This window comes from Hypomesus transpacificus, chromosome 11, assembly GCF_021917145.1.
Source record: "Hypomesus transpacificus isolate Combined female chromosome 11, fHypTra1, whole genome shotgun sequence".
In the NCBI taxonomy this organism is placed as follows: Eukaryota; Metazoa; Chordata; class Actinopteri; order Osmeriformes; family Osmeridae; genus Hypomesus; species Hypomesus transpacificus.
In genome coordinates, this window is record NC_061070.1 from 5,251,120 (window position 1) to 5,539,477 (window position 288,358).

Below are 288,358 nucleotides of genomic sequence, written 5' to 3' on the forward strand. Positions count from 1 at the left end.
TGCGTTACCTGCTAGAAAAGACTGGATGTGAATATATTGATGTATAGAATAAATAGACATATAAACACATAGCTAAAATTGGCAAACATGCCAAAAATCAAGATCTATGCAGAATGTTTTCATTTACTTTGTGGTTACCTTTCCAGGGATTATCATAGAAACACATATGATGGCCTGTTGGGGAGGTGGGGTTGTGGTGAATCCAGCAATACCAAATATGTAAATATAGCATCACAAATCAGGGTGTTCTATCACTCAATGTATGAGGTGTCCAAAATGAAAGAAAACGGAAAACTAACATAATTTAGTATTAAGTCCAAAGCCCATTAGTGGTGAGAAGAATGTTTAGAAATTCAAATATAAGATGCATTTAATAATGAAACATTTCATATGGCACCTTGTACTACACAGTCCATATGGAAACAAAGATTGAAATTGAAAGATAACACCTTACCATAGCACAAACAGGAGACCAGGAGTCAGGATTGCAGTTTGACCTTAATGAGGGGCAATGAGACCTCTCCTCACTGAATCTCCAGCTCTTCTAAGGGTGTTTTTTCTTGCAGCAACCATTTTGAACATTAACTGCTTTTGGTAGCCATTCTGAGGGTTAGGCCATCTCCAGTGGCCACTTTGGGGAGGTCAGCCCCCAATGATGTTACAACTGCAATAGACCACTGTCACTCATCCGCATTGTCATCAGTGACAAAGTGGGTAATATTTGGACAGTCTGGGAAAGGGTAAGAGCAAAACTCTGTGCAGGTCAAGCCCACTGAAAGACACTGGCATTTGGTGGGATCGTTGCAGTTCCCGTCTTTACAGTAGAGCTGGGTGATGTCTCTAACTTCTTTAGGTGCTGGTGCCTTCTGAAACATCACAGGTTCAATGCACCCATCTTCTCTGAGCCTCCATCCTCTACCAACTGGGTTCCAGAGAAGAGGTTTGACCAGGTGGCTGTGACGCCACACTGCAGTTTGGTACAAGGCTCTCAGCACATGTTGCTGGAAGGCATCTTCTGTTGGGGGTAGATTTGCTGCTGACGAATCTGTGGTAGATGCTAGTGTGTACCTCAGCTCATCCAGGTTGGTGCAAGGAAGCCCATCCACCTTTTTCTTTTGGCCATACAGGAGGAGGGCATACCGTCTTGCCACAGGCAAAGCCTCTTCCATGCTACCAGAGAGTCCAAATTTGGTCATTTCCTGTAACTCACAAAGATGGGTCTTCAGTCTTGTGAGGGCAGTGGCCTTCCCAATTCGGTACAAACTGCTTGTGGTGTCACAACCTGTGAGGGCGTGGCATGCAGGTAAACACTCACAAAGCACTGCTCCAAGCTTCTGAGTGATCAAACCGATAGGGCAAATCTTTCCTTAAGGGCAAATCTTTCCTTAAGGCCAGTGTCCAGAGTGCATAAACACTGCTGAGGATCCAAACATCCCTTTGCTTGAATAGTACAGAAGCAAAACTAGTACATCTGTATCATCACATTTGACAATTAGACGAGAATGTGACTGTGCAAGGTGTATTGCATTTACTGTACATTACATGTACTTACATTTTTATATAAAAATTCACTATTTATAGGCTATATTAAAATGCAGTGAAAATTGAAAAAACTGCGTGTTTCCTCATATAGATCTTTATTACAAGATGAAGTCTTTCTGTACTCCTAAACAGTGGAGCCGACAGCTAGGTGCAAAAACACAACTGACCCTCGTTTTCGAACAATTCTCGAAATAATTAAAATATATGTAGCCTATAGGCAAACCCAAACCATAACATATTGTTTTTCAAGTCTATATTGTCATGAGATCATACTGCTGATTATGTAAACAGCACTAACATGCAATTCATACAAATTAACTTGACAAAAGAGTCATCCAAAGGTAATGTAGCTAGCTACATGCTATGGTAGCCTTCGGCAGTTCTGTTAGCTCAACAGCCTGCTAAACATTCAATCCATCGCCGTCCAAAATATATGCTCCCTCTATGGACGGCACTCTGAACAGCATCGCCGTCCATATGGACGGCTATGACGCCGTCCAAAATATCTGCTCCCTCTATGGACGGCACGAGGGACGTCCCTGCTAATCCATCGCCGTCCAAAATATATGCTCCCTCTATGGACGGCACTCTGAACAGCATCGCCGTCCGTCCATCCATGCAAAGATCAGCAGCCATCGCCGTCAGTCTATGGACGTCCATATGGACGTCCAAAACGCAAAAAAATATTTAGCTGCCTCTCGTTTGCGCTCCCCTCGTCCGTGTCAGACAACGCAGGCTCCTCGTCACCCACAGCCATAGCAGCCCTACCGATCTCCACTGCTTCTCCCAGTTCAGCCAGTTTCATTTTACTAGCCATTTTCTGTGCTGGTGTAAGAAAGCCAAGGTGCTTGTGACGAGGGTCCAGCATTGATGAGATAATGGCGGCAGATGACACAAACTCATCAGACTGGACCTGTAAATTATGGGGGAAATCAATAAGATTAGCATCTGACCTGTTTTTCCATCTCAAGGTACCTGCAAATGCAGACCGAATTTGCTATATAAATATGAAAATAATTTAAAATAAAATAAAGTTTAGCTTACATGCATTCGCTTGATGAGGGAGGACCGAACTTTAGCTTTGTATTCGATGAGTCTGGGCCCGTCTTCCTCACTGTGTATGAGGTGGATATTGATGAGGCCGAAGGTAACGGGATATGTGTTCGAGATGGAGACGTCTTTCTCTGCAGACATAACCGTGGTGGCACATTTAAGTGTTGACAGAACAGGCTGTGTGTCCTCCATCATCTGCCAGTACTCATCCTTCAACTCTAGGATCCTGGCAACTTGAAGTGTGGTCACGGTTCGGTCCGACAGCACAGCAGCAACAGCCCACCGCTGCTCCAGCAGCCGATCAAACATCTCGCCCACGGAGTTCGACCGTGTTTTACACGACTGGATAAGCCGGTGAGTTGCGAGGCCCATTTGTTCCTGTTTCTTTTGCAATGCATTAGTTGCTGCAGTGCTGTGATTGAAGTGGCTAACAAGTTTACTAGCCGCTGATATTGCCCGATATAGATACAGTGCAAATCCGTCATTTATGGCCAACTGGAGTGTGTGTGCAAAACAGGCAACGGAAATCCAGTTCACTCTAGTGGTAATGTTGGCAGCAACAATATTGGCCGCGTTGTCATGAACGCATGCAATAACTCGGTCTTCAAGTCCCCATTGCTCTACAGCTCCATTTATTTTTCTCAGCGAGGTGGTCAGCTGTAGAGAGGCAGCTAAATCTTTTTTTGCGTTTTGGACGTCCATATGGACGTCTATAAACTGACGGCGATGGCTGCTGATCTTTGCATGGATGGACGGACGGCGATGCTGTTCAGAGTGCCGTCCATAGACGGAGCATATATTTTGGACGGCGTCATAGCCGTCCATATGGACGGCGATGCTGTTCAGAGTGCCGTCCATAGAGGGAGCATATATTTTGGACGGCGATGGATTAGCAGGGACGTCCGTCGTTAGGGGGAGCATAGATCATGGACGGCGTCATAGCCGTCCATATGGACGTCCATAGAATGACGGCGATGGCTGCTGATCTTACGGACAGCGATGCTGTTCAAAGTGCCGTCCATAGAGGGAGCTTATATTTTGGACGGCGATGGATTGCATGTTTAGCAGGCTGTTGAGCTAACAGAACTGCCGAAGGCTACCATAGCATGTAGCTAGCTACATTAACTTTGGATGACTCAATCTTTTGTCAAGTTAATTTGTATGAATTGCATGTTAGTGTAGGCCATATATTTACGCCTTTATTTTTTTTTTTACATAATCAGCAGTATAATCTCATGACAATATAGACTTGAAAAACAATATGTTATGGTTTGGGTTTGCCTAGATATAGGCTACATATATTTTAATTATTTCGAGAATTGTTAATAAAGACTCATTTAAAATTTTAACATTGTGTTATGACCCTGTGAAATACATTGCCATTTAGGTCTTTTAAACCGTCAGTTTAAAGTGTTTTATGGGTGGATTTGGAGCCACCAGTCAGTAGCTCCAATGTTGCGCACAAACTTTGCGCACGAACTTTGCGCACGGAGACAAACGCAAAACAACAAACACTCGCTTGGAGCGGAGACCAATGCAAAACACAATACGATGTGTTGAGCCAAACCAAAGCCGTCAAACGCTACCATGAATGTAGCTACAGCAACCGTGGATGACTCAATAAGTTTTGTCACGTTATTTTGTATGAATTGCATTTAAGTGAAGGCTATATATTTACGCCTTTATTTTATTTTTAACATACAAAAGTAGGCCAATCAACAATAGAATCTCATGACAATATAGACTTGAAAAACAATATGTTATGGTTAGGGTTTGCCTAGATATAGGCTACATATATTTTAATTATTTCGAGAATTGTTAATAAAGACTCAATTAAGATTTTAACATTGTGTTTTGACCCTATGAAATACATTGCCCTTTAGGTCTTTTAAGCCGTCAGTTTAAAGTGTTTTATGGGTGGATTTGGAGCCACCAGTCAGTAGCTCCAATGTTGCGCACGAACCACTTTGAGCGGAGACAAATGCAAAACGTAATAGCCTATAGGCCTAACACTCCAAATTTTAAAATTTTAAATGAGTCTTTATTAACAATTCTCGAAATAATTAAAATATATGTAGCCTATATCTAGGCAAACCCAAACCATAACATATTGTTTTTCAAGTCTATATTGTCATGAGATTATACTGCTGATTATGTAAAAAAAAAAAAATAAAGGCGTAAATATATGGCCTACACTAACATGCAATTCATACAAATTAACTTGACAAAAGATTGAGTCATCCAAAGTTAACGTAGCTAGCTACATGCTATGGTAGCCTTCGGCAGTTCTGTTAGCTCAACAACCTGCTAAACATGCAATCCATCGCCGTCCAAAATATAAGCTCCCTCTATGGACGGCACTTTGAACAGCATCGCCGTCCGTAAGATCAGCAGCCATCGCCGTCATTCTATGGACGTCCATATGGATGGCTATGACGCCGTCCATGATCTATGCTCCCCCTAACGACGGACGTCCCTGCTAATCCATCGCCGTCCAAAATATATGCTCCCTCTATGGACGGCACTCTGAACAGCATCGCCGTCCGTCCATCCATGCAAAGATCAGCAGCCATCGCCGTCAGTCTATGGACGTCCATATGGACGTCCAAAACGCAAAAAAAGATTTAGCTCCTACTGCAGCTGTATGCCGGCCTGGCAGGATTTCTGTGAGCAGGACCACTGAGTTCATTTGCCAGTCATCATTGATGTAGTGGCAGGTGATGGTGATGTAGCTCTCAGCTGTTAAAGCGGTCCAGCAGTCGGTGGTTAGAGCAACTTTTTCAGCTGTGCTCAATTCTTTTAACAGCTCCTTCCGTTCTTCGTAGCGAGTTTTTACCAATCTGGTGATGGTACGTCGTGACGGAATGGGATATGCCGGTTCCATTAAGTCTATCAGTTGTCGAAAACCTTCGCCCTCAACGATAGCCTACCTACTTAAGGGTAGCATATGAATCTCGATGAACTTGCAGATCTGTTTGGTAATTTTCTCTGCTCGTTGTGTATCGCAGGCGCAGCTCCTCCGTGCTAACACCGAGTTTATAGTCGGTTGAGAGCAGGATACACCACCACTAACCACGGTCGGATGTACGTTTTTCAGGTGGTACATCATTTGAGTCGTGGAGCCACTATTTGGCAGTGTCGGCAGTGAACAACGTCCTTTTTTAAGTCAATGGTCCCACGCTGCACTTCGCCGTGACCTCTTCATGTTTACTCCTATGGAAACTCGCGGGTAACTGAGTAGGCCTTTGGCGTGTTTTTCAAACATTGCCCTCTTGTGGTAAAATGTTTAATTGTTGCCACATAGCGAAATCCATTGCATTCCTTCAATTCCCACAATTCGCAATTGCCTATATGCCATGGTGAGCTGACGTACTTCCGCCTAAAACTCTCAGTCACCACGTTTACTTCCGCTGCAATGTAATCTAATGTTACCTAGATTGTAGAGGACAGTGTATTGGGTACGTGGCTACGTGTAGCCTAAAAATAAGTGTTGGGTAAGCTACTTGGAAAATGTAGTGAGCTAAGCTACCAGTAAATGTAGCAAGCTAAGTGTCCATGTGATGTCGATTTAACCTGTAGCGTGTATCGAGCTACTTTTGTTGTGCTTGTTGGCTTTGAAGTGGCTCGCTACATGAGAAGCTACAGGTTGAATCGACATCACATGGACAGTCGACATGCCAACATTGTGTTACTGTTCAAACGTCAGGTCAGGTGAATTCTTCTGTGGTTATTATCAGGATAATGTCTACCGGTACCTGCAATGTTAGTGAAATTCATGACACAAGATAGTTGGGAATGCATCACATTTGTTTACAACTTAATAAAGATTGACTTATCCTCATTGATCGGTAGCACTGACACCTAGCCCTGCCAGACCCTGGTTTGAAACTGTGATTAACATTGAATTACGGTTAAATACATTATACCAATAAGACACTGGACAAAATACAACAGTAATAAGGATGATTAGTGCAACTGAGCGTTACAGTAACGTCGTTAGCTACTCTCGCTAACATGTACGCTAGGCAAACACTTAATTTTAACCGTACCTTCATAATTATGGACATAATTCGAAACGTGTTTAAATCCTTTGTCCTTTCTTGCGGTGGCTGTGGCTGAATTAGCCTGGATAATTCTGCTCACATCTGTCAGGGATATTGTTGGGAGATCCAGGAGTGAGCGGGTGAAAAATGCAGCCATTGTTTTTGCGTTGACAGAGAGACAGGAACTGAACGTGGTGGCTGAGACAGTGGAGCGGAGGTACGTGGCATATAGGCAATTGAACATGCATTAGTTTTATTGATGAAAATGTTTTGTCATCGACGAAATTCTTGATGATCGATTATCGATCGTCGATTAATTATGCCCATCCCTAGTTTGGAACACTTGTTTGTCCTGTGATGATATGTGTTCGTCTGCTGGTTTGAATAGTGCCTCTTTTTTGTCTTTCAAGATCTTTCAGTGTCTGTGGTCATATCTATCAAACACAATAACGACACAGCTGTTGCCTTCCTTTCCCATTAAAGTTGCAATCTTTTTCCAGATACACTCTCCCAGGTCGTTGAACGTTTGAAAGGTTGAATCATTGAGACTCTGTAGAAGAGCCATGCCATCGATGATATACGCTGATGGTTCTTCAACATTTGGTAGCTGCTGTGTCTCTTCAACGACAGCCTCGAGTTTCTTGGCCAGGTCAGCTTTTGTCGTCTTCCTCATGCTTCCATCATCATAAAACAAAGAGGGCAGGACAGCTGCAAGTTCATGAGACATCACAGTCTCCATGGACACCTCTCTTTGCTTGGAGACAGCCAGTAATCTTCGAAAGAGCACGTCTGAGTCCATGTGAACCTTTCTAGATATGCTGACTCCAACTGATGTTTTCATATCCTTGCAAGGTTGCATACTGTTTTCTTTTCTGTAGCTCCCAGAAGCTCTTTGTTCTTTTTTATTTTGCCAGACGTTGTTCAATAAAGATGGCATTCTGCTTTGCACCATCTTGGAGGAAGCTTGAGAGCTCTTTTGCAACCTTCTCAGATGTGACCTGACCACTTGCAATGTTGATCAGTTCCTCAGGAATGCTATCAAGATCAAAGGGATTCTGTCCCTGCTCCACAGCTTCCATTATCTTCTGTATGTCTCTTTCGTCTCGGTCCATTCTGGAGGCTCCATGCTCCTTGTCTGCTTTCAGGCTCTGATCATCAGTGTCACAAAGCTCTTTCATGGCATCCACATATGCTGTGGTCACATTTCTTGTCATCAACCATCTTGTGAGAGCTCCTTTTCGTAATGTGAAGCCAACAACTCCACCCTGCCTTCTCGATTGATGGTTTGCTCCAGTGCCTGATCAGTAGCCACACAGTTGAAGCTTTGATGCTCAGACCGGCGAACAACAAACCCACCTTGCTGCATGAATGCGTATGCTTCTGGTTGTTCTTGTTCAAGTGCTTTCATTTCTGCAACATAGACTGGCATGTACTTGCCATAATTGGTCCTGCCAGCAGCTCTGAACCACGGCATGACTTCACACATGCAATTCAGGTGAAGTTGAAAGTCAGCTTCACGCTCCGAACGAAGAATCCTTAGCAATAGATCAGCACCATTGAGGAACATTAACCAGTATCCAAAGGTTGCTGATTGCTAAATTCCCTCATTTGTGAACATCTGGATTCTCTTCTGGATCTCAGGAAGTTCAGTCTCCACCTCACCGATGAGCTGCTGAGCAGTGGCCTTGTCATTACCATGAAATGCATGCTGTGTATCTCATAGGATTTGCTCTTGTGCTTCAGTCATTGCACATAGGCCTTGTTTTTCAAGCCATGATTGCATGGCTTGCCAGAAGAGCCTGAACAGAGCCTCAGAGGCTAGCTTTATGCTTCTTACTCCTCTTGCCAGCTGTTTCCCTTGAAGCAACTGTCGAGCTGTTCCCTCTGCATACACATCTGACTCAGTTAGTATGTCAAAGAGTCCACCATCGCCATAGAGCTTTCCGATGCTTGCTAGGTAAGCCATTGTGATATGCATACCTCCCAGTCTCATTGTGATCTCTCCTTGTAAGGGTGATGGTTTGCTCCACAAGATCTGTTGTGCTTGACTATAAATAGCAAGGTCTGCTGTCACAAGAATATGGTGCTGTCCCAGTTCTGCAGCAAGCTGTACAAGTCGTATCATAGATGTATAGATAGTGGACAAATCTGAGGGTGATTCTCTTATGAAGGGCAGGTAGAGTACACTGGCTACTGAACAAGCAGTGTCTGACGTGAAGGCATTAAATGCAGACCAAGCAGGGACATGCTGCTGATTCTCAATTTCATTTCGGGACAGCTTCCATACCAGATCTCTGTCTTCAGCTGCTTTAGAGGTTGTTGTGTTTGTGTGCAGTAACTCAGGTTGGGCAAGTTCAGGTGATTCGGGTCGCTTTGTAGATCTGCTGTATCTGTAATCACAATTGAAATGAGAGGATAAGCTTATGATCATATGCATTGAATAACAAATGACTTTAAAACCTCACAACAAACATTCATATTGAACATTAATTTGTATTAATCTTTAGCAGTTCATGTGACTGAGTGAATATCATAACATGAAACAAAAACAACATAAAAATAGATTTCAGAGAAAAAAGAATGAACAAAATTCTTAAAAGTTCTTAAAAATTCTTAAATAAACAAAAAAGTTTATCTCCATCCATATCAAACGTATTTAAGGTGGTGAGGGACCTCTGTGGAACCCGTGCTAGGCATTTATCTGCTGTGGAGACTTGACCTCTTCGGAACACAACAGACGCCATAGCATGAGTTGTACACTTCCCATCCAGGGTGTCTTCATTTTGGTCAAAGTTGGTCAAAAACAATTCCATGTTCAGCGACTCCAGTGAGGCCAGTTGGGATGTAGACACCACCTAACTCTCTGTCCTTGATATCTGGTCTGCTGCCACAGATGTGAGGAAGTGCCTAACCTCTGTATAGGAAACACAGTGCCCCATTGCACTGAGCTCATTGATGAGTGTCTTACTACCAAACTCATGATGTATCAAAATGGCAAGTCCCAGTGTGATTGGCGTATGGACGTGACAGCTCTGTCCAATGAGATCATGACAGATTGCGATAACACACAGATTGTCCTTTGAAACTGGGTCATCATCACATGTTTGGTAATCTCTGTGGGCATGTGAATCAACACACCAGTTCACAAAGTCATACAGTATGTTGGGTACATACTTGCTGCATTGGAGATATGATAGACGGTCACTGCTGACATATGATTGACTGTCATGCTCTACCTGCTCCATGTTTTTCCTCAATATGACTGCAGCCCTGTGTAGTATTTGGATTTCGGAAAGACTCCGACTTGTCTGTGGAAGTGTTGTCTCACAGTCTACTGTTATTTCTGTGAGTTTAGCAGCTTCCCTCAGTGCACAGCTTATGGTCATACTATCTGAGCAGATCAGATCTGACTGTCCTTGACATGGAACAAATACAAGCCTGTCTTTATAATGCTGTATTAGCTTTTCCTTTAGTTTCCAGGATCTGTATTTCTTGTGTTGAACAATGGACACACCTTCTTCCTCAGAAATGGTCTTTATGTTGTCATAGCTATCAGTCAAAGAGTTGAGAGTCCTCACTTTCATATCTTTGGACAATACTGTTTTATCAATGTCTTCAGTGAGCCTAATAAAGGCTTTGTCATAGACATTGGTCTGCTTTTCTGATAATTTTCTTCGTCTGGCAGCTGCTATATTTCGGTCAGAGATGTAGTATCCCTGCCTGTGTTTGCGCTGTTGCTCAGCTAGTACCCTATCGTGTCGTGGTGTAGGAGGACTAATCGACCACCGCATCATACATTTAGCTAAGACTTGCATGTACAGTAGTTGGTCTGGAGCCCTGCTTCTGCATTTTTGTTTAGCTTTTCCCCCCATTGTACCGAACTCGTACCGAACCGTGATGTCTGAACCGCGGTACGAACCGAACCGTGACTTCAGTGTACCGTTCCACCCCTAGTGCATATGTGCTCTCATTCTCAACATTTGCAACTTGCTGCTGCTCACTGATGTTTGTCTTACTGCAGTAGTTTGCTCTACATGATACATGATATGAAACTTGATTTTGGATGAAAGTATGTCATCTGTATATGGAGCCAGAGTTTTATGGACGTCATCATCTTTCTGCTGAGCAAGGGTAAGTATGCGTTGGAGGCCTTGTACTGTAGGGTTTTGGATATAGGGATCTTTTTTCTTGCCTTTTTCAAAATGTTTCCCACAAATTATACAAAGCTTTGGATCCAATGTATGTAAGGCATTCTCCATAGTTCAATAGACTAGTGAAAAGGAAAAATTATATACATTTCAGAATTTTAATTGAAATGCAAATCAAGTTGAATTACACATGCAACATTAGAAGGCCGTAGCCATGGAGTCAACATTGGGGGGACTAATACATTTTTGATGATAATTTCGGACAGTGTGCGTGGCACATAGCGTAGCCCATTTATATTTTTATATAAATATATTCGGAGGTACATTTTGACCAGATTTGAATATTGGGTGGGATGTGTCCCCCCCAATATGTATTATGATTACGGCCTTGCAACATTAGTCAGAGGGCTAAGTACTTTCTTAGCTAGGCTAAGTAGTTTCTAAAGTTTGCTATTTAGCTACTTGTATTAGGCTAGGTTAGCCTCAATAATATTTGACATAATATTTGTAATGATTTACCTGTCTGGTTAGGATTATACCAAGAAAGACAAGATGATGAAAAACATTTTTCGGTTTAGTTCTACCTTTGGTAGGGGTATCTAAAAAATGTGGGGTCACTAGCCTACCGGGCGGCATGAAGAAAGGGCGGCAATTTCAGGCATTTTTGTGTTTGGCGGCCTCTGTTGACATAAAAAGGTAGTGCGGGGTGGCAAATGTGCGAGGATCGCCATGGACAGAACACCCTGATTTGTGATGCTATATTTACATATTTGGTATTGCTGTATTCACCACAACCCCACCTTCCCAACAGGCCATCATATGTGTTTTTCTATGATAATCCCTGGAAAGGTAACCACAAAGTAAATGAAAACATTCTGCATAGATCTTGATTTTTGGCATGTTCGCCTATTTTAGGTATGTATTTATATGTCTTTATTTATTCTATACATCAATATATTCACATCCAGTCTTTTCTAGCAGGTAAAGCAACTTCCTAACTACAAGCATGCCAAGTTTCAAAGTTCTCAGAGCTTGTGTGATTGATCTGCATTAGTTTATATGCCTAAACTCCCATACGGACAGGGGCGGTCTTTCCTACAGGCGGTATAAGCGGTCGCCTAGGGCGCCACTCAGAGGGGGGCGCAAAAAAATGCGCCCAGCAAAAAAAAAAAAAATGCGCCCCCTTCTTTATCTCCAACCAATATTTTGACATTCAAAAATAAATCTAACATTAGGGTAAAATGAGCCAGGTATACGTCCCCTTAAAAAAGGAAGCTTGGTGTTATCAGAACATGCTAGCACAGTGAGGCGTTTGGTTAGAGTGTGTGTGTTCAAGAACTTTGAAGAACGAAATAATGAAGAGGCAAAAGCTATCCAGGGCGAAATTTAAGAAGAAAAGAAAGGAAGAAAAAAGAAATGTGCAAACGCGAAATGTAAATCCTTAAATTTTAGTCTTAGCCTATGATGAATTCCAGATAAGAAAACGGTTCATGAATGCGTGAATTGCCCCGGGCACTTTAATGGAGTTAAGAAGAAAAGATGTACCTTATCATTGAACGTTTATCTACTCCCTGTCACATAACCTAGTTCTTTAAGGATTTTACAGTAGCCTATATAAAAAATGATATGTCCATTTATTCTACGTTATACAAAAAAAACACGATTAAAATAGGGGCGCACATATATAGCCAATTAGTGCAACAACACTACAAATATCTTACTCGTTGCATAGCACACCCAATAATTGCCGTGTTTGTCTTCCTTAATGTCCTTAATGGCTAATGGGTGTGCTATGCAACGAGTACGATATTTGTAGTGTTGTTGCATTAGGCGAAGACAAACACGGCAATTTGTCAACAAGTGAGGAATACTGGTAAAAATCCAATACGTATTGTCAACTTTAGCGAATGGATTGTATGTAATCTTGCTAGATAGTTAGCTAACGCTAGCTAGCCAGTGACTTCTGACGTTCCTTGTTATTGTCATTCAGTCGAAACATCAGTTCAACTTCAGCTGTAGCGCAATTTGCGTCATTTTCGATGTGTCATGACATTTTGGTGAATTCCGTTTTGTCTAATTTTGTTCAGGGAGATTGATTGCTTAAAATGAATGAATATGTACGGTGGCCCTGAAGTGCAAATCACACCCCCTAATATGAGTACTCTTCTAAGATTGTTGTTTGCCAGGCATCAACAGAACAGAAGACTAAAAAAACATTATTTGCAGGCGATGAGGGAGTGAATGTGACCGTGCACCGTGTGTGCACCGTTGAACAGGGGGGCGTGGCCGGAGTGTAGTTCAGCATAGACTTGACATTTTCTCATGGATTTTGTTCTTTATTTAATGTTTATTCATCGTTGTGATCGTTGTTGTGTTTATTTGAAAGAAATGCAGTCTTGCAGGGCAAAATAAAGTTTGAAAGTTGCAAAAGCGTTTTAAACTTTTAGAAAAAAAGATTTTTTAGGGGGGGGGGGGGGGGGGGGGGCGCCACGAGTGAAGCTCGCCTAGAGCGCCAAATGTGCTAGGACCGCCCCTGCATACGGACAGGCTATATTTTAGTCCTTTCTTGGTTTTGGGGTGTATAACAATATCTGTTAATTTAACAGTCTTAGCAGTAAAATATTTTTTGCCAAGAATCCATTTAATATATGGGAGACCTTGAAGATGATGAAAAACATTGTCGGGTTTAGTTCTACCTCCGGTAGGGGTATCAAATTTTTTGGGGGGCATTGTCACTAGCCTAATGTACACGCCGGCAACAACTCATTCTAGCAGGGGAGAGGCAAAGTAAGCTTGAGCGAAGTTAGACGGTGTTTGCACAAGTTACAACCGCTATGATGTAAAGGGAATTGTGCAGGCCTACTGATTGTAGAGAACAGAAATTGAAACTTAAGTATCGATCATCTTGTCACGCCAGTATCAATCAATAGGCTACTGATACCAATACTGGTATCGATACTTGTGAGATTGGTTCGCCCAACCCTATACTGTAGGAGATCGTGAACACATTTTCATTGATGTCTGTGTCAGTCAGGGCCGATATCATTGTTATAATTTCAGCGAAGCTCTCAATATAATGTAAAGAGAAAAAAACTGAATTGGCAGTTGCCTCCATCACTTCAGCTACCGACAAAATTTTGACCACTGTAGCATGCAATATTTCATTCATTGAATCCGCACCATGATCTGCACTAGGTGCTGCCATCTTGAATGAGTCAAAAGCAGTCGATTCAAGTTGAACCATCAATCAGAGGCTTTAACCCGCCCCCTGACTTGGTGACGGCGGACGACGGATTTATTTTGCTGCAGCAAGTTACACTGTGGATAAATGTAAGGATAAATAAATAAATGTAAGGATAAAGAAATAAATTTAAGTATAAAGAAATAAATGTGAACACATTAAAACTTAAATATATATATATATAGGGTGATTTCAGGTAATGTGGGACACTTTTTGGTAGAGGCTCCAGTAGACTTATAAAATAACTGTTAACTTGCCCCAGTGGTGTTTCTGTAAATCGTTTCATGTTGGAATGAAATGGGAATACACAATATTTTAGAAGCTACACACTTTCAAACATAACATGACCCCCTCCCTCACTCAGGCAGCATTTTCAGGTAATGTGGGACAGCTTGTCTGGTAAAGTGGGACAGTTATCGTCTGTCAGCCTAGTCTGCTAATATAATAATAATTAGTTAATATACAACAATGCTAGGTGCAAGGGTGTGGCAAGATTCATTTAGTTGTGGGGTTTGATTTATACAATAGGCATAAAGTGTAACTGATGTAAACCTTAGTGAGCTGCAGTCTATGTGCTGGCTAGCTAGTCCCACTGCGTTAGCATTTTGTTGGACTAGCGTTATGCTGGGGACACACAACAGGATAATCGGGCCGATTTCGGTCGGTCCGACACCGAGGTAAAGTTAGTTTCATATTCGACTCACATTCGGAAGACGCTACTTTGCAGCGTCGAGTTAGGGACCGGGTGAAAATTACCCATACAATTTTGAAAAATGATGACTTTTATAATATTTTTGTGACTATAAAACCTCAAACAAACAGCAGAGTATTCCAACAATGTCTGGTATACTTCCACAGCCTTTACTTTTTCAATAATGTTTTTAAAAGAATGATAGAAAATCACTAATCTCTGAAAATAGCATGAAATCCTTGCTAATCTCAAAAACTTTTTCAAATTTCTGTCAATAAATCTCAAATATACACCATATTATTCTAGCAATGTCTGGCCTACTTGCACAACCTTTACTTTTTCAATAAATCTTTTTTTTTAATGATAGAACATCGCTAATCTCTGAAAATAGCATGAAATCCTCGCTAATCTCAATATCTTTTTCAAACTTGTTTCAAAAAATCTCAAATACACACTAGATTATTCTAATGATATCTGGCCTACTTCCACACCCTTTAATTTTTCAATAAAGTTTTTAAAAGAATGATAGAAAATCGCTAATCTCTGAAAACAGCATGAAATCCACGCTAATCTCAATATCGTTTTCAAACTTGTTTCAAAAAATCTCAAATACACACTAGATTATTCTAATAATATCTGGCCTATTTCCACACCCTTTACTTTTTCAATAAAACGTTTTAAAAAATGATAGAAAATGGCTAATCTCTAAAAATAGCATGAAATCCACGCTAATCTCAATACTTTTTTTAAACTTTTGTCAAAAAATCTCAAATATACACCAGATTATTCTAATAATGTATGGGCTACTTCCACAACCTTTACCTTTTCCAAACAACTTTAAAAAAACTGATAGAAAATCGCTAATCTCTGAAAATAGCATGAAATCCACGTTAATCTCAATATCTTTTTCAAGCTTGTTTCAAAAAATCTCAAATACACACCAAATTATTCCAATAATGTCTGGCCTACTTGCACACCCTTACTTTTTCAATAAAGTTTTGAATAAAATTCCAATTAATCGCTAATCTCTGAAAATAGCATGAAATCCTCGGAAATTTTATAGAAGACTATAATACTATTAACAATAATAGAAGACACCACAATGGTTCAATCGACAGTCTCAGCTGTCAAGACTTAGGTAAAACACTTTATATGTAAGGAATATTTTGAATCCAGTCGATACTGACCTGACTGACTGATACTGAGAGAGAGAGAGGTATGTGTAAGATAACTCTGATGTAACCCCTTGACACACTCCATCACTTGGCCTGTCAGAAAAATTGAAGATGTAACTTTTTTACTCTGTATAAAATGATACGGTGTTCAGCATTCCTTGTGTGCAAAGAGAGGCCTACTCCCAAACCTGGGCTAGATGGAGACGCAAACTCTGGTGACCATTTGCTTGACACCTATATGGTTGACACCAGAACCAGAGATTCAACTAGGGTTAATGACGCAAACACTCACACACACGTGCGCCAGGTCTATGCAAGGGAGCCAATGAAAGAAGAGTGTGGAAGAAATTGGGATTTCCTATGTGCTTACATTATTCCCTTATCAATAGAACTAGTCATTGGATACTAGTTAGTACACTCTTATATAAGCTTGCTATTAATAAGAGTAGATTGTGTCTGTGTCAGGGTTAATAGATGTTTGGGGTCAGGAGAAAGTACTGGCTAAATGTTCCTTGTCATGACTACAAGTAGAGCTCCAACTATGAAGTCTCTAGTCTGAGAGTTGTCATGTGTTGGGAGCAGTGAATCTCTTTCTCTGAGATTGTTGTAATGTCATTACTGCCTGACTGTCACTATCTATGTTTACATTATTGTGCCCTATAAAAGATTGTCCTCCGGCTTTCAGAGCTGAGAGAGACATGATTGAGACCTAAGCCTGGTGTTGTGTTGTCATTTATTGTCAGAGATCTGGTTTTCTTTGTTTGGCAAAACTCATTGCCACAACTTGTGCCACTGTGTTTAAATGCACACTTAAGATAAAAAATATTTAAAAAACAGGAAATTAGAATAAGCCAAGGCCGTAATCATAATATATATGAGGGGGGACACATCCCCCAAATATTAAAGTCTGGTCAAAATGTCCCCCCAATATATTGCTATAAAAACAGAAATACATGCAAAAATGTGGTACGCTACGACAGGTAACCACGCATGTTGTCCGAAATGATCATGATACATTTAATTTGTTCCCCCCATTTTTGACTCCATGGCTACGGCCTTGGAATAAGCTACAGTGACCATGGTCCTGCCACCTTATATTATACTATCAATGTATTGGATGCACGCACTTCTCATCTATAATTAATGGGCGATTTAATGTTGTAAATCACTTATGGCAATGAACACTTGAAATGAGAAAGAGAAATGACAAACGAGAATGCGAACTCTCAACCTTTTGTATGTTGCTCTACGATTAAATCGCTTTCATCACAAAACGTCTAAGAATATAACGTCTTAATAAAGACATAAAAATATAGAGAGAGGCGGATGTTTATGTCTTGGTTCTGAATTGAGTGCACGACACAAGGACGCAAGAAGGGTTTATGGTGTGTATTTGAGATTTTTTTGAAAAATATAGTGAGATTAGCGTGGATTTCATGCTATTTTCAGAGATTAGCGATTTGTTATCATTCTTTTAAAACTTAATTGAAAAAGTAAAGGGTGTGGAAGTAGGACAGACATTGTTAGAATAATCTAGTGTGTATTTTAGGTTTTTTGAAACAAGTTTGAAAAAGATATTGAGATTAGTAAGGATTTCATGCTATTTTCAGAGATTAGCGATATTCTATCATTTATAAAAAAGATTTATTGAAAAAGTAAAGGGTGTGGAACAGACATTGTTAGAATAATCTAGTGTGTATTTGAGATTTTTTGAAACAAGTTTGAAAAAGTTATTGAGATTAGCGAGGATTTCATGCTATTTTCAGAGATTAGCGATTTTCTATAATTTTTTTAAAAGTTTTATTGAAAAAGTAAAGGGTGTGGAACAGACATTGTTAGAATAATCTAGTGTGTATTCGAGATTTTTTTAAACAAGTTTGAAAAAGTTATTGAGATTAGCGAGGATTTCATGCTATTTTCAGAGATTAGCGATTTTCTATAATTTTTTAAAAAGTTTTATTGAAAAAGTAAAGGGTGTGGAAGTAGGCCAGACATTGCTAGAATAATCTGGTGTATATTTGAGATTTTTTGACACAAATCTGGAAAAATTATTGAGATTAGCAAGGATTTCATGCTATTTTCAGAGATTAGTGATTTTCAATTTGTTTTTAAAGGTTTTATTGAAAAAGTAAAGGGTGTGGAAGTAGGACAGACAATGTTAGAATAATCTAGTGTGTATTTGAGATTTTTTTAAACAAGTTTGAAAAAGTTATTGAGATTAGCAAGGATTTCATGCTATTTTCAGAGATTAGTGATTTTCTATCATTATTTTAAAAACATTATTGAAAAAGTAAAGGCTGTAGAAGTATCCCAGACATTGTTGGAATACTCTGCTGTTTGTTTAAGGTTTTATCGTCATAAAAATATTATAAAAGTCATAATTTTTCAAAATTGTATGGGTAATTTTCACCCGGTCCCCAACTCGACGCTGCAAAGTAGCGTCTTCCGAATGTGAGACGAATATCGAATATGAAACTAACTTCACCTCGGTCCTTCCGACAATCCTAGGTAACATATGTCCCGGTTATCTTGATGGTTCCGCAGATTTTATCAGATGTTCCCTTGGTGTGAGGTGTGTTAAGAGTGACCACACACTGTAGGTGCACAACGGCTAAATATAGGATTTTTTTGTTCTCATGTTTGTGGTCTCTCACAGTTATAAAATCTTATACGATTTTCAAAATCTTTTAGTGTGTCCCCAGCATTAGCGGTCACGCTTACGAGTCTGAAAGCGCTGGTTCGATGACAGTGTAAGTTGTTATTTAGTTGGGAACTTAATGGCAGTATGATGCATTGGTATTAAACATTTGAGAACTGTCGAATTAAATTACTAGATGTCCCACTTTACCTGAAAAATGCTGTCCCACATTACCTGACATGATCAGGTAATGTGGGACAGTCACATAAAACGTTTTTTTCTTTCTAACAAAGCATTATTTTACACATTTTTGTGTGTGTTTCAATCAGTGGTTAAACCCCTTCAATATGCTGCAATAGTAATTTAAATTCCTTTGCCAGCCTTATCATTGAGAAATAGATCATATGCCGCTGAACTTTCGATGCGTTTTTTCTGTATAGACCTCTTGTCAAGCCAGATCACGCCTACTCTGATGATGTCAGACAAATAAAAAACACTGCATAGTGACTAGAAGTGTTGTATTTACAAATCAAGATCAGCTCTGTTGATTGGATGTCGGTTTTGCACATATTAAATTATCAAAATGCATAACTGTCCCACTTTACCTGATGTCCCACATTACCTGAACTCACCCTACACACAAATACATGTAACATTTATATATTTATTGTCTAATTTAATTTGTAATTTATATATTTTGTATGTCAATTAGGCATTTCATTATATAGTTAGTCATTTATTTAGCTTTAGCTTTGTGTTGTATAATTATTTATTTATCCAAGTCATTATTTATTTAGTTTTGGCCCCTATAATCCTCCATACCTGGAAACGTCAACGTCAGAGGTTTGAATCCAAAATCCAACTTGTATACAAAATACAAAACTGTTTAATTGACATACACGTTCACATGTGTAAAAACGTTTTATTATATTACTCTAAACCTTGCTAATCTGTCAGTACAACTTCTGTAGGGAGTTCCAGCCAGGCTACCGTAGCTAGTTACCACCATAGACATATATTAAAAGACACAGCTACTTCTGTCTTCCAAGATGGCGTCCCCATTAATTTCTATGAAAAGTGCTCAGTGGCGCAGTGAGGAAAGCGAGAGCGCGAAACCGGACTCCGCCATATTTCCACTTCCGACTCTTGCGGTTTAGCGTTAAACAGTGGCTCGCTTTTTTCCTACTCGTGCACGCTTGCAACTAGCTGTACACGTCATTCTTTGCGACAACCGGTCACGACTCGCGAGCATATCTATGAATGCAAGGTATTGGTTCCAATGGCGTTGCTGTGGAGATTGACTAGACATCTCTTTTATGGGACAACATGAGATGTTTTGTACACAAAATAACCTTGAGAAGACCCGTTTAGAGCAATACTCGGCCAGACACGATATCCCTTAATATGATGTAGGTTCTAGATTATATTATTTATGTTTGCTTCACACAAGTATTTCATAAAAGTCTGAGACAACTAATGGGTGTACATATCTCTGTGTAGTAAACAGTTGGAGAAAAACAAGAACTCTGCATCTCTGAAAGACATAATTTACCTTTCAGAGACCTTGCATTTACAAAAGAGCATAGGTCACTGATCATAACAACGAGGTAGTCCTCCCTTACCCCTTCCCCTTAGTTTTGCGCGTTCCCGTGAGAGCTAGTGGTCTCCCAATATTCTTTTTGAGCTAGGGGTAGGGGTTTTGAGCTTTATTCTAAATCCCCTTAGTAGCTTAGCTAGACTTTGCTCCTTTTGTATAGTTAGTCCACATATTTAAGTTTCAAGATTCCTGTATGTTAAATGTATGCACCTTCCTGCCAAAGTAAATTCCTTGTCTGTGCAAACATTCATGGCAAACAAAATCCCTTCTGATTCTGATACTGTTTCTGCATCTGTGGCAAACGCATCAGCGGACTGCTCTGTGTCAGACTCCATAAAATTAACATCCGATTATCCGATATGATTTTTTTGGGGGGGTGCTATCGGGGTGCTTTGGTCTTTCTTGGGGATGCTGAAGCACCTGCTAGCCCATCCCTACCGCCACCCTTGCGTATATAATGTACTGAGAAGCAAATCATAGAATTTGCTTTACAGCATCTTTAATTTAGTTTGGCGATAATGCCATTGATACTTAAATGTCTCTCTTTAAATGTTTCTCTCTACTTGTATTCTGTATTGTGTTCAAACAAATCGTCCACGCAAAAAGTTGTTGTTGTGTTATGTTTCTTGCCTTTTTGTAAAAGTGTAAAAAAAGAAGACAAAAAGGCTAATCTAAACTGTTTTGAACAAGACAGGATATGTAGGCAACGCTTAAAGATATCTGGCGACCACTTGTGGCAAACAGGGAATGGTACAATACATTTATTATTGTCCGGTGCTGTCACTGTCAGTATATTAAATTGAGAGAAGTACCCTACTTATTTTTATAACGTTTTCAAAAATAATGAAGGGATTTTTACTTTTGTGTTTGCTCAGGTTCAATTCAATTCAGTCAACTAATCTAGAGGAACACCCACGTCCTCTCCACTGCATCCTGTGATGCTACTTAAAAATAAAACATTGTTATCAGAGAAAGTTTGATTGTCTGATTGTCAATCAGTGTGCTTGTGTGTGTGGGTGTATGTACTTGGCTTGTCATCCCTGGTTGATACAAAATGGCCCTAAGTTGAAACACCACTGATGATTGATTGATTGAGAGGGTGGCAGGAGCTCTTGGAAGAGTCTACCTGTGGTTATCAGGACTGCAGAATGAAGATGGCAAAATCTGATCAAATAAAATTTTATTTGTATAGCCCTTCTTCTTCACCACAGATGATTTCACATATGCCCATCGAACTGCACCTATAGAAACACACCTGTGTCTGCTTGCACTAGCCACATCCAGTACAATTTAATCACGCGTGCCCGTGATCCAGTCGGTGATTTAGGGTGCTTTCACACCTGACAGTTCGGTTTCTTTGAAACTCTGGTTTGAACTCTGGTGCAGACCAAACAACCGAACCATGGTCCCCCTAAAAAGACGGGACTCTGTCCGGTTCCAAGTGAACCATGGTTCGGTTTGCTTTAGGTAATTGGACTTATTACCTAAAGCAAAATAGGACTTATATTGACCTATTCCAGGAAGCAAACCGAAATGTAATGCATTGTGGGTTGAAAAGGATGTTGACACTTGGCAGAGACAGCCGTGCCACTCATTAGCAGCAAAATGAGTTGAGGGAAAATGTGGGGGAATTATAAAAGGAAGGTTCTTCTGCAAATATGGGCTGATGATCATATTGCAAAGATGCTTGTGGAAACACATAAGAATAGTGAGGTATTCAAATTCTATAGTGATAAAAGAAAGGTTTGGCCTACTTCAGCACAGTGGACTAATGTCGGTTGAAAGTTAAAAGGGTTATGCAAAATCTCACAATTAAAACAATTAGCTGTAAAACGGTCGGTTTCAAAAAAGCCACCGAACTGACATCAATTCGGTGGCTCCACCTTTTTTTAGTTATTTCATTTTCCTGACTGTGTTTCATTCGAATAAATAACCTGTGTTGTCATGTACATCTTCAATTCACGATGCATGTTCGGCTATGTTGCGTCTTTGCTCCGCAGCTTTGCGCGTTGTAAACCAACCAATCAGCACGCAGCTCACATATATATTCATGAGCATACCATAAAAGGGAGAAAACCTCTCGTTTTATACTAGGGCTATTTCACAGGGTGCATCAGGGCGCATAGAACAGCACATGGGCCATTTTCATCCAAACCAATGTTACATACCCTTTTCAGAAACCTTAAGGAACAGTTTAAAATACCCTATCAAATCAGTCAATGACCCCTTTAATAAAGCTTAGACAGCAATACATAAAAGTGCGTGGTGTTCTACGGAAAAGTGGTAGCTCGGGGGACGAAAACAATTAATTCCCATGGTTGACCTGGATATATTCCTGAGGGGTATTCCATCAACGTCACTAATGAAAGCCGCGTTTACACAAAAAAGCCTCGCTTAGCCCTGTAAGACCACTAATTTATCCAATAGCATTGCAAGGCAAGACAATAGGTTATTTCATTGGTTATGTAAATATAGTCGTAATTATTTTTTAAATAATTGCAAATGTGTATTTTGGAGAGCTTCGGTGATGTTGACATTTTAAATTGGGTCTTACAGGGTGAGGTAAACGTCATCGCGGGCACTGTGCCTTATCTATAATTCCAGGAATCTGTGTGTGTGTGCCACTAATTGTATCATGGGCACTATGCACTTTCTATAGTTCAAATAATCTTTATTTGAGTGTTTCAATTGCATCTTAATCACTGACTATCATGGGCACTGTGCACTAGTGATGATAATTAAACACTGTAGTATTGACTTCTAACACTGGAGGGCAGCCAAACCATGTTGCTAAAACCTAGGAACAATCTACGAGTGTTATAAGGGTCATTTTCTTTCAAGTTCACAAACTTCATGATAAATTGAGAAGCATAATTAAACTTGAAAAGAATAATAGGTAAAATACAGGAATGCATATTGTGATCTCATTTCATAATCAAGAACCAGTCAAGACGGGGAAGAATAGAGAAGTCATTTGTTTACCATCATTGTACAGGGAACAATAAGGGGCATACCCTTTCATCAAGAGTTTCACATTATGGCAAATATACATACCTCGTTCGTGCTGACCTTGGAGTAGTTGGGCCTTCTATCAAAGGGGATAGCGTCATCTCCTCAAGATGCTGTTAGTTCACGACCACTCATTGTGTGGCCTGGATGTCCCTGTGCCCCCATTCACTTCAAAGCACATCCTCTGGATGACATCAGCCAGGGTGTTGGCCCTCAAGGTGTCCTTCAAATGTTGGTTGTGTGGCAAGCTAAGCCTTGGGAATGTAGACTCCCTCCTCTTTCTTCTTCTTCTTCCAATAAACAGAGCTCATGTCCTGGAACACAAGTTACACATATGTCGGATCCTCGGATGGATACTACTCTGAGGGAATGCTATAATCAGCAGCAGGGCTTTCTTTCACTAGGAGCTGTTCTTTCAGCAACAATCCTCACTGTCTTGGCTACTTATCAGCACATTTTCCATTGTATGCCCCTTCCCTTCTCCATTCCCCTTGAGAATCACAAAATAACCAAAAAGTAGCTAAACAATGATAACCAAACAAGAAGTTCAAAAACAATGGTAGCTCTGTGGGACTGTTGATACTTCATAATGACAGTAGAAATTGGAACAACACAGTGGAGTGATAAACTTTACCTGAGAGATGAACAATGCAGGGTGCTGCCACAAACAGGATGTGTGGGATTGATGTCTGGGAGGTAAACATGAACTGCTATCATGGGGGGACTGAAGCCCTGTGTGTGTGTGTGTGTGGCACTGAGTCTCTTGTCAGTGTTGGATGTAGAGGCAAAAACAACCTTTTTTAGGTATGACAGACGCACAACTTCAAAGGATGAGAATCTGATACTATTCATGAGGCATTCTGCTGTCTTAAAAAGGAAGGATAATTCCTATGATGGGTGTGTGTGATTGTGAATCATGCGTGGGTGTTTGTGTATTTTTACACATTTCTGTGTGTGTGTGTTTGTGCCTATGTGTGTTTGTGCCTGTGTGTGTTTGCCTCATTGTGTGTGTGTTCGTGCCTTTATGTGTGTTTTTGTACATGTGTATACATGTGTGTTTGCATCGGAGTTTGTGTGTGTGTTGTGGTTGTTTTTCAGGGGAATCCCATGCAGGCCCTCGGATTGAAAATCCTTGCTATAGGACTTCTGTCTTCACCAAAGGCTGAGATACAGAATTTCTGAGATCAAAGTGACTCCTTTCATCCCCAACAACAAACCTTAACTACTCTGCCACCTCTGACCAATACATTGAGGTCAATTGTAACAAGCCTAAGAGTGGCATGTTTTTATAAGGGAACATCAAACACAATATAATGCTTTATTCTATAATTGTAGAACTTTGTGGATTTTCAGTACATTACAAAGAGACTTGAAGACGTCATCCATTGAGCAAGTTCAAAAATTTACCCTAAACCACATACTAACTCATGCACCCTGTCTCTGTCTCTCTGTGTGTCTCTCTCTTCTTATCAAAGGAGATTGTGGGATTGGTTTCATGTTCAGCTTAATTGTGTTGACAGGGTAATACATCCGCCTCTGATCACTTTCCTTAAAAGAATCCCTTTTAAAAAGAAAGCCATGTAGTAAATGTTTTCCTAGGGCTTGGACCTCAAGTCCTCTAATCCCTCCATTTGACCTTTACTACCTTAGTGCTATATGACCTGAGAATCACAGAACTCTGAGCCTAACTCATCCATAAAGTACATTCATAATGTGTGGGGGTGGGGCTGGGTGGGTGGGTTGTTGAACCTATGACTTGATCTATCATCAGTTAAATGCTCTACAATTGAGCAATACCAATCTGTGGATGAGAGAAGCCTTTTATTTCCCTGAGCCTTTTATGCTCAGGGAAATATCATCAGATATTTATTTAACTCTGTTAACTCGGTTTCTGATCATTTTTGTGAAAGAGAAGATAAGCCAAAGCCTGAAGGATGTTCAGAAATGCCTGATCTATGAATGCAAGGTATTGGTTCCAATGGCGTTGCTGTGGAGATTGACTAGACATCTCTTTTATGGGACAACATGAGATGTTTTGTACAAAAAATAACCTTGAGAAGACCCGTTTAGAGCAATACTCGGCCAGACACGATATCCCTTAATATGATGTAGGTTCTAGATTATATTATTTATGTTTGCTTCACACAAGTATTTCATAAAAGTCTGAGACAACTAATGGGTGTACATATCTCTGTGTAGTAAACAGTTGGAGAAAAACAAGAACTCTGCATCTCTGAAAGACATAATTTACCTTTCAGAGACCTTGCATTTCAAGGGTGGATATAAAAATGTCAAAGCCCTACATAGCAAAATTATCATGGGCAGCCTCTTGTGGCCTGTATCTTTTCATGGGTTAAGATACAAACATTTGAGCTGTGGAGGGCTCCGGCCTGAGCACTACACTCCGTCTCCCTGTCCAGAAAGATCTGGCAGACTTACACTTCTTTAGGGCAATGTAAACCAGTCGTCCGGGATGAAACCCACTTTTGGTGATCTTAAAAAGGGAAAGTTTATAATTACACCAATACTAATCCATTTTTATGATAGATAATTTCTACACTGGCTACAGTATCATGGTCTCTTTCAAGGCCGTAGCCATGGAGTCAACATTGGGGGGGACGATTTAAAAAAAAAAATCATCACAAATGTAGATCATGCGACATTTGTGCAGGTTATTAGTAGTATAACTAACATTGTTGTAAATACATTTTTATTTAGAACAGACTTGATTCAGCTTCTAGGTGATGTTGAGAAATGTTTTGCCTCAAAACAGTGAAAAACATATTTTTCTGTCTCTACAAAACAGTACTGCTAAAGAAAATTCTAGACACCTCCCGTGTGTAACTGTTTTACGACACGAGTGGAAAAGGCAAAGCAAGAACAAAGATTGTTCTTTTATCCTTCATTATAGTCCAGTTCACACACAAAGAGCTATTCTTATTCTGGAGTAAGTTTTTTCTTGTACACTGAAGGATGGGCAGATGTAGCTATAGATATCCACTACCCAAGCACAAAAGTGTCCTTTAAACACCAGCATACAGTCAGGTGGAGACACAAAGTAATAAACATCCCCTCATGTCTAACCAGCATCTCTTTAAGATGATAAAGAGAGGTTTATATAAACAGAATATATTTAATCCCTGCTTGGAACTGAACAGTAGTGATGCAGGGCTCTAGGTTTGGTTTAAAATGTGAAAATGCTTTGAGTCTTGCATCTGTGCAGGTGTGGGATTTTCAGGAGGCCGTTTTTATTTGCAGAGTTACCTGAAAAATAGTTCAACAATTTACCACCTCTAGGCACTTACACCGGTGCCTACTGTCACTGAAATGCCTCAGGGCTGCATTGGAATCCCGTTGTCTGTGCAGAAATGTCATCTGTCAAAAAGTACACTCACACCAGCTGCCAAAGCCTTTTACTCTACACCCCCACCCCCCAAACATCCCTTTCATAGCTGGAACAAGATTAGGTCTCGTTTCAGCACCCCACTTCACATAGAGGAGGATTTTGGGCGTTGAACCCTGACAACATCTCTGTGGGCTATGAGGTCTCAGAAGAAATCTATACAACCTCTCTTTCTGCTGATTTCTTCAGATGAGTTGCACAATGAGGGTAGTCTTCTGCACCGCCAATGCATGATCAAACACCAAACTGTGCATCAACTCCGCCGTTAAGAGATTGCCCTTGACCATTTATGACTGTGACAAGGGTAGGGAAGAACATTTAATTTCCCGTGATAAAGATGATGAGGCCGATTTGACATTGTAGCGCGATACATCAAAACATGTATGGCAGATTATCGATCAAAATCAATTCAGACACTGAGATCAAATAGTAAATCCAGCCCTGACCCCTGAGCACTTGTACATGAACCCACCACACACAGATGCCTCCTGGGGTGCTAATCCGTCCTGCTCTGGCCACTCTGGGAGCTCCACTTGGACCAGCCTGGGGGTGATGGAGCACAGGCACATTGGTATGACAGCAGCAACACAGCTGGCCCATAGACCCACTTACGGTCCTGGAGGCCTCCCAGCACCCACTGTGAACCATCCTGACTACTCTGCCTTGGCCAGACCCGACCCTCACACTCTCCCGCAGGACTTGGACACCTACTGCCAAATATCAGGAAGCAGGCATGTCTCTCTCTCGCTTTCTGTTTCTATCTTTCTCTCTGTAGCTCTCTCTCTCTCACTCTGTCTTTCTCTGACTATGTTGCTCTCTCTCTCACTCTGTCTTTCTCTGTCTGTTGCTCTCTTCCTTTCTCTTAATCTCTCTCTCTGTATATAATATGTTCCTCCTCTGGAATAAACTCCATGGATAGACTTTGTCAGCTGGCGAGGGATCTGACAGTCTGAGTGATGTATGTGTGATTGTGTTTCATTAAACATAGAGACCACACAAGACTATTGCTGGGTATTTCCATAAACATTTGTAATAAATGCAGCATCTATCAAAAGAAGCACACTACATATGTATAATCTTCCACAAACAAGGCTAAACCCAAAGAAACAAATAGAATGTAATCATCCCCAGGGACGAGCAATTATCTGACCATCTTATCAGAAAAAGTGAGGCATGTGTATATATTATCCTATCTTATTCCATAAACGTTTAATTAACAACTGATTGAGAACCCGAAATGCCAACACAGGTTTGTCAAGTCCAGTTGTTTAATGATGACTTCCTGACCAGGGCTTTACGTTTAGATCAAATGTTGCTTGGGAGAGAACTCTTTCTTTCTTTCCTTCTATTTGCTCTTAACATTTTTATTAATTCAATGATTTTTCTTTGTTTATTTTTGTCTTTCTTTCTCTCTTTTGCTCTCCCCTCTCTTTTCTTTTTCTTCTTTCTCTCTTGATAAGTTATGTTCCATCACAGTGTGGCTCTGGTCAGACATCTCTGCTGGTCCAATCTCCTCTGTGGGTTCAGTTTGCATTACAGTTTTGAGAGTGAATAGAAGATTCCTAAGGGCAGATATTTATAGCAGCTTTGGCTTCTTCCCCAGTTGGAGATTTAATTCATCATCACATTACACAACTATTCAAATGTTCTAGAAGACATAAGAAGCTTCAAATCTGCACCTTCGGAAAATCTTTCCAAACTTTTCCAAATCTATCCACACTTTTTTTTTGCTTGAAAAAGCATTGTTTTCTCTCCGTTTCTGTCGGCGAAAACGGAGCTTTTTGAAAAAACATATCTAAAAAACAAGTGGATATAATTGAAATTGCAGTTTTTGCATTGTAGTGTGGATTGTGAAAACGGAGGCTTTTTTTGACTGACTGACGGGGCCCAACAAAAATTGAAAAACGAATATAAATGATAAACCTTTTTTGTTTTTTTATGGGGCCAAAAATTCCTGCCGGCACCCCTGGTCATGTGACCCATCCAGTCCTAAAGAACACAGTGGACAATCTTGTGTCCAGTGGCGGATTTTGGCATAGACGACATGGGTCGCTGCCCAGGGCGGCATCTTGTTGGCGGCGGCACAGGGCACCCACACCTAAAAAAAGAATTGTAAGGGGAAATTTGCGCAATCAGTTTTCCATCGCTCATTTGCAAGTCTAGTCAATAATGTCACCGTGTGGGACTGTAGGTCAATTCACGTGGTCGGAGTGGGCGCCCCGATTCTAGTTTGGGAGCTAGGCAGGCTGCCTGCAGGTCTCACACTCAGAAGTACGAAATGGGGAGGGAGGTGGGGATAGGTTAGCCTCAGGTCTCCCCACCGGAAGCCCAAGGTGAGGGGAACAGGGGAATCTATCAAATAGCATACCTCTAACTTTGTTTGTACAGTAATGCAATTACGTAGTAAAATCTGACACACTACGAAATGTTACCAAATAAAAATTTATGCATTCATAATACTGTGAATATAGCCTCCTGTTTTACAGACATAGGGCCCTATTTTAACAATCTGAAACGCAAGTATCAAAACGCAAAGCGCAAGTAACTTTGTGGGCGGGACTCCGGCGCGGTTGCTATTTTGCCGGCGGGATAAATGACTTTGCGCCTGGCGCAAATCTAAAATGGGTTGGTCCGAAGTAGCTACATTACTAACTAGAGGGGGTACAATTTCTGGGGAAATTGTTGGGTGTGCTTGCTTACTTGCAGGGGTCCGTATTTAAATGACATTTTACAACTGATATTTCTGTATATTTTATATTAAAATGCATAGCCTACTTATTATTTATTAAGATTACATAGATTTAAAAGCATATTTTTTTCTGCTCATTTACAACTCAAAATACTAAGAGTGAAGAGTAGAATTAAATAGTCTTGTAATTTCCCCTGCAAGAGGGAATGGTGATCAGCAACCTCATAGTTGAATCAAAACGAATATATTTGGCAGACCGGTGTAAAAATGTACCTAGCCTAATCTCTATGATTTAAACATCATTGTAAGTTTTTCCCTTCTCGTGATATTTTCAGGCATTTAGCCTACTCATATTGCATTCATTCATTAATAAAGAACCCCCTTTGAAATTTATTTTAACAAGTAGGCCTAGCTAAGCTATCTCAGATGGAATCGCAATTCAAATAGTATCATCTGCTAACTGAAAATATGCCCCCAAAAACGTAAATAAGCTTGACATTTATTTAGGGGAAAATCACTCATTCATAAAAATGTCAGTGGTGGCGATCATTGTCAGTAACAAGGCAAAATGCGATATAGCCCTGCTGTGTGGAGAAGCTGCCCCGGTAAATTGTAGGCTTCAACTACTACTAGACTGTCTTGGTAGCGATTGCGTTGGTTGAATTCGATTTAACGTTACTTCCGTTGTACGGTCTAGGCTGAAATGAATTATTTTCATGAACAGATTGAAGTTTAGGCTGTGGCAATGGAGTTCAGGTTAGTAGTCACTAGTCAGATAGTTTCACCTATTGAAAGACTTTTGATTTAAGTAAGGGTACAGTAGAGCCGAACATGTGCCGCCGTTTGACTTCCTAGTACTGTAAACAGCTGTGGAGATGTTTTTGTTAGCTACAGTACTAGACTAGGCTACAATGCAGTGAGCTACACTGGTTTGAAACCACAGGTATAATTTCACCCACAAATCGTTTACTTGTAATCTAATGTCATAATAAATCCTACAACGAAAATTTATTTGTGAGGAATGTTTATTATTTAACGATTGAAAACAGATGCATCATAGACCGCTGTAGTATGTGTTGCCCTGGCAGGGGGTGGGGGCGGGGTTGCCGTGACCAACAAGAGAACAGAATCAGAGCCTGTTTAAGGAGAGCCTGCCCACTCCCTATTAATCCCCATTGTACCGAATTTTGTTGCAGTTCCACCAGAGTTCCACTGGGAGTGATCGCGGTCGAGTGCATGTTGAATGGGAGTCTATGGAGCTAAACGGCTAAATTTGCCTCTTTCGCCTGATTGTTGTTGATACATCTCAGATTTGATTATAGTTTTTGCATTTTCAACATGGACTACAGGTCAAAAGTTGAATGAACGAGTACTTATGTCCTTTCGATTTCTTACAGGGTAAGTCGTTGTTGCCCATAACACGCTAGCATTCTGCTAACGAATGTTGATTGGTTAGTGAAGGACTGACTACGACCAGAGATCCCGCTTGATGGCATCAGAAGCAGAACCAGAATGTCAGAGCATTTGCAACATTAGCAACAACATTAGCAAGCCAAAACTCTTTCTAGCATGTGTATTGACAGGGAGAGCCTAACCTGTCAGCTGTGTTGTCGATGCCTCGAGAGTAAAGTGGAAGTAACCAGAGCTTGTCGTCAAGCAGTAGCTCTAGTCGTACGATGTGTATGACGTCAATGCCATTTTCAAAGGCTTTTTAGAACAGAAAGGCGACAGAAAGGCGAAAAAAAATCTAACACCCAGTGGTGTGTATTTGTTTTGCCTCCCCTTTCGATTTCAGAATTCAAATTACTAGACAAAAAATTATATCCTGAGAAAAGTGGATTTTGAGTGGTATAGGTCCATAGACCTCCATTCATTCTGCACTCGACCGTTAGCGCCCTCATATGGAACTTGAGTGGAACTGCAACCAGTTCAGAACCCGGAAGTTTCCCGAGAGTGGGAGTTCTCTCTTTATTAGATATTCTCTGACAGAATCCTTTGATCGCCATTTTTGTACGTTTTTACAATTCATATTTCAGCTAAAAGTACATGTAAATCAGCATCTGAATTAAAATGTTACGAGAAATGGGCAGTGTAGTTGCTGAAAATGTGCTTATTTTATTGATGAAACGGTTCATTTGTAAATTTGCTCCGACTTTTTGATAACCTAGCTAGCATCGCAGTGCAGTGCCATCTACTGTTCTGGCGGTGAATTGCTTTCAGCACGCAGAGCCGTCGGAGTAGTGTAAATTTAACCACTCCGTCCGACTCCGTGCGTCCGTCTGTCCGTTAACGGAGACGCAGAAGTATAAATCGGCCTTAACTCCCTGAATGTGTACGACTTTGACACTGATGAGAAGGACATAGCAGCTGTTGCTGCAAAAGACAACCCTGATGCGGGTACTCAGAAAAATGAAAAAACAAATAGCACAGCTTCAAACCCAGTTGGCAACTCTGAAAGCATCAATGGATGAGTCCTCAGAAAAGGCTACCACTTAGACATTCAAGTCAAAGAAATACAAGCCGAAAGAGCCTGCAGAGAAACCACCACAGCAGAATGTGGGAAAATCCAGCAAGACGCCTCATCCATGGTGCTGCTTTAATTTTGGTGAAGATGGACATATAGCCCCATCCTGCAACAATGAGCCCAACCATGTCGTTGTTGAGGCTAAACGAAAATAACTCAGAGAGAAGCAGCGGTTGTGGGAAGCCCAAACTCAGCCAGAGTTAAACTAGGTTCTGTTCTTGTTGAGGGGCAAACAGGAACAGAGACTAATCACACTTGTCTCAAACCAAATGCTCTTGGAAATTACTCACACAGCACAACACAACGGTCTAAAATACCAAGAGGGCTATAGGGGAGAAATGCACCAGCAACGTTACTGTGTCAGGAGTAAACTGTAACTGTCTCCTTGACACCGGATCTCAGGTGACCACAGTATCAACTGCATTCTATAAAAAACACTTATCACAGCAGCCAATCCAGCCTTTTAATCTGCTTGATGTAGAGGGTGCTAATGGTCAGTTTGGTCCATACTTAGGGTATGTAGAAATCAACATTGGTTTCCCAAAAGACTTCATTGACACTGCACCTGAAGTATCCACATTAGTATTAGTTGTCCCTGATCTACGCTCCAACAGTGACTTACCTGTTCTGATAAGGACTAACTTACTTGATGTGCTATATGACGAACATTACCAGAAAAAAAACACTTCAACTGTTTATGGTTATAAACAAATCCTCAGGGCACTTGAGCTTCAAAAAAAGCTTAATACCACTGGAAAAATTGGCCTCATGGCATTTAACCTTTAGATGTGTGAATTCTAAATATTACCGACGCTTCCAACAGAGTTATTTTTCCAAAACGGAAGCCAGCTAGCTTTAGTTAGCTTCCGTTACCTAGCAACCTAGCATAATACTGGTAGCAATGCTACTACCTGCTAATGATACTTGTTAGCCTCCTAATTGTACATTTTGAAGCCATACTACAGCGTTTGTCATATAGTTTTTGTCTATCGGAAAATAGTCAGTTGGAATGTTCAGAATCACACGTGTGACGGTACTCTGTGGGCCTGCTTTCGAACGATCACATATGTGTGACGCTACACCGTAACTGCTGGACGCTAGTGTGATACGGGAGTCAGAGTCTCCTTACTCCTCACCCATCGTTGTTGTAAGGAAAAAGAATGGTGATGTCCACCTTTGTGTCGATAACTGTAAGCTTAACCCGAAAACAATAAAGGATGCTTATGCCTTACCAAACCTGGAAGAAGCATTCTCGGCCCCTACCGGGTCTAAGTGGTTTTCGGTGATGGAACTCAAGTCAGGTTATTACCAAATCGAAATGGAGGAGTGTGACAAAGCCAAGACTGCATTTGTGTGCCCCTTGGGTTTTTGGGAGTTTAACCGGATGCCACAGGGAATAATCAACGCGCCTAGCACCTTCCAACGCTAATGGAGAAATGTATGGGTGACATTAACTTGAAGGAGGTGCTAGTGTTCATTGATGACCTAATCGTGTCTCTGGAGGAACACAAAGTCTGACTTTTGCATGTACTTCAATGGCTAAGAGAAAATTGTCTCAAACTCTCCCCAGAGAAATGCAACTTCTTTCAAACCTCTGTGCATTCTCGGACATGTCGTCTCAAGAAATGGTGTGGAGACTGACCCTGGGAAAGTCAGGGCACTGAAAACATGGCCAAAGTTGTCAATTACTGCTCAGAGCCTAGGTAATAGATATATAGCTATCATTCTAATACAGGTTAGAGGTGCTACAGAGACAAAGCAGCTGGTGTGGGAGAATTTCGGAGAATACATGGAGAAAGTATTTCGGTCCGGACCGAGGTGCTTCTGGAAAACCGTCCACCACCTCAGGAGGGGGAAATGGGGAACCATCCAAGCTGTGTACAGCAAAGATGGGACGCTGTTGACCTAAACTGAGGTGGTGGACGGTTTTTCAGAAGGAATACTTTGAAGAGCTCTTAAATCCCACCATGTCCTCTGCGATAAAGGCAGAGCCGGCGGCTGATGGGGGGGATCAGATTCGATTTCCCTGGGGGAGGTCACTGAGTCAAACAACTCCACAGTGGCAAAGCCCCAGGGATTAGTGAGATCTGACTGGAAATGCTGAAAGCTTTGGATGTGGAGGGGGTGTCATGGATGAGACGCCTCTTCAACAATGCATGGAAGTCTGCGACAGCGCCTAAGGAGGACAGAACTAATTTCCTACCCGGAGTAAGCACTCCATCAGTGGTACCCCTTTTTTAAAAGGGTGCCAACTACAGGGGTATCACACTTCTCAGCCTCCCCAGTAAAGTTTACTCTACGGTGCTGGAGAGGAGGGTTCGGCCGATTGTCAAACTTTGGATTGAAGAGAAACAATGCAGGCTCAGTTCTGGTCGTGGAACAACGGATCAGATCTTCACTCTCACAAGAATCCTGGAGGGGGCCTGGGAGTATGCCCATCCGGTTTACATGTGTTTTGTGATTCTGGAGAAGGCATATGACCGGGTCCCTCGAGAGATGCTGTGGGAGGTGCTTCGGGTCCCTGTACACCCAAAGCGAGAGCTGTGTCAGGGTCCTCGGCACAAAGTAGAGTTTGTTCCAGGTGGGGGTTGGTCTCTCTGCCAGGGCTGCGCTTTGTCACCAATCCTGTTTGTGATATTCATGGACAGGATATTGAGGCGTAGTCGGGTGGGGAAGGGTTGTGGTTCGGTTGGCTGGGGATTTCATTGCTGCTTTTTTCGGATTATGTGGTCTTCCTGTCATCATCGGTCCGTGACCTTCAGCACTCACTGAATTGTTTCGCAGTCGAGAGTGAAGCAGCTGGAATGAGGATCAGCACCTCTAAATCTGAGGCCACACTGGCCTTGGAACACCTTGGGGTCCCCCAGTCAGAGCTGGTCAATGTAGTTCGGGATAGGGACGTTTGGGGCCCCCTGCTGGAGCTGCTGCCTCCGTGACCCGAAACCGGATAAGCGGTTGACGATGCATGAATTAAAGTACAATGCTGTGAAGAAAAATATTTCTTTTTTTTTTTTTTTTTTGCTGACAAGCTTCGAAAACAGGTGGACGATAATGCTTACGCTATGTATATTATCAAAATGACTTAACTGATCCTATACCAAGGGACAAGGTATTCCTCTAGTTTTTGGAAACCCTTGGAACAAATGTCTGCATATGTTTTAATCACTGCAGAATTGAAATGCAAAGATTGTGTGCATATTTCTGTTTCTGTACTGTTTGTCATTCTTCTTCACAGTGTTGTAGTCAAGACCACCTAAACCAAGACCTAGTCATGACCAAGACCAGAGTGTATCGAGACCGAGATAAGACTAAGACTTTGAGGGGTCGAGACTGAGTCAAGACCAAGACCAAGCAGGGTGAGACCGGGTCCAGACCAAGATCAAGGCAGGGCGAGACCAGGTCAAGACCAGACCACTCAAAATAGACAAGCAGTATGGTTTGACTAGGTAATAGGTTAGATTTGATCTGTAACTGTATTTGAACAAAACATGTGCACTCTTAAAGTAGTGCCGAGGCGCAGTAGTACTCGGTCTCTGCTTTCACATCTCTCTCTCACCCAAGTGAAGGGGCGCGGTATTGCAGCGTTTATCTTAACATTATGAAGTCGGGAGAGGTATGCAGCTGACATGAGTAAACGTTGATTTAACATGACTTTTTATTCATCATTAGCTACATTGCTTTATGTGGCCTGGCTCGTTATCACAAACAAAATCTGGCAAGCAACTGAAACTAATGCCCTGAAACATTCAGTATGTTACATAGCTAATACTAGCTAAATCTCTTTGTATAATGGAGGAAGAGATTTTTGAAGAGTTTTGGTACAGAGGCACATTGCAAATGTTAGGTAGCTAAGCTAGCTTTGCTAGCGTCCCTTACAGCTAGCTTATCTTTTTTAATGTTTTCTTACTAAATGCCAGTAAAAATTTGATGTAGTGCCAGCCGTCTCAGTGAGCGTCTCTTTGCGGAATTTACACTAACTGTGTTTTCTTTTGGACGTTATTGTAAACTTTGTGGTTCAGGTAACCAAATCTAATTATAGCTGATTTGGCCAACATCTTCAGATGGAAACTCTTTCGCCTATCTTCCTCATTCACTTTGGGGGTGCAAGGAGAAACCCTAACCCTAACAAATCGGATGGGTAATTTCAAATAAGAAATGAGTTACATTACATTTTACATTTAGTCATTTAGCAGACGCTCTTATCCAGAGCGACTTACAGTAAGTACAGGGACATTCCCCCGAGGCAAGTAGGGTGAAGTGCCTTGCCCAAGGACAAAACGTCATTTGGCACGGCCGGGAATCAAACTGGCGACCTTCAGATTACTAGCCCGATTCCCTAACCGTTCAGCCACTGACTCCCGTTAAGTAATTGGTTGCATTTGAAGCGTGAAGTTTTACATCCAATAACAGTAATCATATTAACAAATAAATTAAACAATGCACAGGCAATTTAGTGATATTCCCACAGTTGTGGTCTTGACCGGTCTTGAAATAAAATCCAGTCCTCTTTGTCCGAGACCAAGACAAAGACCGAGTAAAAATGCGGTCGAGACTGAGACCTTCAAAAGACCGGTCTCGACTATTCTACTGCTTCTTCATATTCTATTTGAACCTATGTGTCTGAAATAAAGTTACTTTATTGGTCAGATATGTCCCTCAGAGTAGATATAAAAAAGTTATCATGAATCCTGTCTGTATCCTGTATCAGAGCTTGTTTTGAATAGGCTCATTCAAGTTCCTACTCAAATCAGTAGCCAGACTGTGAACTCATTTATGGACATTTTAGGATGGTCAATAGGGTTTGATTTAGTGGCTAGTAGTGGGGACGTGCTGCTAGACATGATTGGGTGTTCAGTTCTTCAGCTTTGAGACTCAAGAACCCAGGCGCATGACTGGAAAAAAGGAACTTGGAGAGAGAGACAGCCAGAGAGAGCGAGAGAGAGGGAAAGAGTGAAATAGAAGGGGTGAGTAAGAGAGAGTGAGAGAGAGACAGAGAGAAGGAGAGAGAGAGGAAAAGAGAAAACTGTCTGTTCCACAACACTTTGGACGGGTTGAAGAACCTCTGAACTACAGGGGAATGGTGGGGCCAAGGCACCATAATGTAGCCCTTCTCTCCAAGGCCAGGTGTGACGCAGGGAGCACAGAGCCCCGCAGGTTCAGACAGAGCAGGCCTCTGTGTGGTGAGCCAACCACAGAAACTTGTCACCCCACTGGGCTGCCTGGAAACCCCAGCGTGCTGCGTGCTAACTGCCCCCCTGGAGCAGAGAAGGGGTCACACACCAGCTCGAGCACCAGCTGTCAGAGGGCCCACATGTTTACTCAGTTAATTTGTGAAGCATCGCCCCTCGTTTGGTTAATTACACACGTAAACGTGTGTGTGGAAGGGCTGGAGCACACATGTACACATGCCTGCACACATACAGGACACACAGTAAAAGTGTAGGGCATTACAGTTATAAACAAAACTGAAGAGCACCAAACATGTGGCTGAATCCTTGAGTTACAGAGTCCCATCTCACATAAAGGACTGATTGAGGCACCCAGGAGCACTGCATCCTGGGACAAGTTCTGATAGGATCTCCACCCCATGCCAGGCAGCATACCGGAGGCCCTGTGAGGTCCACCCCACAATCACTGATCCCTGGGACAGTTGAAACCACCACAGCTGATTAGCTACTATCATCCCTCTGGGTGACAGTTGCTCCTGTGGAGAGGCTTTGGTATCTGCCTGGGGATCTGAACTATGTAAACTCCTGGCTCGGAGTCGTTGCACAACTTCAGCTCCATTCCCACCTTCAGTCTGCCCCCTTCCCCCCATACTGATACCACCACACCTTGTGGAACACGTCATTTGACTTTTCCAAGAAGCGGATCGTGCCTGGGTGTGTGGGTGCTGTCCTGCCAAGACAAAAGAGGAAAGGGAGTATTTTTTTACTGCTGCTGATTGCCTGTGATCAACTAATGCTGATATGATCAACTACTTAGAGATACAGGAATTAGTTAGCAATATCTGACTGAACACAGAAGAGCATTTAAAACCACCTGCACAAGAAACATCTGTTTGTGATGTCATAAAAAACAGTGTAATGGGTGTCATACAAGACAGCTTATTACTTTGTCACACATCGACAGGCCCCTTGTCTGTAAGTGAGAAAAAACAGGCAGCCAGGAGAAATATGTCCTTAACCTTGAAAAATTTAGTCTCAGTTAGTTGCAAGAAACTCAACCCCCATGACTCCTCATAATCTCAGACAGACACAAATTAATTTGCAGGCCGCATGAGGTCAGTCTGAAGCATAATGATGTGTTTGTATTCAAGCGTTGTTAAGTTGCTAAGAGAGAGGCCTTGTTTGTTGTGACTGATCCTGTTCCAAATCCTTAACCTGACTTGCCCCATGCCCTGTGGCTGTGCAGGGTGACGTCAGACAGATAGACACCATGGGCATACACACCTACAACCTAACCAACAATCAATCAATCAAACTTTATCTAGCACAAGTCATACAATGAATGCAAGTGATGAACAAAAGTAATGGTGATAAAAATAAATGTAAAAGGTACATGAGTTTAAATCAAAACAATGAACATAAAAATGATAATATAAAATTAAAGGACTAGTAAATGAATAAATAAGAAATAACTGTAATAGTGCAACTTGAAAGAAACACACATTTGACAAAGCCAGGCTGAAAAGGTTGTTTAATGTTTTGAGTTTTCTTTTAAAGATGTTCACACCATCCTCAGGTCCAGTGCCTGTCCTTCCTACAGGCGACATAGGCAGCCGCCTAGGGCGGCATGAAAAGGGGGGAGGCAATTTCCCGAGTGTATACAATAAAAAATTAATTCAAACGCACTACCAGCAGAGGGCGCCAACCGCGGCACGTCATATGTGGGGGGGGGGGGGGGGGGGGGGGGTAGAGACAAACCTTGCCTAGGGTGCCAAATGTGCTAGGACCGGCACTGCTCAGGTCCTCTGGTAAACTGTTCCACCAACTGGGTCCATAGTGGCTAAAAGTGTCCTCACATTTCCACCAACGCATTTTGGGTGCTGGTTCGGAGCCAGTGCTTAATCTCGAACCAGTTCTTTCTCTTTCGACAGCCTAACTGGCTCCAAACCAGGGAAAGTGGTTTGCAAGTAGCACCACATCGGAGCTGGACTAAAGTGGGAACCAAGTAAGAACCGCTTGCGTCAGGGGCGGGCCAACAAAACTAACAGAATGCTTTATCCGCCATTGCTCTACGTTTTTACAATTTATATTTCAGCTAAACGGTACGTGTAAATCAGCATCTAAAATTAAAATGTGACGAGAAGTGGACAGTGTAGTTGCTGAAAATGTGCTTATTTTATTGATGAAACGGCTAATAAGTAAATTTGCTCCGACTTTTCGAAAACCTAGCTAGCATCGCAGTGCAGACACAGTTGCTGCATTTTATCATAATCCTATCAAATGAGTGAAATGACAAACATAAATGTTATGAGCTATTGAGCCTATGTTTAACACAAATGTAATACAAAAGCACTATACAGCAAAAGCTTATAAAATGTTGCGCTGATAATGCCAGTGTTGTCATACTGCTGCGAGTCCAGGGTTATTGCGCAATAGCCAAGAAAACACACATCTCAACCTCGCGTTCTTAGCGTTCTTTGGATTGATTAACAGCCTTTAGACTGGCTCTGCTTTGTGTTTAGCGCTGCCACACTAGTGTTGCTGGGAAAGATGAGACATATACAATGACGTAATGACGTCGCTCTGTGGTGGCTCTCTAGCCCATGGAAAAGCAAACCTGTTCTTAGAAGGCTTGCAAATACCCCCCTTTTGTATGAAATTGAGTTGATCTAGCTTTTTTTGGAAGAGTGAAAAAAACAGCATTACAATATTCCAGCATACTAGTGATACATGTGCACAAGTGTATCTGTATTGGCCTGGGAAAGTCATAAACAAAGGTTTTTAGCCTGGTGCCTAGGACTGATTGCTATTGACTTCAATTTAGAGGTCAGTCTCTCTCTCTGTGGGCCTCTGCTCCATTACGAGTCCCTCTGTTTTGTCCTGGTTGAGCTGAAGGTAGTTCTGTGAAATCCTAGCAGTAATGTCTAAAATAGACTTATAGAGGGCATTATAATCAGGCTTGTGTCCAAGGTGATAAAATTCTGAATGCAAGGATGTTCTCACCTTTCTTATAGAAACTCAAGTATAATAATTACTCTGAGGTGAGTTTAATCCCAAAACAACATTTGAAAGCTTTGAGCAAATAAAGACATCCTGCAAACTAGGCATATTAACTAGACGCAAAGACAATTATCAAGATTTGAGTTTCTAGACATAGATGTGATGTTTGGAGAAGGGGGGGAGAGTGTCACATAAAAATCTAATAAAAAAAACTATAAAAACTTATCTGTAAAAACCCATGAATGCTTTTTTGTGCCATGAAATATTAGATTATGCTAATGATCCTCTTAGAGCGACGGGTTGGAATTTGTAGTGGCACCAATAGCCAAGGTTTGTCAAACTGTCAGCTCCTTTCGCCAACTCGTTGGTGCGCAGTCCCGGCTGTTCATGATTGATGACTGCGGAACGTGGTTGACCCGTGTCTTGTGAGTAGGCTACCTGAAAATATTGACCAACACTGCCTTATCCTGGAAAGACTTGGGGGTGTATTTGTAAAATGATTTGTGCCTGCATGATGCAGGTCTCAAGCTTACAATATAAAGTTTATGTCTTTTTTTTTTGTTCTTTTGCCAGTCATGTTTACAGCATGTACTCGTCCATTAGCAAACATGCTGACAGCAGGTGAACTCAGCGTCTATAGTACATCACACCATTATATTGGAAGTTCCTGAGAAGTGATGATGTTTGCTGTTCTTGTTTGTCTTTTGCCTTAAACACCTTTCTCATCTTGACAGCCAAATGTCATTGATTACAAACTGCAATAAAAATATTGTGTTTGTAATGCAAGTACAAGTGTTCAGGGTAGCGGTTCAACGAAACAGTCGACACAAGTAAGGGTCTGTGGACAGAAATCTACAATGTTTGCAGTGTAAATGTTATTTTTAGTAATTGGACTAAGGATATCAGCATCCCATGAATGTCATAGAGGGAGAAATACAGAAATAGAGAGAAAGCACTAGAAAGTTAGATATTTTATTGATATCCTGTGTGTGTGTGTGTGTGTGTGTGTGTGTGTGTGTGTGTGTGAGAGAGAGAGAGAGAGAGAGAGAGAGAGAGAGAGAGAGAGAGAGAGAGAGAGAGAGAGAGAGAGAGAGAGAGAGAGAGAGAGAGAGAGAGAGAGAGAGAGAGAGAGAGAGAGAGAGAGAGGCTCATTGACAGTCACACGTGTAATGCTCTCTCTCCACTGTAAAGCAGACCATTCTTCGATGATGAGCTGGGCAATACATTTCCATGGCCTGCCTTGTTGAAAGCTCAATCAACTCTGGTCCCCTGGCCCTCCAGCCCTCCCAGCCTCAATTCATGGCCTTCCAGCCCCCTGGCCTCACTTACCCAGCCCCCAGACCTCAACCTCACTTCCTCAACCCTTCAAGCTTCTAGCCCCCAGACTCACCTCCCCATATTTACAGTCCCCAGTCTCACTTTTTTAGCCCTTCCAAATTATCAAAAATAAACTGGCATGAATCATACCATTGGCTGTGAAAAAGTCTCACTGTGCCATGTCAATTTAAACCTAAGCACTGTTAAATTTCAGAACTCGTGCCACTTTTTCTTTTCTCTCTCCAACACTGAGACAAGCACCTCAAGCAAAGGTCTGAACGCAGATAATCCAGAAATTGCTTCACTGTTGACCGAACATGATTTCATGCCAGATTATAAAAGACCAATTTTGAAGGATATACCTATGTACCTTTTGTGTTGAATATGCTTACAGGTGACTCCCCCTTAATTGCAAATGTTTGTGAAGTCTTCAACACTGGGTGGAGTGGGATGGGGGTGGGGCCCCTGCTCCTATATCTCAAGTGGCTCCTATATTTCAAGTGGGAGCTAATGGGAAAGCAAATAAGGTGATTGCCCTACTCTACCAACAGACTCCAGAGAGGGGGGAGCAGCAGGTTATACACCTGAACATCTGTGCATGTGTCTGTGTGTGTGGTGTGTGTGGAGTTTGTGGTGTGTGTGTGTGTACTGGAACAATAGTGTATGTACTACTGTGTATGTTAAATGGGGTGTAGGCGGGGTACTCTGGGTTTATAAAGGATTGCATCCTTTATAAGCATTTGTATATAAATAGGCTTGAGTATGAAGCCTTGAGAGAAGGATGCAAGTCAGAAAGAGATGATTCTTTACATGTCTGAAGGGCTTAGGGAAATGGTCTTACATTTTTTGCTTACAGCTTTGACATTCGAATGCATTGATGATGATTCTCAGTACAGGATTCTCATACAGTACACTGCTCACATTCTAGTAGCGTTTGTCATATTTCCCATATTTGTTTTTCCCTTTCTCCCTCCCTTTCTCCCTCCCTCCCTCCCTTTCTCCCTCCCTCCCTCCCTTTCTCCCTCCCTCCTTCCCTCCCTCCACTCTCCCTCCCTACACTCTCCCTCTACCTCTTTCTCTTTCTACCTATTTTTCCTTTGTCTGACTCTGGCTTCCATGCATGGCAGTGATGTGCTAGGTTTTCTCAGGAATGAAGGTCTTTCTATGCTTCACACTCTTCTCTCTGTGTTGACTCAATAAATTACCTGTGATGTTATGGTCAGACCACAGCTTATCCACAGAGGGACGAGACGAAGGTGGGTGCCAGACAAAAAGTTGTGAAAGGCAAAGATAGTGAGAGAGAATCACTGCATGAGAAAACGACAAAGATAGGGAATGAAATCCTCAGCAATTCCTGTTTTATGAAATAATAAGTTTTGGAACTGATTGGAAAATTCAGGTAAAAAAAATAAATACTACTCTTCAGACTTGTTCTCAGTTGCTCGTGATCATTCTCAACCCCTCATAGAAAACAATGGATCGATTTAGGGTTGGGCCTATTCCTAAAGTGGTGGAGGAGAGTCAGATGGATGGTCTGGGTGGGGCAGTGAGGGTCCTGCAGGCTGGGGGGATGTTTCTGCCGAAGACTGTGGTTATGCATGCTGGGTGCTCAGGGCTATGTTTGCCGGGGCCGGTCTATGTAGTCAGGTGAGGCTGCACACCTGTGCTCCTCAGTCCTGTTTGCTTTGACACCCTGGATGATGTCTCTTCCTTCCATCAACATATCTGTCTTCCTCACCTTTACCTCTCTTTTTTCGCTCTTTATTTGTATGTCTTGGTTTTACACCATCTGATGTTTCCCTCATATGTATCTTCAATTCTTTGCTTTTTCAGTCCTTCTTTATCTGGGCATGAGTTTTAAGTGAAAATGTCTTCTTTCACCATCATCTGTGTGATTTTTTTTCTCACAGTGTTGTGCTGTAGTCCATAAGTATTATAGCATGATGTGTGAAATATGCCTATGTAGTGCAGAACTGGCTTGACTCTATTGACACTATTTTGGCTCATTGAGTTCATTGCAGTTCTTTATTCCATTACACTGGCTTCTTGCATTTCTATGGTAGCTTTTTCTTTATTCATCTCATTTTTCTTTTTTGTCTGCAGATCACGCTAAGCCTTTGAAAGTGTTGTGGTTGCAGGGCATGAGTGGGTTGGGGTGAGAGGGGAGGGGGTTTGGTAGAGGGGGAGATCGAGTAGGTTGGTGGTGAAGGGTACTTGGGGGTCGGGGTGTCACTGGCTGCCCAGGAAGGGTCGGAATCTCCCAGCAAAAAAGAAGGAAAAAACTATTTCAAAGGGCAGCTTTGTGCGTAATCATCAAGCCGTGACAAACCACAATCGTCTTGTCCAATGTGTCATAACATGCTGTGCCAGTTGTTGACATAGCCAGCCATTCTTAAAGGGGAGGTTTCATCACCTCATGGCACCTCTGCAGGTCTATATGTTGGTGGTGGTAGCAAAGGTTTAGTTTTAGCGGCCCAAGTGTTGTTTGTTTCTGCCCTCTGGGACTAAGGCAAACTCTCTAGAACGGAATGTAATTGCCATATCAGCAGCCTCTGATATAGACATTCAAAATGAATGCAGTCTAAGCAGTACCCTGACACTGGACTCACACATAACCTGACTTCTAACTTTTTCTTGGGAGTAGAGAAGAAGGGTGGGGAGGGAGAGTAGGGGGTGGGGAGTGAGGAGGGCAGGGGGTGGTGCGCAGGAGCAACAAGAGCCTCTTTCAGGGGCTTTTCAGTGCGGATTACAGCGGCTGACTGCTCACAGAGTATGAACAAAGTGACCACAAGGCCTTGATGATTTGTAGCTTTACTGGATTCGGCAGATCTAATAATTAATGAAATCACCTTCTTCACCACAGAGAGAGTGAGGGAAAAGATTAGAGCAGCATGAGAACAGTATGCAGCAGACAGAGGGAAGAGGGGAGGGAGGGGCGGGGTGGGGGGTTCAGACAGAGGCAAGGATCTTGTCAAAGGAACTGTTCCACATGCACCTTGGATGGGATGTGTGTGTGTCTGTGTGTGTTTGTTTGTTGAACCTTTAGAGGTAGTTCTTGTATACTGACTTTGTACTCCAGTGGCTCCACTGTATTTGTAGAAAGGAAATACATATTTTGCTTGGGTAAGGAGCCAGAGTGTTTTGAATGTCTTCGGAGCCTTTGCTCAGTAATTAACCAGACTGGGGTGTCAGGGGGAGAGGACAGTAGGTAGTGGGGAGTGCAGATTTCTGACTGTTGTTCTTCCAGGGAAAGTACAAAGTCCTGTCTGGTTGTCTGTTGACACGCCTGCATGATATTCCCACAACAGCCTGGATGGTGGGGTATGTTGGGACACACCTGCTTTGTCAACAGCAGCCTCTTCCCTGCAGCAGCCAAGTGTAAATCCACCCTACATCACAGGGACGACTGGAAGGCACCACTGACAACACTTCAGGTATTGCTTTTCTCACAGAGTCAGAGCCAGGGGTCATAGGGATTTTTTCATACTTGGGAGTAAAACCTGGGCTTCCTGAAACTACAAAAACTCCACAAAGTCTACATTTGTTTGTTGGATGTGACACCTGCAATGCTTCCCATTCATAAGCTGAGATTCTGTCAGTAAACCCAACATCCTCCCTCAGGGGTGTGACTGAGGTGGCAGTATGTCCACCTGGACTCCAGCGGCACCTCCCTTTACAACCTTTGACCCTCATATGACTACAGGTCCCAGAACCTGAGCAGCATGTTGTCCCCAGCCGTCATAGCATGTTTACACAGACGGGTTGGCCCTGAGAATGGGAGAGACATGATGGGGCAGGTCACCCCCCAACCCCCGGGCACCAAGAAACAAAGGAAACTGTTTCAGAGACCCTCTATCAATCAAACATCTTAGAGGCACCATCAGACTAACACTGGCGGGTCGGTTCCCCATAGCTTCAAAGTACAGGAAGGTATGTGAGGGATGTCTTAAGAAGACAACATCTTAGTTCTACCAGAATCAGGGCAAGTTCAACAGAAATTGTACGTTATTTGATGTTTCCATGACTATTACTGTGTGTTGACACAGTTGAGGACAGTTTTCATCCGAGTAATAAAGAGAGAAAGAAAAAACATATTTTGTCCTCGATTTCTGCAGAGTAATGCTTAACATTGCGCCACAAGCACAGGCAAGCTCTAGTACATTCCCAAGCATAAATTATGGCAAGACAAATGCATTCACCTGCTGGTGTTCCACTAATGGTGCTTATCTGTTTTGCATACACACCTCAAATGGAATGATCAGGGAAGCACATGCTGCTTATCAGCCACAAAGCTCATAGGATAGTTCAGTGAAAAGGGGTTGAATAGTTGGTCTTTGGTCATGGCAGCAATCCAGCCAAATCTATGCAGATGGATTTGGCAGTTTTACTCCTCTGACATAAAATACACACAAGGTGATGTGAGACATATCCATCTACATTTAAATGATGTGTTTCAGAATTTCATAGATTTAAGGAGTATCCATGAACATGTCTGTTCAGTTGTCCATGTCACCGTCACTGAGGTGTAGAGAAAACCCTACAATTCCCCAAAATTGTCAGCAGTGTTGACAATAAGCCTGCTCTTTTCCTCCCCAGTGAATGCACAGAATGGCCCCTGGCCCAGGGACAGGTGATAACCCCCTTTTGGCATATTGAGTGACTGTTAGCTTTGAAGCGCTCAAGAATATCTGGGCTGAATTGTTTATTTATATCCTTGTCAGTCCGTGTCTCTGTGTGATGGAATGTTTTCTTTCTTACTTTCTCCCCTCCCCCTCACCCCTTCTTACACCTTACCCCATCCTCCTCCCTCCCTCTCCCCCCTTTGCCTTCTCCCACCCTCCACTCCTCCCTCCCCTCCTGCCTTCTTGTCGTCTCAGCCATGCACCTGTCTGCGGCAGGCAGCTGTGGGTGGGAGGGTCTTGGCTGTCAGTGGAACATTCCTGGGGAGAAGTCACCCTGTTAATCCCCCCAGTTTAGCCCAACCCTCCCATTTCTTCCCCTTCCCCCTATATCTATCCCACCATTGCCCCTTTTCTCTGCACTGCTATTAATTCCATTTGGTCAGGCTCAAACGGGATACCGCTATGCCAAAGGTAGACTTTGTGTGAATGAGATTAAAGGACCCCCCCCCCCCCTCAGCACCACCCCTGAGCTGGGAGGTTTAATCCCCACAATCATTAAAAAATGAAGGCAAATATTGTTATGGCCAAATATGAAGGGTATATTTCTGAGGGATGAGGTGAAGGAGACGGTGAAGTGGGAGAAAGGAAGAGAGGAAAAGAGACAAAGTTGGGAGAAAGAAAGAGATAGAGAAGAGAGAACAATGGGATAAACTGTTTCAAGAGACAAAACCCAGAAAACATGCACTTGTCTTGGCTACTTATACCATATATTTGACTTTTTTTCTTTAAAAGTCCAAAGCAAATTTTTCATGGAATGCTGTGAACAAACTTGCCTAAATCAAGTACTCTTACTTTAAATATTTGTTGAACTGCAGATTTCACATTTGGCAGACAAAAAGGAATTTAATTAGCTAATGATTATTTACAGGTACCACAAATCAAGCCACAAATCAGATTTATTAAAGATAAGTCTTGTTTGTCCATATGTGTATGTGTGTGCATTTGTGTGGGTGACTGTGCTTGTGTGTGTATGCACTTGTGCATGTGTGTGTGTACTTGGGTGTCTGTGCGTGTGCATGTATTTCAAATCCAATGGAAATGTATTGTAATTGTCCATATCATTGTCTTTGTATGAGAAATTGTCTTCCTCCGTATTTGTATCTGATTTAAACAAAAGCCTCTTTATCACTATGTGAAATTCTGATGTCAGGCCAGACCCTGAACTTGGCAAAGTCTCCATTCAGCTGTGAGACATAAATAAAAAAAATGTTGCACAATTCATCCAACAAGCGGAGAATGTCTCCTTTACATTTCTCTGGCACCTCACATTCTACTAACTGTATTTGTAAAAAAAAAAGCACTATTGGGTGAAACACCTCAACCAATGTCATTATATACAGTGCCCTCCAAAAGTATTGGAACAGTGAGGCGAATTCCTTTATTTTTGCTGTAGACTGAAAACATTTGGGCTTGACATCAAATAATGAACGTGAGACCAGAGATCAACGTTTCAGCTTTTATTTCCAGGTATTTACATCAGGATCTGATGCACAACTAAGAAAATATCACATTTTGTTTGAATCCACCCATTTGTCATGTGATCAAAAGTATTGGAACAGATATACTTAAAACATATTTAAGTGAATAAGACTTAATATTTAGTTGCAAATCCTTTGCTTTCAATAACTGCAGCAAGTCTGTGACCCATTGACGTCACCAAACTTTTGCATTCTTCCTTTTTGATGCTTTCCCAGGCTTTCACTGCAGCCTCTTTCAGTTGTTGTTTGTTTTGTGGGGTTCCTCCCTTCAGTCTCCTCTTAAGCAGGTAAAATGCATGCTCTATAGGGTTTAAGTCTGGAGATTGACTTGGCCAGTCTAATACCTTCCATTTCTTGCCCCTGATGAACTCCTTTGTTGTTTTGGCAGTGTGTTTTGGGTCGTTATCTTGCTGCATGATGAAGGCTCTGCCAATCAGTTTGGTTGCATCTTTCCTTAAATTGGCAGACAAAATGTTTCTGTAGACTTCCGAGTTCATTTTGCTGCTGCCATCATGTGTTACATCCTCAATGAAGATTAATGAGCCCGTCCCAGAAGAAGCCATGCAAGCCCAAGCCATGACATTACCTCCACCGTGTTTCACAGATGAGCTTGTGTGTTTGGGATCATGAGCAGTTCCTTTCTTTCTCCAAACTTTAGCCTTTCCATCACTTTGGTAAAAGTTAATCTTTGTCTCATCAGTCCATAAAACTTTGTCCCAGAATTTTTGAGATTCATCTCTGTACTTTTTGGCAAATTCCAGCCTGGCCTTCCTATTCTTCTTGCTAATGAGTGGTTTGCATCTTCTGGTGTAGCCCTTGTACTTTTGTTCATGAAGTCTTCTGCGAACAGTAGATAGTGATACCTTCACTCCTGCCATCTGGAGGTTGTTGCTGATCTCACTAACAGTTGTTTTAGGGTCTTTCTTTACAGCTCTTACAATGTTTCTGTCATCAACTGCTGATGTTTTCCTTGGTCTACCTGTTCGACGTCTGTTACTTAGTACACCAGTAGTTTTCTTCTTCTTCAGGACATTCCAAATGGTTGTACTGGCTATGGCCAATGTTTCTGCAATGGCTCTGATTGATTTTCCATCTTCTCTAAGACTCACAATTGCTTGTTTTTCACCCAAAGACAGCGCTCTGGTTTTCATGTTGTTTTCACCTCTGAATACAGTCTGCATAGACAAAACCTATCTTACCCAATCTGAACCTGAGTGTAGACATTCAGTGGTATTTATTGATTGAATAATGTATGTAATAGGACACACCTGGGCAACAAAACACACCTGTCAGTCACATGTTCCAATACTTTTGCTCACGTGACAAATGGGTGGGTTCGAACAAAAAGGTGATATTTTCTAATTTGTGCATCAGATCCTGATGTAAATACCTGGAAATAAAAGCTGAAACGTTGATCTCTGGTTTCACATTCATCGTTTGATGTCAAGCCCAAATGTTTTCAGTCTACAGCAAAAATAAAGGAATTGGCCTCACTGTTCCAATACTTTTGGAGGGCACTGTAATTGGCCACACATGAAAGGAGCTGAAATTTACAGAGCAGTTCAATTGTGCCATAGTTTGTTGAAGAGGTAGTGCTTTTCAAGGGAGTACTGTCTGTTGAAAGAACTTGTATAATAACTCAAGGAGGTTAGTAGGTACAAATCTCCTGAATTTCCAAAGCCCCCTATTGTTATTTCACTGATCATGGCATGGCTCTATACAGACGATCCTATTTTGACGATCTGAAACGCAAGTATCAAAACGCAAAGCGCAAGTAACTTTGTGGGCGGGACTCCGCCACTATTGCTTTTATACCGGCGGGATAAATGACTTTGCGTCTGGCGCATATCTAAAATGGGTTGGTCTGAAGGAGCTACATTACTAATGGGTGTGGTTTGGGCGTAACATGCAATAAACCAATCAGAGCATCATCTCACATTCCTTTTAAGAGCAGCGCTTGTTCCATGGCGGATTGCTATTATAACGGCGAATTTGCCAGGCGCACACCAGGAGCGGTTCACAGCCGAGGAGACCGACGTTCTCGTCAGGGCCGTAAAAGATAGAGAAATTACATTGTATGGGAAAAGCAGAGCAGTTTTCATTGCACTAAATTGCCCGCTCATGCTGCTCATTCAAATTCTTTTTTTTATATATATTTTAATATATAAAATTATTATATTTTTAAATGGTTTAGAATTAGTTGAACTAATGTACTTTTTTACTTAATTTAAGAAACGGTAGGGCCTGTATGTTTATTGTTTGCGCCTTCCTACCACATTAAATTGTTTGTGTAACTCCTACATGGCTAGTAAACCAAATTCTGATTCTGATCCTGATGGAGATGGGAGAAGAAACCCACCCAAATTAGCTTCGGTTAAACAGGCGTGGTAGGAAATTGCCACAATTGTTACAAATCAAGTTCACCTACATAGAGATTTCTCATGAAAATCTTTTTGTAATCATTGAAGAAATGTAACACGCCATATATCAAAACAATGTAACGTAGCTTCGCAGAAAGAAGACCCTGGCCTCGCCAGCAGTGCGCACGGACCAAGCTTGCGCCTTTGGACTTTGGACCACGTTTTTCCTGGTCAGTGGCGGAATTTTTTTTTGGAAACTGCAAAATAACACCAGGGAACGTTTGCGCCAGAACACGCCTCCTTTTTTGCTGAACCGCCATGGGAGCGCAAAGTCATTTCGATTTGCGTCTGTGGAGGGAAAAGTTGGCTTTGCGTCGAGTGCAAACTAGGAATGACACTTGCGTCGTTGACTAAGTCAATTGCACTGGGTGCAAGATAGGGCCCCTAAACTGTTAGCACCTTGAAGTCAGAGTTCAGGGTGAGGGTAAGAAGGGTAAGTGTGAAGGTAAACAGGGAGATTAAGGTGAATGCGAGTGTGATGGGGGATGTGAGGGTGAGGACGGAGGTGAAGTCGAGGGGAGATGCGAGGGTGAGGATGAAGGTGAGGATGAAGGGGGATGTGAGGGTGAGGAAGCAGGTAAGGGTCAGAGGAGGGTGAAGGTGAGAGGGAAGGTGAGGAAAGAGATGAGGATGTGGGGGGGGGCGAGGGTGAGGAAGAAGGTGAGGGTCGGAAGGGGTTGAAGATTATGGTGAGGAGGAATGTGAGGAAAGAAGTGAGGGTATGGAGGGAGGCGAGGGTGAGAAAGGTGTGGGCGTGGAGGGAGGCTACGGGTGAGGAGGGAGGAGAGGGTGAGGCAGGAGGTGGGGTTGAAGGGGGAGGTGAGTAGAGAGGCGAGGGTGAGGGAGGAAGCTCAGCAGCGCCAGAGGCCATTAAAGCTCTGATGGCTTCTGACTAGGGGTGGAACGGTACATGTATTCGTACCGAACCATACGGTAGGGGCGTCACGGTTCGGTTCGTGAAATTACACGGAGAATACACGGTATAAAAATAAATAAAATAAAACTAATTAATTAATTAATGTAATGCGGAACTACTGTAAGATATTCGTGTTCTTTAGGGACAATCTGTAGCCCCGCCTTAGCTCTGAAACTGATTGGCGCCGCCACCTGCCGAGCTGTGCCTGAGTGAATCAGATATAGCTAGCAGCTGCAGCAGCACTAAAGACGTAGCCTATGCAATGCTAGTGCTTAATATGAATGTTTGTAGTGTAAGTATAGCGAAAAATAGCCTAAACTTTCCTAAACTTTTAGCTGCGGTACTAATGCAAAGGGATCGCTGATATTGCTGTCTTACTAGAACGTGCATTTAGTCATTTATTTAGCAGATGCTTTTATCCAGAGCGTAGTAACTATGAGTTGTTGCTAACGTGTGCTGACGTTGTACACACCCAATGAATTCAAAATTTCCAGGCCTCTCTAGTTTCTACTCTGCCACGACCTTCTGTAGCTTTTCAGCTAGGTGAGTGCTTGTGTGCTGCTCATACAGGGGCCGTGTCTGTAGAACTGACGCTTTCATTTCCCACTCAGTCAATTAAATGAGCAGTCACCGTGAGGTAGCTTTCGGTTGCACGAGAAGTCCAACCATCAGTCGTTAGTGAAACGGAGGGTGCAGCTGACAACTCGCGCTCCATCAACGTCCGTGTTTTGTTGTATATGCAAGGGACCAGGGCCGGCGTTGCTGCTACTGTATCCCTGCCTGTGTTTGCACTGTTGCTCAGCTAGTAGCCTATCGTGTCGTGGTGTAGGAGGACTGATCGACAAGCGCATCATACATTTAGCTAAGACTTGCAAGTACAGTAGTTAGTCTAGAGCCCTGCTTCTGCATTTTTGTTTTGCTTTTCCCCCCATTGTACCGAACTCGTACCGAACCGTGATGTCTGAACCGCGGTACGAACCGAACCGTGACTTCAGTGTACCGTTCCACCCCCACTTCTGACAGTAATTTCTTCATGAGTCCACAGCCTGCTGGCCAAAGCCTGCCAGCGGTGAGATCGGGTGCCTCTTCTTTGCCCATTAAAGCACACAAACTGTGCCCACACAGCCCAGCTCAATAGAATCTCTGTACTCAGAGACACTGTTTATGCATGTGAGAGGACAGGGAAGAGGGGGGTGATGGTGAGGGGGCAAGAGGGGAGGTCGAGGGGCCTAGACACTGCCAGTCTGAGACTCTTAGAGACAGCAGCAAAACATTTGAATGTGTTTCTTGAGCTCCTCCATCACTCTCCACGCCCCACCACTCAAACCCATTGGGAAGACATGAGGAAAAATTACATTGAGTCCACGGCAAGTAGTTAACAGTGTTTGCATGTTCCCTGAACCCATGGGGAATCCAAATTACACATGGCGTGGCTTTCATATTGTGTTGGTGAGGAATGTGAGGTGTCAAAGGAGTTGAGTAGAGAGGATGGTTATTGTTTCAAGTTTGGGGTGGGGTTTGCAGGTGTTTTGTGACAAACAAGCATAGACAGGATTACCTTGACAAATACCCCTGTGGTAACAGTTTCTCCAATATGTTGCCGAATTAGACAATTGCATGACTGGAAAGCCCATGTTTTTCTGGGCACGGAACTAACATGGTCCCCACAATGACCAAGGCCAGTGGAGCTGGGAATAGGAGTGGCACAACTGGTGGTCTGACAAAACATTTATCAGTCACTCCAACTGTATTGTCACATCTGTGCATGTCCGCCGCTCCTCCAGAGGGCGACGCATATCTTAGGACACCCCTTTCACCTGTCACCTGTCACTGACTTCCTATTTAAGGACAGGAAGGCCCTCCTCATTCATTTCGTCATGGATTCTCGTGAACACATGTGAACTGAAGTAGGTGAGAACGCCGCTGCCGTGGATTACTGTTTCTTTTGTCTGAGTTTGGGATATACCTTTTTTTCGTTGTGGATTATTTCATGGACTATACTGACTGCTCCGCTCTGTGAAGCTCACAGTAGCCAGACACGGACTTTCCTTTGTTTTTTGTTTTTCCTGTGTGGATTACCCTTGTTGATTATCCCTTTTGGGACCCACGGTTTACAGGCCTGACAAAGTCATGGTATAACATTGACTAAGTTGGGGTGTAACATTAGCTAAGTTATGGTCTAGTAGTCATTTGATTTAAGATGACAATATATTCATTTACCAAACACTTTTATCCAGAGCAGAGGGGATTTGGGGCTTCTTGATCTGCAGACAAATGCTCAACCACTGAGCTTTACCTATCCCATATATAACATTTAACATATTTAACATTGACTACTGCATTTTTCGGAAATAAAACCGTGGTTTATAGATTTTAAATTTTTCTTGTGGTGGTGCGGTTTATATTTAGAAACCGCTTATAGAACGTTTACATAACAAAACAACAGCATGACACTTTTTTTCTATAACCCTATTTAACCCGTTAAGGCAGTGGTTCCCAACCCTAGTCCTCGGGACCCCCTGTCCTGCATGTTTTAGATGTTTCCCTGCCCCAGCACACCTGATTCAAATGAATGGGTCGTTATCCAGCTCTGCAGAAACCTGTTAACGACCATTCATTTGAATCAGGTGTGTTAGAGCAGGGAAACATCTAAACCAACATAATGCCTGCAATATGTTGTGCAATTGGCTGCAACAACAGCCGAAAGAGGAACCCCGGACTGGTATTTAATTCCATACTAAAAGACTAAAGGCTAATTCTCCTACTATTGTTATAATGGATAAGCATAATAATAGTTGGAGTCGTAAATCTTCTGTAAACCTTCTGTAAACCTTCTGTAGGGCTCGTTCCCTTCATGTTCTTTGAATATAAACACATCTCAGGGCTCGACACATCTCATCCGCTTTTCCAGGACAAGTGGATTTTTTTTGTAGGGCAAGTGGAAGCTAAATGTATTTGCCCCACTGGACAAGTTATACCTCAAACATAATAAAATGCCATGTTACTTAACGTTATGTGCAGTGCCACTCATTACGTCTATCTAACCGATTTTAAAGTTGCTAGCTTTTTTCCTCTGTGTTTCGGTGAAGTTCATCTCAGTGAATTCTGCTCTTACAAGGTTGAGGAGGACAGCCTTTAAGAGAACGCGATTCCCCACTGATCTGTCGCATCAGAATTTTGATTTGGATCACGAAAGTCTTGAAATTTGAGTGAGAATGCGTTGCCCGCATAGTAGTAGGCGGCAGCCATGCCTTGGTCGCCCGGTTACACTGTTTTGACATTAGCCTCAGAGTCAGACTCGGGCGATCACTGGCAGTATTCACAATGTTGTATTTCACTCCATTCTACACCAAAAACGTCAGGGAGGACTGCTTTTGGTAGATACAAGCCTACCGAAGATAGCCAGAATCTTGGATTTATTTAACCGAGCCTGTTTCATTCGTCATTTGCCTGAGAAACTGACCTCCGTTAGCCAGGTTAGTTTTGCCCGTTTCACTAGGTCAGGCTATTTAAAGGTTTCGGACAAGTGACTTTTGTGCATAGAATGTAAGTGCCTCAAAAAGTTAATGTCAAGCCCTGCATCTGACATTAACATTGTCAAGATTAATGACAACTAGCCGTGAGCTAAGTGGGACTAAGATGAGTGCTAGCAAGCTGTTAGCCACTTAGCTAACAACTCGCTACCTAGTCAGAGTAAACTACCTACAAAATCATAAATTTGATTTTTTTTTTATAACAAATAACTTTCCCATGATTAAATATAAGTCCTTGGTGGCCAGGTGCCGCACTTTCACGTCATTCACCCATCCAGCCACAGCATATTGATAAGCATCCATACTCTTGAAAGCCTTCAAGCTATCCCCACTGGATGGGAAGGGGTTATGCACAAGATAAATGTTTATAGCTCTGTCATGGAAAGCCAATTGGGACAAGCCTGGGGCAGATAAGGAACCAAAGAAAACTGGGGGTAACAAATAGGCTAAGGATCTGAGCCTAAAATTGAATTTTTTGGACATATCTCTCTTTTTCATTGAAATCGGCAGTGTGGGCGGCCATACTGGGCAAGATCGGTAGTGCATATAGCGGCGGTCTGTTTGGAAGTGACGCAGGTGGCATCTATGAATACTTGAATTTTGCCCTAATAATTCCACAGGTATCTGTTTTATGTTGTGGATAAGTAAAGCCTATTTTGCTACATTTTTGTAGTCCTGGTTATCTTTTGTTTGGCATGTTGGTAAGGTTATTTAGGGGACCATTTCTCAATGGTTTTATTATTTAATGAATGTTTGTTAATTAATTACTTATTTTTCAACCAATAACTCGATTATAATTACAAAGAGGGAAATTCGCAACTTTTTATTGCAACTTTCACTGTTTTCACGTCTTTGCTGCAAGGACAGTATGCACTGCTTGATTATAATTACTATACCACACACAATACAGCAATGTATAAAATAGTTATTTATTTCTAATAAACATGAATCAATGTTTTTACAATTTGATTTGATGACAATCCATGTTTAAGACAAGCAGCTGTACAAAGCGTTGGTGGGGGTGCTATAGCTCAGTGAGTAAGAGATGTGGACAGGCGTAAGTTAAGGTTTCAGCCACATCACAAAATATCCATATATCAGCATTAATATCTATAACAGAACAAAGAAAAACAACAGGAGTGACACAGAACTAACATCTTATACAACTCTTGAAAAGTGTTTTTAGACACACAAGACACATACATTGTATGTGTTAAATTATTTGTGTAAAGACATAAAAAAGCTAACTACATAATTCACATATTCAGCAGTCTGTTTAAATACCTTAATTCTACAAAGTGAATTTACATTTCTTTAAAGTACAAAGTGCAAATACTATGCTTTCCATTTCCGATTGATAAGGGCAGAATGGGATGGGGAGGCAAAATCTGTGTTGTTGCCTCAGCCTTGCTTCTTTGACGGATTCTGAAGAAAAAGAGAAGAAACACAGTATTGCAAAAATGGCACTAATATAGCAAACTAATAACACTCACTATTATTCAGTATCACCTCATCTTGCTTTTTAGTGTCAGAGCCAGTGTTTTTTTATTTAGTTATTGTAACAGACAGAGGGAGTTGATAACCTCAACATTCCACATGATTTGTCAGATAATTGTAGTGACTACTCACCAGTTTACTTGAGGATACACCTTCACCTGTTTTTGTCCCTGAAAACAAAAGTACAACCTCATTAACCTTTGGTAAGATTACATAATATTAACTTAGATGCTCCTCAGATGTGCTATCTTAACGCTTTAGAGGAGTTTGTGTGCTGTATGTAAAATATGTGGCTGCTTCCTTTATATGTGTTCACTATAAATATGTACATTTTGTACTGTACATCATGTGTGTGTGTTTTCATTTGTGCATGTTTGTGTGCGTTTGCATGTCTAGTTGTGTGTTTGGGTATTACTGTGTGTTTTTATATGTGCAATATGTGTCTGTGTTTGTGTGTGTTATATTTGTGTATTTTTGTGTGGCTGTTTGTGTGTGTAATATGTGTCTCACCTTCTTCCTTGGTGACGCCCAGACATCCCATTAGCTCTTGCAGTGACAGGGCCTTGTCGTTGCTGATGTCACAGTACTCCACAAACTTTTTCACACATTTCTTGGGCTTAGACTTCTTGCGCAGGAAGCGTTTGAAAGGCTTGATCTCTTTCTTGCCTATGTCTCCGCTGGAGTTTTTGTCCAGCTGGCTAAAGTACCAGTGAACCACTCTCTCCTCCAGGGTATGACTGGGGTCTGGCTCCAGCATGCTGGTGGTCAAGTTCAAAGTCAACAGTAAGTCGCACAGTAGTACATTCAGCCATTCAATAAACACATAAACAGATACAGCATCTAACCTGCCAGCGGCTGCTGGGTCTGTGACAGCATGCACCATGTCGGTTGACAGTGCGTCAAGAACACTTGTCAGAAACTCTGTTTTCTTTGCCCCAGGACAGCCTTGAAAGGAAACAACGACAATATATTTAGGTATTTATTGTTATATTTGGAAACAAAACTACACATCAACGGGCCTAGACACACATCGATCAAACCCGCTAGTCAACATTGTGGCAACAACATGAAAGAAAGCCGCCATAGGTGGCCAAATAAAGGCCTAGGTGGGAAGGGAAAATAACACAGTGTTAGTTTAGCACAAAGAAGGCAGGGGGGAAATAAACAAAATGGAACTTTCTCACTTTCTTTTTTACATTTTTGTTTGTAAAAGTGTCTGACTTGCTTTCTACTGGAGATGGAAGAAAATAACTGCCAATCGCAATGTTGGAGCAGCACGGCTCAGGGTTAGTAAAACGGTGCTCCCTGTGAAAGACACAACTTTAACGGTATAATCTCTATGGTCGCTCTATCCCACCATGTGATCATCTTAATCATGTCTGGTAAGAGACTGATCTTATCATTAAGAGAGCTCCTTTAACATATTAACTGAACCAATGAAGATATGTTGCATGCTTGTTGTATGCATAAAACGAACACGCAAAATGAAATATTAGGGCAAATAAAAACCTCTTCAATATGTAAGCCACCCTGGGATCTGCGACATTGACTCCTTTATCCTCTGCCAGGAACCTCGGGGTTACCATGGATGACATGCTCACCCTCACGGCCCACATTGCTGCAGTCTCCTGGTCGTGTAGATTCACCCTCTACAACATCCGGAAGATCAGGAGATACCTGTCTGAGCATTCCACCCAGCTGCTAGTCCAAGCACTTGTCCTCTCCAAGTTGGATTACTGCAACTCGCTTCTCGCCGGTCTCCCAGCATGCGCAACCTACCCAGACACTCCCATGTCACCCCACTCTTCATCTCCCTCCACTGGCTACCCATCACGGCCAGCATCAGATTCAAGACCCTGGTACTGACCTTCCGAGCGGTTAATGGGACTGCACCAAGTCTCTCCTGCAGCCTTACACCCCCACCCGTCACCTACGGTCGTCTTCTGACAACGGTCTGGTGGCCCCACCTCTCAAGAGCTCCCGCTCCAAACCCAATGGTGGAATCATCTCCCCACCTCCATCAGAGATATTGAGGGCCTCATGTACTAACATTTTGGCGCCAATTTCAATCGTATTTGTTTTGTAATGTGCGCATAAAAGCATGGCGAGGTATGTACAAGCATGCCGCACTGAGGTAAAAGCGCAGACTGCCTGCCGCGGGGACATAAAATTGCAAATTGCGCTTTTCCGTGTCATGCATATGCATTCACGGGAGGGTCAGGGGGAAAGTGTGAGTTTCCCATAAAGAGATGGGAGGGGATGCGTAAAGTGCGCCTAATTATGTATTCCGCGTTATGTACAAAAAACGCCCGTGAAAGCGCACCTCTATTTTGCGGTGAAAATTCTGCGCCTCTTAAAAGCGGTGTAAACCAGGATGCGGGGCTCTTCGCATATGCCTCCAGGTGAAATGGCAGCAGTGATCCAAGCAAGACGAAGACATAGGCCAAGGACACAAGCTCAAAGGATTTTTGCCATAAGGATCACACTTTTTCAGTTGAGTGAACACAAAATCATTACGTGTTACAGATTAAGCAGCCATGCAACATTACAGTTACTGGAAATTGTAATTTCGTGTGTCGGTGTGAAATTCCAGCCATGTATAATATTAAAATTTGCTGTTACCTCATGAACAAGCACATCAATTTCATTATCACTAAGGCCGAATCCCAATACTCTGTCTTACCCCTTAACCCTAGCCCTTACATTTACATTACATTTACATTTAGTCATTTAGCAGACGCTCTTATCCAGAGCGACTTACAGTAAGTACAGGGACATTCCCCCCGAGGCAAGTAGGGTGAAGTGCCTTGCCCAAGGACACAACGTCATTTGGCACGGCGGGGAATCGATCCAGCAACCTTCTGATTACTAGCCCGACTCCCTCACCGCTCAGCCATCCGACTCCCGACGTTTAACCCTAGCCCTTATGTCTTAAAACTGCGGGGTAAGGGCTACATAGCCCTATGAAATGAGACGAAAATATTACATTTATGGGACTCTCTGGATGATCTGTTCGCCATTGTTGCAGGTAGCGCCGTGTTCACATACCGCTAGGTTTCAAGTAAGCTTCCGACCTTACTTGGTTTTAAGGGGAATATACCCCTTCGTCTTAACCCTACCCCTAGCTCAAAAAGAGTATTGGGACCACACTTACTCTCATGGGAACGAGCAAAACGAAGGGCTAGGGGTAAGGGGTAGGGGTAAGACAGAGTATTGGGATTCGGCCTAAATCTTTGTTTTCGCTGTTTTGACCTTTGTGGCTGATCCATGATAGAAAGAGAGAAGGAGGCCCATTCAATTGCGCGTTTAAATGTTCGCAATTTACGGTATAGTGGGCGGAAAAAAGCGCTGATTACCCGATGAACTGCAGGTTTGGTAAGTACGACGTAAACTGAAGTATCACAGTGTGCGCTATCTGCGGGATGGCCATGGGACTGATAACGCTACATTTGCAAATGTACGTACATGAGGGCCTGACCAGGGCCACCTTTAAGAAAAGGTTAAAGACCCACTTGTTCCGGGAATACACCAGCACTTAAAGGTCACATGATATTCTGTTTTTGGATGCTTTTATATAGGCCTTAGTGGTCCCTAAGTCTCCTCCCCAAAATTCAGCCTTTGTGCATAATTACAGCCACTACAAGCAGTCCCACAATGAGCTTTCCTCAAGACGCGCTGTTTCTGTGTCTGTAGCTTTAAATGCTAATGAGGAGGAAAGAGGCAGCACCATGCACTAATGTTTACAATGGATGTATCGCAATGGCTCGTAGCCCCGTTGCAGTAAGATGCCTTGAATTTTCCCAATTCTCATCTGAGCAAGTTCGGTAAACATATACCGTAAAGCAACAAAATAATATAGCGTTAGTTAACTTACTTGTCCGAGGTTTGTAGCTGGACCAAGGAGAGTTAGTACTGATCCAGAATTTAATTTCAGCAAGGCCAGCTTTGTATTAGCTCAAGTTGAGGAAACAGTTATGGCTGAAATGTTTGGCGGAGACATACAAAACTTTGGGAAGTTGTGTCGACGCATTTCCAGAGAAAATAAAATTAAGACACTGGGTCTTCACTGTAAAAATACTTTTGTTTTCTTTTGTTCATCCAAACTGATACAAATGTAATGCTTTGTTCGTTTGCAAGCCATGATGTCTCTCGAGGATAAAAACACTTGCAAGGTCATAGCTCAGTTTCTCATGGGCGGGCCAGATTATCTGGGCGGGCTAAGCAGAGAGATGGGAGGTAACCTTCCTCCTTGTGATGTCACAAGGAGCAGATATTCTAACCGAGCGTTTGAGCTTTTATTTTCTCCAAGGCAGAGAAGAATACCCAGGGCTAGGTTTACGTCGTCGTCGTCGTCGTCGTCGTCATCTGCCGCTTGTCCGGGGATCGGGTCGCGGGGGCAGCGACCTAAGCAGGGAGGCCCAGACTTCCCTCCCCCCGGCCACTTCCGCCAGCTCTTCCTGGGGGACCCCAAGGCGTTCCCAGGCCAGCTGAGAGACATAGTCCCTCCAGCGTGTCCTGGGTCTTCCCCGGGGCCTCTTCCCAGTGGGACGTGCCCGGAACACCTCACCAGGGAGGCGTCCAGGAGGCATCCTAATCAGATGCCCGAGCCACCTCAGCTGGCTCCTCTCGACGCGGAGGAGCAGCGGTTCTACTCTGAGCCCCTCCCGGATGACCGAGCTTCTCACCCTATCTCTAAGGGAGAGCCCGGACACCCTACGGAGAAAGCTCATTTCGGCCGCTTGTATTCGCGATCTCGTTCTTTCGGTCACTACCCATAGTTCGTGACCATAGGTGAGGGTAGGAACGTAGATCGACTGGTAAATAGAGAGCTTCGCCTTTCGACTCAGCTCCTTCTTCACCACGACGGACCGATGCAGAGCCCGCATCACTGCGGACGCCGCACCGATCCGCCTGTCGACCTCGCGCTCCATTCTTCCCTCACTCGTGAACAAGACCCCGAGATACTTGAACTCCTCCGCTTGGTTCAGGATCTCCTCCCCGACCCGGAGATGGCACTCCACCCTTTTCCGGTCGATTACCATGGCCTCAGATTTGTAGGTGCTGATTCGCATCCCAGCCGCTTCACATTCGGTTGCGAACCGCTCCAGTGAGAGCTGAAGGTCACGGCCCGATGAAGCCAACAGGACCACATCATCCGCAAAAAGCAGCGACCCGATCCTGAGGTCACCAAACCGGACCCCCTCAACACCCTGGCTGCGCCTAGAAATTCTGTCCATATAGGTAATGAACAGAATCGGTGACATAGGGCAGCCCTGGCGGAGTCCAACCCTCACCGGAAACAAGTTCGACTTACTACCGGCAATGCGGACCAAACTCTGGCACCGGTCGTACAGGGACCGGACAGCCCCGATCAGGAAATCCGGTACCCCGTACTCTCGGAGCACCCCCCACATGAGCCCCCGAGGGACACGGTCGAACGCCTTTTCCAAATCCACAAAACATGTGTAGACTGGTTGGGCGAACTCCCATGTACCCTCCAGGACTCCGCGGAGGGTATAAAGCTGGTCCACTGTTCCACGGCCAGGACGAAAACCACATTGCTCCTCCTGAATCCGAGGTTCGACAATCCGACGGACCCTCCTCTCCAGGACCCCTGAATAGACTTTCCCAGGGAGGCTGAGGAGTGTGATCCCCCTAAAGTTGGAGCACACCCTCCGGTCCCCCTTTTTAAAGAGGGGAACCACCACCCCGGTCTGCCAGTCCAGAGGCACTGTCCCCGATGTCCACGCGATGTTGCAGAGTCGTGTCAACCAAGACAGCCCTACAACATCCAGAGCCTTAAGGAACTCCGGGCGGACCTCATCCACCCCAGGGGCCCTGCCACCGCGGAGCTTTTCAACCACCTCGGCGACCTCAGCCCCAGAGATAGAAGGGCCCCCCCCGATGTCCCCAGACTCTGCCTCCACGTCGGAAAGCGTGTTGGTGGAATTAAGGAGGTCTTCGAAGTATTCCTTCCACCGATCCAGGACGTCCCCCGTCGAGGTCAGCAGCGCACCATCCCCACCGTATACAGTGTTGACAGAGCACTGCTTCCCCCTCCTGAGCCGCCGGATGGCGGTCCAGAACCTTTTTGAAGCCGTTCGGAAGTCATTCTCCATGGCCTCGCCGAACTCCTCCCATGCCCGGGTTTTTGCCTCCGCGACCGCCAAAGCCGCGTTCCGCTTGGCCTGCCGGTACACATCAGCTGCCTCTGGAGTCCTACCAGCCAATAAAGTCCGATAGGCCTCCTTCTTCAGCTTGACGGCATCCCTCACCTCCGGAGTCCACCACCGGGTCCGAGGGTTACCGCCGCGACATGCACCGACCGCCCTGCGGCCGCAGCTCCGGTCAGCCGCTTCAACAATGGAGGCCCGGAACATGGCCCATTCGGACTCAATGTCCCCGGCCCCCCCCGAGACATGATCGAAGCTCTCCCGGAGGTGGGAGTTGAAGCTCCTTCTGACAGAGGGTTCCGCCAGACGTTCCCAGCAGACCCTCACATTACGTTTGGGCCTGCCAGGCCTGACCGGCGTCCTCCCCCACCATCGAAGCCAACTCACCACCAGGTGGTGATCAGTTGACAGCTCCGCCCCTCTCCTCACCCGAGTGTCCAAGACATGCGGCCCCAAGTCCGATGACACGACTACAAAGTCGATCATCGAACTGAGACCTCGGGTGTCCTGGTGCCAGGTGCACATATGGACACCCTTATGCTTGAACATGGTGTTCGTTATGGACAAACCGTGTCTAGCACAGAAGTCCAACAACAAAACACCACTCGGGTTCAGATCGGGGGGGCCGTTCCTCCCAATCACGCCCCTCCAGGTCTCACTGTCATTGCCCACATGAGCATTGAAGTCCCCCAGGAGGACGAGGGAATCCCCAGGAGGAGCGCTTTCCAGCACCCCCCCCAGAGACTCCAAAAAGGGTGGGTACTCTGAGCTGCCGTTTGGTGCATAAGCACAAACGACAGTGAGGACCCGTCCCCCCACCCGAAGGCGGAGGGAGGCTACCCTCTCGTCCACCGGGGTGAACCCCAATGTACAGGCGCCGAACCGAGGGGAAACCAGTATTCCCACCCCAGCTCGACGCCTCTCACCAAGGGCAACTCCAGAGTGGAAGAGAGTCCAGCCCCTCTCAAGGAGACTGGTTCCGGAGCCCACGCTGTGCGTCGAGGCGAGGCCGACTATATCTAGCCGGAAACTCTCTACCTCGCGCACCAGCTCAGGCTCCTTTCCCGCCAGCGAGGTGACGTTCCACGTCCCTAAAGCTAACTTTTGCAGCCGAGGATCGGACCGCCAAGGCCCCCGCCTTCGGCCGCCGCCCGTCTCACACTGCACCCGACCCCCATGACCCCTCCTGCGGATGGTGAGCCCACTGGAAGAGGGTCCCACGTTGTCTCTTCGGGCTGTGCCCGACCGGGCCCCATGGGAAAAGGCCCGGCCACCAGGCGCTCGCCATCGAGCCCCACCCCCGGGCCTGGCTCCAGGGGGGGGCCCCGGTGACCCGCTTCCGGGCAGGGGCAACTGAGAACCATTGTTGTATTTCTTCATGGTTGGTTTTTTTGAGCCACTCTTTGTCTGGTCTTTCACCTGGAACCTGTTTGCCTTGGGTGACCCTACCAGGGGCATGAAGCCCCCGACAACATAGCTTCCAGGATCACTAGGACACGCAAACCCCTCCACCGCGGTAAGGTGGTGACTCAAGGAGGGGGGCTAGGTTTACAGGCTAGGTTTACACCTATTGAAATTTCTAGCCACTGGGGGACCAAAGGCAGGCTAGGGGAACTCATATTAATGTTAAATAACCTCCTAAAGTGAAGTTTTCATTTCATGTGACCTTTAAGAAAGTTCAGATGTTAGCTTATTTCCTTTAGGAACATCATGTAAATTATTGAAGGACTTGTTGCTCTTGTTGGTTAGTTGTAACTGATTTAACTATTTGTGCTCGCTGTGAACTATATTATTGTTGCTTGCTTTCCTCCAGGTACACTCTAGCACTAGGATCATGTCGTTTATTGTAATTTGTTTGACTACATGCTCTTCTGGTTCTACCCATTGGCACTTATTTGCTTTTCACAATATATGCTTCAAGTTTTTGGCTACACGCAATGTTTGGGGCTATCTCGTTTATGATCATTGACCTATGCACTTTTTGTAAAGCTCTCTCTTGGAAGTCACTTTGGATAAAATCGTCTGCTAAATGAATACATGTAAATGTAAACGAGGGGCAACTGAAAACGGAATGACCCTAATGATAGTAATTGTGTGTTAAGCCATATAGTTTTAAGAGTCTGGGGGCCAAGGTTGTTCTCGAAGAGCTGAAGGCTAGAGGCCCAAGAGATTCCTGGATTTCTCCTGATCTCTACCTCCTTCATCCCTCTGTTTCCTTCTCTCTCTCTCTCTTTCCCCCTCTTTCTGTCTCTCTTCCTCCCCCTCTTTCCCTCAATGCCCCTCTGTCTCCATCTCTCTCCCTTTCTCTCACCCTCTCGTTCCCTTTTCTCACAGGTTAAGTGTCTGCAGCCTATTCCGACTGTTTCACTGCCTGTGGAAGGGAGGAGATTTTCCAAGGCTGCTAGTTTTATGGCCCCGTCAGCAGGCCTGCAGGGCCAGATTCTCCTCGGCTGGAGATAATAGCATGCTTGGCCCCTGCTAACAGGTGTTGACTAGGTAAACACCCAGCAACAGCCATCCACCTCATCTCCCCCCTTCCCAGGTAGAAGACAGAGCAGGGAGAAGCTGGGTCTATCAAACCAGGGTCGCTCCCACATTTCCTAACTGTTGCACACTCTCCACAATCTAAGAGGCTTGTATTTAAGTTTTAGTTGGCTCCCAATGGCTCAGACCTAATCAAATATCTGACCCCTTTAAAAGGACAGCTGGGCTGTTTTTTTGTTGTATATACAATCAAACCATTCAATCGGGAAACTATGACTTATTTTTTATCAAACTTACTGACTGGAGACTTTTGGGGGTAGTTGGCCTTGTCTGTTGTTTAGTGTTTGTTTTCATGGAGAGTAAACCAAGGTTCAGCAATTCTCCAGGAATCTCAATGTCCATCCAGTTCATACAAACGAAGACCCACTAGGTGAATACTCCAGCCCCTCCATTCTGGCATGGTGCTTGCATAGGGGGCGGATCCACTCCCGTCTGGACAAAGTTTTGCAGAGGGGAAGAACACAAAACGTTGCTACTGTCATTCAAAGGACATTGAGTCTACTCGCTTTCCGTTCAATCCCAGGGAAAAGCAATTAACGGCTGCTACCTGAATCAGTTAATGGATCAATCCATCCGTTTAATGTACATATAACATGTATATAAGTATTCACAGCCTTTGCTCAATACTTTGTTGAAGGACCTTTGGCAGCAATCACAGCCTCAAGTCTTTTTGAGTATGATGCTACAAGTTTGGCACACATTTTTGGGCAGTTTCTCCCATTCTTCTTTGCAGGACCTCTCAAGCTCCATGTTGGATGGGGGTCCAGTGCACAGCCATTTTCAGATCTCTCCAGAGATGTTCGGGTTCAAGTCTAGGCTCTGGCTGGGCCACTCAAGGACATTCACAGAGTTGTCCCGAAGCCACTCCTCTGTTATCTTGGCTGTGTGCTTATGGTTGTTGTCCTGTTGGAAGATGAGCCTTCGCTCCAGTCTGAGGTCCAGAGCCCTCTGGAGCAGGTTTTCATCAAGGATGTCTCTGTACATTGCTGCATTCATCTTTGCCTCGATCCTGACTCGTCTCCTAGTTCCTACCGCTGAAAAACATCCCCACAGCATGATGCTCCCACAACCATGCTTCACTGTATGGATGGTTTTGGCCAGGTGATGAGCGGTGTCTAGTTACCTCCAGACATGACACTTGGCATTCAGGCCAAAGAGTTAAATCTTTGTTTAATCAGACCAGAGAATTTTGTGTCTCATGGTCTGAGTCCTTCAGGCGGTCCAGGCGGGCAGTCATGTGCCTTTTTACTGAAGAGTGGCTTCCGTCTGGCCACTCTACCATACAGGCAGAGCGGCACCCCACCAATCAGGCCTGTATGGTAGAGTGGCCAGACGGACAGTTCTGTCAATCAACTGAATTTACCAGGGGTGGACTCCAATCAAGTTGTAGAAACAGCTCAAGGATGATCAGTGCAAACAGGATGCACATATGCTACATTTTGGCATGGTAAGGCTGTGTGATTTTTTCCTTTTTTATTTGTAATAGACTTGCAAAAATTTCAATAAACCTTTTTTCACATTATCATCATGGGGTATTGTTTGTAGAATTCAGAGGGAGTTCTACACACAATATTTAATTGAATTTAATCAATATCGCAATACTATGGGTCAACCAATTATCGGGTTGGCCGATTATCGGCGCCATTATTAAGCATTTTTATGGTTATCGGTATCGGTTATTTTCAAAACCAATCTAACAATATATATATTTTTTTTTTTCTTCATTAATTGTTCATTTGTTGCTTGTTGTGGTTTAAATTGACTTCTTTAAGTTTTACAAAATGTTTACAGAATGCTGCTGGATGCTCCCTGCACTTTTGATGTTGTTGTTATTATTAATGTAGTTATTATTAACAGTTCTCAGAATTAAAGATATGGTTAAAATAATTTAAAGAGAGTCTTTGTCAGAGGCCTTTTTATTCTTAATTTTGACATTCATTTTCATTTTTACCTAGACATATCGGTTCAAAATATCGGTTATCGGTCTACTTGATCTGTTATAATCAGTATCAGCATCGGTCCTGAAAAACGCATCTCGGTAGACCCCTGCGCAATACAGGTGTTACATAATGTAGAAAATGTGAAGCACTGAGAATACTTTTCAAATGCACTGTAAGTCTCCTAAGGTCTTTTCATTCTGTGTCTGTGGGGAATATAACCTTACTTATTTTGATCGTCCCTGCTGGTGGAGTGTGAATAAGAAGCAAAGCTGTACTCAAGATAGACTTCTTAGTTGTCTGAGCTGTGCCAAGACGGCTTTGCTGAGTGGAGCGGTCTATTAAATCCGATCAGATTAGAGGAAGTTCAGATTTGTTTTTGTGACCTCTCTCCGTCTGTAACTATGCTACTTTCACACCCTTGTTGTAAAGTTTTGCAAATTTTCAAGTTTATTTTTGTTATGCCAAATTTACAGACCAGGGTATTCCAGGTAGCGGATTTAACAAACTCTGAGTTGAGTTACTCTAACATGGGAAACTCCGAAAATTTGGTTCCAGAAAAGCTGATATGAATTTGTTAACTCAACTCGGAGTACGGCAACTCTGAGTTTAGCGCGTGCATGAATACTACCAAAAGCCAACATCTATGGAGCTCCGATACTAGGATTCACCATGGCAACCGACGACAAAAAACGTTGTCATACTTCACCACACTTTAGATATACGTTTTATTTCGTGTTCATGGTCAATCTGAGCACATATTCCGGAAAAAAGCAACACGGCTGTAGCAGCTTAGCCTTTAGCTACAATTGGCGTGGGAGACAATAGGGGTTATGCGGAGTGCTCAGCGTTCGAACCGGAAAACAGATGTAATCGTTTCCGCTTCTCACTTCTGTACCCATCTGCAGCGCTAGGTGATCCAAGTAACTTATATTGACAGGGAAGATCAAGGATTGTATAAATTGTATTACTCTCTACATTAGGCTAAGTGTGACAGGAATGAAGCGATGAGTTCATATAACGTTATAATAGCCTAACGTTAGACCGTTTCCCAGGAGGTAGCACTAACACTAGCTCTACACATTAACTACAACGTTGCAGTAGGCTACATAGCTACACAACTAGTGCTAAATTATCAATGAAATATATGAATTCAGCAAATTAATTTAAGAAGCTCATTTTAATTTAGTGTCATATCCATATCATCATTCTGGTTTCTATAGCTAGGACCTACCGTTCCTAGAAGGAATTACGTTTACTAGCCTACTACTGGGCCAAAACTTTAAAGTTTGCAGGTGTATAAGATTATGCTACCGACAAAATTGACCTGTAAATAAATACTGTCACACTGGTAGTTGTTGCAGTTGATTGCCAAACACTGCATTCTTTGAGTCCACTTGGACTTGTACAGGTACAGTCTTCGTTTGACTGTTTTAATCGTCTGCGAGCAACAACAAAAAAAGGCTAAACTACTGATAGCATACAAGTCTAAACTAACTAGCTTAATGTCATGTTAGCTAACACAATCGCTATATCCGGTGCCATTAGCAAAAGCTACATAATACCTTCATAATTATGAATAAAGGAGGACGCGTAAAACGTCGGGGCTCTGGAAATCCGTTTGGCGATCCTGTGTACATGGGAAATTGTAATTAAGGGTAATTCCTTTAAACACCGGCTATAGTAGGTGGCCTTTACTACGCTGTTTACCTCTAAAGCGGCCGGCCGGAAGTAATTACATCTGTTTTGTAGAACCCGGAAGAATGTTGCGCATAACCCCTATTGCTGCCGACTGCCGAGTCAATGCTAGCCTGACGTTGTCATACTCATAATTCTAGTCAGAATATGAGTCTGAAAACTCTCCGTTGGGCTGTGACTATGGGACGTGTTTCAACCAAACTCGTAAAACAAATGCCTCTTCGCTCAATTGGATAGACCTACAACCAATCAGAGCAACGTAATATGTTCAATTCAACCCAAGGGCTCTTTCGTGACTATGTTGATTACGTTACCAGGGCTCTCAAGTTTTGAAGACAGGCAAGAGTGTCTGTGTGTCGGGGGGGTCAAAATGTATGTATTAATTGCTTTTTACCTGACATCTTTGAAAGGCAGCAATGATTAATGCATCCATGGCCAGGATATAATAATAAAATATGACAATTTTTTAAGCCAAATAAATCGTGCCTAATTACATCCCGCACTGGTTTCAATCCTGCCACCTCTAACATCCCAAGCGGTGCCATTACCGACTACGCCAACGAAAAGCTAGATAATCGTTGATGCGGGTGGGTCTTAAATACCTGACGAGTGAGTTTCACCGATCCACACCGGTATATCTATGAACTACTTGTTCTGAGCAGGTGTTGTCAGTGAACAGGCTGTAAAACTGTTGGTTAAGAGACTCGTGAAAAACTGATGCTAATTATCTGGGATTTTTTTTTACAGCAGTCAAGTTGTCATTGTTTGTGAATTTGTTGTAACATTAAAACAGGAGATCATGACTGTGCTCAGTGATGCTCGAGCTCCTGCGGTTTGCTTTGTAGGTGAACAAAACTTTCGGAAGACGTAGCAGAATCCCGAAAAATTACAGGATATGATTTTTTTCCATTGGTTGCTCTTCTTACCCAGATACAGTGGTGCTATTTTCCGATTGGCTATTGTATATACCCTTTCTTTTTTTTGATTGGCTGATAAGTGGCAGGCTCGAGTAAGAACTCCAGGGGAGATGCGCTTGACTGCCGGTTCCATAGTGAGAGTGGGTCGGCCAGAGGAATTTTGGTTGGGTGCTCCGACCATATGCTGCGGCATATTCAATATATTATAAATATTTTTTTTCGGCGTGAGAAATACAATGGGTGTATTTCGGAGGGCGTGTCTAAAGACCGAAATGAGTGACTGTCACTCTCAATGCATGACACTTGACAGCCCTGCGTTACTGATGATCATCTGTCCATCATCGTATAAAGCCCGCCCTGGCAATTTCATTGTTCCGTCCCGATCCTGGTTTTATGTAGTTGTTCCCAATACGAGACCCTCCAGACCCAACTTCCCGACCAAATTTATTTTGTGGGCGGGCGAAGTTGGGCTGGCAGCCAGGCTAAGTCAATGCATTTACTATTTGAATGCAATTGCCAGTCCATACATTGAACATTTAACCCCACTGTCAGTTAATATTACAGGAGAAAAAGTGGTGGACTATAAAATAGCATGTTCAATGTTATATTAGGCTACATATAAAAACATACTACGAACAGGTAACGCATATTTTGCTTATAGGCTACGCTTGTGATTGTAGCCTCGACTTCACCATGGTTTTAATCATATTCGACATGATACAAATTTTAAATATCAATTGGTGCCTATTTCAACTTGTAGTAGCAGTTTCTCTCAACAGAATGCTTTTTATCAAAGGATGATGATGATGATTAAGATGACGAAGAGACCTAATGACTGCTGCCGCAGAAATGGATGCAGAGAATTACTATGTATGGTAGCTACTGGTAGTTCTCTCTCCATGTACTTTAATTTGCAGGCTTTTTTTGTAATTGTCAGTTACACTGACATTAAGAGAATAATGAATATAAAAACGATTTGCACATTCTAACAACAGGGCATGCTGTATACAGTGAGATGTTCATTTAATGGCAGCTGAATTTTGCATGTGAAATGGTGAAATGTAGCTAATGTAATCTCATGTTGCAAGTAAATTAGTTGTAGGCTACAAACTGCACCTCGTGAAGAAAGTGCCAAAAACTGACCAAGAGATGGTGTAGGCCTACTTAGGGTAGAACAATAAAAGCTAATCTCGAAAAAGATTTACTGGAACACCAGTTACGAGAGGATGCATGGTCACAGGTGATATTAGTTGTAGGAACAATAACCTATATGAATATTAATAGTTGAATTTTCTGAATTTCTATTTTGACCAAGAGATGGTGTACTTAGGGCAGAAGAATAAAGGCTGATCTTGTAAGGCTATCAACCTGCCCCCACCTCTCATATGGTAAAATATGGAGTTACTGGATGGAGTCTCAACTTGATGGCTCTCACATCTCATTGTGTAACCTACTGTAGCATTGCTAGTCATGTTGATAAGTAAGGGTCAAGATTCTGGGGTGATTGTAGTTGTTCTTACGGAATTGTGAAGCATTGTTCTTTGGATTATTGATCTCCTGAGACGTTCTCCTCAGCTCAAGCTTGTCCTACTCCTTCTTCCTCACTCTTGCTTTCTATCTCTGGTTTACAATAATCATGGTACAGTAGGCATAAGAGTTAACCTTCATTCATATCATTCATTTGCAATATGATAAAAAATTATTCAACCTTAATTTGACCATTTTTGCTCTGATTTAACTCAAAAATCAAAATAGTCAAATAACTGTAATTCCATTGCATTATTTGGTTAATGTTAATACACTGTTCAGTTTCACATCTTCCGTCAAACCATAGGAGAATTACTTTCGGTTGTTTGGCCAATATTGACCCCCTACGATGTTGAAATAGATTTGCTGAAACACCAGTTTCAGGATGGTACATCATGTAAATTGTAGGAATCATATGAATCATGTAAATTGTAGGAACAATAGCCGATAGAAATAGGCTGGGCTACTCATTGTGATTTCTATTTGTAGGCAATGAAGAAGACCAAATACAATTTCAATTATTTGTATTTATTTCAGTGCCCAAAAGCATTTGGTCAATTCTGAGTGCATGTCCACGGAATGTAACACTAGCGACGAAGGCCTAAGGGCTGAGAATGTTGCTAAAATAAATGACAGATTGTGACGGGAAACGCTAACGTTAACTTAGGTATTCATCGGGGAATTAAAGCACATCAAATCGCAATCTTAAAATCGTGTCCCAGCGTATAACTAAGCAAATTAAATGTTGTTCTAGATCGCTCAGCTGAACCAGGAAATGATATGCCGTGTCTGCCAAAGCTATCGGGCTCATAAAGTGGGAGGGGATCGGTAGAAACGCAGAGTTTGGCATGGAAAACCTGCTAGCGAGCAGGTTAGTTTCACAGAGTAAGTTACCATGGAAACGTACCAAAAGGTTTTGTTACCTCTCTTTCTGGAACGTGGAACTCGGAGTATGCCTCTTTTCAGAGTTAAACAGCTCAAAGTTTTCACCAAACCCGCTACCTGGAAAACCCCCAGGGGTCTCATTTATAAAGCTTGCGTACGCACAAAACGGGGCTGCAAATGTGCGTACGTCACTTTCCACGCAAAGGTTGTGATTTATAAAAAACAAACTTGATGGGAGAATGTGCGGTCCTCCACTTAAACTCTGACCCATACGTAGGCCTACGCACATTTTGGAGAAAGTGGGGATTGGCGATGCAGATGACTGTACTGAAGTCAGACTGCAGAAAGTAAATGTGGGAAGAACGATTACTCGTAATATTTTGTTTTCCTCACACACGTTTTTGTCACTAAATTTCATCATTATCATGAAGATTTAATCCAGCAGTATTATTTGAGCTTGTACTGAGTGATAATTGTTCCATAAACACCTTGTACAATCCAACTCAAATTTTAAATCAAATTTCAGCACTGTCTCACCATCATATTGTCCACTACCGGAGTGCAGGAGGGGAAATGCCCGACAGCATGGAATGCAGATAACATCACATATCCTACCTTTAAATAACGGCAGAACACAGTGTATAACTAAATATATTTATTTAATACTGTGCATATATCATTATATGTCAAAAACTACAGTCGTCAAGCTCTCGCGCGATCGCTACACTCTACGTCCTCGTTATCAGTCCAGACTTTAATAGATTACTGTTCATAACAAAACGCTTTTGTTTTCAAATTGTATCTTGACTCGCAGTATCACTGGTACAGTTGACGACACTCGCACTGTTTTTTATTATTATTTATTTATCTTTTTTTTCACCTGTCGCCATGATTCACAGTAAAAAAATATAAAACTTAGAATCCTATGCACAGTTTTATAAATGAGACCCCAGAGCTGTAGGTCAGGCAACCTACTTTACAAAAACACCCTGTTGCAGGGCCTTAGTTTTGATACAAAAGGTGAGAAATGTTTCCTTATTTTTAGGAAATGTTGATTACCAAAACTATGCAGACCCCACAAGCTGGCTCCTCTTTCTATCTCAAACCCTATCTTTCACCCTTACCATCCATCTTCCATTAACTGTCCCTGGTCCCTGTCCCTGGTATCTGTTCATCCTCCACTCTTCCACCTTTTCTACGTGTTGCTTCTTTTCTGTCCTTGGCTGTTCATACCTGTCTGCCTCTATCTCTTATTCCTGATGCCAAGGATCATTAATCTGTGCTGTTGGTTGTGAGGGGTGCTGGGAAATCTGGAAATCCTCAAGTCATTATCAAACACCTCCTGGACCAATAAAAATGTCAATAAAGACACACACATGGACATGCAGTCCAATTACTCTCACACAGTTTTCACTTCTAGGCTAAGGATGAAAAGTTTGGACCACATACCAGTGTGTTGTGGATGTGAAGAAGGTCAGAGCATACATTTGACTGAAACCAACCTTGGAGATGCCTGCTCCGGTAATGGTCCTTAGGTTTGGTTGGGTGGGCTCGTGCATTGACATCACATTTGGGCTGCTCATATCTAGAATAGAAAATAGGATGTTTTGGTGCCTTCAGGGGCAAATACAAATGGAGACATGTTTCACAAGCAAAAATGTTATTTGATATGATGTGTCTAATGTTGACGTGTCCATTATTTACTTATACCTCCGCTGTGTTGACCTGTTTGTAATGAAATGCATATTGACTGTATATGCCCTTATTTTTCTAGAATGCAGGGTCTTTTTGCAAATTACCTTGCTCTCAGAATAAAACCTTGTCTAAATAAAGGCACATTACAAAATACACCTGGCTTCCATAGGAACACAAATTGTGTTACAGTGTTTGGAAGAGATATCATAATACTAGTAAGTGCAAACCAGCATGGCCCAAGTATCCCAGTATATTTAAATGCATCATTGCTTCCAAAGAGAAGGATTGCAGCCAAAGGTCAGAAAGGGGAAATTGTTGTTTGGAAGTGTGAGACTTGAGAAATAGAGAAAGAGGGATGACTGAGGGAAAAGACAGAGGTAAAGAATAAAATTGAATAAGAAGGAGGATAGAAAAGGAGAGGGAGGGAAAGAACAATGGGAGAAGGAGGGATAGACATACTGTAAAGTGGGCAAGGGGGAATAAAATCGAAAGAGAGAATGAGAGTGTGTGAGCGTAAGGAGAGGGGAGAGGGAAAGGGAGAGAGAGACAAGGATAAGATAAAGAGGGGAGACAGGGAGCGTGGGACAGTGTGGAGTATAAATGGACTTCTTTGGAACCTTGGAGTGCCGGAGGAGCACTGAACACTGCTGGGCCAAGAGCAGATCAGGTCAGCGTGAAGAGAAGGGGGATATGCAGAGACGGTACATGTGCTAATGTGTTGCCTGGCGCTCTGCCTGGGACCTTGTTAATCTGATACCAAGATCCAGCATCCATGCCCAGGCCTCTTTAGAACTGGATCCACGTGCACAAATGCTCCATCTCTGCTAGCTACCCTGCCAGTCTCCCTGACCTCTGACCTCTTGTTCACACAGCTGCACTACCCCTGATGGAGCGCCCTCCTCAGTCTACACTAGGTGGGCTTGTTTAATATCAGCTACAGTACCAGGTACCATGTTGAATGAAAACAGGGAGACTAGCTATCAAAGTGGAGACCAGCTACTAGATTGGTGTAACCAGCAACCAGAAGGGGGAGACAAGCTATCAGAAGGGAGAGACCAGCTACCAGAGGGGAAACCAGCTACCAGAAGAAAAACCTGGGGCCAGTTGCATAAAAATATACCTAGTCTTAGGCCGAATCCCAATACTCCCCCTTACCCCTTCCCCTTACCCCTAGCCCTTAGTTTACCCCTAGCCCTTGAAACTGAGGGGTAAGGGCTACATATCCCTAAGAAATAGGACGCCACTTGGTTACAGGTACGTCATCTAGCACGTTTCGATATCTCCAAAGCAAGTAGTGTTATGCACTGATATTAATCGAAATTCGCTGCTAATGGAGTTTACTTAAAACTGTAGACATGCTAGTCAAAGAAATGCGGGACTGTTGTGCAATTCAGCACTGTACCATTAGCGTACCAAACTAGCGATTTTTAGAAACGTTTCAATTAGGAAAATGGTTGCAAATATATATGTTCATGACTGTTTATAACACAAAACAAGACTCATAATTTTTTTTATCAATTAATTAAGCCGAAAATATTACATTTATCGGACTCTCTGCATGATCTGGCCGCCATTGTTGCCGGTCGCGCAGTTTTCACATAGTCCTAGGTTTCAAGTAAGCTCCCGATCTTACTTGGTTTTAAGCCCTACCCCTAGCTCAAAAAGAGTATTGGGACACCACTAGCTCTCACGGGAACGCGCAAAACTAAGGGGAAGGGGTAAGGGGTAAGGGGGAGTATTGGGATTCGGTCTTAGACTTAAATGTAACTTTAAGTCCTACTTGCCATAGACACTTCAATTTACCTGTTGCATAAAGCTTCCCTATGAGTGACTAATGTAAGACTGACTTAGATAGCCTGTTGCACTATGCATTATGGGTAAAATTAGATGTTTCATGAAAAAAGAAAAGATGGCGGACACAACAACGACTCTTAACGGAGGAAGATCGACACATCTAAACCTGCTGAAAACCTGTATCTGTTGGAGGAATACAATACGTCAAATGTAATTAAGTTAATTTGAATGCATTTTTAAGCTTCTTAATTTAACCTCAACACTATTTCCATTTATCAACAACTCCGACGCAGATGGCTATGCAATGCAATGACTTACGTTGTCAACTAATTTAATTACATGTAGTATCCAATTTAATCAAATTAAATGTTAGCGGAAAAGCAGACCCCAGTAAAAAGTTTAATTAACAAACGTATTTCCTTTTGTAATAAATGATGCTAAGATAATGACATACTAACATATCGTTGGCATAGCAACAAAGCTCTTACCGCACGCTTAGCCAGGAGGAGAGGTGGTTAACTTTCCTACAGTAAATTAAGTCTTACTATTTACAAGGGTGTCAGATGGCTGAGCGGTGAGGGAGTTGGGCTAGTAATCAGTAGGTTGCCAGATTGATTCCCTGCCATGCCAAATGACGTTGTGTCCTTGGGCAAGGCGCTTCACCCTACTTGCCTCGGGGGGAATGTCCCTGTACTTACTGTAAGTCGCTCTGGATAAGAGAGTCTGCTAAATGACTAAATGTGAATGTACTATTTATGCAACCGACAGGCTTAATTAGAGAGGAGACCAGGTCCCAGAAGGGAGACAAAGACAAAAAAGTAATCTTCAACAGGGAGTGTAGTTGTGTTAAAGTTATGTGTCTTACCTGGTGGAAGTGCCAGGAATGGGCCTCCCAGTGTCCACCAGTACACACCAGCAGTACCCAGTGGAGGGGTGGCACTGGACAGGCTTGTAGAGGCCTCCGTGGGCACAGTCGGGCACGAACACTGCCTCGTTCTTATGCTGGCGAGACTCCTCCTGGGCTGACTGCTGTTCCTGGTCACATGACGAGGCTACCAGGGGGGAGAAAGGTGAGTGTACTGCTTCACCAGCCCCCCCATAGTATGAATTACAAATTACAAAAACTGCCTGTGGCTGTAAAATATTTTAAAATCCAATGAGCCCACGCCTTATGTTTGTTTCATTACGTCACTGTCAGGGCAATACCTTTTTTTTAAAAAAATCAATGCTATTGGTCACCCAACTGTCTGTGGGTTTTACAAATATTGAACAAATGAAAAGTAAACACGAAAGAGCTTGTGACTGAATCTCTTAACTCCATTGGATCCTCAAACTGTTAAACCTCATAGCTCCACCCCGTCTCCATCTTGAATGAAGTGTTGCATACAGCAGAACATACAAGTATCTGAACTTGTATAATGACACAATTCCAACTTTAAGGATGCAGTATTCAATGATTACATTTTTTGGTTATTTTTTTATTTTATGAAAAGTAATGGTTAAACATACAAGGTTTCTGCCCTACAGCAACAATTAGTGATCCCTCTGACCAAACTGTCTTCTCTATGTCTCTCTGTCTGTGCACATATCTATTTCTCTCTTAGACACACACACACAAGCCTGCACACACACACAAGCATGCCCCCACAAACACCCACTGAACCCACACACACACATAAATACAAACTACACTGTCCCAATGATATAATTGTTCATATATTCATTGGATTCATGGAGTGTGACACTTCATGCCAACACAACAATCAATGTTTTCAGGTTTAATCAAACCAGGAATCAAGGTTCTTGTCAACCCCTGCTCTATCTCTTTCTCTCTGTCCATCCCTCTCACAGTCTCTCTCTCTCCAATGCATCATCTCTCTCTATTTCTCTCCCCCTTTCTCTCTCAATATCCCCTCTCTCTTTTCCCCTCCCCTTCTCTCTCCCTTGTAGCATTAAACTGCTGCACCAGGGAGGATAGGATAAGAGTTTCCTCCAGCCTTGCTCTACTTTTTTCACCCTCTGGCCTCGGATGCAAATGCAGGAATAGGCATATCCCTTTTCTTCTGTTTATATTAAGCATGAGACTTTACCCACATGCAAAGAGCTTCCCCCTCTCTCGACTTTCAAGCCTGTCTCTCCTTACCAGAGTCCTTCCCCTCAGCATCAGTTTGATTCTGCTTTGTCAAAAACCCTTTTTAATAGAAATAACATCCTGCAGAGAAACCCTGACCCACCCAGAGGCTCATGGGTAATGGAAACCATCAACACCATGTTTGCATTGCTTTTATTAGTCGTAAATCAGGACAGAGTGATTCACACACGCAAATGTACCCATACACACAAATGTTCAAGCCTGTGCACACACACACACACACAACACAATACCACAACACGATTCTCATTATGTGCCGACCAAAATAGCATTGTTTAAAAAAGTATGCAATCGTTTTCCCCAAAGAGCGAGAGAATAAATAAAGAAGCCATTGATCCATGCAATGACATCAATGTGTGAGGGAGGAGGAGAGAGCCTGCCAGAGAAATGGAAGATGCTCCATGTGCTCACAATTACAGCCACGAGGCCCAGCACAGCCACACAGAGAGAGTTCAGAGCTCTGGCTCCAAACTGCCATTAATGTGAAGGACAGGATATAATCTTAATTAACAAAAGCTTCGAATCAGTGGTCCTCTCCATTGTCCAACTTCATGTTCATAGGAGGAATAATTCATCAGTAAATCTCATTGCCGTTCTCGTAAATCTGGAGTTCTTTAGTTGTACGTTTTGGGGAAATAATCAGGAGTTTTGGGCATCTTTACAGAATGCTTAATGTGAATGAGCTGTAGAGGAATTTGTGTGTGAACTCACATTGCGTTCTGGTCCGGTTGTTCTGTCTGCTGCGGACCTGCTCTGTCCACAGTGTGGGGTACTGAGAAATTATGTCTAAGAGAAAACTGTTTTATTAGAGAACATTCCATCACACAAGCACAAGCCTGCACGCACGCACACACACACACATATGAAGCACACACACACGTAGGAGTAGCATAAAAGGTTTTGTGGTAACATTGTCAGATGGTTACATCAGCATTTCACAAAAGTTTGATGATAATGTTGATAGAGAGGAACGTAGGGATGAGGATGAATATGTAAACATAGATCTTACCTTCCTCATCTGTCTGGGACTGAGGCTCCACTACCAGACCAGTGGACTCATCTGCATTAAGAATGGAAAAGATTTGCAAGGAAACTACAATTATGAGAGTAAACTAGATGTGACAACACTTAAAACAATCTTTAGATATTTGCACATGGCCCGGCCAAGAGCGATAGAGTAGAGAGATTCAAATTCACAGAGGGGGAAAGAGATTGTAGAGAGAGGGAGTGACAGAGAGACTTACAGTGAGTGTAGATATGCAGTAGTGGTCATGATTTGAACAGCTGTTTGGCAGTGTGTTATCTATGTAGCAGAATACGGTGGAAGAAGAGGACTGGAGAGAAAAAAGAAGAGGTGGAAAGGAAAGAGAGGAGGTAGGAGAGACTGCAGGGTATAGAAGTAAAAAGAAAAAAAGAGGGAAGGTAGAAGGAGAGGAAAGAGGCGAGGAAGGAGAAGAGACTGGAGTGGAGGAGGGAGGACAGGGGGATAGGAAGCCGGAGAGGAGGCATGATAGGAGAGACAAAAAATGAATGCAACATCCAGCCACACACATGTTTGAGATGAACCTATAAACAGAAGGGAGAGGGGGGTGAAAGCAGGGAGTCTTGGTCTTGTTTGATTTGTGGAAGAGGGAGGGATGGAGGGAGTGAGGGATTGGGAAAGGGGCTAGTTAGTCTACAGCTCAGGCCACAAGTGTGGTAAACCTTGCCAACACACACGCATGCACGCACACACAACCTAACACTACCTGAGTTTTTTTTGTGGTGCCTAAATGTTGCTCCTTACATGTGAATGTGCACTGGAGTCATATTAGAGAAGACATAGGGAAATCCCCATGCTATTTGTGGCTGAGCAGCATCAGTTTGTGTCAACTTATTAAAAAATGTGCTTCAAGTCATCAAGTCTAACACTAAATTTGGATATCCAGAATTAAAATGGATATCACAGTAGCAATGGATAATACAGTAGCAAAGAGGACCACCTAGACAGGTGTAGCTAAACATGGACCTCTGCAAATTCAAAATATTCATGCGATTAACTGCTATTTTGAGACTTTGGTTACACCACAAATCTAAAGTTTGCTCTGAGATGAGATCAACTAATGGACTGAACCACACACTTCCTCTTTCTCTCTTGCTATCTCTATCTCTTTAGTGGTCTTCCTCTATATTTCTTCTTTTCTATTTCTCGTTGTCTCTCTGGATTTTGAATCCTTCCTTGCTAAGGTTCTCTCTGTGGTTCTGTCATCAGCCTGTATACAATCTGCCTGTATACAATCTGATGAACAGACAGTCAAAGTTAGACAGAAGAGAATATGTCACACACGTGCGTTCAAACACACACACACACACACATCAGCCACGAGGAAAGCTCTCTTTCCAGATCATACTGTTCTCTCCAGAACAATTGAATCAAAAGCCTTTAGCTCTAAAATGAAGTCAGTTTAAGTGACAAGTGAAAGGCATTTAAACTCACACTTGTATTATATTTAGTGGCTCAGGTAAAGACAGAAAATAAGAGACGTAGAGAGAGGAGGGAAGAGAGACATGGTGCAGTGAGAAAGTAGAGAGAAAAGGTGGAAAAAGAAAAAGGTGAGGTAAGAGGTAGAGTAAAATGAGGACTTGTCCAAAAGAGGACAGGTTGATTCAAAGCTGTGACAGGTTGATTCAAAGCTGTAATCAATCACTAACAGTTTTTCTGGATGTTGCTGTGGAGAAGAGTCAGTCACAGGCTAGGTTCGAGGTTATTTAACTGTGTGTGTGTCTTCGAAAGCCCAACACAGATCCTCTAGTTTGACTCACTCCTCTGTCCAGGAGCGTTGCTAAACATAAAGCTCTACTGGGGCACAGGCCCCTTATTACTCATATCATATCACTTTTTTTCTTCTTCCAAGCTTGAAGCATGTTCAAGCGTGTTGCACACTCCCAAGAAGTGTACAACACAATGCAATATAGAAACTTCCCTTGTGTAACCCATGATACGCACAGATCAGGGACGCAAGTTAAATATCAGCTTCGGCAGGGACATCAATAGTTAATGCGAGCGCACGTCAAGCAATTTATTTCGCATTCATTTGAGCACAAATAGTTTTTCGTATAATATAATAATCCATATAATAATATATATATATATAAGAAGTTGGACTTGTGTTGTTATTATTTTTGAGTCCAAATAATATGATCGTAGGCCTATTATTTAGAAACGTTGTTCAGTTTTGTAATGTTTTCTTAGCCTATCTCAATTCTGCCTTGCGTGCATCTAAATTACTAATAAAGTAAATTGTTAAAACTCAAATTTGAGATTTACTGGGGCACAGCATATTTATACTGGGGAACGTGCTCCAGTAAAAAGGGTCTAGCAACGCCCCTGCCTCTGTCCCAGACAGCCTTTCACACCTGCCTCAAAGGCTGCTCTCACTTTCTCAATTAACAAAATGTTGGAGAGGCAAGCTCTAACATGTCAATCCCTCATAACACTTTACACATGTTAAGTTACACAGGTGCTTACACACACAAGCACACTTTCTCACTCTCTCTTACACCCCCATGCACATGTTGTTTTATGCACACACACATAAAACAACAAACAATGAAACAATGAAATATATACTGTATATGTATTTTGTAGTCCTGTAGTTTTCCCTGGCTTGCTACTCACCTGCTTTCCCTGGTTCTCTAGTACTGGCTCTCTCTTGCTTTGACCCTGAAATTATAGGTTTCACAGTTAGCCATGAACATGATGATACTGAGTTAGCAGCTTTCCTTATACAGCCACCAAGTACTCGGTGTACAGAAACTCAAATACCCACAGGAACTGCATGCTCTGTTTGCTGCCTCACAACTACAGTCACACGGTGGACTCCCAACTGAGGCCCAGTGAGAACAAACACACACAGGGACATGTGGCATTGGTTATTTGAGTGTTTGGCAGATGCTGTTAGCCAGGAACGCTGGCATTCTTTGCAGTTTAACTTTGTTGCTCAACTCAGCAGTGGGATTTTCTACTGGACTTATACACACCAGTCCCTTACCCTTGAGCAGTCAGAGTCCAGCGTCAGCTAACACTGAGGTCTCAGAAGGATCGCTCATTCTGAGTTTTCCCATGAGAGAGCTGATTGCATTATGGTTTGGCAGTAATATTCTTCACGTTTGCAAAAATGTCAATTTTGCTGTGTGACCAGGTTAAACAGGCATGGTCATCATTGCAAAATAAATTAAAATTGATGTCACTAGTACTATATATTCTGTGATGTTTGAGTCTGGACCTGCCTACCTTGGCATCGGGGCTTCTTATTGGCCACTGCTGAGCCACTGATTGGACGCCCGTTTGGGGTCACACACCAGCAGTAACCTGTGTAACTGTGACACTGCACCTGGGGTTAGGGTTAGGGTTAGTTACACACAAAGTTAAATACAGTAGTGGAGCAGTTATTAGGACAACACTGTCTACATTTATAGTATATTTTTTCATTTAGCAGATGGTTTATCCAAAACCACTTACATATCGTAAGTAAAGCAGATAATCAAGAACTACAAGTGGAAAGTTTTAAGTGTCCCAATTTACATGAACTAAGTAATACCCAAACCCCTAAAACTAACTCTAACCCCCAATCACTGTAGTCTTGCTCATATTTAGATAAACCATTACTTGGAATAAAGGTATATGTGTGTGCCAGACCTGGGTTAATCAGAGAGTTCCAAGAATTTGAGGTGAGTTTGATTTGCTTTGCAATTAACATTAAGAGGACTGATCAGTTGGTGTCATTTCAGTGGCTGAGAAGAATATTTTCGGTAATCGACCCAGGTCTAGTCTTGGTGTTTCTGTATGCATCTTACCTCGCTGTAGGTACCGTCAGGGTTACAGACAGGGACAAACACCTGAGGAAAGAGCTTCTTGGCCTGCTGCTCTGTGTACTTCTTCTCTGCAACACATCTAGACGTATCTGGAAAGCAAAATAAATCACCAGGGTCACTAAACATCAGTTCTCATAACTCTGTTCCTGGACATGAACAAGCACATCAAGGCTAGTAACATGACAGGCAGCAGGGAATCTTCTAATATGAACAAAAATAAATAAATAAAGGGGAAATAGTTTCAACGTCCAATTATTGTGTGCCTTTTTCATTTCTTGGCTATCACGCACCAGGGGCAAATCTAGGTTCCCACTTTTGGGGGGGCTAAGCCCCTAGATAAAACCTATTATTTTTCCTGTGACCCAGCAAAACTAGGGGGGTCTGGGGGCATGTTCCCCCCGAATACTTTTTTTAAATATCCTTTTAAATGGTGTCCTCTAGTGGGTTTTAGGGGAAGGGGGGCTAATGAAACTTTTGGGGGGGCTCCAGCCCTAACCCAAAATAGGGCTAGATATGCCTATGTCACGCACAACAAACGAAAGCTGGTCTACGAAGCTACCATGGAGCAAGGCAGGAGGCAACAAAAAGAATGGATAACGTTATTGCCGGGCTCTCACATCTCAAGCATTCGCCGTGAGACTCATGCATTTCAACCAGTTCAAACACTCTCAAGCAACAACACCTTGTATTTCTCACTCTCTTGTATTTCTCACTCTCTTGGAGATAAATTGTCCTGCTATAGCTTAAAATGTATGGACAAGGAACAGGCATACGGGTCAGGGTATATTTTGGCAGATTGTTTCACTATCACATTTCGCAATTCGTAAAGCAAATATTTGAGCTCTGCGCCACCAATTGAGGTTTGGCAATTCACGAGACATGCCTACAAGTGTTTTTGTCCCCGAATTCCCATCAGAAAATCAGCAAAGGGGAGACAGATCATACGTGGGGGGGGGGTGAAAGGAGGAACCACCATTAAACATAACATAAGAGCTGTGTATTCTGAAGGTTATAGAATAATAAAAATAAATATACAGTGCCCTCCAAAAGTATTGGAACAGTGAGGCCAATTCCTTTATTTTTGCTGTAGACTGAAAACATTTGGGCTTGACATCAAACGATGAATGTGAAACCAGAGATCAACGTTTCAGCTTTTATTTCCAGGTATTTACATCAGGATCTGATGCACAAATTAGAAAATATCACCTTTTTGTTCGAACCCACCCATTTGTCACGTGAGCAAAAGTATTGGAACATATGACTGACAGGTGTGTTTTGTTGCCCAGGTGTGTCCTATTACATACATTATTCAATCAATAAATACCACTGAATGTCTACACTCAGGTTCAGATTGGGTAAGATAGGTTTTGTCTATGCAGACTGTATTCAGAGGTGAAAACAACATGAAAACCGGAGCGCTGTCTTTGGGTGAAAAACAAGCAATTGTGAGTCTTAGAGAAGATGGAAAATCAATCAGAGCCATTGCAGAAACATTGGCCATAGCCAGTACAACCATTTGGAATGTCCTGAAGAAGAAGAAAACTACTGGTGTACTAAGTAACAGACGTCGAACAGGTAGACCAAGGAAAACATCAGCAGTTGATGACAGAAACATTGTGAGAGCTGTAAAGAAAGACCCTAAAACAACTGTTAGTGAGATCAGCAACAACCTCCAGATGGCAGGAGTGAAGGTATCACTATCTACTGTTCGCAGAAGACTTCATGAACAAAAGTACAAGGGCTACACCAGAAGATGCAAACCACTCATTAGCAAGAAGAATAGGAAGGCCAGGCTGGAATTTGCCAAAAAGTACAGAGATGAACCTCAAAAATTCTGGGACAAAGTTTTATGGACTGATGAGACAAAGATTAACTTTTACCAAAGTGATGGAAAGGCTAAAGTTTGGAGAAAGAAAGGAACTGCTCATGATCCCAAACACACAAGCTCATCTGTGAAACACGGTGGAGGTAATGTCATGGCTTGGGCTTGCATGGCTTCTTCTAGGACGGGCTCATTAATCTTCATTGAGGATGTAACACATGATGGCAGCAGCAAAATGAACTCGGAAGTCTACAGAAACATTTTGTCTGCCAATTTAAGGAAAGATGCAACCAAACTGATTGGCAGAGCCTTCATCATGCAGCAAGATAACGACCCAAAACACACTGCCAAAACAACAAAGGAGTTCATCAGGGGCAAGAAATGGAAGGTATTAGACTGGCCAAGTCAATCTCCAGACTTAAACCCTATAGAGCATGCATTTTACCTGCTTAAGGAGACTGAAGGGAGGAACCCCACAAAACAAACAACAACTGAAAGAGGCTGCAGTGAAAGCCTGGGAAAGCATCAAAAAGGAAGAATGCAAAAGTTTGGTGACGTCAATGGGTCACAGACTTGCTGCAGTTATTGAAAGCAAAGGATTTGCAACTAAATATTAAGTCTTATTCACTTAAATATGTTTTAAGTATATCTGTTCCAATACTTTTGCTCACATGACAAATGGGTGGATTCAAACAAAATGTGATATTTTCTTAGTTGTGCATCAGATCCTGATGTAAATACCTAGAAATAAAAGCTGAAACGTTGATCTCTGGTCTCACGTTCATTATTTGATGTCAAGCCCAAATGTTTTCAGTCTACAGCAAAAATAAAGGAATTCGCCTCACTGTTCCAAGACTTTTGGAGGGCACTGTAGCTGCAAGCAGCAATGGGGTGGCCAAGCAGGTCAGATGACCTACAAGAAACTTTCGACAACCTCAGAAGAGTGTTCCAAGTACACGCAGCAAGTTTGGCGTGAATCGATCAAAGATTTGTTGAAATACGACAACTTTCTGTTTGGCGGCTCTGCTATCGATTTCGATTGGCTATACCGGACAAGCGGTTTCGAAAATCTAAAATAATTTTGATAGTTTGTGTGATGATTGCATTGACTATAGCTTGTAGCTTGACTACAGGTAACTAGCGACTGCAGTGTACCTGGCTCCCTTTGCAGTGGCTTACAGTCTCGCTAAACAGAGAATCAGAGGCATGACAAGCTCGTCGGCTTAGGCTGGATTCGAACCTCTGACGTTGCCGTTGCCAGGACACCAACTTATCCTAGTGAGCGATTCTCAGTGCTGCAAATCACAGTTCAGTTACTGGGTAAAAATATAAGCTGTTTTTCCTGTGGCAAGCGGTTGTCCGATTTGGCCCAAGTTTAAACAGTTGTAATTCAGTCCTATTTTGACATGTCAATGTGATTGTGGTCTGAAGATAATTTGTCCCAAATTTGGTGAATATTTGATATATTTTGTAGGAGTAGGACAAAAACGTTTATTAATTCATTCAAAATGGCAGCATCAATTCGGCTGGTATCACAAGTTAACGTGTGTCAGACACGGGATCGACCCCCTAGAGGTTAGAGGACACATATCTACAAAGCACAATAAATCGGACTCTTTATGAGTATAAATCCCCTGAGAATGAAACATTATCGTGACCATTATGATTATACTGCTCGACAGCAACTGTCGCATACCTGGCTTCACTAAACAGTTAACCAGTATCATGACATGCTTGAGACTTTGGATGGATTCGAACCTTTCTAGGAGCCCGCCTTATCCCAGTGAGCCATTTTCAGCGCTGAGAATTGCTGTTTACAGTTACTGTATACAAAAAGTAAGCCGTTTCTCCTGTGGCACTCGTGGTCAGATTTGGCCCAAGTTGTTGCCCCAACAGCTGTAATTAAGTCCTATTTTGACATGTCATGTGACATGTGGTCTGATGATAATCTGTGCCCAATCTGGTGAATATTGGATTTGTGTAGGCTTTGTGTAAAAGTTTAATTCATTCATTCAAAATGGTGGCTTCATCAATTCGTCTGGTATCATGCGTTAACATGCGTCAGACACGGGATCTCCTAAGATATCACGAGACATAGGAATCACTTAAATACGACAAACAAATCAACAGTTATTGGTCAAAACACAGTTTCGCCTATTGTAGCTCCCCCTAGAGCTCAAATGACCCTGACTTTTTCGGAGCTCTTAATGAGAGGGTCATGAATCCATACACCGAGTTTGGAGTCAATGCATCTAAGATTCACTAGGTTATTACCTGACTTCCCTTTTTCCGGATCAGTTGCTGAATTTGATTGGCTGTAACTAACAAACGGTTGCAAAAATCAAAGCTCCAAGGGATAACTTTTGTGAGGCTTGGTCTGAAGATCATCTGTGGCCATTTTGAAGAAGATTCGACAAGAATTGTAGGAGGAGTAGCGAAAAAACTTTTTATCCTTAACATTCTAAATGGCGGAGAATCTATATGACTGGGTATGACGTCATAGAGTGCGTTGAACTTGTCTTGATCCAGGGAATCCAATGATACCTCATATTGGAAAATGCGGCATATGGTTCAAAAGTAACGTGTGTAAACACACCTTCAACTTTGACCCATTGGTGGCGCTAGAGGGTTTGAAATGGAGACATAAAACTTGGTGAAATTGATGAGGGGACTGGTCCCAAAGAGTGTGCCAAAGTTCACAACTTCTGACCATTTGGTTGGGGCTGTCATAGACTCCCATGACAGATGTGTAATAATAAGAAGAAGAAGAATACATAGAAACCCTTAAGATGGCTTCGCAGCTTTGCGGCTTGGCCACCAATGATAATTTGTATAGAACATTTTTAATAATTAGGAAGTGATGCTGACATGCTCATGATTGAATAAGTTCACTATTTTGAGCTATTGAGTGTCTGTTCAATATGTCTCAGACTCCAAAGACCTACCTTTATGTTACTGTAGCCGCCTGAGGAGGACTTCTCTTTAGGATATGAATTTAAACATTGATGTTCTCTTGTCAAATTTTTTTTGCATCCTTAATGAAGACATGGGCTGCATTTATGTTCAAGTGCAAAACCACATCTTCCGGATTACAATGTTTGTTAGAAAATCATTAAAGTGAAACATTTATTTTTAGCTGAGTCAAACGAGCCGGCTCACAAAAAAGAGCCGGAATGCCCATCACTACAGCCTTGAACCAGTCGTAGCCGATCCTGACGCTTCCGTACGCTTCGCAGCCAGTGTGTCCCAGGCGTAAGGCAAGTCGACTAGATTTGGAAAATGGACCGGCCGGGATTTGATATTTTCGGAACTGCAGAAAGACGTAATAGCAGTCACATCAAAATTGCCTGCATAATCATACAGTATGATCAAATATTGGGGGGGATGTGTCCCATAATCATACAGTATGATCAAATATTAGGGGGGATGTGTTATAACGTTAATATTCATAAACTGGGTTCCACAAATAACTAATTTGTTCACTTTTTAGACATGTTACTTTTGTGATTAGTAATGAATTGGTTATTCTTTCTTAATTGATCATAGTTCACAAGCATGGGCGGCACTAGGGAGGGGCTAGCAGGTGCTTCAGCACCCCCAAGAAAGACCAAAGCACCCCAATAGCAATTTATTAACAGCATTCAGGCCCGGAGTGGCCGTCGGAGGAATTGGGAGAATTCCCGGTGGGCCACTCTGCCCGCTCATAAATTGGGCCAACAGATCGCCTGCTTTCTCTTTGTTTTTTCACACACCAAATACAACTATTTGTGTTAAGTTTGTTAAGTTACTGTGTGACTAATAAGTAAGCTAATAGGCTACACTAGGTTTTTTTCTAAATAAGTGCATGATCAGACCATGCATTAAAAAGTGCAGTTTTTAGTTGTCGCGCATGTGCTCGCATTAATGTGAAGTTCCGATTTCAGCTCACATCAAAACCTTGACTAGGTCCTAAATTTTGGTTAAGCCCCGAATGTTAAACGTACCTTGGCCCCTGGTGGGGATGGGCTGGTTTTGGCCATTACACTCGTGGGCTGAAAATGGGTCCCACTCTGGCCCTGATATTATTTGCGCAGCTCCCCCTGTCAAAGATCTAGCACCCTCTCAGTAAAGTGTTAGCGATTATTTTTGCATTAGAAACGTTTTTTTGCTTTTGAATATTCTTTTTTTTCATTTGAAACTTTTGAAAGTCACTCACCCCCAGCCTCAGCCTGCTAATCAGAAAACCAACCAGCCAGCTCCATAGCCAAGTGTTAAAGCCATTACTGGGCTGGGAAGCTTTCAGTCCCCTGAAGAACATTCCATTCATCCTGAGAAAATCTGGGACATGACCTGCACCTCTCTCTCTCAAAGCCTCACTCCTTTGCTCACTGCAGTCCTCAAAATAATTTTGGTCATATTTTCCTCCTCCACCTCACTGTAGCAGCCATTCACATCTCCTTGTCAAAGCCATGGATCATCTCCTGCCTGAGGTCCATCTGATCTAGCCGTTCAAGTCAAACACCAGAGTCCTGGACATCGGCTAGCTGGGAGCTAGCTGGGAGTAGAGGCTAGGAGTGGGACTGGAAAAAAGGGATGGCTGGAGGAGTAGGACTGGAAGAGGGATAGCTGGTGGAGGAGGACTGGAAGAGAGGGAAGGCTGGTGGGGGAGGAGAACTGGGGATGTAGTATAGTTAGTGGAGGATAATAAGCTGGAGTAGGATAGCTGGTGGTGTAGGATAGCTGGTGGAGGGTGACAGGTGGTGATGTAGGATAGCTAATGGAGGATATGCTGGAGTAGGATAGTTGGGGATGTAGGATAGCTGGTGATTTAGGATAGCTGGTGGAGGAGGAGAGCTGATAGAGGAAGTGGCACCAAAGTGGACTGATACTAAGAGTGCTTCATCATTCAGAATGGATTGGGTTGCTGGCTGGTTTTAATCAAGTTAAAACAATGACTCACACATGCAAGGATTTAAAACGTGCTGGCATACACTACATTGTACATTAGCGAGGCTGAGTAGGAATGTGCGCTGGCTTCTCTCAGCCTGGTGTGCGTGTGCAAGCGTAGTGGTAAGCATGTGTACTTGTATGTGTGTTGTTTGTGTGTATGGGAGTGTGTGTGTAGCTCTGTGTGTTTGCCCTTATGTGTGTGCCCGGGTGCGTGTGTCATGTAAATAAGGGGGCCAATGTCGCCCTCGTGACTATGCCTTGGTCTGTGCTACTGTCACTGTCCCTGGCGGAAAGAGGGAGCAAGACGTGAATGTTCTGGATGGAGTGCCTCCATGGAAAATCCCAAAACTGAAAGTAGTCCTCATCCTTCTCTAGGGGCCTGCGACAAAAACACAACTGGAAAAAATGACAGGACAGTTGAATCATCAGAGCCCGATGATAGAACGTGGTGAGAGTCTCACCAATCCATGGCACATTAAACCCATCTGTGCCCCATGGGCCAGATATTGAGTTATATTAACTGGTCTGAAGTCTACTGGTGTCCCTTCTGCTCACACCTCCCAAGTCTTCCAGGAGTGGGGGGGAGAGTGGGGGAGGAGGCAACAGAGTGTTAAAGACATCTAGCCTCCGCTGTCTCATTGACGCAGACACACATATAGTAATACAATACTTTCATGGACTCTCACTCCTTTCAGCCTCCTAGCTGGAATCCTCCATTCTCTCACTCTCCCTCCATCCCACATATCCAGATGTCCCGCTCCAAGAAGTTGCTATAGCTACCCAGAGACGGCATAAAATCGCATACATTTTTTCCATCACATACAAGCTCTTTCTCTGCAGAACCCCATTCTCCCTACTTTTCTCTCTCTTCTTGCTATTCTCTCCACCAACCCCTCTATCTACCTCCCCCTGTCTGTGATCTAATATCATAATGGGTAAGAATGGGGCATTATGTATAGGAAAAGAACTGTTAAACTAGTGGTGTGGATACTTAGGGAGTGGTATGGACTGGCAAGAGAAGAGGAGTGGGGGTGGAGGCAGAGCCAGGATGTATGGGCTTCTCCTACCGCCACAATGAGACTGTCTGTGAGCACGCTGACCTTTTAGGGTTCCCACCACATTGATCCTTTCACCCTAAATCTACCATTGGAAACGGGCATATGCTGCTCTGCTAGTAAGGCAGCATATCCACCCCATTTATTCCTGTCAAGGCAAACCACCCCATTCATTCCTGTCAAGGCATCTCATTCATGCTCTAATGCCTTTCCTATAATTCATTCCATTTCATCCAACTGAGGACAAATGTCCATTTATAATCGATGAGGAAGCTTGCTACATAGATGGTACTATGACAGAAAACGTCAGGAAACTGTTTTTGTCCCAAATAATAAAATGTATTCTAACAGGTGTTTTACTCTTAGTCCATGATTATTCGGTGTATCTCAAAAATGTTTTTGGTCGAAGGCAATAAAAAAAATCATCCCCCCCCAAATTTAACCCAGAAATCTATACTGTGACCTACAGAACATTTGAGAGCACAGGGCGGCGCTGAAGCATGACTTGTGACCTGACCTTTGCACGGCCCTCGGATGACCTCCAATTGTGGGTCCCGGCACTTGGCACGGAGGAACTCGCAGCGTGACGTGAAGGTTCTCCCATCCGAGGCACACAGGGGCTTCCGATGCCCACCGGTACACTCCATGTTACACTCCTTATCCTGGTCCACCCGCAGAAACTGAGGGGAGAGAGAGAGAGAGACAGACAGATAGTGAAAGAGGGAAACAGAGAGTGAGAGAGAGGTAGAGGGGAGCAAAAGAGGGAGATAGGAACACATAAAAAGTTAACCATGAATCATTGACCTCTGCACCAAAACAGTTGAATCCTCCCAGCCATGGCAGCAGGTGATATTCTGATGCGATTTATGAAGGTGATTCATAGGGTGTGATTAAAGCTCCTGTAGGGAAATATGCCTCTCAGATCACTGGTATGGCACACAGTCTGAGACAGGACAGCTGGCCATTGCCAAAAAAACTAAGTATGTTAATTGACAGTTCCTTTTTTGGGAACTTTACATCGGTGGTTCAAAAACAGGCATTACATCCTCTCATAAATGCATTAGAGAGAATGATATACAACAGCTCGACACCTAGATGAAACACTGCCATGGCGGCCTTTTGATAGTTGCTGTCAGCCAGTCACACAGAGGCTGTGCTGTGTCTTGTCCAAAAGAGAGAAATGGGGGGGAGGGGGCGTACTGGAGATGAGAGGGATGAAGGGGGGTCTGGATCCGACTGTGAGTGACACCGACTTTGACTCCTCCTCCAGCCTTTGTCCATGCCAACACCTGTGCAGGTATTCATCTCAAATCCCTCCCAAAGGATGTTTGACTCAGGCATGAAATGAGCAACAAGGATGCAGCCTCCCAGCTGAACGCTTGGGATCACCTGTGTAAATGCCGCCATTGTGTTTGCAGCCACAGACTAAAACCCCGTCGCCCAGCCACACAAAGGACTGGCCAACCGGCTGTAACTGCTACAATGAATGAAAGGACAGTGAATGAGAGAGACCCTAAATAAACTGGCATGTCTGCTGTTTTGTGTTTCTACAGTACAAGTGTATGGTGTCCATACTGTTTGCGTGCTACTGTACACTTCATGTTTTCATGAGTTGGCTGGGTTAAAAGGTGGAAGCAAACTTGTTCTTTCATGTCACTTTCTTAACCAGAACTCATGCAGGTGTCGTTTTCAATAATGTTTTTACAATAATAAGGATTTACAATAATGTCTGTCTGCGGACTTAACTGTCCTCTTTTTATAATTATTTTCTATTCAGAGAAATTTAAATACTTGCCTGCAAGAAGTGACTAATGTTTCTTTTGGTCAGCGCTGTCAAGAGTATGCACATACACACACACTTTGGTGCATACACTCACACATAGATACACTCGCATACACACACTCACATGTACACACACTCCTGATGCTTAGTCCTTTTCTTTCTTCACATCAACCTCAGCTACAAAGTACAAAGTCTTACATTCTTAAATCTTACATCCAGTCTTAAATCCATTGTGATGTGTCAAATGACAAGGGAAATCTGCCTGGAGACAAAAACAAACATCATCCATAAAAGTGGGAGGGGCAGTGGACAATAAAAAATGTATTGTGTCTGACATCTTACAAATTAACTGAGAGATGAGTGAAGGGAGAGAAGGAAAGAGGGAGGGAATGAGGATATGTGTTCAGACTAGAGGGCTGTGGGGGGGGGGGGGGGGATGGGGGGGGTGCTGCACCTGGAAGATGAGGGTTTGTGGGGAACAAGGCTTTGCCCTGGGCCAGGAGAGACAGCCCCCCTCCCTCGCCATAAATCTCCCCAGGAAGACTAAGGAGAGGCCCGTTGGAACACATCGGAAGAGGAGCTGGGAGGGAACACATTTTCGTGTTGAATAAAATATTTTCTTATCATGAAAAATTCATGTTTTTTTAAACCAGCCTAAAAGCCCGTTCGCACCAAGGACGATAACAATAACTATAACTATGAAGATAAAGTTTTAAGAATTGTTCTATGTTAAAAACAAGAGACAACGACAACGACAACTACTACAGCGAAACGATATTGTTGGGATCACTTTCAAAACGATTTTTTGTCCCAACTGATGAACTATAAAACACTGACAACCAATCAGAATCCATTCAAATTGAAAGCGCTCGCGCATTTGAAATGAAAGACCACATTGGAGAAGCTAATCAAGGTTGTCAAGTCAAGGTTGGTGTGGAGGCAAATATAGTTCTAGTTTTCGTTATCGTTCTTGGTATGAACAGGCCGTTAAACCTTTGTATTATTGTGTCATTGTTTTGAAAGAGCATGGGACGTGTACTGCAAAAGGAGAAGATCAGGGACGAGAACATGAAAAAAACATGCTTACACACATTTTGGAGGCCAAAGAACGTATGTTTTAACAACACCCTGGGTCTGAGTTATAACACTATTTAGTCTTCATCATCCTTCTGTTCTTTTCTCTCTCACACTCTTTTACTCTCTGTTACACATTCAGTCTCTCCCTATCTTTCTATCGACTTTTATGAACTGATGAATGGCAGCTGGCATTTAGTGCCCTCTTCCCCTTTGTCTTAATTCATCTTTTAATGACTAAGCTATGAACATCCATTGAGACAGTTATGAATAATTGACTGCATAATAGTCCCATTCAGTTGCCCAGTTCTGTGTGTTGGGGGTCTTTCTCTGTATTAGATTCTCTGCTCCATTGGTTGTGACTGACAGGCTCCTGCAGTTCTGAGTCTGAGAACCCCCCAACCCCCCTTTACTTCCTCCCCCTTCACCTCCTACCCCTTCAACTTCCCTCCCTTTATCTTTTCTCCCTTCTCCTCCTCCCCCTTCATCTCATCCACGTTGTTCCAGCATCAACAATATTTCCAATGAGGGTTTCCCCCTGCAGTGGTGACCTTCCTGCATCCTATCTTTCCCTCTCTTCTTTCTCCCTCCACTCTCTCTCCCTATGTTTTATCTCTCTACATCCTCTGTCCCTATGTTTTATATTTCATAATTCTCCTGGCTGTCTCTATCCTCTGTCCTGCACAGCTCCCCATCACAGACAGCCAAGCAAGGGTTATGAAAGCAAAAACAAATGTCAAAAAACTACTTCCGAAAAAGGCCGCAGACTAGTCCAGGCCATGGTCGGCATTGATAATAACAAAGGTTGTGTAAGGGACTGTCCGGCCGTGCATAGTGGTGGGTAGGAAGCCAGACATGAGCCCCACCACAGTCCCACATGGGCCACCCCGGAGCCCAGACCAGCCTTCTCATTAACATCCTCCAACAAGCCAAGAGACTGACAACCCAAACACAGCCATTCAATCAGCGGCCCAGCATCCAGCCAGACGGCCAGCTACTGTAAACCACTGCAGCAGACCAACACTAGAACTCCAGAACTACCATTCAAAACTCCCAGTGCTAAACTACCATCCCAAACCCCAGCCTCCTGTTCCCTGGCATCTTCTAAGGAATGAGAGAAGCTGCAGGGTGAGGACAGAGTGACAATTCTGGGGCTAACAGGAGAGAGAAGGAGGGCCTTCCTTCTGTGTCTTCCTAACATTAGTTGGTTGTCTGGCTGGAGGGTTGTGTGAATGGCCTGTCCTTATGGATGTTGGAGGCAACACAGGCAGAGGAAGAAATGTGACTCTCCCCTGACTCACTTCAACCTCCCCAGCACAGTCACACACATTGTACCCACACCGTAACAGGGTAAAGGCACGTTCACACCAAGAACGACGATAACAACAACTACTATATAGCGGAACAATATTGTTGGGATCACTTTAAAACAATTTCCAGATTAACTATAAAACACTGACAACCAATCAGAATCCATCCGAATTTAAAGCACCTACGCATTTGAAATGGAAGACAACATTGCGAAAAGCTAATAGTCGATAGTGTTGATGCAAATATAGTTCTCATTGTAGTTCTCGTTATCGTCCTTGGTGTGAACGAACCTTTAGGGCTGGCCCTAAAAATCCACACAAGACTGCTTGATATGATGTAGTTTGTGTCCTATTCAGGCCGCCGGACATCTCCCTTTCTTTCTTTCTTTCTGTCTGTCTCTCTCTCTCAATATTTCTGCCTGTCTGTCTTGCTCTTTCTCTCCAATTCTTGTTTGTGTTCTTTCCTCGTCAATGTCGGAAGATACTTTCCTCATCTGCTAAAATAATACAATAAAAGGTTACTGAGAAAAATCAGGGTGGGGGTTGAGTGAGGAGACAAAGACAGAGTGTGAGGGAGGACAATCTTTTTTTTTGTAGACCAACCAGCATACAAATCAAACCCTATTACCTCCCCCTGGCTCTGTGGCATTGTGGGATTGAATGGAGTGCTCTGGAGGCGAGGCTCCAGCAGAGAACACATTGTAGGCCCATGAGGGCCCTCTGGGCTGAGGGGCCCCTACTCCCAGCGCCCTGAGAGGCCTCTTACAACACGGCCCCAAAGGGTCAAAGGGGGCCCCAGCTGAGAGCCGTGGCCAATGTGTTAAACTGCATTGGCGGTAGTTTCCTGCGTCAACGCTGGGATGCAAAGAAATCATTAGTTTCAAGCATGGTGGAAAGGGAAGAAAGGGACAGCTTTTAACCAGTCTATTAACTCAATCACAGGCACAAGCAATTAATTGCTGTGAACTATTTAAAAAGGGAAAGGAAAGGAAAAAAATAACTGAAGAAAAAAGGAATTACCGCGAAAGGCTGTTAGAAGTCATCTGAGACATGAAAAAAAAACGTGTGTGCAGGTGCATGGTTTTATGAACAAGTGGGGGGCCACAAGGACCATGTGTTATGCTTAAGCATGTTTCAGAACACGTTTGTGCAAGAGGCAACCATTGTTGTACAGGTTCTTGGCATTTAAAAACACAATTCCAGACAGGACTAAGACCATTAACGGTCCAGAGAAAAACAACAACTTAATTCTAAAAAATGTCTGTGACCTCAGATCCAACTTAGGATCAGATCAACATTAACCTACATAAAGTTACCTTAATAAAATGCCAATTATAATAAAGTGTTGGTAAAACACCTGTATTGTCAATGTAATATCTTAGGGTTTTACTGTCTTAGAACTTTTAATTGGAACCCACATGAACATCTGACACACCAATGCCCACCCAAGTCAAATAGATTAGATGCATACCAGGGAAATCATGTGTGTGAAAGAGTTCTGAGGAACTTAGAAGTGGAGTTCACATTGCTAAAGTCACATCCAGAACATGTCCCTGCATCATAGACACACATTCCACACACTGCTCTGTTCCCTGGCTGTGTTTCCCTGGCCTTACACACAGATCCTAGGCCCAACAAACTCAATGGAGAAGCACAAGGATTAAAGTTTTTTATCTGTGTTTGTATCATTCACTGTGTGTGTGTGTGTGTGTGTGTGTGTGTGTGAGTGTGTGTATTTTTATGTAAGAATTCCGAGGAGTGTCTGCACAATGCAACACTTCCTCCCACATTCCACTATGCCCTGTACAGGCAGGGAGACAAGCTCTCTGACCCCATACCCGCAGGTTAACTACCCACAGCAATTTGTTTCCAATTGGATATTAAGGCACCTTCTCACGGCACATAAATAATGGCACTGGGGGGCAATGGTTCTCACATCAACCTCTAAATCACGGGGGCAAGGCTCTGACACTTGACATTCCTCAGCCTCTTCAGCCTACACTGTGTATAACTCTATCATTCCTCACTCGTACACTTGAGTGTGGTCTGAACAAACCACTCATTGACCCCGTTTCAGACTGTGCTGCTCTCCTCTCTTCCAGGGCAGGGACTGCTGCATAATGTGGATATGAGAAACTGCACTGCTGCTGCTCATCTGATGAGAGGGCTGTGTGTAAATAGGGCTAGGTGGACGGGGGGGGGGGGGGGGGGGGGGGGGGGGGGGGGGGGGGGGTTCCCGGTGGACTACTCAGGACAGAAGATACGCACCAGACCATTTATCAGAACTGAAAGTCTGAAAGACACTGGCTTTTATGCCCTCTGACCTACTAAATAATACCATGTGCTTTGTGTCTGTAAACATGCTGATACAACAGGCAAGTGTTCACTCTTGTTGTACCAGTGGCCCAGGAGCATTGTATGAAACATGATCATCCATGGAACAACAAGAGTGAACAAGACAGCCAAGCAGACTGGCAGTGGAGCCCAAAGCAGGCTGCTAACAGACCCCATAGTACAACAGAGACAAGCCAGCAGCAATAACCACCTCTGCCTGCCATTTGGCACAATAGGTCTCCTTGCGTAGATTCAGCCAGACTCTGCGAGTCCAGAAAGAGAGAAGACTAGAGAGTAGTCCTATGCTAACTCACTTGAGGATTAATCCAACCTTTAGCTACTTAGGCAGGACATCCCAGCCAAGGTATTTTGGCCTTAAACGCACCCATGTGTTTCTTGGCCGATTTCAACCAGATACTTGTTCAGCTCTGACAGATGCTCCCCCAGATATTCTCACGGCCAAATACACCAAAACACTGTAGAATTCCATAAAGAATTCTCCCAGTCATTCTATTAATCCAAATTGATTGCTGGAAAATCTTAATAAAAAATTCCAAACTTTCTGTCACTAAATACTCTCAAATCACAGTCCTGAGACAAATAGAGAAAAATATAATTTGTTATTACCTTATTTATACATTCATCCTATTTTTCATTACACTGATCACAACTAAATGTTTTTGCATCATTTCATACACCTCTTATGTAAGATAGCTATTGATATAATAAAATAAGTCAATTGATTAATACAAACAAATGAAGCTAATTCAGATAAATAATCCTAAATAACAAATTCATGGTTCACAAAGTGAAGTTGTTATACATCCACGGAGATTGGATAGTAGATTATAGGTGGTCTGACTATTTGCTTACCAAAACAACTTGCAATGCAATTAAAGCATGAATTTACCAAAGTAACTTGACTCTAAAATACATCTAAAAGCAGTTTTTAACATTAAAGCTAGCCTTGCTGGCATAGTGTGGAGGCACCATACCGTCAGCGCGGAGAATTTCTGAGCGCACCCGACGCGCAGGACGCAGAGAAGGAAAAACAGCGGGCAGATGCGCATCCTGACGTTACTTCACAAGTTACACACGATCCAAAAGGCAGTCCGGTCTTCACCCAAAAAATCAACCAAACCCTAAATATACAAATAGCCTACTTGTCTTCTAACAGTCCTGTTAATTTAACTTTCAACGTATTCCTTTCCAAGTTATGATTAAGAATTGTACACAGGTTTATTTTGACGTCTCCCTGACTGACCAAACCGTTAGGTCTGCAACCTCCAACAAAATCTCTTTTTATTTCTGCAATACGATAAACCCCCCACGTCTGACCTTTTCCCTCCCTCGGAGTTTCTCCTTCTTTCACTCTCGAATTCAACTTCTTGCGCTCTCCACACCCCCTCCCTCTTCTTGTATTTGTGGATTGGATCCCTTATCGGCTGCAGGCAGTTTCTTGCCGGTAGGTACAGCCTACGTTTTGAAGCCTACAATTTGCCAAATTCTGCTGGTAGCGAAGGAAAACCATCTTTTGTATTTTATTGATTTCCTTTTCCTTTTTTTGTGTAAACAAGAACAGGTAATTATTGTCTGTTTTGTGTTAGGGAGGTGGAGGGGTGGATGAAGGGATGAGATAGAATGGAAACAGTGTGCACCCTGCGTCACGCAGTCTGAGTTGCAAAAAGGTCTATAGTTCAACACAACTGTCTGTGGATTGCACAGCAGCTTCTTCTAAATTCAGAAAATGCAGCCTAATATTTGAGCAAAGGTATCCCACTGACAAAGGCTTCAACCCTTGGCCGGTTGCTGTCCAATATACTCCACTGGGCGCAGTGATTGTTCGACATCAGACGAGCGATCCAGGTGGTCAAAAACCAGCAATGGCGCCATCTGGTGGTTTACAGACAATGCAAACGTGACTGCCACAATATATCCGTTTTTAGGCTACTCTCATTCGTAGTCCTGTCTCACTAAAGGTCGTTTGAAACAATAGTAAAGGAATGTATTTATTTTCTAAATATTGGTTTCATATTTAAGGATTACCAAAAGAAAATAGCAGAAGATATGTGCCGAAAAATTTAGTAGGCTATTCTTATCATCCGCCACAATCCCACAATGCTCTTGTGATTTAAGTGCAGAACGAATTTCCGTCTCTCTTTTCCTCAGGCTGCGTGGTTGGCGTTCTAAGACTCTGATATCAAGCAACTGTTTTTTACGAGACAAGACATATTCCTACACCATGTCGTATCAACACGAAGATGCAGAAGAAGCAAGTGTAAGTTTCCGTTCATATACTATGAGCGAAAAGCTCACCATGACGTGTCTTAGCTAACGTGTTAGCAAAAGTAGCTAGGTAGCTATAGGGCTACTGCTAGCGAAAAAAAACGGAGATTGCACTGGTACAATACGCTGTGTAAGCAGATGATGCAAGGGCCACTGCTATCTAACTTGTTACTCAAATAAACAGTATAGGATTATCATACTTCATATCATGTATTTGAAACGGAACATTGGCAATGGTTCTCCAAGGGAAGTTGATATTTACTGTACATTCTACTCTTTCAGTACGATCCTTACTCCTACTCAAATGACTACGATCTGCACACAGGTTAGTGTCTATCTACAACAAATGTAGAGTCAAATAAAACGAACTAAATACATTTATGTTGTATACCTTGGTATATATTATTTTGCTTGGCTTTAAATCATATAGGCCTACTCCAAGAGACGGGACACCCGCCGCTCAAGAGACAATATAACTTTTAGAAACGTGTAAAAATAGAAGCTTCCTATCTGTCCCTGCAGGTGACCCCAAGGCAGATCTGGCCTATGAGAGGCAGTATGAGCAGCAGACCTATCACGTTATCCCTGAGGTGATTAAGAACTTCCTGCAGTACTTCCACAAGACCATCTCGGACCTCATAGACCAGAAGGTGTACGAGTTGCAGGCCAACCGGGTCTCCAGTGAGAGCATAGAACAGAAGATCTATGAGATTCAAGATGTTTATGAGAACAGGTATGGGAAAGAAAGACCCTCACAAGCCTGAAAGAATGGCAATGTGTTACCTAATGTCAGAAAGGGTGAATATGATCCAATTAATGTACAGATTATTCAATCATCTCAATGAACAGAATGTGTTTGCATTAGCATATTATCCGGTTAAATTAAGTGACACCAAATGTAACCAGTCTATCTAACCTGTTCTTCTGAAGCTGGAATAAGCTCACTGATCGTTTCTTCAAGACGTCTCCCTGGCCAGAGGCAGAGGCTATTGCTTCCCTGGTTGGCAACGGTAAGTCTGCTGATTCATCTGGTAAGTCTGCTTTATTTATTTTTCTTCATCTGTATGTTTGGCGCTGGGGCCCCACGTAATTTCTGTCAAATGTATTCTTCCCTCCTACCCTTCTCTCTCTCGATTGAAACCACAGAGAGGATGATTGGATAGGTACTAGTCTGTTTACAAATCAAGGAAGGTGGAAGGATACAGTTTTGATAGCATTCATATGGGGCTTAGCATTAATGAGTCTTGCCCTCTCTGAACTCCTTGGATCTGTAGAGTCAATGATCAGAGCAGTGATATCCAGTTGGAGTAATGGTCGATTTTATGAGAACTATGTTGTCTGTGTTTGTGTTGGTTCCTCTAGATGCAGTGTTCCTGATCCTCTATAAAGAGTTGTACTACAGACACATTTATGCCAAAGTTAGCGTGAGTGACCCTGTGATTATTTTTTTGTTGTTGAATTTTTTCTTATGTGATTTACTACTCTGATATTTTTTCCTGCTTGGCCTTGCAGGGTGGACCAACTCTCGACCAGAGATTTGAGTCCTACTACAATTACTGTAACCTCTTCAATTACATTCTGAGTAAGGCTTAGTAAGAACTGCTGAATTGTATGGCAAGTTCTATTGTGTCCATGTATGAATTGATCCAAAAAGAAAGAGTTGTATCTCCCAACTGAGTAGGGTGCATGTTTTGCTTCCGAACAGATGCTGATGGACCTGCTCCTCTGGAGCTGCCCAACCAATGGCTCTGGGACATCATCGATGAATTCATTTATCAGGTACAACCACACAGCCAATGAAGGTCCTTTGAAAATCAGATGGATATATAATGAAACGTGTTTGTTTCACATGGTCTTATCGTTCTTGATCTTATTTAGGGATGGTACAAGTCACATTATGAATTGCAAACTCTAAACAAGCTTGCATGCCTTTCCTCTGCAGTTCCAGTCCTTCAGCCAGTACCGCTGCAAGACGGCAAAGAAGTCAGAGGAGGAGATTGAGTTCCTGAGGAATAACCCTAAGATCTGGAATGTTCACAGTGTTCTCAATGTTCTCCACTCTCTAGTGGACAAGAGCAACATCAACCGTCAGCTGGAGGTCTATACCAGCGGAGGTAGGAAAGAGAAAACGGAGAAGGAAAGAAATCTCTAGTCGTTTACAGGCCACACTGAATATATGTGACGATCCTGGCCTATAGTTGATATGTTATTTTTGTGCTGTGCCTGGTAAAATACTCCTTCCTTAACTTACCACCAAAAGAAGAATGCACTTTTGTAATCCTTGATATCCTGCTGTGCTATATGCATGGTTTAGGTCGCTTTGGATGAAAGCATCTGCTAAATGTATCAAGTGTCTAAGTTTGGTAATTTCAGTGTCATCTTGTTGTTCCACAGGGGATCCAGAGAGTGTGGCTGGGGAGTACGGTCGTCACTCCCTTTACAAGATGCTGGGCTATTTCAGTCTGGTGGGCCTGCTCCGACTGCACTCTCTCCTAGGGGACTACTACCAGGCCATCAAAGTTCTAGAGAACATTGAGCTCAACAAGAAGGTATAATGCACACTAATATAATATGCAGGTTTCCCGCAGCACTTTTCAATTAAGGCGGACGCCTAAGCAACACACGCCTGCTGCCTTAACTACGTCGTAACTAGAGCACAACTCTCCATCTCGCACTCATATATTCTTCCCCCCTCTGATCTCCTTTCCCTCCCCTCCTCTCCCTATTGCCTTCTCTCTTCTCCTCTCCCATCCTCGCCTCCTGTAGAGTATGTACTCCCGTGTCCCAGAGTGTCAAATCACCACGTACTACTATGTGGGCTTTGCCTACCTGATGATGAGGAGGTACCAAGACGCCATCCGTGTCTTCGCCAACATCCTGCTCTACATCCAGAGGACCAGGAACATGTTCCAGAGGTCCACCTACAAATATGAGATGGTGAGCCCATCAACCTGAGAATGCTAGTTTGATAAAACACACATTAAGACAGCTATTAGTGTTTGGAGAATATACATCACTAAGCTTAATATATTTACAAGGGATGGGCATGAGTACTTGAGTATCCGAAAGTGACATACAGCGACGATTAATCATAAAAACAATGATTGAGTGAGTTTGAAAAAGACAGACAAGAGTTTTGAAAAGATTGGTTATTGCAGAATTTTGGGTGGCACCTTGACCTCAGATTGGTTAGCGTTGCCAGAGCATTCGTTCCAAAGACCGAGAAACATGGCTTCAAAGTTGCGGAGTGATGTCTTGCTTCACTTTCACAAAATAGATCAATATTGTAGGCCTAATGTAATCTGTCATATACAAAACATTAAGAGAACTTTAGAATGTTGTGAATTATTTTTGCTTTATTTGCACGTGTTTCTGCATGCTGTTAAAGAGTGCATCCACAACGGAAGTTACACTCTGGCTATAGCACCTAACCGAATTTGCATCCTTTGTGCAGATACAAGTTATGTTTATGTTGTATATCTAGGATATCTGATTAATCTCATAGGATGCATCATAGAAGAGGCTTCAGTTTACTAGTACTGGAGTTAATTTACTTTTCAGTGTCAACTCATGCAGCTATTCTATTCAGATGTTTCTTTTTCAATAACATTAATGCAGCACAAGCAGTGTTATTTTTTCTAGTCATATTTATGTTTTAATAGAAATATGTTTTCATAGAAATCTTTGTTTTCATAGAAATGGTTTTGTCATGTTTTTAATCAATTTTCATAACAATCATTAAATATTTTAATTTTGTCCATGACAGACTTCACACCTCACTTCATTCAGTAAGCATAAGTGACTCTTCCTGTCGTTCCAGATCAACAAGCAGAATGAGCAGATGCACGGCCTGCTGGCTATTGCACTCACCATGTACCCCATGCGCATCGACGAGAGCATCCATACCCAGCTGAGGGAGAAGTATGGAGACAAAATGCTGCGTATGCAGAAGGGGTGAGGGCACATAATTGGCCTCTGGCCAAGTACGGTGAAGTGCTTTGCCCAAGGATACAACATTCATTTTGCACGGTCGGGAAACAAACCGGCAGCCTTCTGATTATCAGCCCGATTCCTTAACTGCTCAGCCATCTGATATATTGTAAGATAAACAGCAGATGGAGGTTAGTTCAAGTTCAAGTCTTTTATTTGTCAGGTACACAGAACAACACAAGGTTAGACTGGGCACTGAAATTCTTAAGACAAGACAACGCAAGCACCTGGCATAACATATAAGTACACGGAACATAATTTACATCTATGCTGAGCTTAAATAAGTGAAACTTCCTAAATATACAGATAGCAATAAATAATCGACTATACTAACCCTAATACTAAAACTTCCTAAATTACAGATAACAATAAATAGTACACTATACTAACCCTAAATGCACATAAAACCAGTTTCAACCCTATAACCTATTCTAACCTAAGTGGAGTACAGTACAATAGTGCAAATTTGCAGATCAGTGACTAAGTCAATGACCATACAGGAGCCTGGTGGCGAGATACAGTAGTGCAATGTTACTGATAGTGCAACCAGTAGCTGAAAGTGACAGTGTATAAGTGACTAGTGTGCAGTAAAACGCCTGCCAGAAGGCAACGGGGTAAAGAGACTGAAGGATGGGTGGGAACAGTCTCTTAGAATCTTGCCGGCTTTCCTTGGGTTATGAGTCTGTATTGGGGTGCAGTTAACACCCAGTGTGCTTCTCCCTCACAGTGACCTGCAGGTGTTTGAAGAGCTCTTCAGCTTTGCCTGCCCTAAGTTCCTGTCTCCCGTGGTGCCCAACTATGACAACGTCCACCCAAACTACCACAAAGAGCCCTTCCAGCAGCAGCTGAAGGTGTTTGCTGAAGAGGTGCAGCAACAGGCCCAGCTCTCCACCATCCGCAGGTAAAAACTACAATTTCAACATTGAGCTAATGAGTTCCATTTAATCCAAGTAATCCTATGCATCTTTTTATCTTGGTTAGTGATGGTACCACTAGTTTTATGAACTGCAGGATCTGACCAAGCTATAGAATGTAGGCAGCTGTACATAAAGGCTATGCTAAAGGATTACTCTGCTATGATAATGCTGACACCCATACCTTCACTTTGTATACCTTCTTAATGTCGTCGTCATCCGTCCCCCCCACACACACAGTTTTCTGAAGCTGTACACCACCATGCCAGTGGCCAAGCTGGCAGGTTTCCTGGACATGACGGAACAGGAGTTTCGTATCCAGCTGCTGGTTTTCAAGCACAAGATGAAGAACTTGGTGTGGACCAGTGGCATCTCCGCTCTGGACGGAGAGTTTCAGTCTGCCTCCGAGGTTGACTTCTACATTGACAAGGTGTGTGTGTGGCCTTGTTTAGCTATTCTTGTGGGGACCAGGAGTCAGATGGTTACAGATGGTGTTAGGAGTTAGGTTTAGGTTAGGTTTTTGGATTAAGGAGAGGAATAACGTACAGATTAAGTTTAGGGTTAGGGAAAACAGGATGGGACCCTTGAATAAAAAAACAAAATTGTAAGTGGGGTCTCCTCTTACATACTATACAATTTGGGTTGATTCCTTTATGTCTAGGGAGATTTGTGTCAATGTAAGATGGTGGTAATGTTACTTAAACATACTGTGTTACTTTTCACATGTTTGTAACTTGTGTGCACACTTTGTAAGCTGTCTCTTGTCAGGATCCAATATAATTTAATCATGTAATCAGTCAAGTTGAAATTATACGTTTGGGTAACGTGTCCTTTTATTTCAGGACATGATCCACATCGCTGACACCAAGGTCGCCCGTCGCTACGGTGACTTCTTCATTAGGCAAATCCACAAGTTTGAGGAGGTGAAAAACATTGTTAATGCTTTCTTTTATTAGTATTCGGTCATGTGATTGTACATGGAATCAGTCTTATGTAGCTAAGGTTGTACATGTATGCTTGTGGTCCCTACAGTTGAACAGATCATTGAAGAAGATGGCGACGAGTAACACCACTGGGACATCCAGCAGCACGTCTGCAGCCAGGGCCACATGAGCCCTGGATAGCAGCAGACCTATGGGGTGCTCCTGCCAATTGAATCTTTTTCTACGTGTAACCTTATAAACAATAAAGGATGAAGTGGTGTGTGGAACACACTGGTCTTATGACTTTGTTAGGTTGCAACCAATAACCTATGACACCATTTTTGATTATGTATCTATGAAACACTGAAAATGGAATACATGTAAAATAATTGCTTATCAAAAGAGAAATTAGCAGTTTGGAAAGGCATTTGAAGAAAGTCATGCACCCTGCTGATTCTGTTGTCTGTCCTCAGTCAGGACAGCTGAAGATGAACCACTAGATGGCAGCATTTCATAAACATCTTACTTAAAAGTTTAGGGATTGTTTTATTAGTCTGTATTTGGTTATTTTCCAAGCCTAAAGAAAAGACTGTGGACTTTCACCCTGTTGTAACACTATACATCAATCTTTTCTGTTTTTGAAATAATCCATCCAATTGTGTTAGATCAAAGATTATGAGCATGTAATGCTGCACAGTTACTGCCAACCCTGCCACATCAGATCAGTGATTTCACAATGCAAGGGAAGATGTCTGTTTATACTTAATTAGTATATAGCCAAACTCTAACCTTTGTTTTGTCTGTGCCTTTTAATATCCTGTCAGTGGTTTATGCTTGGAGGAATTCAGTGGGTTCTGTGCTGTTGTGATTGGCTGTTGCCTACCATTCCACTGACCCTGAGGTGGGAGGCCGTTGCATATTTTATTATCACAGATCATCAAACAACATTTCGCAACAAGTGTCTCAGGCCTGGTGACAATGACAAAAAATAAAACTTGCAAAATGTAATATAAAAATATGCTAAAAACACAACAGTCAGATTTCCAAAACAGTTGATTACAAAAAGAAAAAAGGACAACAAATGTGCACTTACGCCAAACACCCATTTGCTCTTTACCTATTTCGGTAAGTTAGCATTTTTCTTCAAAAATATTCTTCCTATGAATTACATTTTAGATTTTCACATTTAGATTTTTTCTTCTCATTAAATAAAAAAATAAAGCAACTGTGGCTTGCTTTGCCCATGTACCTTTTCTATCAGAAGTCAATGTATGAAGTTATGGGAACAATGCCATCTTGTATATTTTTTACTATTATACTCTTTTTATAGTTTTTATTTTTTTATTTGAGGACCATTTCCCCACTTCCATATTTTCAACATCAATAAGTCTCGCATATTTCCCTTAAACTGTGAAGACTTAAAGGCAGGATAGGCAATTTTTTCTGCGAACCTAGCAGTTTTAGCTTGAGTTTGAAAGGATTCAAACCAAAGTATCCCACCCCTTCCCTTAAAAGCCACTCCTCCAAAACACATGAACAGGTAGGTAGATAGACAGACAATCATTGCATTTGGTCCGAATGCCGTCCAAACAGTAGAGCCGGTCCGACCTTAATGATTCATGTTTATTAGTCTTGCGATGCCCACAGATATCGGACGGCTTTCATTTTACTGTCAAACCTTTACATTTATTGGTTGTTATTAGGATGCGCAGTTTATTTCAGCAAATATGACAAAAAGTGATTCTCAGCAACATAACCTACCCTGCCTTTAAGAGTAAAAACAGTGTTGATGCACTGGGTCTCTAGTGTGTTTGGGACAGAAGCTCATCCGTGCACAAAGTCCTACTGAAGGATCTCCAAGAAAACAGTGAGTGGTCACTTCCTCTGATTGGTCTGTTCCCTCTAAGCGATTGAGTGCTTGGCCTCCAGGAGCAGACTGATGTGGCCTCTATAGGGCTAAAGTCACTGCACAACACCAGCAATTTTGCCAGTGCCTTTTTAGATGATCACATCTTAAGACAGGCTTTAAGTTCTTGTTTGCGAAGATCATGGAGGAGACTTGTCCTGTGATCTATTTACTTCACCTTCAGTCATTGACACCTTCAGTCAATGTTCTCTTTTTTTTTACCACTGAACTCTCAAGATTTCAAAGACAATACACCCCCCCCCCCCCCCCTTACATTGAATGCCCTTCCCTCATCAGGGGGACAAGAAAACAATTATTGAATTTAATATTTTCCTAGTGTCCAGTTAGTGGCCATTTGCCGGTCTGACCTTTTCGGGTGCGTGTGTATGCAGTCTAGGTGAAACTCCAAATGAGAGAAAACAAAGAACACAAGTCACAAGATCCAGATCTGTCATTCAGAAAAGTAAGGGGGGGCTTAGGATCTCTCCATCTGGATGTCTCTCAATGAGACTAAAAAGTGTCCTCAAACAGCATAAACAAGACAGGCCCATTGTGTACTTGTCACCATGATCCACTAATAAAACTTTAAATTCCAACTGATTAGATTTATTTAAATATGTATTCAGTCCACCAAGTAAAACCCCATCCAGTGTGTTAACTTGTAGACTTCACTGCCAGATGGTGTCCAGATTGGCTCTGGAAGTCTTTCAGACTGCACACACTCCCCCCCTTCCCATGCCCAGGCAAGACTGCCTCCTCTCCTGGCTGGGAGGGGTATCTAGGAGGACACGCACCCCAGCTCTGCTCAGACTAGCGAGGCCTCGGCTAGTCATAACTCAGTGACCTCCAGGGGATTCTCGGTCAGCGTGTCGCTACCCTTTTTGCGGTGGAGTGGCGTTGACTTTGCTGACTCTGTGCGGGCGTTGCGCTCAGCATTCAGGCCCCCATCCCCGTTCAGTGCCTCCAAAGAACGCGCAAGGGCCCGCTGGTCATCCTCTGGCAGGCTGTTGAGGTCGGAGGTCAGGAGCGTGCCTGTGCTGCCATGGACCACGTGCACGCCATCCTGACCCTGCAGCTCCACAGGGAGCTTGTGTTTGAAGCGCAACGTGCCGTGGCCAACACCCATGCCCAGACGCTCGTCCTCGTCATCGTCCAGGTCGCTCTGGATCAGCTAAGAGCAGACAAGAGGAAGGGAGGAGATGGAGAGATTTACAAGATAGATGGGATGACGGATACAAGGGAATAACAGAAAGGGATGGTAGAGGAAGGAAGATGAGAAATATAAAATAATTTAGTATATATTAATATTGTTAAGTTAGTCAGTTTGAAGGAAGTGTGCTAGTCAGAGAGCAGCTGGGAAGGATATCTGAGGAGAGACAGACATAATGTTGGTATGTTAGCAGAGAGTCTGCATCTCACCCTAACATTGGGTTAGCAGGGACCAAACGACAGACATGCAAGCAGAGGCAGTGAGAGCAAGAGGGCGGGAGTGCACCAGTGAAGGAAGCAAAGCAGTGATTTATTGCCCTTTATTGGCAGGGAAGAATAACAGCACACTGGAGGCACCACTGCAGGCTGTATCCCACCCACCCCCCACCTCTGTGATTGACGAGTGGTCTCCCTGACTGGTAGACTTGGTGACCAGTCTGGCTGCAAAGAGCTTTTTGAGCCTCAGGTAGTCGTCCAGGACCACCTTGAGCAGTGAGCCCTGATGGAAGGGCAGTTGGGGTCAGTACCAGTATGACACACATCAACCATCACAGTACTATGGCAAGTAAGATCTACAGCACCTCTAAACTAACGTCCACGTCAGATGGTTCTGAGATTAATTAAGATGAATGCATATCATGAAGGAAATTAGTCAAAGTTAGACTTAGTCTTCAAGCTGTTATTAGCTGGTGTGTTTGTCTGGAAGGCAGGAACATGCGTGCTGCTCACCTTAATGGGCCCGTCCCTCATGATTTGGCCCAGCTTGGCGATGTTGTCGTACTCCTGGATGGCTGCCCTCAGGTAGCGGTCGTCTTCAGGCTTGGTTGCCTGCGGGTCCCGGCCAAATGTGCCCTTAGAAGGTTAAAAAACACACAGGAGCAAGCACACACAAGTACAGTCACACACACACAGTTCAGAACAAGAGGACTGAAGTGGCAAGAGGAACTGTGTGATGATGGGTGACTGAGAGGGCAAGGCCACAGTAAAGAATGTGAGCTGACTTGAACCAGAGATAGATAGTGTTGTCATCTATGCTAAGGCTAGGGGTCTTGAAAACCTGGCCCTTTCACCTGAGACACAACAGCAGTTTAGCATCGCTACAGTGTAGCAACTTACTATATCTACAGTGTAGCAGGTTACCATATCTACAGTGTAGCAGCTTAGCATTTTAACATTACACCAAATTACAATCATTACAGTTTATCAGATTACCATATCCACAGCTTAGCATCTCTCAAGTGTGGGATCTTAGCATTTACGTAGCATACGTGTACTCACGTGGGTGCGTGCAGGGCTGTTCCATAGGTCAGTGATCTCACTTAGGTTCTCTGGAAGGTCATCCTCGTGGTCTGCTTGGGCAGCTAGCTCCAAGTTCCGGCAGAATGGATCGAGCCACACCGGGTTAGCCCTGTACCGGGACACACGCCCAGGTTAGCCCTGCTGATACATTTATATTTCTGTCCGTTTCTCTGCCTGCCTGCCTGCCTGCCTGCCTGTCATATGGTATCCCTCCCTGTCTCTAAGCCAGCTTGCCTGCTTTTTTGCTTGTATCTGTCTGTTTGATGGCCGGTCTGTCTGTCTGCATACCTGTCTGTTTATCTTACTGATGGCCTGCCAGTCTATCTGTATGCCCATCAATACAAATGTGTACACTGATCAGCTAAACACAGATGACAGTTAAAAGTAATTTATGTCTATACCCCACGTATACTCTCACCCCTCAAATGAGTATTTGTTTGTGTTGGGCATGTCCAGGATGTCCATAAGTCCCTGGTTTCCTGGGGAAAAAACAGAAACAACTGTGTCACGCACGGACCCATGATGACAAACATAACCAGAGAAGACACACGTTACTGGAGCCGTTTTTACAAGCTCACCTGTAGATCCTGCCACGATGGCTTTTAGCTTCCTCTTGTGCCTGTCAACACACACACACACATCCACACCGGTAAGAATGTAGAAATACAGTGCCTAATGTACAAATCCTATACTGCACTCTTTTGATTATGTGAGTGGTTAATAGAGCTCTTTATTGGGTTTGCATGAATAGAAGCTACTGAAAACCATCTCTCTAGCTCACATTTATCTACCACACTATCACAATTGGTATGACATAGAGGACCATTCAAGGAGTTATGCACCAGGTGTCCTTGATTGTGTGTCTAGTTAATAGCTAGACCAGTTAGATGTGGTTCCGCTTACACAGTACGATAGTACCAGTTGGTGAAGATGAAGAGCATGGCTGCCAAGAAGAGCAACACAGCTAAGATGATGATGGCCATCTGTATATAGAAAGAGAGACTACATGTAAAGAGACACCCTGAGACAAAATGAATCACTGATTTCAGATGATCATGCATGCACTGCACAGGCACACACACCTGCAATGTAGTGAGGTCATCGGGAGCTTTCCCACTGACAGCAGGCTGGACATCCAGAATATTGTAATTTCTGAAGAGGTTCCTCAGCTGCTCCTTGTTCTCATCAATCATTTGGATCACCCTGTCAAACACACACATACGTGTAGGGACACGAACGCACACACACACACAGAGTAAGGATATACCTACATACTGTAAACAGTAAACCATACTGTGAGCCATCTACTGTAAACCATGACATGACAGGTGATGTGAACAATTGTAATGCTGACCTTTCCACGTCCAGGATACGGTTGGTCTGCTTGTTGACCACATGGATGAGCACATCTGTCTGGGCAAAGTTCACTCTGCCCTTCTTGTCCACATGGAACTGAGCAAAAACACAGAATTAGACAATTTAGGTTAGATATTCTGTTACTGATAATGTCCTGAAGAGGTCTGTCCTTAACCACTGATCAGTTAAAAATAATTAAAGATAATGATTACTTTTATAATATTTGGAATGCTCTTATCATTGATAAACTGTTTGCTCATGCAAGGTGGAAATGCCTGTGACACCAGTGTAGGTCAAAGGTCACAATATTACCAAAGTGTATAATGCCATGAAACTTTGAACAAGGAAAATAGGAGGAGCATCAAGGCCATTTCTAGGAGCCCTATCTAAAGACCTAAACAAAAGCTTTCTAGTATGCAGTGTCCTTTTTCTGTGCTTGCGAAGGCTATGCTGATCGTCACGTATCCTCCCATATTGTGATACTATTTAACTCCCTTGATTTCCTGTATTCATTGTCCAGTCTTCTGAGATGCTCAACTTGAGTGTATCAGACACCGGCACTTTATAGATCTATAATAAATATGTTGATTTTGTCTTGAACTTGTGCTTGGCGATTCACTTCATTGACTTGGTTCTTTCACAGCAATTGGGTACTATCTAATATGTCTTCATTTGGCGAGCCAAGCACAACATCCACGGTTGGTGATTTCCCATCGAATTCCCCGAAGCCCACCTAGTTGTATATACACACCATATAATGCAAGCTTTTTTGAGCTTATGGACAGAACCTGTTGATTTCGAATATTGTTTAAGAAGGGCTGAGGGAAAGGAGAAGGGGAAGTCTCGCTGTGGTGATGCACTATGAACTAGTTTTCTAAGACGTCTTCAGTCCTGAGGCAAAACAAAACACACAGACCTACAGATATGCATACATGAACTCAGGCAATGGTACACTCACAAACTCATGTAAACACAGGCACACAAACACTGTAACACACAATTCAGACAAACACAAGTACACACACACGTACACCCCACACACAAACACACCTGTACGTCATCTGTGTTGACAATGGCCCCGGTGATGTTGGCCAGCAGGTTGATGAACTCTTCCTGGAAGAGGCGGACCCTCTCTGGGATCTCGTTGATGACGATCTTGACACGCTGGTCGTCCCGCAGGATGTAAATACCTACCATCGCAATGTCGCTATGACCTGCTAGGTCACGCGCCAACACCTCCACCACAAAGTAGCCAGGGGCGTAGGCCGTGAACAGGTCAAATGTCCGAATTATACCATCTGTCTCACCTGGATGGGGGGGTGAGAATGTCAGTATCTCCTATGAACCACACTTACACATGCTATTTTAACTGCTTCAATTGTTCATGTGAGAAAGCAGGGATTAGTAGCAGTACTCTCTATTTTTCGGAAATAAAAACGCGGCTTGTACCCCAATTTGACACTTGTTGTCGTACGGCTTTCATTTCAAAACGGCATATAGCCCGGTTTTAGAACCAAAAAGTGGTGTGCAGCTAATTTAAAGGGGTGATTGACTGGGTTTTGGGGGTATTTCACACTGTTCCTTAAGGTCTCTGAATAGGGTATGTAACATTGGTTGGGCTGAAAATTGCCTGGGTGCTGTTCTATGAGCCCTGATGCATCCTGTGAAATAGCCCCAGAATGAAACGCTAGGTTTTCTCCTTTTATGGTCAGGGTTTTTCCTGGGTCAAAATTGGTCTTCGGTGCTCCCCCCCCCAAAAAATATATATGTATATATATATATTCATTTTTTCTTTCTAATCAGTGTATTTATTCCCAAGTGTTTTGCCCCCCCCCCCCCCCCCCCCCCCCCACTCACACACATATTTTCGTCCTATTTCCCCTAGAGCAATAAAGTTATAAAGTATGTTCTAAATGGCATAAATGCTGCCAATTAATAATTGACGTAACAACTTATTGTAAATGGTCAGTAGCCTAGCCTATCGATTAAGGTAGGCCACTCTGAAGCATGTACACTGCCTGCTTCATTTGATCTTGATAGGCTAAGCATTCTGTAGCAAATATTAACAATATACCCACTTTTTATTAATTAAAACTACTTCAGCATAATAATGCACCTAAAATACAAACCTGAGAAAGGGCAGCAATCGCTATCAAATCAACAGACATGTGCAATTTAGCTAGCAGGGGAAGAATACAAACAACGAAAATCACCAGTTAACTTGATTTAAATTTGCAAGAACTATAGACTTATACAATAATGGGCTTAAGAACTGACAACATAAGTTATACACTTCCAGTTCTCAAGGACGCACACGCGCAATCTCAACTGTTGTGTGAAGCGCGTGTCCGTGCTATTCTCCGACATGCACTCGTGCTTTCACACCTGACATATTTGATCCGTTTCAATCGGACCATTGTCCGTTTTCTCTGAAAGTCCGGTTCGTTTGGATAGGTGAGAACACGCATTCGAACTCTGGTACGGACTAAACAACCGAACCATGGTCCCCCTAAAAAGACGGGACTCGGTCCGGTTCCAAGTGAAACCGGGACTCGGTTCGGTTCGCTTTAGGTGTGAACGTGATCTGACATATTATTGGCCTATTCCAGGAAGCAAACCAAAATGTAGTGCATTGTGGGTTGAAAAAGGATGTCGACATTTGACAGAGACAGCCGTGCCACTCATTAGCAGCAAAGTTAGTTGAGGGAAAATGTGGGGAACTGATAAAGTGAAAGCTCTTCAAATATGGGCTGATGATCATATTGCAGAGATACTTGTGGAGACACATAAGAATAGCGAGGTATTTAAATTATTTAGTGATATAGGCCTACTGAAATAAAGGGTTATTTTTGCACAGTGGACTAATGTCGTTTGAAAGTAAAAAAACGCAGGCAGCAATACATAAGTGTGTGATATTCTATGGAAAAGTGGTAGCTCGGCGGACGAAAACTAATAATTCCCATGGTTTGATGACCTGGATATCATCTTGAGTAAAAGACCAACGAGCAACCCAAAAAACGTAGTCATAACAATATGCTGCTGTTGATCCCTTGTTGTTTCGTGACAAGGAAGTGATTTTCCCTAAATCATTTTCTGTCCAAAAGATTAACAACCTGCGTGTCATTGTTTTTTTACAAACGTCATTGTATTTTTACAAACGTTGGTTTGCTTAAAACAGGACCGTGTGAACACTAACCGGACTCAATGATAAATGCAACAAAGTAGCAACTCATCCACTGATTGGACCAGGTAAACGGACAAATAGGTGTGAAAGCACAATCACTGCTGATATACGGACTAAACTTTTGTACAGCCTGATTTCTAATATCGTGGCGGCAGAAATGTAGCCATAGAGGAAACACTGCACTATATGTTATCATTCCAGGTTAAGAATACCAATGGAGGCTGCGTTTGAAATCGTGAATCAAACTTTTGTCAGCATTTTGAGTGGAAATGTAATTTGCATTTGTAGGCTACAAGTGTACTATTCGTGCACGTCGGGCTGGCCCTCGCAGTGGAACGACAGTTTAGCCTGTTGAATGTTTGGCTCCTTGGGAAGACTGTGAGTGTTAGCCTTCCCTGTACAGCCTGGAACACAGCATTTACGACCGTGGTCCATTTTCAATATCCTTGTTATAATTCAAAACGTTCTTCTTTGTAATTCCTTATAAGTAGCCTACACAGAGCAGCGCGCAGCTAAACTAGTATCGGAGATAGACGCTACCTCGGGCTGGTCTGGATGTAAATTCTGGGGCGTGACAAAGATACAGACCAAAGCCAATAAGAGGACGATCACCGGTCCTACGTAGGACCGGTGGCTTTGTTGAAAAGCTAGCGTTTTACAGCCACATTTTTTCTTTTTGAGATTTGAATAGGAAAGAGGTGTCAATGGACTTTGATATTCACGGAATGTTCAGTTTACCCTCCGAACTGTCGTTTTTCAACAATGACAAGGTAAAATCGGTTTTGCAGTCAATTGCCCCTTTAAAGTAAGAATGCTTTCAAAAATAGACATTCTAATAGATTATATTTATCACTTAATTAAATGCAAAGTGACTGAACAGAAGAAAATCTAAATCAAATCCATATTTGGTGTGACCACCCTTTGCCTTCAAAACAGCATCCATTCTTCTAGGTGCACTTGCACAAAGTCGAGATTTTGTAGGCATATAGTCAGGTGTATGATTAACCAATTATACTAAACAGGTGCTAATGATCATCAATTCAATATGCAGGTTGAAACACAATCATTAACTGAAATAGAAACAGCTGTGTATGAGGAATAAAAGTGTGTGAGGAACAGCCAAACAGACTCAGCTAACAAGGTGAGGTTGCTGAAGTTTACTGTCAAAAGTCATACACCATGGCAAGACTGAACACAGCAACAAGACACAAGGTAGTTATACTGCATCAGCAAGGTCTCTCCCAGGCAGAAATGTCAAGGCAGACAGGGGTTTCCAGATGTGCTGTCCAAGCTCTTTTGAAGAAGCACAAAGAAATGGGCAACGTTGAGGACCGTAGTCCGTAGACCGTGGTCGGCCAAGGAAACAAGATGTCCAGCAGTGCCATCAGCTCAGAATTGGGAGAAAACAGTGGGACCCTGGTACCCCCATCTACTGTCCGGAGAAGTCTGGTCAGAAGTGGCCTTCATGGAAGACTTGCGGCCAAAAAGCCATACCTCCGACGTGGAAACAAGGCCAAGCGACTCGACTCTGCACGAAAACACAGGAACTGGGGTGCAGAAAAATGGCAGCAGGTGCTCTGGACTGATGAAAATTTGAAATATTTGGCTGTAGCAGAAGGCAGTTTGTTCGCCGAAGGGCTGAAGAGCGGTATACGAATGAGTGTCTGCAGGCAACAGTGAAGCAGGTTCCTTGCAAGTTTGGGGCTGCATTTCTGCAAATGTAGTTGGGGATTTGGTAAGAATTAATGGTATCCTCAATGCTGAGAATTACAGGCAGATACTTTTCCATCATGCAATACCATCAGGGAGGCATCTGATTGGCCCCAAATGTATTCTGCAGCATGACAATGACCCCAAACATACAGCGAAAGTCATTAAGAAATATTGCTGCGGGCAGCATTGAGGTGGCCAAGCAGTCAAATGACCCAGAAAACGTTTTAGACATCCTCAGAACAGGGTTCCGAGTGCATGCAGCAAGTTTGGTGTGAATCCTTCAAAGATTTGCTGAAATACAACTTCCTGTTTACTGGATAAATGGCACATTTTGGTTGGCTGTACCTGGCAAACGGTTTCTAAAATCAAACAACCATGTGATGGCCTTTGTGAGTCTGAAGATAATCTCTGCCAAATTCGGTTCAGATTGGACACACTTTGTAGGAGTAGTAGACAAAAACCTTCTTCATGAATTCAAAATGGCGGGCGCATCAATTTGGCTGTTGTTGGGGGCTTTTTTCGTGTCTAGGGGGTAAAGAGGTGGTACGTGCAGAAAGAAGCAGGACAGGGGTCAGTTGAGGAGGGGAAACAGCCCCATGTAAGGAATTAGGCTAGAGAGGAGACTTGTTTGTCCCCATGTAAGGAATTAGGCTAAAGAGGAGACTTGTTTTGTCCCATATTCAGTTATGGGGTAAGAACGAGCTGGGTGAGTCACTCTCCCCTCCCGTTAGAATGTTCTTTTCAGTAGGAAGTCAGGTCAGGATGACCTGATAGTGTGGTGCCTTGCTCTTTAGAGCCACTGGTTGCATAAGAATGACAAATGAGGGTGGACATCTGTTTATCTTGAACAAACTGTGTGTTGTCTGATAATTGCCAAAGATATTTGAATGACGTAGGTAGGACTGTATAAAAGTTCTTGTCTATTGAGACACGCAATAAAGACGAAAGCCTTTGTAATCAATCTCTTGACTCCAAGCCTGTTAATTCTTACACCACTAAGAACCACTTTCGAGCCTCCAACACTGTCATCACAAGTCCCAAGATATCATGAAACAAAGGAATCACTTAATAAAGGCAAACAAATCAACAGTAATTGGCCAAAACACATTTTTGCTTCCTGCGGCCACGTCCAGTAATCACATGGCACTAAATAGTTTGGACATCCTCAGAAGAGGGATCCGAGTCCTCATACCAAGTTTGGTGTTGATTTCTCAAGGATGTCCAACTTCCAACGGCATGGTTGTCATCCATTCGTCAAAAAGTAATTTAACTGTTTTAGACTGTAATGCAGGATTCCAGCTCACAATAGAGTTTATTTAAATGTTGTCTCTCTGAAAAAATATAGTATTTGTTGAGTGAATAATTAGTTAATGATTAGTGAATGTATCTCATGTTATGACTTTACTTGAAGAGGCACATTACTATTAACAAATGATTAAGTACCGTCTCAATCCATTGTGGTAATTAACACATGAATTAAGGTATTACCATTAGTTTACCCTGTTAACTCAGGGTTTTAGTTCACACAGTTAACTAATGGTATTAGTTTGCACGATTAACTAAAGTAGTTAACTCACCTATCAGTCACCTATGTGTTAATATCAATAGGAATTGATACATGATTCCAGATTTAATTAATAGTAAATCATATGTGACTCCCTATTACCAAATGATTTGTTCATGATCAGTGTAGGGCTGTTTTGGCAGCCCCTTTGTCACTGGTCACCCAGACACTTGTCTGGGACAGTCGTTGATTTACATGAATGCTAAAATGACAATCACACCTTAATGACACACCTCTGGAGAGGTGGTCTCACCAGTTGAAGAGGAAGATGGACAGAGGAAGACTCTGAAATTATTATTAAAAGTTGTGTTCTTGAAAATAAGGTTCTAAACACTTTTTAATGTCATGTTTGATATGCTTTTGTTTCTTATTTTATGTATTACATGCTTGTAATACTTTTAATACTGTAACATGTACATGTACAGGGTTTACAGAGTTTGTGCCTACAGCAGACCAACATGTGTTTAACATATTCCCCTGTCTTCATATTCCTCTGTCTCAAGACGCACTTGTTCCGGGAGTACAATGGTACTTAGGAATGGTTTGCTGAATCCAACGCTAGTTTCCTCAAGGTTCACAATGACTCTTGCTTAGACTGTTGCTCTTGTTGGTTAGTGGTAGCTGATTTAAACTGTTGTATTCTTCTTTTTTAGTTAATCCTATTTTTATTGCTTTCCTACAGGTACACCTGCACTTAGAGATCAATGTTGTGTAATTTTAACTTGTTTAACTACATGCTCTTATGGTCTCTTCCCTTTAGCACTATTTTTTGGTTGTTCACAATATGTACTTCTTGTCTTTGACTACCCGCAATGCTGTGGGGCTATCTTGTTGTTATTATCAGTGACCTATGCACTTTGTGAAGCTCTCTCTTGGAAGTCGCTTTGGACAAAAGCGTCTGCTAAATGAATAAATGTAAATGTAAATGTCTTGCAAGGGAACCACTTGGTCTACTGTAGCCTTGATTAATGATCCAATTTGAATTTGTATGCGTTTAGACTACTTTTCAGTCATGTGACCGGTGTCCCCATTTTAGTCAGGTTTGGGTGTATATAGGAAGAAGTGTTACCAATCACTTCGAGTTTGGTTTACGATACAGCTCCGGTGCGTTAGGCGCCTAGTCTTCATTGTGACATACCTTTGTTAACCATTGCTCTGAAGGTATGTTTTGTATTTGATGATATTTCATTATCATTGTATTGATTATCTTGCTATTTAGATAATAAACTATTATTGTGCATTTTGACGTTACTTGTTCTCTTTGAAACGTATCTATCAGGCTACGGCGGTGAAAACTTAGATCTAGTCTGGTTGATGCGGCTAACTGATTATAAACATAGACTTTTGAGTAGGTTTTAACTTAAGGCCTCTGAGTCACTTACAGTGGATCTCCACGCTCCGAAGGAATTTACCGGGGCCTCTGAGTGATCGATTACATATCCTACTAGGTCGACTATGGTTAAATCTATATTATAGTAGAGATAAACGACTGTTTAGTGAACACGCATACTTTAGGGTCGGTGCTCTGATCAAGCAGACGATTTTTACCTACGTCAGAGTTTCATGTCATTAACTGTTTAGCGCTCGAGGTTACAGGTAACGCACTCGTGCACGTGTCTTAACATTGGAGTCAGATATTAACGAGTCAATTATCTCCCTGAGAATCTAACCTAAGGTGAATTGTGGTTCCCAAGCCAGGGACGAACACCAAGCGTCTCTGGCCTTTCGATTCACCGACTACAATCAGTGCATCATTAAGTACTTTCTGAGTTATGTATTAACTGATGATGATTCATGCATTAGTTAATGCATTAATGAACGCTAATTAATGCACCCTTATTGTAAAGTGTTACCGCTAAATGTAAGTATTTAATGTCATTTTTTCCGTTTATGTGCCCCTCTGATCAAACACTCCCCCCCCCCCCCCCCTCGGCCCCCCAGTAAAACGTGTCTAGAACCGCCAATGGGACAAGTACATTTACGTTTCACATTTACGTCCATGCATAAATGTCACTTGTCCACCCAGACCTTTAAATAGCCTGACCGAGTAAAACGTTCAAAACTAGCCTGGCAAACGGAGGTCGCTTTCTCATGCAAATGACGAATGAAACAGGCTTGGTTAAAGAAATCTGAGATTCTGGCTATCATCAGCAAGCTCGTATCTACAGAACGCAGTCCTCCCTGACGTTTTTGCAGTAGAATGGAGTGGAGAAATACAACACTGTGAACACTGCCAGTGAGCAACCCGAGTCTGACTCTGAGGCCAACGTCAAAACAGTCTAACAGGGACGCAGTCTCACTCAGACTGACAGTTTTACACAAATCACAAAAACAATCTGACCAGCTGGCTAAAAACAGAATTCCCATATCTCTTGAAAGTTGCCCTGCTCGACTTTTTTGGTGTAGAAATCTTTGGTGTATGTAGCCCCTTGCTAGTATTTTATTTCATATTGTATTTGTTTATTGTTTTTGTTCATATGTTGTAAACTAATGCTGTTAAGTTTCATATGTTTAAACAGATTGTTCATATTTACATTTTTAGTCTGTGAGTTTATTGGTTCATAAGTTTATTTGACCTGTGACCTGTCGTCGTCGAGGGATATGTAGGGGAAGGAACGGAAGTAGTTAGAAGAGAGGATGGTGGAGAGCGGGTCCAGAGTTGTCTAATGAGTTGCCAATTAGGGGACCATCGAGTCACGTAATTTTTAATGTGCGGGTTGTCGGATAGAGAACTCAGCGACAGGTTGTACGTGCACACTGGACTTGGGACTGGAAAGGAACTGAATTCGACGGACAGTCCAATTCAAGGAGCCTTTCCTCTTTCCTTCTGGACACTGAGCTACTGCACTAACGTTCTCTTCACGCCACGAAGTGGCTGGCGCGCCACGAGTTACCCATCGACGGAGGAAGATTGCACGGCGAGGCCCAATGCACGCTAGTAACATTCTGAAGCAAGCGACAGACTTTTATCTCTTTTATTTTCAAGTGACGGTGGTAGGAAAATAATAACTTGTATGTAATGAGGTTTACCACCGAGTGACATATTAAACGACATGTATTTTGTTGAATTAACAGACCTATTTTATTCTCAATAATAAGTATATCTAAAAGAACTCAGGGCGCCCCAACCAGTGGTTTAGTTAATTTACATTGTGCTCAGAAACGAGGCACGAGGGGCGCTACATGTAGAATTGACCGAACTGTAAAATTATGAACTTTGTGACATGACATGACGCGACCAAGACAAGACACATGGCTGCCGCATAAGATATGCGGTCTACCGGGCGACATTCTCACTCAAATTTCAAGACTTTCGTGACCCAAATCAAAATTCTGATGTGACAGATCAATGGGGAATCGCTTTCTCTCTTAAAGGCTGTCCTCCTCGACCTTTTTGGTCTTTTTGAATCTAACTATTTGTATTATCCGTGTAATTCTCTAGTCGTTATAAAGGCTATCTTTTCCCGGTTTTCTGCCACCATGCTGCGCGCGCATCCCGAATGTTTACAAACAAATAATTGGTCTATTAATCCAGAGGCGGATGAAGTAAACAGGACGTGTCTGTGATCCAGAAACTAGCAGACTCACCGATGATGAAGACGTTCCCAATGTCCTCTGTGTCGTTGGACTGGAGCTTGATGTAGCGTATGGACAGGATATGGTATAACACCAGGCTGTTGTTACCAATGTCATTGTCTATGGCATCCAGCTTTATCAGGTCTGAGCCCACCTTGGCATCTGCTGCCACACCTGAGAAAGAGAGAAGGAGAGAGAGGAAGAGAAAGGAGAGAGATATCTTCCTCAAATCTCTCAAACACATAAACTCTCATTCACACATCCAAGCTACACACACACATATACCTGCAGTGTACTCCAGCTTGGTGAAGCGCGGTGGCTGGTCATTGATGTCCTCCAGGTAGATCCTGACCTCCTGCAAGGTCGCGTCGTGGGAAGGATCAAGTTCTCCTACCCTAGATGATCTTTGAGCCCGGGTTGGCCCCCAGTTCTTGTTGCTAGAGGCTTTGATTATGATGGAGTAGACGGGGATGTACTCACGGTCCAGGTCCTTCTTCACCCTCAGAACTCCTCCTGGACTCAAACCGAAGTTACTATAGCTGTCGCCCCCTGGAGTGTCAAGGTAAAATGACAGTATATGTGCAAACGGTCCGACACCTACCAAAGGACTCCAGATGACTCTGCGTTTGTCATTATTCAATAATCATTAGTGACTGAAACTGATATCAGGAGAAAAAACTGCAGAAGAGAGAACGAGAGAAAGATAGAGAGAAAAATAGACATAGAGGAAGGAACATTTAGATAGAGGAAGATAGAGGTAGAGAGAATAACAGGTAGTCAGACAGAGAGAAAAAATCACGAGAGAGAGATAAAGGGATGTTTACTGTACGTAAAATGACAGAGAGGATGCTTACCTGCTATAAAGTAGTAGACTATAGCATTGGAGCCCTCGTCTGCGTCCACAGCCCCAGTCACGTTACCTACCACAGTGCCTGGAGTCGAGTGCTCTGGAACCGACAACGTCTGGTATGGCAAACTGCCTCTCTGAGAAAGGGCACATATACGCACACCCATACGCACACACATATACCCACACTGTTTTTCTACATATCAATCGATTGATCTATCAATCTATGTTTATACTCCAGTCTTGTTCTCACCGGGGGTTTGAGGAACACAGGCTCATTGTCATCAATGTCCAACAGCGCCACCTGCAAAGGCTGCGTGGTCTCATAAGGCACAGGCTGGCCGAGGTCATAGGCTACCACAATCAGCTGAGAAGGCAGAAAACTGTTGGTTAGACACACACCTCTTGCACAACTACACACTCATCACACACAAAAAACCACCACTCACACATAGACACACACCAATGTTAGTAAGAGACTCACGCTGTGCAAGGGCTGCTTCTCACGGTCCAGCTTGACAGCAGTGGTGATGACCCCAGTCAGAGCATCGATGTGGAAGTTCTCCCAGTCCCGGTTCCCAGCCCCGGTCTGCAGGAAGGCGTAGCGCACCTCACCATTTACACCCTCATCGCCATCTGTAGCAAACACCTCGTACACCAGAAGGCCTGGGGGCTGCTCCTACACAAGGGAGAGTGAAGCACACACATTGTTACCATCTTTCTAATAATGCCAGGAATCTGTGTGTTTGTGTGTGTGTATCTGTCTGTGTACGCATTTACATGGGTTTAGTTTCCAACGGTTATCTCAAGAACCAGGCACTCTGCAAAGTTCATATTTTGCAGGTCTCTTCTTTATAATGGCACGGAATGCAGACTGAGTTGTTTGGATAAGCAGTTCGACATTTCCCAAAAATAATTCGCTGCCAGATTGGCTTGCTCTCTTTGCTCTCGAATCAGCCATTTTGAGATGACTGAGCTGCACTAAGCTAGCTCTCGCGAGCCAAAACTATGCAGATATTCATAGATGCCACCAACGGCTCTACCAAATAGAACGCCGCCGTATTCACAACTGATCTCGCCCAGTATGGCCGCCCACACTGCCCATTTGATTGAGAGAGAGACAGAGATATCTGGGGAAAATTCAATTTTAGGCTCCGATCCTCATTAGTTATCCCCAGTTTTCTTTTGTCCCTTATTGTCTGCCCAAGGCTTGCCCCAATTGGCTTTCCATGATATATACATTTACAGTGGCGAACCGTGAGTACTACAGCTGGGCCTTCACCTCGGCCATCACCGCAGAGAAAAAAATCATCGCGGAAAAAGCAACAATACGATTAATTGAATGGGTTAAACAAGTGCAATCCTTTAATTACTGTAGCTAACGATGACACGGATGTAAACAAATAGACCATACTGTAACGTCAATAACATCTGTTCAGGCACACCGAGTACAACGCTCGTCTTCTGCATAGGAGTAACGCGTATCTATTAAGTGATAATACTTGTATCTGAAGTAGTACACTAACTAAACTGGTAAATAAATTATAGAGATGGAGCAGCATATTTCTTTCACCTTCCATGTTCATCTCGACATTAGCTATAGCTATAGAGCGCAAGCTAACCCCAGTGTCATGGCAACTGAACATCATCGTATCTGAAAAGCTCCGAGGACCCCGTCCACACTACTACGCGAACCCGGCGTTTTCAAATGTCTCCGGCTAGGGGAGCATATTCGAAAAGCTCAGTTTTCAGTGTCCGAATACGCCGTATTAGTGTGGACGGGAGGTGCAAACGCAGACATGTATGCGTTTCTAAAAGTACCTGGGCTAGTGTGGACGTTGCCTCTGTCTCTCAACTGCTCTCACCACTCTGCAAGAGATTAGGACTTCATGAAGGCCTAAAATGTTTTGTTTTGCTCCCGCCCACTTGAAATCAAAGCGTGATTGGTCAATTTGCCCGTCACTCTTCACACCAAAACACATAGCTTGGCGTTCTCCAGGATTTGTGAAGTCCTAACCAATGAATGAGCCAGCTAACTGGGCCTTAATATAGACAGACGATTCTGATTGGATAACTTGTTTTCAGGACATGAACTTGACAGTAAGCTTAACTATAGAACATAGATGAGAGAAAATGTATTGTATTACATTAAATGAGATATAATTGTTTTAAATTATTTATTGAATACTTATTATTAGTATTAAATATATTATTATTTATAATTTGTTTAGGCCTTCTCTGAAGGCGTAGAAGGCCCTGAAGGTTCCCCACTGTACATTTATCTTGTGCATAACCCCTCCCCATAGTGGGGATAGCATGAAGGCTTTCAAGAGTACAGATGCTTATCAACATGCTGTGGCTGGATGGGTGAAAGAGGTGAAAGTGCGGCACCTAGCCACCAAGGATGTATATTTAATCTTGGGAAATATATGTTTATTTTTTTATTTTTCAGGATGTGCGCTGTGTCACTCACACCACGTCTGTCACTCGCTCTCTCGGTTTCCAGAGCCTGTTTACCAAGGCCGTAGCCATGGAGTCAACATTGGGGGGGACAAATTAAATTTGTTATGATAATTTCGGACAGCGCGCGTGGTTGCCTGTTGTAGCGTAGCACATTTGTAATTTTATTTATATTTTTATTTCAATACATTGGGGGGGACATTTTGACCAGAATTAAATATTGGGGGGGATGTGATTTTTTTTTTTGCATACTAATGTCACTCCAACAAGTAGCTAGCAACATAACATAATTCAACCATATAACTAGGGTTGCCACCTTCAATACTGAAAAATAAAGGACGCCTGCCGCAACAAGGGCCACAGCCCTCGGGGCCACGATGACCACAGGCCCGATGACATGCCAGTGGTGGTAAATCACAACTTAAAACATGTTTTCATAAAAATATTAAGATTGATACATGGACATTATAAAAAGATATCTGCTATTGAAATCAGTGTGAACAGATGGTCATATCATTGTAGCAATACACAGCTATGACGATAATAAACATAGGCCAACAAAGTTTGACAGTGAGACCACAAAAAATAAGCTTTTGGAGGACCTTGTGAGAACCATATTTTATAAACTTATTAAATTAACAGATCCATAACTTATTAACTTTAAATTAAACAGATGCTTTGATACTCAAAAAAGTATATTAGAAAAAATAGATATGGTGCAGGAGACTTGCAAATGATCTTCCATTAACCGCTGGGGTAATACTCGCTGCCACCATTGGTTTGATCAGGTACACGGCCAATCAGACCTAACCGCTCAGCCATCTGACTCCCATCTGACTGAAAGGGAGTCAGATGGGAGTCAGATGGCTGAGCGGTTAGGGAACCGGGCTAGCAATCTGAAGGTTGCCAGATCGATTCCCAGCAGTGCCAAATGACGTAATTCGCTCTGGATAAGAGCGAATGCTAAATGACTAAATGTAAATGAACATGATAACATCATAACACAGCAGTGCTAAATGACTAAATGTAAATGAACATGATAACATCAGTTGACCAGAAGTAGGGTAGTAGTGTGCAGGTAGTATTGGGGCATGTTATGCCTACTTCCTTTTATAAGTGTACTTTTTTTTTTACGTGGGGGGGGGGGGGGGGGGGGGGGGAGCTGCCTCCGCCATTCTTTCAAATCAACTCTACGCCAAGAGACCCGCCTTCCTATGGCTCTGATTGGCCGTGAACCTGATCAAACCAATGGTGGCAGGGAGTATTACCCAATCAGGGGCAGAATAGGACGAGTCTTCACAGAATGCAGGTGGGATGATTTTGGATGCTCCATTCAAGACAACTCTGAAAATACGGGACAAACCCCGTCCCGTATTTTAAGGGATGGGTGGGCAACCCTACATATTACTAACGCTACTAATGTAAATATAGCTAATGCTATCTGTCCAGGATAACGTTATACATGCCTAGATTATAAATTACTTGTTTTAATCCATTTCTCATGACGTTCAGGGTTTTTTGGGACATAGTAAAAGGTTAATCCATTTATTTGAGATTTGCTGTTATCCGAGCCCACAGCACAGCAGATAGACGGCATCTTGGTATTCGGTCCTAAAGATGGCGCCGCGACCACTGTGTGACGTCACATGGCGTCAGGGAGCCGCTATTCATGGGTTTCAGTCACGTGACTTTTTTTTAACGGCCGCCATCTTTAGGACCGATTTGCAGCCTCTTCTCGGGTCTCCTCCTAGTGAAAATGAATGATGTCGCACACGAAAGTAGCACACCTTACCACCGACGAAAAGCAATGGTATTTAAAGAAAATAGAAACTTCAGGCTCTGATCCTTATTTACTGTCAAGTGAACTGCTTACTCCACTAAAGTGTAGTAAAAACCTGTAAAATTTTATGTTTGCTGATATCTACATTGACCTTGTCCACAATCCCTCTTCATACACAGGGGAAGCCCTTAAGGCATTTAAAAGCACTGAAGCATACCTCAGGATGGGTTATGGATGCCAAAATGTATCATCTGGAGATGAAGAAAATGTTCTTGATCACAGGAAGGTTAAATGTCTGTTAATCAAGCGATATTAACATTACACAAATAGCATTTATCACTGAACTGAATTGCCATCCGATTCTGTTCTTTGTGACTGTAATATCAGTCACATCAGGACACCAAATGAAAAGTAGTTTAGCATACTAACGCCACTCCAACAAGTAGCAACATAACATAGTGAGTGAGTCGGTCAGAAGGATGGCGGCGCAAAGCTATAGTGACGTCATGTGACCCAAATGAATAGCGGGCCGAACAGACATAATGAACGATATTATTTATGTCAGTGCAATACAGAAAATCCAATACTATTTTACTGATGAAATGCTAAGAAAAATACAATATTTAAAGTGCATGGTTTATTTCGGTAGGTGTAACTGGAAAGTTGTTAGCTACAATTGTTGCTGTATAGAAAGGCTCTGGACTACACAAATAAAGTCACAATGGTTTAGCCTAGAAAGACAACAGGAATTGCTTTAGGCATCATTACTTGCTGGACAACCTTTCAATTGGCAATTCACAAATATGTTTTTTAGGTACCCTATAGCTATACTGTTATCTAGAAGCACATTCGCTTTTATTACCGATATGGCCAGGTTTGCAGTGCTGACGGCTGTGTAACCAGGTGGAAAATGAAGCACCGTTTAAATTGTTAGACCACCTATCAAAGGCTTAAATGATAACGATTCAAGTTACGCTGGCCCTTTATGAGACAGGGATCGTCTGGGATTTTGCCTCGTCGGATATTTGTGTTTCTCTGGGTCTTTCACAAACTAGTTATTACGCCCTTACAAGTTATAAGGGGTATCTCCCTTTACGTTCCACCTTCTTGTGCAAGCTCTGACTGTAGAGAGAACTGTCATTGGTCAACCGCCTTCTTAGCAGGGCTCCAGACTAACTTTTAACCTTGGTTGCACTGGTGCGCCTAACTTTTTTATGTAGGTGCACCAGCACGAAATTTAGGTGCACCCAAATTTTTTCTTGCGTCGCCACAATTTCAAGGTCACCTTTTTATCACGCTTTTTATCACACACACATTCATATATATTATGTAAATGATCGCAAACAAGAATAAGGTGTAGGTTAATATTTTTTTTATTTGAAGCACAATTATACTGTATATAAAAATATTAATATTTTAAGTGCTTCACTGAGCTGCCAAACTATAACATTTTAAGAAAAATAAAACATTTCAAAATAGAAAGTGCTACTGTTTAAAAGTGCTTCCCTGAACTGAGACCTAACATTTAATGGCTCAAAGTCTTATAGCGGGCTGTACCCCTTGCTGTCGCTTCTGATGGCCAACACCTGTAATTTGGCCTTTTTGCCCTTTGGCCTTGGCTAACCAGCTTGCCACACTCTCCCTTGCATGAAAATCCCAGCTTCATGGGTTAGCTCCATGGCCCAGCTCCGTAACCAGTGACGGGCAATAAATGTTTTCAAGGGGCCACATAAGAAACCTGAAATGTGTTGGAGGGCCGCATCAATGATAACTTGAACTTAATTCTGCTCACTATTCATTTTCTACCAAAAGCAGTAAAGTATATATTTTGATTAGCTGCTACTGGTTATCAGAAGAATAAGGATATTCTGTAAATATTTATATAAATATTTTAAATTTAGGTGTAGGTCAAATAGGAAAAGACTATAAAAGTAACACAAAAAAAAAAAACAGGGTTTCATTTTATTTGTAACTAGTTAATCTTCACAAACACTGAAAAGTAGTTTTGCAGTTTTTTAAAGATCTGTTCTCCACAAACTAAGAACACAGCTTTGACTAAAAACTCTACATTCTGTATCAACCTTTCGTTTTTTATTTGAGGGCTAACCAACAGCTAAGTCTCCTGTCGGTTAAGTTCTGCAAGCGCACGTATGTAAATCGCCTGATCACTGTAGTCTTTCAGAACTACAGGTCAACACATTTATTTATTTAACATTTTTTATTTACCTCACGCGGGCCCGATTGTGACAGCTCGTAGGCCGGTTGTAGCCCGCGGGCCGTACAATGCCCAGGTCTGCCGTAACTGATTTTCTGGTGCTCAGGTAGTAATTTCAATTGCACAGCACGGAGCAGAGTCATAGAGTTAATATAACTAGAGTAAGCTACTTTTGTCTTCCAAGAAAACCCCATTCATTTCTATGAAAAGTGCTCAGTGGCGCAGTGAGGCAAGCGAGAGTGCGAGACTGGACGCGGCCATCTTTCCACTTCCGTGTCTTCCGGTCTAGCTTTAAACAGTGGCTCTTTTTTTCCCTAGCTCCGAGACCTCGTGCACGCTTGCAACTAGCTGTACACGTCATACTTTGCGACACCCAGTCGCGAGCATAGATTTATATGGTTACGAGCGCGTGAGCGAAGACATCGATAAGAATCAGACACATGATGTAGTCCGATAAGAATCAGACATATGATGCAAACTTAACGGAAATGTATTCTGTCACTGTATAGCCTAGTATTCCTTTCACTTGTTTTTTAGAAATAGGCTATAGGGCTAAATATAGGGCTATTCTAGATGGAACTCATCACATATGTTGCTTTTTTTCTTCGTGATATGAGTATGATTTCCAACGCATTGTATCGGATGAAAAACTGTTAACATGAACAGCTCCGTCGTTGTTCTCGCCAGGCAAAGAAACCTTAATAGTTATTTTGGTAACCGAAATCTTCCATAATGCAGACTTACCATAGCTTACTGTCAACTTTATATTCAAACGAAATGCCACTATATTCACACTGCCTTCAATTTAACATCAGTGTAGAAATATGGCCTGTATTTTATATGTTCATCCTACAAAACCAAACGCCTATTAATGGATATAACGTGATCTAACAAGACTTGGTAATAATGTAATAAAAAAAAGCTTGAGAACTGTGTCTAAAATATACTTTATTGAACATTTGCCTTTGAAAGGGGAATATTCGCAGAACCATATAGGCTACAAGACGTTTCCATCAGATGTAAGTGGGGGTGAAACATAGAGTCACTGAGGACCTTCATTGTCCCACAAAAGCAGTCTGGCTTGATGACACGATCAAAAAAAGAATAATGGGTGTGTTTAACAAAAGCTTTTGAAGGCAAGACTAATATTATTTAAATATAGGCCTATATCATTTCCTATTGTCGTTACAGGTTAAAGTATTAATCTTCGTCTTTCCTCCAGATAGACGTCAACAATCTATGCTCGCGCTTAACATAATATATTTGCCATCATGTCATGAACGTTTTTAAGAAAAATCTTATCTGTTTTAAAATAACGGGAATAAACTTTATTAACAACATTTCATGTATGTGTGACAACCATTTGCTAAACTTGCTACAACAGGGCAGGCAACTCAAGCCAGTTCTCCCTGTGCTCATTCAATATAAGTCTATGGCTCATTCAGCTCCATGTAAATCGGCTATCGGCCAATGTGAACTTGTTAGTATCCGCAAGCACATTTGCAGGCAACTTTTGTTGACGTGAGCAAATAAATGGGGTGCTAGTTTACCCATTTCGGATTGGTTTCAAATTTAGCCATAATCTGGAAAATGTATTCTATGAAAAAGCTAGTAGTATGAGCCAGGTTCGAGAATCGAACAAAAATTATTAGGGGAGATAGTTTTGTAAATGTTGACTGGAGTTAATAGAAAAAAAACAACCAGAAGAGTCGGAAACCTAACAGTAAATGCAATACCACCTACATCCACCGGGGCCGTTGCTTCAAGCCGAGGGGCGAGGGGTTGAGCAGAGTATGCAAACAGAATCTGGGGACTTCAGTAAAGCAGAAGTTCGGTTAATTGCATCATCGGACGGAGAACGGTGTTGGACACTAGCTGAGAGCACGAGAGAGAGTTGCTGGAGGAGCCATGAGTTTCATTCAGAACACTGTTGTTTTTTGGCGTTATTCTAACTGTAGACTTTGAGAGTCCTGCTGTTTTTCTGTGTTATCCATGAATGGTGTCGGAGCGAGTGATATTGATTTCTTTACGCTAATCATTTGAGTGGTTAGTGAGCAAGAATGCGACTGTGATCTGAACAATCGGTTTTGAAGGAGACTGACGATCGCCTACGGTCAAGATTTGTTTTTGAGAGACATTTTTCCATTCAGTCTATGCGTGCGAGTTGAGCTGAGCCATTTTGTTTCGGGAAGTTTCCTGAGTTTTTCTGGGCCTCACTTAAACTATACTATTTTTTTTTTTTATTACCCTGCCATCTTTACGACATCTCGCTGCCCTGTTTCAGCTGTTTATGTAGTCATCACAAGTCATCAGAAATCATCACAAGTCATCGCATCAAAGTTGTTGTTGCCACAGACTGGTACAACAGTTCGACACACACACACACACACACTTCACTGATACAGATTGAACGGAACTGAGTGTTTGAATGTACTGAGGGTTTCAACTGTCAATTAGAACAGTGTTCGTGATAAGTGAATTCAAGGTTATCTATTGGAAATTAGTTACAGTTTTTTACAATCACTTTAACACAAATTTCAGAACCTTGACGTCCTTTTTCAAAACTGTGAACCATTTTGAAGGTTTTACAAGAGATCCCGATTAACTTATTTTATTTTTTAACTTTTTGTTTTTTTATTCTATAAAAATATCTTTCCAAGAGAAATACAGTTTCCTAAGCAGAGTTGGGAAACGTTACTTTTTAAAGTAACTAATTACAGTTACATTTCTTGTAAAGTAACTAGTTACGTTACTTAGTTACTTGCTGTGGAGAGTAAGGCGTTAAGTTACTTTAGCGTTACATTACGAAAAGTATTTTATTTCTAAGACAATTCACCTTGGTCACTCTTTAAACAAAAAAATATGTATTTATTGGGATTTTCAGATTATTATACAGCATAATATACTTTATAGCATAAATAGTGTAGACAAGATCAACATTACATAGACATAACATATAATAACATACATGTTATGTTAGTGAATGAATGCTGCCCCCTAGAGTCTAGGAGGTTGGGAGTTGTACGAAGGACGGATGAACACGTTTCAGTAAAGCTCCAGTCATCTGTACCAACCCGGCGTTGTGTCTCATTCTACTTTAGTTATAGGGTCTACACCTAATAACATAACAATACATACCAACGCTAGCTCACTATCAAACAGCAAACAAAGATGAGACAAACGTGTTACCGTCAGAGTCCACATTATCAGTCTCCCGCAACTGACTCGGTTTCTTCATGTATCTCAGCATCAGGAACCTTTGAGACAACATAGTCCATTGCCAGCTGCGGATCGCAGAACACATGCTCCTTTTCCCCAGGCAGAGTGATGCGAAACTTTGCAGGCAAACAAAATCCAAAGCGAGCCCCTTTGATAGCACGTAACCGCTTCCTCACATCCCCGAAAACAGCCCTCCTTTTTGCTTCGGCAGCAGTCAGGTCGGAAAAGATGTAGACGGGTCGGTTGTTGAAGTAGAGAGACCTCAGTTGGCGAGCCTGGCGCAGAATGAGGTTGCGGACCTGAAAGTAATGCACTCTGATGACAAAGGCTCTCGGAGGTTGGCTAGGCTTTGGTTTGGCTTGCAAAGTTCTATGAGCCCTGTCAAGTAAGGGTTTGTCGCTCAATTTAAGCACATCTTGAAGGACATTGGAGACTAATTCAGTCGCCGACACCCCTTCCATGTCCTCTGGAATGCCCACGAGCCTGATGTTATTCCTCCGGGATCTATTTTCAAGGTCTTCGCACTTAAACTGTAACTCCTTGACTTGGTTTTGGAGTGTCGTTACCGTTGCCTCGAGAGCAGACACAGAGTCGCTAGTAGTGGTAGCTGAGGTCTCCAGATCTGTAAGACGGCTCTCTTGCTCCTCTACCGTTTTCTGCTAATTGGTTACAGAGGTCAATTCCTCTCTGACAGCAGCAATGTCAGCCTGTACTCCGCCAACGGCCAGATATATTCTGGAGCAAATGTCAATTTTCAGGGAGTCCAGCGCTTTGGTTAGCATGCCAGCCGTTAGCCTATCACCATCACTGCCTTCAGTGGATTCCTCCGGCAAACTAGCAGTAGCACCACGAGCCCCTGCTTTGTTGAACGACGATTTAGCAGGAGGTGGCTTCATAATTTTACATTTATAATCGGTCAGCAAACGCCCAAGTACTTTAGATGACTAAATCTATCGACGTCTGAGGTAAAAAGTCAATATTATCTGTTTAAATTCAAAACGAGAAAAGTTGCTTCTAGAGCTTGCCAAAAAATCACCTACATTGCTCAAACGCAACAGCACCCCCCCACCTTGGTCACTCTTACGGTGCGTTCACACTGCAGCGGGGCGGGCAGAGCGGGGCGTCGGCTTCCAATTCATTTTCAATGAAACCAGGCATTGACGCCCGCGTAAGGCATTGTGGGAAGGCGAGCGGGGCGTCGACACTCGCGTAGGGCATTGTGGGAAGGCGAGCGGGGCAGCGAAAGTTGGATTTTCTCAACTTTATGTAAATGAGGAGCGTGAAAACGCCAGCGATGGCCAATCGGGTTGGTTTCTTGTTTCTTGTAACGTAGCAACTGTTGCTCATGGTAAACATTTCTAGGTTTGACAATTTTAAGATGGAAGAGCAACTCATCGTATGTGTGTCTTCATACCCAGTATTGTATGATACGTCTATGTTCGATAACAGAGACGTAAACAAAAAAAATGATGCCTGGCGCAGGGTTGCTGAGGTTGTCGGCGTCCCTGGTGTGTTGTATTTTGTACTTAAATTCTGTTTCTTCACATTACGTAACTTTCTTCTGTGCTAGCTGCATAGTCTAGCTAGCTCACCCGGCACACGATTGACATTCAACGCTGAAATGCTGTCTGGCAGCCACTCGCTATCCATACAGTGAATGTGTAGTGTTAAGTCATAATCTAGCGATTGATTTGCAGAGATTTCGAGTAATATAATAAAAGGTTACACATGTCAACGTTTATGTCTGATGCATTTTTTTTTCCAGCCGGAACAAGACCAGTTCCATAGAGTGCGGGTGGCATTTAATCTTTCACTCGGCCTAAAAAAAGTGTGGAAAAAGATAACCTATTGTGTGCTGTAGATAAGATCATGTCAGATCTAGAAAGCGGGTAGGATTTGTGCTTAATGTGTGTAAAAGTTGTGTTTTGTCTGCACATTTGCCATGACATTATACGAACTACAACAGTGATTTAAGAGAACTACAGCTCTGAATGAATCTGTGTGACACGCCCCGAGCGTGGTGCACTGTGGGAAGGCCAGCGGTGCAGAGCGGTAAAAAACGCTGCTGTGTGAACACACCGTTATGCCCAGAAGGCACATTTAATGGGTTGACCTCAGCAATAGCACATATTTTACTGAATGGTCAGTGTCACTCGCATATAACATGATCAATCCTCACTATACAGCAATACGGATCAAGGGAATAATCCACCATAATTAAAAGCAATATTTGCATGAAGATCTTGAAACAAGAAACTCTTTAATCAATAAGTAATTTTGTAAAATGCCAGGCAGAAGTCTAGTAGTTAGCTATCTCTACAATTTACCGGGGCTAGGTATGAATCTAGGAGCAAAACGAAGCTCCGAAAGTTATAGCTTGGTATATGGTAGCAAAATGGTGTTCACTTCACTTATATACTGACATAATCCTAAAACAGCTGCAACGATACAGCAACACATCACACAAGTTTGAGTTCAAATACATTATTTAATGTGACATTACGTAGGCCTACTGTACATGCAAGTCTTTGACTATTTAGCTGGTCGGCTCCATGACGCCGGGTAAGTTGGGCTCATGAGACTGCTCACCAAATGAAGGGGAACTCACTTGTTTAGCATTTTCGTAGGTACCTAGGTTAGCGAAAAGTACCCTCAACTTTCCTAGACTTTTAGCTACATGCTGAGGGCTCGCGACCAAAAGACTAACTTGAGTAACTCACTTTTAAAAGTAACGTCACTTTTTTAACAAGGAACTAGTAACGGATTCATTCAATTAAATAAGTAACGCTATAAGTTAATCGTTACCTAACAAAAGTAGTCTGACTACTGTAATGCGTTACCCAACACTGTTCCTAAGGGAAGAAAAATAAATTACTTATTGTTAAAATTAAGACATCTGACATTATCTTTAAACTTACCTTGGGGTAGGGGCGTCTCACTGGCACTATTAGGATTAGGTGGGTGGGGATGTGAATTTGGGTTTATTTTCCATCACATGCACTTCAGGAAGCCACCGTATCAACTAAGGGTTGAATGGTACACTGAAGTCACGGTTCAGTACGAGTTCGGTACAACGGAGGGAAAAGCAAAACAAACCAAGTTCCTCTATGAGTGAAGACTGCGCATTGAAGATGACATGTAAATTCCAATTGCTTCAGTGATTTTTTGGGCCCTATTTGTATGTGTATCTAAAGGCTGGTTAAGCACTGTAGGGAGGAGAAGTTGGACAGTTTTTTTGTCTTGTTCCAGTGATTAGCACACCTGGGTGATGGCGTCGGATATTTTTAGTCATTTAGCACACGCTCTTATCCAGATGCGTTATATGCGTTAGCATTTTAGATGTATTTCCACTCACATACCCCACAACTGCTGAACAACGCCGACAAACAGCGCTTGTGTTATCCACCACTCTACTGTGTACTACTGTGACTGACTGGGAAACCTAAGTTTTCCCAAACTTGCGATCTTAAAGAGGCCGGCGGGTCCTCTATCTCTCGCCACCACTCGTCATACTCGTCCTTAGTGCTGCCAAAGAGTATAGAAGAGGCAACACTGATGCTTGTATGAAAAGTGCGACATAAATAAAGTCTTACTTACTTACTTACTTGTTTGGTAACAGTCACTAGGGGACGCTTCGGTAGCGCCGCCATTGTGGAGTGAAAATTCAAACTGGAGTTACTGGACAACACACAGATAGTTAGCTACATACTAGCTAGTTATAGGTAACAGATCATTTTATACATACTTTTTGCATTGACGTTAGCTAGCTAGTGTCGGCAACTGTGTACCTAGCAAGCATTAGCAGCATTTGTATCGGTTAAATGTACGTAGTTAAATATCAGCTAATGTTCAACTGTAAAGTATAGCTAGCTCTACACCTTTTAAAAGATCCCTTGGTAAATCAGCCCTTGCAGGGTAGAAAGGGAATAAAAAATAAATACAAGTTAACACCAACATTTAGTGGCAAAATCCATTGTTAAGTCAAAAAATTATTTTAGATATGGTATTTTATATATATTTTTAGGTTTTAATGTACTCAATTTTTGATATTAGTAGATACAAGATTATAGCCAAATGTATGGGCATGGCTGTGAGCAAAACAACTATGCAGTTTGCATACCGGTCCAACAGGTCTGCAGACGATGCCATCGCTCTGACTATGCACACCGCTCTCTCCCACCTGGCCAAGGGAAATACATATGTTAGGATGCTGTTCATTGACTACAGCTCTGCATTCAACACCATCGTCCCCTCCAGACTGGTCTCCAAGCTTGTGGACCTGGGACTAAGCACCTCCCTCTGCAAGTGGATCTTCCACTTCCTGACGGGGAGGCCACAGGTGGTGAGAATCTGTGACCGCACCTCATCCGTACTGATCACCAACACAGGCACCCCCCAGGGCTGTGTGCTCAGCCCTCTCCTGTTCTCCTTGTTCACTCACGACTGTGTGGCAACGCACAGCTCCAACCTCCTTGTTAAGCTTGCTGACAACACAACCATCGTGGGCCTCATCTCTGACAGTGACGAGTCAGCCTACAGAGAGGAGGTTGACACCCTGACATCATGGAGTCAGGACAATAACCTCTCTCTTAACATCAGCAAGACCAAGGAGATGACTGTGGACTATAGGAGGCGGCAGGAGGAGGAGCATGCACCCCTACTCATCAATGGATCAGAAGTGGAGAAGGTCAGCTGCTTCAAGTTCCTCAGGGTGAACATCAGCAATGACCTCACCTGGTCTGTTCACACGGAGAAGGTGGTCAAAGCGGCCCGTTAGCGCCTCTTCTTCCTGAGGAGACTGAAGAAGTTTGGTATTGACTCAGTCATCCTCACTAACTTTTACAGATGCACTAAAGAGAGCATTCTGACTGGTTGTATTACAGTGTGGTATGGGAGCTGCACAGACAGGGACCGCAAGGCTCTACGAAGTGTGGTCCGTTCTGCTGAGTTCATCATCGGCAGGAAGCTTCCAGCCCTACAGGACACCTACCACACACGTTGCCTAAGGAAAGCCGGCAGGATTCAAAGAGACTGTTCCCACCCATCCTTCAGGCTCTTTACCCCGTTGCCTTCTGGAAGGCGTTACCGCAGTATCCGGTCGCGCACACGCAGACTGGACAACAGTTTCTACTGATGAAGAAAGTGTTTTGTCCGTCTCTTCATAAACGGAGTGACTAAGTTCAGTTGAGTTCTGGATTTAAATAAGTATTTATCAATCTGCAGATTGGGAGACAAAACCAGACCTCTGACAATAAATGACAACACAACACCAGGCTTAGGTCTCAATGATGTCTCTCTCCGCCCTGAAGGCCGGAGGACCATCTTTTATAGGGCACAAGAATGTAAACATAGATAGTAACAGTCAGGCAGTAATGACGTTACAACAGTCTCAGAGAAAGAGATTCACTGCTCCCAACATATGACAACTCTCAGACTAGAGTTCATTGGTGGAGCTCTCCTTGTAATCATGACAAAGGACGTTTAACCAGTACTTTCTCCTGATCCTGAACATCTATTAACCCTGGCACATAGACACAATCTACTCTTATTAATAGCAAGCTTACATGAGAACATACTAACTAGTATGTAATGACTAGTTATATTGATTAGTGAATAATGTAAGCACACAGGAAATCGCAATTTCTTCCACACTACCCAAGGGCCATCAGGCTTCTGAATGGACACTGATATGGACATTGATTTACTCCACACTAGTCACTTATACACTGTCGCTTTCAGCTACTGGTTGCACTATCAGTAACATTGCACTACTGTACCTCACTGTACCTCGCCACCAGGCTACTGTATGGTCATTGACTTAGTCACTGATCTGCAAATTTGCAATTTATTGTTATCTGTAATTTAGGAAGTTTTAATATTAGGGTTAGTATAGTCGATTATTTATTGCTATCTGTATATTTAGGAAGTTTCACTTATTTAAGCTCAGCATAGATGTCATTTATGTTCCGTGTACTTAAATGTTATGTTATGCCAGGTGCTTGCGTTGTCTTGTCTTAAGAATTTCAGTGCCCAGTCTAACCTTGTGTTGTTCAGTGTACCTGACAAATAAAAGACTTGAAGACTTAACTGCTGAAGTGCTTCTAAATGTAATGTAAAGCTTTTGAAACAACGCAGCAATCAAATTATTTAAAAGATGCGTCTTTCTAATTGCCATTATATAGGAGGGAAATACTCCTTTTACTTTTACTAGTGCACAACATCTTGTAAGTTTTAACACGTTGCATAAAGCTTGTACCCAAGACCCTCGATGAAAAAGTTGTCACAATGTATTATTACAGCACAATTTGTCACTCATACATTTGCAGTTTATGGCTAACCTGATGTAAAAACTAGAGCCTCAAGTAGATAAACAAGAAGCTAACGTTCTACTGCTAACAAGGCTAGCTGGTCGGTTTTGCGGGGAAATCTCAAAATACATGTACTGACAGTAAAATTAATCACACGACTGAATTCTAGAGGACCTAAGCTTTCAAACAAAGTATAGCAAATGCATATGCCCTGCAGTGAAATCGTTAAAACATCTTATGTTTGCTGCTTATCGAAGCACAGCAGAGCACAGGGCAACGATCTGACCGACAAACTAATTATATAAACACTTTTAGTATATAAACACAGGCCCGTTTTCAAGCCATCCAGTGAAAGGGTTTATTGTTGACTTGTTGAAGCACACGAACAGAGACATATTTTAACAGCGGGACTTCTCGTTTCAGTTCTCCATTGAATTGAATGATATTCCCGGTAAAGCGGAAGTGTTAATACAATGGAAGTGCAAAAATATGAAAAAAGTGGGCGGGGAGAAATAAGGTGAATATAAAAAAAATCCACTTGTCCCGGACAGGCTAACGTCGAGCCCTGTACATGGCTAGACTCTTGATACAGATCAGAATCCATCATATCTTGGACACCCAAAATCAGTGAATCTTACAGCCAATTTAGTGCAATAGAAAATGCGCTTCAAAGCTTTTTTTGAAAAAAAGGTGGAAGACTTGTCTGTAAATCTGTGACATAAACTGTTAACCTTTTAGGAATCCTGTTAAATATCCTTAAAAATGCCTAAACAGCATGCCCAAAGTAAATCGAAAGCTACTCTTGAACCATTTGGAGTACATGCATGTAAATGGTCTCTTTTGAAAGCTGACATTCTGAAGTTATTTCCCCTGTTGTCATGACCCCTGTCAGTCCTACTGGTGTTAAGTAATAGAAGCTTGAACACAAGGAGGCCTGAAGAGGCCTAGAGGTGGTAGGTATTAGCTGGAAGACAGAATTGAACCACTGGTTGAAGCCTTACCCAATTCCAACCAAAAGTCAAACATAATACCACAATATATTCATATTTGACACATGTTTTTATAAGAGTACAAGCAGGCGTTTTCTAAAAGGGCCTTTTGGAGACTCCAGAATGACCCTTTGTAACCAACGTCAAATTCTTAGTGTAAAAACGTATTATTTTTCATAATTGTTATCTCTAATGAAAGGTGGTACTTAGAACTATCATATATAATAGCTAAATTACATTTAAATTTAGTCATTTAGCAGACGCTCTTATCCAGAGCGACTTACAGTAAGTACAGGGACATTCCCCTGAGGCAAGTAGGGTGAAGTGCCTTGCCCAAGGACACAACGTCATTTTGCATGGCCGGGAATCGAACTGGCATCCTTCAGATTACTAGCCCGATTCCATAACCGCTCAGCCACCTGACTCCCCCCCCCCCCCTCCCCTTCTCGGCTGAGAAGCTCTGCATATGTTCCAAACAACCTAAAGCAATAAAGAGCAAACCCTTTGTATACGAACTCCTCGACTCCGAGCCTATTATTCTTAAAGCATTGAGAATCACTTTCGAAGCCTCCAACAGCATTCATTGGCATATTAAACCGTTTATTTACATTATCCTTATCATTGAGATATTTAATTAGCATATTTCTGTGCAGTTCAGAGTAAGTTTGGTCTACCCTCTGACACAGGCTTCACATTTATGATGACACTGAAACTGAGGTAGAGGAGGATGTCTTGGAAGAACTACTGAACGAAAAACCAAACCTGATGCTAACGGTTAAAGACCAAAGGTGAAGGTATGCTGTCATGCACTGGCCTTGTTGGTATAGTTGTGTGGATGCCCCCTCTAATCAGCCCTTACAGCTTCAGATACATGGTGGAGCTCCTGCACAGATACTGTGTCGCTATCGAGCCACTCAAGTGATCAAGATAGAACACTTAGTCGCCCAGAATGTCCTCACAAGAGACCCAGGACATCAGATGAATCAGCGTCTGAGGCAAAAGCGGTAACCTTTACTTTTTTCTATTAAGCTTACCAGGGTTTTTCCCTGGCAAAAAAAGTTCATCACGCGTGCAATGCATGTCAGCGGATATGTTCTCAATAGTATGTTTCAAGTAGGCTACAAACAAACCCTTGTTCTGTTTTGATCAATAATAATCAAGTTGATAAGCGTGTCTTCTTGTCTGATCAATACGCAACTGTGAGGTGCGCGAATGGACAGAGTGGCCACTAAACTGTCGTTCCGCTGCGAGGGCCAGCCTGACGTGCACGAATAGTACACCTGTAGCCTACAAATGCAACTTACATTTCCACTCAAAATGCTGACAAAAGTTTGATTTACGATTTCAAACGCAGCCTCCATTGGTATTCTTAACCTGGAATGATAATATATGGTGCAGTGTTTCCTCTATGGCAACATTTCTGCCGCCACGGTATTAGAAATCAGGCTGTACAAAAGTTTAGTCTTTATTATGCTGAAGTAGTTTTAATTAATAAAAAGTGGGTTTATTGTTAATATTTGCTACAGAATGCTTAGCCCATCAAGATCAAATGAAGCAGGCAGTGTACATGCTTTAGAGTGGCTTACCTTAATCGATAGGCTAGGCTACTGACCATTTACAATAAGTTGTTACGTCAATTATTAATTGGCAGCATTTATACCATTTAGAACATACTTTATAACTTTATTGCTTTAGGGGAAATCGGATGAAAATATGTGTGTGTGTGTGTGTGTGTGTGGGGGGGGGGGGGGGTGCAAAACACTTGGGAATAAATACATTGATTAGAAAAAAGAATATATATATATATACACAGTGGGGCAAAAAAGTATTTAGTCAGCCACCAATTGTGCAAGTTCTCCCACTTAAAAAGATGAGAGAGGCCTGTAATTTTCATAATAGGTATACCTCAACTACTAGACAAAATGAGAAAAAAAAATCCAGAAAATCACATTTTTCCGCCACTCCAGGACCTTGAAATGCTTCTTACGAAGCCACTCCTTCGTTGCCCGGGCGGTGTGTTTGGGATTATTGTCATGCTGAAAGACCCAGCCACGTTTCATCTTCAAATGCCCTTGCTGGGCCGCTCAGAATGCATTTTCGTTTTCGAATTATGGGCAGTTCTTTGCGGGCAGAACATGAAAATGAAAATGCAATGTCCGCTCTGTTTTTTTTTTTGATTATGGCATAACATGTGCAGTCTTGAGGAAGAAAATGCTAATGCAAATAGGATGATTGATTACTAATTTTATTTATGAGTCAAATAATGCAGCCACATTCTTAAAATGAAAATGCATTTCTGGAAATGCATTTGAATTTGAATTGTGGTCACGATTTTGCAGCCACGTTCTGAAAATGAAAATGCATTTCTGGTAATGCATTTGAATTTGAATTGTGGTCACGATTTTGCAGCCACGTTCTTAAAATGAAAATGCATTCCTGGAAATGCATTTTCATTTTCAAATTTTACATTTCAAATTGAATTTTGGTATCTATTTGCTGGGGCATATTTTGAAAATTTAATTTCAAATGTCTTTTTCGTTTTCATTTTAATTAAGTGAAAGAATGAGCAGTCTTAAGGAAGAAAATTAAAATGCAAATAGGATGATTGATTACTAATTTCATTTATGAGTCAAAAAATGCAGCCACATTCTTAAAATGAAAATGCATTTCTGGAAATGCATTTTCATTTGAATTTTGGTCACGATTTGCTTCCATAAAGTGGTACATCATCAAAGTTCATCTTTGTTGCCGGAAAACAAAAACATCCAAGATGGCCGCAAGTAAATACGCGACGAAAGACAGACGAATGTCGGATGTTTTAGATGCATATTTGTGAATGTATATCTATTAAGTGTTATCTATGGTTGGTTATACAATATTAAAACATGTTGAAAGGGATAGCCAAGTCAAGGAATACGGATAATATTATGGTTTACTAGATGGTGTGAGTAAAAGCGTGAGTTATTTTTGGTTAGCTGTTAGCTGTTAGCCAACATTAGCTAAACTACATTGTCTGAACGTATACACATGGATATAAAAGGTCAACTTTCTCAAAATATACAGTTAATTGAGTCTTATGTTCATAATATACACGTAGGCTAATGTTGAACTCTCTATTATTACGTTTTTAAGCAAAACTGGACGTTCTAAGGACACGTTCCAATCACACCTGTGTGATCGTATGCTCCTGTAACCAGCCAGAACTGATCACACAGGTGTGATCGTACGCGTCAAAAATTAAGCAATAAGCCCCAAGAGGCCGTGGTTTACGCTGATTTTAGAACAGGTAAGGGGAGTTGTTAGGCACGACGCAAATTATCAAATTATGCGCACTCGAACCAAATATTTAATTAAGCAATAAGCCCGTCGCGTTTTGCATAACAACTCCCCTTACCTGTTCTAAAATCAGCCAAAACACGGCTGCAAGGTTGCGGGCCTTATTGCTTTTCTAAAACTGTTACTACAAATATTTGATATGGTTTCATCAATAAAAACAATTAGAAACAAAATAGTTTAATAATAAACCGTCATTCTTCCGCTACTACAAAGTATAGTTCCTATATAAATCGTTGCCACGCAACAGCCAGATGGACATCTTTGCCGTCTTTTTCCATTTGAAATATTCGATGCGCAGTAATATGGAGTGTTAAAGAATGTTATGAGGTTGATGATTTTACAACGGCATGGAACGCGATATAGCCAATCACAATGAAGGATGGGAACAACCAGTTTTAGAACATAAATTAGACCATCATATTCAATTTTATCTTATTTCTCTGTGGTTAATAATTGTTATTATTGCATTCATTTTTTTAACTTTTTTTCAACTGCACACTCAACTTTCCCCAAATAGAGGATTGGTTGTCAACCACAAGATGACAGTTACTTATGAGGATGGGGGGGAAATCATTCACTGTCTGCACTCTGTCTAACGTTAGCCAAGTTAGCTAAGCTAACTTGAAAGCAAGCCTTTGTGACTAACGCACTATCACCCTTACAAAAAAAAGTATACTTTAAGTTTATTTTGTAAGTATACTTAGTATAAAAAGTATACTATTATCATGTTACTTAAAGTATACTAGCAGTGTACTTATTTATATACTATTTTTGTAAAGTAAACTGAATTGGCCCACTTTTTAGGTCATTTAGTACACTTTAAAGTACACTTATAGTGTATTTTAAGGTTTACTTTTGAATACTGTAAAGTAACCTGTGTAGTGCACTTTCAGTTCATCAAGAATACTTCCTAAAGTACTTCAAAGTATACTTTGGAATACTCTTAAGTAACCTGTGTAGTGCACTTTCAGTTCATAAAGTATAATTCCTAAAGTACTTAAAAGTATACTTTGGAATACTCTAAAGTAACCTGTGTAGTGCACTTTCAGTTCATGAAGTATACTTCCTAAAGAGCCTCAAAGTATACTTTGCAATACTTTCAAGTGCACTTTCAATTAATGTAAGTACCTCAAGAAGTAAACTTAATAAATATAATTTTACTATGACTTCCTAATAAATACATTTTTTTAGGGAACCCTCAGACGCCTCAGATCTTGCATCACATGGCGAGAACGAGGGCCCTCACAAAGTCACACTGCAGATTCTGAAAGAAAGCTACTTACTGCAATGGCATCAATAATTTACGAATCCAGCTATGCTTATGAAACGTAACAGTCATTTAACTCATGGTTACAATGGTAAACCAGCACAACAATGACAATTACCACGCAACAAAACACTACATTCTAAGCAGACACATTTAAAAAACGAAATTCATGAATTTACATTTGTATAGGGATGCACGATAATATCTGCACATCATCGGTATCGGCAGATAAAAGCTTCAAAACTTAATTTTCGGCATCTGCAGATATGAAACTTTCTGCCGATGTACCTGGCCGATAAGGTGACGTGCAAATTATGCGCACGCGAACCAAATATTTAATTAAGCAATAAGCCCGTCGCGTTTTGCATAACAACTCCCCTTACCTGTTCTAAAATCAGCCAAAACACGGCTGCAAGGTTGCGGGCCTTATTGCTTTTCTAAAACTGTTACTACAAATATTTGATATGGTTTCATCAATAAAAACAATTAAAAACAAAATAGTTTAATAATAAACCGTCATTCTTCCGCTACTACAAAGTATAGTTCCAACATAAATCGTTGCCACGCAACAGCCAGATGGACATCTTTGCCGTCTTTTTCAATTTGAAATATTCGATGCGCAGTAATATGGAATGTTAAAGGATGTTATGAGGACAACCTGTGAGGTTATACTGGATTTTACAACAGGTGCGTTCGACATGACCCGACTTCATGCGGCGCCGCAGCCGGCTGCAGGCGGCTGACTTGAAAAAGTGTATTCTGGTTAGACTTTCTGTCCGACTTGAGACGGCGCCGAGGACACGTCACTGTGACGTCGCCATCAAAGTACCGTGAGATCGATTTGAGAACTGCCGGCTGTGTAGCCGAGCGCATTTTCTCAAGAGCAACTGCACGGGTTCAAGTGACGACACAGCAATTTCATGACTGGCCAGACTCACACACGACAACTTTGACGCGTGTTTTGGAATATTCGGACACCTTCAGTTTCGCCAACGCTCAAAAAAGTTTAATTGAATTAAAAATGTGTTGAAGAAAGGGTTTTAGTCAGCCTCTTCACTAACGGAAAGACTAAGTAAATTAAAAGACTAACTAAATTATAAATAAAGTAAAGTAAGCAAACAGCGCTTGATCGGCCATGACTGACATCAACGCAGCAAACCACGAGAAGCTGGAATGTCCGACTTCACAGAGCCGTTTTCAACTCCTCCCCGACTGCAAGCGGCTACTCTCGCCGGTCGCTTTATGCAGCCGCAGTCCATGTCGAACGCACCTATTGGCGTGGAATGCCATATAGCCAATCACAATCAAGGATGGGAACAACCAGTTTTAGAATCCATATTTTTGTATACTTAGGCTGGGTTGCACCAACAAGGATTAACTCTTAAACTGAGTTTAAACCAGGTTTGTATTTTTATCCAGTTGCACCAAACTTTAAACCTAGTTTAACCTTAGTTAACAATTAATCCTGGGTAAATCTAACCCTTTGACAATCTCAGTTTGATTTCCATTTAAATCTAGATTAAATTTAAATCTGTTGCACCAGTCATTTTAAACCTAGTCTAAACCTGGATTAGCAGTTATATTTAAACCACCCCTGGAGGAGGTTTATCTCAGTTTTATTGACAACATGGCTGCATATCTTCGCTGGATGGGGTTAGAGGAAAGAGTTCCTCGCAGGAAAATTAGAGATTTGTTAAACCCAATTGAATTCTATGACAACAGCGAGTTTTCACAGCGGTATAGATTTACAAAAGAGTCTGTCATATACCTAAATGGCAAGGTTGGACCAGCAATCAAGCATGGAAGTGAGAGGAATTTTGCTGTGCCACCGCTTCTCCAGCTCCTAGTAGCTTTGCGATTTTATGCTACAGGGTGTTTTCAGATGGTTGATGGAGATCTTTTCGGAGTTCATAAAGTGCAGAATGCTGCAAATGCAAATGCTGTCAGGAGAACACTGATTGAAAACCACTTTGCAGCATAATTAAGGTCAGTATTGGCAGTATATTGTTATATTTTGATTGATATGTGCACTTATACAATAGATTACCTTAACCCATACTTATTAACTAATATGCTTCTTGCTTTCTCATCCATACAGGGAGGAACTAATAAATAACAGCGAGACAAGAGGACTGCCAATTTGATTGAAAGAAACATTTTACTCCAATAAATACAAATACATTACACAATTTCTGTTTCAGAATTCATTCAAAAAACTTTCTAATTCTCGTGACTGGCTTAGATCCAGTAGCCTCTGCTTCTGAAGAGTTAGGACCTCTTTCTGTAGCAACAGGACATCTTTTTTAATTTTTGCATTTTCTATATCGAGCATGCATCTCTCCTTCTCTAATGTGAGAAGCTCCTGGTGAGAGCTAAGCTTAGGGTGCTTAGCAGGGGGTTTCACAGGTGATGCTGCTGCTTCCATGTTTCGATGAGGCTCCACTTGCTCCAGTACGATGATAGTGTCAACTAGACAAAACAAAAAAACATAGAAACACATTAGGAGGCTACCTACAACTGTAAATGCACAATGCACTTGAGGTCTCTTGAGGTCCAATAACATAGGAAATAACTAATTTAATAAATCACCATAGGCTACTAAAGAGAACATGGAACTGTTATTTGTGTAGTATGATGTGCGATTCTTTTTTTAAAATAAACATCTAAGGGGTATGTACAGTAATACATAGGCTCTAACAAATGCTTTGTAGGCAAAATTATAGCCTTTCGTCATTTTTGTCACGTTATTGCTGCAACCAACGGCGTTGGAGTTCGTAGTTACTTACTTGCAGCTTCTTTGGTTGACCTGTCATCCAATGCGCCGTCATCTTCGTAGGGGTTGGGGAGGGGTGAAATCTGCTGCGGGATCATATCAATTATCTTTTTTGACAGTGCATCCGTAGCATTAATTGGTGGTCCTCCGCCGGTTTGAAATTGGCTACGCCTCTCTTCCGCCGCATCTTTTTTTGTTTTGCTTTTTTTTCCAATTTTTCCAACAGGCTTTCAGTTGTGCCCTGTCCCTCGTCTGATTCCGGTAGAACCATTAAAGCGGTCAGCTAACTGGACCCAGCTCCTCTCCTTCTTCTCTAATGTACTGTTGTCAGTCCTTTTATCTTCTATTGTTACCCCAAATTCCTCCATTAACTCGGTCACCAACATCTTTTCAAATGTTGAAAAGTTTGAACCGCCGTGCCATAATGTAATAGTTAGCTAACGTTAGCTGGCTAAAGTGACAGGGTTGATTAGCTATTTTATAGCCGTAGTAGTAGGTATAAACGGTAACTAACGGTAGCTATCAGTAACAGCATTTATTCAAAAAGCAGCTAGTTTAGGAAAAAGAGCGCATGCATTCATTTAGGGCTATTTAGTTCCGTATATGTTAAACATATGTTGTGAATTTGTTTACATTTCGTCGGAATCCATCATGGCGGACATTGAACATAAACTAATCCTGTTTTAACCCTTGTTTAAACTAGTTTAGCTAATCCAGGGTTAAAATTAAGATGTGCAACACATCTCTGATTAATTATAAACCAGTTTAAACATAGATTTACTAACCCTAGATTAACTCTAAACCAGGATTCATTTAATCCTTGTTGGTGCAACCCAGCCTTATAGTATACTTTAATATACTTATTTTTTGTAAGGGCAGAGCTAGCTAACGTTAGCTTAGTAACGTTAAACTAGCTAAAGCGAACTAAATAATAAACAAATAATCATTACTAGTTATCACCGTAGGCGATGGCGTGTTGCTTGGTCGCTGGTGACGAAAGGCCACGTATTTCTTAATGTTTTCGCTCAACTAGATTCAGAAGAAACATTAGCCTGTGCCAGATTGACATCAACTTTGGCATCTCGTTGTCCACAAGTTCGACATGCTTTGTAAAAAATCGTGTCCACCCCAAGACAATCTAGCTTCCATTTTTCGATGGTCGCTGCGAGTGAATTTCATCTTTGGAACCTGAGATGGTGACGGAGACTGTGTTTACTGCGTCCTCAGTTCTCCTCACACTCGCAGTCACACAGGTCTGATTAAGAAGCGCTCCATTTTTTGGAACGTTCGGTTCTTTGCGCACACGCACATCAGTCAAGGTGAAAATCAAATGCATTAAATAGCAACTGGACCAGGTCACAAGGTTTTTCACAAGTTAATTAAATTATCATTATTATTAGAGGAAATTCTGGGGGCGTTTTTTGCCCCTCCTAGTGATATCAGGGGCAAAATGATATTTCTTGGGGGCAGTTTTGCCCTTTGCCCTCGTGTATTTCCGACGCTGGAGTGATGGCAGTGACCCAACCTAGTAGCCTGTGTGTGGGGACTTGGTCTTTGATAGCTACGAGGTAGCGCTGAAGTTAGCTTGTAAACATTGCTTTCGCTCGTGTGACGTGTAACTCGTCTGCAAATCTAACAACCACTGCCACCCCTACGTCTTCCTAGGTGGTATGTTGGCTATCACCGGTCTCGAGGTCGGCAACTGTAGGTCGGCTGGCTAGCCGGGCTAGCTAGCTGGCGAAATAATAAAAGGACGACATCAGTATGGCCATTTCAGCTAGAGCAGGGGTCACCAACACAGTGCCCGCGGGCACCAGTGCGCCCGCAAGGACCATTTGAGGCGCCCGCAGGCCTGTTCTAAAAATAGCACAACTCTCCAGTGAGCTGCGTCTAAAAAAAATCACACTTGCATTTATATGTAGGCTATATGAATATGACAAGATCTTTAAAATAAAAAATAAAAAAATATTTGTACAATTCATGGAAGTTTTGATAATTCAGTCGATTTCTGACCTATTCTAGTTCAAAGATGAGTGCGCATGACAAAGGAAGATTCAGTGTTCGCGGGGCTGAGCGTTTAGCGGGAACAGCGATGATGGGGAGCTGAATCCATGAGCTGAATGCACATTCTTACCCCAAAATCATGGCAGAAAAAAGGAAGAGAACCTATAATTTTCACAGTGAATGGGAGGAAGAATTCTTTTTTACAAGTGTGAAAGAACGCGGTTTACAACGCGGTGAAGGAGTTTTTCGTACAGAAAAAGGTGCCACTGGAAAAGCTAGTAGCGGTGACTACAGACGGGGCTCCTGCTATGATCGGCCGACATGCAGGTTTCATCGCGCACTGTAAAGGTGACCCAGACTTCCCAAAACTTCTGCATTACCACTGCATCATTCACCAGCAGGCGTTATGTGCAAAAGTGATCGGCTTTGAGCACGTGATGACTCCCGTTGTGAAAATCATCAACAGCATCCGCTCCAAAGCGAAACAGCACAGGATCTTCAAGGTGCTATTGCAGGAGATGTCAGCAGAATATGGCGACCTGCTGCTACACACAGAAATCCGATGGCTGAGCAGAGGACGAGTTTTGCTTTGTTTTTTGTCACTTTTGGGTGAAATCAAGGAGTTCATGCAGTCCAAAGGGGAAGATGTCTCGCTGCTAGAGGGCACAGAGTGGACACTTGACCTCGCATTTCTAACGGACATTACTGGGAAACTAAACCACTTGAACTGCGAGCTGCAAGGCAAAGGTAAGACTGTTGTTGACATGATAAGTGCTTTAAATGCATTTAAAGCCAAGATGAACATTTTCTCTGTGCATTTACAGAGAAGAAAAATGCTGCACTTTCCCTCTGTGCAGTCGGTGCTGAAAGACAATGCTTCTGCATCTCAGGCATTGGACAAAAATGCAGAAAAGTACTGTCAAGTCATAAACAGACTTGGACAAGAGTTTGAGGATAGGTTTTGTGACCTTGATCAGCTTGAGCCATGTGTTTCATTCATCTCCAATCCTTTCATGAACAAGGACATAACTGACATTGCTGAGCAACTAAGTGCAACGTTCAACTTGGATGCTGGACAGGTGGAGATTGAAATTGTAACATTGCAGAATGACCTGCACCTCAAAGCTCACCAAGCTGCACCAAACTTTTGGAGCCTTGTTGACACAGAAAAGTACAGTGGTGTAAGCACAGCAGCTATGAAGGTTGCCAGCCTGTTTGGTTCAACCTATCTCTGTGAATCAGCATTTTCTGACATGAACTTCATCAAGAACAAACACAGAACCCGCCTCACTGATGCACATCTGCACGACTCACTCAGAGTTGCAGTGTCAAGTTACACACCAGACTACAGCACACTGGTGAACACCATGCAATGCCAGTCTTCCCACTAACAAAGTGTCAGTTGCAAAGCTGAATCAAAAATAGGATACATTGTGTTCAATGTAATAGTGTTCATGAAATGTAACAGATATCATTTTGTAAAAATGCAGCACACTTGGTCATTAGTTCAAAATGTGATTAGATTTATTTGAAAATATGTAAGTTGATTTTTCTTAAACATTACATAATTGATTGATTTTTCTTAAACATTACATAATTGATTACTTTTTCATACAAGGTGCAATACATAGTTAATGATTTATTAAAAGAGTTTGTCACTGGCTAGTGAACATTTGAGATTTTTCCTATGAAATGTTGTGAATTTAAAATAGGAAAAATTGTGTTCCATTCAAAAGAGTATTCATGAAATGTAAAAGATTATTTTGTAAAAATGCAGCAGACTTGGTCATTAGTCAAAATGTGATTCGATTTATTTGAAAATATGTAAATTGATTTTTCTTAAACATTACATAATTGATTTATTTTTCAAACAAGGTGCTACATAGTTAAGATTTGTCAAAAGGGTTTGTCACTGGCAAGATTTTTCCTATGAAATGTTATAGTGATCCTGTAAGCAAATGTAATCAATTGCTGAGTCATTGCTTTAAGTCATTGTTGATAATTATTGTGAGAAATCATTAACATGATCAGTGTCTTCACATAGATGAATATCATTAATCATTAATAACAATACATAACTAAAGGCAAACTGAGCACATTTTTTATTTCAGAAGAGTGTATCAAACTGGGTGCCCTTCGTATGACTCAGTACCCATGAAGTAGCCCTCAGGTTCAAAAAGGTTGGTGACCCCTGAGCTAGAGCTAGCTACTGTAGAGCTAGTAGTGTTGTGCTGTATTGGCACATACCTAAACAGCCAAACCCGGTTTGTCACCGAATGGTCATTAAAACGAGTCAAGTGGTAGTGGTTTGATTTAATATTGAATAATTCCATAAATTATAATATCTGGGTTTGGGTATTGTGTACCGTATTAAATGGGTCTTGGTCTGGACACGCCTTGGTTAGTTGTAACCTTAAATTGCCAATAATGGGAGGCCATTGCCTTTCTTACCCATTCTTCAGATGAAGCACAGATCTTCCAAAAAATGAAATACATTTTTCAGCATAGACATTCACTTGTCCATGACCCAAACAAGACCGCTGATATACTACAGATCTTTCCAAGGTTTTTAAATACCAAAGGACTGGTAAAATTAGTGGTTTTCCCCTGCTATGTTTCAAATTAGCAATGCCTGAAATGTGCAATCTGAGTATTCAGGACTTTCTTTTTACATTACCTTGTTAAGATAGTTGAGTATGGAGGATTATAGGGGCCAAAACTAAATAAATAAATACTTGGATAAATAAATAATTATATAACACAAAGCTTAAATAAATGACACAAAATATATAAATGTTACATGTATTTGTGTGTATATATATATGTTTACGTTTTCATGTGTTTACATTTATTTATTTATACTTACATTTATTTATTTATACTTACATTTATCCACGGTGAAACTTGCTGCAGCAAAATAAATCTGTCGTCCCCCCGTCACCAAGTCAGGGGGCGGGTTAAAGCCTCTGATTGGTGGTTCAACTTGAATCAACTGCTTTTGACTATTCCAAGGTGGCAGCACCTTGTGCGGATTCAATTAATGAAATATTGAATGCTACAGTGGTCGAAATGTTGGCGGAAGCTGAAGAGATGGAGGCACCTGCCAGTTCACTTTTTTTTTACATCATATTGAGAGCTTCGCTGAAATTATAGGAATGATATTGGCCCTAACTGACACAGACATCAATGAAAATGTGTTCACGATCCTCAGCGAGATGATACAGCATAGGGGTGGGCATATCGATCTTAAGACCGACAGTGGCCGGGTTGGGAAACCCGGCAACTATCGATACCAACGTTGGTATCAATAGCCTGATTGATAGCGTGATAAGATCGATACTTAAGTTTCATTCCACACTGAGTACACAACTCCCTTTACTCCCTTTAGTGGTTGTGCAAACACCGTCTAAATTCGCTCAAACTCACTTTGCCCCTCCACTGCTTTTCTAAGCCCAAAGTATCGGTATTGGCAATACTGGCCCTGTATTTACTCCTTGGTATCGGATCTATACCACATCGTGCAGTGTCCGCAGTGTCGCACACCCCTAGCAGCTGTAGAGTGAGGCGATAGAGGATCCCTCTAGATTGAAGAGAGCTTGATCGACTGGTTGAGCCTGCCTGGTGTGTAATACTGTTCATTCACCAATCAGAGGCTTTGACCCGCCCCCTGACTTGGTGATGACAGATTTATTTTGCTGCAGCAAGTTTCTCCGTGGATAAATGTAAGTATAAATAGATAAATGTAAGTATAAATAAATAAATGTAAGTATAAATAAATAAATGTAAGTATAAATAAATAAATGTAAGTATAAATAAATAAATGTAAACACATGAAAACGTAAACATATATATATATACACACAAATACATGTAACATTTATATATTTTGTGTCATTTATTTAAGCTTTGTGTTATATAATTATTTATTTATCCAAGTATTTATTTAGTTTTGGCCCCTATAATCCTCCATAGTTGAGGGAGTTGGGTATTGTGGTGAGGGATTTTTAGTGTTCTAAGAAAGTTTGTCTTGTAGGTTAACCAGGATTTCAAACAGTTCTTTGATGCCGAGACAGCTTCAAAACTGCTGGAAAGGTGGGACACAACTTTCAAGCAGAAGATCATCAGTGAAGTGATCAGTGATGTCCCTCACTTCAACTCCTGCAGTGTGTTCCCTTCTTCGGTCGGCAAAAAACGAAACAGACAGTCAAGATTGCTCCAGTAAGAAATTCAAGTGTTAAACATATGTCAAGTTGGAATGTGTCAATGGGGGCCCTGTCTAAAATGCATGCACAGGTCCTAACATTCAAGTTGGAAAAGGTCTGGATGTAATTCTTAATCTATCAATTGTCATTTCAGACTGGGACAGTGATATGGCTACGCTGCTTTTGCTGATTCATCTTCTTCCACCCCAATCTAGAGTGAAGAAGGCTCTGAAGATACGTGCAGTGGATGCAACCAGCAGGATTATTAAGCATCACAAGGTATCAATTATGTGCTATAGCCTCTCCTATGGTTTAATTAGAATGCAATGTTTTTTTGCCTTCAATATGAGTGCCCTGGCCTTTACTGAGTCAAACCTGACACAATCTATTTATAAAAAATAAATACAAAATCTTTTGTTTCTCCATATAGTCATACAACAACATAGATAATGAACACCTGCGCCAGAGGAAAGGTCGACAACCCTATCTGCTTGCTGTAGGAGGATCACCCCGCCAGATTGACCAGTACTACATAGATCTTGACCAGAAGCTCATTCCTTGTCAGATAGGTGGTTCCCTCTCTGCCTTTGATGAGTTGTTCAAAATCCACTTTTGCTTCAACTTGATGTATGATGATGCTCTTTTTCACTTCTTCACTTTCATGCAGACAACAGTATATAAAATTGACATTGGGAAAACCAAAGAATCGCCTAGAGTTAAAGAACTTCGTGCAAAACTAATCAACTAGGTTAAACAATCCAGCATGTTTTCTTGTTTTTTTTTGCCAATCCACCTTTGAAACTAGCCAGTTCCTTGTTACTCATTTACATTTTGAACATGGTTTTTATCCCAACAAGAGTTTCAAACTAATGTGTTCACAGCAAACATGTAGAAAGTGATTTTTTACAAGCCTTTTGATTTGCAGTCTGTTTATGGGTATAGTGCTTTCTCATTGTTTGATTGCTTGAACCACAGAATAAAAGTGGAAAAGAGTTTCCATTCTTGACTTGTAATAATTGATTTCCATGTATTAAGTCATTTTTGTTGTGGGTAGTGAATATTATCACTGGTTGTAGTGTTCACTGTCCAGAGTTGTATTTAACTCTATAAATGGATATTATCACTCTGGTGTAGTGTTATACTAACACTGTCCAGAGTTGTATTTAATTCTATAAAGGGATGTTATCCCTCTAGTGTAGTGTTATAGAAACACTGTCCAGAGTTGTATTTAACTCTATAAATGGATATTATCACTCTGGTGTAGTGTTATAGAAACACTGTCCAGAGTTGTATTTAACTCTATAAAGGGATGTTATCCCTCTAGTGTAGTGTTATAGAAACACTGTCCAGAGTTGTATATAACTCTATAAAGGGATGTTATCACTTTGGTGTAGTGTTACAGAAACACTGTCCAGAGTTGTATATAACTCTGTAAAGGGATGTTATCACTCTGGTGTAGTGTTATACTAACATTGTCCAGAGTTGTATTTAACTCCGTAAAGGGATGTTATTACTCTGGTGTAGTGTTAAATAAGCCCTGTGTAGAGTTGGGTATTTAACACTGTTAGAATCAATCTAGTGACTCTGTTGTAGAGTTAAAACTGTTACACTAGTGTGAGTATTAAATTAGCACTGCTCAGTGAGATTATATATAAACTCTGTGATAGATAACATTTACACTTACAGAGCCAATTTAACACTACTGTTTTTACTGTGTACTTCTGTGGCATGTAGCCGGCCCGGTACTCTACCACTGATAGAGAAAGCGTCAGCGTCAGAGAGATTGGTAATGACCTTATCACTACGTGACTTACCTCAGATCTTGACAAATCACGTAAAGGCAAGCTGTCGGCCCACCCAATCAGAAGTTCGCTTCACCACGGACGCTAGTTCGAAAAAGCTGTCTGATGCCTGCGTAAGTGCGTAACAGATTTTTCACTGCTGAAAACCTAGAAACTAAAAAAGTGCGTAGAGTTTCGGAGTTTGTAAGTCGTTATGTTAGCCTGGCTTCAGAAAGGTACTTAAAGAATGTGTGTGCCAGAGCCAGACACGTCAACAGAGGTCCAAGTCCAACCAGAAACATCGGGTACGAATCATGAGTTTCAAACTTGTTTAAATAAATACATACGTATGCATGGCCGCGGAAACTAGGGGTGCTGAGGGTGCTGCAGCACCCCCTGACAGCACGAGAATTTAAAATGATATTACTTGAAAGTCCACCACCAAAGTGAAATGTGAAATGTGAGTCGCCGAAAAAAAAGTTTCTGTTTTGTTCTAAAAACGGGCTATAAGCCGCTTCTAAATATATGCCGCACAACCACAAGAAAACCGGGCAACAAGCCGCGCGGCTTTATTTCCGAAAAATACGGTACTCATAAAAATTATCTGAATGTTTGATATTAGTATAAACAATAGGTTTGGAGGTGAACTGGCTGCAACTGACGCAAGCACACAATTTCCACAGAAATTCTACACTCTATAGTTTTCATTATAATTGACATTAAACATGACAGCCAAATAATCTATCTGTAGCTCAAAAGACTATGCTTTAGCTAGGTTAACACCACAGCCTATGGTTAGCACATGCATCCAATATGTTAGCAACAGGAAGTTAGCAATGCATCACACAGTCCTCTATGACTACTTCACTCAGAGCAGATGTCAATCATGACACTCACTCCATTTTTATATCGTCAAATAACAAATAAAAACAAACAGATAACTACTGTTGGGGATTTTTTGTGCGTGACCTCAAGAGAGGAGTCAGCTAGGACGGGGGCAGATGAGGAGAGGAAGATTGTTTATCCCCATGTAAGGAATTAGGTGAAAGAGGAGGCTGGTTGGGTCCCATGCTCAATAATGGGGAGAGGAGTGAGCTGGGAGAGTCACTCTCCCCCTCCCGTTAGAATGTTCTTTCCAGAGAGGGAATCAGATCAGGATGACCTGGTAGGGTTGTGCAAAAACAACCACGGGTTGTGCAAGAACAATCATGGTTTGTGGAAGAATGGCCACGGGAAGGAGGGTATCTGTTGATCGTGAACAAACTGTGTGTGTGTCTGATAATTGCCAACAGATGTGTGTGACGTAGTAAGACTGTATAAAAGTTCTTGTCTATTGAATACATGTCGGACTTCCCTGGCTAGGGAGGCTCGGCGTATGAGGGACTTCCCTGGCTAGGGAGGCTCGGCGTATGAGGAACTTCCCTGGCTAGGGAGGCTCGGCGTATGGGGAGCTTCCCTGGCTAAGGAGGCTCGGCGTATGAGAGACTTCTCTGGCTAGAGAAGCTCTGCGTATGATTCCAACCTACCTGGGAAATAAAAGACGAAAGCCTTTGCAATCAATCTCCTGACTCCAAGCCTGTTAATTCTTGCTACACTAAGAACCACTTTCGAGGCTCCAACACTACTAAAATAACAAAAATCTTTTTTGGAACGTGGACTGTTTGATTGTTTGTCCCATCCTCTAACGTGGAGGGGGCGGGACATATGACGTGTATACTGCAAGCCACCAGGGGGCGATCAAGATGTTTTGGCTTCACTTTTGGGGAGCTGTCCTGTCGTCTATCTTTATATACAGGGTATACTTGTTACCCAGTAACACTGGGACTGCAGGGTGCACAGAGCCTGTTTAACACTGGGACTCTTCAACACTGGGTCTGCTTAACACTGGGATTGCAAGATCCACTGTAACTCCTCTACACTGAGGCTGCTTAACACTACGGGCTGCTCAACACTGCAGCTGCTCAACACTGGGGCTGCTCGACACTGGGATTTACTAACACTGGGTCTGCAAGCTTCACTGGGACTACTCAACACTGGGGCTACTTAAAACTGGGGCTGCAGTTCACCATGAGTGAGTTAGGCTGAAGTGTAACAACAGCCTGAAGACGTACAGATAAGAAAGAGACAGACCTCCATGATGTGCATGATGGTGCCATTAGTGGGCCTGACGAAGACTGGTCTGTTGTCATTGACATCGATGACAATGATGTGGAGAGCGGCAGTGCCCCAGAGAGGGGGGAGGCCGTGGTCAGTCGCCACCACGGTCAGGTTAAAACGCTCAAACGATTGCAGCAGACGCAGGGAGCGCACCAGGCCTGAATCTGGGTCCAGAGAGAACGCGTCTGGGAAGCGGAGAGACAGGGATGAAGAAGGAGGGAGAGAAAGAGAGGGAGGGAGGGGTGATCAATGGTGTGATGTTATTTGCTGACTTTTGGTTAGACAGGTGGTCTGGGTTGGTCTCCAGGTGGTCACGGTTGGTCTCCAGGTGATTAGGTCAATCGACAGGTTAGACAGGGGTGGTCTACTGGTGGTTAGGGCTGGTCTTCAAAAATTCTGGGTGGTCTACAGGTGGTCTGGGGTGGTCTAAAGGTGGTCAGGGCTGGTCTACAAACAGTCTAAGGTGGTCTATGGTGGTCTCAGGGCCAGTCAACAGGTGCTCTACAAGTTACAAAGGTGGCCAAGGCTGGTCTACAGCAGGGATGGGCAGTATTCGTGATACATGTATTTCAAATAAAAAAGAGGGTTTTGTTATTTGTATTTGATAGGGTTCATATTTTGTATCAAAATACTTTTAATACTAAAACACAGTAGTTTATTTTGATACATGATGTAGCTGTATTTTGTAGTTCATTTTGATACTGTAAAAAACGTTTTTAGTATCTTATTTTAAAATACATTTTGATGTATCTTCTTTGCCAAACCATGGTCTACAGGATCAGGGGTGGTCTACAGGTGGTTCTTACCGGCACCAGGCCCCTGCAGACTGTAGGTGAGCAGGCCATTCTCTCCCTCATCCAGGTCTGTGGCGCTCAGAGTAATGACTGACGTGCCGCTGGGCTCGTTCTCAAACACGCTAGTGCTGAAGACTGCCTTGGAGAATCGAGGGCGGAAATCATTCACGTCCATGACTGTCACCAGAACCTGCAGACATGAAAAAAAGTAGGGGCTGAACTTAGTTTGTTTTCATGTTTCATAAAACCGTGCGTACGCACAACTGTACGCAATGTTCCCTTTATAAATCACAGATTACCCACAAGTGTGCGTACGTGAATCAGCATTGTACCCCGCCCTGAACATGCCCATTTTTAACCATAAATAGTCAAAGCAAAGCACCTCATGAATGCTAATCTAGTATCTCATCATGACCCTGGCATGGGATTGTTCTTTACGGTGAATCATAGCGCATGACAACTTCTCAGACACTGTTAGCCTAATGATGGAGCCCGAAAACTCAGAAGATTTGGTGGCCTGTAGATCACCAATTAAAAAAAAACTGTGCAGTGGCGTCAACTGTGCCAGTGATACCGCGAGTCGAGCAATTTGAAAACAAAAGCGCTTTGTTATGAACAGTAGATTAAAGTCTGGACTGATAACAAGGACATAGAGCAGGGGTGTCAAACTCATTTTCACGAGGGCCACATCAGCATTATGGTTGCCCTCAAAGGGCCAGTTGTAACTACGATGTAACGTCAGTCACAATGTACAAAACAGTGTTTTAGTTGTAGCTATTGTGAACATAGGGCCTATTCTGCTGGAATTGCATTCCGCGTTTTAATTCTTGGACAATCTGCTGTTTTTCTTGGAGGATGAATTTGGCATATTTAAGGGCACTTATTGTTTTTGTTAGTTTTATTATTGGGGTGTGCCTGCCTTCGGCTAGCACAAACCATTGTTATCTCACATATATATTATTGTGAGAATGCTGTTAAGCATTCTCACTATTGTTTTTCTGTTTCTCTTTATTGTTGGAATGCTGCTTCAGCATTCCAAGTATTGTTCTTTGAATCTTTATTCAACTTCTTCTATTTCTTCCGCGCAACCTTTCAGCGCCTTCAAATCTTCAGCTATTAAAACCGTTCAGCTATCAAAAAATTCAGCAGTTTCAGGCCATGGGCGCTATGACTTTTCAGCTTTGTACCTCTTATGGTTGAATTAATATAAATCAATATTCATAATATTTTTAACATGGGTTTCCAATGGAGTTTTCTTTCAAATCCTTTCAAACTTCTTCAACTTCCAAATCCTCCTTCTTCCTCAATCTTTCAGCTAGAGCCACCATTTAAACTTTAAAACGTTGACAAAACCCTAAACTATTTTTACATAATTCAGCTTTTTGATATCTATTCAACTTTTTTTTATATCACTGATTATGTTTCGTGACTTTTTAAAACCGTTTCTGAGATTTACATGGGTGTTTACGAGAAAGCCCTGAGTTCAGACTGAATCGCTTAGAGCGGAGGGGAGCTTCGGATGTCGTTGAAAACATATTTCTAGTTTGCCACCATTGCCACAATTTTTGCTCTTCATGCTTCGTTTTTGGATCAATAGATAGCTAATTTTGTGCTGGTTGTAAACAGTTGTCTGTGGAATCTAAAAGACTTACACATTTGTTCAGAGCCCCACGAAAGCGAGACAAAGTCCACCTCTCGTCCCATAGAGTCCAATGCAAATGTGGTGACAAATTCTTCACAGAAAACAAAAAATAACAAGATTTATAAACTGCCGTTATAGTCGTATTTCTGAATGCACAGACATATAAAGGACACCTCTGGTTTCGGCAGAGTCTTGGGTCTCAGAAAATATCTTTATTTTTTGGATTGGACGTATAGTTTTGCGTCTACGTTAACTTGTTTGAGGTGTGGATTCTTGCAAAATTTCTGGTATTCTCTGCCCTCAGAACGTTAGCAGCCATAGCTGCACCATCACCGTGGCAACCACACAAACAAGCGCCAGTCTCTTACACAGGTGATTGGTATTAGCTGATTAGTGGAGACACAAGACAAGCTATTCAGTCAACTCGTCTCATTCAAAGAATAAGAGCACCACAACACAATTACTACCACTATTGATACTGCTATATCTTATGCCACTACTACAACTACTAATTCTGCAGATGCTGCAAATATCTCTTTTACCAACTACTATGCTAATGGTACTGTTTTGTTCTACTACACCACTGAGTGCGTTCACTTGACCATTAGAAACCTGATAGCAATGTTGGTTTATGCCAATAATACGATTACTCTGTTCACATGTGTAATTAGTTATGTGATTACTCAAACACGTCTACATGATTCTTTTTATTAATCGTTGTATGCTCCACGGACAAAACTTGCACCATCATCCTTCTGCAACAGTGTCGCCGTGTCTTCCTGTATCGGCCCTACTGCTGCATGTTTCATTCAATCAACACATTGAATCCTACTATGAAAGCTGAGTAAATGCACTCAATGATAGGCTACATCTGCTACTGATATTACTATCCCAACTATAATTTCAGCTGTTAAAACTATAATATTCTTGTTACGACTAACTAACCTACTTCTTCTTCTGTTTAACAGTTCAGCTTTTAGCTTCTTCCGCATTGTAGGCTATTTAAGCTCTTAGCTTTGTTAATGCAGTTCAGCTTCCACACTGCCTTTTGAAATTCAACTATTTCTTTGATTGCTTCACAACGTTCAAACGTATTCTCGCGCATTGTATTTAAGCACTTAGCTTTGTTAGATGATGCAGTTCAGCTTCCACACTCCCTCTTTTGTGTGAATCATACATTTTTAAAATTAATTTCAGCTTGCGGGTATTTTCTTATTGTGAGAATGCTGTTAAGCATTCTCACTATTGCTTTTCAACTTCTCAGTTCTTCCGCCGTTTTTTGGCCTTTAACTAGTCCTGCATACTTTCACCGATTCTTACAATTTTGGTATCAAAACGTTCAGCTCCTTCAGGAGATGATGGCTATGACTTCTGGTATTGCTCACTTTTATACTTTTTAAAGAATTAAGGTTTTTGTGCAAATTATTCTCCCATTAAAAGTAATGGTAAATCCTTTCAAATCATTCAATCAAGCTTCCTCCTCTTTCAAACTTAACTACTTCAGCATACTTTCAGCTAGAGACACCATTCAGCCTTTAAAATGTTCACAAGACATTCAGCTATTCCCAAATGATTCAGCTCTTTCAAATATATTCAGCCAATTTTGAATTGTGACAGTTTGCAATACATGAAAAATGTAGCTCCTTCTTGATTTTTATGATTGAGCAGCCAGCAGAGTGGCACACTCTGCTGGCTGCTCTTTTTCTGATATTCAACTAAATTGTCAAACAAATTCCTCTGACGTTCATATAGTTTAACTTACAGAAACAAGTTTTACCTTAAAATGTAGGAAAATGTGTCCTCTTTCAGCCAATTTAACTACTAAAGAGCTCACATTTATAGATTTTCAGTTTTGAGCCTTGAAGCAAGAGCAGCCTTTCAAATTCTCTCACTGACTTCAATGGAGAGGTGGGTAAAATTCGTCAGAGAATTTCGAAAGTAGACGTGTTTTTAAATTGCCGGTAGAGTCGTATTTCTGACCGCACAGACATGTAAAGGACATCTCTGGTTTCGGCAGAGTCTTGGGTCTCGGCAAATATCCTCATTTTTTGGATTGGACGTATAGTTTTGCGTCTAGGTTAACTTGTTTGAGGTGTGGATTCCAGCTAAATGTGTTTTTTCTCTCTGCCCAGCTCGTTAGCGAGTGCAGCTGCTCCATTGCCGTGGCAACCAAACAAACACACACCAGGAAACCAAAAGGAACACGTTTTCGAAACTGCAGGTAGAGTCTATTTCTGACTGCACAGACATATAAAGAATATCTCTGGTTTCGGCAGAGTCTTGGGTCTTGGACAATATCCTTATTTTTGGGATTGGACGTACAGTTTTGCGTCTAGGTTAACTTGTTTGAGGTGTGAATTCTAACTTCATTTCTGTTATTCTCTGCCCTCAGCGCTTCAGCAATAATAGCTGCACCATCACCGTGGCTTCCACACTGCCTCTTTTGTGTGATTTTTAAATGTATTTCAGCTTTCGGGTATTTTTCTCATTTCTGTATTTTCAGCAATAAAAAAACGTTCAGCTCCTTCAGGAGATGTGTGCTATGTGTTTTGGTATTTCTCACTTTTATACTTTTTAAAATATTAAGGTTTTTGTGCAAATTATTCTCCCTTTAAAAGTAATGGTTAATCCTTTCAAATCAATAAAAAAGCTTCTTCCTCTTTCAAACTTAACTACTTCAGCATACTTTCAGCTGGAGACACCATTCAACCTTTAAAATGTTCACAAGACATTCAGCTTATAACTTTCTACTAAATGTTCACTATTTTCAGCTTTTTTAGCATGGTCAGCTATCCCCATTCAGGTTTTCAGCATTCTCATTGCTGTTTCACAGGAACAGCCTTTTCTAGTTATTATTGTTTCTCTTCACACCCCTAAAACTCGGTCAATATTTAGACTACATAGACAACCCAGGTGTCAAAAGTTTCGTCTTGCTAACGATTGAGTTGCTTGTATTGGGATTTACGTTCCGTTGTACAGTTTAGGAGGTTACAACGTTTTTGTGGCGTCAAAGTGCCTTTAGTCGACGAAGGGTAATCTGTGCTAGCTACGTCACCACGTCAACACACGTTAGCAACGACGCATGGATACAACGTGATAGAGACGTTCTAGCACGCAAATTGGAGCTTGGATTACCAGTGAAAAATACCACCCCCAAAAAATCCCAACCATTTGGCTTTGTTGAGAAGGCGATTTCGAGTGGAACTGCAATCTCGGATGTTTGATTTAGGTCGTCAAAGTCTTTGTAAATTGAGCGAGTGCGGGTCGCCCGTGAGACCGCCTAGTCTTTTAGGCGGCAGCCATGCTGAAAGCGTCATAGTAGTATTTTCATAGCTAATTTTATAGTTCAATTTTACACGAAAAAAAAAGGAAGAGGGAAATTTTATGATGATATGACTATTGTGAAGACAGCCAGGTGGTGAGATTTTAATGTAGGTTGCTGTAAAAACGTTGATTTGTTTGCTACGTGAGAGCCTCCAGTCAGCCTCCATTGACGATTTCCGGCAGCAACAACACAGGTTTGAACACAAATTTGATCATTTCTGAACTGTCCAGTCATGCTTTAGGGAGATGCTTTTTTTAAGTAGCCACATAATTATTAGGCTACTAAACCTATACCAATTCTGAATTTTATATGCTGAAAACATAATTTACATCTCAGAAATCTTCATATGAAAAATATACATTAAGCTTATTATTATCAATATGAAAGAATGCTCAATGCATCTCCATGTCTCCTGATATAGGTGGTAGAGATTGAGAGTGAATCAGAGGCAGGGGCAGCAAGCAAGGGCAGTGGAGACAGCTCTGTTGCTGAGATGAGTGCTGAAAGGTGACAGGTAGGTGAAGATGTCCCATTGCCTATTGGGAAGTTTAGTTTTCAAAATATTTTAATGTCCAGCCCCTCAGTATATGTATAACAACTATGGTAAATAGTTGTGGTAAATGCACCAGAATGCGGGAAATTGCATCTACATCTCAAAAAATTCTAGGGGAAAAACCCCCAGACCCCCCGTGGGGGGACACACAGCATAATGTGTGTCCCCCCAATCTCAAAATGCTGCTGACGCCCATGGCTACAGTTCTGTCTTCAATGCCACAGCTATGGCTAAACTTTATTATGTCTTATTACACGGCTGTTCTTTAATGCTGTAGAATGCTCCATTCACTTGAATGTGGCTTCCCAACGTTCTGCGGTGAACAATTTTCTCATATTTGACCGTTGCTATGCACATTTGACCGCTGTCAAGGGAAGTGGCCTTTTTGCCTCGGATTCACATCTTTCGTAGCACTCCGCAAGTAGTCCGGTAACTTTTCAACCCCAGCGTACTCTGTTGCTTAGCGACGTCAGCTGATTTGAAGCCTAAAGAATGTTGAAAGTTTATGAAGTTCAACGTCTTTGGCATACTATTTCTCTGCTGATCAACAATACGAATGGTCACAAATACATTGTAAAAAGACACACTGTGTTAAGTTATTTTTGTTGGCAAGTAGCCGTGTAATAAGCGGGATAATGCATGGAACGCTGGTCATTATTGTGAAAATAAGCCCCTTCAGGGCGAAACAAAACCCCTTCGCTTCGCGTCGGGGTGCTGTTTGCCCTGTCCGGACTTATTTTACCGATGATGACCGGCGTTCTATACATTATCCCTTACAAAAGAAACATTCTAATTTCCGGCGCTTTCAAACAATCAGTGAAGTGTGGATAGCAACGGCAGCTAACTTCTAGCAAACTGCTTTTGAATTAGCCATGTCCCCCTAAATTAATATCGAACTTATTTACGTTTTGGGGGGCTTATTTTCAGTTAGCAGACGGTACTATTTGAATCGCAATTCCATCTGAAATACTGCCAGTGACAACGTTGTTACAGTAGCTTGTTTCAAAGGGGGTTCCTTGTTTCAAAGGGTGTTCTTAATGAATTATGCAATATGAGTAGGCTAAATGCTTGAAAATATCACTAGAAGGGAAAACGGACCCACCTGCAACGGACGCAAGCAAGCACACCCTACAATTTACCCAGAAATTGTACCCTCTCTAGTTATTATTATTATGCATAGCAATTGGTGCGAAGTTTTGAAATTTGGCACACTGATTTGGAACGGTCTCCTGATTATCGTCAGCAAAGTTTCATGTCGATCCCTGAAGCTCTATAGCGCCACCAAGGCGTCAAAGTTGGAGGTTCGTTTACGCCCATAACTTTTGAACCATGAGACTGTTTTCTTAAGTGAGGTTTCATTAGATTCCTTAGATGCAGACGATTCGACGGAACCCTATGGCGACTTTATGAAAAGTTTTGCTTTGCTGCTTTAGCTACTGAATTTCCATATCGAATGCTGCTTGGCCCCTTCATTGCTGCTTGCAGCTATATTTATCTCTGTGTTTGGTGTCAAAATGCCGACAGAGATTGTACTCCAACGACCAACATCGCCTTATAACACCAAATACATAAAAAAAAATTTCCTTGAAGCACAAACATTCGCTTTCCGTTCTTTATTTAAATTGCCTTCCATCCAGGGCTGGATGCAGCCTGCTTTGACTGGGGGTGCAGTTAACATTTTGGGGGGGTATAATGATCATGGAAGGGGATCTTGTTATTTTTTATATTGATAGGCCTACCATTTTTGAGACTGCTTATCGATCCGAGTGTTAAAGGCGCGGAGCTAGGCGTTGTAAACATACGGGGATTAGCCCAAACCTAAGAGGTATTCTGGGTTTGTTGTGATGCTAGATAGGGACTTTCACACTTAATGCAAGCGCGCATAGCGCGCAAGCGCAATTTTTTGCCCTTCATTTGAACGCAGAATAGCTTTTTGAGCTTTATGTAAAATAAACATTGCAATTTTCCAATTGGTAAAACCTTGTCTAGTGAAGGTGAAGTCTTCATCATTTTTGGCTCCAAATTGTCGACAGGGGAAGAAGAAACATGCTACCTTGGCTGAGTACTCTAACCAAGTTCGAGAGCGATACCAACTTGGGTTGAATGCCCGAGGACCTTGGCTTAAAATGCGCATGGTGAAGGTTTGCAGAACCGGCTCCATTGGAGTGCTGTCATTCAACCCATGCTCGCCTTCACCCAGTTAAACTTTGCGTTTAACACTGATGTGCATACACTGCTTATTAGAAGCGGGATGTCATCACTTTGCCGTAACATAATCGAAATGCATTGTGAGAGATGTAGTTTATGGTCAATGCACGCTGTAAAGCAGCGTAGACTTATTTCGATACACCATTTAGCTTCCGCGGGCCACATAAAATGTGCGGGCCTTGAGTTTGACACGTGACGTGTAGCGATTGACGGGAGCTCAACGACTGAATTTCTAGTTTTTGACACGTGAGGATATTTGCACAGTAATAAATAAATATATTTAGTTATACACTGTGTTCTGCGGTTATCTAAAAGTAGCATATGTGATGTTATCTTGTATTCCATGCAGTTGGGGAATCTCCCCCTCCTGCACCCCCGTAGTGGACAATCTGATGGTAAGGAAGCACTGAATTTTGATTTAAAATTTGAGTTGGATTGTACAAGATTTTTATGGAACAATTATCACACAGTACAAGCGCAATTAACACTGCTGGGTGTAATCTTCATGATAATCATGAAATTGAATGAAAAAAACGTGTACGAGGAAAACCAAATATATAAATATTAGAGTAATGTTCTTCCCACATTCAATTTCTGCGGTCTGACTACAGTACGGTCATCTGTGTCACCAATTCCAACTGTTTCCAAAATGTGCATAGGCCTACGGGAGGGTCAGAGTTTGCGTGGAGGACCGCACATTCTCCCGTCAAGTTTGTTTTTTTATAAATCACAACCTTTGCGTGGAAAGTGGCGTAAGCATATTTTCAGCCCCGTTTTGTGCGTACGCAAGCTTTATAAATGAAACCCCAAGGGCGGTCCTAGCACATTTGGCGCTCGAGGCGAGCTTCACTCGTGGTGAGCGTAGTTCAGCAAGTCTGTGCTGAACTACGCTTTGGCCACGCCCCCCTGTTCAACGGTGCACACACGGTGCACGGGGACATTCACTCCCTCATTGCCTGCAAATAATTAAAATAATAAATAATAATATTATTATTATTATTATTATTAATATTATTATTTATTTAATTATTTAAATAAATAATAGTTTTTTTAGTCTTCTGTTCTGTTGATGCCTGGCAAACAACAATCTTGGAAGGTCTGGGTCACTTGTGGCACATATTCACTCATTTTGAGCAATCTACCTGAACAAAATTAGACTAAACGGAATTCACCAAAATTTCATGATACATCGAAAATGACCCAAAGTGCGGTACAGCTAAACTTGAACTGATGTTTCGACTGAATGGCAATAACGTACGTCATTAAGGAATGTCAGAAGTCACTGCCTAGATAGCGTTAGCTAACTATCTAGCAAAATTACATACAATCCATTCGCTAAAGTTGACAATACAACACTTGGATTTTTACCATTCCTCACTTGTTGACAAATTGCCGTGTTTGTCTTCCTTAATGCCCAATGCAACAACACTACAAATATCTTAGTCGTTGCATAGCACATCCATTAGGCATTAAGGACATTAAGGAAGACAAACATTGCAATTATTGGGTGTGCTATGCAACGAGTAAGATATTTGTAGTGTTGCACTATATTGGCTTTATATGTGCGCCCCTATTTTAATCGTGTTTTTTTTGTATAACGTAGAATAAATGGACATATCATTTTTAAATAGGCTACCCGCCTCTGTAAAATCCTTAAAGAACTAGTTTATGTGACAGGGAGTAGGAACACGTTCAATGATAAGGTACATCTTTTCTTCTTAACTCCACTAAAGTGCCCGGGGCAGTTCACGCATTCATGAACAATTTCTTATCTGGAATTCATCAGATAAGACCAGAATTTAAGGATTTACCTTAAGCCTTTGCACATTTCTCATATTCTTCCTTTCTTTTCTTCTTAAATTTCGCCCCGGATAGCTTTTGCCTCTTCATTATTTCGTTCTTCAAAGTTCTTGAACACACACACTCTAATGCCTCACTGTGCTATGTTCTGATAACACCAAGGAGGTACGTACCCCTTCCTTTTTTAAAGGGTACGTATACCTGGATTTTTTGAATGTCAAAATACTGGTTGGAGATATAGAGGGGGGCGCAAGAAAAAACTGCCCAGCATTTTTTTTCTGGGCGCATTTTTTTGCGCCCCCCCTCTGAGTGGCGCCCTAGGCGACCTACTGCCTGTAGGAAAGACCGCCCCTGATCTTTAGTTATTCAAAAAAACATATTTGGGCTACCTTCGGTAATAAAAGTTTGATGATTAATGTGGATGATCACATAATGCCCAAACGGGAAAAGCTATATAGCCTTTTGTTTAATCCGCCACCACTTAATAACTTCTGTTAAACTTGAGGGTGTCAAACGAATTACAAAATCACTCGGGAAATGCATGTCACGCAGCCTATAGCTGCCATGCTGTTACGATGCGCCACCACTCGTTTCTTCATTTAAAGTTTTACATCGGACCATTTCTTCTTCATTTCTGCCATGGTCCGGTTTTCTGAACCCACAGCATTTATGGCCCTATAATAATCATAATAATTTCATTTGTAATGCACATTACATTTAGCCAAACCTCAAAGGGCTACAGGTAAAAAACAAGAAAGGGCGCAAATAGTAACAGTTTTCCACTCCGCTGACTTTCTTTTGTCTAATACCTGATGACAGGCCGCTAACACATTTTCTCGCCTCCACCTCTGTTGTCAGAACCTCGATCTCACAGTCACCGTAATTCTTTGGATAAACGCAGCTGCGTTTACTAACTAACGTTCATTTTTGTTGTGGCGTTTATTTGAGGGCTGCGTTTATTCGAAGAAATACTGTAATTCAGACAAAGAAATGACCTCAGGAGTGCATTTACAGTCCATCTGCATATTCATTTATGGTAGGAGGCAAGGTGGTGTCAGTGGCTCGTTCACGTGCGGTCAACCTCGTTGATTGTGATTTATAAAGGAAAGGTACGCAGGACCTGGCGTACGACCAGTTTTACATATTACTGTGCGTAGGTACTTTTCGAGTTTTGGCCGTACGCCATTTTTGGTATGAAAGCTGCGCAATCCTTTATACATGAGGCCCCTGGTCTTTTACTCTACGGGTATAAACTTATATAGGGGAGAGTGGGGTGAGTTGTACCAGTTTTTACTTAAAGTGACTTTAAAGTGAGGCCATGACAGTAATGCTTCCAACTAAAATATGTACATATATTTCAGGATGTGGTGCATCCCTGGGAACAATCACTTTGGATCTGAAATATAGTAATTAAGAAATATAGCTTTCTGAAAAAAAGTGGTCTCGTGGCACAACTTGCCCCCGGTGCGGGGTAAGTTGTGCCTTTAGAGAGAATACAATTGGGTAAATTGTCCAGTTCTTTTATATCCTGGCCTTGTTTCTTTTCCATCTTTCTTTTTTATTCTCCATGTATCATTTTAATGACATCCTGCATATGTTCATCTGCCTCGCCACCTGATGAATGGACTTCCCCTTCTCCACCTCTTCCACTGCTTTGTCCATGTCCTCTAGAGGAGCGGAAGCCCTGCCTGTCTTCCTCTTATAACTCCGTGGCATGATGGTCTATTTCAGTTTTCTGTCTAAAATTAAGAATGTCACATAGTTTTATTGATAAAATGTAAGAATACAACATACAATTACAATAAAATAATATGTTTAAAATATTCATAAGTGGCCCAACTCACCCCTGGCCCTTTGGCACAAATCATCCCAATCCGACAAAAAAAATGCAGCATCCAACAGCTAAAATCAGCAGCATTTTGAGCTAAAATCATGCTTGCTATATAGACTCATTGTGTAGCTTACCAAAGCACTAAAACGTGTGAAATGTTTTCAAACTTGTCTATAACTGTTCAGACACAACAATCAAAAAACGTTGATCATAGAAAATTTACTTTGGAAGGCAAAAAACTGTTTTTTGAACTTAAATGTGCTTACCTCTCATGCAATGAGGCTCTCTTCTTTGCAGGATGAGTAAAATGGCTGACTTTTCAAAAATATGTGGTCACTTGACCAATTTCTTCTATGATTCTGGTTCCCTAGAAACAGGGGGGGGAAACAACTTCCCCGCTGGCACAAATCACCCCACTCTCCCCTACTGTTGTATGTGCCCACCTATTTTCTTGTCTTATTTTACTACTGGTAATTACAGATGCGAAGGCAAAGTTCCTGATCTACTGGTAAATTTTTGTTCCTACCCTCACCTATGGTCATGAAGGTTGGGTCATGACCAAAATAACTAGAGTACAAGCGGCCAAAATGGGTTTCCTCAGGAGGGTGGCTGCCGTCTCTCATAGAGATAGGATAAGGAGCTCCGTCATCTGTGAGGAGCTCCGAGTTGAGCCGCTGCTCTTTGTGTTAAAAGGAGCCAGTTGAGGTGGTTTGGCATCTGGTAAGGATACCCCCTGGGCGCTTCCTTAGGGAGATGTTCCAGGCACATCCAGCTGGGAGGAGGACTTGGGCCCAGGACTAGGTGGAGAGATTATATCTAAATATAGTGGCGTACCACTAAATTGGAGGTTTTCCGCCTGGCCTGGAAGGACAGCCAAATAGAGTACAAGCAAGTCCTCATCAGGTCCAGATCAGAATATTTCTCTAAGTTGATTAGTAAGAACAAACACAACACTAAGTTCCTATTTGATACTGTTGCAAAACTCACTAAGAAAAGTACACTCTGTGTTAGTTCAGATCTCTCTCCCAATGATTTCTTAGATTTCTTTGACCAAAAAATCTATGCAATAAGGGACAAACTACAGACTAGTCCTGGAGGAGTGGCCATCAACACTGATTTTCCCTCTGTACCCAGCATTCTGCATGTTGAGACTCTCACTCACTTTAACCCTATTTCTATGGAAGCATTCATCAAGCTGATAGATTCCTCGAAACCCACTAGCTGCCTTCTCGATCCCCTCCCTGCCAAACTTTGTAGGGAACTTCTCCATATTATTGGACCGCCCATGCTTAGTATTATTAATGAATCTCTTGTAACTGGACAAGTCCCTGACGATTTCAAACAAGCTATTATCAAGCCCCTTCTTAAAAAACCAAACCTGGATCCAGGTTGTCTTAGCAATTACAGGCCCATTTCAAATTTGCCATCTCTCTCCAAAATTTTGGAAAAAGCTGTGGCAAAACAGCTCACTGAGCACCTCTCCTCAAATCAGCTCTATGAACCTCTCCAGTCTGGATTTCGTCTTCACCACAGCACTGAAACTGCATTAGCCAAGGTAGTCAATGATCTATTATTAGCCTCTGACGCGGGCTTTAGCTCTGTCCTTGTTCTTCTAGACCTAAGTGCAGCTTTTGACACTGTAGATCATGAGATTCTCCTGGAACGTATGGAGAACTATGTTGGGATTTCTGGTACTTCACTTCAGTGGTTCAGATCGTATCTATCTGATAGATCACAATATGTCCACTATGATGGTTGCTCATCCAGGAGCTCCATTGTAAAATACGGAGTACCACAGGGTTCAGTTTTAGGCCCTCTGTTATTTTCACTCTATATGTTGCCTTTAGGAAACATAATTAGAAGTTTTGGGGTAGATTTTCACTGCTATGCAGATGATACTCAGCTATACATGTCTATAAAGCCGGGAGAATTTCCACATGCTATGGAAACCTGTGTTTCCGGGTTGAAAACTTGGATGACTGCAAATTTCCTTCTTCTTAATTCGAATAAAACCGAGGTTCAAATTTTTGGTCCGAAAAAACACCGAAATAATTTATCCCATCTAACCTTAGACTTAGACGGCGTCAAAGTATCTCAAAGCCAGCTGGTAAAAAATCTGGGAGTCACAATGGACCCAGACCTTTCATTTGAGTACCATATTAAGCAAATCACCAGAACAGCATTTTTCCATCTACGTAATATTGCCAAAATACGAAAATTCCTCTCAAAGGATGATGCTGAAAAACTAATACATGCTTTTGTTACGTCCCGATTGGACTACTGCAATGTGTTGTTCTCTGGCCTCCCAATTACCTACCTAAAAAACTTACAGCGGGTGCAAAATGCTGCTGCTAGACTATTGACTAAAACTAGAAAGTTTGATCATATAACATCGACTCTTATCTCTTTACACTGGCTCCCTATCCAAGCCAGAGCTGATTTCAAAGTTCTACTACTAACTTACAAATCTCTGCATGGATTGGCACCACTGTACCTCTCCGGTCTCCTTGCACCCTATTGCCCCGCAAGGTCTCTAAGATCTCAAAATGCCGGCTATCTGGTAATACCCAAAGTTAAGAAAAAAACTGCTGGAGGTAGGGCGTTCTCATATAGAGCACCTCTTCTTTGGAACAAATTACCCATCTCAATTAAGGAAGCTGATACTGTCTCGACATTTAAAACTAGATTAAAAACGTTCTTGTTTAGTCAATTCTATGATTGTTAAAGGGAAGTATGTGTGTACTTTCTATGTAAACCTGGGATGTGTGCTTGCCTATGTGTGTATCACATGTAACTTTTAAATTTTAATTATAGCTTATGTTCACATTGCCCAGCTAGATGTTACAAATAAAGTAAACCTGTTACTGTATATTGTTAGTATTATTATTATTATAGTTCCGTTGCTGTATATTGTTACTGTTATAGTTTTTATTACTAGTTGGAGACAACGGGGGACTGGCTGTTTTCATCCTTATTCGTATAAGTATAACCTACTTTAGAGTTCTTTCCCCTGGAACAGATTTCATGTTCCAACTGAGGGGGGCTGTCGTTGTTTTGGTGTGTGGGGCTGCATCAAATACCCTTTTTGCTCTGTTAAATTGCTGCACTAGTCCACACTTGACCGGTGGGGATCTCATTCTATTTTGACTGTAACTGTTAGCTGCTCCTGGCATTCTCTAATCCCTGCTCTCCTCTCTGTCCCCCCCCCACACATTCCCTGTGGTGTGGGGGGTTTGAGCTGTCAGGACCTGCTTGGTCGTCGGTCTGCCAACGCTGAACCAGGTCGTCACCCGGAATCCAGTCTCCATGACGGCCAACAGCGAGTTTCCCGGTCCCATCCAACGTCTATAAAGCCGAACAATGGATTTTGGTGTTTCAAAACCCATTGACACTGTATGACTATGTTTAGCTTGTGTTCTGCTCCTCTCTCTTACCAACCGTCTCTGGAGGAGGGGATCCCTCTCTGAATTGCTCCTCCCAAGGTTTCTTCCATTTTTTCTCCCGGTGGGAGTTTTTCTGGGAGTTTTTCCTTGTCTTCCTTGAGGGTTTAGGTTGGTTGAGGGGCAGTTCTATGGGCGCATGTGAAGCCCTCTGTGACATGCTTGCGTGTAAAAAGGGCTATACAAATAAATTTGATTTGATTTGATATCTCCACACTGGCCTGGGAATGCCTCTGTGTCCCCCAGTCGGAGCTGGTTAATGTGGCTCGGGATAGGGAAGTTTGGGACCAGAGCTGAAGCTTCTGCCTCCGTGACCCAACTCCGGATAAGCGTTTGACGATTGATGGATGATTTACAATTAATCACGTGAGGAGTTTTAGCTTGCCTCATTGACAACTGCTGAAATGTGTCATTCACTTGATTAAACTTCACGACTCATCCCAACAATCTTAGAGATCTGCCTCCTTGCATTATATTTTATTATTTGGTCAGGAAATGCATGTAGGAATAAAGTTTAACACCAAATAATCAGCTATAGAAGGAGCACATCTGCCCTTTGACCGTAATTTGAGTCAGTTGCTGCTCATTTGTACTTTCCTAAACTTTTTTGTTGTTGTCAAGTCCTGGCAACATTGTAGCCAGATACTCATCACACCATGTCGCTCACTGTAGCCTAGTGACCATTAAAATGAATGCCGTCCAGTCACTTTGTCGTTGTCGGTGTGAGTGCAAGGTTATTCCTACCTGCACTGAGTTTTCCCGTCGGTTGTTGGGGCTACCTCCAGGGTTGTCCCTGGCAATGGCTGTCAGGGTGTAGTGGTCCTTAGTTTCTCTGTCCAGTGGTGAAAGGATATAGATGTCTCCCTGGCAGAGAAAGAAGGAGGAGGATGAAGGGGATGTCATCATCATTTGGATTCAGGTGGCTGAGCAGTTAGGGAATCCGGCTAGTAATCTGAAGGTTACCGGTACTGTAAGTCGCTCTGGATAAGAGCGTCTGCTAAATGACTAGATGTAAATGTAATAATTTGTGCCATAAACAACATAGATTAGTCAATTTGGCAGGGAAAAATCAGTAGAGTAAGTTTATGTGTGTTAAACTTACAGTGGAAGGAGTTATGCCAAACTTGCCCTCTCCATCCACAAGGCTGTACTCAATGACAGAGAAGAGCCCAGAGTCTGCATCTGAGGCACTCACTCTCACTATGATGGTACCCAGGTCCACGTTCTCAAACACAGGCTTCTGCACAGGGGCAAGAATACACACATCAACACAGATATACTACTTTCCTAACTACTAAACTACTCTGACATTGAGTGTACGGTACTGTCATTGGTGGAATGTTTATTTTTGGTATGGATTGAGTGTACCTGGTACGAGGGCTGTTTGAAGACTGGATTGTTGTCGTTGACATCCACTATCCTCAGGTAGACGGGGAGCTCAACATACCTAGGTGGGCTTCCGTGATCTGTAGCTTGCACAGTGAAGTTCAGCCACTGGACCTGCTCAAAGTCCACAGTCCGGTTGGCCACAATCTTACCTGTAGCAACAATACAACTGTCACTGGGGGAGGGGGACTGAAAAGGGCACACAGTATGAGTATGTGTGTAGCTATGCTCCTATATGGGAAAAAAATGTGTCCCCCATAGAGTACATTAATTCAGCCTAAATAAACTGATGGAAGTATAATCGCAGTGGCCTACCAGTGGATGGGTCCTCCAGCCTGATGTAGTCCCCTCGGGGCAGGTGCAGCAGCTGATAGATGATCTGGCCATTGGGGCCCTTGTCTGGGTCCACGGCAGACACAGACAGCAGGGTGGTTCCGGACTGGGCCCCTTCCAGAATGCTCTCTGAGAAGTTGGTCACCCCGAAAGGGCGGAACCTTGGGGCGTTGTCGTTCACATCTAGTATGTTCACGGTCAGCCTCGCTGTCAGACGGGAGGGAGGATTTGTTCTAAAATAGTACCATGATAGTACCTTGGTTGTACTGAGACAATACTGATTTGGTATTGAGGGCGAACTGAGATAGTAATGAGGCAGTACTAAGGTAGTATTGAAATAGTCCTGAGGCAGAACTGAGACAGTAATGCTGTCTAAGGTAATCCAACAAGAGATGATTAGTACAATATAGGTGATTGCATGAACTACAGTATATACAAATGATTGGAAACATAGTATGGCTTAGCAGGAAACATGTTTCAGCCAAACCACTTTCATTAGGCAATGGGGAGAAATACACAGAGTCATCCAACTATATTTGGACTGTGACACTAAGATTAAAGATTAAATAAAGATGAAGACCATGATCTCACCATTGGGCACACTGACTGACATATCGATGACATCACTGGCATTGTCATGAACTGAAACGATGATCTCAAAGGTGGCAACCAGCTCTCTGTTTAGTGGGTTACGCACAAATACGGCACCTGAACACGCACACACACAAACACACATTTTAAAACTATCTAACAATGCAGACAGTGTTGTTTGAGATACTTGTATTATAATATGCAACATGTTATTGCATCATGTAAAATACAAAAAAAAAATGTATTATTTAGAAAGACAGACTTGCTCTATATTCTACATTGTCACTCACCGGTGTGGAAGTCGATGCCAAAGGACTCCTGCAGACCACCCACAGGGTTATTCCCATCATCCTTTGCTTCCACTGAGATAATGTAATACTCCAGTCGGGGTCGGAGGTCGGGGTCAGTGGCAGTGAGCGTTGCCACCACCATGCCCGGTGGTGTAGACTCGTTAACGTTGATATTAGTCACCGGCTCCAGGAAACGTGGCCGCGAATCATTGACGTCGTCCAGAACAACGGATAGAGTGGCCGTGCCCGACAGAGAGGGTGTGCCTCGGTCTGTTGCTATGACAACGAGGCGGTAGGAGCTGCGCTCCTCACGGTCGAGGGTGGCGTTGCCCACAAGGACGGTGCCTGAGAGAGAGTCAACGATGAAGCGGTCCTGGGCACCGCTGTCCAGTCGGTAGAACAGCCAGCCGCTAGAGCCTGAGTCAGCATCACTGGCCGACAGCTGAGTCACCACCACGCCTGACACACACAGACATGCACACACACACAGCACAGACACACACACACACATAAATACACACAAACATGCAGACGCATACACATATACAAGCACACACATCCACAGACACAAAAACAGACATATAGATAAGTTTGTGTAACAGGACAAGAACTGTGTGCCATTTCTGACAATGAGACTAACACAATTAGACAGCATGAACACGCTACACATATACCCTAGACATGTTATACACACATATTTATTTGGATACACACAAGCTCACACACACCTGTAGGGCTATTTTCTGGGAGATGTACGGTGAGGCTGGAGGGGTTAAAGATCGGGGGGTTGTCATTCAGGTCCAGGATGTTGACAGTAAGGGGCACGCTGCTGTTGAGCCCGCCCACATCCTCTGCAACCAGGAAGAACTCCACCCGGGGATCCAGGAAAGCCTCGCGGTCTAACCGCACCCCCAGTCTCACTTGCACCTCACCTGCAGCACGTGCATGGGGGCACAATCAGAGGACAGGCATGCACTTGTTGACTGTGTATAAGGTGTTGAGTGTTGATAAGATTTGAACAATTCCGATTCCTTATCAATTCCTGCTTATCGATTCCTTATCGATTCCTTGTGTGCGTCCTGCACCCCCCCCAAACAACCTCATTTTAAACTAATTTCTCAAACTGGCTTTGAAATGAGCTAATACTTACCACCTCTAGCCCTCTTCGGGCCTCTGTTTTCAAAACAAAATCTACTCGGACATAAAAACTTTCAGTTTCCTTGTGTTCAAGCTTCTATTACTCAACACCAGTAGGACTTTCAGGGGTCCTAACAACAGGGGAAATAACTGAGTGTCACCTTTCAAAGGAGACCATTTACATGCGTGTACTCCAAATGGTTCAACAACAGCTTTCAATGTGCTTTGGGTATGTTGTTTAGGCGTTTTCAGGCACATTTAACAGGACTATTAAAAGGTTAAAGAATTAAAATGCTAAGTTTAATAATGGATTAAAATTTGAGAAAGTTTGCTGATAACACATGCCCCCTGATAATGTGAAGTGATCAATAAGATCAATACTAATGGGAGACGAACACCGGAGCTAAAATGTAAGCTTCAAATGGCGGGACAGAAGATAACTTGATCGACTACACACAATAAAGGCAAATTGCTTCACACAGTAACAAGTGGTTGTGATCACTTTTGAGCAGTTTAGCTCTACCTTAGATAGTTAGAGATGAAGCGTGAACGTTAGCTGTGCTGCTGCATGCATCGAACACATGACGTTCCAGTAACTTCATTTCACAAGTTCATTCCATGCTGTGTGTTCAAATGCTTCTTCATATTTGTAGTATTTCCTACCTTCGACGAAATAAACATTTTACACGCGTTACAAGTGGCGTTGTTGTCATTTTGTCGTGTGAAATACAACCAAACTTTAGAACGCTTCTTTCTATTTGCCATGTTTGCTGCAGTCTGAATAAACTATAAAAGTTTGCGTATGCGCAACAGCACAGAGAATCTTTAACAGAATTGTTAAGGAATTTTGCTAACGATTCCAAGGAATCGATTCACTGGGAACTGGTTCTAAACAAGAACCGGTTCTCGATACCCATCCCCAACTGTGTGTGTGTGTTTGTGTATGATGTGAGCATGTCTGTTAATCTTCTTGTGTTTAGTAACATGTGTACATGAGTGTGCATTTGATTGTGTGTGTGTGTGTTTTGAGAGTGTATATTAGACCTGTGCTGGCATCCACTGTGAAGAGGTCCAGTCTGGAACCCAGTATACGATATTTGACAACGGCGTTGGGTCCGATATCCCGATCTTCTGCCAGAACTGGCCCATTCAGCACTGTCACGGTGCTGCCTGAGAGACAAATGGAGAAGAAGAATAAAGCAACAAAAACAGAGGTGGAGAACACAACAAAGAGAAGATAAATCCTGATACAGCTGCCGCAAGCTGATACACATAACCTGTGTGTCATAAAGATGTATGTTTTATGATTGAATTTACAGGAACCTACATGTGCAGGGACAGGAATTGTTGGCAAATATATAACAGGAATAGTGTGTAAATAAGGAAAAGAATTGTGAAGAAATGGAAGTCAATGACAAGGAGATAGATTTGAACCTGCAACCTCTTGAGTTGCAGTTAAACCATAGACCCATTCTTTGACCAAGCATCAAAGCTTTAAAAAAAATGGTATACCATTAGTTTATATGGCAAATGCTCATTGGCACATTGAAGCTTGCAAAACTGAGATATGGTTAGTAGGGCTGGGCGATAATTTTTTTGATAGCCATGGCGAGGGAGCAACTTCAAATGAAGAAATTATTGATAAAAAGGGTTTGTCTTCTTCAGTGATTTGGAAGTGGTTTGGCTTTGAAATCTGACAAAGAGCAGAGCAATGATGAGTGCAAATTGTGTAGTAAACAAACAAGTGGCTACCAAGTCTGGTAATACGACAAACCAAGTTACTTATACAAGTTACTTGACCCCAGGTAGGCCTACGTGCTCCCTGGCCGCAAACATTTCTCTCACACCACGCTGCCTAAACTTTATGCCGAGTGTAGGGAAAAAGTTGAGGAAGAGACTTATTTTGCTACTACTACGGATCTGTGGTCTATCATTTTAATTATCGTTATCAAATGGAAATATAAATAACTATCGTGATAATTGTTTACCCATATCGCCCAGCAATAATGGTTAGTGCTATGATAAACTTCTGGCTTGGTTGGTGTTGTGCAATAGAGTGGCTTGTCATGCTTAATAATGTTTTTGCTTGCTTATTTAGGGCATTCATTTCCCCATTTTGGATTTGTTAAAAATGTATTGGTCTTAAACAAAAAATATCGTATTAAAAAGCTAGCCAGGTTTGAGAACAGAAAACACTGGGGAACATAGCTTTGGATATTTAGAGACTGGAGTTAATAGAATAAAAATGGCCCGAAAGAGCCGGGTGCTATAACGGAAATGCAATAACACCAAGCTCCACTGGGCCCTTTGCTTAAGAGCTAGGGGTGGGGGCTTGTTTTCCAAGCATACAACTGCAAACCAAGTACCAGTTGGGCCAAAACCCTTGGCTCAACAATGAGGAAAGGGCGCCGCATTGTGGACAAAATTAAACACTATCGAATTACAACATAAGAAATATCACATGCATTTAAAGCCATAATATCGCAGCACCATCCATGTGTACCAAATGTCATGTTAATTTGATCAATGGCACATGACAAAATATTGTTTTTGTTTTTACGAAATTGACCTTCTACAGAAAAATTGACAATGGCAGACCTTATTGGTTCTTCATATTATTTTGATAAACAAGGCATGTACACAGAAATTCAGTTTGTCAAATGGAAAGAAATTGCAACTATGGCAACTTTTGGGGAAAGACCATAGCGCCACCTATGGTCAGATCAGGGCCACTGTTGGTGTGGTAGGACCATTGCTGGGGCCACAAGTATCAAACTCTGTGTAAATACATCAGTAAAGGTATGCATGCAAAGGTAGATGTTTTTCTTAGATTTATGAACACCGCGTACGCGACCGATATCACACTTATGTCTTTTCCACTTAACTTGTGATTGTGCGCACGTGAATGGGCTGATTGTCCACACTCCCATATTTTACCTTACACACAGGGATGGATTAACGAACGGGCCTACTGGGCCCAGGCCCATGACGCTCTGGCTCAGGGGGCCCCTAAGCCAGAGCCTCTGCATGGTGACGTCGCTGTTATAAACTTTGTGATGATATGAAACGATGAGCCGTAACCAGTATATTCTAGGCTTAAGTCATTCATGTCAGTAACAGGCTGCCATTGCTGACGATACATTTATTTATTTTCACTGCCAGTAACCCCTTAACCAATGGTATGTGCTTTGAGCTTAAGTTGCCATGAGTATCTGGCAGTTTTCAGAAATAAAATCGGTGATTGGACGCCAAATAAATTAAGGCTGGAACCATGGGAATTGTATTTCCCATCTTTGAATGGTCCGGCAGGAAAGGGTCGAGTGATATTATAGCAGACACTTTTTAATAGAGGGACTTTGGTGATATGAATTCCCCCCAAAATAGTACGCTAATCAAATAATTTGAGTTACTTGAGTAGTTCACGATAAGGTCAATCAATCTTGAGAAGAGCACAAGCAAAATGGACAACAGCCGTACACTAAGTGGAGCAGCTAAACGAAAGTTAAGGAAAGAAAAAAAAGCAAGGCAAGCAGATATTGTCAATCAAGTTCCTCGCATTTCAAGTTTTTTTCAAAACATTCAAAAGAAGGATGAGAACAAGAACATTGCAGCGGACATTCACAAGCCCAAGATGGGAGGTGGTGGTGAGGAGGAGGAGGAGGAACAGCCTGGTAGCAGCACTGCTAGTGCTGCACCACCGTGGCTACTGTTAGCACCGGCGGGTGATGCTGTACCACCAGCACAGAGGCCACTGTTGGTTGGTGAGGAGGAGGAGACAGGTGCTATAGAAGAGGGTCAACAACGCAACTCCGCCGACTGTTATGGTGCGTTCACAATGCAGCGGAGCATTAGCCTGGCTTCCAGTCCAACTTCTCCCCGCCCCCAAAAAAATTTGGTCGGGAAGTCATATTCTGACTAGAATTATGAGTATGACAACATCAGGCTAGCGGACCATGGTGTCAGCTTCCAATTCATTTTCAATTAAACCAGGCGTTGACGCTCGCATAGGGCATTGTGGGAAGGCGAGCGGAGCGTTGACGCTCGCGTAGGGCATTGTGGGAAGGCGAGCGGAGCATTGCAAGCTGGATTTTCTCAACTTTATGTAAATGAGGAGCATGAAAACGCTAGCCTAGGCCAATCGGATTGGTTTCTTGTAACGTAGCAACCGTTGGTCATGGTAAACATTTTCTAGGTTTCAAGATGTAGGAGAAACATATCGAATATGTGTCTACACACCCAGTCTTGTTTCATACGCCTCTGTACGATTAAAGAGACGTTAACAAAAAATATATACCTGGCGCAGGGTTGCCGAGGTAGTCGGTGTCCCTGATGTGTTAAATTCGGTCTCATCATATTAGCTAGCTACGTAGCTCTAACCTTCTTCTGTGCTAGCTGCATACTACAGTAGTCTAGCTAGTCTAGTTCACCCGGCCCACGATTGACATTCAACGTTGAAATGCGGGTTGGCAGTCACTCGCTAGCCATACAGTAAATGTGTAGTGGCCATAACCTAGCGAATGTTACTGGGAAAATGTATGAAGTGCTGTATAGCCTAGTTGACAAGATCATGCAACATCTAGTCAGCGTATCTGATTCCTTGCATCCTGCCGTCTAAAAGCTGTATTTTGATCGAGACAGGAGCACCTATATTTATATCAATAATGATCGATATTGTAAGTACATGAACCCAAGTCTGCAAACTTGTCCATGACACCTTTTTTCACAAACTACAACAGTGACCTTAGAGAACTAAAACTCTGTAATAACTTTTGTAACACGCCCCCGAGCGTGTTGCACTGTGGGAAGGCCAGCGGTGCAGAGCGTTAAAAAACGCTGCAGTGTGAACGCACCGTTAGCATCATGGAGGATAAGATACAGCCTTCTGAAGGAGAGGAGGGCCAGGGCGAGGCTTGGTTTGAAGCTGTAACTGACCCAGCTTTGTGGAGGAACACTCACGGTGAGCGGGCCAAAGTATTTCTTATAGATAGAGGAGTTAAAGTGTTCCAGGAGACAAAGTAAAGGAGATTGACTTTTGGTTTATTAGTCAAGCGCCCGGATCAAACAATCAGTTCAAGACAAACTGATGGCATGAGTCAAAACTCTGTCTCTCAGCCATGCTTAGCTAATCCAACGCCGTGCACAGACACCACATCAGGGGGGTGTTCCATCAACGTCGCTGACGCAAGTCGCGCTAACACGAATAAACCTCACTTGGGTAAACGTCAACTTAGACTTAAGCCTCAAGCCGTTCCACTAACGTTCCGTTCCACTAACAGGCAACGCAAATTCAAGCTAGACCTCAATAAGCTTAGACTGCTCTAAGAGGCTGCTCTTATGTGTTCATTGCCATCCTTATGCTAAAGTGTTATTTTATATATATATATATATTATTTATGTTTTTTTATTTTTAAGAATGACTAATTCTAAATAAACTAAAGATTAAATCTATCTAGATAAACTATGCTGGGCCTGCTGAACCTATACTTCTTCCACAGATACTGGTCAGGGAAGCATTACTTCTGTCTCTGAAGACCCTTGGGTCTGGTGGGATAAACACTCTTTGTATAATCTGAGCACCTTCATCCACCACAGGCTTGTCAAAGAACGGATATGCCATAATTGATTGTAACTTGTGTTGATGCTCTGCTTAGTTTCTAAGGCCTTATTTTATGTCAATTAACCAATGGCTTTTCAAAACAGATAAAGTGACATTATTTCTTAACTTGTTAATTTAAATATTAAATTATGTTAATTTCATATATTTTTGGGAGATGAAGTAGGCCTAAACACGTGAATCATTCATGTCTGCACTTCAAAAAGTCTGAATTTACGTTTCCGAACACGGACTAAAGTGCTTTGCGCGCAGGAATTTAGTTGATGGAACTGTCTTTTGAGATTCTGTTTCGGCCTGTTTTAAATTATTTGCAACACATTTTAGTTTAGCTTGACTTTTAGCCTGACACGGATCAGGCTAGTTCCAAAACGTGGTTACGTAGCTAGAACTATAATAATCCACCTTAATGGGACGGAACTCTCGCTAAAGTAAGTGAGACTTGGCGAAATAAGTCTCACTTTCCCTTAATTGACGTTGATGGAACACCCCCCAGATGTGCAGTACACTGTTAGAACCCGCAGTCAAGAGAGCACTTGACAGACTGTCTGACTATGTTGTGAACTAGTATAAGGTATACCCAAATGTAAAGTTAATGTTGTTCACCACACTGGGAAACCTGAAAAGAAAGCTTTGATTGCGAGGGATGTAATTACAGAGTTAAGAATGTGTTGTTAAGAGTATTGTTGTGCAGTGGGTATTGGTAAACATGGGTATAGGAACACAGACCACATGTTGAGTGGGAGGCCGAGTGTTAAGTTTATTTACAAGGAAAAGGGGGGTGTCATGTATTGAGTGGACATATGACGTCACCGTTGTAGGAGGAGTTATCAATAAAAACGTAATCTGTGAAGCCAGCACGCGTGAGCTGCTATTGATTTAATTCAAATAGACTAATTAGGCATTCAGACTCAACAGAAATGGCTCCGGCAAGCAAAAAAAAGGTGAAACAGATAAACATGTGTGCAGTAGCAGTAGCACTATTTTTTTTTGGTAAATTACGCTTTAATGTAGGACCAGGCTGCGTTTCCCAAAAGCATCGTAAGCGTAAATTGATCGGAAAATCCATTGATGGATCTTAGTTATACGGCCGTTTCCCAAAGCCATCGTAGCTAAAGAGGCTCTTGACAATGCTCGTAGATTAACTCCAGAGCAGTCGTCGATCGCTAAATGCATCTTAAGCAAAGAGACTCAGTATATCACTCTTTATATATATAGAAACTGAAACTAGATTTTTTTCAAAGACCTAGACTACACATGTCTTTAATCAAATGGTGTGCGAATTACGTAAGCATTTCATAAATGCATCACGCTGATTGTAAATTAATGACACCTGCTAGGCTATGCACATGCATACATTCACAATTTTTTACCACATATGATATAAACGTAAACGATTATAATAATTTTGATGTAGGCTATGTATAACGTTTTCTGTACCGACAGTAGGCGAACTATCACAAGTGTTGAAGTCGCAATCACATTTTCGCATCCCGGAAGCATCTGAAGTACCTTTCAAGAGACAGGTACAAACATTCTTATTTAGAGGATTTGGGAAACACACTTCGAAAATAACGATCGTTCGTTATTAATGAAGCCTACCTTGGGGATTATGTCATTCCACACCTTGGGCATTATGTGTCGTTAGGATAGAAGGAAATTGCACATTTGTGTGTCAGATCATATTTTTTTAATAATAAATCCAGCATTAAATAAAATAGTTTCAAGTTTCAAGTTTATTATCATTTACTCATAAACAGCATTTATCAGTAATGAAATTCTTTGTGCTCAATGTACGTTCAATTTAGAGAATGAATCAATTAAATACTGCAGAATGGAGAAAAAGGGTAGAAAAAAAAGAATTTAGTGCAAAAATATATTTCAAGGACAGTTCAGCATCCTGATGGCATGTTGGTAAAAACTATCCCTGTATCTGCTGGTACGGGACCTTATACTCTTGTATCGCCTTCCAGAAGGCAGGAGGGAGAAAAGACTTTGGCAGGGATGACTAGGGTCAGAAATGATCCGCTTGGCCTTCCTCCTGCAGCGCTGGCTGTAAAGGTCCTGAATGGATGGCAATGCAGTCCTTGTAATACGCTGTGCAGATTTGACCACTCTTTGTAGTGTCTTCCTGTCCTGGGCAGTGCTGTTGCCAAACCATGTTGTAATGCCACCAGTCAGTATGCTCTCAATGGTGCAGCGGTAAAAATTGGTCAGTACAGTGCAGTCTATGCCAAATTTCCGCAGTCGCCGCAGAAAAAAGAGCCTCTGTTTCGCTGTATTTGTAACCACACCAATATGGTGTGTCCAGCTCAGATCCTCGCTGATATTGATACCAAGAAATCTGAAACTTTTGACTCTCTCCACAGCCGTGCACCCGATGTGAATGGGTGCATGTTCTCCCTGCAGCCGCCTGTAGTCCACTATCAACTCCTTGGTTTTTGCTACATTAAGCAGCAGGCTGTTATCCTGACACCAAGATGTCATTGTTGCCACCTCTGCTCTGTAGGCAGACTCATCACCATTCTTGATGCAGCCGATAATGGTGGTGTCATCAGCAAACTTAATGATGGTGTTGGAGCTGTTAGTGGTTGCACAATCATAGGTGAACAGGGAGTACAACAGTGGACTTAACACACAACCCTGTGGGGCACCAGTGCTGAGTGTTAGACTGGTTGAGGTGATGTTACCTAGCCGTACTGCCTGTGGCCTGTCTGTCAGGAAGTTCAATATCCAGCTGCACATGGAGGGACTGATGTTCAGGTCCTGTAGTTTCATGATGAGCCTGGATGGTACTATGGTGTTGAAGGCGGAGCTGAAGTCGACGAAGAGCATCCGCACGTACGTGTTGTTCTGATCCAGGTGAGAGAGAGCAGTGTTCAAGGCCAAAGCTACAGCATCGGCTGTAGACCTGTTCGGCCTATATGCAAACTGGAGTGGGTCTAATGCAGGTGACAGGCAGGATGTAATGTGGTCTTTGACTAACCTCTCAAAGCATTTCATCACAACAGAGGTGAGTGCGACAGGGCGGTAATCATTGAGACAGCTCACTGATGGTTTCTTAGGGAGTGGGATGATGGTGGCCCTCTTGAAGCTATTGGGGACGACAGACTGGGACAGGGAGAGGTTAAAGATGTCACTGAACACCTCTGCCAGTTCAGGAGCACAGGCTTTAAGAAAACGTCCAGGGATGTTGTCAGGTCCTGGAGTTTTATGCACATTCACTCTCCTGAATGACTTGCACACACTTGGCAGCTGTCTTGCTCCAGCAGTACCTCTGACCTGGTGTGGGACTCAAATCGAGCATAAAAGGTGTTCAGCTCTTCTGCAAGAGAAACAGAGACCTCTGCTTGATGGCTCTTTCCTTTATAATCAGCGATAGTCTTCAACCCACTCCACATGTCTCTGGTGTTGGATCCTGTGTAATAAGACTCTCTCTGTACTGTCTCTTTGCCAGCTTGATGGTTTTTCTGAGTTCATATCGGGCTATTTTGTACTCACATGGGTCTCCAGAATGATAGGCTGCTGTACGGGCTTTGAGTGCTGAAGACACTTCTCCATTCACCCATGGCTTCTGGTTTGGAAAAGTTCTGACGTTCGTTCTCTGTGCAACGTCATCAATGCACTTACATATATATCCTAATACAAATTCAGTGTATTCATGGATGTTAACAGCGGCATCCCGAAAAATTCCCCAGTCTGTTGTTTGAAAACAGTCACATAGTGCCTCATCTGACTGCTCTGTCCAGCGCTGTATTGAGCGAATAAAAATGGGCCTACATGATGAAAGTTTGTATGATTTGAAATTGTCATTTATTATCACCCTAGCATTTAATTATCATGGCAAACAATTACACTGCTCTGAACTGTAAAATGAAATAAAACTAACAAAACCTGTAATTATCACTTGTGAACAAATATAATTCTTAGCAGTCACGCAGGCTCAGTAGGCTACTGGTAGAGGAATTTTAAAGGATTCGTCCTTTCCCGACCTTCATCTTTGGATAATTGTTCACGTGACCTGCACAGGCTCAGAAGAGTTAACAGAAAGTATTAGTTTACCTCATTCACTTTCAAATGACTGCTAGGTGTAGTAAGACGTGAAGGATATTCGTTCACAAGTAATTACAGGTTTTGTTATTTTAACTTTTTTGTACTTTACTTACAGTTCAGTGTGGTGTAATTGTTTGCCGTGATAATTAAATGATTAAATGCTAATGTGTTCATGCAACCATTTCTCAAATCATACAAATTGTCATGATGCATTGTATTTAATGCAGGCATTTTTATTACCCCCCCTCTATAATCATAAATCTGAAACTTTGTGTAGAAACACCCGTACACGTTTCTGCACCTATTTTCCTGTGTGCGCGCCTTTGTACATCTGGCCCCTGGTATGGTAGTTACGCACAGGCTGTAGTTTCAGTCTAATTTCAGAAACCATAAACTAACAGATCGAAAGCTATTGATCAGTTTTAAGGAAAAGACTAATAAATATAGATGCAAGCAGCAATGAGGTAGCCAAGCAGATCATTTTTTTTTTTTTGGCATCCTCAGAACAGGGTTCCGCACACATGCAGCAAGTTTGGTGTGAATCCATCAAAAATTGGCTGAGATATGACCCAACTTCCTATTTGGCGGCTTTGCTGCAGATTTTAATTGGCTGTACCAGGCAAACGGTTTTGAAAATCAGAAAACCATGTGATAACGTTTGTGAGGATTGGTCTGAAGAACATCTGTGCTACATTTGGTGAAGATCGGACCACATTTGTTGGAGGAGTAGCAAAACAACTGCACCGGGAGTACAACAGTACTTAGGAAAGATTTGTTGGATCAGATGTTATTTCTTCCTGGAACACAATGACACTTATTGAGGGTCTTGTTGCACTTGCTGGTTAGTTGTAACTGATTAACTACTTGTATTCGCTGTGAATTATATTATTGGTGGCCAAGCTGCGAAGCCACCTTAAGTGTTTCTACCTTTTCTTCTTATTGGGTGTGCTCAAGCCTTCGGCGAGAAAAAAGATAATTGTTCTCTCTCATATATATTTATTATTAGTGTGTTTGCTGAAAGCAAAAACACTAATGTTATTCTGCATACTTGGCATACAACTGACACCAAATTTGGTATAGGGACTAGGGACCCTGTTCTAAAAAGGTCCAAAATAGGTCATGCCATTTCACCTCTATTGGCGCTGCAATAAGCAAACATTTTGCACCAATTATCTTCAGATCAAGCCTCACAAACGTTTTCACATGGTTTTTGATTTTCAAAACTGTTTTTCTTGAGTGAAGTGAGATCATATCTCAGGAAATTTTTGCTGAATTCACATCAAACTTGGTACAGATGCTCAGGACCCGGTTCTAAAGAGGTCAACAAAAGGTTGTGTCATCTAACCGCTAGGGGGCGATCCCGTGTCTGACATGTTAAATTGTGATACCAGCTGAATTGATGCGCCAGCCATTTTGAATGAATGAATAAAACGTTTTTGTCCTACTCCTCCTACAAAATGTATCAAATATTCACCAACTTTGGTTGGACCACAACCACCATCTTCAGACCACAATCACATTGACATGTCAAAATAGGACTGAATTACTGCTGTTTAAACATGGGCCAAATCTGACAACCGCTTGCCACAGGAAAAACTGCTTATATTTTTTGCCAGTAACTGAATTTCCACCACTCAGAATAGCTCACTAGGGTAAATTGGTGTCCTGGCAACGGAAATGTCAGAAGTTCGAATCCAGCCAAAGCCGACAAGCTTGTCTCTGATTCTCTGTTTAGCGAGACTGTAAGCCACTGCAAAGGAAGCCAAGTACACTGCTATCCCAGTCGCTAGCTACCTGTAGTCAAGCTGTATATAGTCAATGCAATCCTCACACAAACTATCAAAATGATTTTAGATTTTTGAAATCCTTTGTCCGGTAAAGCCAATCGAAATCGGCATCAGAGCCGCCAAACAGAAAGTTGTGTCGTATCTCAGCAAATCTTTGATGTATTCATGCCAAACTTGCTGCGTGTACTCGGAACCCTCTTCTGAGGATGTCGAAAGTTTCTTCTGGGTCAGACCTGCTTGGCCACCCCATTGCTACTTGCAGCTATATTTGTTGCTTGCTTTCCTCCAGGTTTACTAGCACTTTTGAGGAACACATTGTTCAACTGTAACTACATGGTCTTCTGGTTTTACCCACTGCCACTTATTTGCTTTTCACAAAGTATGCTTCATGTTTCATGTACAACCTGCTTGACCCTGACCAATCGGGCTTCAAGACTGGCCACTCCACAGAAACTGCCCTCTTCTCAGTCACCACTGCCCTACAGTCTGCCAGAGCGGCTTTGAGGTCATCCGTCATCATTCTGCTGGACCTTTCTGCAGCATTTGATACAGTTAACCATCAGATCCTGCTCGCCAGACTTTCTGAGATGGGCATCACTGGCACTGCACTTCAGTGGATCTCATCCTACCTGTCGAGAAGATCTTACCAGGTCTCCTGGGGAGGCAGTGTCAGGCCCCCACCAGCTCTACACTGGTGTCCAGCAGGGCTCCGTCCTTGGACCCCTCCACTTCTCCCTGTACACCACCTTACTTGGACCAATCATCACCTCCCATGGCTTCTCCTACCACTGCTACGCTAACGACACGCAGCTGTACATGTCGTTCCCCCCAACCGATCCGGGAATCTCAGCTAGGATCGAGGCCTGCCTCACAGACATCTCCGTCTGGATGACCAAGCACCACCTCCAGCTGAACCTCGGCAAAACAGAACTTCTCATCCCGGCCAAACCCTCCATCTCCCACAATCTCTCAATCACCCTGGGATCTGCAACGGCAACCCCTTCATGCTCTGCCAGGAACCTCAGGGTTACCATGGATGACAAGCTCTCCCTCACAGCCCACATTGCTGTAGTCTCACGGTCGCGTAGATTCACCCCCTACAACATCCGGAAGATCAGGAGATATCTGTCTGAGCATTCCACCCAGCTGCTAGTCCAAGCACTTGTCCTCTCCAAGTTGGACTACTGTAACTCGCTGCTCGCCGGTCTCCCAGCATGCGCAACTCGCCTTCTCCAGAGGATTCAGAACGCAGATGCTCGACTGGTCTTTAACTTACCCAGACGCTCCCATGTTACCCCGCTCCTCATCTCCCTTCACTGGCTACCCATCACGGCCCGTATCAGATTCAAGACCCTGGTACTGACCTTCCGAGCGTTTAATGGGACTGCACCCGACTACATCGAGTCTCTCCTCCAGCCTTACACCCCCACCCGCCACCTACGGTCTTCTTCTGACAACCGTCTGGTGGTCCCACCGGTCAAAAGCACCCGGTCCCAACACAAGCTCTTCTCCTGTCTGGCCCCCCCAATGGTGGAATCAACTCCCCACCTCTTTCAAGAAAAGGCTTAAGATGCAATTCTTCCGGGAGTACGGTTCTTAGGAATGTTTTGCTGGACCTGATGTTAGTTTCCTCCAGGATCATAATGACTCTTATTGAGAGACTTGTTGCTCTTGTTGGTTAGTTGTAACTGATTAAAAATTATTGTACTCGCTGTGAAATATTTGACTGTTGCTTACTTTTCTACAGGTACACTCTTTCACTTTTTGAGGTTCATGTTGTTTAATTGTAACTTGTTTAACTACATGATCTTATGGTTCTTCCCTTTGGCACGTATTTGTTTTTTCACAATGTATGTTTCACGTTTTGGCTACCCGCAATGTTTGGGGCTATCTCGTTGTTCATGATCATTGACCTATGCACATTTTGTAAAGGTCTTTCTTGTAAGTTGCTTTGGATAAAAGTGTCTGCCAACTGAATACATGTAAATGTAACTGTGTTTCATGAGTTCAAAATGGCGGCCGGATCACTTTGGCTGTTATCACAAATTATCATATGCCAGACATGGGATCTCCCAAGATATCACGAGACAACGGATTCACTTAATAAAGGCAAACAAATCAACAGTTATTGGCCATAACGTATTTTTGCTTCCTGCAATGGTCACATGACACCAAATTGTTTGGACATCCTCAGAAGAGGGTTCTGAATCGAGATAACAAATTTTGGTGATGATTTCTCAAAGAGTTGCTGAGATGTAACCCAACTTCCTCTTTGGTTACTTTGCTGTCGATTTTAATTGGCTGTATCAGACAAATGGTTTTGAAAATCAAAAATCCTTGGATGATTTGAGTGAGCATTGCTCTGACTGCCAATTCTTTTTGGGGAGGATTGGACAAAAATTGTACGAGAAAAAACGATTTTCGTTCAAATTCAAGATGGTGGAAAAACTGGAAATTGACTCCATAGCAGACCCCCACCCCACCCCACGCCTTGAGGCAACGGCCCCGGTGGATGTAGGTGGTATTGCATTTCCGGTTAGACACCCGGCTTGTCCCGTCGTTTTTATTCTATTAACTCCAGTCAACATATCCAAAACTATCTCCCCCAAGAATTTTTGTTCGATTCTCGAACCTGGCTCATACTACTAACTTTTTCATCTAATATTTTTCCTGATTTTTGCTAAGTTTGAAACCAATGCAAAATGGGTAAACTAGCACCCCATTTATTGTTCATGGCATGACAAACGTAATTATAGCCTAATATAATAAGTGATATTGTGTCATGTTAAGGCGTCATTATAGATTGTTTACGTCTTCTGGAGCAAAGACGAAGATGAATAACTCATGTCTGATAACCACAATATTGTTATGGTTATGTAACGTTATGCCAGTTGAAACCACAATGATGGCATTAACAATAACTGTAAGCTAGTAATAGTAAAGCAACACTCATCATCACTATAAAAGTAACATATTTATAGGCTTATTTAATTTAATTTGCTTTGCCGATCGAGCTAGAACAACGACGGAGCCAGATATTCAAGTTTACAGTTTCTTTAATCCGACACAATACTTTTCAAGTAGTCATACTAAAAACATGAAGCAAAAAGAACAATGTATATTCGGTGAGTCTGAGTCGTATGTGGAATGTAAGTCCATCTAGAATAGGCCTATATTTCTAAAAACCAAGTGAAAGGAATACTATACAGTACTAATAACATTGATTTTCGTAAAGTTCACATGATGTATCTGCTTCTTGATCGGACTTGTACCCCATTCTGCCACTGCAATGCCTTAGCTCACACGCTCGCGACTGGTTGTCGCAAAGTATGACGTGTACAGCTAGTTGCAAGCGTGCACGAGTCTCGGAGCGAGGGAAAAAGGCGAGCCACTGTTCTGCGAAAGACCGGACAAGCCGGAACTGGAAAGATGGCGCGGTCCGTTTCGCGCTCTCGCTTGCCTCACTGCAAAATGGTCCTAACCTATATGACTTAAACTTCCCCTTAAGTTTTTCTCTTCTAGTGATATTTTAAAGCATAAATATTGCATTCATTCATGAATAAGGCACCCACTTTGAAACAACATTGTCACTGGCAGTATCTCAGCTGGAATCCCTATTCCAACATTACCATCTGCAAACTGAAAATATGCCTGCAAAAACGTAAATATGTTTGAAATGTATTTTGGGAAAACTGGCTGATATAAAAAGTTTACTGGAAGAAATCCTTGACAGTAACAACATCCCTGGTCTGAAGACTCGGGCTCTGTTCGAAATGTCTTAAAATGCGTCCTTCCTTCCTTCCTTTTAAGACAGCGAGGTCTGTTCGAAATGTCTTAAATCTTCCCTTCCTGTCTAATAAGTTACTTAAGCAATAAGCCCCAAGAGGCCGTGGTTTACGCTGATTTTAGAACAGGTAAGGGGAGTTGTTAGGCACGACGCGAAGCGGAGCTTATTGCTTTTCTAAAACTGTTACTACAAATATTTGATATGGTTTCATCAATAAAAACAATTAAAAACAAAATAGTTTAATAATAAACCGTCATTCTTCCGCTACTACAAAGTATAGTTCCTACATAAATCGTTGCCACGCAACAGCCAGATTGACATCTTTGCCATCTTTTTCAATTTGAAATATTCGATGCGCAGTAATATGGAATGTTAAAGAATGTTATGAGGAGAACCTGTGAGGTTATGCTGGATTTTACAACGGCATGGAATGCGATATAGCCAATCACAATCAAAGATGGGAACAACCAGTTTTAGAACTTGAAATACGTCGCATAACCGTCATTTTTTAAGAGAGCATATGAGCTGCCTTGCTGTCTTAATGGCGGCTCGTATTACTAGTGATGTGTCGTTCGTGAATGATTCGTTCATTTTGAACGAATCCTTACAAGGACTCGGGAGTAACGAGTCCTCTCAACGAGTGATTCGTTCATTTCCCGACTCGGTCTTTCTACGAGTCTTTGGATCATTTTTCACGTGACCTGCATAGGCTCTGTACTGGTAGCTAGAGGAAACGAAAGATTCGTTCATTTCCTGACTCGGTCTTTCTACGAGTCTTTGGATAATTTTTCACGTGACCTGCATAGGCTCTGTAGCTAGAGGAAACGAACGATTCATTCATTTCCCGACTCGGTCTTTCTACGAGTCTTTGGATCATTTTTCACATGACCTGCATAGGCTCTGTAGCTAGAGGAAACAAACGAATCGTTCATTTACCCACTCCGTTTTTCTACGAGTCTTTGGATCCTTTTTTCACGTGACCCTTATTGTATTTTTTTGTAGAGGAAATAGCTTTCTTATTCCCTTTCGCGTGACCGCTGTTTTAGTAAGATGTGAATGATATTCGCTCAAGTCATCATACTGACTGGTTTTGTTATTTTCACTTTACATTTACACTTACAGTTTAGTGCAGTGTAATTGTTTGACGTGATAATTAAATGCTAGTGTGATAATACATGACCAAATCATACAAACTCATGATACATTATTTTCATGCAGGAATTTCTTTTGAAATAGTATCTGCTGGTGCACATGTCATGCACTAACCTACATGAGAATATCATACGTGTTTGCAGTGGACGTATAGCCCCCTCTCCCCCCGTTGAAATGAACGAATGACTCGAAAAAAGATTTGTTCATTTTACTGAACGAGATTCAAAGAACCAAATCAGTAAAATGAACCGAACTTCCCATCACTACGTATTACCCATAACTCTGTGCGAGGGGTTACCGTGAGCAACAGGTTAAACAGAATCAGAGCCTGAAGGAGAGCCTGCCCACTCCCTATTAAGCCCCATTGTACCGAATTTTGTTGCAGTTCCACCAGAGTTCCACTGGTAGTGATTGTGGTCGAGTGCAAAATGAATGGGAGTCTATGGAGCTAAACGGCTAAATTTGTCTCTTTCGCCTGATTGTTGTTGATAAATCTCATATTTGATTATAGTTTTTGCATGTTCACCATGGATTACAGGTCAAAAGTTGAATGAACTAGTACTTATGTCCTTTCGATTTCTTACAGGGTAAGTTGTTGTTGCCCATAACACGCTAGCATTCTGCTAACGAATGTTGATTGGTTAGTGAAGGACTGACTACGACCAGAGATCCCGCTTGATGGCATCCGAAGCAGAACCAGAATGGCAGAGCATTAGCAACATTAGCAAAAACTTTAGCAAGCCAAAACTCTTTCTAGCATGTGTATTGACAGGGAGAGCCTAACCTGTCAGCTGTGTTGTCGATGCCTCGAGAGTAAAGTGGAAGTAACCAGAGCTTGCCGTCAAGCAGTAGCTCTGGTCGTACGATGTGTATGACGTCAATGCAATTTTCAAAGGCTTTTTAGAACAAAAAGGCGACTTTAAAAAAAATCTAACACCCAGCGGTGTGTATTTTTTTTGCCTTCCCCTTTCGATTTCAGAATTCAAATTACTAGACAAAAAATTATATCCTGAGAAAAGTGGATTTTGAGGGGTATAGCTCCATAGACCTCCATTCATTCTGCACTCTACCGTTAGCGCCCTCATATGGAACTTGAGTGGAACTGCAACCAGTTCAGAACCCGGAAGTTTCCCGAGAGTGGGAGTTCTCCAATAGACCAATAGACAGGCAGGCAGACAGAAATATGTACCTGCTGGGGAGTTCTCTGTGATCTCTGCCCTGTAGCTGGTCCTGGTGAACACAGGCCTGTTGTCATTCTCATCCAGAATGGTGATCACCAGCAGGTCTGAGTCCTGGACAAAGAAATAAAGGGCAGAAGGGAGGGAAGATTGTAAAAAAAATTGTGTTGAAAGGTAAGCATAGCATGTGTTTTGGGGGGAATCAACGCCATAGTTTGTAGTATGTGGGTCTGTGTGTGTGTGCATGTTAATGTGTGTGAGTGAGTGTATGAATGTGTGTATGTGTACCCTGCGAGCGATGCGTGGGTTCTCAGGGTTGTCTTTGACAGTGACAGTCAATATGTATTTGTCCACCCTTTCTCTGTCCAGCGGCCTGTTGACTTGCACCACGCCTGTCTGATGGTCACAGATACACAAGCAAAATATTCAACACAGCTCATGAATATTGATGACATCAATAAAATAAAACCATCTCTACAACCTATTTTAATTCCTCCAATTTCTTTTGGCCCTGAGGTTCTTGTTTAACCTCCTCTATCCTTCACTCTATCCTTCAATGTATCTCTCCCTTCCTCTTCTCCCTCTTTTTATTACTCCCTCATCTTTTATCACTCCCTCCCTCTCTTTCTCTCTTCCCCTTCCTTTCTCACAGTGTCATTGATGTAGAAGGTTCCGTCCAGGTTGCCGGCGGTGATGTTGTAGGTGAGCAGGGCGTTCCGTCCACTGTCTGAGTCATGGGCTTGGACTTTGGCCACAGAGGTGTAAATGGCTGCCCCTTCACTCACAAAGGTGTTGTTGGGCAGGTTCAACAGCACTGGGTCATTGTCATTGATGTCCAACACTAGGACCCCCACCACCACCTGACACACACATAAACACAACTTTATTTACAGGAGTCTGGACAGCTATCCTTGAACTATTGCACCTCTAAAGGGTGATGATGGTATGTGTGTGAGTGCACAGTTTACACACACCGTGCTGCTGCGTGAGGGTGTGCCCAGGTCACGGGCTGTGACAGTTATGTTGTAGAAGGCTGTTGTCTCTCTGTCCAACTCCACGTCTCTCCTCACACGCAGCTCTCCTTCCACCGGAGACACCATGAACTCATCTGGGGAGATAGGGGGGTTGGAAGGGAGAGAGAGAGGGAGGAGAGTGAGAAAGAGAAAGGAAGTTAAGAGACAAGAAGAGAGAGAGGGTGAGCGTAAACTTCCACACTGCATCTACATGAACAAGCAGACAAACAGACCTACGGACAGACAAACAGACAGAATACACACTCTGGGGGTCTCCAGCAGTAATGCTATACTCGACTTTTCCATTGAGTCCAGAGTCTCCGTCGGTGGCTTTCAGGGTCCATACACGGGGCCCGGGCTGGCCCTCCGTCACCTCATATGGCCCCTCGTAGGCTTTGGGGAAGGTGGGTGTCACGTCATTCACATCCAGGACATTCACCAGCACCTACAAGGAAACGTGTAGTTTTCACATTAAAACGTACTGTGACCACTCTGCTAACAGACTTAACGCAGGCGTTGATTAAACATGAGCTGTATGTTCTTACTTACCGTTGTGGTGGAGGTCAGGCGGAGGGCAGGGATTGGACACTGGTCCGTTGCTGTGACAACAAGGGCATAACTTCCATGGCTGATCTCATAGTCCAGCTCCTTTACAACCACAATCCATCCCTGGGCAGACAACAGTGGAGATCAGATCAGTCATGCATAAGCCATAAATCAAGAGTATCGTGTTCAATTATTATTAACTGGGCTCTTTATACCGGATCAGAACCTACAGTGATGTTATTGATGCGGAAGGTCTGATCCAGGTTGCCCTGGGCAATGGCGTATCGCAGGGTGCCGTTGAGGCCCTCATCCGGGTCAATAGCCGTTACCGTAGCAATAGTGGCCCCCACGGTGAGAGGCCCCTCACTCAGGATGGTGACGTACTCCTCCTCCGGGAACATGGGGGCATTGTCGTTCTCATCCGCAATGCGCACGTATATGGTTGTGGATGACTGCAGGAGAAACACACACAAAGGCAGGGAAGCTCTCAGACAAGGCAGGAAGGAAGTAAGGAAATCTGTCAGACAGACAGAAAGACAGATATATAGATCGATATATTACTTTGTTAAATGTATTTATTATTTATTCTGCCTAGAGTAGCTGGTTTGATCAGTGTTTCTTTTCGTTACACTATAGGAAGTTTGCTTTTGAAATTGTTCCATTCTGCTGCAAATGACATTATGTCTGTAGTATTTTACTCTCGCAGAAGGACCTAGATGGCCTGGCATAGACTCAACAGCCAGAGTTTGAACGCTGATCGAGTCTGCCTGCGGAAATGGGATCACCTTCCCCGCCCCAGACAGAGATAATAAACCCGATAAGACCGAAAATATCCGTTTGCACAGCAGACAGTCATCATCTTCATAGTTTGATCAAATTACACATAAATAATTAAAATATATGTAATTGTTTTTTACGTATAAATTACGGATGCCAACAGAGAAAAATCATTTAAGTTGGTTATACTACTCTACAAACCGCTGACAGTATCCGGGGTGATAGACAGTGACGAGAGGGTAAAGAGGGGGAGGTGCAGCGGCGAGAATAGTTTTTTGTGACACTGTATTAAGTTGCGTTCCCACTTTGCTTACGTCTTATCTTCCCGCAGAGATTTCAAGTCGCTAAGGTTAGTGTGAGCGAAGTGACGCCCAAAAACTTCAATAGTAAAATCTGAATTCTGGAGCAGTAAAGACCAGGTAAACCGAGGAGACTTCCAGTTTTTTCAAATGAGTAAAATGACGTCGGGACTATATCGAAGTAAAGAGTTACCACCACGTTTTGCATTAACATTTTGGTTATGCTTTCATCTGATGACCGTGGTTAAAGGTAAGCCAGGCAACCCAGTGCTTTACTGTTATTTTTGCTCTGTGACAATTTTCGTCAACCGTAAACTGTCAGGAAGTGTGTGGGCTTGTATTTTAAAATTAGTTTAACAATGTTGATTATCCTATGTGGGCGCCTTGAATTAGATTTAATACGGGTGGTGCAACAAAACAATACTTAGACATCGTGTATCACTTTTGTCATATATAATATGAGAAGCAGTCTTGTTGTTTAAGTATTGCACATTATTGGTTCATACGTTTTAGCATGTGTTTGCAACCTGTTTATGCCCACACATCATTGCGCAATTTGTTGGCTTCTCTACAATATGGGCTTTTGGCGGTATGCTGTAGTGATATATACTTATTTCTCTATATAAGATAACAAACATCTGCGTTTAAAAAATGTCCTGCTCTTAACCAACATAATCTTCTGATTTTCCCCGGGGAGCGACTATGTCAAAATAAGCATACCAGTACTAAATCATAGGCTACACCAAAGTCATTGTCCTATTAAAGACTCGTAAAGCATATTCACGGGGCTCTCAGTGTCCCGTAGAGAGAACACTACACCGAGTTTTTCCACTGGCATTTGTTGTTGTTTTGAGTTCCGCTCTGAGACAGAACATCTGGTGAAGGCAGCGCTAGAGTTTGTTTAACCTCCACCCTTCTGTCCGCCTGTCGTGTAGTGAAGAAAGGCAGCTGTATTTTTGTCCCTGTCGCACCGGGTGATTCAATTCAAATGGCACTGGAATTAAGGGTTCTCGGTTTTGGATTTCGTAGTTCGTACAGGTATTGGTATTTTAACATAAGATCAAAAGATAAGAAAGTAAAAGGGTGTAATTATACGCAATTCAACTGTCAACTGATGCCGCTTAGGTTCGCAGCTGACTGAAGATAACGATCTGCTAGAAGTGTAAAAAGACAAAACGGCATGTAGTTTGAACTACACACACAGGTACACACGCACCGACACACACACCTAAATTACGTATGTTGTCTATGGAACAGACAGAAGGCAGATGCTGTCTTATGGCCGTCACCGAACACACCAAGCCGTTTTATTCTTATCTTTCCTTCTTCCAAGCCCTGGATAAAATCAAGGTTTTAACGTGGGGTTACTGTGAGGCTTCATCTCAACAAGACTTTGATTTCAGATAAGGACACACTGTATAGACCTTCTCCAGGCTGTTCTCATTTGGTGTTGGAAACCAAAACCCTGGTTCAAGAGAAGAGCCATCACAAATGGCCTGACACACACTTCTTCTCTTCCTCCTGTCTCTCTGACGATTTCTATTTTTTCTTTTCTTTCATTCTGTCTGTATGTCTTTCTGTCAATATCTTGTATTTCCTTCTGTCTGTAGGCTATGTCTCTCTATTCATTTATAGTTTTTTTCTTGCATTTCTCCCCTTTTCTCTCTCTCTTCCTCTCTCTCTCTCCACTGCATGTGCATTGATGAATTCCTTGTTTTCCACAGGGGCAAATTATTTTTAAGTCCCCTGGTTGTTGGCTGATACCCTGATCTGCTTATCCACGAGTGCCAGATAGGTTCCAACCATACAGTATCCCATTCAAAACAGTTCAAAGTGTCAGTGTAAATTTAATATTCGATGGAAAACCAAGCTAGGTGGAAAAACAGAATGGGGGCATCAATCATTTAATCTGTCTTTCCAATCGGTCTTCTAACACTTGCTCTCTGCTGCCGTAGATAAACAGTGAGCCTTGAGAGGCCTTCCCAGCAACACAACCTCAACCCTGGGCTTCTTTCCTCACCCTCCCTCTTTCCTCCCATCCTTCCTCCTTGTAGGGGCCAGGGAAGAATGGACCACTGGTGACCATGACTGTGTTCTGAATCATCCCAGCAGAATTGTTGGCTGGGTGAGGCTGCTGGTCAAGGAGGATGAGCAGAACCATGGGAGAGGGGATAAATCGTAATACTAGTGTTTTAATGTCAGCAGGATATGCAGTTTCTGCTGTTGGTAAATTGTCTTCCATTCTGGGAATGAGAGCATATGAAGGAAGAAGGGATGAAGAAAGAAGGGGAACGGAACAGAAAAAGGGGAATAGAAAATAAGATGTCCCCTGAAAAGACAAAACAACAGATTCAAAATAAAATGCAGAGAGGGGACCAAGCAACAGAAGATATGATAAAATAGAGGACAGAAGTTTGTTCCTACTTCAGTGAGAACCGTAGTCTGTGTCCATGACCACTTGCTGTTGTGAGTAAGTGACCATGGGTGGTGAAATACTCCACGGCATTGGGAAAATGGCCAAGTTACACAGTCACACAGAAAGTATGTGTGGGTGTGTGTGTGTGTGTGTTGGGAGTCAGAGTACCTCTTGATTTGTTTTATCATTGGTTGCTAATCATCCCCATAGTAGGTGGCGGGGGGAACTTATATAAACACAAAAGTAGATGGTACAGGGCTCAGACTGGGAAGACTGACGTGTGGTACTGGTATGTCTACTCAGTGTAAGTTCAGTAACTGACGTGTTTAGTGTTGCCTATGCTTGAAAATTGCTTGCATATTTAGTTCTAGTTACTAGAATTCAGTCAGTTAGAATTTAGTGGAACCATTTCCTATCATAACAGTTCAGACACACATTGCAGCCTGGATTTTAAATACTTTTAGTCTGGTGAGTGGGAGCTGTATATTGATAACGGGTGGTATTCCAAAGAGGTTGGGGGGGGGGCTTACCAGAGTGTATGTGTGGTAGGGGGCGTTGAGGTTGATAATGGGGAGAAACTGAACACAATGGTGGGTGATGTGCTGGGTGGGGTTAGATGGGGGTTAGGGTGTGAAACAGGAGCCGGAAGAGTGGCTCATTGTAATACACACTCACGCCACAGGGTTTGCAGTTTCACTCCATAATACTGTCTAGATCTACTATTGCTTTCCTGGCATACATTGAGCACAGTAGGTGCAATCACACACACACACACACACACACACAAACACACATAGACACAGGATAAACACACACACACACAGATACAAACACAGACACAACTACACACACACAAGATGAACACACACACAACCACCCGGTTTATACCTTGGACACCTACTGTATTTTCTATTGTGTTGAATATAGGCCAAACCCTTTAATCTGGAAGTGTCCTGAGGCCTGTTCCATAAAGCAAGTTTACCGAAGAAGCCAGACTTATGTCAGTTAGTCGGACTAATTTCTTGTTCATTCGGTTCCATAAAGCTAACTCAACGTAGTTCGAACTCGGTTACTATGGCAACTTAGGCTGCAAAACTAGTCTGGTCCGGGGCAGGCTAAGGCTTAGCGTGACTTGGTGCTTAACCAGACATTCCTGTAACACTGACCCAACGGGAAAACGATGATTTACCACGTATATTCACATTTTCTTATTCTCATCAGTTCAATATGTTCAACATTGATAGAAAATATACTTAAATAGCCTACATAGGCTACAACATTTAGCCTAATGCATTAAACAATGATGAACAATGCTTTGATAAGCTACACACCATAGTTAAATGTATGGATGTTAGTTTGTGATTTCAAATGTTTAGCCATCAGGCATAGGCCTATATCTCAATCTAAATTATCCGAGTATAATTATCATAGCAATATAATTGTTAACAGTAGCTACAATTGCAAAACAAACCTAAATCCGCCGTCCATTTCCCCGACACAAAACCCATGTTAAAAAGTGAGGCTACTGGATAATGTATTGATTAATAGTAGGCTATTTATTTTAAACAATGTCTAAAAAGTCAATTTAGATGAGTTTAGAGGGTATTTCTTAATCAACCAAGGTCTTAAAAGGTCCTCGAACTACGTAGCTGTCGTTCACAACGTCAATCATGGCGTGTCATTTTATTTTGATTGAAGCGGTGGATGAGGGAGCTGTCATTGTACACGATTTAAAGGGAACGTTCTTTCTGGAAGAAGTCACATGGCCGTGTGCATTGCTTTTGCCGTGGTGGATTGTATGATCCATGTTTTACTGCTTAAAAATAGGGTGCACGCGCAATAAGCTTGACTACTTAAATCTGACTTGAATTAGTAGGACTGCGTGAGCTGAAATTGGCCTTTATGGAACCGCTTAAGCCTCGCTTGACTAGTTAAACTTATTCAAGTCTGGTTTAGGACAGTCTAGCTTTTTTGAGCGGCTTTTATGGAACAGACCCCTGGTGTAGTTTTAAATTCTAGACCAACAATAATGTTTCCTGATGCAGCTGTTGGGCTAGGAAGGCTTCCCTGAACAATCACCCGTGGAAGCTTCCAGCTTTCAGTACAGCTTCCAGTGCAGAGGAAATAGCCCAGAGGTGGTGGGTGTCGGTTGGAGCCAGAGAGGGTTGAGGAGAGTAAGATACGTTTGCATGCCTGGACGAGCAGGAAGGAAGTCCACTCCTCAAGCCTTGGCTCGGGACCATAAGCCTCCTGCAGACTCCTTCACATAATTGAGTAACACACACACTCACTGACATGCACATACGCACACAAACAATGCACCAACGGGAACTCCGCTTCCCACTCCTCCCCCCGCCCCCCACACACGGCGACATCTTCTTCCCAGTACAGGGTAAGACACATACAGTGTACAAATGCAAGCCCCCTTGCCGGATGTAAAACAAAATGTAAAACTACAAATAGGGCAAACCATCATGGCCTCTCTCCCTCTCTCACACACACCTAGGCGCACACACTTGCAGATTGTGTTAATTTATACTCCTACATGAGAATAATTATAATGCAGCTCGTGGTGTAAGGCTTCTTGGTGTAATCAATGTTTTGTGGGCGTGTGTAATGGTCAGGGAATTTGTGTGTAATGGTTTCAGCATGCATGCCCTGTGGAGAGAGAGGCTTTGTTGTGTTACTCTGCTACTCCTGTTTAGATGTAGCACATGGGGTGGGGGGCTGGTGTGAACTTGATACCATGTGACCTGATCCTCTTCTGGATTTCAACCTTGCGTGATGACAGAAGCCTTTTGAACATAGTGTGAAGACAGGTAGGGTATGATACTGTGAGTGTATGTGTCTCTGTTACCCCCTTTCCACCAAAGTGAACCGGGAGCTAGTTCAGAGCTGGTGCTAGAGCCGGTTCGGAGCTGGTTCAATTTGCGAGCCTTCTAAGAACCGGTTTGCTTTTCCACGGGCTAGAGAGCCACCACAGAGCCACGTCATTACATCACTGTATACGTCTCATCTTTCCCAGCAACGCTAGCGCGGCAGCGCCAAACACAAAGCAGAGCCCATCTAAAGGCTGTTTATCAATCCGAACAACGCTAAAATTGCGAGGTTGAGATTCGTGTTTTCTTGGCTATTGTGCAATACCCTGGACTCGCAGCAGTATGACAACACTGGCATTATCAGCCAGACATTTATTTATTTATATATATATATATATTACACACACACACACAACTTTTGCTAATAGTGCTTGTGTATTGCATTTGTGTTAAATATAGGCTCAATAGCTCATAACATTTCTGTTTGTCATTTCACAAATTTACAAATTAGCAGTTTCATCAATAGAATAAGCAAACTACACTGCTCACTTCTCATTACATTTGAATTCAGATGCTGATTTACAAGTACCGTTTAGCTGAAATATGAACTAAAAAAACTTCTAAAACTAAAAAAGGATTCTGTTTGTCTTGTTGGTCACGGTAACCCCACCCCAAACGGTTCTTACTTGGTTCCCACACTAGCCCAGCTTCGAAGTGGTGCCACTTCGAAGTTGCGAACCACTTTCCCTGGTTTGGAGCCGGTTCTCAGGCTGTCGAAAGAGAAAAAACTGGTTCGAGATTAAGCACCGGCTCCAAACCAACACCCAAAACGCGACGGTGGAAAAGGGGTACGTGTAAGCGTGTTCGTATTGTGTGTGAGTCTGTGTAGTTACAGGTATTGAAGAGAGGCAAAGCTGCTAGTAAGGTTAGTTGTAGTGGTTTTCTGCATTAGCTGGTACTGGGGAACTGAAGTTTTGTGTATTTGGATCCTTATGAGAAGCAGACATGTCTTGACACAGGTCACCACCCCAGCTTGTAGCAGTGAAAACAGCCACCACTGATAATCCACCACTTACAGTAAACACATCACACAAACAACTCTCTAATTGAAAATGAAATATTTTAAGACCACAGTCACTATACCACACTTCTATATGTCTAGTGTGTGTAGTCCCATCATACTGGCTCTCTCTTTTACAATTTCCAATCGATTTGGCTGTGACTACCTCCGCTGCCGGCAATGATAGCCATTTTGTGTTTGTACTTTTTTTAAAGGGCATAAAAGCACAACAATCCTGCCTTTAACAGACGGTATTAAAGGGGCTTCTGTCTACCGCTCTATCTCCCTCCCTCTGTCTTTATCTCTCTTTCCCTCTTTCTCTCACTTTCCCTCCATATTTCTTTCTCCCTTTCTGTCTTTACCCCTCTCTCTCTATCTCTAAGTTATCTCTCTATATAGTGAATTTGCTTAGCCAGCAGACGTACAATGTCCCTCTGTCTACGCTCCAACCGCAAATGAATAGACAGAGTACAGGAAGTGAAATATGCAGATGCAGAATATGCAAAAAAAATATTTAAAAAGTACCAGAAAATAAATCTACAGCATGTAGTATGAAGACTGTGAAATTATGATGTGCCAGTTAGAAACAAACTGGTTGGAAACAGTCTTCACAAACCTCTGGTTTTCTAGATTCTGCAATGTTTTGAATATCTTCTTCAAACCATTGACTCATCAACAAGTACACAGTTGTTTACTCAGCAAACCTGCCAAACCACAAACAAACCCATCACCAACATCACCCCACCTACTCTGTCTTCCCTTCTCTGCAGTCCACGCCACAATGTCACAAGGACATTCCAGCATGAGTGTCTCTGCCCCTTACATGTCATATGCCTGCCCTGAGGGTGCCAGCGTCAAATTGATGTGCGCCCAGAAAGGTGCCAAAGAGCATCCCGGCGGCCAGTTACACCACAACTGGCGCTTCACCCCTCACATGGATAATGACTGTCATGAGAAGGTGCATCCCCGTGGTGCCGGGGCCAACCATGGCAAAGGCAACAACTCCCACTCCTGGCCCCCCGGAGTCCAATACGGTACTGGTGGGAACTATTTTTGGGTGGCCCTTCAAAACGTCACCCACGGCGACCAGGGGCGTTACTGCTGTCTGGAGTTCGAACACAGGAAGCTGGTCCAGAGACCACACAGCCATGTCCTGCTAACTGTCACACCACGTAAGGACATACAGCATGGACTTTGAGTGTGTGTGTATAGGGAGGGTGTGTGTGTGTTGGGGGGAGCAGAGAGAAAGAGAGACAAAGAGATGGAGAGAGATGTCATGTGCATGACTTTGCATGTATGTGAATGTGTGTTGATCAGTGTAATTCTTAAGAGGGGAAAACAAGTAGTCTGATGTGACCTTCCCTCTCCAGGAAGACCTGGCTCTTCAAACTGCACTCACTGGAACCCCCGTCCACAAGATGGTACAGAACCTTCCATACAGTCCTCCACCTACAGCAGATACAACACTCTCAACCATTTGGGTCAACTTGGTCAATTACTATTTTTAAACACTGCTGAATACTCGTAGTAGTGCACATGTTGCAATGAATACCAATGGTCCAACTTCACAAGTGCAAACTGTAAGACAAATCAAACAGACCTCAAGCACTTAAAAATATTTTGTTTTCTATCATCAGGTTAACTGTGTCACTGCTCTGTCCTTAGGTTCAGTATCTGCAGGCCTGGCAACAGCAGCATGCATCATGGCCATTTTCTCTCTGCCGGTCATCCTGGTCCTAGTCTACAAGCAGAGGCAGAATGCCCACTCCAGTCGACGTGAGTTTAATGCACATACAGACACACACATACAACCTGTACAAACATAAATACAGGTTGTGTAGAAAGCACACACATACACGTCTCATTAACTACTAGTTCTAGTACTTTGATTGATATTCTCTTCCTTAGTGTAACTGGGGAACACACATACACACAGGGAAAAGCTTAAAGTAGATCTGACAAAGGACCGTTTCCCATTCCCCTCTCCCAGGTGCACACGAGCTGGTAAGAATGGACAGGTAAGTTTCCCACAGACTACACAGCTGGGCTGAGCTCAGTCATACACAGGAACCCACGGTCCCACAATAACACAGCAGAGCACTGTTTATAAGATGCACAGATAGGCACCACCATTAGTAACAACAACAGGAAGTAAGAAAATGAGACAATAACGCTGAATTATGATGTATCACCATTTTGTGACTGTAGATTTTCAATGTTTTTATACAATTTAAGCTTTTATTTATCATATCTGTTGCTGATTTTGGATGCATCATGTGTCTGTGTCTCTTGTTTGTGTGTGTTCAGCGAGGCACTAGGCCATGAAAACCCCATGTTCCTGGGGGGCTCCCCCCAGGTGAAGACCCATACCGTGTCCCAGATCATGACCAGGCAGTCCTCCGAGTCTGGACGCCACCTGCTGTCTGAACCGGGAACTCCGCTTTCTCCCCCCCCACACGGCGACGTCTTCTTCCCAGTGCAGGGTAAGACACATACTGTGTACAAACTTGCACGTGCACACACACTCTTTCTCTCTATGACACTGTTACTCTGATGTAATGTAATGTAATCTAACCCAAGCATGTTTTTCCATGCCTGTCAGTTCTGAGCAACATCCTGAATCTGGGGCTGCCCGAACCGAAACATATCCAGAAACACAGATACACACACCATTACACACATTATGACACCCACACACTAACACCATATGCATGCACATACATACTGTAACCTACACACAGACACAGAGCTTGCTTTGGCATTGTCTTTGATCTGAATAAGGTTTCTCCAGTTTCACTCTTAAGAGTTTCTCTGCACTGCTACCCTGACTGTACTCTACCTATAACACCACCCCATTCACACCAAAACACACTCACAGATGATTTGTACTGGATCCTCTGGCCACAATTTTATTATGGCCAGGGTACTTGCAAAGACATTCCATGCATTCCGAGAAGAATTGTGTTTCCTGGTATTGTAGGCTTGTCTAACAGCTACCTGTGTACACACTACTATCCACTGCACCTGGACTTATCACTGCCAGATACTTCTAGGTGCACTTTATTTAACACCCTGTGCATTGCACGCCCATGTATCCGTCCCAAATTTATGTAAAAGATATACTGCATCCACAAACAAGTTCTACGAACGAACTTCTCAAGACTTTGTGTTTCATCATGAGATTTCTTCTGTTTCCTCTTACTGTATATGTCACAATACTGGCTTAGAACCGCTTTCTGCTTCTGCTTTCTACTGAGTCACATCTTGTTCCAAGAAACATTTGTGTGTGTGTGCTTGAGCACGTGCATAAGCATGTGTCTGTAAGCCCTTGTGTGTCTCTGCATATCTTTTTTTAAGAGAGGGGAAGTATGTGTAAAAATCACATTTCAACCATCCCTTATTTTTTTCAGGCAAGCTTTAGCAATACATACACATTGCTAGTAAGTAATGCAGTAAATACCACTATCTCTCTAATTGAAATGCTTCTCTCTCTCTCTCCCTCTCTCTCCCCAGATCCTATCCCAGAACCTCCAGACTTCCTGCAAGTGTGAGGGTGGAAGGCGGGGCCTTGTCACCCTGAACTCTGACCGAGAACAACCTCTGTGGTTCCCCTTCCTCCCACTCTCCTTTTCTTCTCCCTAACCTACCCCCTTTTCACCCATCTTTCTCCTGCTTCTAAGTTTCTTCTCCTCTCCTTTCATCCCTAACATTTACTCCTTTACTCATTTACTCCCCCCCTCACACTCACCCACTCCCTCCTCCTTACTGCTAGAATGCTACCACAGCAATGTCCCCCTTGCAGCCTGTGTCATGGTCCTCTGGGCTGAAACTACTCTCCTCTCTGGGCTCCAGACTCACGCCAACTGCAACAACACCCAGAGGCAGGAGAAGCAGTGCATTGGGGCCGGCCATATGTGCAGCATGCCTGTCTGGCTGCAGACAGTTACTGGATGTAACAGAGCTGATTGCTTGGGCTGTCCCAGGACTGTGGAGAGAGAGTGTGTAGGGGTTAAAGGTCCCACAAAGCCTGTAGAATCCCTATGGCAGTTCTCAGAGTATCTAGTCCAGTTATCCCCCCATCTATTAGTTCAAATAGGGCCCTCTGGGCAAGCATAGGCATCCATGAAGAGCTGTGCCAGTGTTTCAGAGATATAAACATATCCTTTAACACAGGGGAAAAAGCAAACAGGCCTGTGTTTTCAAACCGGACCAAAGATATCCTAGTTTCTCAACATTGCTCTCCCTCAGTGTATTTCACTACCTCATTTACATACAATCCCTTCCTAGAAACATGCACCCCCCTTCACTCAAAGATGTCCTAATACTCACCACACTCATTACCAGATATGGTGACAGGGAGGCATGGTTTCAAGATCTGGGCCTGGCCTCAAACTTTCTACAGCTTTCACTGCCGTCCAAAATGACCACCATGTTTCGAGACAAGGTTTTTTTTCAGCCTTCTATAAATGTGTTATTGTTCGTATGTTATGTTTATATGTAAATTACTTTTATAAAGGCTTTATATTTTTTGATTGTGTCCCTTCTAATTAATAAAAAAATGATGTTGCCATCCAGCCAACAGTGAGTTGGAGTAGCAGTTAATTTAGGAAGATAATGACAGGTGGAGCTGGTTGACAGGTGTTTCTATAAGGGGTGCTCAAACAGAGAATCCCGAACAAAGTATGTTGCAAAGTGACAGGATGAAATGAAAGTGCTTTTTTGTCTTTGTTGATTTTTTTTGTTTCTTGTTTAATCAAATGCAGTGCTTTATGTGTACTTTGTGCGTGTGGTTGGTATGAGTGTATGTGTGTGCAAGTTTTTGTGTTGGGTTTACACTATACTTATGGTGGGCAAACATCGTTCAAGAAATGCTGAAAATAATATGTTTAAAGTATATAAAAGCTGTATGTGTTATACATTCTTTATTCTACATTTCACAATAAATCCAAGTTCTTATACCCCTTTGTCCTGCTTTAGTCAAACAGCAAACTGTAGGCTGTCAGTGCTATCACTGGACCAGCAGACAGAAGGCTGTTTTGTCAACTTCAAGGTTGGTCTGCCTGGAAGCCTCCAAGAAGGCAGCCACCAGAGAGCTGCTGGTACTAACAGAAGTGTGATGAAGCAATACTGGGGACTTGCTGATTGAGGAGGGAGAGAAAGAGGTGAGACGATAGTGAAAGGGAGAGAGGAGAAATGGGAAGGGGAAGGATAAGGAAACCGAAAAAGGGAAGGGTGAGGAGAAGAGAAAATTAGAGAGAATGGACAGTGACAGTGGAGAGTGACAAAGAGAGAGAGACAAAAAGGTAAGATGGGAACAACTGGCCCTGGCCATTCTTTGTCCCCAGAGCATATCTAAAGAGTCTATGGTGTCATTCAGTGGTTGCATGAGTCACACTCATCTATATATACCAACAATGTACTGCAGTGTCCAAGTACATCTTAAAAAGGCCAGAGACAAACACATGCATCGCAAGGACCACAAAAACAGCACTAACAAAGTAAAATAACCTGCATATGCACACACTAACACTGCGGTGAAAAACATGTTAAGACTTTTCATCAAGCAAGGTTTACAACTCAACAGGAAGTATCTGTGTTATACTTCTTCTTTCTGTGTTTACAGCAGTGCAGCTGTGGGTTTCCTGTTTTGTGCATACGGGTGAGCTTTCTGTCTCAGACACTGTTGTAAGCTAGTAGAGCACAGGATATCACACTTACAGCACCCTACACTTCAAATCTTTCACCTCAGTGAATGCAGTCATGCGATGAAATCTTCATGGTTAATCAGTTGTCAACTGATTTGGTCACAGATTAACACTTCTTTATTGTAACTGAACTGAATCTCAAACAACGTTGATGATAATTTATAAAAAATTAAATGTAATGTAATGACAGCCATCACTTGACAATTATATGTGTTGCAGTACTGAGGTCGACCAACAGATGGGTGCAATACGCGGGAGCCGTGTCAATACCGGAATTACTCTAGTCAAGGCAGACTGAGAAGGACCAGTTCAACAAATTCAGTTCACAGCAGACAACCACAATCATTAGCTGTGTAGAAGTAACAAGCCTATACCAGGCATGTAATAGCCTGTTGAACAATTTCCTTAAAAACACACTTCATAAATTAATATAACAACACTAAGACACAACATCTTCCCCTTCCTAAAATAACAAACACTATGACATCATAACATCATATAACAAACACTATGACATCACAGGTTTGTCATCTTACTGATAGTGGCGGCGTGCCGTCGTCCTCCACAGTGACAGTTAGCCGATACTCCTGCTGGCGCTCACGGTCGGGCGGGGAGGGTCGTGTAACCATCTCTCCAGTCATGCGGTCCATGCGGAACGTGAGGTCCTGGTTACCCGAGGTGATGTAATAGAAGAGCATGGCGTTGGGGCCGATGTCACGGTCTGTCGCCACCACGCGCAGGACAGATGTACCGCCACCTACGTTCTACAAAGCACACACAGGTACACGTATATAAGACACATATACACACATACCAGACACATAGATACACACATACCAGACATATAGATACACATACATGAACAAAAGCACAAATATAGCAAGCACTGGACACAAACTGACATAAGCAACTGTATGCATATCTATTTTAGGCATGTGTGTTTGCCTGTGATGTATGCATATGTGTGTGTGGGTGTGTGTGTCTTTGTGTGTGTAGTTGTGTATGCCTGTTTGTTTGTGTATGCATCTCACCTCGTTGACGCTGACATTATAGCCCCGATGGTTCTCAATGATGGGTGTATTGTCGTTGACATCCAGGATGTTGATGGTGAGAGAGCGGTCTGAGAAACGGGAAGGGGAGCCACTGTCCGTCGCTCGCACCTGTAATAACACTGTGTTAAACTATCCCTAACAACACACATGCACTCCCACAAACATTTCAACATATACAAACACATTTAGAGAGTATTTAGGTCTCACAGGAGTAAGTACAGGTGTTGGTAGGGAGTTTCTGTCCTACAGGTGTGTTAGTCCTATAGGTGTAAGTAAGATACTGGTGTATGTAGGGCCTGTTCCTGGAGTGCTGCCTGACCTTGAGTAGATAGCGGTCCACAGTCTCCCTGTCCAGAGCAGAGTTAACGTAGATCTCTCCATAGGTATGGTTCACTGTTCGGATCTCAAACACATCCTGCATGTTTCCTGCCACCAGAGAAAAGTTCACCTGATGAAGAAAGAAAGAAAGAAAGAAAGAAAGAAAGAGAGAGAGAGAGAGAGAAGGAAGGGGAAGGAAAAGGAGACATGACCACTTCAAAGTCCCAGGTGGAAAGCACAATACCTCTCCTCCAACTCCCCTTTCCCGCCTTCCTTCTCTCTTCTCTCCTCACCATTCCGTTGTTCCCTGCATCCTTGTCCCGCCCCAGAACCACCGCCACTTTATTCCCGATGGGCGTGTTCTCTAGTATGCCAACCGACGTATCAGATGTGATGTCAAACTCTGGACTGTTATCATTCTCGTCCAGTATGGTGATGGACACCTATCAAATGGTGAAACATGGACCAATGACAATGAAGTCCTACTTACCTTCAATTTTTTAATTCAATATTTAATAACTTAAGAATAAACAGAATTGCTGATGAATGAGCTGTCTCAAAGCATGTAAAAGATTATTTATTCCTTATGTAATAATTTGTCATAATGATATTCATATGAAATAATTGTAGTATTTTACACACACTCTATACACAAACCCTAGGAGACAGTGCCCTAAACCTGAAAGCCTAATCTTACCTTCTACAATTCCATGTGGAGAGCATAAAATAAGATAGAAGAAGAAGGATGGAATCAAATGCTTTATACAGATCCAACATACCAACAAAACACTATGGCTTGATAGCAAAGACATGAATCTGGGAGAGATCAGGGGATGCAAATAACAGGGTCATATCATTTGTGAAGTCACTGAGTACGGTTAAAGTAGTATTGCATTATATTGGAGAGGTCTAGTACCACAGTGGAGTCCTTCTTGGGTCCTCCGTCATCAGCCACCACTGTCAGGGTGTAGAGATCCCCCTTCTCTCTGTCCAGCAAGCCTGTCACTGTGATACGACCCTATGATACACACACACACACACACACACACACACACACACACACACACACACACACACACACACATAGAACAGAATAGTTGGGTGGGTAGGTAGGTAGGTGGGTGGGTAAGTAGGTAGATACAACTTTGTCATCCCTTTCTGGAAATTTGTCTTTGACTTCCTAAGATTTCATAGAGTATAAATTAAAACACAACAAAGAACATATCCAATCGAACAGGACACACACTCACAATGTAAACAGTATAAACAAAATAACACATTAAGAGCTTCAAATAAACCAGCTATCAAAGCGCAGGTTAAAATTGATCACACTAGGGCTCATTTCGCAATTAATCAAAACAAATTACACGAGATATGAAAGAATGGAAATATTAACACTCGTACAGGTGGAACAGGAAGGAGAGAGAAAACACCCACACAGATAGAACAGGATAAACAGAGGGAACATACACACAGACACACACATACAGAACAGGAAGGAGACAGGGACAATATCACAAAAAGAAGAGAAGAGGGAAGGTAAGAGAGTTGATCAAAGACAGAAACTCTGTCACCTATAAACATAACCTCCTCCGTGTTCTGTCCCCTCCCCATTCTCCGTAACTTACAGTGACACTGTCAATCTTGAAGAGCGCCAGGGCAGCTGGTGAAGTGTCAGGGTCAAAGCGGTAGGTCAGCTGGTTCAGGTTGTCGGCTGACTGCGCCTGCACCTGCACCACCTCGGTTCCTGTGGCGATATTCTCACGCAGTGAAACCTCGTAGCCGGCGGAGAAGAAGGCAACGGCCTCGTCCAGCTCATTGAGCAGCGTAACGTACACGGTGCAGTAGCCTCGGTGAAAGGGTGGGGCTTGATCGATGGCCGACACGTTCATCAGGTAGCTGGTCTTGGTCTCGTAATCCAGGTAGTCCAACGTGGTCAGCAGCCCAGTGCTTGTGTCCACCTGAAATTTACGGTCCGAACCGGACACCAGGGCGTACGACACCGCACCTCCGTCGCCTGGGGAGTCGAGGCAGGGGCATCGAGGTGGCGGGTGGGGAAGGATGAAGAGCGAGTTGGGATGGATAGGGGTCAAAGGAGGTGGGGGCAGGGGGAGGAGGGAAGGGAGACTGAGATGAGCTGGAAACGTTATTCTTGTCACCACAGCAACCCATTTAGTGCAATGTTTGCTTTTAACATACTATTGAAATATGTGGTTGTATGCCACTGCTGTGAAAACCAAACTTTGTACACATATCCTGTACTCCTCCAGATGAAAGAAGTTTGGTAATGCTGAGCTATAGGTGAATGCTGTGGGTGACAAGAAAGGCCTGCTTTCCGGAGAGTGGATGTCACATTGAACACCACCCCCACAGGATATTTAAGCCGCGTCACAGAACACAGGAAGTGAAGAGAGGAAGTTACAGAGCATCTCATTTTCAAAATCTGGATGGAACAATACATACCAGCTCCATGAAAACAAGTCAACTGTGTGTGTTATTGTGTATGTGGAAGAGAGGAACGGGAAGTTTGTACACACACACACACACACAGCCCATCAGTGGGAAGGTTGTGCACACAAACACGCATACACACACACACCCACCAGTGTCGGGGTCTGTAGCCCGCACCACAATGACTGAGGTTCCGATGCCCGCTGTCTCTCGGAGGCCCAGACGATTGTACTGCTGCTGGGTGAACACGGGCACCTCGTCATTGGCATCCTCCACATACACGATCACCTGCAGGGGGCGACACACATGCACACAGTGTTGGTAAGTAACGGAATACATGTACCGGCATTACTTATCTGTTTCACAAGTTTATTCACTCTAAATAAATTAAGGCAACTCCATGCATTTCCCAGAATTTCTGTCTGGTGGTTTCTACACTGTACGAACACTAATAGCTTATCCTCTCTCCTCACCCTCACCTCACCCTCTCACCTCATTCTCTCCTCCCCTCAATACTCTTATCTCACCCCCCACCACTCTTGCTCTTTTTCTTCCTTCGTCAACTCCCTCCCTCCCCCCTCACCCGCACTGAGCTCCTCATGGGGCCCTGGTCACTGTTGTAGGCCTCCACCTCCAGCACATGGGAGCTGCTAATCTCTCTGTCCAGGTTCCTGAGGCCCCGTGTTATCATGCCTGTCAGCTGGTTGATGCTGAACTGACTGTTGCTGTTGCCTGCACATACATACATACATACATACATACATACATACATACATACATACATACATACATACATACATACATACATACATACATACATACATACATACATACATACATACATACATACATACATACATACATACATACATACATACATACATACATACATACATACATACATACATACATACATACATACATACATACATACATATATATGCAAGCACACCATATTTGCAAGCACACACACATAGACAAACACACACCCACCAAAGACATACAAACACACACACACTCACAAAAGGGAGGCAGAAAGTCAAGTTATGCAACATGGTAATACATGTGTTGTTTGTTGCCGTGTTTAAGTTGTTTACTTCAGCATAGTGTATGGCAGAGTCCCATGTGAGACATGGGACTCTGCGCGTGTGAGACAGGAAAGAAGAAGTCACACTCACCGGAAAGGATCCTGTAGAGAACCCTGCCATTATCTCCCTGGTCTGCATCTGTGGCCTGCACCTGCAGACACACACATACACATAGAAACATCTTACACACACTCAGCAGGGGGGGTATTTCCAGAAAGCAGGTTTAACAAACTGTAAGCCCAACCCTGAACTCTGACTTTTCTGTTCCAAAACAGCTTGTTTGAATTAGTTCAACTCTGAGTATGTCCACTCTGAGTTAAGCGTGTGCATGAGGACTATAAAAAGCCAACATCAATGGAACTCCGATACTAATCCACCATGGCACCCGGTGACAAAGAACGTCCTCCTACTTCAGTTAGAAGTGTTAATATGTGTTTATGGAGAATCTGAGCACACATTCCGGAAAAAAGCACATGGCTATAGCAGCGAAGGAGAGACAATTGGTGTGAGAGACAATTGCTGGCCGAGTCAATGCAGGCCTACATTTGAATGCAGTAGCCAGTCCATACATTGAACATTTAACCACATTGTCCGTTAATATTACAGGTGAAAAAGTGGTGGAATGTATGAAATAGATGTTCACGTAGGTGCATCCCACAGGTGCAGAGCGCACTGGAAAGCAGCTTAAAATGAAATATAAAAACATATTACAAACAGGTAAGGCATATTTTGCTTAGACCTATAAGCTCTTGATTGTAGACTCATCACTTTGGTTTTAATTATATTTGACATAAGTAAATATCAGTTAGTGCCTATTTCAACTTGTAGTAGCAGTAACCCTGAACAGAATGATTTTCATCACAGGATGATGATGATTATGATGATAAAGAAACGTTGAATGCTGCATGTAGAACTGTGGAATTGTAGGAACAATATATACTCATTGTTGGATTTCTATTTGTAGACAATAAAGAAGACCAAATAAAATGTCAATGATTTATCTTTATTTCTGTCGAAAAAAGCATTTGGTCAGTTCTGAGTGCACGTCCACGTTGTGTAACATTAGCGATGTAAGAGCTGAGAATGTTGCAAACAAAAATTATGGAGTGACGGAAAACGGATTCATCAGGGATTTAAGGCACATCTAATCGCGGTCTTATAATGCTCTCCCGACTAAGCAAATATTTTTTTTTTTGAGATCGGTCATTTGAACCAGGAAAGCCCATACCCCATGTCTGCCAACTGTATCAGGCTCAGAAAGAGGATAGGGGATAGGTAGAAATGCAGAATTTGTTATGCAAAAGCAGGTTAGGTTCACATAGTCAGTTACCATGGACACTGACCCACAGTTGGCATTCCCTCTCTTTCTGGAACGGAAAACCCAGAGTTCTCAGGGTTACCCAACTCAGGGTTTTCAATAAACCCACTTTCTGGAATACCCCCCAGGACTTAAGTAGCCACACACAAATATATACCTTACACACACACATAGATGAACACAAGATTGGAACAATTAGGCACGCGCAGACTCACACCCTCAAAGCATTAACAAAGCATACTCATATATAACAATACCCAATTTGACAAGACGGAGCACATTATGATCATATTATACTAACACACTCAAACACATGGACACACTACAAAATCCTCTGAACTAAACCAAAGGCTAATCATCATCATCATCACCATCATCACCATCATCAACCCTCCCTCAGACAATCACACACCCCTCTGGAGCTTGCTACCACAACAACCCCAATACAACCTGGCCACCATTCCACAACTCTCTCTCTCTCTCTCTCTCTCTCTCTCTCTCTCTCTCTCTCTCTCTCTCTCTCTCTCTCTCTCTCTCTCTCTCTCTCTCTCTCTCTCTCTCTCTCTCTCTCTCTCTCTCTCTCTCTCTCTCTCTCTCTCTCTCTCTCTCTCTCTCTCTCTCTCTCTCTCTCTCTCTAATAATCTCTTATATATTTCCTATCTATCCGTCTCTCGCCCCTGTTTACACTCCTCTCTCCTGGTCTTTCCCTCTCTTTCACTCCCTGTTTCTGTGACAGGCAGGCTGGCAGCCAGCAGAAAACAGAGACACAAACAGACTACAGACAGCCAGGCTCCATGGTCCATTCTGAGATGGTTCCATGATATAATACTGAGTGCAGCCAGGAGTTAGATAATTTACAGAGATACACCTGTGGGTATGCTTGGAAAAAAACATGTCATTAAAAAACACACATACATTTGCATGCACTAACATCCACACATGCACAAACATCCAACCAGCACTGTGATCATCACAGACACCAAACTACCGAAGCACACACATCATCTAAGTCACCTCAAACATACATTGCATGTACAAACACACACAAACACTACATGCACACACACCATATGCACACACACACACACACACCCTCCATGAAGAGGGGCCCTGCTTTAGTCTCATTAGCTTTATAAAGAGATGTGGACAGGAGAGGAGAAAGAGGAAGAGAGGGGGGCGGGAGAAAAGAGAGTGGGGGGTCAGTCTAGTGAGTGATGAATAGGGTGTTACACAGCAGACTGTACCATCTCAGCTCTAGGAGGGGTGTCAACCTGCTGAGCCCAAGTTGCCAGGCCAAGCACCGGGAATCTGAGCGTTTGTTGTGTTTCTGTCAGGAGATTCAACCGTAAACCTCAATAAAGCACCAGAAACTCAGCATTGTCTAAGGCTCTCCCAGGTTAAAACACTGGAGAGATTTAATGATCACAATTCTATCCCCCAGTCCTGTTCTCCCCTTCCCTCTCTCCTCCCTCCTTCCTCACTGTTGGTGAAAGAAGCGGAGTGAAGGGAAAGGAGTGTGGAGCCAAGGAACAAGTTTAAATCAGAGCTAAACAAGGTACTTTTACCAAGATTGTATATGTAGAATGTGTTTTTGTACGGTTGTAATTGTAAAATATGCAATAGATACGTGTCCCGTACATATGTGGAGTGTGTGTGAGTTTGATGAGTTTCAGACTTTATGGATACAGGCTGGGTGAGGAAGGGAAGGGTAGGGAGTGGAGGGGAGGAGGGGCTGAGGATATGCCCCCTGCAAAATTTGCCAATGAGGAAGCTTTGAGAGCTGATGAAGAGGTACTGTACATGTATGTCCTGAACTTTGCTCATTGTTGATCATAATGTTGACATTGTATTTATAAAAATAGATAGAGACAAGGTTAGAGAGAAAGCCAGAGATAGACACAGAGAGAGATAGAGTCATTCAAAATGTGTTGTGTTTATGGGTTTATTATTGGCAAAGAGGGTAGGTTGTCAAAGAGTAACTGAGGTGTCAAAAGTAAAGAGTGAGAAACAATGAGAGAGTGACAGTGTATGTGTGTGTGTGTGAGTGTGTGTGGGGGGTACTGGGGAGTGGGTGACTAATGAACTAGTGCTCTAACGAGCCATCCTGCTCCAGTGGCCTTTTCACAGCTTTCCTGGCATTTGCTCTCAAAAATAATTTCATGTCCCAATGTGTTTCCCCTAAACCGATAAGCCATGCTTTGTCTCCACTGAATTAAATACGATGACATTTACAAATGTTACTGTGCTAGAGAAGATGGGTGGTGTGTGGGATGGTGGTGGGTGGGGGTATTATAATGACTGGAGGGGTGATGGGTGTGGTTGTTCTAACGGGTGGGGGGTACGTTAATAAACCCAATTTGTATTACAGTGAAGAAACTCTGTCAAGCATCAACTCAGTGTAGCTTAATAGCTACATAATTGCACCAAATGTCAAATTTTATAGCCTGTGCGCACATGTGTTATGGTGTGTGTGTGTGTGCGTGTAACAACTCCTTGAGAGTATGATCCTAATTAGCCCCCCAAATAAGCCTTACTCAGCTTGGCCAGTGAGGCAGCACATATCAAGAGAGCTGCTGTGACACTGATAGAGTTCAAGTGATCCTTCACACCCACATCCACACAAACACACCCATATTCGCCACCTCTAATCTCTGTGTCCTGCCCTCTCCTCTATACAGAGCCAAGATGAACTCCAGTGATCCAGGGTTCAACATCTCCTCAGTCTCTTCCTTTGCAGAGTCCAATAATGTCTCCATGTACCTTTCTCCTATCTTTACTTCCCTCTCTCCCCCGCTCTTCACCTCCTCTCTTTCCTTTTCCACCCCTCTCTCTCTATCCCTCTCCACCCCAATCTCTCTGTCCCCACTACCTCATGACCCTGCCCTGACCATCATGCTAGTTCTGGGTCTGTTTTTCCTGTTTGCACTTGTTGCAGCCTGCCTGGCCATCTGCAGGCCGTCCTCAACCCAAGAGGGGAGCTTCGAGGGGGGCTGCAGCCCAAGAGGGGCCCTGGCTTGCGGATCTTCTCTTTCCAGCGAGCCCCAACTGAAGCTGTGGAAGAGGCTGGGCTCCTACCGCCGTTCCTACTCTTGCTCCTTCAGGAGACCGCCGCAGCGCAGGCCCGAATCGGACCCTGCCAATACCCATGTCACCCTGGTCCGACCACAGGCCGACAGCATCCCCCAGCAGCCCCACCTCACCATGCCCTGCCTGTTTGACTTTGTCACAGAAATATGACAGGCCCCACCTGAGGATGACTCAACTCACACGTGATACTTCCTTGTGAACAGCAAGTTCAGAACACTGCAGAGTGACACTAATATTTGACAAAGCTTTGATGAGGCCATCTTAGATTCAGTCCTCGGGTGTTTGGAGGTTGTGTAGCTACTGACAAGATGGGAAGGGCCGGCTTGAGCCCTTTCCAAAAGGATAATTGACATGTTTTATTTAGTTTTGTATTGTACATTGATTGTTGTGTTAGTAACAGTTAGTAAATAATGTTTTAAAAAATGTTGCCTTGTTTCATGATTGTGTTCATGTGTGTGTCTGAGTTTTTGTCTGTTTGTGCATTTGTGTCTCCATATCTGTGTGTGTATGGTATGTGAATGTGTGCATGAGTGTGTGAGTACTGTATGTGAGCGTGTGTACCTGCAGGATGCTGGTCCCTTGGGCCACAGTCTCCAGTATACTGGTCTCATAGCTGTTCTGTAGGAAAATGGGCCTGTTGTCGTTCACGTCCAGGACCTCTACATACACCATGGCCGTACCGGTTTTCCTGCTGCCTGCTGGTCCATTGTCTGACACATACACACGCACACATGGACACAAAGGTGAGCACAAGCACAGACACACACACACATACAGATACATGCATGTTTAGTTGTTCACTATATGAACTCATAATTGACTTACAATGTAAATGAGAAATCGCAAAAACAACATCTGACACAAATGGGCAAAAACACACACACACACACACAGTTGGTTAGTCAACTGATACTAGAACAACAGGAAACCCCAGAAAAGTTTTGGTTCTTGCTTCAGTCACAGAGAGGAACAGAGACTGATGCACAAGCAGTGGGACCTGCACACTCTAAATCTTAATCCTTTAGAGGTAATACATACACCTCTCAAGGCCCGTTCACACCAAGGACGATAACAATAACTATAACTATAACTATATTTACCACACCAACCTCGACAATTACCTTCTCGCAATGTTGTCTTCCATTTCAAATGCGTGGGCGCTTTAAATTCAGATGGATTCTGATCGGTTATCAGTGTTTTATAGTTCATTAGCTGAACATTGTGATCCCAACTATATTGTTCCGCTTTATAGTTGTCGTTATCATTGTGGTGTGGACTCTGCTATTGTTTTAAATATAAAACTATTCTTAAAATGGTATATATCGTTCTTGGTGTGAACGGGCCTTAAGAAATGGATGAAGAGAGAGAAAGATACCATCAACTTCAGCTTTGAATTTGAGCTCACTGCACCATATGAAGTACCAACCAACCACTCTGGTGAGCACTCAGTCACTCTCACATCCAAAAGGACAGCTTCTGTAGACTAGACTGTAGAACTCACCTATAGCTTCGATGACCAGCGTGTAGGCAGCCTGGGTCTCTCTGTCCAACGCCACCACGGTTCGCAACACTCCCCCTCTAAAGGTCACGCTGAATTTACCATCCTGGTTACCCTCTGACAACACACACGCGCGCACACACACATACACATGTACTGTATTAAAATGCACAATGGGTTTCTAGTCTGTTCTGTACATAAACGCACATTCACACTTACATGTAGGCACACACACACATACACTCACAGAACCTGTGACCTCTGACCTGTGATAAAGTAGCTGAGCTCGGCGTTAAGGCCGGCATCGTTGTCGGAGCAGTTGAGGCGTGCCACCACATAGTCTCTGGGCACGCTCTCCAGCAGAGATACATTGTACACCCTTGGGAAGAAGGTGGGCGTCTCGTCGTTCACATCCAGGACTGCCCCGAAGAGACACAGAGACACACACACGGACAGACGCAAATGTACTCATACTGTATTTATCATGTTTTCATCTTGATTTTTGCCATATCCCTCTTTGACATATCCCTCATTGAAGGTGAACCATAGCTGTAAATCTCAGGGGCAGAAGAATCCATCCAGTAGGTGGCAGCAATACACATAGCATCTTAATCACACAAAGATTGTGTTTGACCATCTATAATAAAATAACTTTTCAAACCATAAATCATTATGAACTTACAAATTAAAATAATGTATGAACTTTATCTTATTAGATATGATTGGATGTGAAATTAGTTTAACCTTATTATAAGTCAGATACTCATCTCCTCTGTTACTCTGATATTCATCCAGTGTATGGTATGTCACCCCTGACCCATATTCCCTGACCCCAGGTCCATACTTGTGATGGTGAGGGTACAAGTGGAGGTGCGAGGGAACTTCCCTGCGTCGTACGCCACAATCCTCAGCATGTACAGGCCTATCTTCTCGCGATCCAATGTTGTTGTGGAGACTAGCACGCCGGTGGAGGTGTTCAGATAGAAGTCGAGACGGGGCATGCCCACCTGTAGTGCCATGGTAACCAGACCGTTACCGCCCTCGTCAGGGTCGTCCACCTGAACCTGTGTAAGGAGAAGACAGAGGGAGCAGAAAAGTAGGACAGGAAGGAGAGGAGAAGAGGACAGAAGGACAGGGAAAAAGCAGAGGAGGTTGAATGATGTATGATGTTGAATGATGAGTCTCCATTATGTTGCCAGCTGTCCTGGGAGTTTACCCTGAAGATAGAGGATCCGATGGGGAGACCCTCTGGCACCTCAGCAGTGAAGGGCAGGTTGATAAAGGTGGGATCGTTGTCGTTGAGGTCAAGCAGGTTGACGTAGACTGTGGTGCTGACTGAGGAATGCAGTGGCGGCCTGCCCACTACAAGGGGGTGCCAGAGGGACAAACATTAAACTCTGGACCGTTTTTTTAAAGATCAAATACAAATGTCATTGTCACAATGAAAGTTAGCAGAATGCTTATATGAACTATGCTAATATAGAAATATCTTGACCAGCTAACCCAACTGACATTACCCGCCAGCTAGAGGTTAACCCAAAAAACTGAGAGAAAACAGGCAATTTCAAGCAAGCCAGTCATCAACAAAGCCAGTCAGTCAACAACACAGCTAGCTTATCAACAACAAAACCAACCCGTCAACAACACAGTTAAGCAGCAACCCAGCTAACCAGCAACACAGCCAGTCAGCAACACAGCCAGTCAGTCAGCAATGTAGCCATAGGAAAGAGGAAGAAGCCTTACGGTCGGTGGCTGAGATGATGATGGTCCTCATGAGCAGGGCATCCTTGGGGTTGGTGCTCTCCCGGTCCAGCACAGCTCCGCTTGTTCGGATCTTCCCAGTCCGGTTGCTGATGGTGTAGAATGGGTTGGGAGGGCTGATGCTGTACACCACTGTGCCATTTTCCCCACTGTCTGTATCCACAGCCAGCACCTGGAGAGGTGGAAGATGGAGGAGGGGAAGGAGGGAGAGAGGGGATGGGAGAAAAGACATAGACGATGAAGGGAGGAGGAGAAGGAGGGGAGAAAGCAGTGAGGAGATGATGGAGGGAAGGGGGGAGAGAAGAGGATGGAGGTTGAAAACTGTGAGACAATGACTAGGAGATACAGAAGCATTGGTGGGAGGGGTAAGGGGAGGGAGAAATAAGAGCGTACGCATAGGTTGAAGTAATCAATTGGTGCCTTGGTGAAAACATAAAAGACATTGTGTAAACAATTAGCCTTGTCTACTTGCCTACCTGAGGTTCTTAGGACAGAGAGCAGTGTGTGAGAGACCTAAGGCGGTGGGGGGAATGTTTAAACATATGTGTGAGAGGGTTGATCAGAGTGTGTGTGAGCAGGGCTGGACAGAGTGTGTGTGTGTGCAGGGCTGGACAGTGACCTGAAGTCTCCAGCCTCGGCCACCCTCTCTACAGATCAACAGGTGTGTCGGTCCAGCCCTACCCTTCCCATGGAAAAGCACCATGGGCAGAATCCAGCCAGCCTAATTACAGGATAGGAGGCTGAGGGGTGGATGTAGGGAATTTACTGAGCTACATTAAAGGTGGGTCTCTACATGACAAATGTATAAAGGGCTTGACAACGGAACCCTAACTGGAAGTCAAAGCAGTGAATAAAGAGCTCAGTTGAGAATAGGGTAACAAAGACACTAAAGTGAGAAAGACTTTTCATGTTCGCGCAATGATACTGCGTAACCATCACTCAAACCCATTTATCTCTCTTCTCTCTCTCTTCTTTTCCATCTCTCGTTCTGTATGATGCCTCCTCTTTTCAGCTCAGATGCTCAGGTCATTTGGTATGCGAATGACTGCAGGCTACATTTTAATTAGCAATCGGACCCTCTTAATTACACTCAGCAGCGGCTCGTTAATTAATGGACAATCAGGGCTTAATTAGAGACATCACACTGCCAAAGATAGCAGCAGGACAATGGTGGGGAGAGGTTGATAGTGAGATGTTTACTTGTGTTTGACCTACAATGTGACAGTGGTCTGTCAACAAATGGTTGTTCTCTCAACTAATGTGTCAGCAAAAACTTGTGTGCAACAGTCTATGTCATGCTGGTGGTTCTGTGGTCTTCACACTGTAAAGACATCTTTAATAATAAAGAATGAGTCCGTACATATTGTAGCGACCCACGGATTGGTCGCGTGTTAACTCGCGCTGTTGGCGCAAAGGATTGTGGGTGGCGCAATTCACATACTTGTTTCATGTTTGGTTAATGTTGTATGCATGTTTGAGTTGAGTGTTGTTGTTCTGTCAATTAGGTTTGTCAGTGGATGATGTATGGATATTAGTAACTATAAGTTATCGTTGTTGCCATAACTGTGGATTGTATGTGAGTTAATGACTTGTTGTTGGCATTCACATGTGATTGGTGGTGTAGTAATAAAACCTGTAGTCGAGCGGTGTATGGGACACAGGATAAAAAGGTCTTCTTCTCTGCGTCCGATTATTACGCATCCACTCCAATATAGACCCCTAGCGCCATCGTTACATTGGTGTCAGAAGTGGGATGGCGCAACCACGCAGGATGGAGGAAGAAATCGCAGATCTTGAAGAGACCATTAAGAGGACTCAGCTACACCTGGAGAAACGTAGGCTGAAGATGGAGCGTTCCAGGGCAAGAACGTCGTCCCACGCTGATGGGTCCAGTGTGCCACGGCCTTGTCGCCCCCTAGAGGCCGGGAGTGGAACCACAGAACACACAGCCATAGCTGTGGACATCCAACCTGACCTACCTGGGGCGTCCCCACAGGTGGATGTTGGGGCCATCCTGCCCCGTTCCACTGCCATGCCAAGAACACCAGCGAAGGTGCCCAAGTTCAATGGAGAGACGCTCCTGGAGCCATATCTTGCCCAGTTCCAGTTGGCAGTGTGGCATGGTGGTTGGAGCAGCGAGGAAGCCGCCACTCATCTTGCCCTGGCGCTGGAGGGAAATGCGCTGCAGGTGCTCCTGGATCTGACCCCGGGAGAACAGCGGAACCTGGAGACCTTGACCGGGGCCTTGGAGAGGCGGTTCGGGCAGCCACCATTCCCTGACCAGAGTAGGGACAGGCTAGCCAGCTGTCGCCGCCAGGAGGGAGGGAGTTTGGGCGCTTTCGCCGCAGATATCCAGCTCTACGCCCGCCATGGCTATCCAATGTTCGACGCCGCTGCAAGAGGGGAGCTGGCTCTCCATGCATTCCTCAAGGGGCTTATGCCAGAGCAGCTACGCCAGCATGTGCGTCTCACCATGCCCAGAACCCTGGAGGGGGCTCTTCAAGAAGCGGTACGGGCAGAGGCGGTGCTCTGCACTCAGGCTGCCCCACGGCTGTCCCTTCCACACGTCCGGGCCATCGACTGTGAGGGTGAGGAGGCCGAGCCAGTTTGTCAGGTGCAGTTTCAGCGGCGGCCAGCCCCAGCTGGGAACCGTCGACCTCGATCCACTCTTCGGTGCTATCGTTGTGACGAACCTGGTCACATTGCCCGTGACTGCCCAGCACCAGCACCAGTCTCCAGAGCACCACAGCAGACGGGAAACGACGGGGGGGTGGCGCAGTGAGGGGCCCGCCACCCCAATCGTTGGCCCCTCCCTTAAGCCAAGAACTGTTGATTGGTCGTGTAGGCAACACTAAGGGACTGTATTTGGACTGCTGGCTTGATGGCCAACCCTGCCAAGCTCTAGTAGACACGGGGTCTACCGTCTCACTGGTGCGTCCTGGCGTCCTTCCAGGAACCATGGGGACGCTCTCCGGCGCATGGGCAAAGTCAGACACGAACCTGGTGACGGTGACAGGGGAGAAGGCTGCTACAAAGGGGAAGAAGCATCTGCGGATCCAGGCTGGGAACCAGGAGGCGGAGCACGAGTTCTGGCTTGCCAATATTCAGGACTCGTGCATTATCGGCCTGGACCTGTTGTCCCGTTGGGGTGCCTATGTTGATGTCCTGAGGGCAGCCATCACCCTTGGTGGGGAGACTGTGGCGCTCCAGGCCGGCCAGGACAAGAACACAAAGGTCAGAGACCAGCAAGCCAGCTGCCAAACAGCTGCCACCAGCGACTCCATGCCAGGTCAGCCTACCAACCATACATCGGCGGAGACGTCTGAGGCGGTGAGGGAACTCTGCCGCCGCAGCAGTGATGGCCTTGACCAACAGCAGTGCGGCCAGTTGAGGCACCTCCTAGAGGACTATGCAGATATCTTTGCAGCAAAGGATGAGGACTGTAGGCGGACGGGGTTGGTTCAGCATTCCATTGACACCGGTACCGCCCAACCCATCCGCCTGCGGCCTCACCGGCTGGCCCTCGGCAAGCGACAGGTGGCAGAAGACAAAGTTAGGGAGATGGCTGCTGCTGGGGTAATTGAGCCCTCTGACAGTCCGTGGGCCGCACCAGCTGTCCTGGTTCGAAAAAAGAATGACAGCTGGCGGTTCTGCGTGGACTATCGACGTCTCAACGCGGTGACCAAGAAGGACTCTTACCCCCTCCCTCGCATAGATGACGCCCTCGACCATATCACAGGCTCCAGCTGGTTCAGTTCCCTTGATCTGCGTAGTGGCTACTGGCAGGTGGAGTTGGCCCCTGACGCACGACCAAAGACTGCCTTTACCATTGGACAGGGACTGTGGCAGTTTCGTGTTATGCCGTTTGGACTCTGTAATGCACCAGCGACGTTCGAACGGCTGATGGAGAGGGTACTGGCTGAAATACCACGGAGTCGTTGTGTGGTATACCTGGATGACCTGCTGGTGCATGCCAGCGACTTTGACCGAGCCCTGGGTAACCTGCAAGAGGTCTTTGAAGCCATTCGTCAGGCTGGGTTGCGGTTGAACCCTGCCAAGTGTCGCCTGCTGACAAGAGAAACGCAGTTCTTGGGCCATGTGGTCAGCGCGCACGGGGTAGCTACCGACCCCGCTAAGGTGGCCGCAGTCCAGAATTGGCCACCCCCTGCCAACGTCACCGAACTGCGGAGCTTCTTGGGCCTGGCGTCCTATTACCGGCGTTTCGTCCGGGGCTTCGCCACGATTGCCAAACCCCTCCATCGACTGACTGACAAGGGACAGCCCTTTGACTGGGACGACGTGTGTGCCGGAGCCTTCACCCAGCTAAAAACTGACCTTACCGAGGCTCCCATTTTGGCCTACCCAGATGCGGAACAGCCCTTCATCGTGGACACTGATGCCAGCAACGTGGGAGTTGGCGCCGTACTGTCCCAGAGTGTTGGAGGGGTGGAGCGCGCAGTAGCCTACTTTAGCCGCACTCTGAACCGAGCTGAAAGGAACTACTGTGTGACCCGGCGTGAGCTGCTGGCAGTGGTCCTGGCACTGCGACAATTCCGGCCGTACCTGCATGGCAGCCATTTCCTTGTGCGCACCGATCATGCTTCCCTTACCTGGCTGTTGAACTTTAAGAACCCGGAGGGCCAGGTGGCTCGCTGGCTGGAGGCCCTACAGGAGTATGACTTCGAGATCCAGCATCGACCAGGGCGGTTGCATGCTAATGCTGATGCCCTCTCCCGCCGCCCCTGTGCAGTCTTGAAATGTCGGTATTGCCAACGACAAGAGGAGCGGGACCAACCACTGACGGTGGCAGCCATTCAGACAGCTGACTGCGAGGGGAGTTCTCCATGGACCTCCGCTCAGCTGCAACAATGCCAGGAGGCCGATGCAACCTTGGCGGTGGTAATCAACTGGCTGGCGACGGGGCGGCGTCCCGAATGGACAGAAGTGTCTGCCCACGGACCGGAGGTTAAGGCTTACCAATCACAGTGGGGCAACTTGGAGCTCCATGACGGGCTGGTGCACCGGAGGTGGAAAGCTCCTGGCCGGGGAAGCGACCTCCTACAGCTGCTGGTACCCCGTGAACTCCGCCAACAGGTCCTTCAGACCGTCCATGGCTCGGTGGGGGCGGGGCACTACGGCATCGCCAAGACCCTCCGCCGCCTCAGGGGCCGATTCTATTGGCCAGGTTGTCGACGGGACGTGGAGCTGTATGTGCACTGCTGTGACCTTTGCACTGCTAAGAAAGGGCCAACGCAGCGCTCCCATGCCCCATTGCAGCAGTACCTGGTGGGGGCTCCGATGGAGCGAGTAGCGGTGGACATACTTGGGCCCTTTCCAGCGACTGATTCCGGCAACCGCTACGTCCTCGTGGCCATGGATTATTTCACCAAATGGCCGGAGGCATACGCGGTGCCGGATCAGAGTGCCACCACAACTGCGGAAAGGCTGGTAGAGGAGATGTTTGCCCGCTTCGGGGTCCCTGCGGAACTCCATAGTGACCAGGGGCGGAACTTCGAGTCCCAGGTCTTTAGCGAGGTCTGCCGACGGCTGGGAGTATCCAAGACGAGGACGACACCTCTCCACCCTCAGAGCGATGGGCTGGTGGAGCGGTTCAACCGCACCCTGGCTACCCAGCTCGCCATCCTGACCAGCCAACATCAGCGGGACTGGGATCGCCACCTGCCCCTGGTCCTGTGGTCGTACCGGACGGCCGTCCAAGAGTCCAGCCAGTGCACACCAGCTGCCCTCATGTTTGGGCGGGAATTACGGACACCGGTGGACTTGGTTTTCGGGACCCCGCCCGAGCCGGAGATTGCTGGAGGAAAGGAGATGGATTACTACCGGAGGTTGATAGATCGCCTCCAAGTAGTCCATGAGTACGCTCGTCAGGCCCAGGCTAACTCTGGGGTGCGGCAGAAAAGAGCCTACGACACCCGGTGTCGGAAGCTGACCTTCAAGCCCAGTGACAAGGTCTGGGTGTATTGCCCTACTCGTAAGAAGGGGGTGTCACCCAAGCTATGCAGTCACTGGCAGGGGCCTAGTGAGGTTATGGAACGGGTTTCTGAGGTGGTGTATCGGGTGCGCATGCCTGGTCGGGGGCGTGTGGTGGTGCTGCACCAGGACAGACTATCACCATATCGCCCGCTTGCTCCAGAGACGGGTGGAGCAGAGAACGACACCAGCGGCACCATTCCCACTGGACAATGTAACCCCCCCCCTATGGCACCTTCTACCAGTCCCAGGAGGCCAACTCGGCGGCGGTTACGGCCAGGACACTTAAGAGACTACCTGTTGGGTGATGGGGTTGTCGGGGACGACTGACCCCTCAGGTGGGGGCTATGTAGCGACCCACGGATTGGTCGCGTGTTAACTCGCGCTGTTGGCGCAAAGGATTGTGGGTGGCGCAATTCACATACTTGTTTCATGTTTGGTTAATGTTGTATGCATGTTTGAGTTGAGTGTTGTTGTTCTGTCAATTAGGTTTGTCAGTGGATGATGTATGGATATTAGTAACTATAAGTTATCGTTGTTGCCATAACTGTGAATTGTATGTGAGTTAATGACTTGTTGTTGGCATTCACATGTGATTGGTGGTGTAGTAATAAAACCTGTAGTCGAGCGGTGTATGGGACACAGGATAAAAAGGTCTTCTTCTCTGCGTCCGATTATTACGCATCCACTCCAATATAGACCCCTAGCGCCATCGTTACAATATCAACCAGAGGCCTGTTCAAAAGGCCGCTCAAAAAAGCTGGACTTAAAGTCCCAAACCGACTTGAATTAGCTTAACAAGTCAAGCGGGGCTAAAGCAGTTCCATAAAGGCCAATTTCAGCTCACGCAATCCTACTAATTCAAGTCAGATTTAAGTAGTCAAGCTAATTGCGCATGGACCCTATTCTTAAGCAGCCTGAGAGGTAGAACATGGATTATATCGATCCACCACGGCAAAAAGCAATGCACACGGCCACGTGACTTCTTGACACTTCATCAAAATAAAATGACACGCCATGATTGACGTGAAGGATATGCTACGTAGGTCAAGGTCCTTTTTTATAGACCTTTACTTCATCGATTAAAAAAACAGACACCCTTTAAACACATCTAAATTGACTTTTTTGACAGTAGCCTAACTTTTTATAATTTTGTGTCGGGAAAATGGAGGATAGATGTATATGTTCATTTTGAAATTGTAGGCTACTGTTAACAATTATGTGGCTATGATAATTATACTGGGATAATTTAGATTGAGATAAACTTATATGCCTGATGCCTAAACATTAATATTTACATTTAGTCAATTAGCCGACACTCTTATCCAGAGCGACTTACAGTAAGAACAGGGACATTCCCCCTAGGCAAGTAGGGTGAAGTGCCTTGCCCAAGGACCCAACGTCATTTGTCACGGCCAGGAATCGAACCAGCAACCTTCTGTTTAATATTCCAATTTCCTAACCGCTCAGCCATCTGAGTTCTACATTTGAAATCACAACCATATAGCATATGTTTAACATAGTCTATGTAGCTAGGTTATCATTCTGAAATAATTGTTCATCATTGTTTAATGCATTAGGCTAAATGTTGTAGCCTATGCATTTAAGCTGATTTTTCTATAAATGTAGCCTACATATTGAACTGATGAGAATGAGAAAATTAGAATGTCCGTGGTAAATCATCGTTTTCCCTTTTGATCCGTGTTACAGGAACGTCTGGTTGCATAAAGGAACTTCACGTAAATAAGGAGCAATCCTGCTAGCGATGGCCAATCAGAATGTTTTCTTGTTTCTCGTAGCAACCATGGTAAACATTTCTAGCTTTCAGTTTCAAGATGGAGGAGATACTAACGGTCTTTGTGGCTGCGCACCCAGTCCTGTTCGATATATATCTGTTTTCGTACAGAGACATTATTAACAAAAAGAATGATGCAAGGCACAAGGTTGCCGACGTTGTCGGTGCTCCTGGTGGTCAAATTACGTAACTCGGTTCTGTGTTAACTAGCTAAACTAGCCCAGCTGGGACTCCCTAGTCATATCGACAGATTAGCAGAGACTTTTTAAAACTTTTTTACACATGTCAACGTGTATGTCTATTAAACAGTTTTCAAAGGGTTAGGGTTACCTAACCTAACCCTAATAAGCGTACACACCAAAGTCTCAAGAAATACAACAGGGACCATAGACAACTCTTTATTCCAGCCGGCACACGACCGGCACATGACCGGTTACCTTGAGTGCCCGGGTGGCGTAACATTTAATCTTTCACTCTGCCTAAAAGAGTTGTAAAAAACAAACCTTTTGTGCAGTAGATAAAATTATGCTCCATCTAGCAAGCGTATCTGCGATTTTACTTAACATATGTAAAAGTTGTATTCTGATAGATATTGCGTGTACGTAAACCCAAGTCTGCACACTTTGCCATGACGTTATACAAACGACAACAGTGACTTTATAGAACTACAACTCCATTAATCCGCATTAATCTGTCAGGAACACTCCCAAGTGTGGTGCACTGTGGGAAGGCAAGCGATGGCAAGCGATTTGCATCGCTGCAGTGGACACACACAGTAAGCCTGACAGTTAGCCTGCCCCGGACCAGGCTAGTTTCGAAGCATAAGTTGCCATAGTAACTGAGTTCGAACTACGTTGAGCTGGCTTTATGGAACCGAATGAACTATAAATGAGTCCAACTCACTGACATAAGCCAGGCTTATTTGGTAAACTCCCTTTATGGAACAGGCCTCTGGTCAAGTCAAGTCGCTAATTACACATTAAGGAGAGGACAGAGAACATCTTCAGGGGTTTCTAATTCAATAAGGGCCTATCGGGAGTCAAAGTTCAAGCTGTGGAGATGGAGTAGCACTCACCGAAATGACGTCGGTATTAACGGGGCTCATCTCCACCACATTGGCATCGTAAGGCTCGTCCACCCAGACGGGGGCGTTGTCATTGATATCCAGGAGGGTGATGTTCACCTGAAGAAACCAAAGACAAAACAGTGGAATCATTAAAGTTTCATTTTCTGTAATGAGGTTTAATGTTAAGGTAAGTGTCTGCACTAATGAGATGGATACACTGAGAGAGGAGAGAGCGAGAGTAAAAAAGAGAGCAAAAGAGTCAGAGGGGAAAGGCTTACTGAGAGAAATAGAATGAGAGAATTAGAGGGAAAGGGCAAAAAGAGAAAGAGAGAAAGAAGAGAGGAGAAAGAGAAATAACATTATTTCAGGAGCTGTGCATAGACAGTGGAGAAGATGTGTTAAAGGCATCACGTTACCGTGGCAATGCCTGTCTTCTGTAGTGGCCCCACCCCTCCATCTACAGCCCTGACAATGAGGATGTACTCTGACTTCACCTCTTTGTCAAGCAAGGCTGTTGTGGTGATTTCTCCTGGAACACACACACACATAAAAATGTTGTCACTAACACTGACACATACTGTCGACTGCACAGATGAGAAAACACACACACACATGCACAAACACACGTGCACGCACATACGCCAACCTGAGCGTGCATTGAGACGAAACTGGGAGGAGCCCTCCAGGGAGTAGATGAGTGAAGCCTGCCCAAACTCCCGTGAGGCGTCTAAATCTGTGGCATTCACAAACACCACTGTGGCCCCTGTGGCAGAGAGGGAGGGAGAGTATAGATGGTGAGTGAAGGGAGGGAAGGTGGAGGAAGAGTAAGAGTGTAAGAGAGAAATACAGGAAGGGTGAGAGCAAGAGTGAGAGTGAAGGGGGTAAAGAGAGGGAAATCCAGAGTCCAAGGGAAGGAAAGAGAGTAGAATAAATAATGATAGACAAAGAGAGAGATAGAGAGAGAGAGAGAAACAGGGGGAAGAGAGAGGAAGAAAGTGGAGACATGGAGAGTGGAAAGGAGAGAGAAAGACTGAGAGAGATGTGGAAGCTAGACAAAGGAGGTGTGGAGAGACAGTCCCAGTTCTAAAAACAGATCCAATCCATCCGGCCCCTCCAGCAATGAGTGAATGGCATTGAGTAGGTTTAAGGATTAAAGGTTAATCAGCTTGTTTGGCATGGCCCACAGTTGGCACAGCCCTGATCAATACCAAAGCAGGCAGGCGGTAAAGGAGAGGAGGAGGTGGACTGGGATCAGTTACCCCCCCCCCCCCCCCCCCCCCCCCACCATTGGAAAAAAAATCTATTGTTTGAGAAAATATTCTGCTTTGAATAAATGCATGTCCATAAATTTGTAAACCTCTCGCTGTGAACCAAAAAAATTACAGTCAAAGAAAAGAAGCAAAAACAACCAGGACGAGAGATGAAGGCAAATAAAAACCGTCACAAAGAACTGAAAAAGATATACTGTAAGTGAATATGATCATATTAAAGATGATTTGAAGCCTTGAGTTAATGATGCCGCTGGGTGTGCTTTACCCCCTAGAACCCCAGACAGTTCAACATGTTAGAGAAGACAAAAGATGCCTATGTTTCCCTTTCCGAGGAGAAGCCCTAATGTCATGGCTGCCATCATTTCCCCAGAATGTAATGTAATAATGTGATGCATTCATTTAGCAGAAGCTTTTATCCATAGTGGTGTCCAGAGAGATTTGCATTTTTGACCTCTTAATCTGCAGTCCACTACCACTGAGCCATACCCATTCCCCAGAATGTCTACCAGAATGACCCAGACTCACCTGCAATAATATTCTCTGGAATTTTGACGATGTAGGACTGCTGGCTGAAAGTAGGGGGGTTATCATTTTCATCCTACAGAGCGAGAGAGCGAGAGAAAAAAAGATAGAGATTGTGCCAAAAAAACTGATGAGGCTTAAAACAAATATTCAGCAAATACAATTAAACTCTAAATTGTGAGACCCCCTGGTGAGTGAAGTGTTGACCCTTTTCACGGGCAGGGAGAAAGAGGAGGCTCCTACTAGATACTATGTCTAGGCACTGTGTTGGAGCAAAATTTACAATGAAGATGCCTTACAATCTTTACCTCCTGTGGTGGTCTGAGTCTATATATGGGCGAGGGAAAGAGAGGGGGGAGTGAGAGAAAAAGAGAGATGGAGGAGATATAAAAAGGAAAGGAGAAAGGAGATACACTGAGGGTCTCATGAACGTGCATTTGCAAACGTAGCATTATTAGAGCCATGGCCAAACGACAGATTGCGCACGCTGTGATACTTCAGTTTACGTTGTGTTTACGCAGGGGCGGATCTAGAAAAATATTCATGGGGTGGTAAGAGGGTGGCAGGAGATTTTGAGGGGCGGCCCCGTTGCAGAAGTGTGTGAGATAAAAATGAAAAAACTAAAGGCTGTGTAACATGTATGCATAGTCAGTGAACACTCTGAAATGAATTTCAGGATTATAGGTCACATGACAAAAAAGCTATTGAAGTTTGAAGATTTATTTTGAATAAACATTTTATTTTTAATAACCTGAGATGAAAATAAACAAAATAAAGGCTGTGCAGCATGAATGCATACATGTTCAACAGTTTAATATTATTTTGACGCTCCTAGTTCGTGTTGTTAAAAAAAGCTATTGACTTTTGACATTGTTGACGGTCCCTAAACATACGCGTTGTTTAGGCAGCCAAAAACAGGCTAAGCGGCCGGTCGTAGCAGTGCTAAACACCGGTTAAAATAACACAATACTGGGCATCCGAATATCTGTTGGATATCAAACTTCAAACTAACTTTACCACGGTCATCTTTGTTGTTGCTTTCCCAAAGCATTCACAAGTTAACGTTATTAACCTCAATTCAACAGGAAAACTAACTTTGCAACTCTGTTAGCCCTGCACTTTTCTAATTATTCTTATTCATTAATAGATCATTGCTTAACACTTCATTCCACAAGTGTGGTCTTCTGTCAGTGCTGACAATTGCATCCTTGCGTTGGAGCCTTCTATGGTCAGTTCGCGCTTTTCTTGTGTTCAAATGAAAGCAACTTCGGTCAGCGGGGTGGGGAGGGTGGATGGAGTCATCTCGTGCTGCATGTACTTGCATTTGGATATTAGAAATTCACTCTCGCAAATGTCCGATGAGCCACAACCTTTCAAAGTTGCCAACCGGGAGTCAGATGGCTGCGCGGTCAGGGAGTCGGGCTGGTAATCAGAAGGTTGCGATTCCCCGCCGAGCCAAGTGACGTTGTGTCCTTGGGCAAGGCACTTCACCCTACTTGCCTCGGGGGGAATGTCCCTGTACTTACTGTAAGTCGCTCTGGATAAGAGCGTCTGCTAAATGACTAAAATGTAAAAAATGTAACTGGGGTGGCAGCTGAGGTGGCAAGACACCATCATCAGCATATCATTGATCAGCCACCAAAGTCAAAACAGCGAAAACAAAGATTTAGTGAAAACGAAATTTATGTGCTTGTTCATGAGGTAACAGCGATTAAAATATTATACAAGGCTGGAATTCCACGCCGACACAAAAAAATGCAATCTGGACCAAAATTACAAATTCCAGTAACTGTAATATTGCATGGCTGCTTAATCTGTAACCCGTGATGATTTTGTGTTCACTCAACTGAAAAAGTGTGAACCTTGTGACAAAAATCCATTCAGATCGTCTCCTCTGCCTATGTCTTCGTTTTGCTCAGATTACTGCTGTAATTTCACCAGGAGGCATATGCGAAGGAACCCGCATGCATCCAAGTCTACACCTGCTTTTAAGAGGCACAGAATTTTTTCCGCAAAATAGAGGCGCACTTTCACGGGCGTTTTTTGTACATACCGCGGAATACATAATTAGGCGCACTTTACGCATCCCCTCCCATCTCTTTATGGGAAACTCCCACTTTCCCCTTGACCTTCCCGTGAATGCATTTGCATGACACGGAAAAGCGCAGTTTGTTTTTTTCAGTTCCTGCGACAGGCAGTCTGCACTTTTACCTCAGTACGGCATGTTTGTACATACCTCGCCATGCTTTTACGCACAAATTGCGTAACAAATAAGACTGAAGTGGGCACAAAAGCGTTGGTACATGAGACCCTGAGAGAGAGGGACAGAAAGGGAGTGATAAGAGCGAGGGAGAGAGGGAGGAGAGAAACAGTAAGAGAAAGGCAGAGAGAGGTGAGGAAGAGAGGGTGAGCGTGAAAAAGACACAGACTGTCTTTGCCCTCTGTGCTGTCACGGATCCCCACTATCCTGGTGCTCCTCTGGCTACTCCTAAGCTTCCTGTTGTCATGTCTCAAGCTCTGTCACAGATGAGACATAATCAAATGTTTCAAAAGACAACACACAATCCACCAGAGATGGATGAACCACTGAACAGCATAAAGGGTTGTTGTGTACTGACAAACAGCTCAATGGTGACAGAGACGCTGCTGTTGAGAGACGGGTTCCCGCCGTCTCTGGCCATCACCGTCAGGTAGATGATTCCCTCTGGGACCTTTTCATAGTCCAGTGGACTGTTTACAATGATCACTGGAGAGGAGAGAAAAAGAGAGAGAAAAGGAGAAAGAGGGGAGGGAGAGAACAGTTTAAACAGGTAAGAGTGTTTCTGCATGAGTATGTGCATGTCTTTCAGTATGAGTATGTACATGTGTGCCCATGTGTGGGTCTGTGTATCCGTATGTATGTGACTTTGTGTGCTGACCAGCGTAGCCCTCCACCATAATAATGCTGAAGTAACTGCGGAAGGCTGATGCTGACGTGATGGTGTACATGAGGAAGTTGTTGGGAGGAGAGTCCTCATCTGTTGCCTGGGTTAGAGGTGGAGGGAGGGAGAATAGGGATGAGAAAATGGGGTCGAGAGAGGAGAATGGGTGAGAGGGTGGGGGCAGTGAGATAAGACAGGGGGAATTCAAATTAGACAATCATACAGTAAACCAAATGCTAAAGTAAAAAACTCTGTGTTCGTGTTTGTTCAGCATGTGTACGTACTGTTGGAGGCAGTTAGTCAGTCTGTCAGTCAGTCAGTTAGCCTATTGGTCAGATTAAAGCTGACGGTCACTATTAGCAGGGTCTTTTCAATTGGATGAGCCCCAGCAGAGTCCCTGGAACTGTGAGGAAACAGCCATCCCTTTATCTCCACTCTGGGCTAATCCACTCAACAACAACACTCCCCAGCTCTGGCAGCAGTATCACATGACTCCCCAGGTGCTGTGCACTGAGCCGCACCATCATTAAAGGCTGAACAGGCTGTCAAACCAGACACACTGTACCCTCTCACACACACACACACGCATGCACGCACACACACACACATGCACCGCAGTGACAATTTCTTTAAGACTGCAAGGGAAGCTCAGCTTCCCTTAACATTTCAAAAAATAATGGTCATATATTTACTATTGTGTTAACATTTTAAATGCGTTAGAACACGTTCATATCAAAGACGAGTTAGTTCAGAATCAGCTACATATATTAGCAGGGCGACTGATTTCCTTCTCATACATTCCCGTAGCGCCACAGTGCATTTCCCTGTTGAAGCTCAGCTTACATGGACTTCAATTGGGCTGCTTTGAACAGTTTTTTTCAGTGCTTTGAAACCATACGGTCATTGGATAAATGCTGCGATTATGACCCGCCCTGGACGCTCAGCGTCTCTGGGGGTGAATGGAGGAGTGGGCTGGCCTGGACGCTGGGCTTCCCTGTGATGATTGGAGGGTCTGTCAAAAGACTGCATCTCCTTTAGATTGAAAGCGATTTTGTACCATAAAAAGTTGCCGAAGCTATTCAAGCTCAGTAGGGAATAACTAGCCAGTGAACTAGCAAAACAAATGGAAAATGATGTAGGCCGAAAATGAGCTTCCCCTATTTGCAAGACCAGCAGCCGCCACTGATGCACCGATACACAAGCAGATGCATGCATAGTATGGGGTGTGATACACGTTACTGGTTTACATGCAAAGGGCTCACTAATGCCTGCATACACTTGTGCAATGTTATCAAACCTCTGAACGCATGCAAGCAATTTACACACACTTACAATGGACACACAGGGTGTTGCGCTGACAATGTGCATACGTATTTAGAAGACACGTGCACAGCGCGGGCATGTAGTGTACACTACACTTGACATATGCCATCTAACTGTTTGATATCTAGGCATGCGTACAGGCAGGTGTTATTTATGGAAGGCCCAGTGGTCAAATATTACAGGTGCCCCCATGTGTCAAAACATGGTTGCCATATCCATGGTTATCTAGCCAAATTGGGTTACTTTGAAAACAGTGTCACGGGTGAAAATGTATTGGTCGCTGTTGGCGGGATTTTGGGCTACTTATAAACTTCACTGCGGTATCGCCACATTTCTGCCTTGTGGTGGCCTGCGCTGGGAGAGAGGGAAACAGCAGGGATGAGGAGAGTGTGTGGGGAGAGTGGAGGTGTAGGTAAACAGAGCTCTGCATGCATCGGCAGACACGTCATGACGAGTGACGTGTTACGGTATAAGGCCGGGAGGGAACAACCAGCAGGCAGTACTAGTTAGCTAGCTACGTACTTTGCATCATTGGTTAAGACGCTTTCAACGTTTTATTCTCACCAGTAAAGCCAGAAAGAGAGTAAATAATCATCATAAAAAAAAATTTAAGAGAAGGGGAACGACAAAAAAAGGCTTGAACGTTGTTTTTTCTAGCTGGCTCGCTAGGTAGAAAGCCAAGCAACATTATTAGCCGAAATAGTGTAAGTCAAAGAACAAGTGAGAGAGCGCTAGCATTAGGAGTTCATAACCTACACACACTTCCTTAATAATGTGTGTCATCTCACTTTCATAAATATATATTTTTTCCTTCTTGTTATGGACTGAACATAGCACATATTGACAAAACAGAACACATGAATATAATGTAGTTCAATACAGTATTGTTAAAAAATAAACATCCAATAGAAAACATAGATCGGTTTTACAGCATTAGGAGTCAGTCAGGGCCCTTTATGTACAACAGTAGAGGGTCCCAGATCTTATTATAGTATTTCAATTTATCATTGTTGTGAAATCTGATCTTTTCAAGGCTAAGTACATTCCCTATTTCTCTTAGTCACATCTCAAAACTTAGTACTGAGTCACTTTTCCACGTAAGAAAAATCATTTTTTTTGCCACAACCATACCTAAAGAAACAGCCTGAGCTTAATATTAGCCAAAAGTAGAGTCCCTGTCAAAAGTAGAGCCCCTGTCCATCCTAAGATCACAACCAATGGATCTGGTTTCAAATTTTTCTTAAAGGCTTTAGAGAAGCATTGGAAAATATCAAACCAGTAAGATGACAACTTTGTACAAGACCAAAGAGTATGAGCGAGTGTTCCTTCAGAAATCTTACATCTGTTACAAAGTGGGGATGTCGATGGGTCAAACTTATGTATCTTGGTCCTGCAATAGTACAACCGGTGTAATGTCTTAAACTGTATCAAGTTATGTCGGACATTAACTGAACAATCACTTATATTTGCCAAACATTGTTCCCAGCACTTCTTGCCTATCCCCTCATTTAACTCACTGGCCCATGCCTGTCTGTGAGCAGAGGAATCTGTAGGTGTACGCTCAAGCAAAGTTTGATAGAAATATGAGACCGCCCCTTTCCAGAGGGGGTCAAATCTGTTGATTAAATTCAGAGTTTCATGGCATGGTTTGTTTTGATAACTGGGTATGTGTTTTCTGGTGAATTCACGTATTTGCAAGTATCTGAACAGATTGGAAGCTGGAATTGAATACAAACTCTGGAGCTGAGCAAAAGAAGCAAATATACCCTCTATGTATAGCGAATTTAAGTCACATATCCCCCTCTCTTGCTACATCACAAAAACAAAGTAGCTCATGCCAGGGGTAAAGGCATGATTATTGCATATTGGGCTATCCAAATAAGTACCAGGTGCTTTTATGTACCGTTTGATATGACTCCATATTTTCAGAGTGCTGGCCATGATAGAACTGCCACTGTAGGCTGTTTTGTTCACTTTGGTGGGGCTATTCAACAGGGCTGGGAGTGAAGTGCTCCTGCATAAGGAGCGTTACAGTGTCAACCAGGCTGGACAATCATCTGAGTCAACTGGAGGGCCTTTCTTCCACCAAGCTATGATGGACAGTTGAGTGGCCCAGTGATAAGAGTTTGAAAAGAGGGAGAGCAAAGCCTCCCTCCATTTTTGCTTTACACAGATGTTTTTTTGCTATACACTATTAGCTATACGTTTTATAGCTCAATATGAAGGGTATTATATTGAATCTAACTGCTGAAAGTATGATTGAGGTATATAGAATGGGACTCCTTGGAAAAAAATTATAAATTGAGGCAGCGCCACCATCTTAATTGCATTGAACCTCCCAACCAAAGAGATAGGGAGGGATTTCCAGAAGTCAATATTTTGTTTAAGTTTGTCAATCCGCTTTGGCAGTTTGTTTTTAACAGGTCATTTGGATTCTTCGTCACAATAATACCAGGATATGTGAAGCAGGTATAAGCTTTTTTGAGGGTATGCTTTCAAGAAACTCTTAACTGTATGTATATGTGATGGGCATCACTTCACTTTTATCAAGGTTCACAGTAAATCCAAAGAGAGACCCAACCATTCTATTAACTGCAAGAGTGGTAGAATTGACGTCTGTGGCGAAGAGACATACAAAAGCATATCATCTGCATACAGGGAAAGATGGTGTGAAGTTCCTTTGACAGCTATAGGGGAAATAGTGGCACTTTGTCTAATGCTGATAGCTAGCAGCTCTATGACAATGGCAAAGAGGAATGGTGACAGGGGGCAGCCCTGTCGGGTTCCCCTATAGATTTGTAGAGGTGGCTGTTTGGTTGGTTATGACAGAAGCTGTGGGTTGAGCATATATTATTTTCACCCATTGCCTAAAAGTAGATCCAAACCCAAATTGTTCTAGTGCCTCCTGCATGTAAGGCCATTCAACCTGATCAAATGCACGCTGTGCATCTAAGGAAATAATAACTGCCTCTGCAGAATGTTTATTATACAAAACATTGAAAAGGCGGCGCAAATTAAAATGCAGTTGTCTCCCTGGCATAAATCCAGTCTAATCTGGGTGCACGATACTACATATATATTTCTTCAACCTGTCTGCAAGAATCTTCCCTATGATTTTAGTTTCCGATGGTAGCAATGAGATTGGACGGTAGGAGGAAGCTAATAGGGGATCACGACCAGGTTTTGGAATAACAGTGATGCTGGCGTTATATAATGTAGGTGGAAGTACTGTAGCTTCCTTAGAGTGGTTAAACATACGCAACAGTAAGAGTGTTACCTCCTCCCTAATTTTTTTAAGAAATCCATGCTGAAGCCAACTGGCCCTGGGGCCTTGTCGCTTGGAAATGATGAAATTGCTGCATTGAGTTATTTTAAGTCAAGGTCAGCATCTAGTGCACTGATGGCCTCCTCAGTAAGATGAGATATCTGCAGTCCAGCAAAAAACTCTTAAATTTTCTTTCTCTACATTGCCTTGTGACGTATATACTTGTGAGTAGAATTCTCTGAATCTGTCATTTATCATTTTGGGGTTAGTTAGTTAGTATATGACCTGAGCTAGTTTTAATTTGAAATATAGCCCTGGAGGACTGCTTTTGTTTTAATTGCCTGGCAAGTAAGTTGTGTGGTTTATCCCCCAATTCAAAGTGTTTCTGTCTCATGTGTATCAGTAACTTGATAACATATTTTGAAAGCAGGTCATTATACTCATATCTTAGAGCCACAATCCTATTTAGCAATTAAGCGTCGGGGGCAATCTTGTAGCTGTTTTCTAGATTTGTGAGACTGTCCTGTATTTCCACTAAGGGTGCTTTCACACCTATTAGTCTGTTTGCTTGGTCCGAATCAGTGGATGAGTTGCTACTTTGTTGCATTTTTCATTAGGTCCGGTTAGTGTTCACACGGTCCGGTTTTAAGCGAACCAACGTTTGTAAAAACAATGACACGCGGTCATACAGGTTGTTAATCTATTGGACAGAAAATGATTGAGGGAAAATCACTTCCATGGGAATTATATTTTTTCGTCCGACGAGCTAACACTTTTCCATAGACTATCACACACTTTTATGTATTGCTGCCTACGTTTTTTTATTTTTCAACGACATTGGTCCACTGTGCAATAATAAACCTTTATTTCAGTAAACTTATATCACTAAATAATTTAAAAACCTTGCTATTCTTATGTGTCTCCACAAGTATCTCTGCAATATGATCATCAGCCCATATTTGCAGAAGAGCTTTCACTTAATCAGTTACCCACGTTTTCTTTGAACTAATTTTGCTGCTAATGAATGGCACGGCTGTCTCTGTCAAATGTCAACATCCTTTTTCAACCCACAATGCACTACATTTTGGTTTGCTTCCTGGAATAGGTCCCGTCTTTTTAGGGGGACCATGGTTCGGTTGTTTGGTCCGTACCAGAGTTCGAATGCGTGTTCTCACCTATCCAAACAAACCGGACTTTCAGAGAAAACGGACCATGGTCCGATTGAAACGGATCAAACATGTCAGGTGTGAAAGCACCCTAACTTACTTCTTGTAGTCTTTCTTTCAGCAGTCTGATAAGATATTATGTCCCCCCTAATAACCGCCTTCAGGGCTTCCCATAGAGTGGAGTCCTCAACATCACCATTGTCATTTGTATTAACGTACACCCCCTCCTTGAGTCACCACCTTACCGCGGTGGAGGGGTTTGCGTGTCCTAGTGATCCTGGAAGCTATGTTGTCGGGGGCTTCATGCCCCTGGTAGGGTCACCCAAGGCAAACAGGTTCCAGGTGAAAGACCAGACAAAGCGTGGCTCAAAAAACCAACCATGAAGAAACACAACAATGGTTCTCAGTTGCCCCTGCCCGGAAGCGGGTCACCGGGGCCCCCCCCTGGAGCCAGGCCCGGGGGTGGGGCTCGATGGCAAGCGCCTGGTGGCCGGGCCTTTTCCCATGGGGCCCGGTCGGGCACAGCCCGAAGAGACAACGTGGGACCCTCTTCCAGTGGGCTCACCATCCGCAGGAGGGGTCATGGGGGTCGGGTGCAGTGTGAGACGGGCGGCGGCCGAAGGCGGGGGCCTTGGCGGTCCGATCCTCGGCTGCAAAAGCTAGCTTTAGGGACGTGGAACGTCACCTCGCTGGCGGGAAAGGAGCCTGAGCTGGTGCGCGAGGTAGAGAGTTTCCGGCTAGATATAGTCGGCCTCGCCTCGACGCACAGCATAGGCTCCGGAACCAGTCTCCTTGAGAGGGGCTGGACTCTCTTCCACTCTGGAGTTGCCCTTGGTGAGAGGCGTCGAGCTGGGGTGGGAATACTGGTTTCCCCTCGGTTCGGTGCCTGTACATTGGGGTTCACCCCGGTGGACGAGAGGGTAGCCTCCCTCCGCCTTCGGGTGGGGGGACGGGTCCTCACTGTTGTTTGTGCTTATGCACCAAACGGCAGCTCAGAGTACCCACCCTTTTTGGAGTCTCTGGGGGGGGTGCTGGAAAGCGCTCCTCCCGGGGATTCCCTCGTCCTCCTGGGGGACTTCAATGCTCATGTGGGCAATGACAGTGAGACCTGGAGGGGCGTGATTGGGAGGAACGGCCCCCCCGATCTGAACCCGAGTGCTGTTTTGTTGTTGGACTTCTGTGCTAGACACGGTTTGTCCATAACGAACACCATGTTCAAGCGTAAGGGTGTCCATACGTGCACCTGGCACCAGGACACCCGAGGTCTCAGTTCGATGATCGACTTTGTAGTTGTGTCATCGGACTTGGGGCCGCATGTCTTGGACACTCGGGTGAGGAGAGGGGCGGAGCTGTCAACTGATCACCACCTGGTGGTGAGTTGGCTTCGATGGTGGGGGAGGACGCCGGTCAGGCCTGGCAGGCCCAAACGTAATGTGAGGGTCTGCTGGGAACGTCTGGCGGAACCCTCTGTCAGAAGGAGCTTCAACTCCCACCTCCGGGAGAGCTTCGATCATGTCTCGGGGGGGGCCGGGGACATTGAGTCCGAATGGGCCATGTTCCGGGCCTCCATTGTTGAAGCGGCTGACCGGAGCTGCGGCCGCAGGGCGGTCGGTGCATGTCGCGGCGGTAACCCTCGGACCCGGTGGTGGACTCCGGAGGTGAGGGATGCTGTCAAGCTGAAGAAGGAGGCCTATCGGACTTTATTGGCTGGTAGGACTCCAGAGGCAGCTGATGTGTACCGGCAGGCCAAGCGGAACGCGGCTTTGGCGGTCGCGGAGGCAAAAACCCGGGCATGGGAGAAGTTCGGCGAGGCCATGGAGAATGACTTCCGAACGGCTTCAAAAAGGTTCTGGACCACCATCCGGCGGCTCAGGAGGGGGAAGCAGTGCTCTGTCAACACTGTATACGGTGGGGATGGTGCGCTGCTGACCTCGACGGGGGACGTCCTGGATCGGTGGAAGGAATACTTCGAAGACCTCCTTAATTCCACCAACACACTTTCCGACGTGGAGGCACAGTCTGGGGACATCGGGGGGGCCCTTCTATCTCTGGGGCTGAGGTCGCCGAGGTGGTTGAAAAGCTCCACGGTGGCAGGGCCCCTGGGGTGGATGAGGTCCGCCCGGAGTTCCTTAAGGCTCTGGATGTTGTAGGGCTGTCTTGGTTGACACAACTCTGCAACATCGCGTGGACATCGGGGACAGTGCCTCTGGACTGGCAGACCGGGGTGGTGGTTCCCCTCTTTAAAAAAAGGGGACCGGAGGGTGTGCTCCAACTTTAGGGGGATCACACTCCTCAGCCTCCCTGGGAAAGTCTATTCAGGGGTCCTGGAGAGGAGGGTCCGTCGGATTGTCGAACCTCGGATTCAGGAGGAGCAATGTGGTTTTCGTCCTGGCCGTGGAACAGTGGACCAGCTTTATACCCTCCGCGGAGTCCTGGAGGGTACATGGGAGTTCGCCCAACCAGTCTACATATGTTTTGTGGATTTGGAAAAGGCGTTCGACCGTGTCCCTCGGGGGCTCATGTGGGGGGTGCTCCAAGAGTACGGGGTACCGGATTCCCTGATCGGGGCTGTCCGGTCCCTGTACGACCGGTGCCAGAGTTTGGTCCGCATTGCCGGTAGTAAGTCGAACTTGTTTCCGGTGAGGGTTAGACTCAGCTAGGGCTGCCCTATGTCACCGATTCTGTTCATTACCTATATGGACAGAATTTCTAGGCTCAGCCAGGGTGTTGAGGGGGTCCGGTTTGGTGACCTCAGGATCGGGTCGCTGCTTTTTGCGGATGATATGGTCCTGTTGGCTTCATCGTGCCGTGACCTTCAGCTCTCACTGGAGCGGTTCGCAAACGGATGTGAAGCGGCTGGGATGCGAATCAGCGCCTCCAAATCTGAGGCCATGGTAATCGACCGGAAAAGGGTGGATCCTGAACCAAGCAGAGGAGTTCAAGTATCTCGGGGTCTTGTTCACGAGTGAGGGAAGAATGGAGCGCGAGGTCGACAGGCGGATCGGTGCGGCGTCCGCAGTGATGCGGAAATAACGAGACCGAAATAACGAGATCGCGAATACAAGCGGCCAAAATTAGCTTTCTCCGCAGGGTGTCCGGGCTCTCCCTTAGAGATAGGGTGAGAAGCTCGGTCATCCGGGAGGGGCTCAGAGTAGAACCGCTGCTCCTCCGCGTCGAGAGGAGCCAGCTGAAGTGGCTCGGGCATCTGATTAGGATGCCTCCTGGACGCCTCCCTGGTGAGGAGTTCCGGGCACATCCCAGTGGGAAGAGGCCCCGGGGAAGACCCAGGACACGCTGGAGGGACTATGTCTCTCGGTTGGCCTGGGAACGCCTCGGGGTCCCCCAGGAAGAGCCGGTGGAAGTGGCCAGGGAGAGGGAAGTCTGGGCCTCCCTGCTTAGGTCGCTGCTGTTGGAAAAATTGAAGATGTAACTGTTATCCTGTAATAAGAATGATTCTGTGTTCAGCATTCCTTGCCAGCATAGAACCCTCTCCCCACATGATCTATAGATGACACGAGGCTTACGCAGACAAACTGACCTAGGTTGACCATTAGTATGCTAGAGGTGCAATAAATGTGTTAACCTTATCTGTGCTGAGTGAATCATATGGTCAAGCCTAGGGTCAGAGAACTCTGTAAGTTTCCACGTGCACGCGCACTCTGTTTCTGGGATCGATCATATTGACAGCTGATATGCAGGGGAGGAGACTTCTCACCAATATATAGTCTTACTTGAAGACTTGTGAACCAGACAAACTTTGTAGCACAATGGCGTGTGATGTTTTTGTCTCATTGTGGGCCGGCCACAAGCAATAAAGCTTTCTTAAACTTGTTCACCGACTGACTGTGCAATGCTTGATAGATTAATATTTCTGACACAATGGTCCTTCGAGCCGGATTCCAAAATCCATTCCACCATCCAGAACCAAGAACTAAAATTGTGCAGACGTGCACAACGGTGGAGAACCTCGCAGCAAATATGGCTGTTTAAAAAGAGGCAAAAAAATATTGGGGGGGAGGATGGTGGAAAGGTGACGGAATTCTGGACTAGCTAAGAGGCACAGCTTTCAATGGACAAGGTAAGAATAAATTGTATATATATAGTCGACTTTGTTTTATTTTAGGCCTATGTTGAGACAAAAACTCCACAGTGCAGTAGGTAAAGATGCACTCTGGTCCTATATCTGCTAAGACCCGGTGAAAATCCAGTGCAGCTAATATAGGGCGTCATATTTTACTGAGATCGGTATTGGTGGTGTATTCGTGAATTAAGTCATTTTGCTAAAACCTAACAGCGTGTGCATAATATTGGTGGAGCAAAGTGTTTTGAAAACTGATGCATGAGTAGTACTGGTGACGTAAATAGGCGGGGTTATAATTACTAAGAACGTGATGACGGGAGAACCGGGTAACAGTATTAGTTATAATCTGACCGACCAGAACTGAGATATTTGAAATATATCTGAGTTTGGTGGTATTCAAATACCTAACCAAATGGAAAGATTTTTGCTAATTCTGTGAGAATGCCATTGAAGTAAATATAACCTGTAAAAGTTCATAGCCTTATTGAGGAGGCTACTGTAAAGAATATACTCCGTGCAGCACGAAAAAGATGAAAGAGATAGACGCGTGACTTTTTAAAAATTAGGCCTACATGTTGTTAAGGGCAAAGGTGCTACATATATGTGTTTGATGCTGCTGAGGTTGTTTTGCTAAAATGTATGAGTTTGGTGGTATTAATATTTACCTAATCAAATGGACTAGTTGAAGACTTGACCAACCAGAACTCTGATATGTGTAAACATCTCTGACGAGCAATCTTAGGTGCATATGTAGACTTTGGACCAAGTTTTATTTTGAAATTGAAATAGTACTAAGGGTTGATAGAATTGTAAATATCGAGGTTCTATGTAAATATAACCATAGTTAATTGTTTTAAAAAGTTGTACAGAGGAAGTGTGAAATGCTTAGACATAAGGAAACCAACATTTGGGTTTGGTTTGAATTCCATTTTTAAAGTTAAAGAGTAGTGAGGAGAATGTGGTCATTTTTGTCTCAAATGTGTCTTAAAGAAGGCTGACATGATTCTAGCGAATTTGCCAGTCTGTTGAAATTAGTATTTTACAAATTGCTAGGATAGCTTTGGGATCTGAGAGGAAAAGATCCAAGCTGTGGCTTTGTTAGCTAATGGCTAATGGCTAACGGTGAAAACGTGGAGAAAGTGCATTTTGCTGTTCTGAGACCGAGGAGAGTCCAGGAAGTTGAATTTGCAACTATGGTAACGACATTTGTAGCTAACAAACTTACAGACAGACTCAACAGCGATGGCGGCGGGTACAGGCTGGTAAAGGAATTGCAGCTTGACATTTGAGATCCAGATGAGTAACCACATGACTCATGCGCAGACTCATTGAGAAATTGAAGACGCAAATGTAGAGAAATAGATGGATTTGGAGCGAATTTTACACATTAATTTGGTTACTTTTGAAGTATGTTAAGTGATGAGTATTTTGATACATTTGCTAACAAGGTTTTTGGTCGTTTGAGTACATTTTACATGAGTTACAGAAATTCTGAGGAAAGGTGGGGCCTAAGCGTCCCGTTACGTTGAATTTTTGCAAAGGTGATCCCAGAGGGTAATTCTGCATAATTATGTGAGTATTAATGCTGAGAGATGTGTTCGTTTGGAAGAATTCGAAGTTTGGTGGTTAACAAATGCATGATAAACATTTGTTGTAATTCCTAGCCAAACAGGGAGGTTTTTTGAAGCCTTTCCGACCAGAACTTGTATTTAAAAGCGGCATATCTTTGATGTGTAATGGTATTCAATAAGAATGCAGAAATTGAACCCCTGGTTTATAAATTGGTTCCAATACAATCGGAAGAGTTATAGACTAGAAAATAGATATCTTCTGCTAAATTCTGTTCCAGGTGAAGCTGTAAACCAAAGAGTGGATGAGTCAAACCAGGAGGTTGGGTATTGATTAAAGTTATCAAAAAGAAATAACTGGTCCAGCCCAGGTGGGAGGGACCGTATCAGGTACTACTAACCACACTCACTGCAGTCAAAATAGCAGAGAGGACGTTTTGGATGCATTTGTCACATTGTAAGTAAGGGACATTGATACAGGGACAGATTAGTTACACACCACAGTCTTGAGGCACAAGTCTGACTACAAAGGGGAGTCATTCTCTTAAAGAACGGCGCGTCTCAAACTCAGTGAAGAAATCAACGGCCAACAGAGACATAGGGTGTAGACTAAATAGGCTAAAAAGATAGGAGACAGTATGCAGGGAAAGGTAGAAAGGATGGGTGACCTATTTCCTCATCCGTAGTATTGTGACCTTCGTGGTACCATATGTAGCTTACTGTTGCTAATATTCATAATAGTCTTCCCTATACTATGGTTTGAAAAGGTGATTGCTCCTGTATGATGCCACTAGTGAAAACAATAGGACAGATAAAGACAACACCGCTGAGATGAGCAAAACAAACTAGTATTGAGAACTGGATTTAATGACTGAAAATTAGTGGTTGGAATGGATAATGTTTACTCTGCTGTTCCCTATGGTTAAAAGATGCAATGTTTTAACATCAGTGACTATCTAAAAGGAAAGATAGCGATTATGAAGAATTTGTTTGCTCAACTAGAAGTTCATACTGATAACATTGATTTTATTTTTCTGGGAATGCTAAAGCAGATGTGGCAGCAAAAGAGGCAGCCATACAAGATGTCTTAACATTAGGAAATGCGGATGACACTGTCTTGAGAGATATGCAAGGAGTGTCACCAAAATGAGGGGTTATGTAAATACACAGGAGGAACTTGTGATACTAAAGTATCTATTTCGTTATGCTACAATATTGAGCCATGAGATTAATCATGTCTCAACAGGAGGGAGTGATAACGAAAGAGTGTCTACAGCATATGGATTTACAAACTATTCAAGAAAAACTTTAAGAAAAAACTTTTTTAGCATACCCCGATTTGAGTGAGAACAAGATATGCATGAACTTTATTGAGCTAAAGAAATGTAATGTTTAAGGAATGGGCCAACGACGAGTCAGTTGCTTTCAACTGACCTCTGTGAGAATGTAATTTTAATTGCCGTGTAGTCTACTTCTTCTGAAATTCGCAGACAGGAGAGAGATGCTGTCTCAATCCAGTGAGAGGTCCCTGACCTAAGGAGACTGGATTGTGGGGACCGATTTTACACGTTAAATCCTGGAAAATGAGCGAGGTGAACGGGGTCATTCCTGGCTAGTGTCAGAGGAAATGGCATGGTACACGTGAGTCAAGCGTGCATTTTGTTTGACGTCAAATTAAGGAAAACTCTGTGCTGTGCCTATAGTACAGTGCGTTGAGGTTGCCTATAGTACAGTGTGTTGAGGTTGCTGTTTTGATCAACTAGACTACATTTTCTATGAGAAGATTACACAATCACCATGCACACAATCATGGCATCAGTTTCAGCAAATTGGACTTTGAGAAACAAGGGGAATTGTCATGGGGATGACATTGCGTTTTCTATGTTTTGTATGTTTGTGGACAAACGTATGAACAATTTTAAATGGTGCTATGACCAAGGATATAATGATTTGACTATTTAATTGATAACAATGCAAATGGTAAAGAGATTCAGAAGTGAAGTTTTAATCTTGAGATAAGTAAACAATGTTTTCTGTGGAATAAACTTTAGGTACAAACACTCCTATCATGATACGTTCTACCAGTTACGTAAAGATGTTCCAGCTGATTTGTTATGTTCCAGGGCAGAAGTTTGAATGTTTTGAGAACAGTGATAGACTGTCGGAAGAGGAGATAACAAAACTGTTTCATTTGTGACTTAATGAAGTATTATTTGGGAGTTGCATTAAAGTTTAATGTTTTGTTTTTGAGAAACCTATTTGTACTACAGAAAGTTGATATTAATTTTAAAAGAAACCGAAATTGAGCATGTAAAGAGATTTCAGGATTTGTGCCAAAGTGATGTGTCTTATCATGCAGAGGTTGTAAAAGAGTTAGCAGCAGGCTGGAGAGAAATGTCTGTTGACCAAAAGTCCTGGCCGCTCTGTAGGAGATCAGATTCGGGGGAGCTTATTTTGCAATCTATAAAATGGAGATAAGTTTGACTGGGGGAGTACACCTGGAGACAAAATCTGGGGTGACTTAAGGGTTAAACAGGTTTTTGTTTGGTTGAATGATGACTCCCTGACCTGAGAGAAATGCTTATCACCTAAACTAGAGAGGAAGAGCACAATCAGGGCCTGTCTTAGAAAAACCTGACTGACAGTCTACTGAATGTTTGATGGTTTTAGAGATGACCATGTTGACAACAAGTAGGCATGTTTTTATATCCTGATAATTTCTGTATCGATTTCTTTGTTACAATCTTTGTTGCAATCTTTGTTTCTATTTGAATTTGTGTGAAGGAGATCTGAGATGAGGTCCAACGCATCAGACATCAAATGACCATTCTGCTTCGTGATGACGGGTTTTACCCAATACCATGGGCTTCCGTCATGTCCAAGCATTCACACCACTAGACTATAATGCTGTATAGTCTTATTGAATATTACGTATGTTTTATTTTTATGAATTGTTTTGATTTTATGTATTTTTGATTTTATTGGCTGTGTGTAGGCGTGGTTTTGGAATAACACCTTTTATTCAGGATAAACAGGAGGGATATGTTGGAAAAATTGAAGATGTAACTGTTATCCTGTAATAAGAATGATTCTGTGTTCAACATTCCTTGCCAGCAGAGAACCCTCTCCCCACATGATCGATAGATGACACGAGGCTTACGCAGACAAACTGACCTAGGTTGACCATTAGTATGCTAGAGGTGCAATAAATGTGTTAACCTTATCTGTGCTGAGTGAATCATATGGTCAAGCCTAGGGTCAGAGAACTCTGTAAGTTTCCACGTGCACGCGCACTCTGTTTCTGGGATCGATCATATTGACAGCTGATATGCAGGGGAGGAGACTTCTCACCAATATATAGTCTTACTTGAAGACTTGTGAACCAGACAAACTTTGTAGCACAATGACGTGTGATGTTTTTGTCTCCTTGTGGGCCGGCCACAAGCAATAAAGCTTTCTTAAACTTGTTCACCGACTGACTGTGCAATGCTTGATAGATTAATATTTCTGACAGCTGCCCCCGCGACCCGATCCCTGGACAAGCGGCAGATGACGGACGGACAGATTAACGTACACTGACATTTTCTCAGTAATGTATTTGCAGAAACCTGATCCTTTAAAAGAGAATTATTTAGCCGCCTGCTGTAGTTCCCCTTTTCCGAGTTAAGTTGAAGGTCTACTGAAACAGGGGTTATAACAATGTTGTGATAACGAGAGCCAGAGACAGTGCAGAGTAAGCTGGAGTCTAAGAGAAAATAATCTATCCTTGAATAAGATTAGTTTACTGATGAGAAAAATTCGAAGTGTTTTTTTGAGGAATTAAGCAATCGCCAGACATCTACAAGGTTGTAGCCCTGCATTAAGCTGTTGAGAGTCAAGCTACTTTTGGATTTATATAACTGTGGTCGTTGCCTGTCTGTCAATGGGTCCATTACACAGTTAAAATCACCCTTAATCATCATCATTGAGAGAGATTGGGTATAACCCTAAAAAGGGCTAAGAAGAATCCTGGGTCATCGAGGTTAGGGCCATACACATTAATCAGTGTTACTGGTATTTCGTTCAGTAAACCTCTAACAACTAAATATCTACCTTTATCTTTTTTATGTATAAGGATAGCAACCCCTCTTGCCTTGACTGTACAATTAGACTGAAATATCTGTGATGCCCATCGTAGCCTTAGAACCTTTGCTGCACTTGTTTTGATATGCGTTTCTTGGAGGAAGCACACAGTATATCTGCTTTAAGTGTTTTCAAGTGTGCAAAAACCTTACCCCTTTTAAAGGGACTTTTAATGCCCCTCACGATCCAACTGACTAGTCTGACCGTTCCTATATTGCGCCTATCTGGATCACCTAACATCACTCTGTGGTGACACAAGTGAATACTCAAAGACTGTAACAATCACAAACATGTATGTGCTATAGAAAATACAATTAAAACTAAAGAAAAATACTTCTAATACGAGAAATAAACGTTTTCGTCTACCTTCCCCCTCCCCGTACCACCCTATGTTCTCAAGGTTAATGTTAGCCAGGAAAGAAATCGCAAACTCACGTTCCATCATTCAGCAGATACAGTAAACTTCTGGTAGCATTATGTTAAGTCAATTCAAAAGAAACCTCATATTTCAAGCATCATTGACACTCAACAAACAAAAAAAAGTAATTGACTACCGAAGTAGCAGGCTATCAAAGTGTTAATCTTATCAAACCCATGAAAAACTAAGAAGGGAGTCCATTAAACCATTAAACATTACCGTACGGCAGCAGATTTGCTCATAAATGTCAAACAGTGTCGTCTTCTACCGTATTTCTATCCAGCTCCCAGTCAGCCACTCTTTCCGTTAGAAATGTGTTGGCGTTTTCAGGAGAGACAAAAGGTTTAGTGCAGTCTCCAACAGTGATGAAGAATTTAGCTGGGTGACTAAATCCATACCGTATCTTTCTTGCCTTGCACTTCTCTTTAATAGCCGTAAATTGTTGATGCTTTTGAAGGATGTCAGCCGACAGATCTGGGTAGAAGAACACCGGAGAGTTGTCATATCGTAGCCCGGAGCTATATCTAGCAAGCTTCATCACAAGTTCTTTAACCGCCAAGTGATGGAATCTCACTGTGATAGTTCGAGGCCTACGGTCCGTCCTGATTTTAGAGCTTCGCCTGGCCGACCATGGTCCCACATCGCGCTCGACTTTGTTACTGGCCTTCCTCCCTCTCATGGTAACACAGCCATACTCACCATTGTGGACAGGTTCTCCAAGGCGGTTGACTTTGTTGCTCTCCCCAAGCTCCCCACAGCTTCTGAAACTGCTGACCTCCTTGTTCTCCATGTTGTCCGCCTTCATGGGATCCCAAACGACGTTGTCTCCGACCATGGACCTCAGTTCGTTTCCCACGTATGGAAAACATTCTGTCATGCACTCGGCGCCTCAGTGAGTTTATCGTCTGGTTATCACCCACAGACAAACGGACAGACGGAGCGGGCTAACCAAGACCTTGGAGCTGTGCTTCGCTGCGTTACCGCCCTCAACCCCTCTGACTGGAGTACAAATCTCCCTTGGGTTGAATATGCCCATAACACCATGTCCAGCTCTGCCATGGGATTGTCTCCTTTTGAATGCTACCTAGGCTACCAACCACCCCTGTTTCCAGCTCAGGAGGAGGAACTGGCAGTTCTTTCTGTCCAGGCCCATCTCCGCCGTTGTCAAAAACTGTGGAGGAACACTCGCTCTGCTCTACTACGCTCAGCTGACCGCAATCGCCGAATCGCCGACCGTCACCAAACTCCAGCACCCACATACCAACCAGGTCAGAAAGTATGGCTCTCCTCCAAGGATCTCCCGCTGTTGACTGCCTCCAAGAAACTCACACCTTGATACGTTGGGCCGTTTGTGATCGAGACTGTCATTAACCCTTCTGTTGTCAAGCTCAAGCTCCCTACTCATATGAGGCGGATTCACCCCACCTTCCACGTCTCTTTGTTGAAACTGGTTTCCACCAGCTTGCTGGCTCCTCCGGCTACTGCCCCTCCACCCCCCCGCATCATTGATGACCATCCTGCGTACACCGTCTGGCGACTGCTGGATGTGCGCCGACGTGGATACCAGTACCTAGTGGAGTGGGAGGGATACGGTCCTGAAGAGCACTGCTGGATTTCCCGCCGCCTCATACTGGATCCTGCCCTTGTCCGGGATTTCCACCGTGAGCATCCCGACAGACCTGGCGGGTTGCCTGGTGGCAACCGTTGAGGGGGGGGTCCTGTTACGGCCACGACCTGGTTCCTGTCCCTTTTACACCCCCTGCTGGTTCACCTGTATCATCCTGCCAAAACCCTACACACCTGCCGCCCATTACCTCATCATCCTGCCTACTTCAACCCGGCTTTCCAACCACTCCTCGTCAGATCGTTGTCACAGCTACTGTGGTAGTATGTGCTTTTGACCCTCAAGCATTGCTTGATTCACTTGCCTTTTGTTAACCTGTCTTCTTTGTGCCCAGGATCTTCATCCAAGAACCCAGTCCCTGTCTGCCTGCCGACCTGCTGATTTATCCACCAAGACCACAACTCCGGACTACACCCAATAAAACACCTGATTGTATCTGTGCTGCGTTTGGGTCCACTCTGTACCACACCGTAACAGGTACTGCATCACATTTTCTCTACTATAAAGAAACTCATTAAGACATGTTTTTAAATTTATAGAGGCACACTATACAGGGGAATGTCCCTGTACTTACTGTAAGTCGCTCTGGATAAGAGTGTCTGCTAAATGTAAATGTAAACATTATCATTTATTGTGTTAAAGGGAATCCTAGGCACTCAAGCATATTTCACAATGTGAATGGCAGACAGTAGGGCACATTTTTGCCACTCTAGAGGACATTTTAGAAACACTTTTCCAACCCTGGGGGCACCAGGCAGTCACCCCCTGAGTCTTCCAGTGGGCCTGGATACACCCATGGAGATAATATATTGCACCTATAACATTGGGGAAGCCAGAAGGCGAGGATGAAGTAATACATGGGCTTGTCAACATATAGGCTACTTTAAACAATGAAAATACTTTATACAACTTAATAAAAAGTCTCCTTGATTCTTTGTGTTTCAAGATGATAATATTCAGGTCCTGCTTTGGAGCAAGGTATACCGATATTTCCTGGCATAGTTGCCTTTGCTACTTTAAGTCACCAACCCTGTTCAAGAATGTCCCACATGCAAAGACAGAGATGCAGACAGACTGAACAGTGGTCAAGGCTTGGCTACAGTGAATTTGCTTCCTTGTGTGTGATTCCAGCAGACTACATACTCTAGGCCTACCTACATAGACTGCAGTCTACTAACCTCCTTTCTACTATTATAGTCTACTACTCTCCTTTCTTCTACTTTCTACTGAGGATAGAAGGCTGCTGTGTTCATTGCCATCCTTAAGAGTTGCTCAAGTGTTTTTCTATATGTATATATTTTTTAAGAATGACAATAAAAATCTATCTAGATAAACTATGCTGGGCCTGCTGAACCCATACCTCTTCCACAGATACTGGTCAGGAAAGCATTATTTCTGTCTCTGAAGACCCTTGATGCTGATGGGATAAACGCTCTTTGTATAATCTGAGCACCTTCATCCACAGTAGGGATGGGAAGATTCACCGGTTCACATCGTTGCATCGGCATCAAAGCTCACGATGTGATTGCCCGGATCAAAAAAGTGTGCATCGGATACAATGTGGGATGAAATTCCGATTTTTGTGGAGATGTCTGCCTCCCCCTCGGATTCAGCTATGGCTACAGTCAGTGGCTAGCTCCACCGGTACCCCTAGCAAGAATAGGAAAATATTCTCTGAGAAACAAATCCCTGTTGTGTAAAACGAGGGATAGCTGTGTCATTGAGAAACACCTTTAAAGTAGGAGTATGAGTTCAATTTAGTGTGTGGTGTTATGACAGTGTTTACAGCACCTTGTGAGACAGTAATAGTTTACCCTTTTTTGCATTCAGGGAACACATACAACAGGAAAGAAGGACTGGTTTAAGGCAAGGTCCATGCCTGATGTTATTTTATCTTTTTTCAGAAACTTTGTTTACTGTGTGAAGTAAAACTTTCACTTGTTTAGTTAATTGATGATTTGCTGTCTGACAAAAAAATACATCATTATACATATTAAATTGCATAGCATCATATTCTTTTGCATCGAATCTCATTGAATTGTGTTGAATCACACTGCATTAGAATAGGGCTGAATCGTATCGCATAAGTAGTTTCTTTTATGTATCTTTAATGTATCGGATCGTTGGCAGTGCATCGAGATGTGTATTGCATCGTCCTTAGGGATAGAGAACACATCCCTACTGTAAAGCTAACCTACTCGCTAGCAGGTTTTCCATGACAAACGCTGCATTTCTACCTATCCCCTCCCACTTTCTGAGCCATACAGTTGGCAGACATGGGGTGTCCTTTCCTAGTTCAGCCGACCGATCTCGAAGAAAATGAAATTCACTTAGTTATACGCCGGGAGAGGATTTTAAGACTGCGATTCGATGTGCTTTAGTTCCCCGATGAATACTTAAGTTAACGTTACCGTTTCCCGTCACACTCCATAGTTTATTTTAGCAACAGCTCAGCCCTTACATCGCTGATGTTACACACCGTGGACGTGCACTTAGAATCGACTTAGAATTTTTGGCACTGAAATAAAGACAAATCATTGCCATTTAATTTGGTCTTCTTTATTGCCTACAAATAGAAATCCAACAATTAGTATTTATATACCGATGCTTTTGTTCTTACAATTAACATTATTCACCTGTGACCATGTACCCTCCTGTAACTGGTGTTCCAGCAAATCAATTTCAAGATTGTAGGGGATAATATTGTCCAAACAACCGAAACTCATTCGCCTATGATTTGAAGGAAGATGGGGATCTGCTGCCATAACACAGTGTATTAACATTAACCAAATGCCAATGTGATTACATTACATTACTCTTACCTACCCTTCCATGATTTTTGTAAACCAGAGATAGAAATCAAGAGGTGAGGAAGGAGCAGGACAAGCCAGAGCTGAGGAGAAGGTCTCAGGAGATCAATAATCCAAGGAACAATGCTTCATAATTCCTTTTATACCAAAGAACAACCAATCACACCACTATCTTGACGCTTACTTATCAACTTATGACTAGCAATGCTACAGTTAGTTACACAATGAGGTGTGAGAGCCATCAAGTTGAGACTTCATCCAGTAACTCCAGATTTTAGCATATGAGAGGTGGGGGCAGGTTCACACCCAGCATACAAGATCAGCCTTTATTCTTCTGCCTTAAGTACACCGTCTGTCAGTTTTTTGCACTTGCTTCATGAGATGCAGTTTGTACAACTCCTTTACTGGTAACTGGGAATACATGGGATAACTTTACATTTTACAGTTCTTTATGTAGAATTCACCTGCCATGAAATGAACATCTCACTGTGTACAGCATCCATGCTCGGTTCAACAGGATCAGAATGTGCTTATCGTTTTCTATTCATGATTCTCATCATTTCAGTGTAATTAAAATTCCACACAAACCTGTAAATAAAAGTAGGCTACATGGGGAGAGAACTAACAGTAGCATCTCTGCATCCATCTCTGCGGCAGCAGTCAATGTCTCTACATCATCTTAATCATCATCATCATCATCCTGTGATGAAAAGCATTCTGTTGGGGGTTAATGCTACTACAAGTTGAAATAAGCACCAACTGATATTTACTTTATATCATGTCAAATATGATTAAAAGGGAGTCAGATGGCTGAGCGGTGAGGGAGTCGGGCTGGTAATCAGAAGTTTGCTGGATCGATTCCCCGCCGTGCCAAATTACATTGTGTCCTTGGGCAAGGCACTTCACCCTACTTGCCTCGGGGGGAATGTCCCTGCACTTACTGTAAGTCGCTCTGGATAAGAGCGTCTGCTAAATGACTAAATGTAAATGTAAAACCAATGTGACGTAGGCTATAATCACAAGCTTATAAGCCTAAGCAAAATATGCCTTACCTGTTCGTGGTATGTTTTTATATTTAATATTGCATTTAACATGCTATTTTATGAAGTCCACCACCATTTCACCTTTAATATTAACGGACAGTGTTAAATGTTCAATGTATGGACTGCATTCAAATGTATGCATTGACTCGGCCAGGAATTGTCTCCCACGCCAATTGTCTCTCTTACGCTGCTACAGCCATGTTGCTTTTTTTGCGGAATATGTGCTCAGATTCACCATAAACACTTATTAAAACTTCCATCTGAAGTGTGGTGAATTAGGACAACGTTTTGTGTCGCCGGGTGCCATGGTGGATCCTAGTATCGGAGTTCCATTGATGTTGGCTTTTATAGTTCTCATGCCCATGCTTAATTCAGAGTGAACATACTCCGAGTTGATTTAACTCATTCAAATCAGCTTTTCTGGGACCGAAAAGTCGGAGTTTCCCACTTTAGGGTAAATCAACTCAGAGTTCAATGTTAGGTTCACAGTTTGTTGAATCCACTTTCTGTAATACCCCGATCTTCAAACATACATCACAAAGCAGTTTGTTTGTGGGTTTGTTTGTGTTTTTCGGTTGAGCAAGAGTTGTGGTGATCATATGAATGTCCTTTCTTTTAAGGCTTTTTACAAACAAAAACCAAACAAAAAACTAACCATGGTGTGTATGTGTATTTCACTCACTCTGACTCTGGCCACCTGCTGCGGGGTCTGCTCGTTCTCCCTCAGTGAGCCCACGTACACCTCCTTCTGGAAGATGGGCGGGTTATCGTTGATGTCCAGCACGTTGACCCTCAGCCTGCCCGTGGTCTCCTCCCCACCGCCATCCCTTGCCAGAACCGTCAGCGTAAAGCGTCGCATCAGCTCAAAGTCCAGGCTGTATTTCAAAGTCACCCAGCCTGTCACAGCGTCCAGTGAGAACCTGCAAGAGGAAGGGAGGTTGTCAGACATGCCAGTGAGGAGGCTAGGTGTGTTCCCTACATCTGTGCATGCAATGGGAGTTTAAGATTTGGTTTGTTTGTCTTACTGGTCGGGGTCATCACTGAAGAAATAGCTCACAACCCCAAAAGGGCCAACATCACCATCTGTAGCCTGTAAAGAGGGAGAGAGAGATTGGGCCTCATTCTTGAACATTTTCTGAAGTTTCTTCTGAAATGTTTTTTACGGGCTTCGGAAAAACAAAAAAAAAGACATCCGCAAAATTCATGAACGCTTGAAAATGTGTTCCTACGTAGCAGAGGTTTTCTGAGCTGTGCTCCCCGGGAAGAGTTTTCTTAAGTTGAAAGCGCATCCTTGTGCTCCTGAATTTGCATACATACACGCGCAGACAGCTCCTTATAAGGGCACGCAACAGCAGTGACGTGTGCTGTCAGAATCAACACAATTAGGAAAGCGTCAGGAACGAAAGTTATGCCAAGCGAAAAGCAACGGTGCAACATCATACCAGTAAGATGAGCAGTGGAATTGCTCTCCACAGGATCTAACAGTGTGCACACTAAGCAAGGTTATTTTTATAATTATTTAAATCCGAGGATGTCTGTTATGGCAAGCCGTTTTATCATTTATATGATATCCAGAATTTGAATTCTGGATATCAAGAATTCCATTTTGGATATCCAGAATTCATTGGTTAAATGATAAAACGGCTTGCCATAGTCTAGAGTTGATGTGAACGCAATCACCAACGATTTCTCACAAATTCATTAACACTTTAATGCAATTCCCCTTGTGTTTTTTTAAGGAATCGCATTTGAGACAACTTCGGAAAAGTCGAGTTCGGAAAGTCTTCTGAAGTTCAGAACAAATCCCAGATGAGAAAACTTTCATGAATGCCAAATGTTTTCCTAAATCCAATACAGAAGAAATTTTCCTTAAATTCTTCTTAACTGCGTTCCGAGAATGAGGCCCATTGTGTTTTAATTTTTTAGAGTCTTTCATGGAGAGAAGAGGGGAACAAGAGAAAAGAAAAGAGAAGAGAGAAGACAGTAGAGGTGACACAAAAGAGGATGGAATAGAAGCGGCAATGAAGAAAAGTTGAAAGAGGAGAAAGAATAAAGGAGAGGGGCACCAGAGATGACTGAGGAGGAGATGAGGGGCAGCTGCTGTTTCCCTCCTTCTCTAGTCTTAAAATATGTCTAACATCTCTGTTAAACATTGTTAGATTTGGTAAACCAATCCAATGGTAAAGGTGTTAGGTTAGATTAGGTCATGTCTTACAAATAAAAAATGCCATTAATGTCATGGAAACACACACACTAAAAGGCCACCACACACGGCAGGTGAGCGGCATCGCCTGAAGGGAATAGAATGTTGCTCTGCAACACCAATTGCTTATTAACTGATACAGCTGGCGACCGATATTGCTTTGAATTAATGAATTAACATAGGCCTACGTTAATTAAGTCTGAAGTAATGTACTCCAGTTGTCCTTCTAGCTGTCTCAAAACCTTTGCTAGCTTGCTTGTGATATGTTAGGCATAAAATGGATAATGTAGCCTTGTTGTTGACACAGATAGGTCTACAACACATTTAGCTAGCCATTAGTTAAATGTTTTTATGAAGTAACCAAAAAATTGTAAGAAGTATAAAATGGAAAGATGACAAATCTTTGTGATCCCTTGTAGACAGAAACATGGACTTGGGGGGTGTCAAGTCAGTTCCATTTTGAATATAGGCGGGAAAAAGTTTCTGCCTAGGAAGGCCCACTGTATATCAATATATAAATCTCCCTGCTACATATTTCTTTATGACGACAACATAGAGGTGAGGCAATTTTAGCCAGGTGATGCTGACAAATCGCTTGCTGTGTGTGCTGTCCCAAGATATTCAATAATATTTTGTTGGTTGCCCTGCATCGGTCGCCCTTTACCAACAAAAATGAGAATGCATTTAGAGTCACATGCATGCACACACACACACGTGTACTGTGGTCCATTGTGTGTGCTGATGCATCTTGCCTGGGGGGGATGTTGTGATTGAGTCTCAATTGAGTGGCTTCTGAGGGGGCTGTGCCTGTGAGAGGGCTGTGCTTGTGAGTGTCCTCCCTGCTCTGTCAGTCACACCACGTTAGCCTCTGTGATTCAATAAGATACTGTTGGTGACCTCACCATGTGGCCCTGTGTGCAGAGGAGAATGTGTGGGAGAGGGTGAGGTGAGGGCTGTGTTTCTGTATGTGTGTGCCTTTGTGTTAGGGAATGTGTTGTTCGTTTGTGCATGAGTATTTCCAAGCATTTAAAAAATAATCCTTCCTTGAAACACACATAGACTTTAGTGGCATCACATTTTGTTTCTTTCTTTCTCTAAAGCACACATTGCTGTACAACAGAGATGTGCAACTTCAGAGGCCAGCTCTTTCATATCACCATCCTCAACCCTGAATCAATGTTTGTCTATAATGCCAAAACTGTCACAACACTTACGCCATATCAAATCATAACACAGACAACACAGACATGTAGGGATGTGGAGGAGAGAAAGAGAGGGAGAAAGAGACAGAGAATAGCAAAAGAGGGGAAGAGAAAAACGAGAAAAGAGAAAAACATGGAAAGAGTGAGAGAAAAATAGGAGTGAGAGAGAGCAAGAAAAATAAACGGAGAGAAATAGAAAGAGTGAAATGGGGAAAGAGAAAGCAAGAGAGAAAGATCAAGAGAGGGAGGGACAGTTTAGGACTCTACTCAGGTTCTCATTAACCTGTTAGTTTCATCGGTCTTCTTTCTCTGACCCCATTAATCAGCTGCTCAGCCCCTTTCCTTCCTTTATATTCCTCCTTCTACACCACTCCTCCCTTCTCTACCTTCCCATCTGGTGGCACCTTTAAAATATATTTCCCTTACTTTCCATCCAGACTCTACCCCTCTCTTCATCTCTACCCATTTTCTTCTGCCTATCTCTGTCTAAACACTTTCACTGTGACATGTCCCTCTCTCCATTTCGCTCTCTCGATCTCTCCCTCGTTCCTTTTCTCCCAGGTGAGTGACAGATCCATAAGTGCTCCAGCGATAGTGCTGAGGGTGTTAGTGTGATTGCAGTCATCGTGGTGACAGACCCGGCACTCAGCCAGAGACTTTATACTCCCTCCCTGCCTCCCCCCCCCTCCATCCTCCATCCATCCTACCCCTATGGTAGCCATCTCTCTATCCCTCCTTCCAAATCACTCATACCAACACTCCTCTCAGCCAACCAATCAGCTGACAGTGAGGCACGGTCACTTTGCAAACAGCTCGCCAAAGACTTTCAACTTTAGACACAGTAGGTAGACAAGCAGGCCAGGCGAGGGGGGGGGGGGGGGGGGGGGGGGGGGGGTAGAGATGGCAATACAGAAGGTCTGTGTTCTGTTTGCTAGTCCTTAACTCTCCTGTACGGGCATGTGGAGAGACAAATACAGGGTCTTATTCTTATTCCTCAATAAAAAGTACTATAGCCGAGGACGTCCCTCACACACACACATGCACATCACATACATACACCACACAGGAGTAGGCAGCAGCAGTATCAAAGTCAGGGTTCTGACCAAATCCAAACTAAGCTGTTTAAGAGCTACACACACAACTGCACGGCCGATTGCCAAAATAAACTGTGCAAAAGCTGGACTCCGCAGGCAGTCACTACAAAAAATGAAATTAGTTCTCAGTTGACCAGTCTGGTTAAATGATGTGTTTCTCCCCTATCACAAAGTGGAGCCAGCAGGCATACAACAGAGTGTTTGTGTGTGTGCGTGTTTGTTTGAATATGTGTTTGTTTGCATTCATTTCTGCAGCATCAGTATTTTTCTTCATTTTTCTTGTACGTTTTCATAGAACCCAGCACAGGAAGTTCCCAGGTCTGCAAACTGTTCTCCAGTTTGTGAGTGAAAGCTCCTTGGTGACACAGGGAGGTAAAGAACAGATGCTCGGGATTCCATCTTTGGGCTGGTGGAAGGTGGACACTAACATCAGCTTTTATATCTTAACTGACCTGGAATTTGAATCGAGTTGTTGCCAAAATTGCTTTCTGCTGTGGCTGGGCTGTGGCTGGGCTGGAGGTGTGAGGAGTGGGACGCCCAAAAGGAAACCAATTACTGGCTGTCAGACCAGCTGTCAAACAGACATGACCCACAGTACAAACACAGACTTCTCCCAACTCCCCTTTTCCACGCCCCACATGCACATACAAACATGTACAAACGCACACACAGACACTAAAACTGATGTCCAATGTCTGAGGGAGTGGAAAAATGGGATGAAGACATTGGATGTCAAACTCTCTATCATTCTCCTTTCATCTCTTCTATAAGGTCATCCTATACTTCTCACCCATACAAACATACAGAAACCTGCTTTTGAGAACACTTTAGACTCTGGTGTATTTTCAATTAAATTAATGCGAGAAACATACAGCCAAATAAAACAGGCTTCTATAAACAATGTTTGGTGCACACAATCTATCCAGTTTTACTTACTGACATTTCTTACAACAAATATTTTTGGTTTTAGTTTTTTGAAGCGAACTACATTGCAAAGCTTTTTCAACTTGTGCCATACATACACAGATTGACTGACTGACTGATCGTGTGATCTGGTGATCATAATCTCTAGCTAGTGGTATCGCCATGCATCATCCAGCCTCAGTCCCCTCCAGCCTTAGTCCCATCCAGCCTCAGCCCCTTGGTTCCACAGTCCTTCAGCCTTCCCCAGTCACCTTAATCCTCGTTTACCCTCCTCCAGCCTTCTTGTCCTGACCTAGTGAGGCAACGGGGGTTGGAGCTGTGTGGGTTTTACTGCTGACACTTTACCGTTATGGAGACAGTTAGGAAGACTTTTACGACTGCTTTATCTCACTAAACCATTAATGAGCAGGTGTGAGAACACACACACTCTGACTGCTGCTGTGGAGAGGAGAGAACAGTCTGTCTCTATTATCCCTGACCACATGCAAGAGAGAGAGAAAGAGAGAGATAGCAAGAATGAGAGAGGAAAAGGGGGAAGAGAGAGGAAGAACGTGAAGGAGACATGGAGAGTGGAAAGGAGAGAGAAAGAGGGAGAGAAAGGGATGGGGGAGATAAGAGGTTGGAGACAGATAGTGATGGAGGAAAAGCAGAAGAGAGTATGAACAGAATCAGTTCAAAGCATCTAAGGTGTAAGGAAGTCCAATAGAGAGCAAGGAGTGTCACTAAGATTAACAGCACATACACGTCAAGTGAAAGAATTTGAAGCGGTTTGTGCGTGTGTGACAGTGGAGAGTGTGTGATTAGACGAGAGGCTGGAGAGCTCCAGAGTTTCCAGAGAGAAAATCTGACAATGAGTTTCACTTTGTAACCAGACTGTCTGTCATTATGCTCTCCTTCATCCTCTCTTTCTCGATCTCTTTATTTATTTCCTGGTCCTCAAGATTAAGACAAAGAGAAAGACAAGAGTTTGGGTAACATAAGCTGATACTAACAAATGTACAGAGTATGTATGAGTACAGTATGTTGTGACAACCACCAAATGTCAAAGGGTCATCAAACAGAAAACCTCCTTCCTCTTCCTCCTCAGGAGGCATCGCTCCATCTGGCTGCTCATGCCTGCATGTGCAGGATAAAATAACTGTTTATTGGCCGTTGATATTTATGCCAACTTCTGGCTCTCACCCTCTCCCTCATCTCACGCTGAGGCTTTCCTCCTCTCTGACCCCCGTTGGCTCCAGTTTTGTGGAGTGGCGCGTTGATAAGTGAGTAAGTTGTAGCCATGTGGCTCGTCTGCTGAGAGGGAAATAGTCTAAAGTTGCCTCTGTCAGAAAACTTGAAGATCTCAGATATCTGAATAATACTTTGTTCAACAGTCCATGTGTGCAGAGAGAAGTTATATATAACGAAAGTTATAATATATTTAGTCATAGTTTTTATTTTCAAAGATCTGTTTTCATCACGTCTTAGTCTCGTTTTAGTCATGGGAAAAAGGTCGTTAACGAAAAAATGTTGTCATAGTTTTCGTCAACAAAATTAACACTGCAATGCACGAGTATAGACGATCTTACAGCATTGTGTAACACACTTCAGTTGTGGATGGTATTTCCAGAAATAAAGCTAAGTCACTCATTTAATGGCAGAATCCATTGTTATGTCTACAAAATTAGTTTTGTATAAGTTTAGTTAGCTACCCTTGCAAATCAAGAGGATAGCCTATTGTAGCAGACCTTTCTATGTGACAAAGGACAAGGGTGTTTTGTCCCTTGGGAGTTGCTTTAGGCTTGATGCTGAAACCATTAGTTTACGTGAAATCAGTGAGGGCTGTTCGAATGGCTATGTCAAGAAGAGCAGTGGTAAAATACAAGTTTTGAAAAGAGACCGCGTCCATGTCTCATGGTCCACACGATCATATACAATTAAATCTAAAACGAGCTTACAAAGAGCACATTACACTACCAAAGCGGAATTAGTAATGTTAGCGATGCTAGCGTTAGCTTGCTAGCTAGCCTATAACATTTCACTGGGTCTTGCAGCTGTTTGATTAACTGAAATTATTATGAAATGTTATGTTCTACTAGCCATTTGCCTACTTTAGCAGAGACAACACAAAAAATAATTCCTCAAGTAATAAGCCCCCGTTCAAGTGTTGATCATTAAATAGAGATCTTGAAAGAAGCTACTTTTCTGTTCTAAAACCGGACTATAAGCCGCTTCGAAATAGAAGCCGTACAACAGGGGTCAGCAAGCAACTTGAAACGGGTATGGCTGCAGCCTGCAGCCTCCCGTCTCATGCCCAAACTGTCCAACGGTAAATTCAGAGGGTCAAAAATACTAAATCGCAAATTATTTTATGGATGGAGTTAAAGGTAAGTTCGTGAGCACGTTTATTGCAAAAAATGGAAAAACTTGAAATTGATTTATTTTTTATCCATATAGTTAGCTGATTTCTGGATGTTATTGTTCTGTCCCTGATGTAAATGTATATTTTATGAAACCTGCGATGACCTTCATTTAAAACTTCATCAGCGTTTTATGTTGACATTTGTTAGCGAATATTAGCTGTTACCTAGAGCAATTTATGGGTGCAGACTTTGATGGTTTATTTTTGTGATTTTCCTTAAGGTACACATCAGTGTCTTTAAAAAAAAGAACACAACGCAGGTGACAAAATGCACAGTGTGCTGTACCGACCATCATTGTCCCCCAACCGTCGTGGTTGTGCCTGACCTTAACCTTAACATCTGCTACAACTCCTGCTACAACTCCTGGCCTTAAACCAATCCAGGGAGTCAGGTGGCTGAGCGGTTAGGGAATCGGGCTAGTAATCTGAAGGTCGCCAGTTCGATTCCCGGCCATGCCAAATGGCGTTGTGTCCTTGGGCAAGGCACTTCACCCTACTTGCCTAGGGGGAATGTCCCTGTACTTACTGTAAGTCGCTCTGGATAAGAGCGTCTGCTAAAATGACTAAAATGTAAATGTAACCTCAGCCGTCGTTGTGACGCCTAAACTCAACCGGACCTCCCAGGCTGCAGCCGTAGAATGGATTTTTAGTTTGTAGTCTAGCAAAAAAAAAAAACACGTACACCAAAGTAGGAAGGAGAAATAGCGGACCAGGCGAGCTGCAGCCGTAGAATGGATTTTTAGTTTGTAGTTTAACCACAAAAAAAACACGTACACCAAAGTAGGAAGGAGAAATAGCGGACCAGACAAGCTTTTATTTTGAAAAGTAGAAGCATGAGACGGGAGGGCATGAGGCGGGAAGCTGCAGCCATACACTCTTGAACGTGGTGGGTCGTCATCATTGGTGCACATAAATACTGTCTCATCCAGTGAGAATAGGATTACTAGGACCTAGTCAAGGTTTTGATGTGAGGTGAAATCGTAACTTCACATAGCGCGCAAGCGAATTTTTTTGCATTAATTTCAGTGCAAAATAGTTTTTTAAGCTTTATGTAGCCTAGCCTAATATAAACATTACGTTGGACTCATATTCTTATATTTTCCGGAAATATTCAGGGCTTCAGAAAACACATTTTGCAGGAACCTAGATTTATGAAGTCACAGATCTTTCTTTTTTTACCTGGCTTTTTCAGTTCCTCCTGGGATCTTTTTCCCTTCCATTTTATTATTTTCGCATCAGCTTAATCTAGCTAACTCCCTCCACAACAATAAATGATGGTTTAGGGTTGTCTCCATAGCAACAACTTGGTACACGTACTTGTGTTTGAGAAAGAGAGCATGTCCGACAACTGAAAACAGCACTTTTTGATGCACGGTCTGATCATGCACTTATTTCCATTAAAACCTAATGTAGCCTATTAGCTTACTTATCAGTCACACAGTAACTTAACAATCTTGAGACATATACTTTTTTTCGGTGTATGAAAAAACTACGAGAAAGCGATCTTCTGGCCCAATTTATTAGCGGGCCCACCGTGACTTCTCCCTATTCTCCCGATGGCCACTCCGAGCCTTAAAACGATTAATTAAAAAGCAATATTTTGGGGGGTGCTATCTGGGTGCTTTGGTCTTTCTTGGGGGTGCTGAAGCATCTGCATGCGCCGCCCATGATTACTAGCCATAACTGTGGCTTTCTCCTCAGGCGATCTGTAAGTCATGAGGTGTAGCGATCATATGTCTATGGTTACGATTACAAAAAAAATTATACAAAACAAATATTATCTGAAATATTTTGACGGGCCAAATAAAATCTCTGGTGGCCCACAATTGGCCCGCGGGCCGCCTGTTGCCGACCCCTGCCGTACAAGCACAAGAAAACTGTAGAAAAAAAAGATGTATTTTACTCTACTACACACTACAGTACAGCAAATGTATACCAGTACACTGAAGGCTGAATTGATGAAGGAACTTCGAAAGTAACTTAAAATATCCTAACATTTCAGCATATTAAAATGTTTATTTTTAAAGTAAGCTTTAAGTGCATTGTTACAAAGATAATTTTTAGCATGCATTTTTAAATATACAAATAACATGTTTAAAAACAAAGTTCCAGTTGTACACTTATTAATTACATATACGTTTAGTATATTTACTTAAAGTGTACTGTAGTACAATTTTTGTTTAAGTGTGTTCAAAGTATTAAAGTTAAAATTGGTAAAAGCATGATGGTAGTATACTTTTTATATATTCACAGATAGTACACTTCTTTTAGTATATTTAACATGTACTATTGAAAATGTGAATATGCTTGAAATACTCTTAAGTATACTTTTTTTTCACCTGGGAGCAGCAGCTGCCGTTGGCCTCTATCACCAGATTTGTTACAAATTCACACAACGTTCAACATTATTGGCGAATTTCAAGTCGCATCTCATATTTGCTGCTGTAGGCTAAGAAAATAAAACCGTTGCAAGCTGGCATGAAGTGGGATTCGATCCCACTAGAGTAAAAATACATGATTGTTGGTCCGTTGAAGCTCTTCAGTTTTCAGTATCCGAATACGCCGTATTAGTGTGGACGGGAGGTGGAAACGCAGACATATGTATGCGTTTCTAAATTTACCCGGGCTAGTGTGGACGGGGGCCTAAGTCTTGCTTTTCCTTAATCGACGTTGATGGAACACCCCCCTGTTGTTATAATTTTTTTGTTCCAGTTGATATATTCAATCAGAAGTTGTCCGACCGTGAGACTGGTTTGTCTGCAGCTCATACAATAAATATGCCAAGAACGGCTAAAAGGTGATCAACCTATCGTTCACTTTTTCCTCCGAATACAACGTTAGCTGCAACAACAGTATAAGGCCCCGTCCACACAACTTGGAAATTTATTTTTCACTTTTCAGGGCGACGAACATAGTATAGAATAGATAATAATACGAATGAGTTTTGAAAATATATACGGTGTGAAGTATTTTTTTCTAAAATTTAAAAACAGAATGCAATTTGCACAGCTGCGGGTGATCTACCACACTCGGCTGTATTTGGATGGGGAATGACAGGTGTGTAGCAAATCTTTCCAACTTTTTCAGTGCATTTATTGGATCAAAATAAATTGCAGTTCAATATTTGTAGTGAGCTAGCTATAACAAATTATTACATGGCTGAATAGTCGATTCTGTTGGCCTACATCATTTCATAAATTCTAACCAACTTTCGCATCTTTCCTTGCATGGCTACACTCTTCCACACTAAGTCTGTCAACGTTAGATGTGTCACAATAAAACCGGACGATAAAACCTGAAAATTACGCTCTACTCCATATGTGCAATACTGGTTATGAGGATACGTGGATTGCAGAATATTTCTTGAGATATTTGGTAGATGACGCAATATTGCTTGCGATGTTTGCGTAGATTGATTGCAATATTTGCTTTAAAAGTTCCATAGCCTACGGTAATTGTATGCCGTGCCTGGGGCCAAATGTATAAAACTGTGTAAATGCATCCATATAAGTATACATATGGAGAAACGTTTTTCTCTTATGAACACTGTGTATGTAACAGACGTGGCCACGCTCCGTCAAAGGTATACGGGCCAATGTTTGCCACTCGCTGGGCTCGGAACATGCCACTTCTTGCCAAGCACGACCACCACCAGCTACGCCAACGAAAAGCTAGCTCTTCGTTGACGCAGGTGGCCTATTAAAGTGGTTCTCAACCCTGGTCCTCTAGTACCCCCTGTCCTACACTTTTTAGATGTTTCCCTGTTCCAACACACCTGATTCAAATGAATGGGTCGTTATCTATTCATTTGAATCAGGTGTGTTGGAGCAGGGAAACATCTAAAACGTGCAGAGCAGGGGGTACTTGAGGACCAGGGTTGAGAACCACTGGAGGGTTTTCACCGACGTCACGTTCTGGGCGGTAACCCAGATGCGCGGCCATTGTGGAGGCACTCACTGTAAAAAACTGAAAGGAGTACAATGGAGTAGGGCTGGGCGATATGGGTAAAAGATTATCAATATAGATATTTATATTTACATTCGATAACGATAATTAAACGATAGACCACAGATCTGTAGTAGTAGCCAAATAAGTCTCCTCAACTTTTTCCCTACACTCGGCATTCAGTTTAGGCAGAGCGGTGTGAGAGAAATGTTTGCCGCCAGGGAGCACGTACCTGGGGTCAAGTAACTTAAGCTTTTTAAAACCTTGCTTTTTATCAATAGCCTACTTATCAATACCTTGGCGCAAACTCACACTTTCTGCATGTTCCAACGAGTGATTTTGCTTCAGGTGGTAAAAAGGTTTCTTATATATTAGTATTATTGGACCAAATTGGACCAAAACGCTGTTCTTATATGTCCAGAGTTGTTCGAAGAAATCCGCAAACGATTTACGGACCTAGTGTAGCCGGCGTGGTCTGCCTCTTCGCCGACTACTGCGTTGTGTTCCGGACGCTATCTGATAGCAATCGCTGCTCCGCCTCTTCACTTATCGTACAAGCCATTGATCCTGTATCAAGGAGCCCTTGTAACTGGGCACAGCCATTAACTGTCACTGGTGCGTGAAATAACTCACTGAACGTCTCAACTTTGTGAATATTCTGAACGATTACTGTACAATTATCCGACATTGCTTTACAAACATTGACATACATCTCCTGCAATTCTTCACCTTCTTCGAGGGTTGATGCTTCGATGCTCACACATCCCCTCTCCGTATGTGAGCCATCTAGTTTAAACCTGCTCCACCTTGCTCATGTTCAGGCTGTGCTCGCACTAACTGTGGCTGGGTATTCATTCTTTGCCGGCGCTGTTGGCACTCTCTCTTCCAGTGCCTGGGCTTGTAACAGCCCATACAGAGGTTTGCTTGTCTACAGTGTGCAGTAGTTGAGTGTTTAGCAGACTGACAGACTCTACATCTAGTCTGAACAATGGCTACTGGACTCCTGTTCGGCGGCGCGGCTACTGCTGTCTGGCCCTTCTGCTCCAGCACACGGTTCAGCAAGCCAATGAGAGATTGGATACAGACGCTCTCAGTCTGAGTAGAGGATGGGGGCTTCATTGCTTTTGAGTAGCAGGTGAGGTCTGTGGTGTTATTAGTAGTGACTGTCTCTATTGCTGATGTCTGAGCATGTGCACCAATGTTCTTTGACCGGTAAGACTTGGCTTGAGACATTGTTCTAGCCTCTCTCTGATGTTCAATGAGGTGTTCCTGAATCTCATTTGCTGTCCACTTCTCTGCCGTTTTGCACTTCAGGACACTTGCAAGAGCGGGGTTAGGACAGTGTTTCACCAGCATGTGACCTCGTGAGAGAGGTCGTCGATGTTTCGCCCCTGCCTCCTCAGACACTCATCTGCGACATCCACAGCCTTATTCAAGCGTATCCAGTAGTCCATGGGACTTTCTCCGGCCAGAGGAAGAGTGTTATAAAAATCTGCTAGAGGCATCGAGGAGTAGGTTACCTCACTGAAATGTTGTTTCAGGATATCAAAGACAAGCTTGGAGTCTTCAGCTGGCCGCAGCGATGGCATGCTGCGCAGTGTAACTTTAATGATGTCTCTAGCCTTTCCCATTAGTCTTGACATTATCTCCTGGGACTGTTCTCGTGAGGACACACCCCTCTTATTCAAGTAGACGCTCATAATTTCTTCCCACTCATGCACTGTGTGTTTGTCCGTTCCATCACCCCTGAAGTACGGTGGCTCTTTGACATCTGTCTTCATAACTAAATTTACTCCAGTCATGTTCAAGTCAGACTGTCCATGTCCTAAATTCAGACTAGGTGTAGGAGTGGTTGGGCTATCTGCACTACTAATAGATCTCTTTAGCTGGCTAGCAATGTTCTCTCCGATTTCGTGAGCTAATTGTGTAATGAGATTCCCTAGGTCTGAGGAGCTCACATCTTGACTGGACACTGGCTGACGTGGAGAATGCTCATCTGTGTGCGCATGGGTGTATGAGAACACAGGGCGACCCACTGGACTAACACCACTCTCAATGTCTGAGGCATACCCTAACCCATGCGTGGGCAGTGTGGGGGAATGTGCATCAGTATTTACACGTGTGGATGAGAGCACAGGTTTGCCTAGTGCTCCAGCACCTCTAACTGGCGTGCACCTATCCCTCATAAACTGGCCCTACCTCGGCTTACCAAACCAACATCCTCCCAGCTAATTGGTGTCTTTACATCCTTACCATCAGCCATATTTGCAAAAGTTGAGATGTATTAGGCTATAGCAATAATATGTGAATTACTAGTCAATGCAAATACGAAGAGAAAAAAAATAAAAGTCACGATGTAAAATGATAATAACTGAGATAGAGGCAATTGAGAGATACAAATGACACATTAACATTAGCCCGTGTACTTGTCAACGTCCTGAAAAGGTTCTCTCTCGTTACAGCAACCACCGGTGATCTATGGAGTTAGATTAGTTTAATAATTCAAACAAACAAACGCAACACGATTCAAACAAACTTAACACGATCCAAACAAACGTAACACGATTCATACAAACATAACACGATTCAAACAAACAAACGTAACACGATTCAAACAAACGTAACACGATTCACAAATGTATTTCGTGATTCACAAATGTAACGCGATTCACAAATAAATGACCCTATTACATTCGTTTGCAACCTGACAAACACAAGTTACAAATCCCTGCATTCGTTGGTGTGAATCCTTGCATTCGTTCGTGTGGATTTTTGGAACTTTCCTGACGCGCTTTGATCCACAAATGCATTTTTTCTAAAAGAAATCCTCTGCAGCCTATCAGATGTCTCCAATTTTAGCCAATCACCGGAGAATGTCTAATATGGGTAGACGGGCTCTGCGTTAGCCTAGGAAACACGGAAAATGACTAAACATGAATCCTGCCATTCTCAACAATATTTAATCAGGTATGATCATCGGTTTAATAAGATTAACAAGCAATATTTCACCTACATGCTACCAGACGACATTGCTCGTGATCTGAAGGAGACGATGTCCGTCATTATGGCAGGTTGTTGAAGTCCACATAGACACGTTAATGTGATTGGCTAAAATTGGAAGAGACGATCTGATAGCCTGCTGAGGATATCTTTTAGAAAAAATGCATTTGTGGATCAAAGCGCGTCAGGAAAGTTCCAAAAATCCACACGAACGAATGCAAGGATTCACACCAACGAATGCAGGGATTTGTAACTTGTGTTTGTCAGGTTGCAAACGAATGTAATAGGGTCATTTATTTGTGAATCGCGTTACATTTGTGAATCACGAAATACGTATAGCGTCATACTGAAGAGAACTTCGAGAGCGCTGCATTGACTGCGAGTGATCAAGACTAGTATATTATTGAGTTTAGCTAAAAGTTTGTATATTATTGAGTTTAGCTAAAAGTTAGTCTCTTGGGCAGAGCAGAAGGGTCAGCAGTTAGATAACCAGTTGAAACTGGTCAAGGAGTAGCTAGCCAGTGAGTCATTTTCGGTTTCAGGGTACTCAGGGTATTCTTTTGTTTGGCAGTAATTGGGGGCGTTGTAGAATTTGGTTTAAAAGCCGAAGTCGCCTGGAAACAGCTGAGAGCGTATAGCGTCATACTGAAGAGAACTTCGAGAGCGCTGCATTGACTGCGAGTGATCAAGACTAGTATATTATTGAGTTTAGCTAAAAGTTAGTCTCTTGGGCAGAGCAGAAGGGTCAGCAGTTAGATAACCAGTTGAAACTAGTCAAGGAGTAGCTAGCCAGTGAGTCATTTTCGGTTTCAGGGTACTCAGGGTATTCTTTTGTTTGGCAGTAATTGGGGGCGTTGTAGAATTTGGTTTAAAAGCCGAAGTCGCCTGGAAACAGCTGAGAGCGTATAGCGTCATACTGAAGAGAACTTCGAGAGCGCTGCATTGACTGCGAGTGATCAAGACTAGTATATTATTGAGTTTAGCTAAAAGTTAGTCTCTTGGGCAGAGCAGAAGGGTCAGCAGTTAGATAACCAGTTGAAACTGGTCAAGGAGTAGCTAGCCAGTGAGTCATTTTCGGTTTCAGGGTACTCAGGGTATTCTTTTGTTTGGCAGTAATTGGGGGCGTTGTATCTGCGCATTAGCATATTTAAGGCGGTTAGCATTACAGAGGCAGCCTCGTCTGCCAGCCTCGGTGCACAAAGACTCAGTCGAACAAAGACAAGGAGTCTACCTGCGGAGTCCACCGAGGAAGGCCGACGAGGCGGATCACCTCTTCTGATAAGTATCAACCTATTTATATTCATATTTAGATTATATTCTACCTAGAATTTATTCATAGCTAGCATGTGTTTCCTTAGCATTCCTGTTCATTACACTACCCGTAGACGTAGATATGTCACAAAGTATATTCGGTCACCTTCTAACCTTCACTACCTATCCAGTTCTTCTCCACCTGCCCTCTCTCTTTCCTTAGGGCTCTGGAACTGCCAGTCTGCTGTGAACAAGGCAGACTTCATCCCGGCGTTTGCATCCCATGCTTCTCTTCATGCCCTTGCGCTGACTGAGACATGGATCCGCCCAGAGAACACTGCAACTCCAGCTGCTCTCTCCGTCAACCACTCCTTCACTCACTCACCCCGCTCAACCGGGCGGGGTGGTGGGACAGGTTTGCTTCTTTCCCCACATATTAAATACACATCCACACCACTCTCTGTTACTGCCAAATCATTTGAACACCATTATGTGATGCTAACTAATCCTATCAAAGCATGCTTAATTGTTCTTTATCGCCCACCAGGACCGCTAGCCGACTTTGTGGAGGAGCTGGACATGCTCCTCAGCGTCCTCCCGGATGATGAAACCCCCCTGATAGTCCTTGGGGACTTCAACATCCACCTCCAAGGAATGCAGGCTGTCGACTTCTTGTCTCTCCTGACCTCCTTCGACCTGACGCTGCTGAGCACACCGGCGACCCACAAGGCAGGCAAACAGCTAGACCTCGTCCTGACACGTAACTGTATCACTGACTTAACCTCTGTAACCCCACTGCACATCTCTGATCACTACTTGATCCAATTCTCTGTCTCTCTCCTTCCAACCCCTCCTACCTCCCCTCCCCTCGTAACTTTCCGGCGCAACCTCCGCTCCCTATCCCCCTCCCACTTCTCCTCTATTGTAACATCCTCCCTCCCTCCCATTGACGAGTTCTCGTCCCACCCCACTAACACTGCCACCGACACCTTGCTAACCACTTTAACTGCATCACTTGACTCTCTCTGTCCCCTGTCTACCAGGCCTGCACGATCTTCTCCCCCCTGCCCGTGGCTTACGGATGTTATTCGTGAAGAACGGTCCACCCTTCGAGCAGCTGAGAGGAGATGGCGCAAGTCCAAAGACGGTCTGGACCTTGATAAGTATCACTGCCTCCTCAAATCCTTCTCTTCTCACATAACTGGTGCCAAAACCCTCTACTTTCTTAACAAAATTAACTCCGCTTCAAACCCCCACAAACTTTTCTCTACCTTCTCCACCCTTCTTAACCCACCTCCCCCACCCCCTCCCTCCACCCTGACAGCAGACGACTTCTCCTCCTTCTTTGAGAAAAAAGTCGCCGACATTAGCAGTCGGTTCCCTAAACCCACCTTTCCTACCCCCTCACCCTCCATTACTGACCCAACTAAATGTCTAAACTCCTTCTCTCCCCTGTCTGAGGCAGAGCTCTCTGACCTCATTCTCTCTCATCGCCCCACCTCCTGTCCCCTTGATCCTGTCCCCTCCCCTCTCTTTCAAACCATCTCCCCCTCTATCATAACTTTTCTGCTCCATGTTCTAAACTCCTCTCTTACCTCTGGCACCTTCCCCTCTGCCTTCAAACAGGCCAGAGTTACCCCTTTACTCAAAAAACCCTCCCTTAACCCTGCCGTCCTCCAGAACTACAGACCGGTATCATTGTTACCCTTCTTTTCTAAAACAATTGAACGTGCTGTATCTAACCAACTGTCTAACTTCCTTTCTCAGAACAACCTGCTCGACCCCAACCAATCGGGCTTCAAGACCGGCCACTCCACAGAGACTGCCCTCCTTTCAGTCACCACTGCCCTCCAGTCTGCCAGAGCGGCTTCCAGGTCATCCGTCATCATTCTGCTGGACCTTTCTGCGGCGTTTGATACGGTTAACCACCAGATCCTGCTCTCCAGACTTTCTGAGATGGGCATCACTGGCACTGCACTCCAGTGGATCTCATCCTACCTGTCGGGAAGATCCTACCAGGTCTCCTGGGGAGGCAAACTGTCAGGCCCACGCCAGCTCTCCACTGGTGTCCCACAGGGCTCCGTCCTTGGTCCCCTCCTCTTCTCTCTGTACACCACCTCACTTGGACCAATCATCACCTCCCATGGCTTCTCCTACCACTGCTACGCTGACGACACGCAGCTGTACCTGTCGTTCCCTCCGACCGATCCGGGAATCTCAGCTAGGATTGAGGCCTGCCTCGCAGACATCTCCGCCTGGATGACTGAGCACCACCTCCAGCTGAACCTTGCCAAAACGGAACTTCTCATCATCCCGGCCAAACCCTCCATCTCCCATGACTTCGAATTTGATTCGAACATCGCGCTGCTCTTTGTCGGATTTCAAAAAGCCAAACAACTTCCAAATAACTGCTGAAGACGAACCCTTTTCATCAATAATTTCTTCATTGGAAGTTGCTCCCTCGCCATGGCTATCGCTGCCACTGTTTTCGGCAATAAGACTACTTTTCCACGGTTAACACTACTCCACTCGAGGTGCTCAGTATATTTTAGTGAGCGTAGGCTACCATTTCTTAGCCTGACGTTGTCATACTCATAATTCTAGTCAGAATATGAGTCTGAGAACTCTCCGTTGGGCTTTGACTACAGGGCGTGTTTCAAACGAGCCTGGAAAACAAATGCCTCTTGGCTCAATTGGATAGATCTACAACCAATCAGAGCAACAGAGTATGTGACGTATGTTAAGCACCGCATAGTTGTTGTCAACAGAACTAAACTACAAGCAGACTTGAAGAATGAATACAAACGATTTTTGCCGGTGTTGTAAAATTAATTTAAGGGTAGGGAGAGTACTTGTTTACACGGTCAACCTTTTTGAGCGAAACAATAAAGGGCGATGCATATACGAAGTTCTCCGTTTAGGATTACAACTCCATCGGGGCCAGCTGATAAATTAAACTTTTACCGAATCCCATAGGAAGGACGGCAAAAACATATTTTCCATCGACAAATGCCTTGATTGCGTCTCTCTGTTCCTCTTTCAAAATTAATGCGCTGTCGATGTCTTCTAAAACAGACTCGATGGCAGTATCATAACATCCCAGATCTCCAGCGGTAGCCATGTTTGTTCAAAACGAATTCAACTTAAGCGCTCTTTTGTGACGTGGGTGATTACGTTACTGTTGATCATCTGTCCATCATCGTATAAAGCCCGCCCTGGCAATTTCATTGGTTCGCCCAGATTCTGGTTTTCTGTAGTTGGTCCCCAATACGAGACCCTCCAGACCGAACTTCCCGACCAAATTATTTTGGGGGCGGGGAGAAGTTGGGCTGGCAGCCAGGCTAACCATTTCTCCGCAACTTCCTGCTCCATCACAGAAATTAAATGGACTGCTGTTCCTAATTATTCTCTATCGACATTATCGATATTATACACAAGAAAAGGCGCAATATTTTGAGAAATTACGATTTATTGGCAGTGCAGTTCCCTACGAGTTAGATCCCTCTTCTTGGATCCGTGACGACCCGGTGATTCTTCCTTCAGTTGCATATCCCGATATGGTCAACTACCTGGTTTTCTCGCTGAGCCCATACACAGCGGAAGACCTTAAATCCTACAAAGGTTTGGAGGCCAATAACCAGATGGTGTGTGGATGGGTGAGGGAGACGCAGTACCAAGTTATCAACGACTGTTGTGTTGTGAAGGCCAAAGTAAGTCATGCAATAACGTCTTTAACCAACCTAACTTTAACTGTATGATTTCAATCCGATACTCAAAGTTTAGCCAAGTGACTCTCAATCATGTTTTTTCCCTTGTAGAACTTGGTTGAGCATTGCCAACCACAAGCGCCTCCTTTCCTTTGATAATCTCTGTCATTCCTCGCCCTGGTTTTTAATATCTTTTGGAAGTCGATAATATTCCAACTGTTTCTCGATCTGTCCTATTGGTACAACCTGAAACACGGCAATAATTAACAATTTCCCTTGTTGATGTTCGGTAAATATTTAAGTGCCTGTGCTTTGTTGTGATGCGGAGTGCCTCCAATATGGCGACTTCCGGTCTGATGACGCGTCGTGAAAACCCTCTATACTTGAGTAGTGAGTTTCACTGATTCACACCGGTTACACTACCCCTCAAAGTCTCGGTCTTCTCGCTGTGGTGGTAATCTGAAGGATCAATACGTAATAAAAACTGGTTAGATATCTTTCAAATACGTATTTATTATCGAACTAACAACTGAACACAGAAACAACAATCTTTAACAATAGCCATATGGCCATGAATCAGATGGGATCAGAAGTTTCCCTTCTTAGTCTAAACATGTCACCACTATGTCCACTGTCTCCACTAAGGACAGAGGTGACATCTGCTGGCTAACTCTCCCCCTGCATAGATCAACCAGCCTGTCCTCCTGACCCAGGAAACACATTCTACAAGTGATGTCACAGTATTTCACTAACTTCAACAAACCTTTATAACAAAATACAATTAAGTAGTATATGGTTAAACATTACTTTTCTAAACCTAATGGCATATATGAAATCATTCCATCACATCTCGGTCTCGATACACTCTAGTCTTGGCCATAACTTGGTCTGGTCTTGACTACAACACTACTACTCTCCACAATTTCCCACTCTCCCTCCCTGCTGCTCCCCTCTCTCCCTCCATCCACTCTGTCTTCACCTCCTCGCTCTCCTTCCTTGTTTCCCCTTATTCCCTGTACTTCCTCTCCGTTGCCCCATCCTTTAATCTCTCCCCACAATGTCAGGACACACATAATAAAGCCCCGTTATTAATTATGGCGAGGGTGTTGGGGACAGCCACCTTAGGTAGAGAAGAGAAGCTTCACCCTCTTTATTACAATAATGAATTATAATTACTGTTGTGACTATTACCCCCTGTACTAGTGGTCTAGCGGCTGCAGTCGCCACATCCTCCTGCCTCTAATTTATAACTCTCCTGGAGACATTTATAATGGTGCCTGGGCCTGGAACACACAGCATCTGCATACAGCCCATAAAGCAGGCAGGGATAACTAGGTAGCAGTAAAACACACTGTAGGTCTTTATCACCCTGACTGGACAAGTGGTTAGCTGGCTGGCTGGGAGGTAGGCTTGCTGGCTGAAAGGCTGGCTGACTGCATGGAAAGCTGTCTGGGAAGCTGGCTCACTGGAAAGCAAGATAAAACACTGTATTCTTGCACTTAACAAAGGGATGTGTCGTGTGTAATACTGGCAGATGTGTGTTTGAAGGAGAGGATGAAAGATGAGTGAAGATAAAGGCAGGGGAAGTTTGAGAAGGAAAATAATGTTTCCCATAAATGCATTCCAAGACTACACAAATTTTGCAAACACAAACAGTGTTGGAAAAAAAAAAAAATTCATTAGTAATCTAATGGTTAAAGAAAAAAGAGAAACTGAAGAACAATTGGAGGCAATAAATAAGAGATGAAGGAATGCAAACACTCCAACCCAAGGAGGAGGCAAAACAAAGAGCAATTTTACTGATATGAGAGCTTGTGGTCCTCCCGGGGGGGGAGAGAGACAATGAGTGAGGTGGAGAGGGACTCGGACAGAGAGTAAATCACAATAAATATTTATAATGATAAGTAACGCTGCATTTCATTAATATTTAAGAATCACTGCTCTCTATGTATGGATGGGTGTTTTCATCCATTATAAAAGGAAGAAAGAGTCTGTAGGGCTGCCAGGTGTTGAGCCATGCAAACAGCAGAGTTGCTGCATAGAGCATTTGATCATCCAGATTAATAATAAATATTAAGGTAAACAAAGGACTTCAATCACAATTACTGCTTGTGCATTTGAAAAACTAATGGGAACATCACGGTAAATGTCCGTGATTTCAAATGACATAAAATATAATCATTATTTTGCCCTAGTCCAACCCCTTTAAATTCCAAAACCACAGAGCACTGAACTCAAAGTCCTCTGGTGTCTGCCTGCCAGTTCTCAGACAGATGCCCATTGCAACAAAAGCAGGTGTTTATGGCTGCAGGCAGGAGTAAAGAAACATCTTTCAGTCGTTCAACCAGATTGTGTATTCAGAGGACTGAGCACATGTAGCTGGGAGAACAAGTGTGTGTGAGAAGAACACTGAGGAGAAGAACACACAAGTGAGTGTGAACTGAGAGAACACGCCCCAAACTCCATATGATGCCATAGCTGAAACTTATTTGTTGTTGAAGCCCCTGTGAGAGCATGCAATCTCCATTTCATGAGGCTAGGCCTTTAAGCACTATTGATTTCCACAGTGGGTTCTGGTGATTGGATCTTGTGGATAAGGAGAGTCTGTCATAGAAAAGAGTGGTAATGAATAATAACCCAGTCTTATATGGGGGGTTAGCTGATAACTAGAAACAGCATTCTCCTCTAGGTTCATCTGCTGCACCAAAGTGTGTGTGTCAGGACATTAAGGTTGACTTTTGCTACATGGAGGAATGTAAGACTAACTAAATGCAGAAATGCACACACACAAACACACTCACAAACAATCCCCTTTGGAATCTGCTCTCAAAAGACCGTAATATATTTCACGCTAAGTACATGTATGCATGTGCAGGATAGCTGCAGCACGTATCCTGCATTAGTTTGGTGCATACTTTGTGGGTGTCTCCCTAGGCCCTGGTGTACGCATATACCAGATGCAACATCAACATAAATCCTGAGGTGGTAGTCCTCTGACGTTCCGCAAGAAAAAAGAAAAAAAAGGAAACGATTAAGTAGTGTAAGCTTGGAGACACCCCTGCCCCTACCTCTCATATGCTGAAGATTGGAGTGGCTGGATGGAGTCTTAGCTTGATGGTTCCCACACCTCACTGTGTGACTAACTGCTGCATTTGGTTGTTATATGTTGATAATTAAGAGTCAAGATGTGATCTGATGGTTGGATGTAAAAGGAAGGGTTGTTAGGAAACTTAAAACAGTACGCAATTTTAATTGATATGTGAGGTAAGTGCTTTGACTCAAAGTGCAAATTCAATTTTGTCAAGCAGTTTAATGTCTACAGACATGGAGGAGACACCTGCTACCAGGCTCTAGGTGTGTCGCTCAAAGTAGCAATAGTTTCAACAGGCTTTATACAACTTCTTGTACTGAGTTGTTGTTTGTCATCTCAAACAGTTAAATGCCCAAACCATTCTCTGGATGCAATCAAATGGCTTCCTTAGTGTCATCACATAACATCATCAGAGATAACAATGGTCAGTCATGTTTAGACAGAATCAAAGTACATGCAGACATACAGAAATGATACTTATGACTTCCACAGTAATATATCAAAACACATCAGTGTGGAGCATTGCTCTTGAGATCATTTGTCTCCAGAGACTCCTCCTCAGCTCCTGCTTCTCTTTCTGCTTCTTCTTGCTCTTCTTTTACTCTCTCCGATTTACAATAATCATGGTAGGTAAGAGTAGGTAAGATTTAAAACCTTCATTTTGTAACATGTTTACAGGGGCGGTTTTAGGCACGGCAGAATTTTTTCATGTCACGTGGGGGGCGCACAAGCATAAAAAAAATAAAACGTTTTTCTCTTATCTATCATTTCACTTTGTGGGGAATTGGCATATTGGCGCCCACTTCAGGCAGCTGCAGGCACCCCTGCTTGCTTGGTTCCCACTTTTGGGGGGGCTAAGCCCCTAGATATAACCTATTATTTTTCCTGTGACCCAGCAAAACTAGGGGAGTTTGGGGGCATGTTCCCCCCAGAAGAAATGTTTCTAAATATCCTTTTAGATAGTGTCCTCTAGTGGGTTTTAAGAAGAGAAATTAACACATTTAGATTTAAAATATGAAAGAAAAAAATATAAAAAAACGAACAAAAACTATTATTTGGGGGGGCTGATGAAACTTTTGGGGGTGCGTGCAAGTGATAAACTTGCCCGGGGCACCCAATGTGCTAGGACTGGCACTGCATGTTTACCATGTAATTCCTTTACTTCGTTAGCAATGTTGTAAAATTCACATTTGATTTAACTTGACCATTCCTGTTCTGGTTTAACCCATAGGGTGAAATAACTGCAAGGCCCAGGCTCAGTGCCTTCCAAAATCCCGGGTAATGTTTGAAATATGTCAAATACTCCTCTGTCCACTCGCCATCCCCACATTTCCAGTGTGGCTTTGAATGCAGCTACTTTATCTAGGGTGACCAGCAGGGTGACCTAGCACATTTGCCCCCCCCCCCCCCCCCCCCCCCCCAAATTTGTTTAAACAAAATTAAAACGATTTTGCACCATGTGCCGAAAAAGTTTTGAAGGTTTCATTGCCTCATTTGCTAGCTTGTCGCCACATATTATGCAGAGCGGGCTCGGCACATGAGAATCACCTGTTGCGATAAAGTCGTAAAAAAAAAAAATCTTTAAGTTATAGGCTCCTCTTCTGTCACCTCTTCCGCAAGCCTTTTTGCCTGAGCAAAAAAGCTCTGCAAAGACGTTTGCTTACCCATTTTTTAGCAAGTCTGTGGGCTTCAATGAGCGGTAAGCTAACTATCACGTGTCATGTGTCAAGAAGACGTGACGCTCGTGATAGTTACTGCTCCATGAAGTCCACAAATTTGCTAAAAAATGAGTAAACAAACGTCTTTGTAGAGCTTTTCTGCTCAGGGGAAAAGGCCCGCGGAGAAGGAGAGAATCCGGTCATTTTTCAAATTAAAACATCTTTCAGACTCTGATAATCAATTAAACGAAAACGTTTTTATTTTTTTTCTTTGCGCCCGGTATCAAATGCCCCACGGACCGGTACCGGTCGGTTGTGTATGTTAGAGCAGTGGTTCCCATCCCTGGTCCTCAATGAAGACCTGTCCTGCATGTTTTAGATGTTTCCTGATTCAAATGAATGGTCATAAGCAAATTCTGCAGAGCTGTGTTGGAGCACAAACATCCAGGACAGGTATTCCCTGAGAACCAGGGTTGAGAACCACTGTGTTAGAGGGTATGTGTGTGAGAGGGTGTGTGTAAGATGGTGTGTGTGTGTTTGTGTGTGTGTGTGTGTGAGAGAGAGAGAAGTGTGTTTATCCTCACCAGGATGCGTAGCAGTGAGGTCCCGGTGGGGGTGTTCTCCGGCATGCTGATGTTGTACAGGGCTTGGTTGAAGATAGGCCGGTTGTCGTTCTCATTGATCAGGTCGATGAAGACACGAGCGAAGCCAACATGGTCCGCTATGGACTCGTTGGCAAAGAGCTGCATGGACAAAAAGGAAGACCGTTGTCACTAACTGTACACATCTCCCACCATTCAGCATTCGGCATCATGCAGGCCTATTCCAAAATAACAAACCTATTAAGTAAACATTGTTTATAATATAATAATAATATAATAATATCACAAAATTACCTGTAGTATATTGCTACTTAAACTATTTAGATTCCAGTGAACCTAATGCTAAAATGTTAGCTAGATAATGACATACTGTGCAGTGAACCGTAAACTGATTCACAAAAAGGGAAAAGGCAACTTTCCCTTTTTAGAAATGTTTCAGCCTTTGCCTGATTGATCTGAGTTGTTTTGAGCTTAAGAAATGTTATTGGGAGAGCTTTCCAAAACAAATCACCCAGTAGCTCTGTAAATACTGCTTGTGTAATTTGGAGCAACTACATACCAATTCTGATCCTCAAACAAGTCTACCGTAGCAAGAAGTGACATTTAAATTAGTTTTGAAGTCAGAGGAAGTAACTGAATCAGCAATGTTTGTCAGAAATTGAAAAACAAGACACTGTTGTAGAACATCTTTAGAGAGACAGCTTTAAAGATCTGTGTTAAAGCATAGTTTACCTCAGGACAGACTCTTAATCACAGTTGAAGACAGGGACAAAAAGAGTGAGATAGAGACAGAGAGAGAAAGAAAGACTGGGGATGTTTATTGAAGGGATGTCTTGATTATATGTTTTCATCTAATCATACAATGGGACATGGTTCAATATGAATGACTGTCTACTCAATATTTCACTTCACAAGAGTTCTTCTAATTGCCTCATTAAGGCCTCCATTTTCTGACTCTTAACTCATGTTCATTCATATCTACACGCGTATACAGACAGCTCAATAACACTAGCTCCACACAGCCTTGCATGCAAGTGTGTGCCGCTGTGTGTGTGTATCAGTTTCTTATATACTAGTGCAATAATTGGACCAATACGCTGTTCTTTTTGGTCCAGAAGACGTTCTGAAAAGTCAATAAATACGTTTATTGACCTCCCGAATGTTCGCAGAGGTCAATAAACGTTTTTAACCAACCAGAAAGTTGTTCTGTTCAGTTGTTGATATGTTGCCTTGGAGCTGTGGTGACGTCACCAGTGCAAGTGCAGTTGCTTGCTCTGACAACATGGCGTCTGCTCCAGATTCGACGTGTTTGATTGGGATCCTCCTACGTATTGTCGTAGTATATAAGAAACCAAATGTTTATTCCTCGACAGGTCTGCAAACGCTTTGTCAACATTTGCTGTTTGTGTCTGTGTGTGTACAGTAAGTGTGTGTATGTGCAACAGTGTGTGTGTGTGTATAAGTGTGAACTCACAGAGAAGCTGTAGCTGCGGATAGCCTCATAGTCCAGAGGGATGTGCAACAGTGTGTGTGTGTGTATAAGTGTGAACTCACAGAGAAGCTGTAGCTGCGGATAGCCTCATAGTCCAGAGGCACGGCCACCCTCATCCTGATGTCTGCCCGACCCTGCACTGCTGTGGGCGAGATGGTGAAGTGCTGCGAGTTGTTACCTGTCAGATAGACCTGGAACATGCTGTTCACTCCCTGAGGAGAGGAGATGAGGGGAGAAGAGAGGGGGAAAAAAGGAGAGGACAGCACAAGAGAGGGACGGAGAAAGGAGTGGAAAGGAGTGAGATGTTAAAATAAGTACAAAGCACTACATTAGACAGTAGTAGAATACAGAGAATAAAGAGACAAAGGTAACATACAAACACATACTAGCATGTACAAGACACACAGAGCAATTCTGCAATTTTCTGCCTTTGTCCTTCCTCATTTGGCAGCCAGGAGCAGTGGGCAGTCACAACAGTCTTCGAAGGCCCATTTCAAGTGCTCATTCATGACCCATTTTTCCTGTTCTAAAAAAAGTGTTCACTGACTCCAAATAGGAATTAATATTTGGCAGAATCATAATCTGGGTGAAGTCCCCATAATAAATAATATCCAGCTGTTACTGACAATCAATACTTTGCATTCTTTAGCCTACTTATGCATAGTTTAATTGTATGCAGGTGTGTTTGTACTGAAACATTTGTATAGGGTTACAATAATTGGTTTTAAATCTTTCATTAACTTTTTTTTTTATTACATTAAAAGCTGCAGATTTGCATTACGTTTGTGGGATGTTGTTACGTGTGCGGGTCTAACACCCCGTTGATGGCTGCCACACATCTTTTCAGCCCTTATCAGCCAAGCACATAATGTTTTGACAATCTAAACATTGTTTTCTTAGACCATCTATTCTTTCTTGTTTTTTTATCTCCCTGTCTTTGTTTCTCTCTATCTTATCTCTGCTTGCTCTCTCTCCATATAGTCAGCCTTCTCTTTCTGTGTGTCTACCTCTTTCTATATATATCTATCTTTCCATTTTTCTCTGTGTCTACCTCTCTCTGTGTGTATACCTCTCTCTATCTCTCTGTGTCTACCTCTCTATCTAAGACTCTCTCTTACCTCTCTCTTTTTTTCAGGTAAAGGGTCAGAGGTCAGATCTTGTCTTGATTATCTTGAGTGACAGCTCTACATGCCTCTCCTAGTCGTTTGCACACACAGCCCCGATATGAACGTACACCTCATAATGAATTGTCTAGTCACCCGCAGCAAATTACAAGGCCCCCTTTTCTATTTCTGCAGGAATCCATTTGCCGGGCAAAACTGCTCACCATCATGGCAGAGAACAATTGATCCGAGGAGAGAAAATTGTTTTGGAGTTCAATAAACATTTAACCTGGAACTTTAGGCCCAGAACAAGAAAAAGGGAGATGAAGAAAAGCGAACATGGGCGAAATATTAAAGCCGGGAAAAAGTAGATGGGAGGAGATTAGAGCCCTCTAAATACAACCTAGCATCGCTGGATCCAGACCAGCAAGTGTTAAGGAGGAAGTCCCACAGTGGTCCTCTTTATCTCCTAACCATAAAACTCACTCCACCAGATCGCTCAACATTATGTAAATTTGAACTGGCTTTGTGAGTGCAGAATAAAGCAAATCCCCAAACTACGAGGAACAGCACCCAACCAGGGGACGAAGGGTAAACCCTGCCCAGGAAGCCTCATGGTGTGTGTTTCATGTGGAGGGATGAGGCTTGAGAAGGGATGAATCCTGCTAGATTCCTCAGGATATTGTGGTCCACAAAATACAGAAGCTTTAAAGACAGAATATTTAGTTTAAATAAGATGACAAACAAATGTGCGTACAACAATTTTGTGTAGTATGGGTCAAGAATGCTTGTTATTTGCCTTCCCCCCCACCCCCACTAACACAAAGTCTCCATTGGTCTTCCATGAGTTATCCAATCAGAGGGCAGAGGAAGCATGCAGAGCAGTTGGGAGAGGAGCTGAGTTGATAGGGACCTTCTGATTGTGGTTCAAATAGCTGCTTGTTTTTGTTTTCATCTAGCAGAGGACCATCCAAGCTGATGGCTCCTATTTAAAAGACAATCCAATATGCAGGGATGTCACCTCAAACTGGCCATAAACGTAATTGCCCGTTCATTTGGCAGCGCTGGCAAAAAGCCCAGAGTAAAGAGGGCCCTGTCACACACGGCTGCCACCAAGTTTGGTGACAAACTCTAGCAGAAAGTTTTGAGTGTAGCGGAGCTGTAGAGATGAAGGACAGGCATTAACTACCACTCTTGTCATGCTCACAAAAATGACATGTCTCTGCCTTCCTATAATCCCTTATGGATGGGTGAAGTGAGATTTCACAGGTGTATTGGAATGTGTGCGGTGTGTGTGTAAATGTATGTGCGTGTAAATCAAGGATGTATGTGAGCATGATTGCAGTATGATATACATTCTTTGAATGTCTGTTGGCTTGGCCAATTTGTATGTGGATTGCACACTTGTGTTTGCACGTGTGTAAGTGTATGATGGAGAGGTGCCGTGTCAGGACTGGACAGAAAGCAGTGGTTGCTGCTGGAACGTCCCAGTCCCAGCTTTGTGATGCCTTCTCTACAGTAGATCTGGCTAAATCCATCTCCCTGATGATCCCTGAGCCCAGGCAGCTTACCCTGAGAGAGATGGAATGAGATATGCTGCTGGGGCTTAACAGGTATACAGCACACTCTTCGACTGCAGTTGGGATGTGGGGTAGAACTGGTCCTGCTGCCTTGACTCCTCTATAAACAGAGTTAATTCCAAGACTGGAGTCTATAATCTGACAGGGTAGACTCAGGCTACATCTATAAACATGGGCCTAGCAGAGGCTAAATAAAACAATGATGGCAAAAATGTGTACAGTATATGTTAGTGGAATCCCAATGTGGAGAAGATATGTGTGCCTGTTGTGTCACAGAGAAGCCGGAGGGAATACACCATGGCCACATGCATCTGTAAACCATTGCTCGGAAAGATGCACACACACCACTGACAGACTCTGGGAGTAGGAGGTGAAACAGGGATGGTGTGATCGCTAGCCTGCAGCGGTGAGCCTCTTATCACCTGCCAGGTGTGCCAATCCCCTCGCACCCTGAGCACTCCCTCCTTGCCATCGCCATGCCGACAGGAGCAAATGTTTCCAGGGGATGAATAAACAAACTAGCTGCTAAATATGCCACTATCTTACTTTACACTGTCTCTCACACACACACACACACACACATTGTATTTTACTGCCTGCCTTTACAACATTAGGTATGCTACTTTTTCCCCTTCACTCTTTCTCACCAATTTCCCTCTCTCACCGCCTCTCCCTTGCCCTCTCTCGCTCCTGACCCATTCTCTCTCTTTTTCTCTCTCTTCCCCTCACTTGCAGTTATCTGTCAAACCCCACACTGGCAGTTGCGGTGCTTGAATCAATCAGAGTTGACTAGCTTTCAGCTTATCTCAAACCCAGGTGATTGATTTTCCTCGTTATGTATAATTTGATGCTCTATTCCATCTCTTCTAAAGCAAATTAAATTGTAGTCAACTCGAATGTGTTCCTAGTCTAAGACTGCGTGAGTGAGCAAGCAGGTATGTGTGAGAGCTACGAAGTGTGTATTTGTGTGTATAGGACGTGGAAAAGAGAGAGGGGAGAAATACATGTGAGAAATATTACATTTACATTTATTCATTTAGCAGATGCTTTTATCCAAAGCGACTTCAAAAAGAGAGCTTTACAAAAGTGCATAGGTCACTGATCATAACGAGATAGCCCCCAAAACATTGCGGGTAGCCAAAACATGAAGCATACATTGTGAAAAAACAAATAAGTGCCAATGGGAAGAACCTTCAGAGCATACAAGTTACAATTAAACAACATGAACTCCAAAAGTGCAAGAGTGTATGCATGTGTATCCTTGTCTGAGTTAGAATCTGTGTGTGAGTGAGAGATAATCTGTGTGTGTGTACCCCCCTGTGGCTGTGTGTGTTTGTATCCCTAGGAGTATGTATGTGCATCCCTATGATTGTGTGTGTACCCCTGTGTGAGTGTGTGTGTATCCCTGTGAGTGTGTGTGCACCTGCCAGTGTGGTGGCTTGTTAAGAGGAGGTAATGGAAACCGGCGGACACATGATGTAAAACTAAAGAGGATGGTGTTGAACAGGGTTGTCTGCTCTCCCACTGGGCTAACACACTTACTCTGCGTCTCAGCATCCCTGCCTCCACCTCCATCACCACTGCTGAGTACAGCTGCACATTACTTTAGTATACTGCATATTACCTCTACTTTTACAGTACAGGATACGGCATACAGTACTACTACTTCTTACTGCATAACACTACATGAAAGCCTCATGAGAATCAAATACAAAAGTTTTAAATACAACTACATCATCTACACATATAGTACTAAATTAAAGGGTTCTAGTGTGGGCCCACCTCGTCTTTGTCCTCGGCTTGGATAAAGAGGGGCAGGGCGAAGCCCACCTGGGCCAGCTCAGTAATGCGTACGCGGTACTCAGAGCTGTTGAAGGTGGGTGCGTTGTCGTTCTTGTCGATCAATAGGATGGTGAAGGTGGTCATCACGGAGGCATCTGACGGTGTCCGGTCATCGTTCAGCTCTGTCCCCTGAGATAGAGATGAAGATATAGAGATATAGGTGAAGAGAGAGAGAGAGAGAGAGAAGGTGAGGGTGGTAGCCACCACACCAGAAAAGGGGGGGGGGAGTGACAGAGAAAGAGAGAATTTGTCACATTGAACTGAAAGTGTCACACTGTACTAAAAATGGCCCGCCCTCAATCTCCTGCAGCAGGTCTTTACAACTGTTCATCTATTCGATCAAGAGGGTCGGAGCGACACCAAGCAATCACAGCAAATAGGCTTTAAGTGGGGGCAAAAGCAGGCCACTTGGGACAAACACACACACCCATACACACACACACATACAAACACACACAATGAGATTTTAGAGAAAATAGTCCTATTGAGGAGAATCTATTACTTTCTTTGTCTCTTAACCCTCTCTTTCCCTGTCTTTCTACCATCTATTTGTGTGGTGGAGCAAATTGAAAGAGAGAAACAGAATAAAAGGTAAGACAGAGATGCTCTGTCATTGATGGAGAGAGTGATGTCACAGCTATACGATTTGCGAGGGGTAGAACAACCTGAGTCCCTGGGTTATAATGACTGATGTGTCATTTAACTCCCCTTTACCCCCTTTCAACCCCTCATAAATGAACAGCTGACCTCTACCTCCATGCACAGCAGACTATCTAAACTGAGTGAAGTTGAGAAATTAGTTTTATTACTAAGGCACTCCACAATCAATAGAACCACCAGAATAGTCCAGGCTCAAAGACATAGAGAAAGAAGTGAGAGGGAAATAGACAGAAAAAAATCCATATCTTATAAATATATTTCAGGGGAGTATATTTTCAAAATGTTGCTCTAATAACTCTTCTGCTTCTTTTCTTTCAACAATGTTGCTGTCAGTAGCCATTGAATTCAATTAAACGCAAAGATTTAAGTTAAAATACATTAAACATATGCAGAAGTTCTCTCTAACCCTTGTCTGGTACTCAAAGATGCACACACACATACAGTGCCCTCCAAAAGTATTGGAACAGTGAGGCGAATTCCTTTATTTTTGCTGTAGACTGAAAACATTTGGGCTTGACATCAAATAATGAACGTGAGACCAGAGATCAACGTTTCAGCTTTTATTTCCAGGTATTTACATCAGGATCTGATGCACAACTAAGAAAATATCACATTTTGTTTGAATCCACCCATTTGTCATGTGATCAAAAGTATTGGAACAGATATACTTAAAACATATTTAAGTGAATAAGACTTAATATTTAGTTGCAAATCCTTTGCTTTCAATAACTGCAGCAAGTCTGTGACCCATTGACGTCACCAAACTTTTGCATTCTTCCTTTTTGATGCTTTCCCAGGCTTTCACTGCAGCCTCTTTCAGTTGTTGTTTGTTTTGTGGGGTTCCTCCCTTCAGTCTCCTCTTAAGCAGGTAAAATGCATGCTCTATAGGGTTTAAGTCTGGAGATTGACTTGGCCAGTCTAATACCTTCCATTTCTTGCCCCTGATGAACTCCTTTGTTGTTTTGGCAGTGTGTTTTGGGTCGTTATCTTGCTGCATGATGAAGGCTCTGCCAATCAGTTTGGTTGCATCTTTCCTTAAATTGGCAGACAAAATGTTTCTGTAGACTTCCGAGTTCATTTTGCTGCTGCCATCATGTGTTACATCCTCAATGAAGATTAATGAGCCCGTCCCAGAAGAAGCCATGCAAGCCCAAGCCATGACATTACCTCCACCGTGTTTCACAGATGAGCTTGTGTGTTTGGGATCATGAGCAGTTCCTTTCTTTCTCCAAACTTTAGCCTTTCCATCACTTTGGTAAAAGTTAATCTTTGTCTCATCAGTCCATAAAACTTTGTCCCAGAATTTTTGAGGTTCATCTCTGTACTTTTTGGCAAATTCCAGCCTGGCCTTCCTATTCTTCTTGCTAATGAGTGGTTTGCATCTTCTGGTGTAGCCCTTGTACTTTTGTTCATGAAGTCTTCTGCGAACAGTAGATAGTGATACCTTCACTCCTGCCATCTGGAGGTTGTTGCTGATCTCACTAACAGTTGTTTTAGGGTCTTTCTTTACAGCTCTCACAATGTTTCTGTCATCAACTGCTGATGTTTTCCTTGGTCTACCTGTTCGACGTCTGTTACTTAGTACACCAGTAGTTTTCTTCTTCTTCAGGACATTCCAAATGGTTGTACTGGCTATGGCCAATGTTTCTGCAATGGCTCTGATTGATTTTCCATCTTCTCTAAGACTCACAATTGCTTGTTTTTCACCCAAAGACAGCGCTCTGGTTTTCATGTTGTTTTCACCTCTGAATACAGTCTGCATAGACAAAACCTATCTTACCCAATCTGAACCTGAGTGTAGACATTCAGTGGTATTTATTGATTGAATAATGTATGTAATAGGACACACCTGGGCAACAAAACACACCTGTCAGTCACATGTTCCAATACTTTTGCTCACGTGACAAATGGGTGGGTTCGAACAAAAAGGTGATATTTTCTAATTTGTGCATCAGATCCTGATGTAAATACCTGGAAATAAAAGCTGAAACGTTGATCTCTGGTTT

At 43.1% G+C, this 288,358-nt stretch overlaps 5 protein-coding genes across 9 annotated transcripts; 3 read left to right on the forward strand and 2 right to left on the reverse strand.

The window, feature by feature from the left end:
• Window positions 1–55,159: 55,159 nt before the first annotated feature.
• On the reverse strand, window positions 55,160–97,816 carry smoc2 (SPARC related modular calcium binding 2). 2 transcript variants are annotated; one of them, XM_047029653.1, is made up of 13 exons: window positions 97,586–97,816; window positions 90,264–90,426; window positions 81,923–82,029; window positions 81,360–81,459; window positions 80,745–80,789; window positions 78,096–78,146; window positions 77,798–77,872; window positions 75,800–75,986; window positions 72,948–73,030; window positions 56,610–56,709; window positions 56,275–56,522; window positions 55,897–55,934; window positions 55,160–55,692 (listed from the first exon to the last, which is right to left on the reverse strand). In XM_047029653.1, exons 2-13 carry the CDS (start codon window positions 90,391–90,393, stop codon window positions 55,669–55,671), a joined length of 1,188 nt encoding a protein of 395 aa, XP_046885609.1. In that variant the 5' UTR covers window positions 90,394–90,426; window positions 97,586–97,816; the 3' UTR covers window positions 55,160–55,668. The 2 variants fall into 2 exon arrangements, with proteins under 2 accessions (XP_046885609.1, XP_046885608.1); XM_047029652.1 differs by having other exon boundaries at window positions 97,243–97,659.
• A 548-nt stretch (window positions 97,817–98,364) lies between these two features.
• LOC124473908 (eukaryotic translation initiation factor 3, subunit 6 interacting protein) lies at window positions 98,365–104,647 on the forward strand. Of its 2 annotated transcripts, none has more exons than XM_047029643.1 (15): window positions 98,365–98,525; window positions 98,816–98,858; window positions 99,056–99,266; window positions 99,464–99,564; window positions 99,896–99,957; window positions 100,046–100,115; window positions 100,239–100,312; window positions 100,476–100,647; window positions 100,928–101,082; window positions 101,300–101,470; window positions 102,354–102,487; window positions 103,251–103,424; window positions 103,678–103,867; window positions 104,280–104,360; window positions 104,470–104,647. In XM_047029643.1, exons 1-15 carry the CDS (start codon window positions 98,490–98,492, stop codon window positions 104,548–104,550), a joined length of 1,755 nt encoding a protein of 584 aa, XP_046885599.1. In that variant the 5' UTR covers window positions 98,365–98,489; the 3' UTR covers window positions 104,551–104,647. The 2 variants fall into 2 exon arrangements, with proteins under 2 accessions (XP_046885599.1, XP_046885600.1); XM_047029644.1 differs by having other exon boundaries at window positions 99,464–99,543.
• Window positions 104,648–105,267: 620 nt separating this feature from the next.
• Window positions 105,268–218,278, reverse strand: cdh23 (cadherin-related 23). 3 transcript variants are annotated; one of them, XM_047029620.1, is made up of 47 exons: window positions 218,117–218,278; window positions 217,854–217,967; window positions 216,914–217,062; window positions 212,038–212,098; window positions 211,443–211,591; window positions 211,012–211,147; window positions 210,037–210,425; window positions 209,325–209,426; window positions 209,106–209,108; window positions 208,702–208,851; window positions 208,410–208,538; window positions 208,070–208,198; window positions 207,575–207,802; window positions 194,193–194,414; window positions 193,966–194,085; window positions 193,681–193,861; window positions 193,378–193,511; window positions 193,054–193,263; window positions 192,692–192,799; window positions 192,415–192,517; window positions 175,880–176,005; window positions 174,427–174,630; window positions 173,699–174,157; window positions 173,409–173,525; window positions 172,800–173,024; window positions 172,467–172,636; window positions 172,201–172,338; window positions 171,843–171,962; window positions 156,312–156,489; window positions 155,479–155,690; window positions 134,809–134,868; window positions 134,294–134,320; window positions 121,499–121,693; window positions 121,268–121,381; window positions 121,022–121,151; window positions 120,453–120,716; window positions 120,180–120,341; window positions 111,181–111,437; window positions 110,129–110,226; window positions 109,857–109,977; window positions 109,678–109,757; window positions 109,353–109,393; window positions 109,193–109,253; window positions 108,754–108,883; window positions 108,205–108,327; window positions 107,864–107,974; window positions 105,268–107,437 (listed from the first exon to the last, which is right to left on the reverse strand). In XM_047029620.1, the coding sequence occupies exons 3-47, from the start codon at window positions 217,022–217,024 to the stop codon at window positions 107,096–107,098; spliced, it is 6,930 nt and encodes a 2,309-aa protein (XP_046885576.1). In that variant the 5' UTR covers window positions 217,025–217,062; window positions 217,854–217,967; window positions 218,117–218,278; the 3' UTR covers window positions 105,268–107,095. The 3 variants fall into 3 exon arrangements, with proteins under 3 accessions (XP_046885576.1, XP_046885577.1, XP_046885578.1); XM_047029621.1 differs by lacking the exons at window positions 211,443–211,591; window positions 212,038–212,098; window positions 216,914–217,062; window positions 217,854–217,967; window positions 218,117–218,278 and adding an exon at window positions 211,352–211,408; XM_047029622.1 differs by lacking the exons at window positions 155,479–155,690; window positions 156,312–156,489; window positions 171,843–171,962; ... (25 more) ...; window positions 217,854–217,967; window positions 218,117–218,278 and having other exon boundaries at window positions 134,294–134,366; window positions 134,809–134,840.
• On the forward strand, window positions 145,451–150,124 carry LOC124473920 (general transcription factor II-I repeat domain-containing protein 2B-like). The gene is made up of 2 exons (XM_047029665.1): window positions 145,451–146,366; window positions 146,423–150,124. Exon 2 carries the CDS (start codon window positions 147,674–147,676, stop codon window positions 148,754–148,756), a length of 1,083 nt encoding a protein of 360 aa, XP_046885621.1. The 5' UTR covers window positions 145,451–146,366; window positions 146,423–147,673; the 3' UTR covers window positions 148,757–150,124.
• Window positions 194,950–206,291, forward strand: vsir (V-set immunoregulatory receptor). Its single transcript, XM_047029668.1, has 7 exons — window positions 194,950–195,288; window positions 202,104–202,505; window positions 202,704–202,754; window positions 202,999–203,109; window positions 203,324–203,351; window positions 203,641–203,816; window positions 204,847–206,291. The coding sequence occupies exons 1-7, from the start codon at window positions 195,189–195,191 to the stop codon at window positions 204,882–204,884; spliced, it is 906 nt and encodes a 301-aa protein (XP_046885624.1). The 5' UTR covers window positions 194,950–195,188; the 3' UTR covers window positions 204,885–206,291.
• Window positions 218,279–288,358: the final 70,080 nt, after the last annotated feature.

Excerpts from the sequence above, each read along its gene's own strand:
- vsir (XM_047029668.1), top strand. The coding sequence starts at position 195,189 with ATGAGTAAAATGACGTCGGGACTATATCGAAGTAAAGAGTTACCACCA. Across the intron at positions 202,755-202,998 it reads GAACCCCCGTCCACAAGATG|GTTCAGTATCTGCAGGCCTG; the intron begins GTACAGAACCTT and ends CTCTGTCCTTAG. Across the intron at positions 203,817-204,846 it reads CGTCTTCTTCCCAGTGCAGG|ATCCTATCCCAGAACCTCCA; the intron begins GTAAGACACATA and ends CTCTCTCCCCAG.
- cdh23 (XM_047029620.1), bottom strand. The coding sequence starts at position 217,024 with ATGGTGTATGTAGAGGTCCTGGACGTGAACGACAACAGGCCCATTTTC. Across the intron at positions 121,152-121,267 it reads CTGTGTTCCTCAAACCCCCG|AGAGGCAGTTTGCCATACCA; the intron begins GTGAGAACAAGA and ends GCCCTTTCTCAG. Across the intron at positions 120,342-120,452 it reads CAAGCTGGAGTACACTGCAG|GTGTGGCAGCAGATGCCAAG; the intron begins GTATATGTGTGT and ends TCTCTTTCTCAG.
- LOC124473920 (XM_047029665.1), top strand. The coding sequence starts at position 147,674 with ATGATCGGCCGACATGCAGGTTTCATCGCGCACTGTAAAGGTGACCCA.
- smoc2 (XM_047029652.1), bottom strand. The coding sequence starts at position 97,317 with ATGCGCATCTGCCCGCTGTTTTTCCTTCTCTGCGTCCTGCGCGTCGGG. Across the intron at positions 82,030-90,263 it reads CATCCGAGGGCCGTGCAAAG|ATACGTCTAGATGTGTTGCA; the intron begins GTCAGGTCACAA and ends TTTGCTTTCCAG. Across the intron at positions 55,935-56,274 it reads GGGCGTCACCAAGGAAGAAG|GGACAAAAACAGGTGAAGGT; the intron begins GTGAGACACATA and ends TTTTGTTTTCAG.
- LOC124473908 (XM_047029643.1), top strand. The coding sequence starts at position 98,490 with ATGTCGTATCAACACGAAGATGCAGAAGAAGCAAGT. Across the intron at positions 99,267-99,463 it reads CAAGATGTTTATGAGAACAG|CTGGAATAAGCTCACTGATC; the intron begins GTATGGGAAAGA and ends GTTCTTCTGAAG. Across the intron at positions 101,471-102,353 it reads CCACCTACAAATATGAGATG|ATCAACAAGCAGAATGAGCA; the intron begins GTGAGCCCATCA and ends CTGTCGTTCCAG.